This window comes from Poeciliopsis prolifica, unplaced genomic scaffold, assembly GCF_027474105.1.
Source record: "Poeciliopsis prolifica strain line A6 unplaced genomic scaffold, Auburn_PproV2 SCAFFOLD002, whole genome shotgun sequence".
Lineage (NCBI taxonomy): Eukaryota > Metazoa > Chordata > Actinopteri > Cyprinodontiformes > Poeciliidae > Poeciliopsis > Poeciliopsis prolifica.
Window position 1 is genome coordinate 17,373,162 of NW_026562377.1, and position 267,236 is coordinate 17,640,397.

A 267,236-nucleotide genomic window follows, 5' to 3' on the forward strand; every position below is an offset into this window, starting at 1 on the left:
TGGGTCCAAACCGACGGGCACACTTTGGCAAGCCCCGGTTAAATTTCTTCAGGAATTTTCTAGTATAGCTATTGATAATATTTATATTGGTAATATCACTTTTTCTTTGGTGGTGGGTTTTTGGTATTAAGTTGTTTACTACATTGGGTGCACACATTTTAGTAAATGCTTGGTTTATTTAGAATATTAAGTATTTTGTTTTTGGTTGAGTTGAAGGACTGGCTGGGAGGACTTGATTGTCTCAAACCAGTAATTGGAACGAACCATCAGGCTGCGGGAAGCAGGGAATTTGATGTGGAAGACTCCTCCTCTCGCTCTATTGTTATAATATTTACAGTGTTAGGTTGTGATTTGAATTGTTATTTATGTTTATGTATTGATTGTTTTTGTTTTCTCCCCCGCCCCTCCTTGTGTGTGTGTGTAGGCTAGCCTTTGTATATAAATTCCCCTGTGCGTTCATTGAGAAGAGTCAGTTAGTTTTGTTTGTTGAGTTTGTTGAGTTGATTGTTTTTGGGCCCATTTTTCTTAAATTTCTTTTTGAGATTTGTTGTAAAAACATCTTTTCTTAAGCTCTTTTGAAAAAATAAATAGTTATTTTTTTATATATGCCTTTGTCCTTGAGTTTGCTGGTCGGACCATTACATTGATCATAGATAGACAAGTTCCTGTTCACAATCAACTACATGTATTTGGTATTAACTGCCTTTGTGAAACACAATAATTCTGTGGAAAAACGGATAATTTCTTCAAATTATATAATTCTGTGGAGATTCATAGATTAGTGTCATAATATTTTAAAGGTGACTTTATTCTATCTTTTAAAACATTTTTAGGTTGACATTATTAAACTCTGCAATAATAGATTGTCTCCAATGTGTACTGTTTCTTTTTCATCATATAGAGGATCTGTAACAATAGCCGTTTCAGTAAAATGCTTCATATAATAACTTTGTTGTACTTGTGTTGCAGCATCTTTAGCTTCTCTCCTGCAATAATGGCTTCTTCTGAATGTACATGTTCCTGGTTAAATCAAGGTATTTTGTAAATGAAAAAATATTCTATTTGGTGTTTGTTTTACTAAAAATTCGGTACTTCACTCTGATGCAATCTATTGCAGTCTGTTCCTCTTTGACCCTTCCGTTTGAGAAGCATATAGAAATTACATGCAATTAAAAGAAATAAAATAATTACATGCAATTAAAAGAAATAAAATAATTTCATGTAATTAAAAGAACGATTTTAATTACATGTAATTAAAAGAACGATTTTAATTACATGTAATTAAAAGCACGATTTTAATTACCTGTAATTAAAAGCACGATTTTAATTACATGTAATTAAAAGAACGATTTTAATTACATGTAATTAAAAGCACGATTTTAATTACATGTAATTAAAAGAACGATTTTAATTACATGTAATTAAAAGCACGATTTTAATTACATGTAATTAAAATAACAATTTTATTGCATCTTAATTAAATGTAATTAAAAGGACGATTTTAATTACATGTAATTAAAAGAACGATTTTAATTACATGTAATTAAAATAACGATTTTAATTACATGTAATAAAAAGGACTATTTTATTACATCTTAATTACATGTAATTAAAAGAACAATTTTAATTACATGTAATCAAAAGCACGATTTTAATTACATGTAATTAAAAGCACGATTTTAATTACATGTAATTAAAAGCGCGATTTTAATTACATGTAATTAAAAGCGCGATTTTAATTACATGTAATTAAAAGAACGATTTTAATTACATTTTAATTATATATATGTAACGGGTATTAAGATGAAATTCTTGCTAAAATGTTTTGTAATTACCATGTGATGAATGGTTTTTGGCGCCCCCTACTGGTTGCCTATAAATACAAAGCTAAACCGTAAATTCCACGCAGTCTGTTGAGCGCTCTACTGTGGTAAGTCACCAAATCCAGTTCTTTTCTGAATAGTCATAGTAGGTGTGCTCAAAGACTGACGTGGAGTTTTATTGCAGTATGCGGAGAGCTGATGGACCAGTAGTGGAGCTCACTGTACTAATTTGTGTTGACCATTTATTACAGGTAATTATATTATATTATTTATTAGTAAATTATTTTGTCAGTTATGTTTGTCAGTTTTTCTTCAGTTGAGTTGTCGGTTTGTCTGTTGTATTGTCGGTTTGCTGTATTTACCAGCTTGTCAGTTTGTTTGTTCCCTGTTTCAGTTAGAAGTTACTGTTAATTAGTTTATTAGTTAAATTTGATTGTTGTCTGTCTATTTTTTTTCTTTATTTATAGGAAATAGACCAGATTGTGTTAAATTAATTTTAAAGAAGTATTAATAATCAAATATCACTATACGATCGTTTGTTAGAAAAATATGTTGTTAAGCCAGATTGTAATGATTGTTTGTGACGCAGTCTGTTGAGCGCTCTACTGTGTATGCGGAGAGCTGATGGACCAGTAGTGGAGCTCACTGTACTAATTTGTGTTGACCATTTATTACAGTTATTACAGAAAATTCAACCAACTGGCCTCCTCTGTGTGTATGACGGGACGGGCATAAAGGGGAAGCTGTTACATTGGTGCCGTGACCTTGGACTACAATCAAGCTCGTGAACCTGTGACCGTCCTGTCTGCCACATCGGGTTTTGAATACATTTATTCACATTGTGTATAGTTTCATGTTCACAGTAACATTTCAGGACAGTGAAAAGACGTTGCTGTACACTTAAACCTTTATGGAGCATTAGAGTAATATACTATGCAAATTGTTCTGACTTATTTTGTTTATTATTTGTTTATTCCAAATTGATGATTTTATTTCCTATTGTGTTTTGGATTTTGAATATCTTTCCACTTGTTAAACTCCCTGAACAATGTCTAATCAAAGTAACCACTTTTGGTTCAGCACACCCATTAGTTTTGGAAGAGGAAGAGGTGTGCTTGCTCCCATTCCTTTTTCTGTTGATAGTCCTGCTCCTGGTGGTCTTATGCCCTCATTAGATGAAATTCCTAGTGCTAGAGTCCATAATCCTACTAGTGACAGTTCTGAATGTGTAACTGCACAGATGAAATCTGTTTTACAAGAGATAGGACATCAGCTGGCTGACAGCATCATTTCACGCATACAGCCACATATCACAGTTTCTCCCAGTTCTACAGCCACACACACTGCAGGGAGTACTGTGTGTCAGTCTGGTTGTGTATCTGATGTATCCCAGGTTCAGGTTGTCTTGCAGAGAAAGGTCAAAGAACCTCCATGTTTTGCAGGTAATGGCTCAGACTCCATTACAGTGCATGATTGGGAAGATCAGATGAGAACATTCATTAGGAAAACTGATGTTAAGATTGAAGAGCAGGCTGAGGAAATCCTTATGCATCTAAGGGGAAAGGCTAAGGATGTAGTTAAGTTTGGGATTAGAAATAGTAACATTAACATCACTGCTCATCCTGACATGATTTATAGTCTCCTCAGAAAACACTTCAGCTCTTCTAAATACTCTGCTGTCCCCTTAGCTGACTTTTACTCGACCTTGCCCAAAGACCACGAAGACCCATATGACTACTGGCTGAGACTAAACAGAGCAGCTGACCTTGCTTCTGACTGCCTGAGAGAGCAGGGCAAATCATTTGAAAATCCTGAGATGGAGGTGACACGTATGTTTATTAGGAATTGTCCCTGTAAAGACCTGGCTCTCACTTTCAGATCCAAAACTATTGACAGGTGGTCAGCATGTGAAGTCCTGGAGGTGCTGAATCAGTACCATGCTGAGATGAGCTGTAAAGAAACTTTCCCAGTGCGCCACGAAGACAGTAGACATTAAAGTGCACAAAGCAGAAGTGGGCCATGGCTTGATCCCTACACATAACAGTCAGGAGTACCCCCAGACACAGCGCTCAGTATGTCTCCCTGACAGATGTAATGTCGATGTTAGAGAAGGTTCTGCTACATGGAGCCTCTAATCAGCCACATGAAAGAAGGCGAATTCCACCCAGGCGACCTGTAGACAATGCAGACATAATAAATGGTTTCACTATTAAACCATGCATTATTTGCAAAGCTGACGACCACAGTGCCTTGTCACATTGCAGAGAAAATAGGCTTTGTTTCAAGTGTTATGCTCCAGGTCATTCACGCCACAACTGCCCAACTAAAAGAGCTGCCCCAGAGCATCAGGAAAACTGACTGGTCTGCACACAAGGGAGGACAGTGCAGATGAACCCAATAAGCCTCCCACTAAAAATGAGTCTCCAGAAATCCAAGATAATGCATCCCTCTTTGAGTTATACAGTAGTACATTGACCTCATCCAAGAAACCGATATTCCAGGGATCCCAAAGAATAGCAGAAAACTAACAACCTGTTCTACACCTGTGTCTGTACAGAATGGCCCCACCCTCAAAGCACTATTAGACAGTGGTTCAATGGCTTGTACAATAAGTGAGTCCTCTGTTCAATCCCTTTTACAGCAGTGTCCTGATATAACGAAAGGCACAGCTGAAGACTATGTGATTATAGGCTGTGGTGGACAGCAGATTTTCCCCAAAGACATGTATGACCTTGATGTCATGGTTTATGGATGCAGGATGATAATTCCAACAATGGTTGTTCCAGGACAGACAGAACAGATGATTCTTGGCAGCAATGCAATCAAACACATTCTAACCCAACTAAAGAGCACTGACAGTTACTGGAGACTAGTTTCTTCACCCAACAATGGCCAAACACCTGACCACTGCCAATTTCTGTCACTGTTATCCAACACAGAACGTTGGAGGGGTGATTGCATTCCAGATAAAGTAGGGACAGTGAAAGTAAAAAGTTGTGTGACCCTGAAACCACAGAGTGAGCACCTTGTCTGGAGCAAGTTACCTGAGTCGGCGGTGATGTCAGCAGGCAGTACAGTGATTGTTGAGCCAACACGATCTAAAGCTGGACCAAAACACATCCTTGTTGGCAGAGTTGTCACTCCTCTTTGGGGAGATCGATGGGTACCTGTTAGGGTCATCAATCCTACAGACAGGGTTATAGTACTGAAGAGAAATGCCAAATTAGCAGATGTGTCTCCATGTATTGCAGTTGAAGACCTGCCAAAAGCTGACAAAATTGAGTGTAATCTGCAATGTATACAGAGTACAGTTGTGCAACCAAGGTCAGAGGAGGACATGATGAATACGCTGAAAGTTCTGGGTCTGCAAGACATTGACCTGAAATCATGTGAAGTGCCACTGCAGTGGAAAGACAAGCTCCTTGACCTCATTGTGCAGCATGAGTCAATCTTCTCCCGTCACAAGATGGATTGTGGAGAAGCTAAGGGGTTCGTTCACCGCATCCATCTTGTTGATGACAAGCCATTTCGTTTACCCTACAGGCGCATACCACCAAGCCAATATGAGAAACTGAGAATGACTCTGAATGAGATGGAAGAGAGAGGCATTATCCAGAAGTCAAACAGCGAGTATGCATCTGCACTTGTTCTGGTATGGAAACCAAATGGTGACCTCAGAGTCTGCACTGACTTCAGATGGCTCAATGCGAGAACTGTGAAAGATGCTTACCCACTACCGCATCAAGCTGATGCTTTGGCTGCCCTTGGTGGTAATGCATTCTTCTCAACAATGGACCTGACATCAGGCTTTTATAATGTCCCTCTGCACCCTGATGACAAAAATATACAGCATTCTCGTCTCCTTTTGGATTACATGAATACAACCGCCTCCCTCAAGGCCTGTGCAATAGTCCGGCTACATTCATGAGGATGATGATGTCGATATTCGGGGATGAGAACTTCACAAGCCTATTGTGCTACCTTGATGATCTGATGGTATTTGCACCTACAGAGGAAACCGCACTCCATCGCCTACAAATGGTTTTCTCCCGTCTCAAAGAACACAATCTTAAACTCGCACCCAAGAAGTGCTTCTTCCTAAGGCGGACTGTGAAGTTTCTTGGACATGTCATCAATGACCATGGTGTCCGAACAGATCCTGAGAAAGTGAAGGCCATAAATGAAGTCCAAGTCACTGACCTAATGGAGTCTGATGGAAAAACACCTTGCCCTAGCAAAATCAGGACTTATCTAGGCATGGTGATGTACTATCAAAGCTTCATTGAGGCATGTTCTGCAAAGGCAAAACCACTATTTAAGCTCACAGCTGGACTGGATGCTCAAAACAAGCACAAACAAGGTCGCAAACTTGTCAAAAAGAGAGGTCATGTGAAACTGACACCTGCTGATTGGACAGATGCATGCCAGATTGCTTTTGAGACACTGAAACATGACCTCATGACAAGTGTTACTCTAGCCCATCCAGATTTCAAGGCACCATTTATTCTAGCTGTCGACGCATCCTTTGATGGGATTGGCGCTGTCCTGTCACAACTGCCACCTGGTGGAAAAGTGGCCAGACCAGTCGCCTTTGCAAGTAGAACTCTTTCACGTTCCCAACTGAACTACCCTGCACACCGGCTTGAATTTCTTGCCTTGAAATGGGCAGTATGTGACAAATTCAGCCATTGGTTGAAGGGCAGACACTTCACCATATGGACTGACAATAATCCATTGACCTATATCCTGACCAAACCCAGACTTGATGCGTGTGAACAGCGGTGGGTGGCAAAGCTTGCTGCATATGACTTTGACCTGAAATACATCCCTGGCCCAAAGAACATTGTTGCAGATGCCTTGAGCCGTGAGCCATTTGTCCAGTCATGTGTGGGTCATCGCCTCGTAAATGAGCCATATACCTTGCTGTTGGACCAGGTCAACAGTGTGAATGACAAACTCGTGCAGGATGTCTTCAGAGTGTCCAACAACTGTCAAGCTGTTGTAGATGATGGTGGTGAGATACCAAATGATCCAATTCAAGATACAGTTCCACTAAACACAAAAGGCTCAGTCTCAGCAGAGGAGGTTGCTGCCATCTTCAATGTTCAGTCCAGCGGAGGTGTGAGCCAAATGATGGGAACTAGTATTGACCCCAATTTTCTTCTGGATGAAAACCAGTCATCTGCATTCCCACAGAGCCAGCTTGTCAATTGGCAGGAAGCTGACGACACAATCAACAGAGCCATGTACTTTGTACGGAGACATAGAAGACCTACCAAACGTGAAAGGACTAATGAATCACAGAGCGTGATTAAGCTGCTGAAACACTGGACCAGACTCACCATACAGAATGGCATGCTGTACAAGGCAAGGAGAGATCCTCACATGAACAAGAAAATCCTCCAGTTCATACTACCTGACTCAATGAAGCAAAAAGTTCTCCATGGTCTCCATGATGCAGCAGGTCACCAAGGCCAGCACCGTACCTTGTCTCTGGTGAGACAAAGATTTTTCTGGAGTGGCATGGGCCGTGATGTAATGAACTATGTTCGGTGCTGTCAGCGCTGCATTGTAGGAAGACAGCGGAACCGCACAGCCGTGCACCACTCCAAAACATAGTCACTACTGAGCCTATGGAATTAGTCTGCATAGACTTTTGGACTGCTGAGCAAGGGAACAAGTCTGTGGATGTTCTAGTTGTGACTGATCATTTTTCCAAGATGGCACATGCCTTCCCCTGTAAGAATCAGACTGCCAAGGAAGTTGCTCGTCGTCTCTGGAACAACTTCTTTCTCATTTATGGGTTTCCTCGTCGTATACATTCTGACCAAGGGGCCAACTTTGAGAGCAAACTAATCAAAGAGCTTCTAGAAATGGCTGGAATACAGAAATCCCATACAACTCCCTATCACCCCATGGGGAATGGTGTTGCAGAGAGATTCAACAGGACTCTGGGAGACATGATCAGATCCCTTCCTCCTCAGCCAAAAGCAAAGTGGCCACAAATGCTGCAACTACTAACCTTCTGCTATAACTGCACAGAGCATGAGACAACAGGGTTCGCACCATTCTACCTGCTATTTGGAAGGATCCCTCGTCTACCTGTTGACGTGATGTTTCAACATACCCTTACCGACAACACTGTTGTCAACCACTCAGACTTTGTTTCCCACCTAAAAAACGATCTACACAAGGCTGCTCAAATTGTGCAGAAAAACAGTCTCAAGGAACAGACTCGCCATGCCAACCTGTACAACCGTAATCAAAGGCTCACCTCTCGTCATTGGAGACAGAGTCCTGATTGCCAACAGAGGAGTGCAAGGAAAGCGCAAGATTGCAGACAAGTGGGAATCTACCCCTTATGAGGTCATATCAGTCAGGCCTGATATCAATGTCTACAGAGTTAAAGATGTCCTAACGGGCAGAGAGAGAGTTGTCCACAGAAACCTGCTACTCTCTGTTAGCTTCTTGCCATGTGAGAATGCTGAGGACCACGAATCTGACAGTACTACTGCTGCGCATGGAAGTGGTCTATGTCCAGACACACCTGATGAGCCGGAGAACAGTGACAGTGACAGTGACATTCTACCCTCAGACATGATGACAGCCCCTTCCACAGACATGTTCGCTCCTGACAAATACCTCACAGACGTTGACGCTCCTGTGACGGCTGCTCCAAACGATGACTGTTCAGACATTCCAGGCTCCTCACCTCAAATTGTTTCTACAAAGCTTGACCGTCGTATTCTTAGGGACCGTAGTTCCATCAGGCCTCCCAGACGTCTTATTTGTGAGATGAATAATCAAGAAGTAGATGAAACTTCTTTATCTGCAGTGTCTGTTAGTTCCCTAATTTCATTTTTTTCAAATGCATTTTCAGCTTAAGTAGCAGAGTTAAAACCGTGTTAACCATAGAGGTGCTTGAGTAGTGCTTTTAGGGTCATAGGAACAGTGTTACATTTCAAAGGTGTAATGGGCACTTTTGAGTCTGTGTTTAGTTAGGAATTTGATCAACTCCTTTCTTTACATACTCCCTTTTGGCAGAGTTTTTGCACTGACAAGTATACCCACTTTCGTTCCTAGTGTTGCACTTTTTTTTTCTTTTTTTTTTGCTTTTCCCTTAGTACACCCACTTTATTTGATTGTTTTGTTTTGTTTGATCATATTTTTCATATTTAGCAGAATTTCAGGGGGGTGTATGTAACGGGTATTAAGATGAAATTCTTGCTAAAATGTTTTGTAATTACCATGTGATGAATGGTTTTTGGCGCCCCCTACTGGTTGCCTATAAATACAAAGCTAAACCGTAAATTCCACGCAGTCTGTTGAGCGCTCTACTGTGGTAAGTCACCAAATCCAGTTCTTTTCTGAATAGTCATAGTAGGTGTGCTCAAAGACTGACGTGGAGTTTTATTGCAGTATGCGGAGAGCTGATGGACCAGTAGTGGAGCTCACTGTACTAATTTGTGTTGACCATTTATTACAGGTAATTATATTATATTATTTATTAGTAAATTATTTTGTCAGTTATGTTTGTCAGTTTTTCTTCAGTTGAGTTGTCGGTTTGTCTGTTGTATTGTCGGTTTGCTGTATTTACCAGCTTGTCAGTTTGTTTGTTCCCTGTTTCAGTTAGAAGTTACTGTTAATTAGTTTATTAGTTAAATTTGATTGTTGTCTGTCTATTTTTTTTTCTTTATTTATAGGAAATAGACCAGATTGTGTTAAATTAATTTTAAAGAAGTATTAATAATCAAATATCACTATACGATCGTTTGTTAGAAAAATATGTTGTTAAGCCAGATTGTAATGATTGTTTGTGACGCAGTCTGTTGAGCGCTCTACTGTGTATGCGGAGAGCTGATGGACCAGTAGTGGAGCTCACTGTACTAATTTGTGTTGACCATTTATTACAGTTATTACAGAAAATTCAACCAACTGGCCTCCTCTGTGTGTATGACGGGACGGGCATAAAGGGGAAGCTGTTACATATAATTAAAATGTAATTAAAAGAACTATTTTAATTACATGTAATTAAAAGCACGATTTTAATTACATGTAATTAAAAGCACGATTTTAATTACATGTAATTAAAAGCACGATTTTAATTACATGTAATTAAAAGCACGATTTTAATTACATGTAATTAAAAGCACGATTTTAATTACATGTAATTAAAAGAACAATTTTAATTACATGTAATTAAAAGAACGATTTTAATTACATTTTAATTACATGTAATTAAAAGAAAGATTTTAATTACATGTAATTAAAAGAATTAAAATAATTACATGTAATTAAAAGAATTAAAATAATTACATGTAATTAAAAAAATTAAAATAATTGCATGTAATTAAAAGAATTACATTTTCTTGAAACTATATTTTACTATGCAGATTTTATTTCTTTTAATTGTGATCTTTATGAAATCCTGAAGCAGTAAAGAAATCAGTAAATTAGTTAAGTACAGCGAAAATGTAACATTCAGAATCATGAATAAAACCTCAAACTGGAAATGGTTGAGAACTACAACATGGCGGAACTGTCAGTTACTACTGAGGAGGAATGAGCTGGCCTTTAGAATTACATTGTGTTTGGGCTTTTTATAACTGATTTTAACCAACCATTGTTACACACAGTATTTGTGTGGAAATTTTAAATTAAGCTGAATGAAAATTTCAAAATAAAACCTTGAATATTTCTCTCAGGCCTGTCAGAAAACTAACTTCTTCAAGCATTTAAAATTAAGTCTCTCCTTGTGTGTCACACTGACATGACAGTTGACCTCCTCTTTAGAACTACAATTCCTGAAGGTTAGAACTACAACATGGCTGAACACTCAGTGCCTACAGAAGAGGTCATAGGTGAATATAAAAACTACAACATGGTGGAACTGTCAGTTACTACTGAGGAGGACTGAGCTGCTCTTTTGAACTACAATGACTGCAGGTTAGAACTACAACATGGCGGAACACTCAGTGCCTACAAAAGAGGTCAGAGCTGATTGTCAGAACTACAACATGGCGGAACTGTCAGTTACTACTGAGGAGGTCTAAAAATAAAAGCCTTAAGATTCCTTTCTGGCTCATGCCTATTTTAGTGAAAATGGCTGCCTCACACTGATAGAATTATGTCTCCCCCTCTCTGACTCACAGCCTGCAGAGGATCCATTACCATAGCAATGGAACACAGCAGATCCAGCTGATATAGGACTACAAAAACGCATCACTGTAGTTCTAACTATGGCAGAACTCAGGGGAAAAAGCTGGACTTTAGAACTGCCTGTGTTTTTGGCCTAACTCATTTTAACCAACTATTGTTACACATGGAATTACTGTGGCAATTTTAAATTAAGCTTTAAAAAATTTTCAAAATAAAAGCCTTGACAATTTTCCATCAAGTAAGTGCTTTTATTGACCATTTAATGACTATTTTAATCCAATCACTGTTACACATGGGATTAGATTGGCAATTTAAAATCAAGCTCAATGAAAATTCAAAATAAAAGCCTTAAGATTTGTCTGTGGCTAATGCAGCGCCACAGGCGCTGCAATGATATTAGCTTGCATGATCTTTTTCCCTCCGGTTAGGGCTCTGCCTTGCGCAGCAAGGCAGAGCATTAGCATTAGCCTTTTACCTTGCATGAGGTATTAGCTATTTCCCTTACTTATTACCCATATTTAGTATACTGAATGCAGTAAGTCATGCTTGTGACTCTCCACATTGTATTGATGACATTGCAGCTTTCTTTAGCATGGATGCTAATGTTTAGCATCAGAACGCTGGGTCCAAATCGACGGGCACACTTTGGCAGGCCCCGGTTAAATTTCTTCAGGAATTTTCTAGTTATTATTATTATTATTATAAGTAATAACAATGCTCTTGGTGACGGTAATAATAGTCGTATCATGAGTTTTTGTTCTCATTACTAATTTATTTATTAATTAGTTAATAGTTTACATATTTTAAACAGCCAGTGTAAGATGTAAATACATTTTGTTATATTTAGTTAAATAAATTAAAAAATATAAATATTTTGAGGAAAACATAACCTAAGAACCACAGGATCTGAATAATTCAGTTTTCTTTATTTTTCCAATAGGCTCATAAATTATTCTTATCCTTCGTCTTGTCATTATTATTGTCTCCACAGAGGAACAGTTGGTTGCACTGATGTTTTGGTCCTGGGCCTGAGATCTTTTTGCATTAATCTTGCATGTTGTCTGTGTGGATTCTCTCTGGGTACTCTTGCTTCCTGTCCCAACAGAAGGACATGTGTGGTAGGTCAGTAGGTCTCTCTAAATGACCATTAGGCAAGTGTGTGTGACTCATTGTACGTGATACGTTGTAAGGACTATTTTCCCAACATGTTATGAGGACCCACTGCACAAGTGTTGCCCAATCACAGGTCCCATGAGAAGACATGTTTCTGGGTTAAGTTTGTGTTTGGTAATCATCTTTTAAGTGTACAGCGTAGAAATGTTGTGGTTTTCCAAAGGAAATGCTCTTTATTGTTTCCAAACCTACTGAAACAATTTTAATTTACAAAAAATATCTACATTTTCTTTAAACCTGAACTTTGGTGCCGATTACAGTTTCTGCCGAGCTTAACATCTAACAAACGAATGCCACAAGTTTCCCATGCTTAAAGAACTAGTTTGACCCTTCTAGTTTTAGCTCCAGTAGTTCTTTCTACCTGTTATCATATATTTCCAAGATCTGGGAAAATGTTACTGACAGAGTTTATCTACTGTTATAGACAAACACAACAATAACCTTTTCTCTTTTCTTCATCTGTCTTGTAAATTGATATTTCCAGGCTGTCGATGTGAAGAAAATAAAATATTCTTTGCAGAAATATGTAATGCCTAAGGTAAAAGAAAATGATAAAGTAATTGCATATTTAGCACAGCAATACAAGTCATAACAAGAAAAGTATGAAGAAATATCAGCAATGTTTGATATCACTTGTAAAAAGACTTTTATTACATTCTTAAATCCACATACAGTATCACCATTGTGCAACAACACTTCACTGTGTTAAAACCTTTTAGGCTTCACAACCAATGACATAAATTATTTCATATTAAAATCTATCTTGATTTAACAACAGTAATAATCTTAAAATAAAGTCAGAAGATCATAAACAGGAGGATCATGACGAATGAGAAACCTTTAGAGAGACATCTTTAAAAACTCTTTAAAAAAATAGAATTACGTCTCTCTGAGAGAAAAAAGGACACTAACCGATGCAAAAATAACAACAGTACAACAATGGAGGATAAAAATCAAGAAACATAAGATCACAACAAAACCAACAGAATTCAGAGATTACAATTAATCAGTTATTGTTGTTTTTTTAATCTCCTATTTAATCTATGTCTTCAACAAAAGAAAAATAAAAAATGTCTTGCAATAATGATATCAGATACGGGGTAAAATCTTTGATACTTCTGTAATCAAACATTCACAAGAACATGTACTGTACACAGTGATCAAGGTTTAAAGGTCTTTTTTGTTGGTGCAAGGTGTCCGGCTAGCTCGACTAACTGCAGACGCTGTAGGACAGAGAGCCCAGCTATCTCCCTGAGTGAGTCTAAAGGGACATGAAAGTGCTGATCATAGGTCCCGCCCTCTGGACTGTTTTAATCCTGCAAAATTGATATATACATATAGAATTCTTTATATACGACACGTTTAACATTCTCAGGCCTGAAACACAAAGCAGTGCACTTTGTTACAATCTGTAAATGCCATGTAACCGGATCGTCCGATCTGCAAAAATATCAGGTAAGTATTTGGTACATTATGCTATGAATACGAATATTCGTGGAGCAGTGAGGTTATTATGCTGGAGTGCGAGAGAAAACATTGACTGTAATACACGGCAACTGAGGCCCGACATACTGAGAACAATGGGAAGGACATTATTGCACAATCCCACAATGCCACAATCTTAAGTACCGAAACAAGGGAGACATCTCCCTTCATGCTGCATGAAGTAACAAACGGTCAACAGCACTGTCCCAGCAGTGCTAAGCCAACTCGGCTTAAAGATTACTCTGAGATAGACAACATCCAACATCTGTCATGTGATTGTCTTAGGACTCCAAATATAGAGATTTAATTTAATTTCTCATGGCCTCTTTGGGCTGCTGGTACAACAAGATTTATTGTTTTACAGAAATCTAATACAACCGTCGACTTCAAATGAAAAGTTTTTATGATGCCTGCAGGCATCTAGAGATCTAACTCAAGATAGATCTGTGTATGTCCAAGGCTTCCTTGAACTAAAGGCATACAGTGCTCTGAAGTAAACAGAACAGCAGTCAAAGAGATGTCTTTAGCACAAAAAGATAAAGAGTTTTGCTCAGTTTCTTTCCAGGTTCGCCAGCATTATTTTACTACTTTTGAGGCTCTCTTTGAACGCATACTGTACATATTAACTCAGGGGGGTAGCTGATGGCTCTGTCAACCCTGTGCTTTGCCATCTAGTGTTTGGAGAAGGTGAGGTAGTAAGGGAGCTGGGAGTAAGGAATACAAGTTACAAATCTCTAATCAAAACATTTAATTGGCCCAAACCCAAAAGCAAAGAGGCCGTAGGGAGCTTAAAGGACACTCCTCTCCAACATCGTCATGTCAAACTCTTTGTCCCTTCAGTTATAGTACATTATCTTTTCAGCTCATACATTTCTTCACAGCTTTTGACCATTTTGGTTGAGTCTCAGTTGGAGTTTTAGCCAGTAAAAAAAAAAAAGGATATTTGTGAAGAAAGGGCTGAGATGTGGCACGTCCAGACAACTCTCCACAGTGGTCAGGGCTCTGCTCAGCCAAAGTAGGAGGGTGGTTGTAGACTTTCTGTCTGGTTTAATATAGGTTTTACAGCTGGCAGTCACACTACTAACACATAAAATCTTGTGCCAGGTTGGTTCATTTGGATCCTAGCAAGAACTTGTAAGTACTAATTAACCACATTCTTTTTTCATTTCTGCTACAATCGTTCTTCTTCGAGAAACAGCTGACCAGATGACTGGAGCAGAACAAAATGACCACCATCTGGTATGAGCTCTGCTCTTAATTTACACTTTTTAGATGTTTCTATATATAAATATACTTTATATATAAAAAGGTACATCTGAAAATACTTACACAATACCTCTGTAATTACCTCACTTTCTAAGTGGCATTTGGAAAAGGGGAAAAGGGATTTGGACTGAGGTCATTAATTACATAAAAAAGCAACAACTCACAGTTCACTGACATCATATCTAAAGTTGTGCTCATACAAACAACTAATCAGGTTTTAGCATAAGTGCTATCTTTTTGTGCTCTAGGTTAAATGTGTTTGTGGGTTTGAAAATGACTTACAATTAAAAAATAATAATAATAATAAAAAAAAAACCTTCCCGCTTCAGAGTTTGATCATGGTCCCTTTAAGCTTGATCATTTTACAAAACCAGCAATGTGTAGGTGCTACTAAGTATACACAAAGAAGCAACAACTGTTTTTGCACTAAACTGAAGGAGGCATAATTACTGCTAATTTCTCATCCAGGGTGAGGATTGTACTATGGGTTCATACATTCTGGTATATTATGAATGGTTGCAGTAAGGGGGGGATACATTCAACAATTGCTTTCATTGCTGTGAAGGTAACAAAGACTACACCAGAAAGGAATTAAACTCAACACGCAGTTAAAGGTGTCTTATAGAAAAATATTTTTGTGAAAAAAAAAAAAACCCAAAACAAAACAAAACAAAAAAAACTATGTAGGCTACTGCTCAATGGTTTCTTCACTTCTTTACAAAGGAGGTAACATGCACTGGCGACCCAGCAACTTCTACCGTTTTGTTGAGTTAATAGATTTGGCCTGCAAGGCGGTGAAAGCTACTCCACAGGGTTTGGACTTCAGAGGTGAGAGGAGTGTGCACTAAAGTGTAACGTGCAGGATTGTCATTGGGCTGGTTGGTTTTCCCGTATGACGGTCACCATATTTTCATCTTCCTCTAAATACACCTCAGTGTCACTATGTTAAATCACACCATCCAGCTGAGAGGCTAAACTAGCCCTCGGTAGAGTCCGGGAACGTAATTTCGCTCCCAAAAACTTCTCTGTACAAAGGAGGGAAGGCATATGCTGTCTCAGGGTGAACTAGTCGGAAAAACTCCAGTTTATCTATGTGGAGGTTGCAAATGGACCTCATCATGGGAAGCTTAGACACCATCTAGGAGGAAAGTACAGGAACAAAATACAGGTTAGAAGAAAAAAAAATAAAAACCATACACATATAAACATTGCGCAATACAGCAGAGTTTCTGTACCTTTGCTAGCTTCTCCTCTGATGCACCCTCTTTTTGCAGGCAGCTCTGCAGACCGATATAAACTTTCTCCTGCAGTTTATGGATCTTCTGGACATCTGTCAGCCAAGGTCGGTCTGAAAAAGAAGAACTCATATTTGTTATTGTCTTGTTTGCAAAGACATATATTTTGCAAAAATATATATAATCTATATTCAAATAAGCACTGTTAATGAGATAACCAATACTTAGGTAGAACTTAAAACTGTACTATTAAGTGTTTTCGTTTTACAAGGTGTTCTGGATTTGAGTGCAGCTGGTAGCATTACACAAACCTTTATTTGACAGGTACAAAATGGAATACGTTGACATGTTTAGGAGTGCCAAATAAAGGCTGATTTATGCAGGAAATAGGTGCAACATTTACACTCAAAGATAAGAGTTTGGTGACTGCTCACTGTGTTTAAATCTGTGTCTGCTTGAAGTTTCAGGCGGGCTGCCAGTCTTTGTGGGAGGAAATTCATAATGTATTTCTCTCTTTAAACAAAACAATATAAACTGGAGGCTGTTACCCTACCAATGTAAACAGCTGGATTAGGCCAAACTGTTTCTGCACAGGGTTCTGTTGTTACTTTACTCAGTTTACAACAAAGGCAGGCAGAGAAATGAAGCTGTATCCACTTGCCTTTTGACTATATTAGCATTATCAGACAGTTGTAATTATTTCAGTGACAATTTTGACAGCTGAGAAAAACAGAATCAGCATATGCTGGTCAGAATTTAAATCATAGCCGTAAAGGGTCAGTATTCAAAGACAAATTTCAGAGTTATTTAAAAAAAAAAAAGACATATAAAATAGGAAGCTGTGTAAATAAGAACAGCTTTACATTGTTCATATATATATAATTTATATGAGCAATAATAAGATGCAATTATACTGATGTAAATGAACTGGCAAAGGGCAAGTTACAAATGCAACAGAGTGACATAACAGGTCCATTGGAACATGAAGTTGTGACCCATATTGTTTTATGAACGTTGATTTATAAAGTAATAAAGTAACTAGTTCCTAATGGGACTGTGAAATTAGCACTAAATACATAGAAGGGAAAATACGAACATTAACCAATTCAGTTTTAAACTTTGTGAACACAGTTTATAATTAGCTAAGAGTGAAAAACAGTGTAATGAACATTAATTTCTTTTCCTATAGCTTATGAAGAGTTATAAGAAACTAATTTTAAAAGTTTTAAAATTTTTAAAATGAAAATGTAAAACTGAAACTTGGATAGAGATATCCGACATGAAATGCTATGTTTTCAAACTTATACTTGGTGCTTCAATGATAGTTTTTATGCTTAACTGAGATCATTTTCATTATTTAGCCAAGCCAATTGGTAAGAGTGGGTGTAAATAAAAAAACACCTCTGTTGCAACAACACCAACACATTCCCTATTTAATGAAGTCATTTGAAAGTTTGAGGCTTAATTTACATGATAAATTATGCTGAACTCCATTGCACGCACAGACTAGAGTATGTTCTTGCTCACAAAAAATACATAAAAGCATGTATTGCCTGATAATGTGAGTTTAAATATCTTTCTTCTCTATGAAAACTTTCTCGATTTCACAAGAAAAGCTAAATGGCTAAACAAATGTAACACAATAAACACACACAAGAAAGTTCTCACGTCACTGCAGCTTTAAGAATGTTTGCATGATAAAGAACTAAGACCTTCTACATCAATTAGATACGGACCTCAGTAGAAAACAACAAGGAATGATGAGTTCCACTGCACCATAATAATCCGGGATTTTGTAGGCCACTTTATGCATTAGTTGAATCAGTGTATAACAATGCTGGTAAACCTAATGTTGCATAAAATACACTATACGCCTACAACCAGTGATTCTGACTGCATGGATCAACTAGCCAGTTACTAGTTAGACTGGTTTAGCATTTGCAGGAAAGTTGTAAAATAAGGTGCAGTAATCTTACCTGGTGACAGAAGGACCGCAGCACTGAACAGAGCCATCTCGTCCTCTGATATCTGTATACGACTCATAGTTTTTGCTAAGTCAAACACAGCATTCACAAGGTCATCACAGCCTAAAGAGGGAAGAGAAGCAAAACAATGTTTGACTATAATTATTGTGACAGTTAAAAAGATTTAAAAAATAAAGACCTCAAATCACCTGCCCATCCTTTCATAATATTTATGTGACAGAAAGGCAGGGAAAGAGGAAGAAAGCCATTGCGCTGACTCACCAAGAGCTTTAAAAAGCTGAGCACTCGCAAACTTTCCATCAAAAAGCAGTGTATTATTGATGGGGTTGTAGGCTCGGCACATACGGATCAGAAGGACATCCATGCACCCTGTTGAAAGAAAGATATAGGAAATAAAAACACTTCTGAGATCTCAAAAATTACACTGACTTTGAACACAATGTTTTTAAAACAACGTTGATCTTATGTTTTCTAGGCATGATCATGGAAACTAAAAACCCTTTTCATGATAAGAGCCTGATAAACATATACGGCGGGTCTAACAGATGCTATACTGAGCAAAAGCTGGGTGAGGAAATGTGTCCCAGGGCATTTCTAGGGCTTAGAAAAAGCTCCCTCAACGCTTGGAGTCAGGGCTTCATGTCTCATTAAAATTCACCCGGGGATTGATCCTCAAAACAATCAGAAGCTCACATAACATGTTTTTTTTTTAATCTACAAGGCCACTTGAAGAACTATAGTGCAGTTAAAGATAATAAGACAAACAATAATGCAAAAATAACTTTAACAGGATGCAACTGTTTAGTATAAGACTTTACCAGAATCTGGGTCCTATGCAGAGCTTTCACATTCGTTTTGTTCAGTGTTTAGTGATAGTAATTAATTATATAACACTATCATGAAAGTAATGGTTTGTAATTTTCAAAGTGAATTTATTTTAAAAGGTTTTAAGCAGTTCGCTCTCAGTTGATAACTATTTCCTAACTGACTCTAAATCTAGACTGTTCAAGTTATCAATCTGACCTCCATGTTCAAACTGAGAGCACCATTATGCAATCTGCACTGTAAATGTAATACCAAAATATTGGCATTTGAACTTGACTATGTAGCCAAATTATAAACACACCAAAGTATGTATTTTGCTTCCTGTTCTGGATACTGTGCTCTTCTCAATTTCATTTTGATTTAAATTTACATACTTATATTGCTGAGTAGGTCTCAATGTTTTCAGGGTGTGACATTTTGTAGTAGTACAAGTTTATATTAGTTTATTCACACCTTAATTTCCTTTTTTCAGTTATAAGAACATTTCCTGCTGCTTTGGGCAAGTTTTACGGTAACATCCAATTGTAAAATTAACTTACAGTGAAATGTAAATTAGTTTTATGGTCTGAGTTTCAAAGCAAAGCTGGCTTAAAGACAAGTTTGTAGGTGGGAGACACTAAAATACTCGTCAGTCCACATTCCAGTTTCTTCTTGAGGCGTGTCACACTAAATTGATGTTTAACAATAGATTTGAATATAAAGCAATAAAAGAAGGTGTCAAAGTATACAATAAAGTACATCTTATGTTTCAAAGAGTAAAGTTCAAAACATAGACAGACTTCACTGTGTGATTTATGTGCTCAAAATGTTAACAGTGTAATTAAGTATGGGTGGTCACTGAAATCCACGCATAAAAATCATAGATTTAAGATTGCTAAAATATTTCCCTGTGTTGTTTTTCTGGCTTCTAGTCCTTTTAAAGAAATACTACAGTAAGTGCTGATGTGACCTATGTTTTTCTGTGGCTGTAAGGAGTGTAAAGCAATGAAGTGATGCAACTTCTCTATGTATTACTGCTTCCTGCCAGTCAGCTGGTTGAAATTAAGCTATGCTACTTTCCTCATGAGAAAAGAAAGACAAATTCAGCCATTGGAAGTAGGCTTGGTCAGAACAAACACAAACCACTGTGGTGAGAAAGTTAAAGGATCTCTTCTAAGGTACATTTCTATTATGAAACCTGGAACATTTTTCCCTGGAACTCTGATTTATCCTGACTGTATTTTAGTGACTGTTTCCACTGTGAAGGCCAAACAGGGCCAGACGCTGAGCGGTTAATGACTCCCACTGCAGCAGATTTGTTCGAGGACTTGCCCAGCAAAATGAAAGCAGTTTAAATTTCCAACAATAAAACTAAAATCAATGAATTTGTCACAGCAACTACATACTACAAATTATGTAGAGTCTGCTAATGTATTTGATGTAAATGTAAGAAACTTCTGTGTTAAGCAAGAGGTGAAGGGAGACAACTCTGAAACCCAGCTTTCAAGGAAGAAACTTATGAACTTGTCATATAATTAATATTTTGAAACTGGTATTACTGGAAAGTCACAGGAGCTTTGTAACATCACCACCAGTAAAATATAGCCTAAGTGATTTGTCACAAAGGAACATAATCCATAATTATAAGCAGCAGTCCCTCCAAAATAGTTGTGGTTATTTATATTTGTGCCCAAGAATATAAATAGTATTAAAATATCTATATGAATGAAGGACTTAGGCACTGTTTCTCTACTGGCAACTGAAACCATACTCCAGTGATTTAAAACACATTACCTTTAAAGTTGCAAAGCATTTTAAAGTGACATAATTTAAAAATCACTTTGCTTCCAGCTGAGTACCACCTCCAAAAGGTTCCCATGGACAATGTTATTTTCAGAAGCATGCCTTTACAAAGGTGGGGCTATTTTTAACTGCAACCGGTGTACTAAGAGAGGCATGTTTGGCGAGCAGTCAAATGGGCCAACAACTTATCTATTACTTCAGTGTGGTATTCCTGTTATTATATGTCAAGCCAAAATCTGAAATATGCTACCACATATTGCAGTTTATGTATCATAAATAAATAATCATTACAAATAAAATAATTGTACAATAATAATAAACATGATTATTTTAGGAAGCAGAAGGACAAAAATCTTATCCATTTCAAATAAAAGAAGTCTGATCATATTACAGCTGGATATTATGGCTGAAAAACGTATCACAATATAAGTGTTTCATATCAGTCATATCCACCAATGCAACGTTTTCATAACTTTGAATAAAGAGCTAATTTTTCTGTAGTTATGAGACGCAGTGACAAAATCTGAAACCGCAGCTGTTACTCAACAAGTCATTGCAAGGTAAACAAAGAGTGATAGAGTAAGTTGGTGCCACCCACTTTGCTTAGGTCACCATGAGAAGTTGAGGAACTAAAACCTTTCCTCTTCTTACATCTCCCAGAATGTGAGAGTGGATATTCTATATATTCAATATTTAATGTTCTATCACATGTATTTTCAAAGCCTGGGAATCTCATTACCAGCCCTTGCTGCTTCTTAATTACTGAAGAAATTGTGATGAAAACAAAGCTGGATGTTCTTTGGAGAATTAGAAACTACGCAGCTTCTTAGGCATGTGCAGCTGTTAATCTGTGTAGAGGTCCACCTCTCTTAGACTAGAGTGTCAACAACTATTGTTGTCGCAACTAAAAGACAGGGTGTGATCTTAGCCTGGAGGGATGTTAACGCACATCATGCACTGACCTGCTTTAAGTAGAATAATCTGGTCATTTTGACAGAGGTCCATGAAGCCAGAGATGCGCTTGGCAAACTCCACCACATACTGAATTGCGTTGGTGATGTGAACCGTGCACTGCTGCCACATCACTTCAGCTGACTGAAAAAGGGGAAAAAAGAGACATGCAGAGTGTTTCTTTGAGGACAGCAGCTCTTGAAGAACAGGTTGTGATTCATTGTTTTCTTTTGAAGCATAACTAATTAAACTTGGTATTTCACCGTGTGATTTCAGAAGACATGTGATATGATATGAATAAAAATTGTTAATGATCAAGTCGGTGAACACTTGATTTCTGTCTATTGTTAAAAACAAAAAAACCTCAAGTTAAGAACAACCAATGACTTAGATCTGGCAATCAGATCTTCTCAATTGCAGACATCTATTTATTTTATATTTTGCTTCTCCAAACTTCACTCTTTTATTCCATGCAGTGCAATACGAGTCCTATTTCAATCTTTTTGTAGACAATGATCAACATTAGTGAGTCTCACACTTACTTTGGTCTGGTATGAACGAGTCTCTTCTGGGTTATAGATGTTCCATGCCATCCTCTTCAGCTCCTCTGTGCTGTACTGGCTTGTCTCAACATGGGACTTCACTACACTCTGGATTATATGCTCTGAATGGAAGAAAATAGCATTTATTTATTCATCCGTACATCATTATTTGAGATTCGTAAGCTTTTCAATACAAAACAACAGTTGCTCTGTTATTGAGAGTTGATATAGTTAGGAAAGAAGAAAGTGGGAATATATTGCACCTAATGTTGTCATAGCAATACTTACCAATATTATCGGCACTGCAAGATTTTCTAACATACAGTCTTACTTTTAAGGATGTATTCACTGTGAAGCACCACATTTGGGGTTACAACTGACCTATTTCCAGCAGGGAGCATCCCTCTGGCAGGGGGTTGAGGATGGCATGAGAGAAGAGTCCAGAATCATGCAACAGCTGGTACTCGTGTTTGATGCTGTGGTTGCTGTCAACAAAGTCCAAGCTGGTCTGCTCTGGAGAGCTCTGAGAGGACGAGCTGCTCCCTGCGCTTCCTCCCAGCATTTCCAGGCTGCAGTAATCTCCACCTGCATCCTCTGGGGTGAGGGGCAGGTCAAAAAGCAGGCCCTCCGGCAAGGTTGTGATGTCGTCCAGGTCGCTGAGCGTGGCGCTGGAGCCCCTTCTGCAGGTGCGTCCGTGCTCTGCTAGGTCTCCATTCTCCTCGTGGGAGCCGACTCCAGTGCACTCCTGTGACTGCTGGTGCTTCTGGACCTCTGCGTACAGGCTGTCACGCTGCTTTTTAGACATGCGACCAAATTTCACTGCTGCAGCCGAAAAGCACAGAGATAAAACTTCTTAACTCAAACAGTAGTCCATAAAAGAACAGCATGCAGTCAAAGTGATAAAAAAACAAACAAAAAAAAAAAGCGGGGCCAGTGGAAACTTCGAGTTAATTAAATATAAATTGAGGGAGTGAACTCACCGTCACGGCTCATGCCAAGAGCGAGACACTTCTGCAGCCTACAGTGCTGACAACGGTTACGGTTGGTCCGGTCAATCAGGCAGTTCCTCTGTCTTGAGCAGGAGTACATAGCATTGTTTTGCTGGCTGCGTCGAAAGAAACCCTGCAAAATAACAATGACAAAAACTAAATAAGGTACCAAATAAATGTTGCAATGACTAAGTAGAGGTTTTGTTTTTTTCTTCTGTTCTTTACAGAAATATTCCTAATGAAATTTCTTATAAGCTCACCTTGCAGCCTTCACAGGTGATAACACCATAGTGGATGCCTGATGATTTATCCCCACAGATTTTACAGGGAATGACTTCTATTTGAGCTGAAGAGAAACAATAAAAAGACAGGTTATTGAGTAATAAAATAAAAATAAAAAATAAAAAAAAACTTTCCAAGGCTCATATTTGTTGGACTTTTTCTACTTTTTAAAATTCCTGAACATTTTGAACACAAACACTTACATTCATTAAAAAAGTTAAATATAAAATCTATTTAAAAGTCTAATGAATTAATAATTATTTGTTTTTATGCCGCAACTAAAATCTCTTGATAGTGTTTGAAGCACAGATAAAAATCAACTTATTTTGCAGAACATGTCACTAAATAAATAGACAAGGTTCACACTGAAACACTGAGTTGTAGATGAATATGACATTTTCTTTTAAGGGCTGCATTCAGTATTTGTCAATAGGTCCATTCAGCCATAATAAATGAAGTTGGCAGAATACACTGAATCAATATTTGCTTTGAACAGCCATGTTGATTTCTAATTCAAACAAGTTCTCTACCACCTTGCATTAGCTGCACTTGGAACAAACTGAATCTTCCTAGAAACAAAAATATGATCCATTTCAGGTCAAATGTTATCCATCATTTGCAATAGTGTTTGACATGTACTTCCTAATAATGAAACGGAACTGACACTGTGCTGAAGGATCATAAAGAAACCAGAGGAGTGTTATGAACACATATGACAAATAAGCATACATTATACATGTTGTGTTCATTACGGGAGCCTGATCCTTCTTACTCAAGAACAGCCTGTTCTTTTCATTATGTTGTTTATCTCAGTAGCTGGGCCTCCTCAACCCCAGAATAGCAGGTCAATTGCATTAGCTGAAGCCTGGGGTTATAAAGTTTCACATCGCGCACGCTCTCTCCCTCCTTTGCGCGCTGCCTCTCCTCCTTCAGAATGAGCTAACATGTTTGCAGGTTAACAAAGAGTGATGCCAAGTGGAGTCCTTTTGAGTTTATGATGCTAAAATGAGTTGCTCTCAGGATCTTGAAATCTTAAGAAATACAAAGTTTGCACCAATTTTAGGCCAGGCTATATGTAGGTAAATTATAAATACTTTAATGTTTAGTTTATTAAACAGAGAAGATAGACAACCAATTGGTCTATATTGGTTGTCTATCTTATGAAATGAAACTGTTTTGATTTCACAGTCTATCTTCTCTGCTCCTGCTGTTATCTTCTCCTTGGAGACATGACCGCACAACAAAAACATCTCTACATCTAAACAAATTTTAATTAGATTTCTTAGTCTTTTAATCAGGCAACTTGGTCAAGTCCTCACATTTTTTTTCCTTAAATCCTTCATTTTATTTTGTCGTGAACATTAGTGTCACATAAAGCTACCCACTGACAACAAGATGCAGTTTTAGTGGCAATTTCAGTCATAGACCTAGTTTAGCTCTGAACGTAATTGTCCAAAAACAAAGCCCCCATTTAGCCCTTCATTTATGTAACCCGGAATTAACTGATAATATGTGGGACACAAAACTCCAAACTATTAATAGTGCCGCTCCAATAAAATCTCCAATGGTTCCAAAATCCCACACAGAGGAATCAAGGTGTTATTGTTATGTTTGTCACTGTGCCTTTTGGATGTATATGAACTTTCATACATACAGATACATACACAGACATGCGCACACACGGTAGCTGAATCAAATACAAAGAACCAAAGTCTAGTGTCATTTCCTAGCCATGTCAAGTGGGTTTTCTTTGGTTCTTATTTTTATTGATAATTTTGTGGGGTTGTTTTAAATTTTTATCTCAAAAAGCAATTGGCTGCAGGCTGGACGCTTGGACCTTTGATTGCTACCATGTTTTGCAAGATCGCCTACATGCAGAAGTGCAGTGTGTGCCAAACCAACACTAAAGCCCTTTGCTGGGTCACACAGAGTATTAGGTAACCCGCTAAATCACAAAATAGGATTTAACTGGTCTTCACAGCTCTTCAGAAAATTGCTTTTTCTATGAATGCCCTTTTATAAAATACAACTACCCAATCACAAGAGTCACTCTGTGTGGGGAAAGATGTGCGTCATGGATCGAGAGAGAGCAGAAGATGTCAGCGACTGACATTGTTCTGAAAACTCTGACTTCGGGGACTTAAATTTGTTCCGATTTCCTTTCTAACATAACTGTCTTTCCTTTGAAGAGCCGGTTCCAGCTTGAAGAATCTTCAATTGTTTGAAGTCCTTACAAATGAAATGCAACTGAGCGATATAAATAAATAAAGGGCCATGGAAAAAAAAAAAATCCCTTTCTCCATTGCTCCCTTTTGTCCCTCCTCCTCCCTCAGAGGCTCTCCCCCACCCACCCTGTCAGTCTGTTATATAACTCCCATCTGGTGCATTCATGAACACACTCATTCAAAGGCGGTTGTCCCAGCAACAGTGCCACAACCCTCCCTCATATTGCCGCGCTCCAATTGGCTGGCGAGCGAGAGCTTTGTTCCTGAGACTGGCAGCCTCACCTGCCAGTCAGCTGAGTGACACAGTCAGGACCAGAGAGCAGGAATTGCTCCACTGACACACTTTTCACTGAGCAAAGAAGGGGGCGGGCTTGTGAGAAGAAACACAATCTGGCTTCTTGCAGCTCTTAAGGTGGAACCAAAACTGATTCACCCTTCAAAGAAGGAGAGAATAGATGCTTTTATTGTTTGCAAAAGGAGTAGTGCAAGGTTTACTCCAAGAAATGTAGCAGGCTACCAGTAGTGAGGAGGAGATTTTTTACAAGCGCAGCAAAATCTGGAGATAGTTTCATGGCCTTTACTACAGTAAGCTACTGACAGGAGGATGGATATAGCTCATAGGTGTTCATCTTGTTGCAGCACGTCAAGTATTTGTGTGAAACCTCAGCTGTGTTTGAGCTCTACCGTGAGTCTATTTCTACTCCACTGAAATATGAGCCCCGAAATTTCTTTAGCAGTTCTGCTCTACTGGCTAATAAAGGTTGCACAATATAGCTATGCCCTTAATTACTCACTGTTTGGTGTAAATACATTAGGTTTGCAAAGCATTTGTTGCATTTACTGATATCTAAACCAGTGACGTGTGTGACATTTAATGTGATATGGGGGTTGCAATTCAGCTTGGACCTGAACAAGAGCTCCTTTATCCATGGAAAACCTTATCTGGAAAACCTTGTTAGCTTTTGTTACAAAAAAAAAAAAAAAAAAAAAAGGAAAAACACAATATTTTGTTTACTCCTTTATAGCCTGACACAAGACATAACAGAAGCGGGAAACTTTTAAAAGCATTTGATCGACCTTTTAAATGGAACAAAAAACTGAAATGTTAATACATATAATGAATGTCTTTCCTTTTTGTATCACAATTGATACTTAAGGTTTTTTTGGTATTATGTAAGAAGAAGGAGGAAAACATGCTGCAAAGGAATCAAACCGCATGCATAGGGGGAACTCATAACCTCCATAATATCTGACATAAATAAACTTGATACATAATACAAATACAAATAATGTTTTGTTGTAGAAGACTCGCTTAAAAACTCATGTTTTCCAAAATATATACCATTTCTTTTCACTATATGAGAAGAAAAACTCAATGCATTCTTCACTATAATCTGTTTTTCTTATAAGGCATGTGACACCAACTTGGGTGTACATCTTCCACAAGGTTTTAAAGGACAATCACAAGGTTTTTGATTGAGGGGGTTGTCAGAAAACCAACAAAGTTAAAGAAATTGAGGACATAGGTAAATAAACATGCATTTTGCAACACAAATGTACGAATTAAGTGAATGGCTGGAAACCATATACAGTACAACATAATAAGAGAAATCGCTGAACCAAGGCCATGATTCTGCCAGCATTTATCATCTGTGCTGTGAAACCTCAGCTTTGTCCTCTCATTGCACGTAATCAAACTGGGTTCAATGTCCTATTTACCTAGTATTTAAAAGCTGCCTGAGATAATCTGTATTTAATATAAGTTTGTGAGAACTTTTGGAACCTTTATGGAAGTATTCTTATATATGAACTACTAACACTGAAACCGGTAGCAGAGCAGGATTAAAAAAAAGAAAAAAAAAAGGTATTCACACTTGAGATATGAGTGTGTCCACACTTTTTTTTCTCTCTGCAAGCTCTGGTTCTCCTTTGTTACTAGTTCTCTGTACAGTGAGTTTTCTCTTGTTCTCCTACCCAGAGGGAACAGATATCACAATAAGTCCTCATACTAACCGCAGGGCCTTTAAAAATGTACAACAGGTGTAGGAGTTTCATTGGCAGACACAGCACAAGTGGAACGAAAGGCTTTTGAGTGGACTGGTGCACTATTCTGCTTTCATGCATAATTTGAATATTTCTGTGTGGAAAGCTTCATTTAGCAGGAAATGTGTTTGTGGTTAAAAAAATAAATGAAATCAACAGCTCTGCATTATGTACGTCAAACGCAACAAAAACAAGCTGAAAGGACATTTTTATTAATCTTTTATGTATCTTCTCACTTTCTGATTTCAATAAAGTTTTCTCACACACAATAAAAAACCTACTTTCTTGATTTGTTTCTTTAACAGTATACTACTGTACATGCTGGATGATATAGCTACCCCTTCCAAGAACTCAAACCACATTTGCTTTTATCCTGCACCACTGTCAACAGAAAGTAGAGCACTTTCATTTGACTACGGTGTGTATAGTTCAAACCAAATGAGTTTCTGCAACACCAAAACAAAACCAGACTGGGAACTCCAGTTCACAGCATGTATTTTTTGCATTCTGCAATAAACCACAGAAACATACCAGTGTGTACAACTGCACCAATCACTGTCACCTTGAATTAAAATCTCTGTGTCTGTTTGGGTATCCTTGTCTTTATGTATACTTTGAGAAAAAAATACATAATATCAGATACGACACCACAATAAGACATGAAGAGCCTAAGCAAATACCAGATAATGCATTGATACCTCGAAAGATTTGCCCGCATTCTTGTGTGAAGAGTCTAAGCTTCACATAGGGGAAGCAGAATCTAAGTATGCAGTTGTCAGAGAGAAAGGGCACCTTGACATATACTGTAACTTGCTGTGATCTTCCCCAAGGCTGTTTTCTCAACAGATAGTGGCCGTGAGGCTCAGTTCAGCACAGTGATGTCCTTGGAGAGCAGACACAAAAACTCTCTTCTTGAAACCTAACACACTAACTGTGGCTTATTGTGCTACTTAAGGATGAACTGTTGTAGTCTATTTGACTCTGATGGCCCACACTTACTTAACCTCTTTATGCAAGAGTTTACATAAATAATTCCTGAATAAACAAGTATTCTTTCCACTGACTTTAGGTACCTATTTTCTCCAAACAATAATGTTTTTTTTTTCTTTTGAAAAGAAATGTGATATGTTATTTTACAAAATCCAATTGAGAAGCAGTGCTATGGTTGTAACCTTAACTGGTAGAGGAAGCTCAACTGAGCCCTGCTGTGCTTCATATGTGGGCTTGCTATGCCCATATCCTGCTTGTCCCAGCGGTGCATGATGGTCTATAACATCATGGCAAAACTAAACTAACTTGTAGATTTTTAGCAAAACAAAAATTATTTTTTATCAAAACATGCACTGATCAGGCTTTTATGGAGGCCTTCTTTTTTCTAAGAACTAAACAGCAAAAAGGAAAAATGTGAAGCAGATTATTTGACAGTTATGTATTAATTTGCAGGATGAGAAGGATTTAAAAGATTGTTATTACTCATGTCATAAAGCATGTTAATTAAACTTGGTTTTTAATAGTCTACTTCATCACATTTCAGCATGACTCCTTAATTTTGATGCATTTAATTAATGCATCTCTAGTTTAATTGACATTTCTGTGTGCACTACAAAAATACCTTTTCTTACGTAAAGGATTTTGTGAATTAAAATATTTTAAAAAATTGAATTAGCTCCTTGGCACATGCTTGTAAGATTAGAATTTATGCTTTTACATATACTTTTATCTATTGGCGGCAAACACTCACAAACACAGACACACACAAAGACTTGCTGTAATTTTCAATGACAGAACTAGGTCAATGGAGCACCTCCTCTCCCTCTCCAGTGAAACTGCTGATTCTGACAACAAAAACACTCTGTTTGATGAGCACATTATTTCAGTCGCACCACATAAATAAAACCAGCATTTATGAACTTTTATGGACATAAAACAAAATTTGCATTTATGAACCAAGGTGAACTTGGTGAACGAACCGAAAAACTCCTGCCTGAACCACAAATAGCTAATCTGGCTTTGAAAACTCTCACTTTAAAGTTGAAATTATTAGGCGCACAAAAACGTCTGTGGAAACGGACTCCTTAGCCTATTTAACCTGAACAATCCCTGCCAGCAGATATTAATGTGCCTTGACAGCCCATGAATCACTCTGCTCACCGCCTCCCTTTCCTCAGTCTTACATAACTGGAGTTAATGGCTTACTTGTAGAAAAAAAAGTAGCAGGACCAACGCAGTAACATTTGTACGTCTTTTTTTATTGCCGCCAGCTCAAATTAAGCATTACGGAGCCCAACAATTAATAACCACCAACGTGGTAAAGCTATAATTTATAAATATTCGATAAACTGTGTGCATTTGAGAATTTCATATTTCTCAAAGAGGAGAGAAGTTGTTTAGCATACTCTGTGAAATGACAGATAATTTACTGAGCACATTGCATTTGTGCATTTCTGCTCGATCTCACAGCAAGCTCGCGCTCCACGCGCTTCGGGCTCCAAAAGTAGCGCCTTCGCCGCACAGCTGAAAAGTTGCTTTGTAAACAAACCTGGCGTGGCAGGTTTGTTTCTGCCTACACTGAAGCGAATTCGCAGCACAAAAAAATTTCACCCACTCACCTCTCATTTCTTCGGTGAAGTTGAATCAACTCTCCAGGGCATGTAACTCCAAGTGGGAAAGAAGCAAGAAAGCACGGAGAACGACGGGCATTTATTCACTTAAGCGGGATAAGCTGAAAACTGCCACAATACCAAATCCTTCTTTTTTTTCCTCTCCCTCTCTCTCAACTCACTCTGGCCTTATTAGCGTATAAATCAACGACGCCTGTTTGTTATATGCTACTTTCCCCCCTGCAGCTGAGATAAAACTAGATGTGTTAAACGAGCGGTGGCGGCTCTTCTTCTTCCTGCAGCTCTCTCCTGCTCCTCTGCTCGCAATAACCCAGTTTCAGCGCGTGGACTACACATGATCCTCATCCCGCGGTCCGCCCGCCTCGTGCCCCGTGAGTTGACGCGCGCGCCTCCTCTACGTGCCTTAAGGAGGCTCTCGCGTGCGTGGGAAAGTGTGGCAGTGTGTCAGTTCGGAGAGACAGTCACCCAGCGTGGGAATTTAAGTGCAATAATAAGCGCCTATTTGTTTCCGGGTGGGTCGTTTACATGTTGCACATAGCCAGGTTTTAATACTCTGTTACTTAATAGAAAATAACTTCTCCATGGCGGCCTTCCTGGGTATTGCGTATGTGTGTTCTGAGACAATTATTTTTTCCAGAATTTCATGTAACGCACATAATTTAAACAATGTAGCGTAGAAAAACAGTCATGGACATGAGGAAGGGGAAATTTTCTTTTTTACTTCACTTCATTTTTTTGAGCTTTTTCAAAAAAGCTTTTCAGACCAACTATGTTCGGTCTCCACCTAATTCAGTTCAGTTTAATTAAATTAAAATTCAATCAAAAATACTTTATTGATCTAAAAGAAAATTAAATAATCCAGCTCGACTTAGACTTTATCTACAATGTAAATAAAGTCAGCTAATGTATTAGTTATATTAAATTCAGACTACTCTTTCTCAACTCTGTCTCAAATGTAGTTCAATTCAGTACTTAAAAGGAGAGCAACACAACAAGAGCAATCCACAAATATAGTATACTACCTAAATTAAATTAATAAAAAAGTAAAACCTACCTAAATATCTTTAAAAACATTCACATCCATTTACAATCAAATATTTTTTTTAAGTTAAGTACAATTTATGGTTAAACACAGGACAGTCAAATTAAAATGTATTATTACTTTGCTTTAAATTTCACTTTAAAGCAACACAATTCTATTTAATAAAACTAAGCAAACCAAAAAGGTCAAATTCCACAAATCAGTCATTTTAAAGGCCACTTGCTGAGATGAAGGTTTCCTATATAAACACACCAGCGGACTGTGGTAAATGTTCACTTCGATTATATCCTCATCCCAGACATCCACAGCGCTACGGGTGAGTTTAAAGTGGAAAAACTCCCATTTTAGAAGCAAGAAACCCTCCAAGAGCCATTTTAAAAAAGCTGAATGTCTGTTGCATAAAATGACAGAACTTCATTTTGCCATGGTTAATGAATAACTTAAGTAATCATAAAGGTTACATGAGGATTCAAACTGTGTCCTCATGTTCCCTTTCACTTGTAGAAGAGTTGAAAGAAGCTGTATTCATTTCACAGGATTACCAAGCTAATTTTAGCAGATATGGTGATTTAGAGGTTCATTTACAGTAATTATGCTTGCTATATCCGAATATATTGAAACCAGATCCGGAATCAGTTTTAAGAGAACGAAAGCAGCGTAATTGCATGTGTTCACAGCTTATCTAGCCTTCAATTTCAAGTACAGCTCAAAAGGTATGATGTGATTCCACTCATTCCCTTTGATGTGTGGGTGTGTTGACACATATGACAGACAATAGTAAAACACTGCAGGGACTGAGCTGCCTTTTGAAAGCAAAGCCTATCGATAAGAGTTCTGATGAAAATAATTGATTGCAACCATGGGCAAGCTGATAAGTGTATCATGTAACTTAGGCACAGTTATGAAATGGGGAGAGAGATTATGGTAAGTAGGTTAGTGGAGCAACACAGAGCTTCACACCCCTCCCTCTCTTCTATTTCTCTTTCGACATGCGTAGTTTCTCCTCAGGTCTTTTTCCACTGTGGACACTGTTGTGCCCTCATGAATACTAGTTAATTCAATGTGCTCTTTATGTTTAAAGTGGCATAAATTGTTTTGGACCGCTTTAATGTTGGTATGTCTGCATGATCTTTTTTCTGTAATTTTCAATGGGCTCAGTTTCTCCTAATTGCACAGTCCCTCAAAACGATAAAATAAATAATGGAAAAAAATCATGATACACAAAGAGTAAAAAGTGAAGCTTTAGTATATTTGGTTTTCTTACAGTAAAATATATATATATATATAATATCAGTAAACTGAGATGTGTTTTGCTGCTGCTGCATGTAAACTTCCTCTTCCTCATATTTAGATGCTCACTCAAACCTGATTGTTTCCATTCTGCTGAATCTCTGTGGGTATATTATGTCTGGCAGTGCATCCCCACTGTCACCGCAAAGTGGCCGCACATCCATCCGGTGTTTGTCAGCGTCACTGACCTCCTGACCCTCAATCTTATGTAACCATGGTAATGCCCAAATTAGAACATGGAGCATGGAAAGAAGCGAGTGCTTAGAACCTCACATTGAGGGACGTAACTCTGAAACCAGCTTTCCAGATTAAGACAGATGAAGGCGCGCGTGCACGTGCATGCGTTTGCGTGTTTATGTGTGTGTTCAAAGCTTACGTGAAATTAGAAAACAAAACAAAAAAACACAAAGATCTTTATTACTAAAACACTGTTTTGGTCATGAGCTTCTCACACTCTGATATGATTCTGCACCTTGAGAATTTGGCCTATGAATGCAATAACTTTGTAGCCCAAACTGGCCCCTTCCCCGTCGAGCATAGAGCTGAGCACACTGAGAGGATTATTTTAGGATCCACGCTCTGCTTTGATAATCCTCTCCTCTCTCCTCTCCCTCATCCTGCTAAACCTGCTCCCTTCTCCTCTTTCAAATGCCCTCTAATCTCTCTCATTTGGACTCTGTGACTATAATCTGGTTTGTACCCATCTTTTACCTGATGAACAAAGTTTAAATCAATAGGTCAGTGAGGGTACCACTATGATTTCCTCCCGTTATAAGTCATTTTAGTCTTCAAAGTTTCCAGAACAAGGTGACAAAAGATTCTGCTCGCTACTGATTGGGGGCTTGAAGGCCAAGACTAGTGGTAGAACTTCAGACCATGAATGATGAAATACCAAAGAGTCTCTGGAAGCAAAAGTATGCAGTTTAAACTTTTTTTTAAAAGCAAAAAAAAAAAAAAAAAGATTGATTAGAAAGACAAAAGAATATGACCATGAGCAGAGGAAGTAAATCAAGACATTCATTAAGAAGTGATAATGTGTAAGAGATTAGTTGTTGATGCCTGAGTGATTAAGGACTACAAGGGCAGAATAAAATATCTCAAGTTCCTTCTGAGAAATGTCTTACATTTGTTTTCTTTGTAAACACTTGGCAGTCCTGTACATTATTGTCACCTGCAAGCCTGGAGTGTAACACAGTATATTCAGAGTCCAAAGTTGTAGTACCACTGAACCAGTTACATCATGGAGGCATGTGCAAGGCACCAGTATGACATTGAGATTGTTAAAAAAATACTGCAATAAACTACACTAAATATAAAGTTCTTTCTCCATGCTTGTGCATTTATTTCTATGAACTGTAAACTATATGAAAATACAGCTTGATGTCAATTTTGATGTCAAACTGGAAATTTAAAACCATCCATAAAGAATACTTAAGAAAGTATTCATAATTGTCTTTCTGGAAACACTTAATTAGCATACTTTTAAATATTTAGTATAATTTTCAAATTACATTTACTGTTTTACACCAAATTAAAAAGTAAAATGTTTATATAACATTGATATATTGAATCATTATGGACATTATCTCGCTACTGATTGGGGGCTTGAAGGCCAAAACTAGTGGTAAGAACTTCAGACCATGAATGATAAATTAATAAATACCAAAGCATCTGTGGAAGCAAAAATATACAGTTTGGACTTCTTTCAAAAAAAAATGCAAAACAGATTAATTAGAAAGACAAAAGAATATGGCCATGAGCAGAAGACGGTGGCTTAACATTTTGTTATACATTACATTTAGATTAAATCTAACTGAAAAAATAGTGGTGTTTGAAGTTTGTAGAAAACCCAAGCACAGAGAGAAATTGGCAAAATTGAGTACTTTAATAGAAATAAGAATATATAGAAAATTCTGCCAGAGGAGCAGGCCAAGTAATGAGGTCAGTAAGCAGGCAATGAGACGGAAGAATCCAGTGAAGAGCCGCAAAAAACCAGAAGCTCAAAGAGGTAGGAATGGAAAATGAATTAATAGGTGGCTGGGAGAAATCAGGGAAACCGAGGGAGGGAAACTAATTAACACAAAGATAATTGTACTAAGGCTAAAAGAGTCTTCAAACTTAAAGGAGACACCTAACAAAGATCTTAGAAAATTAAATCAAATATTACAGGAACAGAAGACAAAATAATCTAAGAAACTAAACAAAGATAAATTGATATGTTAACAAAATTCTAATAAAAATGAACTGAATGTAACAATACCGATTGAACACAAGGAAATGTTCAAAACTCAAACACAAAAGAAAACCAAAACCCAACAAAAAGAGCCAATTAAAGGATTCTGCTTGTTTGAGTGATATAATCTAACGCTAATAAAAAAGCTGTTGCTTTGTGATTCCTTTTCTTTATGCTCATCATCCAGTAAGCATGAGTGTTGTTTTACTTGTGGCAAGTTGAACTGGATGGGCAGGATGATCTAAACAAAGAGACACACTGCCATGCCCTTCAGCTTTTTATTGACTGTATTTTTCCTCCTGGTGCAGCTGTTGATACCAGAAATGGCTGAAAATATCACCGTTGGTCGCACATTAGTTCCACATCCTGTCATCGGGAGTCAGGCTGTTTGTTTAGTCTTGACATGGAATATTTGTACAATAGGCATCCAATTAAAGCTGACCTTTAACGTGGTGTTTCTGGCTGTTGTCCTTCCGCACACACTGTTTGCTGCCCATCGATATTTCTCCACTTCCAGATAAAATGACATTCAGGACAGGAAGCACAAACTGTAGGATTTTTTTTTTTCTGAGTTGTGACAGAGATTTGTCCAAAGAGTGGAGAAGCACAGATTTGTTCCAAAAACCTTATTCATAATAGAGAAAGGCAGACAAGATTCTGACTGGTATTTTGTCCACATGTGGAACTATAGCAAAATGTGAGCTACCCAGCAACACTCACCATGTCTTTTCTGCAAAATATTCCTCATTCAGGGCTTGTGGTGTAAAACTCAGATAAGAGCACAAACAATCAGAGCGGTGAGCTTAAGAAATGATGTGTAATGATGAGCTTGCAATTCTTTAACCATAATGTAACTCAAAACGTGTCTTTCTCTTCAATTTACCATTTATTTTCTATGCTGTTTTTCACACCTTCCACTTCATTGAAAGCAAGTACTGAGCTTCTTCACACTTATGCAATTTACGCATATGTGAAAAGACACCATTCTTGTTAAGGTGCAAAATGAACAACCAAGAAAGATGTGGCTTCGTCTAATTAATGTGTGCAGAATCTATGACGCAGAACTTTGTAATTTTCTTCATTATTTTTTGCTTTCATCTTAATCGATGTTGCTTGAAATATTTTTTTTCACACTTAGTCACAACAGATTTTACTGGTATTCAAGAAAAAAGAGAAAATAATAAGTGAATTGTAAACTGAATACAGCTTACAATTGACATTTTACAATGTCAGTCTGTAAAATCTAGGAAAAAGAAATTATACTGTCAAGGTTAAACACATTCAACTTTAGGCCTGTCACAATAATCAATAAATCAATTAATTTAATGACGACTTAAAACAAGCTCAAAAGAACATAAAAAACCCCCGGTTTGATTTATTGTTTTTCTCTTTCTGCCAAAAACTGGATGATAACATCTTCAGTTTAGTGATTACTTGAAAATGTCTTGAAAACAGCTTTATTGTTTATCTCAATACCTTCTGGGAAAATTTATTGTCCAGAAAAATGTGCTTTTGTGACAGGCCTATTCATCATAAAAATTCACTATCGAAGGTCTTTACTTCTGTTGATATTATTCATGTAAATTTTCCTTTTTAACTTTGTTCAAATTGATATTAACTATCCTAATGTCTGAAATAAAGGTCCATATACTGGTAAAGTTTGACTGTGTGGTTTGGAAAAAAAATCTCTATGTTAGGTTCAAACTTGTTTACCCAATCCTTTGTTTGACAAAAATACTGTTGTTCAATATTGAATAATCATCCCCCATTGCAGTGACTACAGTATGTATTATTGATCATGTTTATTATGAGGGAATACATCTGCCATTCACTCATAATAAACTCTTTTAATAAAGTTTTTCTCCTCTCCTTTGTTTCAGGAGGAAGGCTGAAACAAAAGAGAAACAGAGTTAAAGGCAGACCTGTTACACACATACAAAGAAAGCCAAGTGGATATCCCGGCGATCTGAAGATGATACTGAAAGGAGATCTGCTGTTTCTACCATTTGCTTCCATGACAACAGCCTTGCAGGTCCTCTACCCCCTTGGCCTGTCTGTAATGAATCATCTGCCCCGGAGGTGTGGTAACACTCACACTAACACGCTTATATATGCAAAGACTCACACATATATGTAACATCCTTTACTGGCACGACACCACACACTGTACACAACTGTGCCATATGGCTTTTCCTGTTGATGAGATGTCCAGGAAAAAGAAGAGAAACGACAAACAGATTTTTTTTTAGGTCAGGAGGATTGTTTCCCTATGTTTAATAAATCTTAAAAAGAAAAAGAAAATTGGATGGAGTTGACATCGTTTAGATTCTAACATACCTCTGCTCATTAATAGCCAACTCTGATTGCAGGCTTTGAGTCACGCCAATCACAACACCTCAATCAAACATGCACAGTCTGCCTTTTATGTATTATGCTATATCCTTGGACACTAGACAAGCAAGCATGTGTGTTTCTGTGAACACTACATGTGATTCACTTTCCCTTGCTCGACAGCTGTTCAGGAGAAAGGAGAAACCAGACAGGTAGACTGGTTAAACCAGGTTTTTGATTTGGTTTCCAATGCCAAAACAAAGTCACTTTCCGCTGATTGATACTGATTGAGTATGTTTACTTTTGGGATAAACACAATATCAATATTTTAACCCAATCTATTCAATCTTTTAGCCACGGCTCACCTTGAATATCCAGATTTATGCAATAAGAGACATAATTTCTTAGATTACTTCTGTAATCCCAAAGCTTTTGGGTTTAAATAGCTTTGATGTCTAAATGCATAGATAGGTTAAGAAATTTCATGAATCATTATGTTGGTTAAAGCATTTCAGAAACCTGTAATCAAGCTAAAAGGTGTGCTTTTAAATTACATTTTTATGACCTTCAAACAGTAGGAATGTATTCAATTGCTCTTCAAATGCAGATTTGTTTCTTTTTACAGAGTTGCATAAGTATTAAAAGCCTTTGTTCATTTCAGTGTTAGTCTGATCAAATATTCAAACAACTCTAATATTCTTGCAAAGTAATGCTTCACTTAAAAAAACAATCTAATTTTTACATTTAAGGGGAAAGTGGATTTTCTTACTTTGTTGACTTTTAGCTTATAAGTTAAATGATCAAACTTGCATGACTGTTGGTGTTAAATTTTTACCTTTTTTGTTCTTTGAAGGTTTTCGAGTGACGCAAAGCAAACAAACTTAGGGTGCCATGTGATAAGATAAGCCATGTTGCACTGTGATATAGAAAACTAATTCATCATAAAACTTTGTCAAAGCATCAATAGCTGACCAATGTCAGGATTTGCTTCTTTTTCAGTAAAGTGCAATGGTTTTCTTCAGACAGAGTGTTAAACTGAGTGTTAAAATGGACACAAGTCTAAAATTTTGATATTATTGGAAAAATATTGTATAAGCAAGTAAAAAAAACAAAAATTTTAGTCACATATTAAACCAGATGCTTAAAAGTGTCCACTCTTTACTATGTAGAGAAAATAATTGTCAAATACTGCAATGCACAGAGAGGCTGTGCTTTTTTCCCAATGCAATCCACAAAATGACTTTTAATTTTAGATTGCCTTGTTTATTTTGCTGGACAATTATTATCTTTCACATCCAGGATGCCAGAGAAGCATCCCTCCACTTTCAGTATCGACTTCTAGCCATCATGCTGTGAGGGAACTTGCAGATGTAAGTAATCTTCTTCCGTTTAGAATTAATGATCTGTTTCCATTTAGCGATATCTTCTGCACTCAGTACCAATATCGCTTTTTCTCCACTTCTCCTCCAAGAAGTAGGCAGATTAAGAGGTGGTAGAGGTGGAATATGCATTTTGTTTTTAACAAATTGCTTTTTGCTGCAACCAGTCATCTAAAATTAATAAGGAAAGGAACAAGTTTGCTAAAAAAAAAAAAGAAGAAGAAACTAAGTAGCAGTTACAATCTTTGCACTTTTCAGAGTACAAAGATTGTACTCCAAATCTTTGCACTTACATTCTCCAAATGCATTCATGGCTTTATTACAGATTTTTAGTAACAGTTAAAACACTGAAGATAAAATTAAATCAGTATATTAAAAGAAGCCAACCTAAAGTAGCTTGTTGACGAATTGTTTATCTATCAGATTTTGAATCTTGTTTTCAGGCCAAAGGTTGTCTCTCTGTGTCCTACATTTCCTGCACTTTGTATACTTACAAAATGAATTAAGACAATAGCTTCTGCACAGGCAACCATCCTGCTGAGGATTTTCTTATCCCTGATCAATCAGCATGATATGCAGTGGATTTTCTAACCTACTTATAAAAACATGACCTGTGCATAAACACGGACTGACAAGCAAGATCTTCATGTGCTGAGCAACAACAAAAGCCAGACAGGACTCCCCACATCCCATCTGCTGCGGATGTTGAGACCTGTAAGTGTTTTTCTTGTCTTCCTGTATTTTGTCTTTCTTTTCCAATTGCATCGAATAAAAGTTAATAAAACTTATGGGAAATCATGCTTTAAAAAGTACAATAATTTACAAACTAAAGTAGATGATTGTGTTTGGGGGATTATAGTTCTATTTTTTTTTTTTACAGATACCTCACCACAGATTCTAAATTGAGAAAACCTAACCAGGTTTTTACTTTGTGTGAGCAAATCCCTTGATATACCCAGAGGTTCTGAGACAGCTGCAGCTATCTAGTGCCTTGCATACATTTCTATACCCCTGACCTGTTCTAGGGGTCAAAGGGTCAACATTGCCTATCTTGCAATAGGCAATTTCTTCAGCAAGAAATTGCCTATCTCACTGAAGATAGGCAATGTCTCCTCTTGCAACACTGCAAGGATGGGTGTGTTCACATACTGAATGTATTGTATTTATGAGAGGTCAGTGAAGCAATCACTGGATTTATATTTAGCTCAACCTGAAGCAATACATTGTAGATGTAATTACAACTACCAGTCTTTTGGAGGATATTTTTACCAGCTGTGGACGTTTAGAGAAATCGTTGTTCATTCTTCTTTGGAAAATAGATCAACCTCAGTCAGACAATAATTTCATTTTTGGTGAAATTACTGTTCACCAAAAATGTTGGTGAACAGTAATTTCCCAGTCTTGGCACAGATTCTTAACTTAATTTATGTACAGAGACTGAGTCAGTTTTAAACATGTTTAAATATGTTTCACTCCGAGGTATTATTGTTTTTCTAGGAAATAAAACTTATTTCCAGTTTATAGGTCTAAAATATTCTGTCATTAATCTATGGTAAGCTCACTTACACATTTCCTGTATAAATTAGAAATTCATGCAGAACACTGTCACAACATTTTATAAGCTGAAATGAGCTAAAAAGCTAAAGCTAGCCAAAATACTAATTAATAGCTTCTAGGTTAGGACTGGCATCTTCACCTACAGAAATATACTCCATGTAGTATGAAAAAACCCATGCAAAAGCTAAAATGAGCTAAAAGGTAAAAGAAGCTAAAATAATAATAGGTTAGTACTAGCCTGTTGGTCTACAATACTTTATGCAGGGTGAAAACATCCAGAAATGTAATAAGCAGAAACATCGAAAAAGTGAAACAGTCTGTAATCTTCTTTCAAAGCAAAATTTTCTGCTTGTCATTTATTGAAGAATATAAACAGTCAGAACACATTTTTTTAGCTCATCTACCACCAAGCAGCTTGAATATTGATATAATCTAAATCATATTATATACTGTATATATATATATATATATATATATATAATATATATATATATATATATATATATATATATATATATATATATATATATATATATATATATATATATATATATATATATATATATATATATATATATATATATAGGGGTCACTACCATGTTTCATAACATTAAGTTGATATCTTGTGTGATAACAGCAATGTATAAAATGTTAGCGAAAAAGCTGATATTAGATGAAATACTGTCATGCATTTGAAGTCTGACCCAATTATAACCAAAATGTCCAAAAATAAAGATTTCTGTCTTGACCTCAGACAGGTGTTGTTTTTACTTACCAGCTAAATAAACCCCTAACCTGAGTAGCCATGAACGGTCTGTTCGAAATTACTTACCAGACCTTAAGCAGTAAAAAAGCAAATGCTTCTCTGTTGTACTAATAGCAGCTGAATGAGACTGTAAAACACAGATTCCTAAAGAAGAGTAATTGACAGAACGAGCAGCTTTGTATTTTCTGTCTTGATGTCACACAAGTAGAAATTGTGGTTGATTTCTTCTGCAGTTTGGAAGGCAAGCTACAGAAAAGTCAGGAGGTTTGTGTTGGTCTGTTAGGAAGGAAAAAGAACGGCAGAAAAGAAGGAAGAAAAATAGGCATGTTTTTCCACTTAAATTGCCTGTCTCCTGAACTGTGATTTGTCAATTCCCTCTAAGTTCACAGAGAGCGGTGTAAATGTGTGGATATTGCTACAGGATGTCATTCTTGTAATGACTTCAACATTTCCACTCTTTTTTCAGGTCTTACAGTTGTCTGGAAATTATTCAAGTAGATTCACATAGGCGATCTGATTGTGCTTGCAGCCTCATTTAACCGAGCCTTAGCTTGTAATATAAATGCTGTTCAGCTGTGAAAACAAACACAACTGTAAAAATGGTAGTGTGAAATATTAGATGATTAATAACCTCTGTTAAAACATTCTAAGTGTACAAAACGTCGTCAGTCTTAGTTGTTTTAGCAGTATCATCTGATATGATGAAAGTAGTTGATCTTCTAAACAGCAGATTAATTTCTAGGAAGTGGCAGAAAAAAATACAATGGTCAGTGCTGTTGATCAAATGTCTCTCTGCTGCAAAGAAAAACATTTTGGCAGACTGTCGAATTGTAACTGAACTGATAAAGCAGCCTTTGCCAAGTGTAAGCTTCATAACTTAATTTCTTTTGAAACTGCAGATAGTTCTCAGTTTCCACTCATTTCCACTCATTTGCCATTTGAATTATTTTAAATAGCTTAAAAAAGTCTTTAACGGGGAGTTCATCTGATTAGTTTTTCACCGCTCTGAGATTATTACCTCAGTTTTTTGACTCTGAAAGCCTTTGCATAAAAGGTAAGGAAAATGTTACTGATAGTGATTGGCAGGTGAAGCTAAAAAAAAGATTAGAAGCTCGAAGTCTCAGTCTAATTAGGAACAGTGACATCTGGTGGTCAACTAAAGCCACAGCAACCTTTCAATGGCACGGAGGAAGTAATGGTGAGAAAAGTAATCTGCTGTATTTATTTATATTAATTCATGAGAACATCATCACACATTAAAATATTTTTAAAAATAGACAGAAAAGGTTATATGCATACGTCAGCAATATTATATAAAGGGAGCAAAACATTAGTTGACATCAACACCACATTAGCTTCTGAAGCTAATTATTATTTTAGACTACACAACCAAGCATATGATCATGGTATCATGTTAGGAGGTAAAAAAGAAAAAAAATTATACAAAAGTAAAAGAAGAGATGATGAGAAAGACAGCCAAAGAAGTGTTACACACCCGCATTTCCCTTTACTAAAGCATATGTACTCGTATTCATCCTTAAGGCTACATTTTCTAAAAATAAAATTTTACATGCATCCAATTTACCAACGGTGTGAATGGTTATATTTTTGGACGTTCCTTTAAGTAAGAGTGAGCGCTTCCTGATTTGTGTGGTCTCAAACACCAGATTCACAGAGTTTAGGGGTTTGTTGCCACGCAACTGCTCCTTTTTTCTTCTGCCGAATAAATAATGGCAGGCTTCCATCTTTAGAAAGAGCAATGCCGCACATTGTACATCTAAATACGTCATATATTCAGCTCTATAGACTGTTGATTTTATTATTGTCTGCTCATTAATCCAGTAAATATATTCTAGAATGTCCAAAGGATTTTTAATTTGATTTCCGGACATCCTCATGTGTTCAAATACATGTTTTTCTTCAATGAGGATATAATTTAAATATTGCTTTCTTCTTAATATTTAATGAAATATTACATTTGAAGAATGATATGACACTGAGAGTTGCACTTTTTGCTCCATCATGGTTTTATTTACTTGCAGCATGACTGCTGTTATTGGACTGCCTATCTGAGGAGCAGAGCACCACTTGTAAATTGTTAATTTCACCAATCAGTATTAACTGGGTCTCTCACTTGGTGTGTAGAATTTCCCATTACATAACAAAGTATCCGTAAGCAATCCCCAATTAGTGTGACCTGATGCAGACCATGCTGGAGGTTGTTAATAATTGATCAGACTGCATTCCCAGGAAAGTGGATCTGACCCAGATCAGAATTTTTCTTTCAGTTTGATTTTAATTGTTTAAAGTTGTTAGTTAAACTAATTGATTTTCCTCTCACGGTATTTGTGTCCAAGATCCGAATAAAGATGCTTTGAAGTACTCATGACATTTAATCAACATGGATTGAAGATCACATTCATTTTGTGAAAATGTGGCAAAGAAGGTTAACCTCAGAACTGAGGATGCAAATAGAAAACAAAGATGCTGCTTGTTTTCTGTTCTGTTTGTCTGACTCTGTGTCGAGTCCACATCTTGTGACTGCAGCTTGTGATCAGTTGTACATTATAGTTGGTAAGAAAGAAAGGAGGAAAGACACTGGTGTTTGAAATACATTTCTTAAATATTGGAATACTTATCTTTGTTGCATGTATTAAACCACAGGGTGTATAATACTTGAGTTTATTTAGTTGGTGTTCTATTTGTTGAAATAAGAATGAGCATCATCATAATATCCACAAAAATCCCTAAGGCCTTCGGAAATAAGATTGTAGGAGTTTTTTTTTTAACTTTTATGGGAGGCGTGCAAGGAGGAAACTAAAACACAAATACTGGACATATCATCCTGAAGGTGACAAACAGAGGAGTCAGCATCATGCTGTGGGAATGCTTTTTTTTAGCAAGGACAGGGAAGGAGTAAGGGCCAGCAATTATGGAACAATGGATGGGATTAATTACAGTCCAACACTGGAAGGAAGCATGTTTAAAGATGGAAAGGACATGCACTGGTGCAGAGGTTTTCCCTCTTGCAACAACCCGAAAAACACAAATCTATCAAAGTATATTTAAGTTTTATAATTGCCATGTCAAAATTTTTACCTAAATATAATTGACAATCTGTGGAAAAACTTTAAAAAAAAAGATATTCTCTGTGACTTTATATGCACTTCAACCAAACATAAAGTTTGGTTGAAGTGACATTTAGTCTGTAGGTTTATATAAGAATCATATATATTTGAGAATATATGAGTTTCTTGCAGCTTTTCAAGGTAATAAAAGACTAAGCTTCACATCGATTGCTAACAGTCAAAAGACTCACAAACACTGAAAAACACAACGACTCACAACTCTTCTGCTGCTCATATGTTGGTACAGAAACCTTTATTTCACATGCACAGTGTGGATCAGGTTCAATGGTAGACACCTTGAAAAAGAAGCTTCAGAAACAGTGAATGCTGTGTTTATGTAAACTGATATGCAGGAACACAGAGACAGAGAGATAAAGCAAAATGGAGGTGCTTGAATTACACAGATGTTCTCACTAACAGCTGTGTGCATTTTCACTTAGAAATTTGACTTATAATGAGCTGTCGTCCTTTCACTACTTATTTCACTAAAAATTAACTGTGATGGAATTACAATTTGACAAGGAAGCAATTGTCCATGGGCTGCACAGTGGTGCAGTTGGTAGAACTGTTGCCTTACAACAAGAAGGTCCTGGGTTTGATTCCTGGCCTGAGGTCTTTCTGCATAGAGTTTTGGATGTTCTCCCTGTGCATGCGTGGGTTCTCTCTGGGTACTCCGGCATCCTCCCACAGTCCAAACAAACAAACATGACTGTCAGGTTAGTTGGTTTCTCTAAATTCTCCCCATGTATGGGTTTGTGTGTGCATGGTTGTTTGTCTTGTCTAACTCTGTGTTGCCCTGTGACAGACTGGTGTACCCTGCCTCTCGCCCTAAACATTGAGATAAGCGCCGGCACCCTTCAGACTCCACTGGGGACGAGGGTGGTAGAAAATGGATGGATGGATGGAAATCATCCACCGCGATAATCACAAAAACAACTGGTAGATGTCCAGCTCCCCTTCTTGAAACCTAAACTTTTTTGGTGCAAGAACAGTTTTTAACCTGCTCTTGCACCAAATTTACATATTGTGTACCAACTGTTTGCTGAAGCCTGGCCTGCACAATTGCTGAAGGTTTGCACATAGCTCCCATTGGCCCAGAATATCCTGACATTTTCTAACTTTTCCTATTGCGTCTGTCATCCAGCTGTTCTCCAATAGTTTTGGAACCCAAGGGATTTCAGCTAAGCCTGTCCTGGCTGATTCCTGGAGGGATTCTGCTCTTGTCAACAAGATCATTTCCTGTCAAGCCCTGCGCGTCGCTTTGCTTTCTGATTGTTTTCATAGTGGCCTCACCTGTCAGCCTGGCCACATGGCTGTGCCTATAGGACCATGTAGGTTTGGGATTTTTTTCTTCATTAACAATAAATGCCTTCATTTAAAAACTGCATTTTGTGTTTACTTGTGTTGTATTTGATTAATATCTAGACAAGTGTGACAAAAAAAGGAAAGTCATTTACATTCAGCCTCCTGAGTCACCCTTTGCAAAAACTGACTTGCTACCTGGCGCTCATTGCACATTGATTTGGGAACATCTGTCAACAGCAGGTTTCTAGTCTTGCCCCAGATTTTCAAATGAATTTAGATGTAGACCATCAACTCACATTACTATAATGCTGCCAACACCATGTTTCACCCCAGGGATGATGTATTGATTACAGTGATCTGCAGCACTGGTTTCTTTTCCATGCATATAGTGTTTGGTTTTGGTGTTATCTGACCAGAGCACATGTTTGCTGTGCACTCTGATTGGCTAACGATAAACTTTTAGTGGGATTTCTCACATATATTTTTATTTTAACAATGACACGTTTGCGGAATGCCCATCTAGCTCATCTGGCATGTTTTGGAAGGTTTTCAGCTGTGCCATATTCTTTTAATTTTTGGATTATGGCTTGATCAGTGCTTTGTGACATTTTCAAAGCTTGGACTAATATTTAAAAACCTAACTGGGCTGTAAAATTCTCTATGACTTTATTCCTGACCTGTCCGCTGTATGCATTTGTCTTCATTGTGCTATGTTTTAAATGATGATCCTTAAAGGACAGCTGTATTTATACTGAGATTAACAAATACAAAACAGGTATTATTTTCTGATCAGTTTTTTTTTTTTTTTTAAATAGCTAATGAATAATAATGCAATTTTGTAGTCAAATTCAAATAAAAGAAGCATTTTGTCTTCAAGTTTTCTTGAGAAAGAAATTTTTTTTGAGGGGAAGCTGCCTTACCTACGTATTGATGTTACATATTACATCAATACGTAACTTTCAACACAAAGTGGGAACAACAAAAACAGAAACACGCTGGATTCATGCAGTCTAATGACAGTCTCAACATGCGGCCCAAAACACACCTGCAATAGTCTGACCTCTGGACCCGGTTTCTAGACATTGGCCGCCTCTCCGATTTGCTCTCAAAGCCCATAAACACCTTTGTGTTTGGGAGTGAACAAATAAAGGAGAGAGCTTGCCTGAAAATAGGTGAAGATTGAAGCTGCATTGAAGAGGACACAAAAAGCAAAAACGCAGTCACCACAGAATGAAGAGCATTTTGTCCTTCTGTTCCAATAAACTGCGACATCTTCAAATTGGCCAGTCTTTCTTTATCCTCGTCACACAGGCAATTTACAGCCACATAACAAAGAAAACTCTGATATTTAATCTTTCTTCACATATGTTGCCCTACATACAGTGTTGGAAAAAGGCTGCAAATGAATGGAGAGATTATATAAACTAATGGGACTCCTGTTGGACATAATAATTGCGATTGCTGTCATTTTTCCTTTCAGCAGAAGCAACAACAAGAGTGTTAAAAACCCAATTCTAGACAATGAAAGCAGATTTGTTTTGATCAAATACAGTTTTTTCACCACAGTCACCTTTCAAAGATTATTGTAGGTTTTCTAGGTTTGTAGTAGTTATGTTCTTTTTTTTCCTCTTTTGTTTCTCCTAACACAACTGAAATAACATCAAGAAGACTGCAGGAAACTGGTAAACTAGTGCACAATGTTCAGACTGTGAAATTAGAAAACCAATCTGATGCTAAAAATCTTGTTATGACTGAATCTGCTAAAGTTTACTCCAACTGACTGGTTTGTGAAAACAATTATCATGTTACCACTAAATGTAATATGCAGCACAGAGCGCAGTTAGAAATTAAAACTTCATAATTAAAAAGGCATCTGAAAATCCCTCTCTGAGGTCACAAACAGATGAATATTTTTGCATACAGAAGAAATTCAATTTTTCACTCTGATCATGAATCAGACTGATGCTTTTCTGTTTTAGGTCAGTTAGAATTACTGGTAAGTTATGCATACAATTCCTCAGTATTTGACTGAATTGCCTTTCAAACTGTGATTTGTATAGAATATTTTCTATACAAAAAATATTGAAATATATTTTCTATATCTGTATATTGTAGTTGTGTTGTGTTCAAACAACACAACTACATTTCATGATCACATTTCCATAAGCTTCAAACAGTGCTGTGCAACAATAGGTTTTGTTTGTCTATGCCAAACAATTAGCTAGTAGGTAATTATCAACAAAATTTAGATTCAGATTTCATGATCAAGTCACCATGTGATTATCAGGAATTAAAACAGCTCTCAGTCTCTGTCAATTATTATTTTATGAATACCGGTCCGGTGAGATATGGCATTACAGAAAAACGGATTTAGTGAATTCACACACTGACCTTCTCAAACAGGAAGCTCTGCACACATATGGATGAACACAAACAACTTTTAACCAAATATCAGGATTTAGGAATGAAATGCTTCAATTACCAGTTAAAATACTTTACAATAAAAAAAAAATGTCTTTGTCCCTGGGTGCAATTACAAAATGTAGACAGTTTTTTTTATGTTGACTTTAGAGAAATGGCTTCTTCCTTACAGGGTGGCCTTCCAGCCTATGTTGGTACGGGATTCATAATGACTCTGTCTTGCTATCTTCAACTACTTTGGTGTTGTCATATTTTACCCAATGGAGGTTCATTTCCAGAATGAATCAAACTGGTGGAGGTCCACAGTTCTCATCCAGATGTTTGCCCGATTTCTTTGGATTTTCGGGTGATGTCACCCAGGGAAGTACTCTGTTTGATTGATCATTCATTGGTGTGCTCCCATTTAAGCAAATTATTTCAACAAGAAGCGTAGAAATTTGTAAGATCTTTCTAAAATGTTTAAAAGAATTCAAATGTACTTTTTATTTTGAAAGCAGTAATTTAAAAATTAATTTTTGCTCATTGTTTGAGGTATTAAATAACTTCAAAGAAAGGAAAAGTCTGACTGATTTAACAAATGCTAGAATTTTTTTTTTACTTTCTTTTACCTAGTTTGTGGAAAAACTAGGGAAACTGTAAAAAAAGCAAACTGTGGAAAAAAAGCAAACAGCACACTAAAGCCTAAGAAACTTAAGAAATAGGTCACGGACAAAGTTTTAAAGAAGTACGGCCTACGTTGGTACAGATGTGTGGTCCACCATTAAATCCAATTTGAGGAAAGTGTGTGGCATAGCAAAAAAATCCATCAAGAAAGGGCAGACTTTGGAAACTTTTCCAAAAGGAAAATAAGAGGGGTGAAAAAGAAGGCTAAGATGACCCTAGAGGAGCTGCAAAAACTCTTCAGCAAAAATATTTTTGTACTGGAAGCCCTTAAGGTGTCGGTTCTACAAAAGTGTTTTAATAGAAAAAATATATATATACAATTGGAGTGCATCAGAAGACGTCAAAGACAGACACTTTGGTCAGATTTAACCAATTATAAAATTATTTTTTCTCTGTCAACATGCAGTACAAGTATTCACAGGGCTTCACTTTTTCCACATTTTGTTGCAACTTTACTCTAAAGTATAAGAAATTGATTTCTCATGTGAAATTTGTCAGTCTGTCAAAACCAATTAACATGAGATCTGTACTTTTTAATAGGCTTGTTTTGAGGTTCAGAGACCAGTTGTTTTGCAGCTTTGTTGGTGAACTGTTTTCCTGCTTGAAGGTCAAATTGAAGGTAGTCTCTCATAGGGTCATAGGGCACCATTTATGCAAGAACCACCACTGAAAACACCAATCTCATACTCAGTCATGCTGGTCACGTGAATCGTCTACTGGGCCTGGGAAATTTGTTAACTGAATGTATGTTATTTCTAAAAAAAAAGAGCAAGAAATATATTTAGCCTTGACAAAAGCTCATAGTATAGTTATTGAATGGTTTAAATGAAACATTAAAATTCCTGACACTGTCCTTGTCAAAGTCCAGAGATGAGTCCGTCAGAAAATCAGTGGTGTGTGTTAAAGGATGACTGAAATCAGTCAGCCTTGAAAAAAAAAATTGAGACTCTTCCATCGTCAGATATACCCAAAGATGGTTTACAGCAAGATTTGTCAAAAAGAGTCTGTGTAGCTGGCCTCAATACATTAATGGTTATCCTGTGATGACAAACTGATATGTTTGCCGAGGAGATCTTTTCTCAGATGGCCAACATTAATTTACCGTCAGCTGTAAATGTTGATTTATTCTAATATTGCCTATATGACATGTTATATCTTCTATGTTAAATCACAGGCTTTAAAAATATCTGCAGACAAATCTATGGACCTTACTTGTTAAATCTGTGCAAAATGACTTAAAATGGGATGAAGGGCAGCGTAGCGGAGAAGCCCATATTAAGAGGACATTAGTCTTTGGTGCCGCCGTATGGGATTTGATTCCAGATTTGAGGAGTTTTGCTGGGTGTCTTCCTCCCTTCTCTTTCTGCATATTTCCAGTCAGATTACTGTGAAAGCATCACAAAACAAATCTTACATAAAACAAAAATGCTTTAAATAAATGTCTCATTATATCACAGTGACATGATCTCAAACAGAAAAAGTCTGAAAAATCCACTTTTTACTTTATGCCACCATGGTATCCCAAACAGTTCTTTCACTGCAAAGGATTTTTTAAAACTTCATACTTTCCTTTGTGAGTCAATTGTATTTGTATTTTAATTGTTGACATAATGTTTTCATAAGGTAAATATAATGTGAGACTGTTTGTCTCATCCTCTGAGCCCTTAGGATATGCGTCCCTATCCTCAGATGGATATGGACGCATATTTGTCTTGCCATCAACTACAGTAAACAAGAAAGAATCAAAAAATAATTTCCAAAGCTTCCTGTTGTTGACAACTGCACCGAGATGTGACATCTTATGGTGACACCAAGATGCATCTTAAAATATTACAAGCTAGATGAAAGCCAACTAATTGTTTGGGGATAACTTTTCTGTCTGACCATCACAGATGTACAAATATATGCAGTTTACGAAGCATTGCTTGAGTTTTATCTGAAACTGTGTGCTTTGATCGGAAGAGTTAAACAGTATAAAAACTCCCTCTGGGTTTGACATGAAACAAAATATTAATATGCAGAAAAGCACCTGTTGCTGGCTGCTTGGTGGATGATCTGTGGCCCCAGAAATGGTGCGTGGCATCATAAATTCTTTAGTGTAACAGGATAATGATCCAAAAGATGAAGCAAAATCAACCCAAGAATGGTTCACCAGATGCTAAATCAAGGTTCCTCCACAGACACATAAGTCCTCTGATGTAAATTTCATAGAAAACCTGGAGTCTGAGAGGAATAAGACATTTATTCCCCACTAAATAAATGCACTCATGTTAAAAAGCTTCTGCTATTTTATTGAATAAGCGTTTAATCTGTGTAATTTATTCATTTAACTTCAGCATGATATTCCTTCAAAGGTAGTAGCCATACTGAAATCAAGTTCTGTCTTATTATTAAAGCATTAGTAACAATTTCTAATTTAAGGTGTGAGAATAAAACTGTAGATATGACTTTTAAATGTTAATTTTTAAGGCTACTTAACTCTTCAAGTTGTAACTTCAGAGCAATTGCTGTAACCTTACTGATTCTAGTTTCTGCAGGCTTCCTGGTGGTGATTTCAGAAGCTGCAGAAACTCATAAGCAAACAAACATCAAGGTCTCCTTTTCTGTCTGTTTTGTTGATGTTTATTTCCCCTCCTACACAGTCTGCAGAGGCACAGCTGCAGAACTTGCTCTCTTGCCAATTAGACCCACATGTTTAGTCACTTACCCTGACGATTTTCTAATTACACCTACACAGTGACACACAAGTCACTACAAACAGGCCTCTACACCCTCTGAGGCTCACAGATGCAAAGTGCCACTGCACTTTGCAATGTACAGCTTTCTAAGTTTTTGTTGAAATAAGTCGAATCAGACGGTAGAAAGGATGTGAGGTGAAGTGAACGAATGTCCTTCAGATTTCTGCTGCGAGGCAGTGGGGCTTATCATTGAAACCTTCAGCTTGGACATCTTGAGATTTGTCTTGGTATATTTGGAGTTGTGTTCAGGGCGACACAGCTGCAGTCATTTGAAATCATTCGGATATCCAATTAAATATGAATTAATCCATCCATTGTCCATGTCCATGTAGGGTTACTGTGTTGTGTTGCCAATCTGACACAAGGTCTGTTGAACATTGTGTTCCATAACAAGAAATGTTTACATATAGATATTTAATCTAATTTAGTTTGGATCAAAGCAAAAGAATCTTATATTCACTCATCCAAAAATATCAACAAAAATGTGTTTTTCTACTGGGGAAAAAGTTAAAACACATTTTTCTAAACAGTAAGTCGTACACTTATCGGCTGAAATAACTTCATTCTGATGCTTTTTGTAACCACTGACTATAGTCTGTGACATTAGTTTGAGGAAAGTTTTCATCACTTTCATCTGTGAGACATTTGAGGGCCTTTGTGGCTTTTCCAGGTCGCCTCACACCGTTTCAAAAAGAAGTGAGCTTGATGCGGATCAGGGATTTCTACTCCTTATTTCTCTGGGTGGATTTACTGTTGTCTTTAGGTTTATTATTATCTGGCAAGATCCAGATATGATTTAAGCCTTTTCTTGCAGAGGATCTCATGTTTTCCTCAACCACCTTCTGATATACCAGCACTGCTGCAGCAAAGATTGTCCAAATCTGACACTTCCACCTCCATACTTTGTCAATGGAATGACTTTTTTTCAGGAATGCTGTATTTAGTTTGAGAAAATCAGTTCATTTAGACTCATTTGTCTACATACTTCCATAGGTTTGGCTCTGGATATTTTTATTTGTTTATTTTTTTGGCATTTTTCCGAATGAACCAAGGCTTCCTCTTTGTACACCTCCAGAAAAAAAGTTTCAAGTCTCACTCTTTTTTCTCAAGCATTATCAGAGCCTCCTGTAGGTCACACAATGACGCATGAAGTTTTTAAAAACAATTAAGACCTTGTGGCTTTCTGTTAGGGTAAATTTACATTGTAAACTATTTTCCATACGGCGGATAGGGTGATTTCAAACTATCTGGAGACATTTTTAAATTTGGTTCCTTCAGGCACATACATACTTAGATTTGAGAATAATTTTATCTGTGTTTCAGCCATTAACAGTTTTCTCCAAAAAATTTCTTCATTTCTGTGTAGCTTGAGCTCCACTGTTGATGTCAGACTCAAGTTATCAATTACTTTCCATAGAGAGAAAACGCAGCACAGAAAGTCTTCTGTATCTCCTGACAGCCTTCTGCTCGCTCTGTGCCTGACTCATTCTAAGAAGTAAAACTTCACAAACATTCGGTTCTGCATCAGCTCAGCTTTACTTTTGAAGCGGCTTTGTTTACACCGGGACTTAAATAATCCTCACAACTGCAAACAGCGTGTACAGTGAATTTCATCCTCAGAATCAAAGAGTTTATTTGTTCACAGCATCTTATCATCAAAGCCAAGCATTTCTGTAAGTCACTGAGCCAACATAGAAACAGATTTTTCTGAACGCCTTTTTTTAAATTTTTTTTTAGCATGCGCTTTTCCCTATATGTCCACATGGGGGCGCCCGTCTTCCACTTAAACTAAATAAATTGCACCTGCCTCCCAGTATCCTCTATTCGAGGACGCAGTCTCGCTTCATATATCTTATTATTTTATATTTCATTTCTCTTGGTTTAATTTCATTCTGTCCCTTTTCTTCTTGGTAAATCTTTTCATCTATGTCGGACAAGAGGAGTGAAACTGAAAAAGATGCTTCCAAACAAACTTAAACACAGTTGAAGTTCAGCTGATTATTAAACTTGGAGAAGATAAACGGTGCACGGTAAACCTCTTTCGTAGTCAACGCTAATACTGCATTCACTTAGTTTTTTTTTGTGCGTTTTGAAAAAGCGGCAGTGCTCAGGGCAGGCGAGATACTCCTCCGTGCTCTACATATGTAGCAGATGTCAACTCATTAGAGTTCCAAAGTCTCTGTTTGGTTTCAGGAAAGATTCTGTAGTTACCCCAGAGCAAATATGTGAAAACAGAGCTGCTCTGATGCACCAATTGTTGCTCCAGGCCCTCATCAGTGTTGCATGTTTTTATTGCGTGTGTGTATGTGTGTGCCTGACATATTGTTTAATTCATGAGTGCAACACCAAGTCAGAATAAACAGAGAATCCTATTTTATTTCACCTGACATTTGCATGTTGATGGCCACAAGTGAAGTCGTACAGTAAAATATCTTCCCTGTCCTTGGTTGTTTTTTCTTAAAATGGATTAGGCTATAGCAGCACATTTCGAAAGTATTAATTTCCTTTCACCTGTTCACATCAAAATCACAAACTTCAACCTAGTTTTAAAGGAATTAGGCATCAATGAATGAGTCCAACAAGGGCTCATGTTAACCTCTGATCTCTTGACCAGCTGTGAACTATTATTCATACCCTTCACAAATATGAAGGGTATGTGTCTTAGGAGACACAAAGTCACAACATGCTGATCTATTCAGATGAGACCAAAATCATCCCCTAGCTGAAACATGGTGATGGCAGCATTGTGCTGTGTGGAAGCTTTCCTGCAGCCGGGGAAAGATAGAGAGACGTAAGCAGAATTTTGGAAGAAAAGCCATTAGAAGCTGCAAAACACTTGACGCTGTTGTGGATGTTCACTCTTCAGCAGGACTAAAAGCGGGTCTTAATGGAGCGAAGAGCCTGTTGATGTCATTGAGCAAAATGTGCACTTTGTGAGACAGTGAGTCTCACTTCATTGTCCGTTACTTACTTCTCTGGTTTGTCTCACTCTCCCATAAGTGTAACTTGCAGGTTCTCCGCCTTGCGACATATGTAGCGGTTGCATTGCATTGTGGGATATGTACTGTATTGTGAACCTTGCACTAGCTAGGCCATTAATCACAACTCTGTGAATTTATGGGATACAGCGGCTGATCTGCTTGAGGGCCTTGAGCTTGACTTGTCTGGTTGAGCACAATAAATCCCAATAAAAACAGGTCAGTTTGTGAATTATGCAAAAACTTTAAAGGGTTTAAATAATTATACAAGGGCCTTTGCATGTTTTTCCTCACAGCCGTGTGCGGTGAGATGTTTTACTGCTTCCCCTTTTCCTTCAAAAGCCTTTAAGGTGAACATATTAGTATCTCCAAGAATTCAGATGCTGGTTTGGAGAGTTAGAGGGATGGCCTTGGTTTGAGCTCAAGTGTGGAGACAGAGTCAAATCAAAGAGAGTGCCCACTGGCACTGTTTCAGTCTATTTCATTAATCAGATTCATCATAATCTGAGCGAGTTGCTACAGGATGTGGAGACAAAAGAGAATTTTTGGATGTTAGGATGGACAGATGAACAGAGAGATAAATCAAGGGACAGAAAGACAGACATCTTTGGGATGAACAGATATGTTTAAACATATATATTTAAATATAATTTTTATTTTGGCATGAATTGGGTGTAAACAAGTTGTAAATTATCCTAGAGGTGGCACATGCAGTCAGTCACTTAAATCCTGTCATTCGAACACTGCAGCACTGGAGGGCTTCGCTCCCATAAAACACAAGCGAATGAGAAGCACTGACACATCCTCTCAGCCCTGCACCACTCAACAGATGTGAAACGGGCTGATAGGCTCCCTGGAGAGATGATGAGTTGGATTGGGAAAAGCAGAGGAGAGAAAAAGAGGTCAAGAAACAGATTTCACTGGGCAACGTGGGCTGAAAGGAAGCTCCAACAATAAAGGCTCTTACTGGTTTTACTTCATAAATTCATTAAAAGCAGCTTTAATGCTTGTTTCAACAATATTGCTTAGCATGTTTGATGAATGGCTTTCTCCATTTGAGGATGTGAACTGAACCAATAAATCAACCAAGTTCATTTGGATAGTACGTTTCAACAGAAAGGTAGTTAAAAGTGCTCTACATCCTAAAACACAAAAATAAAAAGTGATAAAAGCAACATACAGTCACTGATTGAGAAATCTGTAACAAACATTGCATTCTGTAGAGTGACATCATCAAAATCATCAGTACACATTATTATATATGTTGGTCAATGTTCAATTTATTGCGGCTCAAAAGCAACGTTGATTTAAAGAACTCAGTGTTTCAGGTAGCGCTACACTATGCTGTATTAGGGTCAGGGGTTAGGTTTACCCTAAAAATAATTTTTAAGATAACTTTTTTGACATTAAAATATCAGATGCTTCCACAATCAGCAAATAGTTACATAAATTTCACATAATATAAAGCAACCTCAACTTTTACTGCACCCATGGTTAAAAAAAAACAATGTTAAAAGCATTAAGATTAATCCATTGTCATCGCAATAACATTAAAAAATCCCAACATTTTTTAATTTGAAAAGGTTATATGTTGAAGGCTCTTGTAAACAATTTTACAAGAGTAGAAATAAATATTAGGGACTCTACATGTATCCAGCTGTTGTTGGTTCAGTTGAGTTTTTTACACCTTTACACCTTACTCATTAGCCTTCTTTAACAATCTTATTTGTAGCTTTTTAGGTCATGCCAGTTTTAACAACTTAAGATAATTGAAAGGTAATAAAAATGGTAGAAACAATACTGAAATAAGGATAGGTCTAATGGCAGAAGTTGGCTTTTTACTCCAACAACTTTAGTGAGCTTTCAACTGATGGTATTAGGTTGCTGATTAGGGGCTGGATAAAATTTCTGAGCCATTTGTTCCCTCATGAATAAATGTCCCATGTGGCTCCATCATGATTGCTTGCTCATTAAAGCAGATAGTGTGAATTTTAGTGAACGAGTTATAAAACTGTTCTAATTAAGGAGCCTTGGTACTGAATATTTCATCAATTTCCCCTGCCTTGGAATGCACCAGAGTAATTTTTTAATGTAAAAGTAGCTGCAGTGTAAATTTCCTTCTTTTCCTCTTAACGTTCTGAACATGATGAAATGTAGGTTAATATAAAGGTATACATATTTTATTGAACTTCTCTTTTTTTACCACAGAGAAATGAAACAAAGGTACGTCTGAAAACCAGGCTGGAAAGGTGGATACCCATAAAAGGTCAACACTGATTATATTACAATAAATAATGCAATACTGACAGCAGCTGCGGCTCAGATGTTAAGGAAAAAATCAGGAAGCCACTGCCCCTGATTCTCCAGCGATATACTTGTTGCAGATACAGAACACGGGACACTCATTAACCCTGATGTTTTTGCAGATTTTAAGGATTACAGGAACAAATAGCAACTTTGCAAGGCTGTGACACTGAACTTATGTAAATATTTAAACTTTTAGATATTTTACCTATATAAATATATGTATATTTCTGAGAATAGTGTTTACCCTCTTACAAATTTATTCTGCTTTTTCTTTACTACAAAATGTTGTTTTGAAATAATTATTAATGAAAAAACCCTCAATCTTAACCTGATCATAAGTGAAAAAGTAATATATTACAAAATGCTTCAATCTGAATAAACGTGTGAACAATGAAAAGTAACAGTGTGAAAATGGTAAGAAGGCCATTTTTGAGGCTTTCTGGCTCCAGTAAACTATAAGAGTCATTATCCACATATACAGAAAACCTCAAAAGGTTGTGACCCTTGCCAGAAGTGGCTGGCCTTCCAAAATTACTACAGAGTGCAGTCATGACTCATCCAGGAGGATTGCTCTGGCACAAAGGAACTGCAATGCAGGCTGCATTGACCGCAGTGAAGGTCAGTATTTCTTATTTGAAAAGGCTAAATACACTATGCTGCATTAGATAGTACAGCATACTATACAGCAATGTTCAGAGAAAAATATCTGACCAGATCTTATCTGGTCAGATAAAAATATGACCAGATATTTTATGACCACAGGTCATGAACAACAGATCATGACCTGTGGTTGAATCATACTTTAGAAAAATGATCTGAAGAACACCATCAAGTCCACCTTTGAAAAAACCCGAAATGAAGGCATTACAGTGTCCTACTTCAATACGATTAAAAGGCAAGAGCACAACCAGGTCATTCATGGTTGAAAACACTTCAATACGACTGACTTCAAACAATTATGAAAAGAATGAGTTAAAATTCCTCCTCTGTGAGTTTGTAATCAGATATATTTTGCAGAATTTTGTTCTGCAGTGCACCTTTAAAAAAAAAAAGGCGTGTTGTGAAATTTGTTATCCATACACCGCTGTAGAGGAACTCGCTGTGCTACATTTTACATTTTGCTTTAGCTAAACACAGGAGGTAAATAAAAAGTCAAAGACACTGCAGTCGATCACAACTTAGACAAGAATGTCTGAGTGGTTTATTAGAATAAGAAAATTGACACAGAGCAAAGTCTCCATGCGGAGTGACAGGCAGGACATTGTGGTGGACGGTGAACAACTGCTGGAGTGAGTACGGTTTTCGTGTGCCTGTGTGTGTGTGCTGTGCAGCTGTCAGAGGGTGCATGCATGTGTTTGGTGTTCTGTGTGACAAGAGAGACGTTTGTTTGTGGACACGAGCGCACACACCTGCATGTACGGTACAAATTCACACATCGCTACTTCAGTACACACACACACACGGAGGCTGTGTTGTCATGCAGCTACTGCACTGAAATTACATGTAAGCATTTAGGTTATGTACACATAGCAGGGACATGTGTTGCCTTCTGATGACAGCCATCTCAAAGCTCCCACTGCCCCCAAACACCCCACCTTTGGGCTTACTAGAAGTGTGGGAGGTCAGCCACTGGTCAGGGCGACAGGATGACGGGGATCCTTCACAGTAGCAGAAGACTCCATATTAGTCTTTATAAGTTAAATTACTTCCTCTCTTCTTGTAGTTCATCACTTGATCAGGACACAACACTTCGGTGCTCACAGTACTGCTTCATAATAATAATAATAATAAAAATAATAATGATAGTCATCAGGTTGAGCTTCATTGTCATCACTGAAAAAAAATCGGCACAGCAGAGAATTGAAACATCACACAGAAGATTTAAATCAAATATTTACCACAAAAAATGTAAAAAAAAAAAAAATCAACAAATCATCAGTGCCGACTAAACACACCTACAAGTTCACAAAACCGCAAATGTCAATTGGAATCTTGCTTTTGTGCTTATTCCTGTCGCACGTTGGCTTGGATGGGAGCAGCTTGGATGGGAGCAGCTTGATGATGCGTCTTTCTTGAATTTAGTCCCCATCTCTGAACAACTTTTTGGACGCAGAGGAACATGCAGACGGGGGCGAGACGGCAGTTATCTGCTGAGGGCTCACATTGCAGGGCCACGTAGTGGAAAAACCCCAAACCCAACACACACAGCGGCACGGTGTGTTCAACAAGCGCAAAAACACAAGATAACAGCGTGCAAGTGGAAATTTATGTGAAACAGAGAAGCTTTTTCTTTTTCCTTGCAAAAGTATTCACACCAGTTGGGGATTTTCACATTTTGCGATTTTTCAACCACAAGCCAGAAATTTTAAGTATTAGACAAATCCATTGGTGCATGACTGTGAACTAAAAAAGAACATGACGCATGGTTTAAAAAAATCATCTGAAAGTTTGGATGTGCATTTGCAATCAGCTCCCTTTTGTCCCCTTTATCCTAATTCCCCCACATTAATTCAAATAGCTTTCAGAAGTTTTAATCTAAGTGAAAAATACAGATGTGCTGGAGTTTGGTTAAAAATGTTTAGAATAGTAAACAAGCAGCATAATTTAGACCAAATCTGGCCCGAAGCAAAAGAGGAAAATCTTTCACAAAAAAGTCCAGAATAAAAAATGTTATTCCACAGCTCTGTGTGGAGAAAGACTAGCACATATAAGCGTGAACCTATAGTCACCAAATATAAATAAAGACACCACCATGTTTCACTGGTGATTGCAGCGTCTTGCTGTGGAGATCTTTTTTTTTTTCCTATTTTGGAAGTAAGAAAGAAAGAAAGCAAGAAAGAAGGGAAAAAATCGGCAAACAACACATTTATGTAGATTCGCAGAACTAGAGGACTTGCAAGTAAAAAAAAAGAAACATACAGCTGTAGTTACAGTTGAAAATGTCAGTTGCAAAGATTTTCAAAAAGGATATATCCTTCACAATCCAGCCACAATTACGCACTACTTTGTCATGGTCTGTTAAGTAAAATACATTGAAGTCGGTACATTATGACAAATTGTCCTGAGGGTATGAATACTTATGCAAACCACTGTAGATGGGCGAAAAGAAAAAAAACTCCCAACTCAATCTGTGACGCCAAAGAAAAGCAATTTCTCACACGAGAACCTGGATAAACATGTAAAAGAACAAGCTTAGCATTTAGGATTTGACATGAATTAGATGAGGGTGGGGGCGCTGTGACAAAAAAAATTCTGTTTTTGAATCATTAAATTAACCTGCAGACCTTTAACAGTGAAAAAAACACAATGAAAACTCTGGCTTTTACTTAGTGGAGATAATACCAATAGGTTCCCAGCCAAAGGGGCTTAAAAACACAAAGAGCAGCTGCTGGAAGAGCAGGAAGAGGAATGGGAATTACGTGAAGTATATAAATGAGGGAGGATGAGGGCTTTAATAAACAGACTTGCCTGTATGAGATTATACCTGAATACTTTGGCTGCCTTGTAATGTTGAACTAAAGTAATCAAATTGTGCAGTCAGGAAGATAACATCATGAAGTGCTCTACCTTTATTTGAACCGGCCTGTGTCGGGCTCCAGTTTCATCTCTGATTTAATTCAATTACATTCCCCAATTTGTCAAACGGGGTACTTGTGCGTGTCTGCGTGTGCGTGTGGCTGGTGGTCTGTGAAGGGTCAGAAAGCGCTGGTTGAACGAGTAGCTCCCCCTCAGAGACAACCTGTCTGCAGCAATCTTTCTCAGGGGGCACATCAAGCCATTAGAGGGGCTTGGCGTGTACTTTGCCTCATCAAGCATGTTTAGTGAAACACCAGAAGAGATGCGGAGTGAGGACACGGCTGGGTGGGCACGCCGGGCCCAGATAAAGAGGCCACATTCGGAAACGTGCATATAAAGACCCAGAAATGGGGACACGGGATCAGGATGAGAGGCTGAGGTTTGCAGAGTGGAGCGGTCCTCGACACTAATGACCCGTTTCAGGGTCGAATGTGTAAAGCATACACTGCGCTAATGTAGCGAGGGAGTAATGCATTAAGATCACATTTGCCTGTCTGACCTCCTACGCTTGGTCTTGCTTTTATAAATCTTTTTAACTGGACTGCCTCATGTATTTTTTTTCCTACACACATTGTCATTGTATATCAAATGAAAATCTCTCAGCTCATGCCAGAGTACATTTTGAGAAAAGGTTTGCATTTGGACAGGTTGAAGAACCACACTTCACATCCTACAGCAGAAGCTGGACGTCTTCCCAAGCAGACTGTTGTTGCTGTCTGTGTTCTGGATAAATTAATGTATATTTCCTTCAGCATTCTTCACCATAGTTTCACACTGGCAGTACTGTTTCTGTAAGCCATTTCCAAGCTGTTTGCCTCACAGCAGTGCAATGCATGTTGCCTCACAAGGTCCAAGCCTCTTCTGCAGCAACATATTTTCTCTAAATTTTTCAAAGCTCTCACTGTAAGAAGCAGGTTAGCCTACCCTCTCTTAGAAAACTTATTTAGCCAGTTTGACAGTCTGCAAACTTCTTGGTCAGAGGGCTTTTATTTTGGTATAGTTTGAAATCGGTGACATTATTTTTGCCATTCACCAAACATGTGTTTACACTACTCATGACTTTCCTCACATAAAGCTGGTAAGTGTAATTGACAGAGAGTTTAACATTAGTCACCATTACGATGTCAGCAAACCCATTCCATTCTTGAGAACTGATTATTTCAGACAGTGTGGGAATCGGCCACACACATTTGTCATGTGATTTGTTATACAGGGAGTCTGAAAATGGCTGCTTATACATTTGCAGAGTCCTGTATCGCTCTATGAAGTACAGTTTATGCTTGATTTATTGACAGAGATGAGGATAAACTCCCATGTTTTGAGGACAACAGATTTATTTAAATAGAGAAAACAACAGACCAGCATAAAACAGCTTCAGGTTATTTAGAGTAGCAAGCATACACGGAATGTGTTTATCAGCGAGAAAGAGACTGATGCGTTTTTTGCTTCTGGTTGCCCTGATGCTGTGGTTTACATTTTAGTTGAAATATGAAGTGACAAGGGAAGTGGTGAAGGCGACCACCATCTTTTGGCCAGTACAGCAGATGGTTACTATGCAGACTGAAGAAAGGCTTTGAACAGACTGCTTGGGCATCACGATGTTTGATGGGTGCTGCTCCCCATTCGGATGCTTATCGGTTCTAAAAGGAAGACAATGTCTTATCAATATCCTGAAGGCAACAGAAATGCAGTTTTTGTTTTATTCAGTTTCTTAGTATATTTGAAATTCTAAATGAATGACTTGTGATCCATGGGTTTATTCCACACGTTTGTGAAAAGTGAAAGGTAAGCCAACAAGGCGAATTGTAAAACATTTTTAAAAAGATTTTTACTTTTTACTTGAGAAAGTAATGGTAGTATATTAGAAGAAATATTAACTTTTGCATACACAAGATAACACATGGCAATAAATTAGTTCCTAAAACAAACAATAACTCTTAAAAGGAAACAAAAGGTGTGATTTTATTTTCAGAAAGTAATAGGCTTTCTTTGCTCTTTGTGGACTGTGAGGGGCTTGTCATTTCACCCTTTGAAGAATGTCTATTTTTGTACTTTTTGTCATTTGATATCAAACGTTTTTAGATACAACTAAAAGTTATCATCCAAAGGAATCTTGATACCAGCCATGCATCAGTTTAAACCTGCTGCAGGACGTTTTACACAAATAATGGCTTCTGGCATGTGTAGTTACTGTGTAGTTATTATTGTTCTTCGATCTATAATGTCTCATTTCATTGCATAAAATGGCCTTGAAGAGAAATTAAAACCGCAACCAGTGGATAGTGTGATTTAAGATGTTCTGAAAATAAAACTGGAAAATTAAGTTATGTGAAATGTGAGCATTCTGTCATAACTATGCATTATTCATAAAAAAAAATAGTTTACTGCCAACAAAAATAAACTGATATGCCAATGGTTAATTACATGGGGGGAAACTGGTTTGCTTACATGAATGTAATTGAAAGAGGTTGAGACAAAATAAAAAAATGAAAATATTAAAAGTAGCATTTGGTGAGGAGGCAGAGTGACAAGACTGTCTCTGTCACCAGGTTTCTCATTAATAAAATGGTTTTGTCCTTCTGGATGTTACACCATGCTGTTATCTTCCTACATTTTAATTCCACTATAACTCAGCCTGGGGGTCCGGTGCTCTTTTGCTCAGTTCATTGAACCATCATATTGCCAAACAGCTGTGGATGAAAACATGATACATTTCCTAATTTACAGAAGAGTTTCAACATTTGGGTCAAATGTGCAATAAATCAGGGGGAACAACTGGTCCTGTACTGTGTTTCCAGAAAATGTTCATGACCTTTGAGATTCTTCACACCATGTCAAGACAAATTCTTCTGGATTTCTTCTGGATTTTATGACAAACACAAAGTAATGCAAAACTGTGAAGTGGAAGGAAGAGGATTTATGGCTTTCTCACGTGTTTGTATAAATAGGAGTGTTTTTATTCAACCCCCTTCATTCTGATGTCACTAAAGAAAATTCAGCTTAAGCATAGTCCATCTGTATGTAACTTTATTTTAGTTTGTAGTCTGCCATAAGCCAAGTAAAAGAACATGGCGTGCTTGGTGGAAAGCTAATGCTGAATGTCAATCTGATAGGACAGGGAAGCTGGCTGAAGCTAATGAGAATACCTCACAGGTTCCATCGGGAAAAAAATCCCCTAAACCTACAGCAAGAAATTTAATGAGATGCTTTGAGTTAGATTGGTCCAGTCAAAGTCCACTCCTTAATCCAAACGAGTAGAAAGATCTCCATCCAATCTGATTGGATTTGAGCAGCTTTCTAAAGAAGAATAGGAACAAAATGTTACATGAAAAGCTTGTAGGAACACAGTTCAAAGAATAACTGCAGCAAAAGGTGCTTCTAACACTTGTATTGAGTCAGGGGACTGAATCCAAATACACTTGAGAATTTTTATTTGAAAAACATTTTGAAAATGATGTAACATTTTTCTTCCACTTTACAGTAACACACTACTTGATATTGGTCTACAAAATAAAATCCCAAAATAAATACACAAATTTTGCTGCTGCAATGAAACTAAATGTGGGAAAGTTCAGAGGGCATAAATAATTTTGCAAGGCAGTGTGCATTATTGAGCTTTTTTGTTGTTGTTGTTTTTAGAGGCTTTGCCAGCCTCTAAGTTATGAACCATAAAACACATGTGGCCTTGTTATATTAACAATATCAATCATGTAAAGGAAAAGAGCCAACTTGTTCTATTTCAGCAGGATTTTAGGTCCAATCTGATGCTTTTTGCCTACATTTTGCAGCAGCATACACTGCTCCCACACAAACCAGTGACACTGTTAGTACCTATTTGTAAATGTAAGGCGGATGGGGTTGAAAACATAAGAAGGGTGGGGTGATCAAAGCTGTTTCTTGCACTCAATATGAACAACACAGTGATGTAAACAAGCCCTAAGAGACTTTCTCATACACAAGCTGACAGACACAAACGGAGCTAAATATCACCTTTTACTGAACCCTGACCCATATGGATTAAAGCTAAGCATATCTACATTTGAATCAAGAACGGATGAAAGCGGACAAAAAAACAAAACATAAAAACCCCCATAAAACATGAAAAGATCAGACAACAGAGTGAAAGAGAAACTCCACACCCAAGTGCGCGCATGACCATCTGTTTTCTTTATCCATCTTTTGTTGGGAGTCACACTGAAAGGAAAGAAAAGGGACGAAGCCACCAGGGATGACCATTGTGATGGTTAGCTGTGTCCTGACACTGACCCATGCTGCAGCTTCAGGCCCCAGGTCCTCCCCGCACTGCAGACTGAGTGATTTGCCAGGACCGGTGAGCCACAGGAGATGCCCAAACCTGACTGGATGGAGCTGAAGCTCTCCTCATTGCTATTCTGCTACGCTGTGGTGAGTCAGATCCCTGACTCTTAATTGTTATTTGTGGCCGGAGTTTCTTCCTGCGCCCGGGGCACAAAGAGGCTCAGTGTCGGCAGAAGAGACTGAATGGAGCTCCCGAGCGGCAGAGCCTCTCCGCCTCAGTCAGATCGCCAGACAGCTCGCATTCCCCTTCTTCAAATGCACCACGGATCCCAGGGAGGCCTCGCTTTGGGTCGGGTCAGAGAGACCCACGCATGTGGAGAGCCAGAAACCGTCCTTGTCTTTGTTGTAAAGACTAATTTTATAAAAAAATACTTAAATTAGATAGTCCTTTTCTTGTCATTGTCATTCATTTAACTAATTATTGCTTTCTCTTACGTCACCATGGCTCTGTACAGCCCTAACTAGCCATTGATCAGCTGCTTAAGCTTCTGATTGGTAATCACACTTAAAATCACACACAATAAAATCATTTCTGTATAAACAATATCACCAAATTCATTATATAGCCATACTTCACAGTTAAGACAGGACGCTGGTTGGGGTTGTTGTGGCCACACACACCCTTACATGATGTACGATTTCTGTCTTTTTCAAGGTCCTCTGGCAGAGCTTCAACAGATTTGTCTCATCTGAAATCCAAAGTAAAGCACATCGTTGTCTGCTGGATGCCACTGGCACAAGACAACAGAGACAAAAAAAATTCACCAAAAGAAGGTCCGTTCATGACACAGGAATGAACAAAGGGGGGCCTGTCACATTTGCCCTGGCGAGGAATATTTTTTTAATTTTTTTTATTATTTTAGTTATAAATCCTTCCGTTGTCCTTTCAAGAAAGTTCCTATTTCTTCTTGGCCCCACTCTTTACCTCCCTGTGAGACTTGTTGTGTCAGAGCTATGAACTGTGGGTGGCATGCCACAGGTTATGAACAGAGAAACTCAATGGTTTGAGAATTATCTCAACTTTCAACTCTTTTCTCTCTGCCTCTCTCTGCAGTTTGCTGAATGACGTCAGAACATTGAATGACAGTGAGAGAGGACAGAAAGGACAAGGTCGGATCAGGATGGCGAGTCTGAGGGGTGGAAATTTTCCAGTTTTCTGTTGCCAGGAATGTTTTATTTATTTATTTTTTTTCCAGAGAGCTCGCCATCAACGCTCATTTGACTTCACCTCATTGGCCACTGGGGGCATGCTCTCCCATGTTCTTGCCCAGAAGGTGGCTGAATTCAGCCAGCTCTCCCAGACCTCGAGATCCGTGCACGTCTGGCCTGATGAGGCCCTGGCGCTGGGCATAATAGGGCACACCGTTGTTGCTGTTGTAGTTGAGCACCTCGTGACTCCAGCGAGGTTCTCCGTAGTCCACATGTGGGGTGGGAGCAGAGACCACCCTACGTCGATCTGGCGAATCTTGTGGTGTGGCAGGGTAGATGTACTCTCCTGCTGAGTTCCTCAGGCTGCCGGTGGGACGGCTGCCTCCATGCTCCCCTCTTTGGGTGGCAAGGATGAGGTAACGCTGGCGATCAGAGTGTGGGGGCAGCACCACCTCGCCGGGGTCCTCTATCCGTACCAAACCCCCTCCTCCTCCGCCTCCGTGCAGGAACTTGGAGCTCAGGTAGATGACAGCGTTGCTGGGACACGGGTTTCCCACGGAGGTGAGGAAGGTCTGGCTCTGGTCCCAGTCGGTGTCTGGGAGGCGCATGACTCGTTTCTGCTGCAGCGGGGTCTGCTCAGGAGTGGGCAATAAACCTGGGTCAATCTCTCCTTTAGGCCAACCATTGGGCATCACGAACAGGTTATCTGGCTGAGAGCGCCGTCTCTCGCCTCCGCTGGTTCTGGTCACGCTCATCACTGAGCCGCTGCGACCCTGCCCCAGCATGGTCTGCTCTTTATCATTTTTGCGACGGGCGCCGTTGGCTCCAGAACTGCGGGAGTTCCTATGGCGGTGGCTCATGATCCAGCAGACAGTGAGACCAGAGAGGATGGCTCCTGTGGAGAAGGCTGAAACGGCAGACACCACCAGCAGGTTTACAGACACCAGGCCATCCGGCTCCTCGATGAAACTCTCCTGAAACAGTATTCCTGCAGAGAAAGATGCAACAACACACAGACAGAAGGGTCATCAGTCAACTAGTGGAACCATCTTAATGGCGTAAATATTTCCTGTATTAAACTTGTGGGAGTTAATGAATGGCCAACAAAAACAACTTACTTTCTCCCTTCCCTCTGTGGGTGGGAATGAGCATATGTTTTCCAGCCAAGGTAGCTCTGTTTAATTGCCTTCATTACATAAAGTGGATAGTGATTTTAATGGCTATAATAACTGTCTTCCTGATTGAGAATGGCTCTCAACCGTAACATGTTTTGCAACATTAGCTTTACAGGGAGAAGCCAAGTCTGGCAGTAATGGTGAGTAATAATCAAATGTTTTCATTTCATAAAATCTGCAATGTTTGCAGTAAACAACAGAGGTGAGGGCAACTACGTGTCAATTCATCTACAAAAATTCAGTAACGGAAAACTGCATCATCGTTCTATGACTGAATTACATTTAAATTGAAAAATTGACAAATTACTTTGGCACCCAATAGAAAATTTGAAAAAAACTTTGGAACAAAAGTAAACATACACTTATTGGCTCATACACAAGTCTAAATGACTTATGCGTTATCTGCACACTAATAGCAAAAATATTTATATAAAATGACCTGTTAAAGGAAGAGCTGCGTGAGTAATGAATCATCGAACGACATCTTTTTCTTTTTCTTTATTGTGGCCTCACAAACAACTATAAGTAGATTCATGAGGCACAGAATACTCAGCATCACCACTTCTTTGAGCAGCTGAGATGATTTCCTCAAAACATCAGCACAGTGCAAAGGGTATTAATTTCTAATGTCAAATGATGAAAAAATATTTTATTTAACTAAATCTTAAGAAAAAAGCTGATCAATGGGGATGAACCACGCCAAATTAGAGGCAATGACTTCATAGTCCCACTGATGAAGCACACATAAAAAAAAAAAATAATAAAAAAAACCTTTGTTGATGCATCATGAGATTGGTTATTTTTTTTGCACAAAGAAGAATTCAAAATAAATAAATAACAAAGACATTGCAAATGGCATAGCAAAAATAAGTTTCAAGAAAACGGCACAATAGTCAGAATGAAAGAACTTCAAAGTCCCAAAGGTGAAGTCCAGAAGTGGGAGAAAAATAATATGAAGGGATGAGGCTTCATGTGTGGAAAAATGTATCAAACCATTTGCAGATCACAACACAAACTGTCATGGATATGCAAAAGTATTCCCTGACCAGATTGTTTGAAATGAAGATGCTGAGAAAAACTGATTCAGCCAGAAGAATATAAACAGTACAGAAACAACAAATGTCTGCTTACAGCAATACTGCTGCATTAAGACAATTTACTAATACTGCAGTCACAGTTTGAATTACTTGGTATGTATAGGCAACATCTGAGAAATGCCCAGGATTAGAACATTTGTTATACAGTCACTGATGTTTTGTCCATTATTTTATCTTTAGCATTAAGTTTTTTTATTTTTTATTACAGGCTGGTGTTATCTACAGTAAATATGCAAACCCTTCTCTTTTAAATCACTGCACTGGAATAATAAATGTCTACTTTTCATGTCTTGAACATTTATCAGTGTGTTTATGGATGAAGGATATCACATGCGCAAATGAAAATATTCTATATCATCTTTATACAAGTACATTTAATGAACTCCCTCTCTGTGAAAACGCTTATGAATTATTGAAGACAAGACTACAGTGAGACCACAGCACAGTCTGCCATGGATCAATTAGAAAAATGCCAGAAGAAAAGTTGTTTTTTGGCTCCACAAGCTCCTGGGACCAACAGCGGTGAATACAATAAAATTGTGCCAAGCGAAGCAGATTGGAGAAAAGCAGATGAGGAAAAGAGGAATGAGTTACAAAGAGAAAAAAGAGAGATAAAGAGAGGGAGAAAGACAGAGAGTTGCCTAAAGCAAACTTGAGCATTTGGGGGCTTAGACAAACAGTAGTAATAGTTGTTAAATTACAGCAGCAATAGTGGCAGAGGCAAAGTGTCTCCACAAGGACAGGAAAATAAATCCTTTTTCACAGAAAATTAATGGATATCATTAATAAGAATTGGAAACCATTTACTCACTAACCCTATGCAGAAAAAGCCAAGGCAGAGAGAAGGAATGAAAGTATTTAAAAAAATAGTCATTCTATTTTTAAATAAACAAACATTTTTCTTTTTATGGTTTGATGAATTATTTTTTAATGGGGACTCGGGAAGTTGTTTGTGTAGAAGATCCTGCAGTGAGAGTTGGCCCGGTGGGTAATTAATGTGGCCTGTGGCTTTGTAATGTAAAGTGTTACTCTAGACGCGTCGGCATTAAGCTGAGGAATGGTAGATTAAACCCTGTGAAAAACCCTTAAACCACTGCGCCGCACCAGAGGTGATGTTGTACATGTTAAGCTGTTAATATGCACAAGAAAGAAACTAAGAATTAATGCCGATTGTATATGTTCTTGCCTGGACCCAGACCTGAGATTCTATAAGGAGCAATTACTGTGATGGGAAAAATACACAGCAGGTATAACAACAGGGTGTCGGAGGAAGTCACAATCTACAGAAGCAGATTGAAGAAATGTAAATGTTTCTCCCCCAAGTAATTTAGTGTAATTACCATGTCAGCACAACAACATACAGTAACCCTGCTTAGGATTCAAACCACAGCTGCATCCTGAGGGATTTGAGAGGACCTCTAATAACAGAAACACCAAGTAAGTACATGAAAATTATTTGGATTTAGAATTAAACTAAACATTTTAATCTAACTTAATTTCGCTAAAAATTACAGTTGCTTATGGAAAATAAAGATCATGAATCATAGTCTACAAGACTGCGAGGCAATTCTGATTCTGATTTCAACTAAAAACATTCATTTGTTTTTAGCTGAAAACAAATGAATGTTCTTGTGTAATGTGCACATATCAAAATAGCAAAGCCTATACTAAAACTCAAAAAGTGTGAAGGAAAAGCAAAAATGCTTCATTTGTAAGTGGCAAGTATCTTAGTTGACCAATGAAGAAACTTTTCACATCTAATTACAAGCCTTTAATTGAATTTTCATCAGCTGCTTCATTGTGACTCTTGTTTTTCTTCTCCTGGCTAAACTTTTCACTCGAAGCCGATCGATTTAAAATAACTACCTGTTATAAGAAGACTGGTACAAGCTTGTTCGTGGCTTCGAGCATTTTGTTTCTCTGTAACTTGTTTGAAACATTTACAAAGATTTTACTGCGGGTGATTTCAAGCCTGTATGCATACATTTTATAACAAGTAGGATAAAGAAAATCCAGACTGACTTAAAAATGTGAACCTCGTTGTTTTAAAAACACTGGATGCTCTGCTATCAGTCTAATAAACCTGGGTGAAAATTTATTAAGGAATTCATGTCTGTGAAAACAAAAAAAAAAGAATAAATAATTGAAATGAAAAATAAAAAAACAAGAATCTGAAGAAACACATTTGACTTACTCCTCCTGTTTTCCATTACAGACTCACATTTGGACAAAGCACATGATTAAGCATTCAAACTATTATTCCTTAAAACAGCGTCAAGTGGTTTGGACAATCTTACATGTGTCATTTCTGCCAAGAAATGAATGTGGACACTATCACTTTTCCTTCTGCTACAAAATGCTTGGAGCTTGTGTGGTAGAAGCACAGCTTCCAGCCTCCCTGTCAGCATGATTGCATCTGCTAAACAGTAACAAAAGAAAAAAAATTAACATTTCAGTGAGATGGTGTTATTAAATATATGTTAATCTCTAGTCCTCAAACAAAACATTGGGCATCTTTTTAAAAAGATCTGCACCATTGTCTGCACTCCTCTCAAGGGGGCATGAAAACATCACATTTAATGACATTTAGTGACACTTTCTGACAAGTATTTATTTTTAAAAAGGTCGACATTTTTAATTAGTGACAAGGAAATTTAAATGGATTAACATTTTCTGTTTTTCTTTAGTCAATCATTTCGCTGTTGAGCTTTTTATTCAGAACCTAAAAGCAACACTGCCCACTAAAAGCCAAGATAACGACATGGACATTTCTTAAGCCTTTTATCCATTTTGTGTCACCAAAAATTGGACCTCAGAGTTCAGAGAAAGGATCCTCAATGCTGTCAATGCAAATCAACATCCTCAACAAGTTTGCCTTTCCTATTGATCGAGGCCTGCCGTAAAGCAACAGGCCATGTTGGTGAATCAATAGCCTTCCAGCACTAATTACTTCCTTTATTACCAAACGGATAAGAGTGGATCCGCATGGAAGCAGGTTGTAGTTATTGCTTGTTAATGACATGATAGGAACATTTTAGTTCTTCACCTCATCAGAGGAATCCTGCCCTATATTTTCAGTCATATTGTATCAGGGGATTAAGGTGCATTTATGCAAAATTTGCTTTTAATTCACTCTTTTGTGTGATGCCATGACCCTTTCTTCCCTAATTTCTTTTCACATCATCTCTCCCTTAGTTCGGCACCACTTCTGAATATTAATTTTTAGAAGAAAAAATAAACTCCTCGAGAAGTTGGCCCAGTGTAATAGATTTAAAAATGTGCTTTAAGGTATTTAGTCAAATGTTTCTCTGGGCGACTGCAGCTTTATGGCAGAGTAGTCCTCTTGCGATCGTAAGGTTGTAGGTTCGATTCCAGATTCCTCCTGCCAACATGTCGATGTACCTCTGGGCAACGCACTTAACCCCAAATTGCCTACTGGTCTGCGTGTAGGTGTATAAATGTATGCGTTTGTGAGTGCGAATGGGTGAATGTGAAAGCCCTTTGGATGGTCAAAATGACTGGAAATGCGCTATAGAAGTTCAGTCCATTTATCAGTCCATTCTGAGGGTTCCTTTTCTGAGCTGCATGATTCACATTAACTCAAAAACAATGGTAACTTCTACTTCCCAGTATTGTTTTCAGATAAACAAAATTTTTTCAAAGTATTTGTTAGATTTAAGCTTAAATGATGAATGTTTTGTTAACTGAGTATTACTTTTCTCTCTAAGAATTTCATTTGAGGTTTGGCATGAGCAAAGGGGCTTGCAAACGTATTCATACCCCATGAATTGCAACGAAAGCAACACATCTTGAGTCTACCAGCTTTTCACACGCAGAGACTGAATTTTCTGCTCAGGCTCAGTCAGATCAAATTCAAGCCTGGATTTTTGCTGGACCACTGTAACGCATGAATATAATTTACACCATGTCCCCAATTATTATGCAAATGGGATTTAAGTATCATAAAGATAAAACTATAATTAATTTCAGAGAGCTGGGTTGATTAGTTTGTCTGATGAGCTCAAAGGAAATCTGCTTAAGGATGTTCCACATTATTAAGCAGGCCACAGGTTTCAAGCAATATGAGAAAGAGAAAGGATCTCTCTGCTGATGGAAATCATCAGATAGTGTACTGCATTATGACAAGATATGAAAACATTACATATTTAACAAAAACTGAAGCGTTATCATACTGTGAAGAGATTTGTGGCTGATTCAGAACAAAGATGGGTTTGTACAGATAAAGGCATAATGAGGAAGATTTCTGTTAGATACATTTATTGGATTAGGAAAGCAGCTGTTAAAATGCCCTTACAAAGCAGCAAACAGTTATTTGAAGCTGCTGGTGCCTGTGGAACCTCAAGGTGGAGGAACTTTTGGAGTTTCCTCAAGCAGATGATCTGAGGGATAATGCAGTTCATATCAAAACATCAGATCTGGGAAGGTTTTCTGACATCCTGGAAAGAAATTCAAGCAGAAACTTTCCACAAACTCACAAGTTCAATGGATGCAAGAATTGTGCAGGTGATATCAAAGAATTGATCCTATGTTAACATGTAACTCTGTTAAGCTGTTTTTGATTGAAATGGCTTTTTATTTTAGTACATGTGACCACTTAATGCTGCACATTCAAAGAATGACTGTTTGCAGTTCTTTATGATCCATGAAATGTTTAGAACAGTGGTTCTTAACTTGGGTTCAATCGAACCCCAGGGGTTCAATGAGTTGGTCTCAGGGGTTCGGTGAAGCCTCTGCCACAGAGGTAAAGAAACACTTGTGTAAAGTGGTGATGACATGCCCTGCTTGGCCATCACTTACTTCAGAGGATCACATGACATTGCTTGGCCAATCAGTGCTGCGGGGAATTTAGTGCGTGCAGTAGTCAACAGCTGTCGTAGTTGTATGCCTTGTGATTTATTTCTCAATATTTTAATCCATACTAAACATGTCGAGCAAAAAAGAAAGAGGTCAGACGAAAATGTACAACATAGATTCACGTGAAACACGGAACGGCCAAAAGCACAGACTGTTTCAGAGAGAGAAAATTAATGACCACAAATCTGCAATCTGGAAATGTTCTGCAGAGGTTATAGATGACATTTATCTCCACTGTGGTTCAGGGTTGCTGTGTGACACTTCTGATTAAGTTCTGCATACTGCAATAACAGTGCTGTCACATTCACACAGAGGGAACAGTTCTGACTAAAATGGAGACAGACTGGTTCAGCTTTTCCTCCTGCATGTGGACACACCATTATCCCAAACGTATGTTTTTTTTTTCTTGGATGAACAAAAGCTAAGCAAACATTTATAGCCAATGGCTAAAAGTTATGTGCAACATGCACAGCTATTTGGCAGCATGTGTGTGTTGTTGTTGTGACACTTTTCTGTGCTTGCCACCAGGGGTGACAATAAAAACAGCTGGCTGGGCACTCTGTCCTTCCGCAACTTCTTTCCCAATCCCGATCACTTGTTAAAGCTTAATGGAAGCCAACAGTCTGTCCGTCAGGCTGACAAACACTGAGCCGTTTGTCTCGAGGTTTCTAGCTCCAATTACAACATAACGAGGAGAGGAGAGGAGAGGAACAGGGAGGCAAGCCAAGGAGAGGAGAGAGATTTTTACAGTACGTGTGCTGAAAGGAATTGGGAGGACAAGTGAGAAAATGAGACAAAAGAGATGACACAAAAGAGTTGAGAGTACAAGAGGAGGACTCAGCCAAAGAAAACAGCTTGGGCAAAAAAAGAGCAGATATGAGATGATTAAAGCAGTGAACGGAGCGAGAAAGGCAACACATGAGCAAAAAGGACTAAAAGCACAAGAGCTCCAAAAGCTCTATAGCTACAAACAATACCTAACGTCAATTTGCGCTAGTATAGTTTTACACCAGCCAACATTTAAAACACAAAGACTCTGTGGTTTAATACCTAGTTTAGTTTTTCCTTTTCTTGAAATACTTTTCTCTATGTATGCTGTTTCCACCTTAACCTCCTAAATCGTCTTGTTAGTTGTTATTTCTCTTCTGATATCTCTCTTGAAGCCACCTACCCAATGATTTCAAATGTATGATGAAGGGAACAATTTCACATTGCAAAAACATGCACATATCAATCAGTGCATGATTTAAACTGTTAAACTAACATAAGGATTTGTATAAATAACTTAAAACAGAAAAAGAACTTCATTATACTTTTAATATGCCTTCATATTTCACATCTCAAAACATAAAAAAATCCCCACAAAACTGATTTATTCTAGTATGTGATACGACTGTTAAATCACCGACTGGTTTTATTGTGTACTCCACGCATAGCAAATAATAGCTTCAGGATTACAGCATATAACCTAATAAATCTTTAATACCCATTATCCCTTAAATGTGTCACCTGCTTACCCAGCAGCTGGTGATATAAAGGAAAACCTTATGAAGAGGACTATATCTACTCAAAGGTTTTATTTCCAATATAGGGAGTCAATATTTTCTGAGCAGCCCTTAGTACGACGCGGCTGCAGTGTGTATAACTCAAGTTGAAGTTGCGGGTGTGACCTTTTTTAAAAGCTCTTGTGAGGTTTTTTCCTCATTAAACCAGACTTAAGCAGCCCTGCACAAGGGTGTTCATGCGAAAACTGACAACATCACCCTTTTCTGTGAATGCTTACTGAGTGGGAAGACTCATAGTTTGCAATATATAGAATTGGGAATGTGTCAATTAAAGGAACCACAGAGGTATGAAAAAGCTATTTAAAAGGAAAATGCATTTCTTAAGATATGAAGATATAAATGAATGAACTACATTTCGTTTGCGGAAGATTAAGAGAGAGCAACACTTGAAGCAGATAACAGACTAGACGTTGTATATCAAGGTTTCAGTGTTTTATTACTTTGAGCTCTCATCCCCTGTCTGCAAAGTAACCTGATGGATTTAAAATGTCACATTTAAGGTAAGAAAATCATTTTGTTTTTGCTTTAAATGACTATCACATATGTGGTGTGTCATCATCTGAGCCCCCAATATAAATAATAACAATAATAAAATCCTTATTTTTGTTTTATAACCGCTTATACGTCTTGTACATATACATACATACAAACTCAGTAAGCTTCCTAAAATCAATTTGTTGTACGTGGCTGAGGCCATGTGAAATCACCTGCTTGGCCACTGCTTTGGCTTTGATTATAGCCCGGGAGGGCAGGTGCTAACTAATTAATCTGAGAGCTATTTTGAAGCCGCCTACGGTTCGATAGGTTTCTTAATCAAAAGCCAGACCTGGAAACTTTTATTCACTTTCACAGCTAGAATACATGTATTACAATCAGGGCACATCAAACTCGAACAAAGACTTCACAGCGTCCCAGCGGACCCGTCGATGGCATAAGCACACACTTCTAAGCTCGATAGGCTACGACTGTGTCATGGAGCAGCAAGTGATCTGAAGGGCTTTCATCTCCACAATCCACCATTTCCATGCATAATGTGTTTATGTGCGGAGTGGAAGAGGGATGCACATGCCAGAGCGTGTGCACTCCTGTGTGAATATGTTTGCATAGATGCAGGAATATAAGTGTGTTAATAAGTAAATGTGCGCAGTGCTTCCACGGCTGAGTGACTTTGCTCATTATCCTCCTCTTCTTATTCTTTGCTTAAAGGCTGCCTTTTGTTTGTTTTGTTTTTTTTGGCCACATTTTTGTGATTTCTACTTTCTTTGTCTCAACATGCCTTGTAAATATATTTTAATCTATTTTTATTTCTTTGTCACAAAACACCAGGCAGTTTCTCTCATGGTATCTGTCAAACTAAGATTGATGTGTATTGTTTAAGTACAGAAACAAACTAATAAAGAATGAAGATGCTTTTAAAAATGAGCTCAGTTCCTTACTTGGACAAATCCCTGGTTTTACATAAACCGTGTTGACTCTCGGGATGATTGTAAAACCCTTCACGGCTCTTCGCTTACAGCGCTTTTAGAGCTGGGCTTTAAAAAGTTTCTGGTGAGTTCTGTAGTGGCCTATTTAGAAAAAAACAAACTATAAAAATAATTAAAGTAAAGAAAAAGTTAGCCTTTTATCCTGAGGGCCTGTCAGACGTGCCTTGGCTGATCAATATGGTGAAACATTTATGCACAACAGCCATTCATGTGTTTATAATTAAAATTCTGTATGATCTGCACCAGAAAAGCACAGTCTTGATAGGTTTTCCTCAGGGTTTATTAGCAGGGGTAGATCAGGCTGAGAGTCAAGGTTTGCTATGATGACTACATCATCACATACCTGCATGACTCTCCTGTTGCCCTGACATTCCTCTACAGCATATTTCACTTCTTCCTGCGACTCAGAAGAGCTTCATTTTCAATTCAGCCTTATTTATGTTTCTTTTTCGTCTTTAGAGAGAAGACAAGTTTCTGAACGGGGTAAGTGAGGTAACTACATATTTGCTTCAGGCCAGGCTGTGTGTTAAAATCATCAGGGAGGGAGAGCAGCCATGTAATCAAAAGGTACAGGTCTTTTTATTTTTCCCTTTAGAAGGCTTTTCATGACGGGTTTTCAGTGCCTGGCTTGCAATCAGGAATATGTGGATTCAATTATATCAGCAGACTTTCTTGGTTTGTTTTTCCAAATCTGGTCAATCTTTTTAAAGGGAATCTTAACAAGTAGTTTCAGCTGAATCTTATCCAAGTAAAGCCACCAGATTATGGTGGGCAATGTGGTGAAAGAAATTGTTTTATGTGCATATTTGTAAAAACTCTGTTAGGGTTTTTTTAGCGGGAGGCAGTGTTGTTTTTTTTTTTTTTTTTTTTTACAGTGACTCTTAAAAGTGAACAAACTCTTTTTAGAACCACAGGTTTTGGTCCAGATCAAATGTCTTGCTACATTTTCCTGTGTGAATCAAACTGAAATTAGACTAATTTGTTAGGGGAATATGTGTGAAAAAATAAAGATATAATAAACAGCTTGCAAAAGTATGGACACTCAGTCACGCTTTACAGAACCAATTATTGAATATTGTCGACATTTGTTCGTTTTCGGTACACCCCCAATATGAGTTATGATGAATCTGATTATCCAGAAATTAAGATAAACCATCTAGAAGATTCTTTATATGTATGCCAACTTATATATTTTAAAGCCAGAATTGCAAAAAATAAATAAAATAAAAAATAATATATATATTCTCCAGAGCAACTCATGCAAAAGTATCAGCAAGAACAAGGGCATAAAAAATTACAGCGCATCACAAGAGACAGTGAAAATTGTTTTTTTTTAATTCATTTATTTAGTTTTTAAGGAAAGATTAGAAAATGCTCAACAACAATGACATTAGTGACATTGGACTTTTCTCCCAAATGGGTAAAAACAAGAGACGAATAACAATGGTGAAAGTGCTTCATAGGAATTTCTGCCAATTACTGAATGACTTTGTTCTGTAGGAGAGAAAATCTTGAATTTTCTCTGTATTTTGAGATGAAAGGCTTTTCTTTCAAAGAAAACATCCAGGCTGGATAAAATACTTTAAAATTTTAAGTTGTACCGGTAAAGGGAACAATATTCAAGCTATCCAGAAGGAAGCTGGTCTACAGTTGTCCTGTTTCTTAAAGTCGTTCCTCAGTTTTGAACCCAAGTTGAAGTTATCACACTTATAAGTTGACGTCAGGACAGTCAAATCTAATCTCCATTACAGCCTAGTGAGCATTTATGTAATCAGGTTATTGTGTGTTTTTTTAAAGGTTTTTCTTTCATAATCAGTGATTATTAGTGGAAAAAGGTTTGAAGGGATTCAACACGGTCTCCTTTTTATAAGCTACCAAATATAAAATGATGCAGTAATTACATCATTGGCTGTGTAAACATGAATGCATATGGTGTAGAGCTACGATAAATATTTAAAAATATGTCTAAGGGAATGAATTAAAATGTACATCTGCATCAAATTAGTCTAACGATCTGCCCCCTAGGGTACATTTTTCTCATTCTTGACTTATGAACAAAGTTTCAACTTAATCTCTCTCACCTGCTAGAACCTTATATAAAGTCAGAATCACATAGCTCACTATACCATACGCACAACAACAAAAAACACACACATGCCGACAGGAGGCATGCCATCTGGGTGGCTGACTGGACTGCTCTCTCTTCCTTCACTGTTTGCCCGCTGCCTTTGGTAATTTACAAATCACTTTTAATGAGATCTCTCCTCTGTGACCCGAGGCCAAGATACCTTTGAGTGGACATGCTATCAGGGTACGCTACTTGAGCTCAATAATCGCTAAGGATCAGTGTGCCTGTCTGGAGCTGGGACTACACAGAGCTTCAGCTGATCAATACTGAGGTACACGGGTAAACTCCGGGGTTTTAAGGTGACAGGAAAGAGCTTGATGGAAAGATGAACAGAGGAAAAAAGATCAGGAGAAGTGACAGAAATGGACTGAAGAGGTCGCGCTGCAGAGAAAGGAAGCATGCACACGTGAAAGCCAGTGAGAGTGTGGAGGAAAGAGAGTGAGACTCGTGAGAATGAGTGAAAGCCTGAGAGTAAGTGGAAGTGTGGAAAGAAGGATGGCGGTGTTGTTGATATGCTGCAGAACAGAGGGAAGAGTTACTTCATGCAGAGTCATTCAAACTCATCTGGAGGCTTTTTGCTTTAGTGATAGAAAAACATTACGGCAGCGACAGGAGTGAAAAAGAGTCCTAGAACCCCACATATCACATTAAAGGACTCTTAAGCTATTTCCCAGTGCCATCAAGACCTATCCTCTGCCGACGGTGCAACATCTGTCACCCAGGGGGGCTCATAATCATAGATAGGTAAGAAGAAATCTGTGAAATGAAAATGGGATATATCACAGCTTCTGAATGCTTAGGTTACATTGGGTAGGTGTTACTGTATAAATCATTTGCTCATTGAAAGTATTTCTAGAGATGTTTTAAGTTTTTATAACTTTATCCAACTTTTAAAGTTTACATACAGTAAGACTGCAATGCAATTAAATAATTTGCAATGCATTTAAATAATTAGGAAAATCCCAAGTGACGATGGAATTGCTGCTTTGTAAGAATAATCACAAATGTCCTGCAAGGGCCAGTTTTGGCAAAATGCATTGAAAAAACTAAAAAAAAAAAGAAAAAGAAAAACTTTTGAAATATGAATAAATGGCCGTCTCTGTGTTTAATGAGTACTTCTTAAAATAAAATAATATTGAACATATTTTCCCATTGATGTAATCTGGCTGTATGCTGATAAAAACCGCTTTGATGTGCAAAATAAAAATATTTAAGCACATATGTTATCTAGATTTGTAGTTCTTGTCTGTAGTTCTAAGGGAAAGTTTGGCCATATTTAGGGTGTTCTTGTTCCCCTGAAGTGCAGAGTAAATACAGCTTGATGGTTTGATAAGCCAATAATATTTTGATTCACAGTCAATTATTATAGGAGATGCAGCTGTCACTTCAAATTGAAGACAATCCATAAAAAGAAATGACCTGTTGAAAAGGTTTGCATATGACAGTCATATTCAATAAATCATAATATTACTGAAAAGTCAACTTATTTTGGTAACTCAAATCACAGAGAGAAAACAGACTAATAATAGACTGATGTTTTCAAATTTGTATATTTCTGCTACTTGCAATGGTTTTCTGCTTGAAAACACAAAATTAAAGATTTGAATATTACATCAGACCAACAAAAACATTCTTAATTCAAAACTGTGGGACTAATAAAAAGTATTTTTAACAAAGGTTATTAATGTCAAAATGTACTTTTAATCTCACGTGGGTCTCACTGGAATGCAAATTCATTTTTCAATTATGACTGAATTAGCTGTTTTTTAATTTGTGATTTGTGGACATTTTTGGTTGGGCACTGGAAAGGATGAACTCGGCTTACAGCTTAATGTTTCACTCTGGAGGTTCTGGTGTTGGAAGAAATTTATGGACCGAATCAGCAGTGTGGAACTGGAAAACCAACAAACAAAATGACACTTGAGATCATATGGGCAGAATATTGGCAGATTTGAACTATTTAAAGGGATTTAGTTCAAATAAATATTAATAATGGAAAACCTATTTTATTTTGATGCAATAATTTGAGCCTCATCAGTATAGAATCTATCAGCATCTGACACAAACTAAGTATTTAAAGTAGGATTGTTGCAGGGTGACCATTAGGTTTTGGGGAATTAGGAAGAGAAAGCCCAACAATGTGAAGCAGGGCTTGTCTTTGATATCAAGCCATGTTCAGATTTCTCATCTCCTGGTGTGGCATTTTTTTCTTTTGAGTTCTGGAGTACACAGTCCTCATTTAATTGGACATTTTGAACCAACTTTGATGGAAAAAAAATGCAGTAGTGCCTTAAACAGCAGTATAATCGTGCTACAAGTAGAGACCAGTTCTATCTATGCAGAACATTCAAAACAAATTGAAAGTTAGTGCAAGATGCTGCATATATTCAACAGGTCTCGAGTGTTTTTCTCTCCTCATTATCCTTGTAGTGGAGCAGTATCAGAGCAGATGACTCAATAAATTCTCGGAAGGTAAACGAGGCTGAATCTGTGGTGTGGACAGCTGCACAGAGACCCTTGAGCTCTCTCAAAGCAGAATATGACGGGAGTTGGCAAGCATGGTGGAAAACATTGCACAACCTCCACACAACATGATGATAAAACCAGAAAAGTTTCTTCAGCTGCAGATCTGTTGAATTCTGCTGCAAAATAAAAACAGCCCAGATGGTCACTCCTGCCCACAAGTATGTCCCCTAAAGACTTTTGAAAAAAATATTTAAAGCATTAGTTTGTTTTATTTCAATTAAAGATTTATATTATGTTAATTATGTGTGCAACAATATACCATTGCCCTTGGGAATTGAGATTTTTTTCTTTTTAATTCAGTACAAATAGGAAACAGAATTACTGTGTTTTTGGTTCAAATAAAAAAGAAAAAAAAATCTTTATCTACAGCATTGCAATCAGAGAAAATGTTTTTCTTTCCTGACAACTGTCCTTAAGCTACTCTTTAAGGCATTTAATGATTGCTTTTACAAATGAAATATTATGAAAGTAATGTGATATAACTGAAACTCTTTCTTCAGAAAAGTTACAAAGCTCTGTGGGGACGTTCCAATAATTTCAGGATTTATTTCACAACCACAAAATGACATTTAAGATTTACATACCCGAGTTAAGGGTCATGAGTTGCAACTGTAGGCCACTCTGAGCAGAGCCCAAAACACACAAACTCATTTCAACAAGTCCTTGAAAACACCCATCTATCAGCAAGGGGCTGCCGCTTGCTGAAGGGTGAACCAGGCCTCGTGTTTTTCAAGGTTCTCTCGGTTGCATGCTGTGCAGACAAAGATGTGAAGAGAAAGGATGGACTCAGAAGAACAGACCAGATGAAAGAGTTGAAGCCTTCAGGAATTCTTGCACCTCACCAAGCTCTCCAAGAGCTCAAGCCACTTCTCTTATTTTCAGCTTTCTTAAAAAAGAAGCCTCTGTGCGAGAAACTGCACACACCACAAGGTTCAGAAATATATTCAAAGCGCAAAAATTAGGCCGACTGCTATAATGCCTTTGAATTTCAGTGAGGGGGAAGATCAGGTTCATCTCGTGAGACTTTCTGAAGCTCATTGGGATGGAAATGAAGGTCAGACCCTTTCAAATGTTTCCACACTTTGAATATTTTTACATTTTGTCACATTATCACCAAAATCTTTCAATGGTCCTTGTTGGGATTTTGTGTGGCAGATCAACAAAGACTAATGCACAGTTGTCAAGTAGGGGAACATTTTTTTTGTTTTTTTGTGGCTAAAAACAAATCTGAAGTGTGATGTGCATTTTGTATTTATCTTCTTAAAAGCAATACTTTTACCCTTTACCTAAAACAATCATTCACTACAATTACATTTGCAAGTCTTTTGGGGAATGTCTCTACCAGCTTTGCACAGCTAGAAGCTTTTTGCCAAATCCTTTTTCTTACAAAAAAAAAAAAGTCAAGTTTGGGCAGGCAGGAAGGAGAGTCTCTCTGAACATCTCTTTAAATGTTCAAACGAAAGATTCTGAATTGGATTTAAACATTAGTGTAGATTTTTCCATCATTCAGGACATGACGATACCAAGACCTTACATGCAAGACAACCTTCGCCTCGTATCACCATGGGGACGGTGTGCTCAGGGGGATGTGTAATATTACTGTTCTGCCATCAACACGGTTTTCTGCATCCAGCCAAACAATTTGAGTTTGAGCTCATACGACCACCTCGTCTTCTTCCATGTGTTTGCTGCACCTTGAACGTGGCTTGTAGAAAATTGTAAATGGGACACATTCAATCAGGCCACAGTTTCATAAGGCAATGAAGAAAGTTTCGCACTATGCATCCTTTATCTTTAACTTCACATTTGTGCAGTGTTTTGTGTCGGTCAATCACAAAACCCCCCCAAAATTTAATAACGTCTGTGCAACCTAAAAAAATATGTGCACATTTCAAGATGTGTGAATGCATTTTCAAGGTACTGTAAGTGATCTTCTGTGGCCTTTCAACACAAACCATTCTCCTTCAGATCCGTCTATTGTTGTGTTGTGTGTTAGTGAAGTGACAGTTTAGGGAGTCAAGATCAAAAGAAGGTTATAGAGCACTCTGTGTTTGAAGAAGGAGCGTTTGTAAAGAGGAGAACTCCTCTATACTGTTTCTTTTTTATTTCCTCTCCATCTCTGCTGGGTTTCAGGCTAAAGGACAACACATTTATCACCAGCAAACCTAAAACTCAGTGTTTTAACAAGCTGCCATGTAAATCCAAAGAACCGTGTAGGTTTTGTCGGCTCACTCTCCGAAACCTCAGCACCAGCTTCTCTCCCCAGACCGCAGCAATTAGAGAGGAGTTAGATGAGCCCGCTGTCGTAAATTTGCCAACTAATTTTCTTTCCTATAGGAGGCCTCCCACATGCATTCAAAACCACGCAGCCAAAATGTGACCTGGCTCTGTGGTGATCGTCACCCACTCTGACGTGACGCCACGAGGAATCTCCAGTCTGCTCACACCTCATTGATGTTTCAGTGGACCTCATTTACTGAGTAGCCGCGTACCCGCTGCTCAACCAGTCAAAACACTGCCTTTCTTCAGGAAATATTTTCACAGCACCATAATTGCTTCCATCTGTAGCTACACTACAGCAACACTAGCTGTGTCATTACAGCCCGGATAGTTCAGACCAAACGGGTGGCAAATGTGTGACTGAAGGGGTTTTAGTGGCAGGCTGAATTGCGATTTATACCCGGTTTTTATTAGCTGAGAGGCAACAAAGATCTGAGGAAAGTGTTGCGATGCTCCCGCTGCTATAGGGTCACACTTGCTAAACACACATCAGCTCCTACTACTAATTAAAGACTGATTTAATACAACTGGGTTAGCAAATTACAGTCCTGTAAAATGTCCCCCCTTATAGATTTCTTTGTTTTTTTTGTCTGACTTAGAAGTTTCACATCAATAAACAAATGACTATCAGACAAAGATGGAGAAAATGAATACTAACAACTGTGTTCTAATAATCAATTAAGAGACTGTCTATCTTTGACAATGAATGATTAATAGTAAATAACCAAATATTTTGGATAACTTAGTTCACTTTCATTAGTTCTTCAAATATAGCCTGTAGGGCAACATGGAATAACAAAAGAGATCTCAAAAGCAACATATCAGACCACGATTCTCCAAATTTTAAGAAGTCAATTAAATAAAGTCAGGGACATCCATCAGTCTGGAAATGGTAACAAAATCCCTTTTAAAGGCTGTGGGATTCACGCAAACCAAAGTGAGGAACATTAATCAGCAAGTTTCAGAGGAAGAACATTTCTACACTCAAACGCAGCAGTGGTAGAGTAATGTATTTTAGCTGTCTTGATTTTTCAGGATCTACACAACTCTGTCATTGATGGCACCATTATTCTACTCTGAACAAGAAAAACCCTGAATTTGTGACATTAAGCTCAAGGAAACTTGGGTAACGCAGCAGGATGATGATCCAAAACACACTAGGAAGCCCACGTTGAGACAACAAATAAACATGCTGTTGTTTGACCTTAAATGGCCCAATCAATCATCAAAAATTCTTCAATGGTTGATATTCTGAGCAAAGAAAAGTGTGGCGCAGTTACTCCACATTGTTGTAATACTTTGTGGTAATTGACACCAATTGTGGGCCAACCAGCTGTGAGGTTTAGGAAGCAATTCATTTTTCATGCAGGACCTGGTTGATTTACAAAGCCTTTTTGTTCACTCAGATTATCTACATTTGATATTGAAAATTCATCAGTGATGTGACACATTTAAGTGTGGCAAAAAGGCACTTATAAATTTTTAAACACCGACCAAATTTGACAATTTCCTTCAATTACAAATAGCTAAACTATAAAATGGGGAACATGAAGCTCTTTGCCAATGTAGCATTGCAGGATCCCAATAAAAAGATTTGCATGCACAAATCTATCCTTTATAATTGTCATCGCCTCAGAGTAAATCAAAAGAGTGAACCTGGCAGTGTGGTAGAGGAATCAGTCCATGTTTAGGCTGTAACTGATTGGCCTGTCAGCAAAGGTCGTGACATGCAAAAGCTGACGGAAGCCAATCGACATGTCGCTATAACGTGCAGCAAGTGGATCTGACATCCTATATGGTCTGTTGATGGTTGAACCAAAGCTAACTCACTACGATGTAAACAGTTTACGTCACCTGTCACATGCATGTTCACACCTGCTCATCTCTGGTGAACACACTAAAATACAACTCGGAGGTTTCTGTTAGTCGGGACTCGTGAGCCTTCGGTGACACTAAATCCAGCGTGAATAAAAGGTGCAGTTCAGAAAACTGGTGACATCGACATGTTTTACTGGTGTATACAAAATTGAAATTGCAATTTTCAGGATTTTTGCACCGTTTCTTTTTCTCTCGTTACACAAAAGCAATGAGGTCGAGGTTAGGATATCAAGGTCTGGTGTTTATGCAGCACAACACAATTGCTTCGTAGAAAGAAAGCAATCATTCCAAAGTTAATCGCTCAGATTTGAGCTCATATGATGAAGATAAGTAGCATGAGGAAGAGCAAGATGGGACAAGTTGACTGAAAGGCTGATGATCCATTAGATCAGAGATTCAAAAGACTGACACCCTGTTAATTCAAATCAAAGGCCCTGCTGCGGAGACAAGGTGGAAGAAATGAAGCTGGTGGAGGAAGACGACCAAAATCAAACAAGGTATTTATGTAGGTCAGTTCATTACAGCATCCTTTTTCTTTGGTCATTTATTTCATACATTTCAGGGTTGAAACGAGAACTATTGCTGATCTTTTATTTACACTGCTGTAAGATTATTAAACTCACCATTTAGTTGGGCTCTGTTTTCTAATTTCTGTAGGGAGGCACTATGAAATAACTCACATCTGTTATCTCTAATTTGTAGTGTGCAATGTTACAAACAAAGTGTTGTTTTGCAGTCCTGCTTTTCTTTTGTTTGAGAAAATCACTCTATTGTTGTTTCAGTTATGTATATCAAAGGCAATTGTGCTCTACTTTTCCATGCAACACATTGTAATTCTAAATGTGGTAGTCACATTTTGCTTTACAAAGCAATCCATTCAAAGACCCTTATGTTTAGGAAAATAGTAATATGAATTTCATATTCTTTGAAAAGAATGAGAAGTGTGACTAAATTTTTATTTAAGTTCGATCTGCCAATATCAGCAGATTTTCTGACAACACAGATGACAAAATATGTAATTTACTGAGCAAACAAACAGTGGATTCTATCAAGTGCCTCTGGGGACATTAATCTGAATTACCTTTCATCTACACATATGAAAATAAACCCTCCCACACATAATACTGAAAATCTGGAATCCAAACAAGCTGACCAACTAATTTGTGCTACATTCAAAAGTGTTCAACACATGAACAGTCCGTGCAGAGCCCAGACCTGATTATGGAAAGGGATTAATAGATTAAGGTATTAATATTTTAGTAGAGGGAGAAAAACAATGTCAACAGGAGTAAATGAGAATCATAAGGTGTTTCTTTCCTTCCAGGTGTAAAAAAAAAGCCCATTGAAAGGGGGGGGGGGGGGGGGAAGAAATACCAGTTTTGAAATTAGTTTTAACTTTTATATCATTTTAAAGGTGACCTGTTAAGCAAAACTGTCTTTTTTCATATCTTTGAATTTCTACTTGAGTCTTCACTGCTGAAACTAAAACATAGTTTTCCATTTCTGCTTTTATTACCTCATTCATAGACATGCGTGCATGTTGGTTTGGACCATAATAATACCAACCAAACATGCTCCCAGTTGTTTAAGCGATGCAACAGCCAGAGTAAGACTTACAATACATTATGCACAAACACACACATAATTGAATCCAGACATTTCACCAAACTTCTCTCTTTCATCAGGACTCTAACTCCCACAACCTCTTGTCTCAACTAGATTTTATGGTTCTAAAGTATGCTTTGATCAGATTAGGTTTAGAGGAAGGGCATGCCTTCTACATCCTAATATCTGGCTGTGTTGGAAAGGCGAGTTGCTTTAGCTTCCAGCAAATGCATTAGCATTGCTTGTAACCACAAGTCAATACTCAACTCCCTCAGTTTCCCCATTATGAAACTGATCCTTCTCTGTGGTCTTCTGATGCAGCAGAAAGACATTCCTTCAGTGATGCCGTCAAGAACAGTGCATTGATTTTGCTTTGTGAGATATTAAAACTGAATGATGCAAACTTCACAATTTGAGAGACATAAAGAGAGGTGAAGCAAACGTGGGAGACTGAGAGGAGATGACGCAGGTGGCTTACACCGACTTGACAAAGTTAGAGCCTGGCAGTAGGCCATCTGAGGAGGCCAGTGGCAGTGTTGTGACACAGGAGACGGCGGTGGCACTCGTTGCCCATTTGTCATTGTGCCCTGACTGAACGGTCCTGAAAACAGATGCTGCTCTCGCCTCCCTGCAGCGTTCTTTACTCTTAGAAGTCGGGAGGCAGGTTCCAAAAGCAAACCATGAGCTTTTCTAAGCTGATCCAAGAGTACAAAAAGCCGTCTGGCCAACAACACAGACAGCATGCTGAGGAAGAGTGTGGCATTTAACTAATTACAGTGCTGTGAAAAACTATTTCCATAGAATTCATGTGGTTTGAGTTCTTTTATCAGTCTTAAATGGTCATAAAGATTTTAATATCAACTACAAAATTGAGTGTCAAAAAAAAATTGTGTTTTAACCAACCTTGTTTTGTGTAGAAACGTAATAATACCCCAACACTATTCACTGTGACCCCATGGAAGGGTATATATATATATATATATATATATATATATATATATATATATATATATATAATATATATATATATATATATGATTTTAATTTTCATAGACTAAAATGAACATTGAGTAAAATGGAGCTCAAGAAGTATTTGTAACTCTTAGTGGAGCTTATAGATGTCAATGACTTCTGTTTCTCATTCTTTGGTTTCTTCAGATTGCGGTATGTTGTGCTGCTTTTGTTCTTCAGGTTGAGTCAGATAGCTTATGTTCCCCTTAAAAAATTATTTGAAAAGTACTCTCAATTTTTTTTTTTGTCAAACTTAAATGAAAGAAGACATATTTCAGAAAGAAGATTCAGCTTTCATGGTACCATCAGTAATCTATGCATACACATGAAAACTGAGCAAAAAGTACAAACACACAAATGTGATAAGTGAAAATCTTTCATCCATCCCTCGACTTCCTTGTATTTTTTCTGAAACCTCGCTCTTCCTGTCTGCTCACCGCCTCGTTTCAATATTCATACATCTTATCACCTGAGCCACTTTCAAACCTCAAAGTTTGCCTTCGTCCTATGATCTCTCAATCTCCTCGTCATTCCTTTTTGCTCTGCCCTTTACTCTTCGACTTGATTTACCCATTCTCCCCTCTCCACTCTTGCTTTTCTCAGCCCCATTCCTTTCCCCTTGCAGCATCACCCTTGAAATCTATTCGCCTGCCATCAGCCAGAGAGGAGATGAAAATCGATTCTCCTTCCAGCAACTGCTTCTCCCTGGTTAAAGGGAGAGGGGAGACAGTTAGCTGGGCTCTAAGTAAGGCCGTCCATCCATCTCCCTTTGTGGTCTGACGACAAGACTGCTCTGAAATCAGTGCAGCCCCGACTGAGACAGCAGAGAAATTAGCAAAAGGAGAGGCACAGGGAACGCAAACCAGGCAAAACTACATTGTGCAGTAACAGACTTGCAATAAAAAACATAAGTACGGGTTCCAAAACTTAAATATAACCAACCTAACCTCAAGGACTTTATTAAGAAATAGAATATTAATCAGATTGATAATGAACAACCTACAGAGTCACCAAGAAAATATTTTAAAATAAATGTCCACAGTTTGGATAAATGTATCAAGTAGAAATATGCTTTGATTGCTTTTATTTTTAGCAAGATTTGCGAAGTGATTAACTTGGGAAACTGATGCTTGGTTTTAGTTGGCTTATTTTATGTTACAAATACTGAGCTTTTGAAAAGTCACTGGAAGCCAGAGGGAGAGAAAATTTAGTTTGAGAGACAGACACAGAGCGAGTTACAGAGGAAAAAAAATAAAATAAAAAAATAAAATAATTCTTGCAAACGCAAAGAGAGATAAACCAGCCAGATCACAACTCTGCTTTCATCTGGTGGGTCAAGATACAGACAGGTGAAATGAGCCAAATACAGAAGACATGAAATATTCAGCAGGAAATATTTCAAAGAGCTTGTGCTAATGTGGACAAATCCTGTGTGAAGGTATTTACAGGTACAAAGACGCAGAGTATGTGTGTCCTGAATGCATGAAGAACAACCCCGTAATAAATAGAAGCTCAGAGCCAGACCCGGAGAGAGAGCAGACAGTTTTCAAAGTGTCAGTGGTGTCAGTGACAGTCTGTCATAACAACCTTCTTGAAGCTGTGCCTCTGTCTTCCTCTGACTGAAGATTGTGTGTGCAGAAGGCTGTAAAGATCTCAGCCAAACAGAGAGCATTAACAAGAAGAACACGAGCATCCAAGGCGAAGTGTCACATTTAAATTGATATTTGACGTGAAAATGGGTCATAGCCCATGAGATTAAGGTTATTAGAATACCTCACAACAACTAAGCAAATGTTGTTGTGAACACTAGTTTGCACTGCTGTACATTTTGCTCAGTTAAGGTATTTTAAATGCTGCAAAATGAATATTCCTCTGAGAGAGGTCCAGTGAGTAGAACAACTTTAGGTGTTCTTGCTAAAAGACCAGTAGAGAGCAGGGCTCTTCACCTGCTCATGGGCGTCAAGAAGAGTTTATGTGTTTAAATCTGAAACTAAACAGAAAGAGATATGAGTGCCAATTGTTAGCAGCATGCCCACTTGCTTGTTCTGAGTCAATGATCTGGAAAATTACATCATTTGCACATTGTCTCACCTGCCGATCCACTGCAGACATTCTTTCTTAAGGGCTATATGAAAATGTTTGCAAGAAGGTCTGTTTGTTTCTGTATTTGGGGGGGGGGTTCCTTCACAGGGTCAGTAAAAGCAGTCTGTACAGAAAAGAAGAATTTTCACATTTATGTTTGGAATATCAGTACAAGGCTATAAACCCATTATTTTTGATCAGCAACAGAAATCGGAGATCAGGAACCTACAGGTGGAATTTTACAGCAGATATAAAATAATAAGGTCACATTCCTTTGTTTTGATCAATTATATCTGCCTCCAGTGGCGTAACTTTAAGGGTTTCTCATTTTTCATTCATCTGTTCTTAGATCAAGTAAAGATGAAAAGTGGTCCAGATTGAACCAATAAGCATTAGTTCTATGACAGGCAAATTAGATAATTCAAACTTTTTAAGTCTCATGACTTTTTGGCCCGTTTGCTAAGACACTGCAAGGCATTTAGAGACAGATGTCTGTCCCATTTTGTTTTAGAAACAAACTTTTAGGTCAAAATGACATTTTGAGCACTGTAAAAGCATGTTACAAGAGGGAAACATGTTTTGTTTAATTCGAGGAATCTTCCTATGCTTGTCTGACCCTAAACAATTATTCTTTTGAGGTTTTTTTCATGCTCCACTGCCAGACCTTACAAGTACACAAACACACTCAGCTTTTAAACTGTGCTCCATTCAGGACTGAACAGCTGCTGTGAATTAGATTCAAAGTTTAGCAACTTTCTACTAAGGTAAAAGAGTTGTCTTTTCTCGTGTTTCTTGGTCGTGTGTTGTGTGTGCATCCTCTCGCAATTAGGTTACACTTACATCAACAAAGTTAAATCTGCCACTTCTTTTACTATTGTAACATTTGCATGCAAGTATGGAAGTATTTCTTTTTTTTAATAGAAATGTTCAAATTTATTTGAAATATGACTTTCTAAAAAATAGAGTAAATGTACTAAAATGTATTTTGCAAAAGTCTGCATCTCATGAAAAATGATAAATGAATATAAGTTGGTTCATGTCTGAGCAGTAAATGTACGTATGGTTGCTGTAGTTAAATCTGTGTTGGTTGACAAAACGAGCTACCCGTTGTGAAGAGTGTGCACTTTCATTGCAACATGCTACAGTAAAAACATGTAAGATTGCAAATCAAGAATACTGACTGATCCTACCAATGATACCAGGGTACAAACTGTAGCAGTTCTGAGTTTATGTCTAACAAATTCACTCATCTTCAAAATTAAATCATAAGTTGCACTGTCACCATATTATAGAAATGCTTTTCTAACATAATTACTACATTTTGTTACATTAGCAACCTTTGGATGAAACTACAAAAGGAAAAAAAAGAGGTTGTTCTGGTGTTAAATTTGTAGAGGACTATATATACAAATGGCTAAAGCATAATTATACAAATTCCCCAGTAATGACCGTAGTAGTGAAAATACCATAAATCTTAGGAGTTTAATACGTTTTACATATAAATGCATTTATCTGGAGGCTCATGTGTGGAGAAATTAATGTGTCACATTTTTATCAGGATTAAATGTATTGCTAAAAGCACTGAAACCTTTTATGAGACAATCTGTGTTAGACACAGGGTGAAGACCGTTTGGCAGCTCTTTAGAAGTAAGGCCAACATTTTTATTAATGTTCCTCGCTTGTTTCGCAAAATGGATGCACATGGACTTAGTGAAGATAAATAACTAGTCAATTTTCACCACATGCAGACTGAGCGCCGGCCCTCGATTACAGAGTTCACCCCCGCCCCCGTGGTTCAGTGGTCAGCAGATCTGAAGTGAGAGCACAGCATCAAACGGCGCACCCATCTAAAGCTGGATTAGACTTGTATGCGAGCACCCTCTCTGAAATATTTATCTCGCTTTTCTCCAGGAGCATGGCACATGAACTCAGGAAACTTTCACAAGAGATGGATTAATTTACATGCTTTGGAATTAGCACTAAGATCAAAGAGAGAGGATGTCAGGGGAGCATCTTAAAAAACCTCTGCGTATCTACAGCAGAGATTATGCTTTGCTTTAAATCAGCTTCTATTTTCATAACGATGCATAGAAAGAAATAAAAGGCTGGCGTTTTACTTAATTACAGACTCAACTTGTAGATGAAGTAAAGCAGATACAAACAACAAAATAAAAGCAAAATAAAACAATTGCTCTTTAGGCTAGCATAAGACAAACTGAGACCAGAAGGGTGTTATTTTAAATTTCGGTGTTGGCTCTGCAGAGAAGCGACGCACTACAACGCACTGAAGAGAACTGGAACTTTTTTTCACACCACATTAGCTAAGTTAAAATTTCGGGTAACACTTTATTTGATGGGTTGTGAATAAGACTGTCATGACACTGTCATAAAGACATGACGTAACACCTGTCATGAACATGAGTAAGTCTTCATGAATATTTATGACTGTTGTCATAAAGTGTCATTTGGTAAATCATGACACTTTTAATACAAAGTTGACATTCAAAATGTCTTTGTTATGACAACTTGACATTAACCAGGATATTACGATCCGACATAAATTTGTTTATGACAGTGTCATGACAGTCTTATTCACAACTCGTCAAAGTGTTATCAAATCTCCATCCGTTGTCTTTTATTTGAACTGAGAAAGTCACGCAAACATCTGGGAAATACAAGAAATGCCATTTACTTTTACATGCCAAGGTAAACCGACAAAGAATTGGTCCTCTTACCATCGCAGTCACCCAAGTGGGCCACGTTTCCATGTTCAACATCTTGCTCGAATGGCAGCCTGCGGAGGATAAAAGGCACACTCATTAATCACAGAGCACACAAGCACAACAAGGCAACCACTGAAGCACAGAGCAGATCGTCCCTGATAGGGCTGCACTATCTCAACATTGTACGTAACAACTGTGGGAATCTTTACAAGCTTTATTTTTTTCTGCTTCAATACAAGAAACTCGTTTTTATTTTGAGAAAGTGAATAAAAATTCATTAAGTCATAAAAACAACTAAAGAGGCCCTTGAGGTATCTAATGTTCCATAATAATTACCATTCCAATTTTAAAGATAACCATTCACGCCTGCAGCTGTGTCCATAATTAAGCTGGATGACAAATATTTCTAGGTCAGCATGCAAATCTTCACATGAAGTTTTTGGCTCTAAATATAAACTGCCCGTCTTCAAGGATTAAGGAGTTTGTGTTGCTTGCAAATATCAATTTACTTTAAATGCACATAGTCAAACATGTTGGTCTGCTATCTAAACAACAAATACTGTTAAGTCTGCTTCCGTCTGTCTACATGTAGGCTGATAGTGTTGCATTTTTACTCCTTTTACATTCTACCAGGCACAATGACTCATTTTCCAATAATATTAAATGGTTGAAATATGCATCTGATCATACTGAAGTGAATAGTTTGCCATTTGTATAAGATTTTCTTTTTTTTTTTTTTAAGAATGACAACATCAGCGAGAATTCTTAAAAACTACAATGCATGAATTAATAAATGATCTGCACATCATTAAGTAAAGTAGGTATTTGCAAAATGTGACCTAATTCCTAGAAAAACTTTACTTGCCAACACAGCAGGTGTTTTTTTTAAGTTGACCACAAGGTTTGAACACATCTAAAGAGGAATCCTGGCCCACTGCTCTTTGCATAAAGTCTCTAAATACTTGAGGTTTCATGACAACGTCATAACTTTTATGACACCGTCATAAAAGTTATGACAAGAAGTGGCTTTTCTGCAAGATTTTGGCTCAGTTAAGAAGATTCCTCCCCTAACAGGGTTGAAGTTATTCTGTGCCTTTAGAAGAAACTGCTCCAAACTGCTCCAAGTTGACTGAGGTAAAAATTACTGGGTCATATTTAACAATTTTTAATTCTCCAAATGAAAGAACTATGGCAGGAAACACACACATGTGCACACTAATAAAACTGGTTGTTGCTCATGTTGCTGTTGCTGAATAAAAAATATCTTAAATGAACAAAAAGTCTTGCACACATGAGGACTCCGTTGGTTGCAACACTTTGTAGTCCCAAACTAAAGTTTCAAACATTTGGCTCTATATCAGAATATTTAAAAAGCTGCGTTAATAGCATGTGACAGTCATGTGAGCAAGATTTCAAAAGGTGAATCTGTGAAAACATTAGAGATGGAGAATTGCTACATGGCAAATATTCTGGGAAAAAATATCTTAAATGATCACATGCAGGTCTATGTACTTGCAAAAAAAAAAAAAAAAAGTTCTAGAAAACAAGCTTGAAGCATAACGTTTCCAATTGTGTTTTTTCCTGTAGGGACTACGGTCTTCATGTCATAAACATGACATGAAGACATGGAGAGTTGAGTTTTGATACAACCATTTCATGTAAACCTAAGCTAGGAATCAGCATGTTCCTCTGTCTCAAATATTTTAATCCATGCAGCTCAGTATGTTTCCAATTTTGACTGTGGTTCAAACTACCACATTGACACATTTCTCCTGGTCAACTTTGGGCCGATTCCTCAACTTTCTCCTGATCATCTTCACCCATGAGTCAAGATCTTGGATGAAGCTCGAAGGCAAAGAGTGACCGATGGTCATTTAATATTGCTATGAATGAACCAACAGCTGTCGCTGGTGGTTCTGGACAACATTCCAGCCTTTTTCAGATACTTTTTCTTCCCAACATCCTTTGAAAGCTCTTTGTTATTTTTGAGGCTTGGACCATGAGAATCCCATGACTTTGAGGACAGGTGTGTTTTATACACACAGCCACTTGAGGTCATGAGTGTCTTTATTTGGCTGATAGAACCAATCTGTTGGAGCCAGAACTTACGTCTAGTTTCTGATGATTAAATAGTTCTTTATCTCAATGCCATGCAAATCATATTTTAGCTTTTACATTACAATGTGTTTTTTTCTTTGTACAATTTTGGTTGACATTCTCTCTCTCTCTCTCTCTCTCTCTCTCTCTGCATTGAAACCAAACTACTTGCTATTCAAGAAGGAGGTCAATGTCCATGGCTATTTAAGATTCATAAAAATCTAGAAGAATATTTTCAAATTATTCAAATGTTACTAAAAAATGTTTTTAATTGGGAGATTTTTTTTTTCAATAATCTCACAATAAAATTGCAACTTACTGTATTTCTGCAGCTAATTTCCTATTTGGGCAACAGTGAGAGCAGAAAACTCAACACTCTATAAGTTACAACGAAGCGAGGAAGTCCAGAGGAAATGGCTCGGCACAGGCCAGGTGCTCTCAAAGAAAAACACAACTGCTTTTGGTTATGGCTCGTGTCAGGGGAACAGCTCCACGTTGCAACGCGCAGAGACAAACGAGACTCTGTAGTTTAGTCTGAGCACAATGTACTTGCCTGCAGGCTTCATTTAGAGCAGAGCTCATTTAATGAAATGCATATGAAAGAAAAAATTATTGTTTAGTGATTTAAGTGGAACATATGCGAAAGTTCTGCTTTGGCAATTTTTCAAGAGCAAAATAAAACATACTGCATCCTGTAAAACTATATAATGCGCCTCGAGCTTTTCCCATTCGTTCAAATAAGAGTCACATGCTTCAGATTATTTAATGGGGATTTTATGTTACAACCTGTTATCAGAATATATAGGTTATGTTATAACCCTATATATATATAACCTTATATATAAATGGAGCAGAATTGGAAGGAAAATTCTACAAGGTTTTCTGACTTTTTTATGAACAAAATATTTAAAGAGAAGTTTAGGCTGTACTTTTGTAGATGTTAAAATCTTATATTGTTCTGTAACCTTCACCTGCTTTGAACATCTCTACAACTTTATGTCTCACCTTTAAAAACAATTACTTCAACAGGGTTTTAATTAAGGTCATCAAACTGAAAAGAATTTGTTACAGTTTTCCAATTTTTATTTCTAAACCGTTATCTTCCAATTTATATATATATATATATATATATATATATATATATATATATATATATATATATATATATATATGTATATGTATATAAGCTGCTTTGTTCTGGTCTATCACATAAAACTAAATAGACTGTATGGATTCTGAGACTCCATTGTGACAAAAAGGGGAAAGTGTAATGTATGATTAGTTTTGCAAGATACTATACCTGAACTGTTTGGTGATCAGTAATCAATGTAAACAAGCATAAAAATGCATTGTTATCATCACTCACAAATACCACTGAAAAAAACCAAATGTCTAAACAGATTTCACTTTAGACTTCAATCTAGAAAAGAAGCAGCTTGGCAGGAGTATCAGAATAACCTTTGAAATTGGTTTGAAATGCCATTCTGATCAGTTTTCTACAGATACTCCTGGTTCCTATGCTTTAGCTGCAAAACAAAGTGTGCAACACATGGTGACATTTAAAAATCAAAAGTGACAGAAGTACTGAGCAGAACTCAGGCTTTATAGGACAACATAGAGAAGAATCAGTGGAAAAGGGGCTTCAATTTGTCAGGTGAAGCTGAAAGGAAGAATATCAACAGAGCATCTCAAACAAAATAATGAGGTGAGTTGCAAACAACATTACGTAGAGTCTGTACTAAGATTTAATCGTAATCTGATTTGTCTGCAGACTGAGTGGTGATTACAGCACCTTTCCCTTTAACATTCACAATAAAGCATGATCCAGGGATATAGGGGGTTATGTTCAGATTCTTCTTTAGTGGTAGATTGGGTCACCGATAACATTCTGTAATTGCATTAAATCTGAGGCCCGGGCAACAGACCATCAAGTTGCTTCCATAAAGACCAAAACCAGGAAGGAGCAGTGGACTTGACGCTGTCCAAAGCCTGAGCGGAGGCTCACTGTGGAGTTTAGCAGCAGGAACAATGTATTGGCACGAGTAAATATACTTCATGGTAAGAGTGCACTCTTCCAAATCTTAAACATATGTCTTAATAATTTTTCCCTCAAAGCATAATTGGTGAAAATCCTAATAAGCACATGGGGAAATAAGCCAAAGCCATGTTGGACTTTCTATGCAATCTAGATTATACCATTTCTTTCATGACGTCATGAAAAGTAAATATTAGACGCGCACACAACATCTAAAGAATGAGAGCAGGTGAGACTACTACATTGCCTTTGAAAGTTTGATTTTATAATTAGAAAACCTTGCGGTACAGTAACCATTTGGCCTTTTAATGCCTCTGAAATGCTTTGATAAATGAGTTTAAATAAGCAGTGGACGCATGGAAGATATCATAAAGAATAAAGTCCTGAGTTCAGGGTTGCCTCATACTCTGCTAGACTACATATAGACTGACAATGTTGCATTTTTTACATATTGTAGATTCGTTCAGGTTCACTAACTCATTATTCAAAGCCTTCAAAGTAAGATATAATAAAGACCAGATGATTCCCATGGTACATGCTGTTGAAAGTGTTGCAACATGGTGTCCAAAACTGAGGTGCTGATAACCTTTATTGCATTCCTACTAATGAAAAATAATATATCAAGTGATTATTATAATTTCCGGACAGAACATCTGTATGCTTTTACTTTGCACCAAATTTAAAAGTATAAATGTGCTGGGCAGGAGAACAGACGTTAAAAATTCAAGCTGAAAAGGATCATGAATGTCATGAAAGGTACACTTTCCTTCAACAAAAGTGGCACAGATAGAAACATAAAATAGTAAATAGAAAATTACTGTTCCAGTCAGACATTTACATGAGGTCATCAAGGACATGACTGTCTATTTATTTAATAAGACTTTGTGACATTAGGAGCCTTTGATCATGGCAATCAGAAAGAGAGGAAAGGGGAGTAAGGATACCAAGATGGAGAACCGCATACCACATGACTTCATTGGTTATCAGACTCTGTATATGGGATGCACACATTGCCATTAATTCCACGAGTCACTACATACCTGGAATATTTTTGCCTTTGACTGATATTTTTAAATATCAATCAAGCACACCACCTAATTTATAATTTCAGTGGGAGAAAATAAAATGCATAGGCTTGATGTCAGACATTTATCTGTCACTATTACAGTGTTTGGATAATCCTCTTTCATAAGTCCCACTGCATGACCCACTAACTAGCCAGGCTAGTGTGCAAGTTTATGTGCAAGTTCTTGTACTTCACCTCACATAAAACATTCAGCATTTTGAAACTTGTAGAGAATTGGTAGTTCCAGCAAGGCAGTGCTCCTAACCACATATCAAACCACTATTGCAATGGATAAAGCTGGCTGACATAAAGTTTCTCCGAATACTCTGGTGCAACCCCATTGAAAATAAATGACCAATGCTTAAAAGCTCAACAAAAACTGACAAGTTTAAATGATATATACCAATTATTGAAAGAATAATGTTAAATCTGGCCAGAATTGTGGTAAGACATTGCACATTGATAGTTCAAATAAATCATTAGAAGCAAGCACACAGCCTAATATGACATCTATGTCAATGGTATGTTAATGGTAAACTTCTTGATGACTGTTTTGTGTTTGTTATGATGTAAAGCACTTGCTGCTGAAATGTGCTATACAAGTAAAATTTGATTGATTACCTACTTAGTTTCTTTGATTTTATGCTAAAATCAGGAGAGCACAATTATAAAAATACAAATGAATTCATAAAGCTAATGGTTTTAACATTACTATTTAAAAATGCAAAACTTCCTTGGTGGTTTTCCATGTCACAATCTCTAGCATGATACTGCCTGACGATGGCTACCTGAGAAAGGTTGCAATATTCCACAAAAAGGAAATTCTCAGAAACTCAATATGTATTCAATTGCAAAGTTGACCGCCCTTGGTAAATCTAATCAAGACAAACACAGAAGCCTTTAATAGTATAAGCAGCCTACCTGAGGCGGTATTTAAGGCCTATATTGTCTGTTCAGCTGGCACTACACTTGTGTTTGAAAGCCTAACTCAATAAGCGGCTTGATTTATGAGAGATTTGATTTCAGTGGAGGGAAACGATCAAGACTGGAGGTGAGCCATGTAGACAGACAAGTGCAGCAGGAACAGCGACGGGTCTCACTCTAGTATACAAACCCGCCATCTCTGACACCTACGCAATGTTTTGTGACAGCTCAGTAGGTAAACACAAAAACAACATTTAGGATGAGCCATAAGTAATGGATGACACACAGGGAGAAAAAAGAAAAATTTACTTTAAAGACTAGAATCAAACGTAAAATTCCCAGTGTGGATAAATAATGCATGGCATATCTCTCAGGGTGCTAGTGCTGCTCTCAGAAGGCATAAATAACCACAGGATGACTAATAATGAAATAAATCAACACAAAAACAAATCTTTAGAATCAAAGGGAAAGAAAAGAGAAAGTGGTAATAAACCATGTACAACTTCAAAATAGGATCAAGAAAAAGTGTCGCAGAGCAGACAGGAAATAGAAGTATTTGGAGTGTTTGCATGGATGTGTAGCCACAAAGGAAAAGCGTCCCACCTGGTTCCAGGTCTGAGAAAGGAGCAGGTGCTTCCTCTCGTCCAGCCGCAGTACGGGTCCCTGGAGGCGATGCAGTTCCTGAAGGAAAAGCGGAGGAAAATTAATTACCTCAACCTAAAAGATTAAACTGGGTTCCCTTAAGGAGGCCTGAAAGTTAGACTTTGATCGATTTGATTATGAGAGCAACTTAAAGGGATAGTCATCTCAAACATGAAGGCTCAGTTCACTAATTAGTGTAGTTAGTACAACATTTTTACTTATAGGGGTAACATCATATTTATGTACACTTCAATGACAAAACATAAATGTTTTTCTTCAACAGAAAATTTAAGTGTCTTCTGTTTAAGGTTAGCTAAACATACAAACCTGTTTTATGTATTTGCCAACAAAAAACACCAAACGCAGTCATTTAAATTTTAAAATTTTGGTGAATACATTAGTTTCAGGGTAACCAAAGCGATAAATGACACTTACCATATGTGCTTGAAATACTAATGAAGAACAATAAATAACTGTGCTTTTGCTACTGACAGAGGCTCCATTAAGTTGAACATGGATTTATATTTTGCTTTGATTGGTTTTGGTTCAAAACTGAAACGTTTCCCAGCTGTCAATCAGGCCGTCATCCAGTGAAAATGAATGTAACCTGAGTCAGCAATACCTGGGTGCCTTTCAGCAATATTTGAATAGATTTCTTCACAAAGCAGAAAAAGGCTCTCGCAGCTCTCTATGTTGCACAAATGCAATAGAGATGCTGACTGCCACTAAATTCTGCATGTAGAGCCTGTAGAGGACATTTTAAGTTTACTGCAAAGGTTACAATGTTTATTATGACAATAAACCACAAGTAATATGCAATAATGACGCAAATAAAAAAGTGCAGTATTTTATTGCTGGAATTTTTAGTGAAGAGTTATAAGTTTAAAATAACAAAACACAGTGCACAATCATTGTCGCAAAATTGTTTCCATCTCCAAAGGAAATCTGGACATTTGCCATGAGTCAGTGTTGTTAGTGTTTTTTTATTTTTACAGTAAATCCAGCTGGCTGAGTATCCCGTGTTTATGTTAGTCTCTTTCCTAATGATGGAGATGATGATCTAAATACCTACTCAAACTCAGGAGTTTTGTTCCCCCCCCCAAAAAGTCCCCACAACCAGAACATCTGAGTTTTTCATTGTCCCTTTCCTGTCCTTTCGGCCTCCAGCACTGAATCTGGGTGTTTTGTCCCTTGTTAAAAGGGAACTGAATGACTTATAACTACTTGATTCAATTGACTAACTTCCTTCAAACAGTCCACCAAGTGGAAGTAAAATCAATTAAATATATTGATTTTACTTATAATAAAATAATAATAAAATATTATTGCATTATTTTTATATTATGTGAAGTTTAGTGTTGAGCATCCACAAACCCTGAAGACGTCAAGACTTAAATCAAATCTGATCTATTATGCTTGATCGTATTTAAGCTTTTACATACAAAGAACAAAGAAAGTTTGAAATCCATTCAAAGTAAAAGCATCCTGCACTACACAACACAATTGGGATTGAGCTGGAGACCAAATCAGGTTCTCAATGACTGGATATGCATTGAACCAGTTTCTCTTGTAAAGTGGCTTCAAATGACAAACAAGGCAAGATTTTATTGTAGTATGAAGAAACAAAAAATAAATAATCGTAACCCCGGTTTAGGAAATGCTGTCGGTGTCCATATTGCTTGGTGCATGATTTCACTGCAACATGTTAATAAATTACAAATAAGATCTTAGCTGTGTTTTCATTTGGTCTCCTGAACATCAAATGCCACAAGCAGCATTTAGTAGTGATGAGTAACACATTTTTTTCTGCAAACAGTAACCACTTCCCAATAGAATTGTTTGAAAAACTACTATTCTCTCTTGTAAAGTATTGCAAAGTGGATTATAGAACAATTATAAAACATTTAAATCCTCTGATGTTAACCTATATTAACATTCTATGGACCTCAAATAGGTCTGACTGTAAAAATCTAAATTGCATGGTCAGTGCAGGCTGCAAATTCAACTTAATCTAAATACCGGAAAAAGGTTTAATTGAACAATTACAACTAAATTGAGGGGGAGCTACGCATCACCATCGTCTATGCTAAAGAAATACTCAAAATCACGGCTTGTGGGTTAAAATAAACAGAGCATGAACCGCTGAAACGTGACTAAAAAATCCTGAACCTACTCGTGCACAGAAAAAGAACCCTGATACGCAAATATAATAAGCACACACGCTAAACACACCTCAGGGAGCATACGAGTGATTTACAAATGTGGTCTGGATTACACGCCTGCATGACTCACCTGCTCCAGTGAACACATGTGCTGCTGGGGTGTGCACTGGTTTGTGTTAGTGTGGCGGAGGACCCCAGCGGGCCGCAGGTCTTGTGAAGAGAGGACTGTTTCCTGTGTTGCTCTGATTGCGTGGGTGCAAGCAGGTGGAGCGTCATTACATCGCATTTATGCATCTTGTGTATTAAGAGTGAAATTGACCATAACAAAGGAAAGCTGTTCAAATGGCCTGCGTCAATAATTTTGGGTTTTTCTCTTGATTACACATCATGTTTTGAGCATAGTGGTTAAAAAAAAAAAAAAAAAAAAAACTATTATTTTATAAAAAAGTCATAATCATGCCACTAATAAATGAAAAGGTGAACTTCTCCATATTTTTCAAAAACACTTTTTTTCTTTCAGTTGTTTATAATTTCCTTTGAATAATTAATGTTTCAACACATTATTGAGCTTTAATGAAGACTGTCAGAAGAAAGTTGGAGAAGAGTGCCAGTCATTTTACCTTTTTGTTGTTTTGATGTTTATTAAAATAGAAGTAAAGCAATGGAAGCTGCATTCCAACCAGCACAGGCTGGCAGCGTAGCATGAAGTGCAGAAAAATAAGACGGCTTTACTTTTAGCTGCAATCATCTTACAAATTTGTGCACAACCCAAAAAATGTGTTTGGACAATTTCACGGAAGGCTGTGATTTAGTACCTTGTGAAAGATTGAACTCATTTTCCTTGACAGCTCTCTGATTGTGTATACATCCTAATGCCAATGCCGATTTGAAACACAGCAGAGGAAGTTCGTCTGATAATTATTAGCAAGTTCTGCTCAAATGCAGCTGTGACTAAGCACAGGATTTCTCAAGAAGTTCCCAGCATTGAAGTCTTTTACTGCATAACTGATTTATTCATGAACATTTTCACAAACAACAAAAACACAAGATCATAAACAGATGTTATGACGATGTAAACTATAACTGCTTCAGTGTAATTGCACACAGGAAGCAGAAAATTATAATCTTTTAACATCAAGTGATCAGAGGGAATGGAATCAGTTTCATCTTCCAAGTCATGCCTTCAGACTTACAGCAAAATACAGAAAAATATATTGCCTGTTCTGAAGTCTAGAACAGGCAATATTTCTACAACTAAAAGCACAACATAGAGTCATTGTGTTTCTGCGTCAGAGGTGCTTGGACAAACACGACATTTTAACTTTCGTTTATTTTATTTAATAAATTCTGTGTAAATAAATAATTGACCAGCATTGAAAGGGAACAAGTCAGACTGCAGCTATATACAGAAATAAAAGCAATTCATTGCATTTCCACAAAATGTCTTTAAACATGGCTGAATAAATGTTTGCCTTGTTTTGCTATGGTATTATGTGAAGAGAGGTAATGAGTGATAATGTCATGGCTCAAGTTTTTGTTTCTTCGATTAAAACGGCTAACACCACACCCCCCCAATTGCAAACCACAAAACTGAAGAGTTGTGATTTGGGAGAGTAGTGTTTGTTATGAAAATGCATTTTCAGACTAAAGCTGTGTGCTTATGGTCAGTGATCTTATGCTGTGATGGGTCACTTTAAAAAACCCTTTGGTTTTTAAATTTCTGTTCATTACTTCTGCTGAATTCTGTGAGGGGAGTCACCAAAACCATTAAGAAATATGACCAGCAAAGAACATCTAAAGATACACCTGCAACTTGACCTTCAATCATTTTTGTACCAAAATCTCAATATGGGTCTTAAAAGTTTCAAAACTAAAACCCTTTATTGGAAATTTTACAATCCCAATGCCTCAATCATTTAAACGGGATTCAATTGAGTTTTCAGAAATAATTAGGTATTATTACTTTTATTAAAACCAGAGATTATTTCAAGCTGAGCTTCTCTCAGACTGCAGCACAGCTCAAGTCTGCTGCAGCTCACAAAGCTCTGCTTTTCACCCTCCTTAAAGACAAATGTTGGATAGTCCCTCCAAGGTCACCAACTTTTCTTTTCCTCCCCCACTGCCCATTTAAGGTATGGCTTATTCTTTATGCGTCGCAAGCTTACTTCATGCATCGGGAATAGAGCTGGCATCGGGCCACCGGCACTCTGACCACACAGGAGGGGAAAGCGAGGAGCAGTGTGTGGCTCGCCCGGTCCAGAGTGAGAGACAGCAGCTGCCTGGCTTGCAGAGAGTCCTTAGCACACCTGCATCACAGAAACAGGCATGGACACACAAAACAAAAAGAATTTGCATTAACCAATTTCAATTACAAGCTCACGACCGTAGATTATACCCCTGACCTTGATCTGAGCATAGCAAAAGGGCAAAAATGTCTCTCTCGACTCATTGTGAAACACAAACAAGCCAAAAGTGTTCTATAAATAAAAAAAACTGTAATAAACGCGAGAGCGACAAGTGCCTGATGTAAAAATGCCAACCCAAATAGGCTGATTGTGGAACTTAAAGGGCTCGATTGGCCTTCAAAAACAGCGGCCAGGATCCAAATCACCTCTAATTGGCACTTAGAGTCATGAGAGCTGGCAACAACCTGCCTTCATGCAGCAGATTTACACCATATTATGCACATGTGCATCCATGCATTAGTTATATCAAGAAGGTTTATGGTAATAAGATTGTGGATGGCCCACAGTCATTAAGAAGTATATATCATTCTGCTAAGGCCAAGCTGTGAGTCATTCTTCACAGTCAGAATCATGAAATGCAGGGAAACGAGGAGGGAGAGTTCTGGAAAGGAGAGCAAAAGTAAAGAAGCTTTGAGCAATAAACATTAAATAAGTAAGATCAGTAAATAGCAGGAGATTCATGGTGCATTTGAGAACATAGACCTGTGTGACAGCAGACTCTAGGAAGGTTGCAGTATACCTAAAACATGTTATCTTTGTAGAGGAAACCAATGTGTTTGGGTAAAAAAAAAACTAAACTAGCACCTAAAATGCTTCTGCTATTTCAAGTCAATGTGTCATTTTGTGCTTTTTTTTTTATTTGTCATTTTGTCTTTAAACAACGACAGTAATGGATCTGTCCATTACTAAATGGGTAAAGGATCTGTTTTGGAAAACAGCATCTCAAACGTTTTTGCTCTTTCTTGTGGTAAAATTGCAATTAATAATGGCCAGTGACATTTTGTGTAATCTGGGGCTTATTACACTTTTTCTTTTCTTTTTTTTTTAAGAGATGCAGAGAAATTGACTTATGATTGGAATGGGAAGATTTTCAGCTTGCTCAGCCTTCAACAATGACCAGTGGGTTGGAAACTCTGAAATCCCATCTTATTTCCTATCGGTGCTCTGATCAGTGGTTTGACAATTTAACGGTTTGTGAAATTGGCAAAGGAAAGACTGACCTGGAGCCAACTACAGCAGAATACTTGGGAGGCTCATTGTGTACCAGCAAAGTTTTATTTCTTAGCTTGTTAAACTTTCGACCTCCTAAATGCTGAAGTTTTGAAGATCTGGACATCTTTTGGAAATCTTTTAAATAAAGCTGAGGATCTTCATTCTTTAAGAAAAATACAGGAAGATGTTTCAGTTTACAGTTTGTGATGCTTAATCGTTAATAGAAGGTGAGAAAATATTTTTAGATGACTATCACTCCAAATCCTTTGTCTTTTTTTAGAAAAAAACAAAAGATGATGATCATCTTGCCTTAAAAGGGGCATCTCTCTAGATGCCTAGGGGGGCGGGGGAGGGAAAACAAAAACATTTTGACCAAATCTAAACAGCTAAAGTTAATATTAGCAGATCAAAACTTGAAAACCAGAGATCTCAAATCTCTCATGAACCTCTAGGGGTCTTTTGTTTTTGATGTGCAGGTTAGAGTGATGAAGGCCTGGAGGAAGATGCAGCTGTAGTCTGATTAGACTGACGCCTGCTGTGATAGCTGGACTGTCAGCGACCTCCTGGTGAGCTCACCATGCACACCAAATTATTCCTAACACACTGGCTTCAGGCCTCACCAGCTTATTTGTCAAACTGTCTCCCTCACATTTCTCTAGCAATCATTGTCCCTCATTTTGTCAAATTTATGACAGAAATCATAAGCATGGGTTAAACGAGATGAGAAAGGAGCCAAATAAAAAAAGTCAGTTTTTAACCAGTCAGTTCAAGAAATATTCCCAATTACCACAACAGAAATTGTTTAGAAACATCTACTTTCTTTTTAAATGCCTCTAATTATCCTTAGTGAAAGATAATCACCATCCAAAGCTGCCTGCATCTGTGTGACAATTATCCCCTCTCCCCACTGCTGTCATGTGGAAGAACAAAACACAAAAAGGAGTGAAAAGGAAATGCAGCCACTGTTCACTATGTAATGATCTAGATCAAGTGAAGTCTCAAAGCTGTGCGCCTTGTGCAAAATGCTAATTACAGAAGCACAAGAGGCCCTGATCAATCCAATCTCTTGTAAAGATGGAGATAAGGAATAGGATTCAATTCAGACTGAAGACTGAGGGTCCGCCTTGCTGGCAATAACTTTGGTCAAGACCAAGGATGATTGGATTTTCACGTCTCTTTCATTATTTTCTAATGTTTGCCCATAACAGTTTGTCTCAACCTCATTAGAGGACAGTCAGATTCTGTGATAATGATTATTAGGCTCTAATTCAAGTCTCATCTAATTACCATAGTTCTCCTTCTTGTATGTTATTGGATTGTCTCAATCACTGCAAAGTGATTTATATCTTGGTGGGCACATCCAAATGAACACATTAGTAGTGCTCATATTCTATATGAATTTTGAACTTTTTTTTATCTGAGGAAATCAAACTGAGCACAATTTAGCAGTCATTAGGAGCGACTGACTAAAAATATCCCTAATGTTTCTTTCTTTAAAGGAAGAATATTGTCTGATGATGGTGCAATGCCGTCAAGTTGATAAAAAAATGTGTAACTTATTGCCCGGCTCCTTACCGAACACATCATGTTCATTATGGTAAATTGCCTATAAAATCTTAAAATAGTGATTTACCAGTCAACTGTGAACTGATGTTGAATTGCATCTAGATTGCCGGTTTTGCTGGAAGGGTTCCTGCTAATTCAAACTCTCACCCAGACAAAAAGTACGAAGCGCAGAGATCTTCAGAAAGTTTGTCACTTTTCTCACTGTATATTTTATCTTCCTCACTCACAATTAGGCATTGTTGAGTATCAATTAAATCAAAAGCACCTTTGAAGTAGGACACCAACATTAAGATGTTTATAATTGCTATTTTGAGGCCTTTTCTACCAAACCAGTTCTTTGTGTTTCTAATTTTAAAAATCTCTGGTTCCAAAAACTGGTTGCTATACCAGCAACTTTTAGTACCAGCATAACTTTGCTTCTGGACTAAAAGAAAAATGCTTTCACCAGGAGAAGAATACAACAGGGAAGACATTTTTGAGCTCAATGTTTAAGACTTCAGAGTTCAGATTGGTTTTGATCTGTCAAATTTCAAACAAAAAACACCTTTGAAAATTGCATCAAAATTGTATGAGCACCAAAATAACACAAACCGACTGTCTCTTATCTTCCCACAGTTCTTCATATTGTCAATGCTGAACTTTAAGTAGGTCAATGTCCTGTTTACAGCTGAGCTCGCAGCTGATTATATTCCACTGAATCCATGGACTAACTCTTTATTCCAGTGCTGCAAATGAGAATAAAGGACCAGCTGATTAGGATTGTGAAGCATTCACAGTCACCAATCGTTGCTTAGAACTGAAATTTGAAATTAAGCTAGTGATTGTGGAAAAGGGTTCTCTTTCGCAGTAATATTGGGATAAATAAAAGGATTTGTTTTGGATAGCTGTGTCTATGCACCATGCTCCTTTTGCAATTAGGTCACCCTAACAATAAAACTGATGTGGGAAAAAGACTGAAAAGCTCTTCCAAGCAAGAGTTATGTTTTTCAAAAAGAAAGTTTGGGGAAACAAAATTCTATTTAAAAATAAATACAATTTTCTATGAAGACTGATCAGTAACATAAGGTGTTATTATTTGCTGTCTGAAAATGGTATTGGCAGTCAAAGTTTTCAAAAAAGAAACATTATCAATCAAAATTGCATTTCATAACCAATTTTATCCCCATTGCTATTCTGTGGTCTTACTTGTCAGGGTTAAATCCTTCCAGTTCCTCCAGAAAGATGTTGCTGCTGGTGACCGTGTTGTCTTGGTTTGGCATAATGAGAAACTTGAGGATGGTTCCTCTGCTTGACCCAAGGAAGAGGACGGTGCGGTTTCTGTACGGCCCGGCTTCTGTATCCACCACAATCTTATTCAGCTGATACCTGAACCACAGGACAGAGTCAGTGCTCCATTAACGTAACAGTGAAGCAACTCATTCAAAACCTTCCACTTATGAAAGCTAAAAAGTGTTGTAAAGAAACTCCTGGAGGCCAGTGTATGATTCAAGTTCATTAAAACAGATTGGCGAGTGAAACGTACGGAGCCGCATGAGGTGAAATCAAAATATGTCATTTCTCTGGAGCAACTGGAGAATGAGGTGAAATTCACAGTAGAAACTTATTAAATTTGAATAATAAACTAATTAAACCAGACATTTCAGTCATTAATAATTTCAGTCAAGTGAATGAATTTAAAAAGAAACAATAGCAGAGCACAGAGAAGCTACACGCAGTCCTGACTGAGTGAGTGAATAGATGGGAATAGAAGCCACGTTGTGCAAGATTTTATAATTTTCTCAACACACCTCAGTCTGCATAATACCCTGGTGGATGGTGGACTCCATCTATAAGGTAATGAGTAGAGAATTCCACCACAAGGATCCATTTATTTTTAAGGATAACTATGGCTCATTGTTGTCCATAGTCAGCTGTCCAAGAGCTGGACTCCTGCAGATTTTAGATATTTCCCTGATTCAACACACCTGAATCAAATAGATACTTGATTACCAGGCCCCTGCCGAGATTGGTGACATGCTGAGGAGGTAATTCAGGGATTTGAATCAGTCGTGATAGAGCAGGAAAATCTCTAAAAGAATGGGGACTATTATCATATGCACTAACAGCAATGATGCAGCTCGTTCATGTCTCATTGTGCATTCATCTGTGTGTCCTTGACAACTAATCTGCAAAATACAATACAGAATGTTGATATACATAAACTTTGAAAGTATTTCAAACTATGAATAAGTTCTACTGATTATTCTCTATAAATGGGGTTTCAACAAAAGCCATACATTCATTTGTTTGTTCATCAACCCAAACATAATAGATCTTTCTTTTGCCCCCCATGCGCCATCAATTCAGCTGTCCATAACTCTATTAAAAGTCTTAAAAAGTTTCAGTGGCAAAATTTGGGATGAAAAATGGGTGGAAAAATATGTCAGGATCTTTAAAGTTTTAATAATATTGTGATGCATATAAACATAATCCAGATATATGATTTGATACAGAAAAAGGCAGAGGAGACTCATGGATATGATCACTTAGCTCAGAATCAAACATCTGAGCGAAGTGGTCATATTAGTCAAAAACTGATTGGAGCCGGATTCAAAGATAAAGATAGACATTGAGGCAAATACGATTTGGCAGAAGTTTGTTTGAGGTAAAGAAAAAATAAAGATTGTCCAGAAAAAAAAATATATATATAAAGTAGGAAACGAATCAGCAATTTCCATTAATTCCAGATTTCTGGAGGCAACAGCTTGTGGATAGTTTAGTTTAATTAGGATAAATTAACAGCAGACAGTATAATAATTATGTTCTTAATGTTATTGCATATCTAATGTCCTGAAAATATACCAACCTCCCACTTCATAACGCCATGTACAATTTACATTTAATTATCTGTGAAATAGGAAGCAAAACATCGAAGCCGCTTTTTCACCAAGTTCTCACCTGACCATGGTCCTCACAATCCAAGGTCTTTGTCCGAGTGATGGAACCGCTTCGTCCATCAGGGGATGCGTCTTGACGAAGTTCAGCATCTCATCGGGGAACGAGTTGGAGGAATTAAACTTGGATCCTTGAACGGCACAACCACCAGGTCTGGGAACAACAAGATGGAGCACATCAAAAAGAGGGGAGCGAATTTATCTGACAACATCAAGTCATTCACGTCTCCATAATGATATATTATTGAAAGGACAGTCGAGACTGTCTGAGCGACTCACATTCACATAGAAATTCTTTAGTAGCAACGTTGCAGATGAAAAACCTCCCATGAAAACAGAGTTTTCTTTATGTACTCTCTAGTTTCCAACATTCTTGAACACGTTTTTCCATTGTTTTTTTTTTTTTTTTTTTGCTAAAACCTTAAACAAGTGTCTGCAAAAATCAGAGGACACTTAAGTCATGCAATGAATGCCAGTGAAAATGCCACAAATGCATAAGTATCCACACTCCTTGCACTTCTTTACATTTTGTTTTAGTACACCCACAAACTTCAACATATTTAATTTGGTCACCAATACAAAGTAGCAACAAATTGCGAAGTGGAAAGAAAAACAAACAACCCGTAATTAATCCCATGTATGCCTTGTGTCGCTTAAGTGAAAAGGCAGCCATAATTCCTGGTTTCCTGATGGCTGAACAGTGCTCTGTAAAATCTTCAAAGCTGAGAATAGTGTTTTCTAAACCAACCCTGCTTTCATCTTCACCGCAGACTTCTTCCCAAACAGTCTGCTGCTTTTCTTGGTCTTCATCAGGTTGTTTGATCGTCTCAAAAATCCTTCACAGAACAGCTGCACTTGTACTAAGATTAAATTTCACAAAGGGTAGTCAGATTAAATGGATTAAATACCAATTCACACAGCACTATTTGGTGTTTTAATTTTAGTCAAGTTTCTTTTTTTCTTCAATGTGGTGGAGTACTTTGTGTTGGTCTACTCAATAAAATGTAATTTATTCACACTGAACTTAGTTTCTTTAACATAAGTCCAGTCTTCAAAGACCAGTGTCCGACAAATCTTGGATGTTTTTCTGTTCCAACACACCAGACTGAAATGATTAAGTCATTGGCAGGACTTAGGAAAAAGTGACTGCATGCTGCTGAGGTTGTAATTTCATCATTTGATTCAGGTGTTGGACCAGGAACAAATCTCAAAGTTGCAGGACACCAGCCTTTCATTACAGGAGTCTGACCACCTTCCTCTTTTCCGAAATGACAAAACGTAAAAATTTACTCTAGGTGGGAACACTCTTGCAAAGCTCTGCGAAAAGATACTTTTCGCAGTAGCATCATGTTTCAGAACAGCATTGTCATTCTCTCAGCTTGTTGATAACAATCTGAAAGCACAGGTGCATGCATTGAGCACAGCCATCTGGCTTCACCTTGGCTTTGGGATGAGTTCATCTGGAACAGGCGTCCAAATAGACTCCGGAGATTTCTGCTCCTTAAACCTTCCATCAAACACAGCAGCCAGCTGCTCCATGTCAAAAGCGCATACAGCCGAACCAGGTATGCTGCAGAGAAGGAGACAGGATGGTGAGACAGAGGCAGATGAAGCATGTGAGCTGACACAAAATGACTGTCAGCCCCGTGTCAAGCTGGCTCTACTCTCCAACAAGGTAGCAGAGAGAAAAAAATAACATAAAAAGGAAAGAAAGGATTAAACCCACACTAAAAAAAACTGACAATGAAAATAAACTCAGATGTACACGGTGTAAAAGAATTCAGAGCCCAGCTAAGATGACAAACTCTACTTTTTATTTCTTGGGAGCTTGCAGCAGAGCATAAAGAAAATTATGACTGATGCACAGTGAGAATAAAGAAAGGAGAGACACTATCAGCTCTGGGCCATCGTATATAGGTATTCAGCAGATAGAAAAGCTATATTAGGCCCAAGAAAAGATCCTGGTGGAAATTCCTGGAATATAAAGCAACAATAGGAAATGAGTCACTCAAAATTCAGTTCCCCACAAGGAGGAGGAGGGAAGGATTCTCGTAAATAAAATGAACCCACAAAAACGTTCCAGTAAAAAGCCCGGTGTACCTCAGAGTCTGTTTAACCGCTCATGAACCCAGCCGCTCAGAGAAGTGTCCGGTGCACCCACGTGCAAATAAACACAAAGAGACATTTACAGCAAACTCAGAGGCGTCCAAACAGTCAGGCTGTCTCTGCTGAGCCTGATGCTACATTCGTGCGTTTTAGGCACACTGAGAAAAGAAGGGAGAGCTGTCAGGACGAGATAAGAGATGAGTTTAAGGAAACAAAGAAAACACCATGCTTGCTGCTCCACTCTGTTCTGAAAGTGTCCTCATCAATGAGTAACTATGTACATGGTGAGAAATCTTCGAACTACTTTAGAAATATCCACAGAGACCAAACCACTTGTTATCCGCTGCTGTATGAATTTCAGCTGTTTGTTCCTTTTTTCTGACTTTTACTTTAAAATAAATGTCCAGCTGTTGATTTTTAGTCCCTCTTGGGTTATGTTCTGAGCTGATTTCCAGGAGTGTGTGGAGGAGCTGCGTTTGTGGGCTGGATTTTCTGGCTGCAGCCGGAAACCGTGCTCTCACGATGTGCTATTTGATCGGGTCAAGCTGTCACCCCTCCGTATTTATCATTTACAGACATTTACGAGCAGGAATATGACTCAAGCCTGGCTAGAGCAGTGAAGCAGTAGTCATACAGTGATAGGAACAAGAATTTCCCCCCTTTATAGGGTGAGGCAATAGAAATGTCTATCCTGATAGACTTGTGACGAAAATCAATAGAAATCATGTCCGATCTAGAACTGCACAGCACCCTGGGGGTTGTACGCAGATAAGGTTAGAGTGGCCCTCCAGGACTGGAGTTTGACAACTTTGTTTTAGATCATCAAATCAAATTTTATCACAAAAAGGTAGCTTGGATCTGATTTATTTATTTTTTTAAAGAAGCAAATCGCACAGACTGGTGGTGGCTGTCTACTGGTATGGAGTTCTTTACTCCTTTAAGATGTGGACTAATTACAGAACCGGTAGAGAAATTAATTCTACTCTTTCACACAAAATCCTGAAAGATGATATCTATTTGTGAACTTAAGTTGAAGCACACTTGGCTTGTGCAGCAGGACAGTGATTCAAAGCACTCCAGTAAATCCACCTATGAATGCCAAAAAAACAAGACTAACTGAGATGCTGTGGCATGACCTTAAACAGGATGGTTACTCTAAAAAAATATCCAATATGGCTGAATTACAGTTCATGGAAAGAAAAAAAAGAGCATGCTGAAATTACCAGAGATGTGAAAATGACTTTTAGGAAAAACCTGACTGCAGCTGTTGTGACCTAGTTATAAAGCGCAGGAGCAAATTACGTTTTCAGGATGACTTGGAAAACTTTTTTTTTCCTGTGATAAATAAAACAATTATCTGAATACTAAATTTTTGTATTTACTCTGTTTTTTTTACTGATATAAAAAAATACTTAATGATCAGAAACATTTTAAGTGTGACAATAAAAGAAGGGGGCAGATACTTTTTCACAGTCCTTAAATGTGTCCGATGCAGCTTCTCTCTGAGGACTGAAGGCACCAGATGTTATATGCGATAGGTCTGCCAGGTTTCTCTACCCTCACCAACCTCTCCACCCTCCCATCACTCTGCTTGCAGGTCACTGGCTTTGCCGTGTGCATGACTCTAAATCTAGCGAAGGAAAGCCAAAAGGCCTCGAGCTATTTTCCTCTCACAACTGTCTTTTATTCTTCTCATTTCCAAAGTAGTTTCTCTCACTTGTGCTACTTCGTCTTGCTTTAGATTCTTACTTCTACTTCCCTTCAGTTATTTCTTTTGTGAATTTTTTTCCCCCTCTGTGGTTCTTCATTGTTTATTTTGAGATAAAGTTTTGCAGGCTGGATGCATATGCCGTCTGTTTGAATGAGCAGCCCTATTATTTAAAAAACTCCCAGACAGCATGAAATTGCTCATGTTTTCAGTCCCATGATGGCTTCCAGAGATAAGTGAGAAAATAAGAAAAATAACAGTCATGAGATCTTTAATCTAATCCTTTAATTATAGGACGCAGCTAGTTATTTTCCGCATTCCTCAATGAAAGTAAAATAAAGATATTCTAAATCAATTATCTCCAGAAAGGATTCATATCCAAAACAGCTCAAATTGGTCAAGTACAGTAGGTCATACTATATTTAATAATGTCCATTAAAACAACTTGCGAGTTCAAAACTACCAACTATCATCTGCTATCCAGATAAACGTAGACACCGCCCAAGGTTGCGTTGGGGCCTAAGCAGAATTTCATTCATGGGTCCACTTCCTGCAAAAATCATCTTGACCTGTACAGATTCTGAAGAGTCAGAGTCGGGGTGCAAAGTTTCATGTTTTGTTTATTAGCCACCAAAGTAAAAAAAAAAAATCTACAATTAAGTAAATGAGTTGTAATCAATGAAAGAGTGCAAGAAATGTGATCTCACCGAACACATAAACTGAACGAAAACCTATATTTAAAATACGCGTCATAATTTAATATTTTAATTAAAGATGTTTTCGTTGAATGTTTATCCCTGGTGTCTTGACCTCCACAGACCTCAGGATCCAATGAAGAGTAAAAGCTGATGAGAAATATTTTAGTAAAAAACAGCATTTTCTTTTTTTTTGTGGGACTGGTTTCCAGTCGGACACGTGAAGTGTCATTCTCCAGTACCAGTTTCTGTAACTTCAGCTTATGACCTTATTATGTATTCCTTTGCCTAGACTGTTTGTGGGCCCGGGGGTGTGCAGGAGGTTTATCCTGCACATCTGTGCAATCTCCCCAGTGTCACATTCTTCCTGGCATCATAAACCTGTTCTCCTCCTTCTCCTCGTTGCTGCTGTGTTTTTTCCCAGAGGGACATCCGGCTGTCACGCAGAATTCTCCACATGGAAAGCCAGAGACGGCGTCCTGCTTTCGGGGTACACACGATTTCATTTACAATGCGAGGGAAATTATACAGCTCTATTAAACCCAAAGAGCCCACGTCAGTCAATGCAAATGAGATTTTCAACTAGCAGAACAAAAAACAGCTAATACTAACTGAAAACTTTGTTTTTCTCCGAAGTTGCTCTCGTACTCAAACTCTCTATGGTATATTTTGGAACAAAGAGGCCAAAAAACATTCAGTGAATGCAGCTGGTATGTGGTGGTAAAATAACCCCCGGAGAGTGAGGGCACAGGAGGAGTTGAGCTCCTGCAGAATGCAGAACAATAAATCGTTGACTTCATTTCGTCTCTGCCATACACGGTGCGGCCTGGTGGATGTTACAGTGGGCCAAGTGGTAGGAGTGAACAGCTATTACCTTCCTCCAAGGTCTTGCTTCATGCTGTTTCCACTACACTCTGCCAGCCAAGGCAATTTGTCTGGCAAGCATTTTGCCGGTGTGCCGCAGCGGGCCACAAGGGGCTTATGGGGAGTTTTTGCAGCTCACCTCACACGTTCTCTCCGATAATTCCGACTCATTTTCCTCCTCCTTTATGTATCCATATCTTTTCTCCGAGAACCTCCATTCTTCCCTGCCTGGCGGTTATATAAATCAAAACCCACTTACAACTTACCTGAGCATGGGTTGTGTGTGTTCAGGTGGTCCTCCCATTCTTTGTGCAGAGAAGTAAAAGCTTTTATAAAGGAACTGTCTTAATTGTTTTTGAAAATGTGCTTATTTGTGTAAGAGTCTGCATATGTGAGGCATCCATCTGACTCTGCAGGTAGCGGCCCACTCTCCCGCAGCGTATTCTTCCAAACACGCAGATAAGATGCAGCTGATGAAACAGTTTTAGGTTGCAGGGAGTGGGAAGCACAAGTGTTGTCCATTACCGACTTCCCTGTCCTTGGACTTATCGTACTTCTCTTCCTTTTCGATCACACCATCCCTCTTTTACCATTCAACATCTTCTACTTTTATGTTTCTATTATTTTTTTTCTTTCTTCTAATGTCAGTAGCAAAGATGCAAAAGATTTACTATTAAATGATGCATTTGAAGATGTTTTGTGTTTACATTACATAAAACATACATGCATTAATAGGCTTGGATAATTTTAAAAAATGGTTGGCAGGTTTTCCAGCAACTCTAACCATAAAGTTATTTTATTTGAATTAGTGACATTTAAGGAGTTCCTCAAGGTACAAGTGATTTGGTTTCATTTCATTATTTGAGCTATTCTAAAATTGTTGCTAGAATGTTAATAGATGTTTTTATGTAAAAAACATCTTAGTTCATGACACTGCGATCTTTGTCTCATTGTAGACACTCTACTGTAGACACTAAGGTGAATAGAGGCACCGACAAAAAAAACTTCACATGAACTTCAAAGACTCAACACTTGACGATCCACAAAATCCCCTTAATTTTCTCAGCTAGACCCAAGTTTTAGAGCGCAGTCGTACCTAGCAAGGCAGTAAAGACTGATGCACATGCCTCCAGTTAGAGTTCATGAAGTGCTTGAGCTCCTCATGCTTACTTTTGTGATCCAAGTACAGAAAAGGCTTTTTCTCACATCATTCCCAAACACCAGCTGGCATGTTAAGAGTCATATGGTTATCATGGTGCTCTGTGCTGCAGATCTCTTACACTGAGCTCTGGAAAAACTCGGTTTTTTAACCTCCATTACAATCCTCATCCAGCTCAGTATCTAGTGGCAAACAATATTTTTACTGCAGGGAAACCAAAAGTTTCTACATTTTCAACATTGACCACACTAGGTTTAGTAAGATGCCATGTAAAGTGATTTGTGGAAATATACTAAAAAATGTGTGGCAAGGAGATTACTCTGTAATGAAAGAGCAAAGGGGTAGGGGAAAATAAGTATTGAAAACATCAAAGAATAAGCAGAAATTAATTCATCTGTGTGCTTTAGTGTTGCTGTAATTAAAGCATAGCTCTATATTTAGATCATGAATAGCTAATCATGAGGTGTACATAAATAATATTGTTTCCCTTGTTTCCTCTGCTAAACAGTTCCTCTGGTTTTACTGCATGCATTGTATTTGAGCCTTTAAATTCCCCTCAGTCTCCATGTTGGTCTGTGCGGCTTCAATTCCTCTCGACCCTGACCCTGCACCACACCCACTTCCTATCTTGACCTCTTGACATCGCCACTGAGATTTCTCTGGAACTCTGTGGGAAGACTTGCCGTTTTTAGCTTCATAGATGAACAAACAAACAGCAGCGGTTCAATAAAGTTTCAAGGTGCACCATGTGAATGCGGCTACACACAGGGGGGGTCTGCCTTGGTCTCTGTTTGAAGGAGGCTAACATGGGTTTTATTCATGTGGATCCAGCTGTTCTTGAATTTTGAAGCCGTTTTCCTTACCCATTTTCTGTGATTTCAGTCACTAATTATATCCATCTCCAAATAAGCAAAGCTCTAGCAGAGCCTAGGTTAGATAAGATACTAAATGCAATAGGCTTCATTTTTTCCCCTTTCATTAACCTGATATGCAACTTTCTTCAAGATGCTGACAAAACACAAAGCTTCATAAAATAGGGAGCAGTTCCAATCCCCATAGTTAGATGTTTAAATAAAATGCATTAACCCTGTGCTAAGTTTGATGCAAACAATGTCCACAAGCAACTAGCAGTTTTGAAATTGTGTCTGTCAGACATAAATTTGCATTACCAAAAACGTGACTATTCAAGCAGTGGAAGTAACGCCTTCTTTCTCACCAGAAAGAAAAGAATGACTAAAAGATGGAAATAAAATGTGTCGGACATGGCTCTTCTCAAGGGGTAACGTAAAAAAAAAATATTTATCAGTGGAGCCCTGAACAAGTTCTCTTCTGTTGCTCATTTCCATTTCCATTAAAATGGAAACAGCGCCTCGTGTGCAGCAAAAGATAACTGCACATAGCAGTGATGCTGAAGTTGATATTGACAGAAATGTATTCACTTTAAGCTAAATTCACAATACAGAGAGTCACCTATTAATGTAAATGGTTTAAGTTTTATCAACCTGCATCATAAGGCAAAATATAAAAACAAATCTAAAATAAACACTATTTTTACTGAATCAGCAAGGGTATGTTCCAAAAAGTTTGGAAGAATGCTGAGTAGTTAGAAATTATGAACAAGATGAGATGCAGCACATTGTCAAAGTAACTGTGAAATGGGAAGAGTGAGAAAACCTCACTCTTCCAATCATTAAAGTTAAAGTCCTCATGTGGTTAAGTTACGTTATCGTTTTTGAAAAAGATAAATGGGAAAAAAACTGGGCGTACAACTATGAGAGGGGAGGATATATATGTGCTGTACCTGTTTGCTGGTGTGGAGAACACGCCCAGGATGATGTCCCTGCCGTGCATCCTGATGATGGGGCTGGTGGAGTGCAGCAAGTTGAAATAAAAGTGGGAATCTCCAGGAATGGAGCAGTTCAGCCGGGCCTTGAGGAATGACGTCCACTGCTTCTCCAGGACGCGCTGTGAGCCACCCTGATCGCGTTTGCACACGCGAGCAACACGCGACACCACCACCTGTGAAAGTCAAGCCATAGCTGGCTTTGTGATTGAACTTCATAATATAGATAAAACCCTTGAAACCAGTGATAAGCTGCAGATGTTTGCATTTTATCTCCAAAAGGAGACATTCAAAAGCTCTTCGGCTCCGATGTGCCAAGTCGTTTGCATGCCATTTGCAATGTGATAACCCTGTTTTGACAGATCATTGTTTAATAATGCTAAAATCAGCATCAATTATTCACGAAAATGTCAGTGAATCCCAAAATTGGTTCTTTGAACACCCAAATCTGTCGCTGTTTGAGCATCCATTTACTCTGCTCTGTGTAAACACGTCAAAGCCAGAAACCTTCTGCAAACACTTCCCCCAGAATGTGAATTGCTCATTAATTAGATTTGGCACTTCACATGCTTTTTAAATGCGCTTTAAAGAAAGAAATTATTTTTTAATAAAGATGTGTTATCGGTACAGGAAATGCCATTAAGACTGTAACAATCACATCTTTGTCAGGGTAACAGAATCGTGTTCTGTGTTTTGTTAGATCAGATACGCATGCAAAGAAGTGAAAATAATAAAAAGGTCATTGTGGCAGTGAGTAAAAGTGTTGATGCTCAAATGTAAACAATACTGCCAGTTCAGCTTCACCTTTCATGTTTGTATTCTAAACAATGCATTCATATATTCCACAGACGTCCTTTTAAAGTGTGCGATGAAGAGGCAGCTTCCTCCTCTGCATGAAAAATTCAGACACAAAAGAGGAAATACATTTTCATCTGATTTCTCTTCATACCTTTTCCAAGTAGTTGAACTCCATGGCTATTTCTCTGAAGAAGAAGTAGATGTGAGGTCCCCACTCCACAGCACTCACAAAATAGGGCTCTGTGTTGTTGTGGAGAAAGAACGTATAGATGGTTCATGAGAAATTACGCATCCAAAAACATCTCCATTTGTGAATGCAGCATTAATTCCCACAACGCCGGAGTAACATGAGGTCAGGGGCACAGAGGCACCAGCCAGGCCTAATTTCATTACATGCTGAAAGGGGATTTCATAGCAAATAATACGAGAATTATGTCTCACTGGCATTTCTGAGACACGACTTTCATGCTGATTCTGGTAATAATTCAGCCAGGACTTTCTGCAACACGTGTTAGCGGCAACATCGAACTTGATGCGGAGGGATTTTGTATCCCGCAATCAGTCTGCTGAGTCAAACCTCAGCTACTGACAAATCCATCAGGCTCCTGAGCAGCGTGGACGCTCACTCAAACCCATCCAGCTCTGACCACAGCAGGAACAGAGGGCGTGGATTCTGAACACAGGACACACTGCAGCAGGGGAGCGACTCGCTTAGGAGCACAAACATACAAGCGCATCTTGGCAAGCACGCGCGTTCACACAAGCGTCTGTTGGTACCTCTGAACCACTTGGAGTCGTGCTTGATGGTGCGGAGAGCGGGGCTGTCCCCAAGGCTGCGATAAATCACCGCATCAATGGCCAGGAAGTCTGTCACCGTAGCTGTAAACAGATTCCCCTCTGAAGCACATAAACACACACAGACACTGGTGAGCTGAACAGAATAATAAAAAAAGCAACTATAAACAGAGAAATGCAAAAATAGACAGACCCCTGGTCACCCTGAAAATACTTCTGTCAGCTTTCGTTTTGATTTTTTTTTAATTTATTTCCTCCTGCCACATCTTGATCCTTCGAGATCTTTGGTTGTTTTGCTATTATTCTCATTAGAATATTTAATCTATTTTTGGACAATTTAGTGATTCAAGGACTGTCAGGCCTATCGTAGAATTCCCATTATGAACTTCTTGAGTTAGTTTTAATTTTGATGTGATATTTCCATGCATTCTTTTTCTAAGCTATCTAAATGTTGCACTATTCAGTGGAACCACTCTATGCTTGTGATATATCCTCTCTGCCACTTCCTGCAACACCTTCAAAACTGATCTATCATTAAACTGATGAGTTGGAGAGGCTTGATTCTAAGGATGCTGTGCACATTTTTCCTCATGTATCGTGGCACTAATTTCATCAAAAGGAACCAGAGTTTTTTTTCTTTACATTATCTTTTCTTCAGATATGAATTCCTCACATTTCAGTCTTCAAATAGTTCCCCTTTAAATGCCCTAAACAGTTTAATACAGAGAAAACAAAAAACAAAAACAAAGCACTGACTTTTAAAGAGCTCATCAGCATTTGGAGTTACGAATGGGGTAGATTTCAGTTTTAAGACACTAAATAAACAACTGTTTAAAAAAAAAAAAAAAAAAAAGCTCTTTTACAATAGGACACCCACACATTTCTTATCTCTTTAAATGGTTTAGATCACACAGACATATCACCTCAGGTGCACTTGATAAACTAATCTGCTTATCATGATAAAGTGAGAGTGAATAAAAAGAGATGTTTTAGACTGTTAAGACTTTAGCAGCATCCGAGTCTGATCCACGACATAAAGAGGTCACAAATTAATTTAAAGTCAGACATTTCACTGTATGTATTAGAGTTTACAAGTGGAAAAGTAATCTCACTATGAAAGCAGACTGAAAGATACAAGTTTTACTAACAGTATGGCAATAGCTGCAAACAAGTCATCATATTATCACAGGATATCCTTTCAAGGATGTTATAAAAGTGCATAATTGTACAGTAGAAAAAAAAAAAGCTCTTCAGATTTAACATTCATAGAAGAGAAAACTGTTGCTCTCAAAGAAAAACAAAGTTTAGACTGAATATTTCCAGAGAAAAAACAAAGACTAGGAGATCTGAAACAATGTTATTTGGACAGATCACTCTAAAAGTTGGGTTCATCTGTTAAATGCCTGCAGGATTCATGATGTTAAAATGAACACTGAGGGGGAAATTCATCCATTCATTTTAAATATGTATAATAGTCTAAACAATACACATATCTTGTTTTACTTATTACATAGTCTGTATTTCAGAAATATGTCAATAGCAGCAGAGATACAGTACTTAAATCAGGTTATGGATTTTTATATTTTTGTCGAAACACTTTAAGGTAGATGCTAAGATTTTTACACATAACATACATTCAAACTGTAGAAACATTTAAGTAGAAATTTGTAATCAAGCTAACAAATGCTAAAAGCTGACAGCTTCATTTTTGAGTTAACACTGTTTGGATTTGAGAGCATCATCGACTTAACTATCTGCAAAGACAAACGATGGCGGCCTAAACTAATTCAGGCCATTATAATGATACACCATAAAGCAAAAATGTTTGTTATCGCAGACATGACAGTTGACAAGACTAAAATATTACTGTAATAAAAAAAAAGCATGATGACTGTTTCATAATGGCTCTCTGCAGTTTGTTTTCACAGACCTGATGATCACATTATCAGTGAAGTGAGGTAAACAGGAAAACTGCAGAGAGAAACTAATTGAAGCTGAACCAATACAGCATATTCAAGTGTCAATCATTAGGTTTCATAGAGGAATTGGGTTATTCCTCAGTTTTTCATTCCTGTCTGACAGCAAGAAACACAGAAGAGGTGCATGGAGCCTGGAGGGAGCATCTTACCAGCAAACAGAGCAACGTTGGCGTGTTTGGGGTCATAAGGGCATCTCGCCATTCCATTGACTGGGTCTCCTATCATCTCCAGAGTGTCGCCCTTAAAAATCACGTACACAAACAGGCGGGCAAAAACAGGTTTCAATCCTCACACTCTAGACAATATAAATGCATCCATGGCAGCATCATGAAAACAAGCCACAAGAGAATGGCAATTAGACAGTGTTATGGAGAGCGTAAACTAATGACTCAGTGGTGGCAATTAGGCAACAAGAGAGTCACATTCTCGTACATAAATAAGAGACCAACACACACATACAGACACCTCCATGAAGTCTAGTTAATAATTCACACAAGTTTTCATCCCTCTATTATACTGTTCTGCATCTATACGGTGAAATCTCTGGTTCTGTGTCAATTACAGCACATGTATATTTAAAAGGTGGCCACAAGCACCTATTTCAACCATTTCTGGAGAAAAAAAAACAACTTTAAGTGCCTTCCATCCACCATCGAGAGCAAAATCATTTATAAATGTCATTTCATTAAAACAGAGCTATAAATAAAAGAGCAGCTTGCATTGCTAACTAGTCCCCTGAGAAGCAGACAGCCTATCAGGCAGAGACAGGTGTTGGAGGGCGTCATTAGTGGCTGACAGATAATGGGCTAGGTTTGTTTCTATGTTCCGATGTTCCACCAAGTTTGAAATGTGAGAGAATGAAAATAACACGGATACAAAAAGAAAAAAAAAAATCTTTGATGGAAAATTCCCTCCCCCCCAATTTTCTGACACTGTTTTTCTAGCTCTCACTACTAGGCTGCGCACATTCCCTCAAAATCTCTGCAGAATGATGCGAAATCAGCTGAACCCAATATTAATATTTATGTGTATTTTTTTCCCCCCTTCAGCGAGTCTCGGGTTGTTGCCATAATTGAGTGAGACAGGAATCGCTTGGGAAAGTGGAACGAGCTGTGTGGAGGAGGATTCAGGTGAGCTGAAACTTGATGGGTAGAACCTTCAGATTCTGTCAGTTGTTTTTATGCCACAAACTGTCGGCGTAAAACTCTGAAAATGTGAGATAATTAGTTGAATCAGTGCATTTGACTTGTTGCCTTAAACGTTGAGTCTTTATCTGTTTACTTCTTTAGAGTTCCTTGCAAAAGTGTTCATAGCGCTTGAACATTTTTTTGCATTTTGCAACGTTACAACCACAAACCTTGACATGTTTTATTGGTGCTTTACGTAACAAGCAAACAAAATTAGAGCATAACTATGAAGAGCAGGAAAATAATTTACATTTTTAAACCAAAATCTAAAAAGTGTGATGTGGATTTGAAATTACTTTACTCTCAAACCCTAAACAGAATGCAGTGCAACACTTGCCTGCAAAAGACATATAAATAATAAAGAATTATTTTTTAATGTAGGAGTGTGCATTAAAATTGATGGTAAGTTTGAGTGACAAATTGTGAACAGATTCAACAGGCTGAATATTTTTGCAAGTCACTTCATTTGTAATTTGCTTTTCAAATTTATCTTTTTTTTTTCCTTTTTGTCACGAGCAAAATAATAATGAAAACAATCCAACCAAGTAAACCAGTTATGTCTCCAGCCTCCCTCTAAGGACGCTTTCTTGAACCTCTTCTTGTTCTCCCTGATTTTCTGCCTTTGACTCTTTAACGGCAGGCCTAAAAGTTTAACCACCAAGAAATAACAAGCGTTGTTCCCATGAAAAACAAGGAAGTAAAACTGCCAGACGGAAAGGATAAATAGCTACTTGGGAGGAAGTCAACACCTCCTCAAGTGCCAAACAAACAACCCAAATCAAGCTGAAAGCTTTCACCTGAGTAGACAAACTAATTGCACTGCTGAAGCAAGCTCTCTCATTGCAAAACATAGACAAACTATTTATCAATTATGTTAAAGCAATTCTATGAATAACTGAGTTATTGGCTGGCCCACAAAATGTCTGACAAAGTTACAGAAGAGCCGGCAGATGTGATGTGGTTGCTTACAGTATAGTTGGCACAGAGCGGGTTGAAGGCGTTGGTGCCACACAAAAAGAGGCCCCCCTGTCTGCTGAGCAGCACCTTGATAAAGTTGCGGCATTCATCCTGTAGGAAGAAAAAAGACAGAAAAAGAAGGGACAGTTCAAAATGTAGCAGGAGTTAAGAAACAGAGCAAAATTGTGGTGCAGGGGGAAAAAACAAACAAACACAGAAACTGATTATCCAAAAAACTGTGTGAATTGAAGCTTTTTAGCTGCCTGATGTGAGGAATTACGACATCATTAACGCTGTCAATCATATTGATACACTCCTTAGGAAGCCTGCAGAGACTTTAAGTGTCTACCTGCTACACACATGTGCACATAGACAGCTGTTTTTGATTGACAGACTATAATCTAAATCAGCCTCAGGATTTTCTTTAACGAGCAACAGACTTAAGGCTAATTTCAACATGAGGAATCAAACTCTACTCAAAGCCAGCTGGGTGACTAAATCAAGTTGTGTCGCAGTATCCTCGTTCCATGTTTGTTCTTCAGAACGAGTCGTCGTGCTGTTTGTAAGGCGCCAGATAAGAGCCGCTTTCCTCCACTGCAGTAAGCAACCATGAATATAGGCACAATGAAAGTTAATCCCTTTTCATTCTGCTCCCTAAATGTTAACACAGATAAACTCATACTTAGGCACGCTGGTATGAAATTCAATGTGAATGATGTGTTGTACTTGTATTTGTGTAGTTCCTTCCACAGGTATTCATACCCGTGGAACATGTTCACATTTTGTGACGTTACAATTACAAATATCAAAGTTTTTTATTTGGAATTCTTGTGATAAACTAAAAAGAAGTAGTAGATTACTATGAAGTGACAGGAACAATGTCACCTGAAACAGGTTTTCAATAAAACTTTTTTTTTAATCTACAGAAAAGGTTCACATTTTTTCACACTTCATTCTTACAGCAGCTTTTCATAATCATTGTGTGTTTTGTTCCATTACATTACATTGTTTTCACTCTTACATATCGAGCTTCCCTGTCCCTTTTCTCAAATATTATCCACACGGCATAATGCAGCCGCCAACATGTGCTGCCTATTTTACCATGGGGATAGATGGTTCTGGGTAATTAAATTTAGTTTGACTTTAAATTTTGTTTTATTGCTTCTCTAATTAAGTGCTATCTTGGGTCAATTTTTGGACTAGATTTTATTTAGCTGTATTAATATGTGAATAAAAGTTCACCCATCCAATAAACAAATTAACCCTGGTCAAGTTCTCTCAATCGTCTTATGGAGGTGATCGGTTAAATAAGGCTTTCAACAAAGTAAAAGCAAATGAAAAGTTTTGCTTTTTACATAAAACACATTGAGTTTGCAGATGTGATATGGCAAAATGTGAAAATGTTAACAAGTACACAGACTTTTGCAAAACAGATTATCTAAAGAAATCTTTTTAAAGCCCTGGGAAGAAATTTCAGTTGAAACTTTAAAATAAATGTCAAAAATTTGTGACAGCAGGTTGCAAAGACGAGCAAGCCACCTGTAAGTGGGTGGTGATGCATAGCACGTCAATGGTAGTCAACAACCAGCAAATACCCTTCCTCAAATGGCAAGTGTCCCAGCCAGCATGGCACCAGAAGTGACACACACACACGTACACACACACGGATACACAAACACCAAATGGGGTCTACTTCAAGACCAACACCTGCACTGATGTCATCTGAAAGAGCAGCGGGGCTGAAGCAGAGGCTGCAGAGGAGGTGATAGCTGATATGTCAAAGCAAAGTGTGAGTGTGTGTGTGAGACAGGGATCAGAGAGAAAGCAGTGATATGGGAGACGAGTGAATGTTATTCCAGATGCTCCACCCTTCTCTTCTCCCTCCCCTCCACTCCCTGCAGGGTTCTCGTTTTTCACCGGAAAAACAGACACAGGAAAGAAGGAAGTGTTTTCATCTTCGAGGATGCAGGGTTCTGGTGCTTGGGGTGTTTGGGGTGTGTCAAGTTCGCGCCGCTATTTCTAATAGCGGCAATATGTGACAAACCGAGTTGAGGCTGTGCCAGCTTATCTGAAGGCATGCAACTCACATACATGCCGTATGCGAGTCGCACAGAGCCCGTAACTCATCTGGCGATGTTTATCAGAGCACAGATGTAAGCTCACATTGGGGAACCATTTGCATGCTGTTTGTTGTTGGGTTGTCAGCTTGGTTTGATCAGCAATGACAAAGTCAGATGAAGCACTCTTAATAACTACCCAGTCCAACTGCCAACATCTCAGAGAGGAGCGTGAATACTAAGAAGACCCAGACCACTGCACGAAATGTCTTCATTTGGTACTGATTGTACAAATAAAATGAGCAATTTCAAGATTGCAGGGTAAAAAACAACACTTAGAGCCTTTGTAGCATCAACAATTGAACTCTGATTGCCATTCCCACTTTGGTACCATCATCAAAATGTATGTAGAGCTGCATACGTGCAGCATCCATTTATCCGAATTCAAATATCCCAGGAAGTGATTCTGCACTTCCGAGAAGGAGTCTTTATTCAAAGCCTAATTCTGCACACCGAATTAAAGCTTTATTATGCTCTCCACACAAAATCACAAACCAATTATAAAGGATCAAACAGTGAGTCACCGATTTAAATAATTACATATAAATCCAGAGGCTGTGTGTCCTGTTGTGTGCCTTTTCTCCCACTGCATTCCTCTCTTTTTTGCACACTTGCTTGTGCAAAATCCTGACAAAATGCCACATCTACAAGCTGGCAAAGTTTCCTAAGACTCAAATGACTGCAAACCTTCTCCCATTCTCTGTGTAGCCATGTTGCCTGTGTCATAAAAGATAACCTGCAGCAAAAAGGAGTAAACAAGAGCAAAAAAACATGTTTCTATAAAGTCTGAGCTCTATGTTGTTTCTAATAATTTATATTAATAACTAAATAAGGGGGGGGTCAATCTGACTAGTCAAAGGTATATTTCAAACATAATCTAGGTTTATATTTAATATAGAAAACACTCAATTATAATTTTTGATCTATTGTTCTTGATTGTTTTTTATTTATATATTCAATAAATTAAATTAATGTGTTCATTTATAATATAATTCAAAAAAAGTACTCATTCAGTGTTGGGATGGTTTATCCTTAGTATAGAAACAATACTGATAAAAATTAGTCAACCTGCAATAGTGATAAATTTGACTTCAGTTATCAAACCTCTTCAGATATAAAGTGTAGAGACATAAACTGTAAATACAGTTAAACAGGTAGTATGCAAATGTGTTAACAGCCACTGTTTTAATAAAAAAAGGAAAAACTGAAGGTTGGGACAGTGTAAATTATTATTATTATTTTTCAAAACAAGGTAATTAACAATTCCAGTTGTTAAGTATTCGCTGTGTTCATCATAGAGACAGCCTACGGGAAGCATGTTTTTTTTTTTTTTTTTACAAATAGTGCTTTGATCTGAAGGTTGGGTTTTAAACAGATTGTGTCCAGAATGTGTGGTATCTGCAGAAATATTAGTTGCCCTTTTCTGACCCTAAACCTGTTTGCAAATCCCCTGAAATACTTGTATGATACTTTAGGAACCATAATAACTATCATTTTGGTTAGATTTTCAATAATTACACCTTTTCCACTTTTAAAATAGTGACCGCAATTATTGCATAATGTTTAGGAGTGCAGTTAAACTGCTTGAGGTGGAGCCTTTCCGATTCAGGGTAAGTTTTAAGTTTTTGTTTCTCTGAGCCTCTGACAGAGTGCAGGTATAGATTCGTGACTAATACAGCATTTATTCATCCAAATAAATACAACAAAATGATAAGTCCAAACTGCCTATCTATAGTGGCTTGTGGTACTTTTATACCTTCATACAGAAGCACATTCCTCAGCATGAATACTGATGTAGCTGTTAATGTTAGAGAAGATGAGTGGAAAAGATGCATAAGCGAGGATATGTTTGGATATGCAAATCTGCAGTAATATAAGCCAGACTCTGAACAGGTAGCACGTTTCAAATCAGCTCCTCGCTCTGGAGAAAGATAATAACCAGGCCACTTTTTTTCTCTGCAGATGTTGAGTGAGAAAGTGAGGTTCCCAGCAGAGCCACACATCCGCCATCTTTCTTTCACTCACACTCAAAATAGTCTCATCCAAAAAGCATTTATGGGGATATAAATGCGGCTGACTCACACAAAACCCCGGGACTAACAACAAGCTCTCTGTTGCTACAACACATTGTCTCCAAACAACCTGCAGCAGAAAGACACCATTAAAAAAAAGTCAGGGGTTCCAACTTTAGCATCTGCTTCTCATCTATTGTCTGGAACTCAACCTGTTGCTATTAGATGATAAACAGCTTTTCATTTGACCAAAGCCTGGTCTTGGACTTAAAGCTTGTCCTAATATCAAGAAGAAATAAAATAAAAATAAAAACTCTTTATGTGTTTTACCTACGGCGGCAATCAGCATTCCTCTTTTCAACAAAGTTACAACACTGTTTATGACAGTAAAACATTTGGCTTACATTGTTTTCACTCTGTAGGGAGTAACAACAACATATTTGTTGTGTGATGAAACATAATAAAATGTCCCAAATGTTATCATTATGACCTCACACAGTAGGAGTCATTTGTGGGAGAACATTGGCGGTCGTATTATTATTTTTCTTTTTTTAGCAAGCAGCTTCTCTAAATCTCCAAAGTTTCCATTACATGCCTGGCTGGTCCCCTGATGTTCAAGGTGCGTGCTGTTCTCCCAAGAGCAGCTCTGAGCCTGAACTCTCCCACACACATGAACTCATACTGTATACAGAGTAGACATACATACAAAGCCCTTTCTGAAAACCATTTCTCTGCTCATTAAGGTCTGTCATTTTCAGGAAAAGAAAAACAAAAAAACAATCCCTGATGCACAATTCTGACTGAAAACAGAGCGAAGCTCTGTGGCAGGAGCACAGCGTGAGTCTATGTTTGTACGGGCGTGGGTGAGGGATAGATTAACAGCGGTACTAATTTAGCAGCAATGTGCTGTGGTCTTACTCAGCATGTTAAAGCCAATCTACATCCCTCTGAAACCCCTTTTCACTGTTTGACAGTAATTCTGACAAAACTGACCACAGGCCTTGAACAAACAATCAGTCGCACGAGGAACGGCGGAGTAGGGGAGATGTGATAAGTGAAAAGGAGCGAAAAGAGAAGGGATCAGAAGAGTTTTCTAGGTAGGTCAGTCAGACCCTTAATGGCCAAACTCCCTGTTGAAAACAAACAGCCTTCCCATAATAGTAAAAGAAGAATTTTGCAAAGTACTTCAGTAAATAAAGGCCAACTGTTAAAACTTTAAAGCCATCAAAAACCTCAAAAAAGACACAGTGTTCTGGTATGTGGGTGTAACAATACATTACTGAAAAATGTTGGTATGTTCCATTCGACTCGGGACTTAAGTGCACCGAAAGAATGCAGCTTCCTTCTAAACCTGCAGCACATTTATATGTGAAACCAAAGTGCAAAGCTCTACTAAGACTCCTCAATATATTGCGGCTACATTGTCATCTCAATACAAGTGTCATGATTTATTATTAGTGTCACAAAGTGCTCTTTAAAGACATTTTTACTAAAATATTCATGAGTTCACATGTTGCAGGACAATAGGAGTCTGGCAGCAGCGTCACATCAATTAGATTTTAAGAGCAAGAAGTATTAAGGGAAACCTGATTTTTTTAAAAATAATTTGAAGGAAATACAGGCTATGTATTTCATAGCTTGTCATGTCCACAAATATGACTTAAAACTCTTCTGTGGAATGAAAAAGCCTCCTATTAACCTTCTCTGGCAGTGGCTGGGATTTCCCTGGACTTTGGAGCATCTATAATGGGCCATCACAGAGAATAAATCACTATTCCAGGACTCTCTTTGCCCTTGGCAAAGCTTGTTTAAACTTCTGTAATTGTGGTGTTATTGCAAGAAAGCACGCTGAGATTTTAGATCAAGATAAGCTGCCATCAAGATGACATGCTTTCCAGGGATTTCAAAGCAATTTTTTAAAAAGACAGAGCAAAACAGTTTTCTGCGCACATTACAAAGAGAAGGCAGTGAAATAAGAGGACATATATTGGAATGCTATTCTCACCTGTATTTAATAGAGACGGTTTTAGAATTGTGAACAAGAATAATAGCATCTACAAGCTTTGATATTCCTCGGGGTTTGTTTTCACAGCTAATGAGGCAAAAACACCTGAGACACCAACACCGTCAACACTGCACCACAGACAAAATAATATTGTCTAAATTTTGTTTGGATTGAGCTTGTAACTTTGGAATGGATGTATTGCAGATAAAATACAGCTGCTCAAGAAAAACATGAAATGACTTGAGTTTATAGCATCTCTATTTATTGATAAGTTAAACTTCAGTCAGTACAGAACTTATTTCGCTGTGGATAATAACTCAGAAGCTTACAATGCCATAGCATCATTATGTTGTAAGTGTTTTAATCATAACTGGGAGAAAACAGAAAACATTTTGTCTGTTTTAACATCAGACAATGACAATAAAAAGATCTAGCGTATGTGAACATTTTAATTCAAATGTAAAGGGCTAGAGTTACTTCATTAAATGGGGAAAAAATGTGTAAATTGAGCTTCAACTTATAAAGCTACAATCTCATCAAAAATGTACCTGGAATGTTGCTTTCATTCTTTCATGCATGTTTGATAAATCCTTGAATCTCCCATGACAACCTTTTGGGGGTCTTACTGCTTGGTCAGACAATGTGTAGCCGATTTACCCAAAGCTCCTCCTCTGAGCACACATTCCTCATGACTCCCTCACTCAGCTCCTCGAGACTAGCAGCAGCAGCAGCAGCAGCAATTAGCAAACACCTGATGAAACTTTGAGTCTGCTGAGTGCACCGTGCAAACTATTTCACAATTCAGAGCTCCTGAGTTGCAAATGGCATCATATAAGATAATTGTTATCATGTTATGTTGGAGGAGGAGTACTGGAAAAAGAAGACGCTTCTTAAAGAGATAAAGGACAATCTCTAGGTGTCAAATTACAAAGTACAATTCCCTTTATGTCATGTTCAATATATACACCATTTCCATAAAAGCTGAAGGTAACATAGTTACGATATTGTTCTATAAGATCACACTTGGTGCCTGAAAAACACACAACTGTCCCTTCATTATTTTGTGACTTGGATGTCACCCAAACAACAGTAACATAATGAGCTGGAAGGGCATTCGTGGTGTCAATCCATTGTCTATACCCACTTTACTAAAGAGGATGTGGTGGGGTCTTTCACCAGTGGCTAGTGGGGAAGAGACGGGATTCAGCCTGAAGGTCACCGGTCACTCGCAGAGCAACTTGGAGACATACTAACAACCAAGCACGGACACACTGACATCTAAGAACAAAGTAAAACGAATGAGAAACCAATTGGCCTAAATCTCAGGTCTTGGAGAGAGCAACAAGGAGAACATGCAAACTTGAGCCTTGAACCTTCTTGCAGCAAGGCAACATTTATTATTTAGCAGCCATCCAACAGCAAAGAAACCGATTTGTTTTTCAATGCTCAAACCAAAAAAATGTGCTTTGGTTGGACAATTTAAAACCCAAGAGCTTGATCAAGGCAATATTGATTAAACAATCTTCCTAAGTGCTGGTTATAGCAATGCCCAACCACTCTTTAGAAGTGCATGACTGTGTTTGCATGCAAATGCCTGCAGTCGTTGCTTGATGCTGGCATGGAGCCATTTTACTTTATTTCTTGCTTCTATAGGAATGAAGAGAAAAAATGAAACAAGGAGAATATATGACAGAAAGAGACAAATGCCAATGATGCAAAAGAAGGAGACTGACAAGCAACAAACTGATCTGTAGGAATGGTAAGTGAGGCTGGTTGTGGCAACAACCCATTGGTCAACACAATGAGAGGAAACAGTAGAAGACATAGGATATTGAATCTTAAGCCTAATTAAGGCAGAATACTGTGTCCTTCCTGATCAGCCAAGCAGAAATATTTAATTACAAAACCAATTCTAAGGTGGCAAGTGTATCACATCTGACACAACCTTCCTCCAAGCAGAACAGGATATTTTCAGAGGGCAAAGAGGAGGACTGAAGACAAGGAAGATATAAATAAAACGACAGCCTTGATTCTGGGGGATTAGGAGAAAAAAACTGGTTTAAGTTGGACAGAATGAGAAAGAATATTAGAAAAACTAACAGAAGTATAAATGCTCAAATACATACATACTTGAAATTTGGTGTTGTAGTTCATGATAACTGTAATAATACAGACGATGCATATTGTATGCACCAAGTTAAATTAACATACTTATAAAAAAAAAGAATAAAAATTCCAGGAAATTTAAATACTCACATTAATATCCTGTAAAAGCTGTACACATCGCCCTTTTTATGTAATTGTGCAAGAAAAATCATAATTAAAAATATTTGTTATTGTTCACCTATAAATTTCATATATCCTTAATTTATCTGATGTAATAACAGAATTCTCTTTGTGTGCATATTTACATAATTTTTGCATATTTTCAAAAGTCCTAGGAGAGTATTCTGTTGAATTTGGCTGTCCAGGTCCACAGTCTGCAGTGTGGAAACCATTCTCAGGATTTGTCATGTATGTGAATACACTAAGATTCACATTATGCAACAATCAGATATTTATTGGATACACCTGGAACCTTTGTCCTCAGGTGTATTGAACATACATGCTTTGCTGTAGACAAATGCAACTTTTATACGTCAAATTGTACAACTGCACTATCATCATTTATCTGCTCCACAGTGACTCTACTGTATGTTTAAGCCCTGATAATACATATATTGGACTGCTAAAGCTTATCATGATAAGCGTTTTAAGTTAAGGAGCCTACGGAGGCACTTAAAGCAAGAACTCAGAAACAGAAGCAATAGGTGCTGCTGACTGTGCAAAGACTCCCCAGAGACAGTCCAGTACATAATAACTGGATGTAAGATGCTGGCAGGCAAAGTGAATATGAGATGCCATTGCAGAAAGGCTGGAATAGAGGATGAACATCTGTCCTTAGAATAGACTAAAACTCCTCCTGTCCAAGTGGGAGGCGCCACTAAGGATGATTGGAAATTAAGGGCAAAGGATCCTGTGGGACTTCCAGCTCCAGAATGACAATCAAATGAGGGTGAACCAACCATAGACTGTGGGGGAGAACAACACCAAGACAATGACGCAGAAGGAAAAGACACTGAATCCACGCAACACCATGAATAAGAAACTCAAGCATGAAGTAGCTCTGCCCCCTAAACCACCCACAAAAAAAAAATAGAAGTTGAGATATTTTCAATACATATGGAGTCCAAAATTGTTAATACCCACGGCAGAAATCTTTGATTCTAGGCTTTATATAACCAGAATGTAGCAAAAGTCCTGACTTGAATGTGATAGAGAATGCATAGAGGGAGCCAAAGATTAGGGTGATGACACTGATCCCTTCCAGCCTCAATCATTTACCTTTGGCTCATTGCCAAAGGTAAATGATCAAAATATCAGTGAAAATGTACAAAACCTGGCTCACAATTATAATTTTGACTGTCATTATATGAATAAAGATTTTTGATTGATTTTTAAGAACTATTCACATTTTCAACAAGCTATCTTAAAACATGTCAATAAAAAAAGTTACATTTTCACCATGTGCTCATTTTACACAATTATATTATCTTTTCATCATCTTTCCCATCCCATTTTCAGTCAGAGAGAAAATATCTGGCTTAAAATGATTTTGATAACTGTAAACATGTTTTGCATGAACCCGTTCTGAATAAAAACCACGTTTTGAGAAGTTTGCGAGGTAATATACTGGTTTGAACAATAAAGAGCTGAGCAGAGCTTATTCTGGCAACATTAAATTGTGTCTTGTCTGGGGCTGAACAGCTGCTGCAAGCCGAAAACCTTTTAAATAAACTTCAACTACCTCATGTAGAAAAAAGTCACCAATTTTATTTTTTTTAACAATAGTTTCTAGCTTAAATCCTTTGCTGTGTTCGTACCGTTTTGTAGGATTCATGTTGGATTTGTGTGATGCCATGTTAACCGTGAAATTTTATCTCTTATTGTACAGAGCAGATGTTATCTTTAAATTGGATAAATATGTCTTTTTTCTCAATTGATATTGTGCCTTAAACCTTGACATATTACATATTCGCAAACCAGCCATTACTTATTAGATTAATCATTTTCCTTTGGCGTTTATAAGGTATTTTCTAAGTTGAAGTGAACTGAATAAACAATTAAAATCACAAGTTTGTCAAAAAATATGCAAGAGGTAAATTAAATTTTTTTGTGGCATGTGGAATGCAGAACATAAATTAATTTTCATTCTGCACTCCGAAATTGGAACTAAATATTGTTAATCTAAAATTTTCAGCAGTGACAACAGAACTTCATTATCTTTTTTAGAAGGAACAATAAATTAAATTGTTTAACATATTTTCTTCTTGTCGTGCTTTTAAATGTGAATATTTCTGCACTATTTTATCAAAGTGTTTAAAAGAAAGAGTTCATGTGGAAAATTGCAAGAAACGTTGACCTTAAAGTGACTAAAGGTTTACATAAATCTATGCATTTCTATGGGCATCCATTGAAAAGCGTCTGAGCCCTTGGAGAGCTGACTGAAAGGACCTGGCAGTGTTCTTATCTTCCTCGCGTTGCTGTGTGACTCACGGCATTAGCAGGCAGCACAGTCATTAGGGGCAAGAAGACCTTTCATATCTCCGTCAGCCCCACAGCCCTCCTCAGGGTCGGCCAGCAGGGACTCACACACTCCCCGCCTCTTCCCATCCTCTGAGCTTCAGCTTTTTGTCTCAGTGCCCCGATCCTCCATTGTGCCTCTATTTGGCACTGTCTCACACAGATTTAATGTCAGGTGTTCTCTCACTGTGTTAAATAAGTCATTTTTTTCTGTGCCTGAGGGGGAGACAGCACATGTGGCCACCTTCAACCACATCCATCAACCCCCTGCATGAAAACTACTCGCACACATGAGCTTAACATGCGCTGTTTATGTGTGGCAGACGGCAGCGCGGAATATGAGTGCTGGAAATATAAGAGGTATTCAGGCGTGGGCTGCTGGCCGCTATTGGGACATATCACCCCGTCTCTTCCTCGCCACACTGGTTTTTCGACACCCACGTACATTTAGCGAGGACACAAACCGCGGTGTTGACCCACGATGGAGGGACAAGTTTGAAGCAGAAAAAAATAATTGTATTATTTCCTTCCTGTTTGAGTGAGTGGCTTATAAAAAATAGGACTTCCATAGATCAATTTACACTTGAAACTGTTTTCTAGTATGTATAGTACATGCTGTGGTTTTGGCATGTACTCTTCAAATGTATTATTCAAATTATTTTAATAAAAATATTGAAAGCTGCTTGTTTTTTCCTACAAAAGTTTTTTATTATTTTGTAGGTGCAAGATAATCAATAAATTAGAAACTTGTTCCACTAAAAAAAAAACAGCTTGTTGAGAGGCAAAACAGCATGCAAAGTTAAACATAATGAAAAAATTAAATGCCTGCCAGTCTTCTCCAAAATTGCTGATATTTTAACATAAATTTTTCATCCCTGTTAGTTTTAATTTAGACAGACACCTTAGTTTAATAGAACTTATAATAAGCACTAGTTACTAATCTTTTATACATTTGCAGGATTGCCTTTAGCATGAGGCATGTCATTAAATCAAGTAGAACAGATTTTTCTTTTCCCTCATCATTTAGGAACGCAGCATATTCTGGGGAGATTGAATTTAATTACAGAAATCAAAACCTCAATTAGGCATAGACCAGTTTCCCATTCCAGGGTATTAAAAAGTTAGAATTTTAAATGGGTTAAGAAATGTCCATCATGCTGTTCCTACAAGATAAAGACTTTTCAATGAGATGCCAGAGAAGGTGATCAGAGTGTGGTAATGCAGCAGAAAGTGGACCGCCACTTTCTTACTTTAGAGAAAACTAAACTAAAAAAAGTGACGTCCATCACCCTGTTCAGCCAGTTAATCAGGTACGAGCTGGAAGTACCTGATTATTATACATATCACTAAATTTAGCAGGTCTATGTATTCGACTAGATGCAAGAAAAAAACCAGGGCGTAGATAATAATAAAATATTTTTATTATTATTATTTGAATAGCTGTAGGATTATTTGCTTCCATTTTGTTTTAAATATAAGCAGTCAAATCATTTTTGTTTAAAAACAGTGGAGCCATTGCATTTTTACTCATGGCTACTAAAAAATGATAATCTCATATTTACTTATTTGAAAAATATAAGGAAAACAACAAACTGGACCAATGCACATAGTACTATGTCACATAGGTCATTATGAATCCAAGCAAAACTGAGCTCAACTTTGACTAGACTCTCTGATGAGACTCATTAGCGGTTGGATTTGTGAACAGCTGACTGCAAAATCCCTGTGAGCCCTTAAAATGTGTAAATGTAAGAGAAATGTATGAAGGAACTGTGTCTTACCTCATGTTTGCCCTTCATCCTGCAGATCCTGATGTCATTTTTGTTCGACTCCCATGTTCTTTTCTGTAAAGTAAAAGAGACCCAAATTATCTCAGTTCGTGAGCCGCACATGCACGTCTCTGCAGACATAAAGCGACATCTCAACAGAGGTTGTAAATGCTACGCGAGTCTGTCCAGGAGACGTACTTTGCTGTAAAACATCTCATCCCCAGCACTGTTGTCCAACTCCACCCGGAAAAGATCGTCCCTGTACAGAGAGACAAAGAGAGAGAGAAGGTGACTAAGCTGAGTTTGTCAGTGCAGCATTATCCATGGTTTCAAAGGCATCAAACATTACTGTCTATGAGTGGAAAATGGATATTATTGCAAGCTCAGTATCTTCATGTTTTTGGAGTAATTCCAAACCACGCATTTAATACAAACTCACTACGCACGCTACCGCTGTGTATCCTTTTTCAGCCACTGTACAAGTCTGTGTTGTGAAGTCTATGATTGCAATGTGACAAATTGTGAAAAGGTAAGGGTGTCATTTCTGAAACTAATGTGCATAAAAACTTAGAAGGAGAATATTTCTAAGTTGCACAGAATTTTGCACAACTGCAAAGCACAGAAATCATCAACGTTTATTTATTAAATAAATAAACTTATCAGACAGACCTTCAGGTCAGAGCTTTGTGGTCTTCCACTTGTCTGCAATCATATGAGAAATGATACCAGACTAAGTTGCAAAGTCTCTCAACTTGTCTCTCAACTTTTCCCTCTGATCATTAGACTTGACTTGCTGCCTTGAATTTTCTGCTCAGCCTCCCAATGCAGGCTTATCAGTCACACTGAAAAGCCTGTAATTGAATTAATGAATGATTTAATCAAGTGGTTAGACTGAGGCTTTCACCCTCACATGCTGCCCACATGTAGCCCAAAATCCTAACACCGTGAATAAATTCACAAAACTCCAAACACCGCTTTACTGCACTTTTAATCCCTTGCTAATTGTGTGGCAACCTTGGATGTTCCTGTGAAAAATGCCGACCAAACAAGAGTTATGCTGGGCAGATAACGGCAGTCGTTTGCATATTGATGAAGGCCGTTGAATCTGTTGGGATGGATCTGAAGCGAGGGTTTCAGCTGAGCACAGGCCGCGCTCCGAATGGCCTTATCTGTACATCTCCGATAGCCGTGTTAGTGCTGCGGTATCGATCCCGTTTCTCATCCAGCGCCGTCTCTCATCTGTGCTGCACATTTGCTCTTGCTTTCACCTTTCCTCTGACAGAAGGAGAGGTTGTCTTTCTGTACTACCTACATATATGTGAATTCTGTTAAAAACTGAGAGCAAACATCGAGAGTTGTGTGTGGATTTACACTGGATTTTATTAATTGAGAAAACTTTAGGAGTGAGTGTCTATTGAGACTGCAGGTGCCATCATTCTTCTGAATAATTTATCTCTATTCCCTGTTGTTCTGTTAGAAGATTACCACCCTGAGTCAGCCTTGCAGATCTCCGGGGTAAAGAAGTGTTGGCTCAGTGAAACCCCTGCTTAACAGGTCAAAGTCTCAAAATGGTGTGGAGCCGGGAGTCGAGGCTAATCTCTCCAAGGCTGCCTCAGTATTGCGTCTGAATAAATACAGTGAATGGAGCTCAGTAAAATCGTGCAGCCGTTGTGGTTTATTGATATGTTTATTAATATTAAGTTAAAGACTGAACCAAGAAACATGTTGTGATCCCTGAAGTACTCAGTGGAAGTGTGAGAAATCACGTGTCAATCTACAAAGAATATTAATATTCTTCTAAACTGCAAAGCATATTTGTTTTCATAGCAGAACCATCCTCAGACAGTTCTCCTAGTCTTTCCCACACTGTCTGAACAAAACAAATGACCCACTAACTCTGGATCTGGTTAAATAATAGAACTGAATTCCTCTTATCTTTATTAAATTAGTTTTCCTTTAAACTTATTTTAAAAGGCCAGGTCATTATTATGAAAATTAGTAGGGAATGAAAAGCAAGAAAATCACAGAAACGATAATTTGACCAATTAACTCTGATGCGAGTTTTTGCCCCTACATTTACATTTGATAAAAAAAAAAAATTAAAAAATACAATTTAAGTAAGAATGGATGCTCTCTTTACAGCGATCATAAAGGTGAGTTTCTAAAGGAGCAAAAATTTACTACATTACGTGAGCAGGGATTCAAATGACTCACCTAAGTTGTTTGGTAATTGAATCTCAGTTAGAAAGACTGTGAGCATTTGTTTAAAAGACATCTTAGAAATAAATTGTAGTAGAGAGCAATCTCCCTTTTCAGGAAGGTAATTCAGTATTTCCTGGCCAAAAGGACTTTATAGAACATGCCCTGAAACTCCTTATCTTAGTCTTTAAGAAAATTAAACCAGTCCTACCAAGATTAACTACAACATAGGTACTGCAGGATAATTTCTTAAAGCCCTCTTGTTGAACCGTTGAGTATTTATGTATTTAGAGGCTATTAACCAGATGTTTAGTTAAGCCCAGGTAGGGAGTGCTTTCCCTCTTGGAGCAGCCCATGGCTGCTCTCATCCTCGTTAGTTTGGTCTATGATTTTACACCAAGTTTCATATTTCACTCTGTCAGACCTTGTTTTTGTATTCATAATATGCATGTCCCCATTACCTGTCTCACATTATTAATGGCATCAACCCCTCTGACCTCAGTACTAGAAAGTCAACATTTGCTCCAGATAAACTGTCAGCATTTCCGAAATTTTTACTTGACCACCTCATGAACCTTCTTCTTATAGCTCAGCCACACAGCAGCAGAGCTGAGGTCAAGACCTCTAAAGCCTCACATTTTTCTTTTTTGGATCTGCTGTCTTTAGTAGCTGCTGCACTGCAGTTCAGTGTGTGAGCTGCAGAAATACTTTCTAGTAGAAGAATTCCCTCTAATAAATAGAACAAGGATGGATTGAATCTGTTAGACCGACTTACAGTGTTGTGTTTAAAATTAATCACAAAAATCATTAAATTTTAGGTCTCGAGTTGTTTGTTAAACAGAATTTTCTATTCTGAGTTTATCAACAACAACAAAAACTAATTTTAAAAAAAGCACAAAAACAATACATACAGTATATTCACAATACTTGAGAGGGTTAGATGATCAAACACACGTAAACAAAAACTGTGTGCTTGTTTGAGGACAACCATACTCCAACCATATGACTTTTGTCAGTCGTCTTTACCTTCTTGATGATGAAGGAACTAAAAAAATAAGCATTGCTGGTGTCAGAGAAGCTGTATTTAAAGTTTTTAAAGACTATGCTATTGAAAAACTTTCAATTATATAATTTTATCTAAATCATCCTGAATTTCAGCGCAGACTGTGATGCCAAACCTGCTAGAACACATTTGTATGCAAAACATCCATGTTGCTAAACTTCAACACTATAAAATGTGGGTGTCCTCACATCACCTGTGTGAGTCTGTCTTTCAAACACACTTCTGTCTGATTTAAAAGCTTAGTCCGTCAGCTCCATCAGACTGCCAGCTGGGACCTCCTGGCTTTCCAGTGTTTATACCAACCAAGTTCCATTGTAGCCGTGTGCCATGAAGCATTTGACCTGACTGTGACCAGAGCAGGACCCCCGTTGACATCTGAGGTCAACGTCTGTGGGCTAATAACCGACCTCCAACCTGGAAGTGAGACAGCAGTTCAAGCAGACTCACACACAGTTAAAGACATTGCACAACTGGAACAGTAGTTGGCTTTGTCCTATTATATTGTCAAATATAAACACTTTTAAAGCGGCTAATATTTGCACGGATTAGCCTTTCGGATCTGAGTGAGAGCTGGAGCCCACAGCATCCACAGCTGCTCATCTTTACAGCAATGAAACAGGGCTTAACGCAGCAAGGTGCTTACTCCCACCTGGCAGCAGGCAAATACATAGTTTAATTTCATTTAGGAAAGCTGGAAATAGAGCAGGGAGGGGCAGCTTCTCTCAGCAGGTGCTTGCAGCGGGGATTTAGCTCCGCTTGCAGTCTCAGGAGCAGCTATGCTAACAGTGACAGGACTCAGGGATGATTGGGGCGTCTTATCAGGCTGTGCACTCCGTGGGAGCTTTTGGCAGCTATACCCTGCCACTACAGATACTTATATATGCATTATACATTTTAACACTCTGTTGCCATCTTGGCATACACACACATTCACACATGTATCAGTTTCTTTCAAGCTTAAATGAAAAAAAAAATGAATAGGTCACGGTTTTATCTCTCTTTCTTGGTATTTCCATATTTGTAGAATAATAAAATGACTCAAAGCAAGCCTGCTTAAAAACATCAAGTAGGCAAAAACATCTCAAAAAGTATTACATCATCAATTAATACAAAGATATGCTAGAAGAGATGACAAGTAAAGTGAACATCTGTCCATTTGAAGGGGGTTACAAAGAAACCTCTAAGCTTTCAGGACTCTAGTGAACCACATTAAGAGATTTCATTGATGGCCACCAAAAGCCAACAAAAAGCTCATCTTGAACAACATCTGATGCACCACAGTCCTAACTTCACTCATTAAAGGTCAGAGGTCATGACTGAACAGTGAGAAAGAGACTGGGCAAAAAAAGCTCCCATGTGGGAGCCCCAAAACCAAAACCACTTCTCACCAGAAAGAACAAATAAAATCTACAAGCAAACAAAAGACGGCGCCTTAATAATGTTTCCCAAAATGTTTCAAAAGTCTTCTGTGGACTAAAAAACAAAAATGATGATGCTTTGCTGCTTAGGACCTGGATATCGTGCTGTTATTGGTGGAATCATGAATCCTTGAAGGAGAACGTATTGTCATCAGTTTGCAACCTTGAGTTCATGTGCACCCGCAGGACTTGCACATAAATGCAGCAGAACAGTGATTTGTAGCAAATCCTGCAACAAATGGCTACAAAAAAGAAGCGGATTAATCTAGTGAAAGTCTGTACTTAAATCAGGCTGTGCCTTGGTGTGAACTTTAACAGCCTCTTCATGACTAAACATCGACGGATGTGGCTGAATTAAGAGACCAAAATGCAAAAAAAAGAACAAATCTGTAACTGGGTATTTTTCAAGAAAAAACTACTATACCTTTGCCCTCTTGCCTCATATTTATTGCTGCTGAGGCAGTAGAGTATTTTACTATCATGAGCGTGGTAGAAACATTGATATCCCATTACCTGCTTAGTAAAAAAATTTACTGCTGTAAATCACAGTGAACATTTTGTAATGTAGGGTTCCTGGTTCTAGTTATATTTTAGCACAGAGCTTCAGACAGCAGTAGCTTTGGCTGCCTCAGACAGTTTTATTAGCAGTCTGTTTAAAAACATGCGTGCGTTAGCTTATGGACCGTCTCAGTGCAGACAGAATGGCTGCAACCATGTTACATAGTTTGATAAATTTACTACCATGTCCCAGGAGTGAGGTGGGACCAGCTGGGGGCTGGGGACTGGGTCTTTCCTCAACCACAGCATCTTTTTAGTTTTGGAAAACACCAACTTCTTTTTCTTGATCAGAAAAAATGGATTGTGGTTTGACTTATACTACCATTTATCCATTCAAATTTAGTCCAGCTCATGCTTGTTTTCTTAGATGTTGAAGATGTAGTTTTGCAGTTTGAACTACAATGAGCTGTTTGTCCTTTGCCTTCAGTCTTGACCACCTTGGCGGCGGTCTCCTCAGGATCAGCACATTCTGCAGACTTGCACACATGTGGAGAACATCATTCCGCTGAGACAAAACAAGAACATACTTGACCTGCCATTTGTTGGTCAAAGAAAAGGTGCACCCGGGCTGGCCCAGATTTTTTGTAAACGAGGAGTGGCATTTGTGATTTGAGACGCATGTCCTTTCGAAAAGGACCGCACCAATTATTCTGGATAGGCTGCGACAGATTATGAGATGTGTGAAAGGTTAGTTGGCTCCTAACACGTATTTTAACATTTAAAGGCTGCAAGGTTTCTATTACTGTGAGGATGTGAGAGGAGTCTGACGACAGCTGTGACTTTAAGAGCCGTGTCACTAAGGAATGGTTAGTGACCATTATGTTTCTTTATTGGGAATTAAATCAGTGCAGTTTTACATATTTCTCAAAATGCAGACCCTAAACCTATCTGTCTATTCCTACTTACAGTCGTTCACATTGCACACTGCAATTTTTTCATGTTACGTAATATCCCCTTAACGCCACTCTGCTTTTGCTCAACATTGCCGGAGTTTTCCTTTTAGTATAACTAACATACTTGGGGTGAGGAAAAGATGACAACTGGAGGTAAAATACAGCCCTTTAGAATCCTGCATGTTTGTCACACCTCGTCACTGCCTGACAAGGTGGGAGGAACGTAGGTCTCCTGGCTCAGTGGGGTTGAAACCTCATGCATATGGGCTTCTGCAAGCTGGACAAGTGTAGAAAAATGGTTTTGCTTTCTCATATCAGATGGACCAAGATACTGTGCAGAGGTGGAACTAAGGGTAAGATTTAACAGTTCATAAAGCTTTCACATAAATGCTAACACTGTAGAATGCTAAAGTGTTTGGGTAATCCAATAACACTTAATGACTGTGAGGAATAAAATACCAATAAATGAGGTACTGATACTTAACATACCTTCATGCACAAAACTGTACATTTGAGCTACATCTTTTTTAACATCTACATGCCTTTTCATATTTTTCATATTTTTGTTGCTAAAACAACAAACTTTGATGTGCACTACTGGATTTTAATGTAGCAGGAGCAACATAGAGCAGCACATAAGTGGAAAATTGATGGCAAATGATTAATGGTTTTTAATAAATTGTCTTAAAAGTGCAGAGTGCGTTGCGTTTGAAATCCACTTTACCGATCCCCATAAATAAGATCCAGTTCAATCAAGGGCTTTCACAAAATAAGATAAATAAACTTTACCTGTGCATAACTTAATCTTGGAGTAAACACAGCTGTTCTTTGAAGGCGTTAGAAGTTTATTTGCAGTCAGATGTCAGAGATATTGTAGACTTGAACTGATGAAACATTTCAGAACACTTGCAGTCACACACTCGAGACGGTGGTGAAAACAGGAAAAGTAAGAGGAGACCAAAAAAAAGCAAAACTCAAAGAGTAAAGCCTTGTGAAAATAAACAACTCAGCAGCGCAGAATGTAATGCACATATTCTGCCACATAAAAAGCCATTGTGTTCATCCGGACAAAGGATGCTTTCATATTTTGTCAGCAAAAAGTTAGTCATACACTCCACAAAACTGTCTTTACAGAAAAACTTTCTAAAGGCTTTCTGTGCAGCCATGAAGACTCCTTCCATATGCATAAGTGTGGCAGAAAACTTAAACTGAACACAACCCTGCCCATGGTGAAAGTTGGTGGTGGCAGAATCATACTGTGGGAATGCTTTTCTAGAGTATGGGAAGAGAAACTTGTCAGTTTATTAGAGAATAGACAGAGCAAAAAAGTAATCCCCCCAAAAAAATCTTGCAAAAGGTATTGCGATTGGGCAGAGGGTCTGGCATAATAAAATGTCAAAAACAATCACCAGAGCTTCAAAGGAATGGTTCAGATCAAGCTGCCACAGTTTTATGAACTTCAAGTTGTAAAACTAATTTGAAACTTTATGTAATCTTCATTTTACTTTCCAGTTATTGACCACTTTGTGCTGTGCAATCACATAATATCCCATAAACATGAATAGAAATTTGGAACTGTAACATACGGTGGCCCTGAGGTGCAAAACACTACAACATTAAGGAAAGCACTACAACATTAAGAAAAACACAACAACATTAACAAAAACACGACAACATTAACAAAAACACGACAACATTAACAAAAACACAACAACATTAACGAAAACACGACAACATTAACAAAAACACGACAACATTAACAAAAACACAACAACATTAACAAAAACACGACAACATTAACAAAAACACAACACATTAACGAAAACACGACAACATTAACAAAAACACAACAACATTAACGAAAACACGACAACATTAACAAAAACACAACAACATTAACGAAAACACGACAACATTAACAAAAACACAACAACATTAACGAAAACACGACAACATTAACAAAAACACAACAACATTAAGGAAAACACTACAACATTAACGAAAACACAACGGAAGAGGTAGGTCCCAGTGGGAGACCTAAGAAGTCGCTGATTGGACGACAGGTCGTTTTACTTTTGAACCGGAAGTTCTTCTGGCTTTAACTTGATTGCTGAAAACAAGAATGTTCTCAGTGATCCAAACCTTAGTACTGTTATTCGTAAATATTTTGAGTCAGGACATACTTACGAGGTGATACTGGACATGCTCCAGACCAACCACGAAGTGTCGGTTAGCATGCGTTCAGTAAAGACTCATTTGAAAGTAGCAGGGCTGCATTGAAGAGGCAACTACTCTCCACTTCCTGAAGTGAGACGTGTCATTATGTCCGAGCTTAGAGGACCAGGGCAATTATTTGGCTATCGGACCATGTGGCAAGTTCTCAAACTAAAACACAACCTGCGTGTCAAACGTGATGTTGTAATGAGACTGCTGAGGCAGCTGAATCCTCAAGGCATCGCTCTGAGAACTCGCAGGTTTACAAGACGCACGTATCCCTCCACGGGGCCCAATTACATATAGCATGTAGATGGCTACGACAAAACTGAAGCCATTCGGCTTGGCCATCTCAGGGTGCATTGATGGTTTTTCGAGAAGGATAATGTGATATAAGACAGCTGTGGAAAGATAGTTTTAAATCCCAAGGCCACTTACCTTTGAGAAATGAAGAGAACATTTTCCTGGTAAATTAATTGGTTCCCATGTTTGGAAGGGACACATTATTTCAGGTGGCTAAAATATATGGTTCCCCCTCATATCTCTGGCAAATAAAGAGGAAATGTTTTCAAATAATTTGTTGTTGATGAAGAGATGAATAAGCACAGTTGAAGACTTGTTGGTAAATAGTCCCCATGTTTTGAAGGGGGAACAGATTATTTTAGTCACCTAAAATATATGGCTTTCCCCTCATAACTCTGGCAAACAAGGAGCAAATTCTACCAAAATCACAGGATTTATTGTTGATGATGAGGAATAAACAGAGAAAAAATCTTGCTGGTAAATTAAGTTGTTCCCATATTATGGAGGGGGACCAGATTATAATTTCCTCCATTCTTTCCTACCCTTACCGAACCTTGGGGAATAAAGAACAACTGTTTCCAAATTCTCAAAAATCTTTACATACACACTACGTGTTGGGAAAACTGTGTTTGGTGCCTGACTTATTTCTGCCAGGCTTACGTGAGAAACGTTGGAAAAAGAGCGATTCTCTTGGCGTATAAAATAACAAAAAACAGCATCAGAGATCTTGTTTATTTATTTATTATACAATTTTTTAAACAACAGCTGCCAATTAAACTCAATGTTACAACCTTCACATGATTATATGAGTTGTTTTACCGAGAAATCGATCAGGAGCGACGTGAAAATGGTCAGATCCGCCTCATTCGTCTCTCTGGCTGTAATGATCGCTCCCGACACAGGGGAACCCAATTTAGCACCTACCCGAACTTTCATTTCTACCTTTTGTTTTAACCCCTTTCTCCCAAGAGAATACTTTGGTCGCTCCTCATTTTTCTATTCAAGGAAGGTGCTGAGGGCTGGTGTACGGCAGGATGGGACAGTCTGTTGTGCTAGAAGTAAAGCAAAGAAAAAATGTCGCACATCACATTCATGCAAACAGACGATATGTATTACGAACTGAAGTAAAGCTGCCACAAGTATAATTAAGTGCGAGTTCGCTTCCAAAAAGGCGGCTAGCCTGATCGCAGTGCAGCAGAACCAGAACGACACCAATTATCCTAAAAAAGTAGTGCCTAAAGCTGTAACGTACCTTACGATATAGCTAATACAATTCTGCTGTATTATAGCGACTTTGTGTACTTTTAATTGCATTTATAATGAACAACTAGATGACAGTGGACACGGTCTGGAGACCAGTAGCGTTAGCAAGTTACTACATCCATAAGAAATATGAATCTTCCTTTATACTTTTTAACTTACTTGAACATTGTGGAGTATCCTCCATACAAGTTTCTTGAAGCCTCTTGCCACAATTACTGCAAAAATTTGGTGACGGCTCAACCACCTCCTTTCCACAGTTCGGGCAATACATGGCGAAGTGACTGTATTCCCGCTTCCTTAGGTTTTCAATCAAACGAAGCACTCCAGCATAACTTCCGGTTCAAAAGTAAAACGACCTGTCGTCCAATCAGCGACTTCTTAGGTCTCCCACTGGGACCTACCTCTTCCGTTGTGTTTTCGTTAATGTTGTAGTGCTTTCGTTAATGTTGTTGTGTTTTTGTTAATGTTGTTGTGTTTTTGTTAATGTTGTTGTGTTTTTGTTAATGTTGTTGTGTTTTTGTTAATGTTGTTGTGTTTTCGTTAATGTTGTTGTGTTTTTGTTAATGTTGTTGTGTTTTTGTTAATGTTGTTGTGTTTTCGTTAATGTTGTTGTGTTTTGTTAATGTTGTTGTGTTTTTGTTAATGTTGTTGTGTTTTCGTTAATGTTGTTGTGTTTTCCTTAATGTTGTCGTGTTTTTGTTAATGTTGTCGTGTTTTTGTTAATGTTGTTGTGTTTTCGTTAATGTTGTTGTGTTTTCGTTAATGTTGTCGTGTTTTTGTTAATGTTGTCGTGTTTTTGTTAATGTTGTCGTGTTTTCGTTAATGTTGTTGTGTTTTCGTTAATGTTGTTGTGTTTTTGTTAATGTTGTAGTGTTTGCACCTCAGGGCCACCGTAGTAACACGATGGAAATGCAACAAAGTTTAATATGAGTCGAAGGTTTACCAAGTCACTGTGTTGTATGTCAAAGGTCCCAGGGGTTTCACAAGTATAACCGTAAAATACAGTTGATTATTGGACACACAGAACTGTGTGAGTGTGTGTGTTGGCATTTCTTGTACCTGGCGCCGATGTAGAGCGTCCGGTTGACCTGGATGATCCTCTGGATGTGCAGAGGCTCTTGTCTGAGCCATGTTTGGTGCGGTCGACCCAGAAACACGGGGTATCTTCTTACCACTATTGGTCAACAACAGGGAGAAACACATAATTGATTTTAAAGTAACATTCAGTTTTGCCAATGAAAACTGAACAATAAAAGGCTTGGCTTGAAAGTTCAGCATTTATAAGAGATATTCATCATGAAATGGAACATTGTGTCTTTCCATTTACTAGCTTGGGCAGGTGATTCGTTTTAGAGGAATGGTTCATTTACTCCAAGATTCAGTTTTGTTTCCGTGTTTTGTTCAGTGGTGATTAAAAAAGAAATGTGCAAACATCAGCACCTTCTGTATTTTAGAGAACACTGTATTCTTTGTGTTGAAGGGAAAAGTTAGTTTGTAGTGAGATGAAGGAAGAAAAGACACAAAATGTGAGAGAATAAGGGAGATATTTTTAAATAGGTTGGATTACGGTTAAGAATCTGTACAGCTATGTGCTTTGACCTTCACCTCAGATGCAGAGCGAAAGTTTGCATCTGACATCCTTTCATCATCTCTCTGCTTCACCATCATTACTTTTTTATATCCCCCTCTACACTCAGCGCATCTCTCTTGATCTTTTTAACCTTTCCACTTAATCCTTTTTCTTCAGGTGTTTACCAAAATTTCTTATCACAAACAAAGATGGGTATCACTTGCTGATGCAAAATGTTTTTATTTCTATATTTATGTGTAAACTGTATGCCTAGATATAACTTAATATGCACTGAAATCCATTGTTGAGCAAAACAAACCCTTATGATGCTTTTAAGACTGTAAGCTCGCCTAAATGTTATGAAAACAGTTTACTGAATTTCAAGCCTGAAAATGAATCTGAATTGAAAATGAAGGGAATTTAAGTCACTTTGACTTGACTGGTTGTCGGTGCCAGATGTTGTGGTCTGAATATTTCACAGATTGCTGATCTGCTGGGATTTTCACACACAAACATTTGAGCAGAGAACGGGAGAAAGGGAGAAAATAGCCAGATGTGAAAAGAGAATTGGAAGATTGGTTTGAGATTATAGAAATCAACAGTAGCTCTTGTCACAACTATTGATGGATAACACCATTAAACACCTTAGACCTTGAAACAGATGTGTTATGACCTCGGGAGGCAATAATGAGTGCTGCTTATTTCAACTAGCAGGAAACTCTGGCTACATTTTGGATAAGATCACCAGAACTGGACACTAATAGATTGTAAAAATGTAGCCTGATCTGAATTTCAGCTGCAACACTCAGCTGGAATGGCTGGAATTTGAATTTGTCAGACACAGCATTAAGCCATGAATCTGTCTATTGTTCAGTAGCAATAGTTTGGGTGGTGTAATATAGTGGGAAATGTTTTAGCACACTTTTGACTCCTCCGTACCAAGTACCTTTAAAACACAACAGCCGACCTCAGAATATTTGCAGATCACATTGTCAATCACCTGATGGCTGCGTCCAGCAGGAAAACGCACCAAGTCAAAATGGTCAATTAATCTGAAACTGATTTATTGAACAGGACAATAAGTTCACAGAACTCAGATAGCCTCAAAGAGTAATCAGATCTCAATGCAACATAGCACCTTAGTAATGTAGAGGACCAGGGGCTTCACACCATGGATGTGCAGTTAACAAATACGAGATGCTAGCATGACAACAAAAGTAATAAATGCTAAAAAATAAAAACTTAATTTTGGAAACTAAAGAGTGACCAACCTGGTACAACCAGGATGTAGCTTATGAGGCGGGATAACAATGAATGCATACATCATTCCTAAACCTGATAACAGTAAACTTCTACTTGCAAAAGACAAACCCTGATGTATTTCTAATACTTACTAATACTTACTTCATTGGGTCAAGATTAGGAGGCATAACTTTGGGAAGACTGCAATGTCTCAATGCGCAACATGCTGCCACCTGTAACCACCACATGTAGCTATAGTTCTTGATCAAAACAGAATCCATGTAACGAGTGATTTTTTTTCTAAAGGTTACAAATGATGTATAATCCCAGATGTTACGTATATTACGTAATATGTTTCTGTGCAAAACCTTGAAAAGTACATTATATCTCACGTAAAATTGAGAAGCAGCAAGATATGTGTTTCTGATTTCAATCAAAAGGAAAATAGTTTCTACAACATTTAACTAACCTCAGATTATGTCTTCGTTAGAAACTGCTATAGCATACATGTTTCTATCATTATCTTTCATTTTGTACTGTTTTATGCAAGATCTGGGACGACATGTACCATGGTTGAAAATTAGTTCAAGAACTGTAAAAAATAAACAAAAATGTAGATTTCACTGTTTGGAAATAAAGAAACAAGAAACACAGACCTTTATTGTTTTGGCAGCTAACTATCCTTATAAATGCAACACCATCGGAGCAGAAAGCTTGGCTTTTTAATCACCTAATGTCAAAATGTGCTTTCCTGGTGTTACTACACAAAGATAGGTAGACTTAAGCAAAAGAGACTGTCACAAAATAAACAAATGTTTCATTGTAACTTTCAGAACTAATGTATGTTATTTTAGCAGCATTGTTGCTTTTCTGTTTCAGATAAATTGCATCGTGGTCATGGTGGTTTGGTTCCAAATCTGTAAGTTAATAGTGTATTTTCTTTTTCTCTCTTTTGTGGACAATGTATGTTTCTCTTTGACCGTTTCATTCAGACTTATGTGAGCTGTTGATGAAAGCCGCCCACTATAATTCAGCTGGTCCAGTGTGGAGCTCAGTAGCCTGACAATGTCTGCTCTGTATTGATGCTTGGGAAGGGTCTGGACTCGGTTGGGAAGCCATCAGTCACCATTATCGAACTATAATCAATCAAAGTCTGGTCAGCGCTGGAGACTGCCACGCTGCTGTGGAGACGCAGAGTCTGAGCGCTGAAGGAGCTGCGTCTCCTGAGGATCTACACATGTTGGCGAGGGGAAGCTATGAATCTGAGAACCCCTTCTTACACGCATGGTCTCAATACTGAACGTGGCCCCAAATCACCTGACCTGGACAGCAGTCAACACCCTTCGTGTGAGAGCCTCTGTGACCTGCATGACCTACACCACGACCGTTCTTCGTACTCCTACCCCCCTCTATTCATCACCATGCATGTTTGGCTGCAGTCCAGAGCTTCTCACTTTGTGTCTTGTGAGGGAGGGCACACAAGGGAATAAGAGTCTACAAGACAGAAAAGCCAGGAGGTCATTACCTTCAGTGGGGATGAAGTTCAGGGGTCCGGGTTCCTCTGGGAACGCCAGGCTGGCTGTTCGGAGGATCCAACACATCAGGAACAAGGAGTGAGAGGTCCCTGCCACCATCGCAACACAACTGCGGATCCTGGGAACAAATACGAAAATAAATTAAATAAATGAGTAAAACACAACACTGAGCTACTGCACAGTCAGGCTGGTTCTCCGTGCTGACACTTCTTTTTTTTTTGTACTCCCAAAGCTCCTCTATCTCCATGCTGAGATGTGCAGGGAGATAAGTGGCCACTCCAACTCGGGGATCAAGACATCCTCTGTGGTGGAACTAGTCTAGTCAGCTCTGAAAGCAGCCTGATCACTGTGGCATCAAACATCACACCAATATGACACATCTGAAACCTTTGAGTAAGACACATGAGAGCAGAGGAGTGGCTAAAGATCTCGGGTGAGAAAGGGGGTTGGAGGGAGAAATGCCATTTACATGGATGAAACCAAATCTCCAAAGGAGCAGAGTGAGTGAAGCACTCCAGACGTCAGGCATTATCTAGGATATGAAAGCGACCGAGAAGGGGAGAGAAGAGGTGGGTTACTTAAATTAAATGCCTTCCAGCGACACAAATCACCCCTCTGCCAGAGTGGCTTAAACTGATGGTGTTTTTATTTATTTATTTATTTTTAAATCAAGCAGCACTGAGGTGCATATAGGTTCTGCAATGTAATTCATGTGGAAATACAAATGATGCCTAAATGAAGCTACCATCCACTATCAATCTAGAAAATAACTAGATAGCTCTGCCTCTTTGGAGAAAAGCTTCTGGGATTGCTACTGACTTGAGCCACAAACCTCAAAGGATATAAAGTGGCTGACCACAGCCTCTACATCCTGATACTGCAATTTTGCTTCAAAAGCACATGTGTGACTCAAAGTGTTTCCAAAAGGCACTTTGTCAAGCTGTTACTGACTCATCTTTAAGTATGTGTCAGGTCTATCATCCACTGCTGGCACCAAATTGTGTTTTCACTTAAACTGCACACACAGTAATTTGAAGAATCCTGAAAATGAGCACTCCTTCTCTCATCAAGTAATAAGATTTAAAAGTCTCCATTCCAACCACTGGAAACGCAAAACATTTCTTACAGTCGTGCACAATTGCAACATCTCACAATTTGAATAGCCAAAGCTGAATTTCTTTATGCAAAATGCAGAGGCATTTCACTGTGGTCACAGATGTGCATTGTGTGAACCTATGCAAATAACTGAACTGTGGATAACTTGGAGAGTTGCTGAACCCAAAAGGTGTAATCGCCTTATGAAAAGGTTTACATTCAAAGGTAAAATCATGATGATTTACAAAATATTTAGATAATTTCAGATGAAATTTTGCCACAAACATTAAGTTCTGTTCCTCTTCTATCCTAATCCTTAATTTGTCTCTAAAGCCAATTACTGAGGAGATCACTAAGGTCTCACTAACTGTACTGGTCATTCATGGAAATAATTATTCTCATCTTTTTTTTTCTTGTTTTTTTTTTTTTTTTTTTTTGCTAAGAAAATTAAAAATTAGAATTTATTAAGCCGTAGATGCAATATATGGATTTATGGCCTAATAAATCTATTAGTACTTCTGCCACAGGCTGTAAAGTAATGTAGTGTTTTTTTTTTCTTTTACACTATCTATTGTTTATTTGGGTGAAAATAAACACCAAAATCTTTTCTCAAAAGATTTAATCTCATATCAATACAATAGTAATTTACCAAGCAAAAAGATGACAAAGGAAAATTATGTTCGTGTTAATATTTTTGCTTGTTACATTAGATTTAACGTTAAATTAATGCTGGCAGGCCTCATGTTTGCATGCAGCAATGGATGGGAAAGAAGGCTTTCGCTTGAATAAATGGTACAGTCAGAAAGTCTTTTTCCAGAGACACATTAAAAGTTTTTTATTTGGTCGATTCAGTTCTGGAAACATAAGTAGAACAAAAATTACTGAATAGAGAAAAAAAATGCATTAGTGGTTATCAAATCTGTAGGTCACAATCAATGGACCTCAGCAGCTGTAAGATAGAAAGCCTGCAACAATGAAAGCATCTGCAAGGTCACTGAACAGTGCTAGCACATTCTTTCACATAACAAATATACAAGCAGTGGCTGCTTTATTTTTTCTGCCCTGCTGCAGAATTCCAGCTAGAGTCAAAAAAATCACAGCCATAAAAGAAAAAATAATTAAATCTTGCCTGGCTTTAAGATTCCCATTTGTAACAGCGGAAAAGGGATTTAGACCAAACATCATCCTATACTGGCTGCTTCAAGTAGGTTTTAGGTGGCAACAGACAATTTTTGTAGCTCCTGACGTTATCTGTGCTGACTGTAAAATGATGCAGCTTTGTTTGTTGCTTTTCCTTAGGTCTGTCTCAATTCCCAGCAATGATCCCCATTAGCTACTGTTTATGGATGGTCAAAGAAAGATGTAATAAGGAAGCAGATGTTGGATGGAAAAGTCAAATACTTTAAACAAGAGTTTCATATATGACACTAGCTGATCTTTATTTTCCATTACTTTTTGTTTTTTGTTTACCACTAGCTTCATTCATTGTTTTGTTAAATGCAATTTTCTGGCTAAATAGTTTAATGGTTAATGGTTTCGAGCACAATCAAATTAAAGGTTTATATTGAAATATGTGTTTATTTTGCAACCTGACGAATCAAATGACAAGCAAATTAAGCTTCTGAAGTTACCTTGATGTTACAAACAGCTTGCATAGATACTTGCTTAGATGGCATGAAGTATCTCCATGCATCTGGTTTGTCAGATAAGCTATCAATAGAATCCTTATTTGAAAAATGCTGTTAATAAACCTTTTTTAAACACAAGAAACCTCTAACACAGTCAACCATTTCCAGCTTATTAGTGAAACTTACAGATGTCCTACTCCATGAAAAAAAAGTGATCATAAATTCAGTAAATTAAGTTTTTATATCTACTAAATCAGTTCAAGAATACTTTGTACATGCATAATATCTTTTTGTGGACTAATAATATAAATACGTGCAGTATTAATGATTCACCAGTGACAGAATGAATAAAACTACTAAATAAAAAGCATAAGAAGAAAAAATTTGTGGGTTATGATGGATACAACATCAACTTTTTTTGTTTTTAAACTTCTTTTAAAAACGCCTGATCAGACAATATATATTTTTCACTTACTTTAACTGCAAGACTCACCTCTCGCAATGTTCCTTCTTTTATCTAAGTAAAGACTATAAAAGCTTTCTCCACTGCTGAAATGTGCTTTCCATCCGAGGTCATTTTTTTAAGTTTCTTTCGCACATGCTCTTAGTCTTCCCCGGAGGAAACAAACAGTCATTGTGCAGCCCATCTCTTTAATGGAGTCACAGACATAACCTTATCAAGACACATAATCTTTATGGGACATTTCTCAAATTCCCTGGACTGACACCAGAATAAAAGTGGGAGGCATGCTAATTACTCAACACCCACAAGCAAAATTACAGGAGGTGAAGGTTAAAGAGTCACACCGAGAAGAAAGGAAGTCATTGGCTTGAAAGTGATAGATTTAGAGAGAGATAAGTGAGACTGAATAAGACACCCACAAAGAGAAGATGAAGAGTCAGAGAGATAGTATATCCAATCAGAGAATCTTTTGTTTCACCTATTAAAAATGTATGACTAAATGTCAGGCAGTATGCATTCGATTAGTATAATTAGACACCCTGGGCTATAGTATTTCGCGGGCCAGCAGAATAAGTAGATACACAAGTCATAAACCAAATGCAGGAGGGAGATATTCAGTGTGCATGTGTATGTGTAAAACTGTAATTATGACAAACAGCACCAGGCAAGTCTATTCAGAGCCATCTATGCAAGATAAAAGCTGTATTTCAGCATATTATAAACACTGGACAAGGCACATTGTGGCTCCAATTTAACATTTGAAGTAAAACTCTTAATTGAACATCTGGGTGCCACAAACCTCTGTGTTCAAACTATAAAGGTCAGCACGTTTTTTTGTTGTTGTTGTTCATATGGAAGTTGGCACACAATATGAGCTTCAAGGACATGGAAAATATTAGCAGAAAAAAGACGCTGTCGGAGGTAAATGCACAGTTGGAGTAACTGAGGAGAGATTTTGTTTTCAGGGCTTTAACATGCAGTCAGGGAAGGCCTTCATTTACAAGACTTGCCAGGTTGCCAAGTTACTGCTTGATGTTATTAAAATAAATCGCAAACAACTGATTGTCGAGCATAACTTGAGCTGCAACATAAAAATGAACCAGCAGGAGCACAAGATGCCACAATAGGGATGTGATCCTCCCTATACCAAGGGGTATTTAATATTTAGCATTTGCCAAAACCAATTCTTAATTCTACATCTGAAATATTTATTACAGATACTCACACACAACACACCGTAAGTCACCAATGCTTTGATCCTTTTTACCTTACTGCTGCCCGTTGAAGCCTTTTCTGCTTAGTTTTCCACAAAGTGCCTCATTTTAGGAGCTCTTTCGCTACCACCTTGATAAATACCAACTTATTTAGTTTACATTGTTTAGTTTGAACTATTTCAATTAGAAAATGCAAGCAACACTTTCTGAAATGCTCCCGTTCCTGGGAACTGATGTTCTGCATGCCTTAGATTGTACTTTGATTTAACACACTTGAATCAAATCAATCGTAATCAGGAGACCCGTGCAGAACAGAACATAATTCAGCTATTTAACTATTTTAGGAAAGGGAAATATCTAAAACATGCAGGACAGGAGGTGACACGCCTGCAACAACCAAGATCAGAGGTTTATTACAGTCAGCCACAATCAATCAATCAAGAAGGCAGCGATCAGGACCCCAAACTAATATTTAGATTTGAAACAGGACATGCCCTCTCAAAGGACAAACAAAGATCAGTTATTTCAATTTAGTTCAGTACAAAATTGAAAATATTTTTTGTGTTTAAGCCATTTGTGACCCCCTAGTCATTAGAGATCATTAAGTACCACTGAGTGAAATTCTTCCTCATTTCTGCTGATTTACATTACAAATTAGCTGAAAAATCTATAATGTCTACTCTATTAAGCAAAACCTCAATGGAGACACAGTCAAGTCAGGTTAAAGCACAAAGCTATATCGGAAGAATGAAAATAATTGGATTGAAGAATGTCTTCGGTGTTAAATTAGACGCCGCTTACAGACGGTGACCCTGTATTTCACAGGTCTGGGTGCTTTGCATGAAAAAAGAAACACATCATCATCAAATGAAGACACTGATAAGCTCTGAAATGTTTTTGTTACTTATTACAGTTGCCATGGTGTCTCCTGCTTTCTCTTCTCTTTCAGTCTTTTTTTTTTTCAGATTTCAGCACCATCTCGTTATGCAGCGGTTTGGCTCTGACTGTGCCTTAACCCTCAGATTTGATGATGTATTTTTGTAACACCGCTGTGAGGGACTCGCAAAAGAAAGAGAAAAAAAAGAGGAAGAAAAAAATGGACTAAAAAGGGGGTTTAAAGAAAGCCAAGATTATGCATGTCCTAGATATAGGAACCTGGTAATGAAATCCAGCCAAATTAATGGGGGAAATGTAGGGTGGTGTAGGTTGGGGAATTTTTGATTAAAATATTTAATAGGATGGTTTCAATTATAATGCAAAGGTATCAGAATGCAATAGTGCATAATATAATCCCTTTTCACACTTGCCGCCTTGCTTCAGAAAGCCTGTGCAGAAGAAATATGAATGTAAACATCCTCCATTTCCAATCAAATCCTTTTATCACTATTCTACAGTGCAAAGTGTCTTTTTTCCCCTCTGTTCACAGGAAACAAAAGTCTGCTATTTCTTCTGTGGATTTCATAACTATTACAACTGGCATCATTAAGGTTAGCATATGCTCCATAAAAACAAGAGCTCACAGGAACAAAAAAAAAAGGTGTACTGTTAAAGGGGACAATCCACAAATTGAACTCCAATTCTGCACTTAAACTCATAAATTAACTTGCTTGAGCTGCCAGTCTTTAAGGTTCAACATTAGTTCTGAGTTTGTCTGGCAGAAAATTGTGAAAGCCTTACCAGCTGCAGACGTCTACTATTTCAGTGGAAAAGCTTTGAGGAAAAGGTTGTACATTTTATGTTTGGCACAAATGCTAGCAGGTCAGAACAATGCGTCTCGTATTGAGTGGGTGAAGTGACAGACATTTTACCAAAAACATAAACTGAGAGCAAACCAAAAGTGATATTCATTAAGAACAGAATTAATAAATTGTGTCATTGCTGCTGGATGATGAAATGAGAGTGTGTCACCACATGTTAGCAATCCTACTTTGATAAGACGATAATTAAGTGAAGCTTTCCTCGGCTTACAACTTCTTGCACTTCCAAGCAGATCATTTGCATAATTAGTGCAGGTTTCAAATTTTAAAAACTTCACTCATTCTTTGGTTTCTGTGAATTTTGTGAAGATCTGAGTGGAAGCATTTTCAAAGACATCTACGCTCCAAGTCGTCCATTTTATTTAATGCTTTAATGTAGTTTGTAATTTCGCTAGTAAAAATGGTTAATGCTATATAGAAATCCTGGTTTTATTAGCAAACAGAACCCAACGAGGGAAGAGATCTTGATTGAAAAGTGGCAGCTTTTTCATGACTGCAACACAGCGTAGTACAACGTAACTGCTTACTTTTTTTTGTTATTATTTTCCCAAAATGAAACTCATGCTGCTCCCTCAAGCAGAAACAACCTGATATTCTCCCGGAAGCTGAATACCTCACCTACAAAGCTAATCAGATACAAACATTCTCCACTGCGCACCAATATTTAGGACTTTTGTTAGGCTCCACACATTTTGGCTAATAACTTCTAACTTTAAATCACATACACAAACTTGTTCACAATCCGTGGACTCTGCATCAGAAAGGCAAAGTCGTGCACGTCTTCATTTTGAAAAGGTTTTTTGCTACATTGTAAAACCTTGTTATGATGTGTCCTTTTTCAGATTCTTTCCAGAATTTTATAGCTATTTACCTGTTGTACCAAGAGGAAAGCGCCACAAAGTTTGTTACTGGCAAGATGAAAAACTATTTAGACATCATTCTAATTCAGAAAATTTTTGAAACATTCCCTGTACAGGGCAGAAATAACTTTCTGTTGATTTTGCCGAAATCACTTTTATGTAAAGATTAGGCTCAAAAGCTTCATACTCCATATGAAAACAAACAAAACTAGATAAATCCTGGTCAGTCTAAAAAAAGCTCTTTTTATTAAAATGCATATTCACTTAACTGGAACATTTAACAGACTATCACGCTTCTATAATGAAGCGTGATGTTCATCACTACTTTTTCTCAAGTTCATAATTTAACACTTTTGTCTCACCCTGGTAGTAATCCAATTAGATCGCACACAGTTTTTCCAGGATATAAAAACTGCATTGTATTGTTTTAACTGATTCTCCCATCTATGTACTATATTATACTCTATACTAATGTCAAAGTTACAATACGTTGAAAAAAAGCTTTGATCTTGGAGATTGAAGTTTGTATCTTGGACAGTTCTGATCATCCGGGAATTGCTTGACAAATAATAATTTTTTTATTGATCTGTGGTCATGTGCTCCGCCATATAATCAGAGTTTTGATAGATTTTCTCATAGTGAGATCCACAACCTTGGAATTGCATTAATTTCTGGAACAGGTGTAATCAAAGTATATGCGCAACAATTAGCGCAGCATTTATGATTCATTCATGAACAACCGGACTCTTAGAGCCGACGAAAGAAAAGCGTAAAAAAATCAGAGGAGATTTTGACCTTTATCTGATGTCTATGACTCAATGCAATCTTCCAGGTTTCCTTAGAAAGAAACTTTTTAAGCAACTTTGAGTAATTAACTGAGCTTATCATGTTGTTTGATAACTAGAATTAATCAAAAAGTATGCATAATTTAGTTGAAAGTTCAACTTCACTGAAATTGAGTTGAGTTGATGTATTTGCTGCATCTGATCTATTTTAGTTCTGTGTTCAGTTGTTTGTTTAAAAGTTTGGTTCGAGTGTTACGTAACATAATAAAATGTGGTTCATAAAAAAGAGAATTAAACCAGCAGGTACAAAGCTTCACAAGCGGAGGATAGGACCCCTATCTTAACTTCAAGTCCAGCTCACCTTAAAAAGTCATGCTCTATGGACAATTAAAAATATATTGAACTGAGGTCAAGACAGACAAGGCCTATTACTGCTTAGTAACTTTTATTACAACAGCAACAACAAAAACCCTATAAACTACAGTTCCCAGCAGGCTGGGGAGTGGGACACACTGATGACCTTCAGGTTTCTGAACATGAAACTGTGCAGAAACACGAGGAAGGATGTTATGTGAGCAGTTTTATGATTGTTCTACTTTCTCCATGTGGACTAAAAGACAGCTCATAGATTTCCAGCAGACTGGGCTAATCATCTTATTAGAGAGACGGGAGAGGCTGCTTTATGGACTGAGTAAAATCAATGACAGGTGAAAGCCCAATGCTCCTCGGATCTCCTTTATTCGGCAATGACACAAGAAACTGCGGGGAGAAGATGATGAACGGGGATAAAAAGGTGTAAAAATAAGCCTGGGAACAGGGATTTAGGACTTACATTAAAACAAACACCACCACAAAAGATCGGGGGGTGAGAAAAGTGGAGGAGGACACAACACAAGGAGAAATAAAGTACAATCAAAGTGAAATATGAGAAGCCAGCTATCCAAACAGAGAGAAGGAGTCACACCGGATATACAGAGGGGAAAGCCAAAATATGTGTGGAATGAGAGAGACAGAAAGGCAAAGACTCAGAAGAGGAAGAGTTTGGAGCCAACAGGACTCGTGCGCTGCCAGATTTATCTGCACCGGGAGCCAAGAGCAGAAGCAGCGAGAACCTTCAAGCTCATCACTCGCCTGGTATGCAGCTTATCCAACGTGTACTTCTTGTGTAGTCAGTGACTGTATATTTAAATAATTGCTGGGGTAAATCAAAAACTTCCTGTCGGAGGAAAGGAATCGCAATATTTATCCGTGGAAATAAATCTCAACAATATTGTTGATGTTACCGTCTTCCAGAATGATGTCGCCAATGAATCAACATTATAAATCTGTTCATTTTTGCATATATTAAAACTTTAATACAAAGATTTGTAGATTTTTGTTTACTGATTGCATTGCCCCCAAGTTTTTCAAGGTCAGTTTTTCAATCCAAGCGTGTTCAGTTTTACTTTAAGAAGACAGCACGTCTCCGCTTTGATTAATGGACAAAACTGGGAGAAATCTAATACCGCCTGACATCAGCTCTCTGTTCACTGAGGAGCATAAAGAAAGACAGCGAGGAGACCTTTGTTTTACTCTATTTTCAGACGTTAAGTGAACTGTTACTGGATCTTGTTGGTAATGCTTGCACTTAGCAAGGCCTCCGTGAAAATCTTGCATGAGAAATAACAGCGTGGAGCAAGAAAAACTGGCAATCACGTTGACAGATGACTTAAATTACATTGTTATGACTGTTAAAGGAACGAGTGGCTTGCAATCTACTATATTTGACTTGTTTTTTTACCCTCAGACAGGCTTTAATTACAAAACATTTGTTTTTCTCTTGAGAATGCATGCTGTAGAAGAGAGAGACCTCTTGGAAAAATGGTAAAAAAAAAAAAAAAACTATTCTTAACCAAGAGAGTCATCAAAGCTCTCATCTATAAGCAGTTCATCACAATATGATGACACTATACATATCTATGTATTTAGAGGTCATTCGTGGTGACGGCACTATCCCTGTATGCAACATCAGCATAGCAAATACCTACTTAGGTTGCAATAAATATCAATATAATAATTTAAGTACCATGTATCGAGCATCTCTATACCTGTGATATATTTGGTGATGTCTGTTGTTTAATGCAGCAAAAAAATGTTTCAGGAAGGCAGTCAGAAGGGAATCATTCTTCTCCACTGTCACCAGATGCTTGGTCCGGATGAAGAAGGGCTGCAACGGCAGCGACTTTATGCAACTGGCTCACCTTCCTTGGATAAATAACTCTTTACGAATTGGCATAAGATGATCAACTCAATTTGAGTGGAATATATTACAAAGAGGACATGGTTGGCTTTTATCTAATTGGACATGAATCTCACAGTGCGGTTGGGTTTTATTGGTTTCATCGGAAAGATCCGGGTTGAATTTGAGCCAAATTTGACTCTGCATAACTGGATATGAATTGAATCTGTGCCATGTTTTGAATGGGTGAAATGCACCCACACACCGAGTAGGAATAAATACAAAAATCAGAAAAAACAATCTGCTCCAAAACAGCAACTGTTCAGGAGATTTAAAGTAATAGTTCTTCCATGTGAATGTTTGGGCTTTTCTGTATTTAACCTGAGTAAATATTCTTTCTTCTGTCAACGGAATAAGTTGCATAAAACGCATATTTGTCCTGCACTATAAAGCAGTACAAGCAAACTTTTCTTCTGGGCATTGTGTCTTCCCTTAAGTTAAACCATAATCGTCTCCCTCCATCTCTCTCAGGGCCAAGTGTGAAAAAAAGAAAAAAACATCTAGGAATTCCCTCCAACGCCAAGTTATCAACACACAATTTCATCCCTTTTGCCTGGCACTTGAGTGACCTGAGGTCTGTTTACTAGAAATTTACATCAGCATGAAATCCTGGAGCCTTAGTAACATCACACATATTTAAAGTGAGAGACAGCGTGTGAGGGGAGAGAGCAGGAAGGAGAGAGGGAGAAAGGGAGGACTGGATGGTAAATGAAGGATGAAGAGTGACCTTTTTGCACAGAATGTTTATTTTCCCATGCATGGAGAAATAGCAAAGACACATTTTGTGAGAAAGATGTTCGGCCTTGGTAACAAAACAGAAATTCATCTCTTTTCCCCGTTTTGCTGTTATTAAATCCTGAGACTCTACCACATCATTATTTTCTGGCTACTGCTGATAGGGTCTTTGTATATTGTTCAGTGGACTTTGATTTCTGGGCTTTTTTCTTTGTCTCATCATCTTTGTGTACAGTTAAGTTTCAATCATGACATGTCTCTGTTTGGAGTAGCTTGTCTTTATATTCAGTGTGCCTCAGCCTGTTTCTTCATTTTTATGTTGTGTTTGTATGTGTGTTTCTTTTTTCTTCTTCAATTTGTGTAGAGGTAACAGTGGTGGGAGTCTTTATATCAGGGCTTTATGTCCCAAACATCTACAATTTTACGCAATTACAATTCTTGTGTTTGCACTGCATTGCAATTTTTTAGAGACCCGAGTTGTTTAGTGCACAACTAATAGTTGTCTTGTAAACCAAGGGGTACCTTTGAAATGAACTGTAAGAGTAGGGATTAAAGGATGAAGCTGGTATAAGATAAACTCTTCCTCTCACAGATGCAGATAAGGTCCCTTGAAGATGTGAAAAGAAGGCTGATACCAGAGTGCCAGATTAAAGAGTGCTAATGTAACACTTGTGAGAGCTTATTGTTTATTGGATATATTTGAATATTGCCAAAGCTCCACATGAAATTGTGTCCCTGTTATTAACCGTCACACTCCTCCAAATTGCAGCAGCAAGGACAAAAAGAGGAAGACAACTTTCGTCACAATCCAACAGAGCCAGAACAAAGATTCAATAGTGCTGCCTGACAATATATCCAGGTTAATTATAGGTCTGAGTTTCAGGAAGGCTCTTTGAAAAGCATACACCTTTTTATCATCAGAGTTGTCTTGTTCCACTTTAATGTTTTAATATTCCACATACCTTTCCTTATGAGGAATTGCGACTGTGTTGAACCGTTTCCATGCAGTCCCAAATTTATATGAACTTTACTAGGAGGAATGTAAGACTGCAGGGATCCAGGTCAGTCGGATTTTAAAGGCGAGTACTATTTATTTTCCAGGCACATAGTGGAATTTACAACACAATTAAGTAACTATGTGCCATTAAGCTGTTTTGAAAATCCTACATGCATCTAAAAATTTCACCTAGACATATCTGACACCTTAAAATTAGTCTCCATTTCTTTAAAAACCTTCGGTTTCCGTCATGCCACCTTCGGCATGTTATCACGATTCTCCATCATCACTGATGCTGCATGGACTCGTTCTTAGGAGAGTTGTAGTTTATATAATAAGCTCTGCAGATGTTAGTGTGCGCTAATCATCTCCCTTATAAAAGTTTTTGATGCCTGATTGGGTTTGAATTAATATCCAAGAGGGAATAGGAAAATTAATTTACTCTACAAAAACTGTGGCCAAACTGAATGTGCAGCAAAAATTGATCGTTTGACACTAAATACAAGACGAGCTTGAAGATGAAGGGTATAATAAATCTTTTTCATCTCTCTCAGCGCTTTGCTTACTCTTTTGATAAAACAGTATTGTGAGATGTGGTGGTTGAGCGCTGCTAGAGAACACGTCAATTTTGAAGGATTATAACTGCAATAAAGTTATATTTGTGTCAAATACAGAAGATTAATATATTCCTACATATTAATGTGATCAAACAGTTTTGTGTCCAAAATTTATTTAAATGCGCTTATCTGCGGCTACGTAGGAGAAACAATGAGCTCAGAGAGTAAGAGTACTGCAGCAGTAAATAAATAAATATAAGAAATTCAACAACATCTCAGATTGTTTTACCCAATTCAAGAAAAAAGATCATCAATGCTTTAAAATCTAATACTGTCACGACTCAATTTTGAACCAGATTTCTTAACTGGGGAGTATTGGGTCAGACGTTTCACACACAAAAGCAAAAGCTAAATGCATGACTTCACATGGTTTCACTGGGAAGAATATCACTTTTGAAGAAATTCATATAACTGAATATTTAAGAAAATGAACATTTATGGATACATTTTATGGAGTATTTGCTGTTTTGCCAAGTCATTACAAAATTAGGGCTTTAAGTGCCTAACTTAAAAAACAAATCATATTTGAAACCAAACAAACAAAGGCACCAATTGGTTATCTATGCAGGTCGATATCCTCAACATGACTCACTTACAGCAGATTATTATAATTTCTTAAACCTTTCATGATGCAATGCATTTAAATCACCTACCATCACTGTACGACTTGCCTGTCCATTCTCAGCATTGTGAAGATTATTTTCTAAAGCGTAATTGCATCTTACCAGCTACATGCTTCGTTGTGACGCATTTACTTCCCTAAAGTAACTGGAGTATTTTGAGACTTGAGAACACATCTGTCTTCTTTTGCTGTGTGCTAAATATCTTCACAGGGGAACTTGGGACTTAATGAGAGAATGCCTTTGATCATCAAAACAATTCTTGAAACGAGCAGAAACATCATGTTACATCTCAACAGGAGAGATAGTTGTGACCTTTGACTTCCCTCCAGTTTACAGCAGTCATTAGTGGGACAGAGATCAGGGCAGAGTCAATAAATCATACTCAAACCATCTTTGTAGGAGGAACCAAGTTACACTGCACTAAAAATGAAAAGAAAACACACTCCAAGACCGACAGGAGGCTAAAAGCGACTCCATTCATCACCGGCCAGAGGCTCCATGAAGTCCGTGAGGGGAAAACACACAGGGCGATAATCCTTAGCATGGTTATAAATAATACAGAAACCCTGCTAATGCCAATAAGAGGTTCTGGAGAATAACAGGACCCCTCTTGATGTGATTATTCGGCTAGATGTTCCCCGAGGACATTATGCATTATCCTGAATAAATGCATAATGCAGAGGTAACTTAATAGGTCAATATGTTCCTGTCCAGAGACTGTTTGACCTTTTTGGTTGAGAATCAAGAGGAGAGGCAGATTTATTATAATAACAACAAGTGGCAACCAGAGGAGGCATAGGGTGGCAGACAGAAACACATTTTGTGGAGGAAGGAGGAAAGATGAAAACAATCTGCAGACAGTGCCGGGATGAGTTGTGCTCATTAGTACAATGTGTTGGAGTTTTTGGTAATAGCTTTATGAAAAACAATTTTCTACATGCAGAATGCTACAGAGACATAAACAAAGGATTCACCTCTGACAAATGATGAGTGCAATGCTTTCTATCTGGGTTCTTGTGATTCCTGAAAGTTGTTTTTTTTCCTTTGTTGAACAGCTGCTGGTTCTCTCTTTTTAATGAACCAATGAGATGCAAACTGCAGACCGTAAAACTCTGTTGAATAGTCCGATTATGAGGTTAAATATAAATGTTAAAGCACAGAGGACCTGGAAGATGCTTTGTTCTCATTTAAGAAGTCCTTGATCTGTAAGCAACTTCAGTCACATGATTCCATGTAGTCCACCTCCTAAGCTTCAACACCAACTTCACAGATTTCTCAGCTAATTTGTTGAGAAGTTGTGGGTGCTCCTTTTTTGTGTAAGTCAGCATTTTGTAGCAGTGTGATTTTTACAGAAACAACCACCTCTCTTTGAAAAAGACAATACACAACAATTTTCTGTGTGTGTTAAACAGGTCTGGGCTTTGATAACGTTGTAGACTGCAAATTTGCCATATTGCCAAATAATTGTGCAGGCTCTGTAATTTTAGAAAATGCACTTTATGTGAAAGGAGAATGAAAAGTAACCGCCACTGTTCGACTGTCTATTTACACAGTCAAACATTGTATACATGTTCGACTGTCTATTTACTAATATTTGTGATCAACTATACTGGTTCGGGCACCATTAGTGATGGAACCAGTTCTCTGTGTTTTCATCACAGGAACAATTTTGACTCCAAGACATCAGAAAAACCACATAAAGCCCACAGAAATGTTTGTTATTTTGATATAATTTAAAAGCATGCATAGAAACTTTCAGTTGCTTAGTGTTTCCCAGTGTGAGCATTATAGATTTATTTTACCCATTTTAAATGGTATTATTTATAATTCATGGAATTACTTCAAGATACTAAATTAGCCTATGTGACTTTTTTCAATTTAATCTTTTGTTTTCCAGAGACTGTTGAAGAATAAATTGGTTAATTTCTTTTGGATGAATGATTTGATAATGGGAGGATTTAACAACTAAGGTATTGTGAAAAATAATTTTCAAGCGAATTTATAGTTGTTCCAATATTTTTCAAAACTTACTTGCAACTATTTAGGATTGTAATCATGACCAAAATATATATTCTTTCTGTGATAGAGCCATTCTGCCAGCTCTGGTTCTGGGGCATGACAACAAAGTTTAAACCTTTTAAGCTGTTGACTTCACTTTTAATCTCTGTTTCAGGACAAAAGAAAGCAAAACTTTTTAGTTTCTAGGAATAATAATAATAATAACACAAAGTTGGATTGGCACTGGAACATCATAGGATCAGTCATGCGTCTTCCTGCTGTTTGTTTGTGACCCATCACTGAATTTAAACCAATCAATAGGGCCATACTGAGCTGTAGTCACAGCCAATATGTTCAGCTGAATCCATTAAAGCCTTTTCCGACTCAGTTTTATACACGGTTAGTCTTCTAATATCAGAATCTGTCAGTAGATGCTGCTGCTGGTTTGAGAGCAGCCCATTGAGAACGCTGGAGAACTTTACACCGCTCGTTTATTTTGATGGTTTAAAGTTTGCTTTAGTTTCTTGTTTTGTGGGCTGCATAAGCACCTGTCCTGTAATCTGTTAACCACCATTACACCATTTAAGGAAGGAAGGAAAAAACAATGAAGAGGTGTTAAGTCATGTCAAACTTGTACTTAGAAATAACTTGAACTTAAAAGATCAAATGAAATGTAACGAGAGAAAAAAATCTGCTTATTTTTCACAACTGATCGTAAAATATTACCATTTCTGATGAATAAGTGGAAAGTTTGGTTTACAGTAATGATGGGAAACATTTTAATGTTTATCTGCAAGACAGATATGTACAGTTTGTTTAAAAAAATATTTCTGAGTAGAATCAAATGAGCACCTATAGAGATGTCTACTTTTTTTTTTTACATTTTGTCAACTGTCTCTTTCCTAAAATCATCCACAAAATTTGAGGATAAAAATGCAAATACAAAACATTTATTGTGAAGATGCAACGTTGTAGCAAGTAAGAGCTGCAAATGTAGCACCAGCCCTAGTTAAACACAGAAACTCCATAAATAATATCCCTCAGATATTATTTATCTTCTGCTTCTTTCCAGCTGCTCACTCTTGCACAGATCCAGACCCTTCTGTTTGCTTTCAAAACATTCTGCATAAACATGAAGAAATAATTCACAGAGCCCTGTTGCTGCAGAAGACGCATGCTTTTAAAACTGAAAACAATAACCCTCTAACTGTGTCCAGATTTGCTACATTCACAGTCCAAAATTTCTAACCAGAATCATGTTTTCACAAGCTCTGCTGTGAATGTCCTAATCATAAACAGGATCTAACACTGGTTTTCTCTGTCTTGACAGAGACAGCGAGCCATGGTGCTGTATCTTCGCAAAGCAGAAGGCTGATGGAGCAGAATGGCGCAGGTAAAAAATAAATAAATAAATTAGAAAAATGTACCTGCAAGTCACCAGCCCTTTGATTTAATACAGACACATCCTATCTGCCTTCATCTGTGCACACGCAGGCTCAAACTCAACACGTCATCGGCTTGGACGCCTCTCTTTTCTCTTTTCAGCATTCTCATTCACCTTCATTTCCCCTTCTTCCGTCTTCCATCACCGCAAATCAGCCACCTGCTCATCCGATTCATTTAGATCTATCCCACCTGTATCACTTTCAATTTCTAAACAAGCTTGTGCACTGCCTTAGCTTCGTTTTCTGCCTCATCCTTTGATTGTCACATCTCATGCGGCTCGCAGACACACAGTGACATGCACACACCGCAGCACAGATTAGCAAACATCTACAATTGACACTTTGCACACCAGATGGCTGTGAACAAAGGTGCGTTCGTGCATGTGTACGAAGCAATAGATCCAAAGTACAAACAAACTAACAGCTTTGAATACACAAACCTGCACACGCAGTCTGTCTGGGCGTCGCAGCAAAAACCCTCTGACCTGACTGTGTGCAAGTTCGATTCTCCTCACTGTGTCTGAGAAGCATGTTAATCAGCAAAGGAAGTTGGAAGCACCGCCATGTATGAGTCCTTAATTCAGCTTCAGTCTCAGTCTTCTGTTGTCAGTTTGAGCAAAAAGTCTGACTTCCTGGTTATATCTCGCATTCTTACTCCTCCTCTTTTCACTGAGAGTTTTAGTTCTTTGAAAGATGGGTAAGGTAAAATAACTACTTCCCCAAACACACTAATATTTTACCAATTCCTTTGATATGTATGAGCTTGCATCTTCTTCACCAGAAGGCAGTCCAGCATTTCAGGGTTGAAGTGAAGCTGGAGTAAACAGAGGACCATAATTTTATTTTATTTTTTGTTTTATATCCATAACTGGATATAAAATATCTGCTTTGCAACAAAACCACTTGATTGACAGCCTTGCCATGATTCTCTTTGTGTTTCTAGGTTTTGGGATCCAGCCATCACGTACAAATAATATTTTGCGACATTTTATTGAAACGCCACAATATTTCTCAACCTTACCACGTTCTATCTAGTTTCAGACTTCCTCTGATAATCTAAGTATAAGAGATTATTATAAGTCTATTTAAAAACAAACAAAAAAGAAAACAGAATCAACATTACTGGCCAAGATTGTACACGTGTTCGACTGTCTATTTACTAACATTTTAAATGAAAATATATAAATCTGGTGGGAAATGCAAAGCATTTTGTTTATAAATGTGTATAAGAGCACTTGTAAGCTGTGCATAAATATGTAAAGAGGACAAGTTTAGCTTGAAATCCTACTGAAGCTTTGAGGTTTTTGATTTGTTAGGAAGGAAATTTCAGATAGAATCAATGTCCTCACACAGTATTTAATCAGAAAAAGTGTCTCCACCTTTTCAATCTATTTTTTTTTTTCACTGGTAAACTAGTTTTTCTTTCAGGTTGCAAAACTCTGCTTTACACCCAGCAAACAGCAAACTTTAAATAGATGATGCAGGGTGTTTCCTGTAATCTTTTCCTTTAAATGTTTTTTATTGCAAATGTTTCAAACTTATTTTCTTCGAAACTGTTACACGGTGAAGCAGGGTGCACACTGTCTGTGGATGTCCTACAGTTTTGGTTGAGAAAACACTTGAGGTAAAAGAAACACTGTTTATTTTTTATCCTTTTTTCCCCCCATCCTTCGGTCAGCGTCCCCCTGAACCCCTGTTGCTCTTAAGACTTTGAGTTCTGCTTGTGGTGCATTTAAAGCCTATTTGGTCACGGTGTCTGGAAGGCGGTCGGCGGCTGTGGGATGCTGGATAACTTTCAGAGGCCGACTTTCAAAGGGGGAGCTTTGAGAGCTGCAAGGCTAAGAGGAAGGAAAAACGGTCAGAGGAGAGACCGTTGTGCAGAAAGAGAGAGAGAGAGAGCGATATGAGGCCGTTCCTAAGGAGATTTCAGCCCGAGCACTCAGTTATAATTCATGTGGGGCAGGAAATGAGTGGTGTTGGTCGTCGCAGTGCAGAGACTGACAACAATGGTGAGACAAATGATGAGGCAGCAGAGGAGACAGAAGAGGGTAAATTAGAATAGAAGAAGAACATGCATTAGGGTTGAGGAGAAGACCGTGCCCATTCGGCCGTGCCACATGTTAAAAATGCTCTGACAAAAGAAGCCCTTCAGCTTTATTAGACAAAGGTGTGGTAGTCCAAATTAAAAGAGATGTTTCTTCCTTGACCTGAATGACTCAGACGGGTCGTCAATAAAGACGTGTCATGGTTGAAAGCCTCTTTTCTTCGTTTCACCCCATGTAACGTGGCCTCTATTCATGGCGTTGCACTTAAAAATAAATGCATTCACATGGCACACTTCATAGATAACATCTCAATGGGATTTTCCCTTGCTCAGTCACCCACTAACATCCACTCCTATTAGCATAAAACACCCCCAAGCTCCTCGTCGGCCCACCATCGGAGGGATGTTTTGTAATTTCATTCGCTACCTGGCATCTTCCACAGCAGATTAAGTCAATAAAAGCCATTTCCTTTTAAAGTCAATGGTCCCCGCTTCAGCTGTCAGGTTGAGCCAATAAAATCAGAGATGAAAAAATTGAGAGCAGAGAAAAACACTCGTGAGCTCTCACTTATCTGACACGGGGCCAGCACAAGTAAAAGCATTTAAGCAAGTATGCGGGACATTTGCGGTATTGATCGTGAGCGCTGGAACACACAGCAGGCTCCAGGATAGGCTAAACACAGCGGAGCTATTCTCACTATTACCTGTCAGGAAGCCAGTGGAGAGGAATGAAGCAGCTCATCTGGGCTTTCCAAATCCCACACAACAAAAACAAGAATCCGACACACAGCTCCATCAGCTCTGTCTGTTTTCCCCGTTAAATAAAGCGAGGATCCGGTACGCGGACCCTTCGTTCTTTGTCATGCAGACATGAGTGTTTTCTCTGTGTAAAAGGGCTAAGTGACTCACTCATTGATTGGCGTTTCTTCTGGTTCTTGAGCAATGGGTCAAAACAATGCAAAGCCAAGCAGACAGGAGAAGAATCTCCTGCTGCATCTGCTGACAGAGCCTGCCATTAAAAAGAAAGAGTGATGAGGTGAACCACCAAAGCGCTGAAGCAAACTGAGGTTTTCCTCCAACCAACTCTCCCTACCTTGCAAATACCAAAAGAGAAAAAGACTATTTGAATGATTGATTTAACATGGATGTAATATATACTATAAGCTCAAAGTCTTCTGTTCACTGAATGCATTTTTCATTTCTTCTGAGTACTTTGAGCAATGTCTGATGGAAAAAGGACAATATTGTGGAGAAAACAAAATGTGGCCCATGTGAGGAGATGTGATGATTTCACTTTTCCAGTTTTGTCAATTTTAATCTCAAAGTAATAATGAAATACATAATTAAATTACATTTTTAACAATCATGAAATTCTGTTATGTTTTACTTTTACCATTTGTTTTTGCCCCGTGAAGGACTGGATAGGTATCTGTATAGTATAAACATAGAAGAATAAATGTCTGCCAAAAATCTTTTCTGTAAACTTTAAAATAGAATTTAAAAATTTATTTTATACATTTACTAAAATAACTTGGAAATCACGATTGACTATAGGCATACTTTTACAATATCAAACCTAGATTAGGAACAACAGAATAACAGTAACTTCTTCAGATCACATTATTTCAAATGTCAAAATTAATATTTTCTATTTTTTGTAGCAAGAGTAGAAATAGTCATTACTTTCTGATTTAAGTTAAGGTAATTGTTACACACTTTGGGTTAAATAAAGGACATCATTCTGTGAAAGTGAAAGATCAAAATGAACAATTAGAAGAGAGCCATCGCCCCAAGTCCTCAAATCCAAAAATAAATTTGTCATTTAACTCATAGCTGAGTTGTTCTGACCTCTGCGATATTACAGACAGTATTTTCTTAAACTCTGCTGAAGCAAATCTTACTTTATTGCAGATTCCCCAATTTTTAGTCATGTTCCTGACATAAATTTTCTTTGTGCATTTGAACAGAAATAAAACAAAATCTAAAATTAGATGGAGATAAAAATAAAATACTTAAATGAAAGATTTTCAAACATACTTCGAGAATTGCTTGGGGAACCTTCAAAAAGTCAAACTGGGCTGTGTAGATTTCTAAAGAATATTGAGCCAAAGCTCAATGAAGACTGGCCCACATAAAAAGTAGCAAACATGTGCTCCATTGTCAGCGCACATGGCAATTATAAGTGAAGCTATGGTTGGGGCCCGGATTGATCCAATAGCAACAACAACAACCTGCCTGTTATTGACAGATCTCTGGAGTTTCACTGATGCACATATGCCCAGAGGCCACTTTGCTGGGCTCCAGCTCCCACCCACCCCTCCATCTTTCGCTCCCACTGGCTCACTCTTTGTGTGAGAAGCAGCACTATTCAACAGTGCCTCAGCAGTGTCAGGCTTGGTGTTCCTATCAACAAAAGAAATCCACTCTCAGAGCCTGAAGACTGTTATTATTCAATTCTTCTCCCGGCATAATACTTTGATAAAGACTTTTTCTGCTTCTGGAAGCATGGGCTTGTCTCCTATTGCCTGAGCTTAATTCAGTGTGCATTTTGCATTCATATGATGTGCAAATAACATTTCTGTCACAAACATTATTAAATATTGAAAATGTGCCAGATCCGGATCAACATCTGACAATCCTCTATTTACAGGCTCCAGCTTTTTTTTTTTTACATGGTTTTATAGAATAGGCTTACATTTTTTTTTTGTCTGAAAATGCCCATTTAATCTGCTTTGGTTGGTCAAACCGGGCAGAAAAACTGGTTATCCTAATTATTGCTTTGACATGTGAAAGTAGATGCAAATATGTACACAGGTAAATCAAAAAAAGCAGAGACTCCAAATGAGGAGTTTAAGGCAAAGTGTGTTTAATTGGTAGATAATTACTTCGTTTGGTTTGAACTAACATCTTTGAAAAAAGCTTGGGGAGGTTTTAAATGAACAGAATGAAATTAAAATGTTCAGTATTGCTTATGATGTGTCATTGCTTTGATCATAATTACTGTTGATAATGGTTCACTTAGCCATCAAGGCACATCTAAACATCCTTAGATTAGCGGCCGCAGAATAAAAGATTTTAAATAATTGCACTGACTGCCATTAAATTTAGCACCAAGATTCTGAACAGTGAAAAACAAAACTGAGATTTTCAAACCAGAATTAATTTGTACTCCATCTCATCTCAAGATTCTCTGGTAAGATATCTCAATAATGGATTAATAATCAGACGAGCATTGATTATATTTTCTTCTGAGGGTTTAATTTGTCCAGTAATGAGCTCAGAAAATGTCTCCTAGATGAAACATTTCTCAATTATTCAGTGACAAAATAAACTGATGTGCCTACTACTATTGGTCCAGATGAACAACAGCATTCCCCACAGAGCTGCATTTGTCTCTAGATTATGATGGCAGATGACAATCTGCTGATTTGTTAACTTTTCATTCAGAACAAAAGATAACATGAAAGTATTTCAGTGTATGTAATTTCTTAGGCTTGCAAATATCATAAGTTAATGAATTGCTATCACAACACTTCACTGGTTTCATCAAGATAAACTTTTTTCATAACAACCAACAAAGTAATTGCCCATACCTACTATGATTTAATCCATACCCTCTATGTGGGATTATTTGTTAAAATGTTTTCAACACATATTTTCCTGAAGATAATCAGAGGAAAGGGCAAATCAAAGCCATACAAATCAGCGACAAACTCCTTCATTTCTGAGAGACTTTCTGCCGAATCCTGTTCTTACCAAGAGGCGACCGCAGAGAGTCTGCAAGAGAGCAGACATCATTTTACAGATTGTGGACAATCAAGCAGATTCAGAGCTTCAGATTCAACCTAAAACTACACCGAGTTAGCTACAAAGCTCCGTGGATTAAAAGTCTGTTAAAATTATTCTTCCAAGGGAAAATTGTGTCATTACATTATATTATGTTTTATTTGTTGTGCTGTTTTCACATAAAATGGCAATTAATATATTTTTCAACTGTTACACAAATGAGTACACTACCTTATTTATCCAGCAGAATATTTTCTTGTGAAAAGTTTCAAGCGACTGGCCAAAATCTCCTCATTTTTGTGATTCATACCATGCTTAATGAAACCTTCATTTCAGACTGGATTCAATTTCCATCTCTCCTTAGGCTTTCATATGATTTCTTTTTAATAAAAAAAAAAAGTTATTTTTCCTTGACAGATGAATCTGAAATAACCTTTTGTGAGTTCGTTTGAAGGTGGACTTTCCACTGTGAACTTTTTTTATGCCAGAACATTTCTCTTTATTACAGATGTATCAATAATTCAAATTCGTTATTATACCTCATTTTTCCTTTTAACAGGCCTTTTTACTCTTACACTCCATCGCAGCTGGAGGTTCAATAGGCAGGTGTGTGAAAGATGTTGACTCTGCTTCACATTTTCACTAAATTGAAACATGTGCATTTTATTTATAAATTATGTTTTTAAATCATTGTCTTATACGTCATAGGCGTAACTGTAAACTAAACCAAAGGTCTCCTGAACATGAAAATAGTTTTGGAGCTACAAGTACTTCAGTAAAAACATAAGACTTGAACAATCCAGCAGTTCGTCAAAAAATGTTTATAGGACATTTTTTTTATTATTCTGATCCCAAGTAAATCCATCACATAAACACATAGTATGAGCACTGCCTTAAAAAGTATTTCTACCCTTTGATCTTTTATCGGATGACAACCACAAACTAATGCATTTTATTGAAGTTTTAGATCAAATATAAAGGTAGAGGAGTTGACTGCAGAAGATCAAATCCTTCTATAGTTGATCTCTGGTACACAAGACTATATTTACTCTTGATGTCACTACCAACTTTCAATGCAAGATTTTTCTTTGCAAAAACACCCCAAACTTGGTCAGACTGGATGGAGAGCATCCGTCAGCATGCATTTTCAAGTCCTTCTAAGGATTCTTCATTGGAATTAAGCCAACTGAAGAATAAATGTGTTTTAAACAGCCCCGTTCCATGGTAGCTGTATGTTTTTCTGCTGAAAACTAAGTTTCAACCCCAATCTGAAGTGTTTTGCAGTCTCTAGTGAGTGACTACTTAGCTAAAGCGAGATATTTTGTATTTGAACTCATCAGTACCTTTATAAGAAAAAAAAGAAAGAAAAAAAAAAGATTTGAGGTCTTAAAAGCATTTTAGTTTTAATTGATATGTGGCTAATTGAAAATAAAATCATATTCGCCCCTGTTTTCCCAGGATGCTGGTTGTCTTGATTTGTTCCTGCACTTGTTTTTGTCTTTTTATGTAACTTTTTTTGGACCAATATTGTTTTCCAATTCCATCATTTTTTTTTTCATTTAATATCTGAGAAATTGAAAAATGTCCATGTTTTGAGGTGTAGTTTGTGAATAAGTGATAATGGTGGGTATCAAAACCTGCCTGGTTAAATAGCTTTAGTAGATAAATTTCTAAATTCACTTGATTGCACTAGATTTTATTAACAGTATCAGAGTTAGTGGGGCAGGATTCATGTGAATATCACATTACTTGAATTATTATATTTAAAACATGATTATATCCTCTTCCCCGTCCTCGTCACAATTTTCCATTACTTAGCGTTTGTTGATGCATAAATTCCCAATGAAATACACTGAGGTTTGTGGCTTTTCCCAGAAATATTTTAAAGATGTTCAACAGGTCCTTTTGCAAGGCACTGTATCTTAGACAACATTTTCCAACAAAAGAAACTCAGACTGTTTACACTGCTGCTGTCTTTCTGGTGTGTAGTAGCTATGTTAACTCAGGAGCTCTGGAGACAGACATGGTCCGCGTGCATCCAATACGGTCACGGAAACATCCCAGGCATGCCAGGAAAGCTAAAAGTCTTTAGAAAAAGAAGAAAGAAAAACTAGAAAGAGAACTGATATCTGCTTCTGAGCACAGGGAAAGAACGTATGTGTAACAGGAAGCGAAGGCAACAAGGAGAGGGGAAATCTCAGAGTAAGAGGGCCTAAATTAATTTTGGAGTCAGAGTGAGATGACAAAGGCAGATATAGACGGAAATAGGGGGGCGGATTGGGACTGGCTGGAGACAAATGGAAAGATATCTGAAAAGCAGCGTCGCCAGCGGTGTTGTAATGTCGTGTTCTCCTGGTGCAACAGTTTGTCTCGTGATAAGATAAGCCGAGCCATTAAAACCTGAGCCTGCATTTCCACTCCTCCCAACTGGTGGCTCAATAACATTCCTGAAACGTATTTTAGAGCAGATGTTTAAAAACTGCACACACAGAGAGAGAGAGCATCTGATTAAATGTTTCAGATGGTTTGAATGAAATTAAAAGACTATTGCAAAGGAACAGGCATGGATCATCAATCTGGGCACACAAGATTCGGACAATTGGTTTTATGATTCTGTGCCTCTAACGTCTCGTCTGTTTCTATTCCTTTTCGTTAGTAAAGCTCTGGCCGAAGAGGAGAGGAGCTTCTGTTTCAGACTAAATGTTACAGCCTCTGTCCTCTGAGATGGCAGCTCAGAGCCAATCAGAATGAGTCAAGCTGGGGAAAATCTGTAGCGGGAAGGAAAAAATACCCGAAAGAAGCAACAGCAGGTTAAATCACCAAAGTTTCATCTATTTGGTTGGTCATTAAGCTCGGCATCCACCACATGCTGATCTCTAACTCATACCTCCACTGAGTATTTCCTCCTCTGTATGTCCTACATACTGGCTCCCTCTTTCTTTGACTCAGCCTTGCTGGAACCGTCAATGCCAAACGGGCACTATGGCAACAAGATCCTCCTGCAGAGTTTCTGTGAACATGGGAATCAACATGTGTGCCAGTTTGACTGCATGCATGATTCTACATACTGTTCACTTCAGGCTATGAAAGAAGAAAAAACGACAAAGCAGCTAGAAAACACTTTTGTTGCAGTTTTGCTTTAAGAATTAATCCTTTCAACTTGTTTTGTTTAATGGGAATAATAATGACCCAACCATCACAATCACAACCCTGCAGTCTTGCATTACCCAAAGAGAATTGAATCCTGATGCAAATGGAGTCCGGATCAGAAGATAATGGTAATCAACTTAATCTCAATAATCTGCATTGATTGCTGAGATCTGAATCCATTGGAAACACAGAGGCCTGGGAACACAAAGATTTGGGAACAATGGCAGAAGACATCTTTAGAATATGAAGAGTTAGAAAATTACAGCAAGTGGTGTTTGAAGTATCAGAAGGCACTGAATGTAAAGATAATATTTGCTTACACCAAATTACATTTAGCAAAACTCTATGAGCACATAATTGTACAGTATAAATACTATAAATACAAATTCTGCATGCCAATAACATGTTTGGCTCAGTGGATAGGCTTCCACTGCTTGATGTATACACAAAGACTAATATAGATATTTCAGCATCGTGTTATAATTACACATCTTCCTTATATTTTTAAATGTGCAGGAGTCATTCTCATTGATGCATCACACTCTCTTCACATCCATCTTAACACTATCACATAATTTCACTAATATTCTTGATTAGTCATGTCTTCACTGGACGTTGTCTTATCAGTTACTTATATATTGGTCTAGCTGCAAACGTAATCTTGTTGCACAATGTTGTTCAACTTATTTTTAATTTAGGAATCTAAACATGGTTTGAAGAGTTCACATCAAATAATGGTTTATTTGTGAATGAAGATCTGTGGTGAACAATGGTTTAAGAGAAATTAAAAGCAGTTACTGAAATATCCTTTCAAAAAAAGAGTCTGCAATGTAAGGCTTTTACTTTTTATTTGTATTCATGCCTCCATCCATTTCAGTCTTTATGTTCCTTTGTGTAACAACAGGAATAAACAACAACAACAACACAGATGTATTCATTCCATTATGAGAGTTTTACTTATTTTTATAATGCTGCCTTCAAAGTAACAGATTGGACATCTGAGAATTTGACCCTTGAACTCATCTTCAAGGGTCAAGTCTTTTCATATTACAAAAGAAACAGAAATTGCATTACATTTTCTGTCAACACACCCAAATACAGGACATAAAGAAATATAAAAGAAGCCGAGAAATGAACAAAAATGACCCTGACCAGATTGCAAATACAGAATGACGATGTGAAGAATATGCTACCACTCAAATAACGATAACGTCTAAATTAAAAAGCTCCTTTTTCCTTTTAGACATTATGTCACAACAAATTAATACATGAACAAGCTCATACGGGAAGAGCAAATTAAATTTCTTAACCATTTATATCTTTACTAGTAATGTCCTTACTCCAATAAGCCAGTCTGATACTTTTTTATTACATATGGGTATAAATAGTCATCAACATTATAGTGTTTATAATTAATCTTGAGTTTCTTTTCTTACAATGGTCAGCTCAGATAAGATGGATCACTAAGACCAATATGCTCCCAGGATAAGCGTGAAGGGATTTTTCTATGTGCAATGAGCATCACTTTAAGTGGCTTCAAAGGGGAATGAAAACACAGGCACATTCTGAAATCCTTATTGCAGTATAAAGAAGACGAAAACAAAAATTGAATTAGTTAAGCTCTTGTGCATTCAGCTACTGCATCATCTGGCCAGAGCTTATGTCAGCCTCTGGCTGTGCTTCTCTGTGAAAACACCTAGTCATGAAGAATTAAAGCTTCCAATTTTACAAAACTTTCCTCAGAAAGAAGTGAAGAATCATCAAATATAATTTAACTCAGAGGAGGTGAAGGAAGGCGCTGAAAAAAAAAAAACGCAAACATTTCCTTTCTACCAACACGGAATTCTCTAGATAATTTTCAGAGAAGAAAACAAAAAGTTTTGAGCCTATGAAGTCTGTAAAACAAATAGGCTACAGTCCATTACAGACCTGAAGTAAACCACAGTGTTAGCCTCTAACACAGACTAGTTTGGCTTGTTAAGCTGAATTTCACACCTCAACTACCTTGTCAGGCAAGTTGCACTGATGGCGGCTTGAATAACAAGTAAAATGCTCTGTAATCTCGCAAGATGTTGCCAAGACCTTCCTGGGTGCGAAGGTGGGAGTGAGCCAAAGAGGATGACACATTTGGAGCCTATAAACACCATAACAACATGTGTTACTGAGTTAAGATACAATTGTTAGTTTTAGCTTCCTGCAGCACAAGGATGAAGCTGCTATTCTGAGAGTAAAAGGGACCAGATGTTGGAATGTATTTTCTATTAGCTGCTCTTAATGTAGGTAGACAGGAATCTTGTTATTATGGAAGCACCAGATGCAGTTTGTAGTGATGGAAGATGGGCGGAAAAACGAATCAGGATAATGAGATGGAGTGAGGAGGGTGCAGATTTTTATAAATAAACTCAAGATGTCTCTTGGTGTTAATCAGATCAAAGATTTAAAATTGATCCAAGTGACACTGATGGGGGGGAAAAGGAAGTGGATAAAGGTAAATAACTAAATAAAATATAATTAGGTTTCATGGCATTAAAGGCCGTTTTCCTGCTGATTTTGAAATTGCTACATTTTAAATGAAGTGGGGTGGGGGTTTGGAATATTACTGCGAAAGCCTGATGAAAATGCAGCTTCCTTTGAGTTGATATTAAGTGCATTGATGAAAACTAACTGGAATTTATTTATTCTAGTTTTAACTTATATGTTGACAGAAGGTGTTATTTGCAGGCTGGTCAGACCTCAACCTCACTGAGCAGATGATTTTGACATCTTTACAAATGGACTCCTTTAAATCTCAGTTACAACAGGGAGTCGAAGTAACTGAAGCAGAAATATTAAAGAAAGCAAATTTTCCTTCTACATTATAAGGCAGGATGTAAGATCTTAGCAGATGTATGTGTGCACTCATGACAAGTAGTGCCCAGCAGCTTTTTAAAGCCAGTCATTGGAGGTGGAGGCTGGCTACAGCGCCTCATGTCCACGTTGTAAGAGCATAATCAGACATGGCGTCAGTTAACAGCGCCAGCACATGCAGTCCATCTTTCACTGCACACTTGGCCTGAACTTCAAGGCTGCTGAAAGAGGGGAACATGTGTAGGACCGCGCGAGAAGGCCATATGCTCACCGACACGACAGCAGGAGGGAGAGTTTTTTGTTGTTTTTTTGTGTCGGCGTAATCTCCTGATTGTGTGGGGTCGATTTGACGGCTGTGCCTGCTGGTGAATGAGCGGCATGATCTGAAACAACAGGGATTGAAGCTCAGAAGCTACGTAGGCCTGCTGTGCTGTCAAATCTGGGCCCAATACGCTATTTTGCTCCAGCGTTAATGAAGAACTCCACCTTGAAATAGGGTTGGAGCCTCAAATCTCTTCAAGGATATAGAAGCTTTACTGACAGGTGAGATGTGTTAAAGACCAGAAAGCAGCGGGATCAGAAAAAAATGAACACTTTGACAAAGGCTTTTGGGGAGCATTAAATTATTTAATATCGTATTCAAAGACAGTTAAATGAAATGCAATAAAATAGACTTACAACAAACAAATATTTCATAATTGAAGTAGTGTAGTTTAATCTGCATCTTTTCCATACCGATGGAAATTTAGATGACAGATCACTTATTTAATTTTGTAGATTTAACCTTTGGATTAGGATATTTATGAATCCGTCAAACCAGTCCAGGTTTGTGGGTGGGAGCGGTTTGGCACCAGAGTCCAAAAAAACCATAAAAACGCTGGAGACTGCTGATTTATGCCACTCACATTGCCACCGCAACAGAAAATATTGTAAAGACACTCCAATAATGAGATTACTTAACTGAATGCTATATTTTGCAGACATGGTGGCTGCATTTAGAAAGGTTCTCTCCACTCTGTCTTCCAATACTCGGAGTGGCTGAAACGGCAGGGAAGCTGGGATCATTTTATGATTACTTCAGCTAATAATTGTATGACTACCTGGGGCATTCATGGATTATGTATGCATCACTGAACTCTCCAAAATGTGCTGGCGTGGTCGCACATTGTAGATTTCACACCCTTCATTCCAATTTACATTTCCTACATAAAGCAATTGTGTATCGTCAGAAAAGCACAATCATTTTGAGAAGCAGTTCAATAATACCAAGTTTTAATTGTCACAATTGGGGCACAATGTTTTTGAAACCTTTTACAAAGTCCTGACTCTTTTGAAATATATCAGCTGACAGAATTCTCACCCACATAAATTGAAGAAAACAAAATCTGAGTTGTGATTTTATTTACCAGTATGATGTTCTTAGATATAAGTGAGAGGTGTGCTTATTTTCTGAGGTCTGAAATAAGGGGAGAGTTACGCGTAATGAAAATTGCATTGCAAAGTCTGTCTGTGTGTGTATGAGCTGAACTGCATCCTTAGACACAGCATTCATCAAGCTCCCACCGTAGAGGGAAAAGGTGTCTTATTTTTGTTTTTTTACATCAAACATCAAAAGAGAAAAATGCAGAGTATCTATAGTTCACTCCCGAGTACAACCCTGTCAAACGACATGAGGAGGAGCTGTGCTCTTCAGGCAGAAAATCAGCGTTGTTCAGTTAACAGTTTTCAAAAAGCAAACACCACTCACATTTATGACCACATCTGAGAAAAGGTACAATCAGTAAAAGAAACTCGACCCTATAATTTTATTAACTTTTGCAAGTGTTAAATATTATATATTTAGTTTATGTTATAAACCATTACGCAGGTCCATATTTTTTCACCATCAAATTGAAGTTCACAATGCAACCCAGGGATGGGATGGGAGGAGAAACCAGGAAACCAGAGCCAGAAAGAAAAAACTAGTCTATGAGGCCAGCTTCCCTTTGGCATTAGTCCAAGCGCTAGTTTGTGTGGGCAGGGCACCAACTGATGCAAGGCTTTTCCGCTGTGCCCTAAATGCCACATGCAAAGTTCACACGCAGAGACGTCTCTTATTTCCAATCCATCCTGCCTCTTTTCAACGATGCCTATCAAACCCTTATGCGGTGGGAGTTTGTTGTGCATTGCACAGATTGGCTCCCTTCCTTTTACTCATCCGTCTATCACTCTCTTTCGGTTCATCCGTGCATGAATTTTGCTTGTCTGCTCTGCTCTAACAGGTCTCCATTGATCATCGTATTTTCTCTTTAACTTTAATCAAAAGGCTGGGAAATTCTGTTGTTTAATTGATGAGGCTCAACGAGAGTCTCTCTCAGCGGTTCCCACAGAACCCGCTTAAATTTATAATTAATAAACCGCTGCTAATTATCCGAGCACTGCTCCACACAAGGCACGTCCTATATACAGAGAGAATAAAAGAGAAGAAGGAGACTGAAGAGGGAAGGGAAATAGAGTAGAGAGGAAAAATGTCAGGAACAAGAGGCAGAGTGGGATTTGCAAAGTTTGTGGTGGAGAAGGATGAGAAGATGAGAGCTGTCACCTGTGGTTGCCTTCCATAATCCATCTCAATTTCATCATTTCTCTCATCTCTGCCGCATCACAAACTTCCTCCACCAGTTTTTATCTTCCTATCAAAAAAGAGACCTAGAACTTCTCTGAGCTTTTAGAGAACAGAAGGAGAAAAAGAGTCATCTGCAAAGACAGGCCAAAGATAGGAAGAAGAAGAAAAAAAAAATACTGAGAAGAATTAATGTGGAAGAGGCACAAATGTTTATTTATTTATCCTCACACGCATCTTTGCACCAAAAGTCTCTTTAGAGTTTATTTTTGAAGTGCTGAAACAACATCTTGGAGTCTCCAGTTCAAGCCTTCACACATAGGGATGGACCGGCAGTCTGTATTAATGCTCCATCTGGTTGTGGATTGACCTGCCTGTCTCCCTACAGCTGCCTGATGCAGATTGATAAATGGGTGGACTGGTGCTGGACAGGGTGTGAGAAGAGCCTGCAGGGGAGCAAAGCGGGACGGCACATCATGAGTTCAGAACAGCCACAGCTTCTCGTTGCAGCTAGAAGTGCAACTAAAACGATGCAAAGAGAGGCATGAGTTTGACTTATGTGTGGGTCTTTGTCTTACTATATTTAAGGAGACTAACCGGGACTCTTACAATAGGAGACTCTTGCACTTTTGTGAGGACGTAATTACTAGAGCCAATGAGCTTAAAATGGTTTTCAAGGATCAAAAACTTTTCTTAACGTTTCTGGGGCATAAACCTGATCTCTGAACCCATCTTCCTGCAACATGTTTGAGATTAAAATCACCATTACAGATGTTTTACCCTGATGCGCTTTCACCACATTTCACTGCAAACATTTGGCAAAATATTTTTTTCAAAAGTTTCTGCCCTTTTGAAAGTCGACTGAAATATTTGACTATGTTAGCCATAGTCAAACTGTTAAGGTTTCACAACAAGTCTGTCAAACCATTGCTTTGGTTTAAAGTTTCTTGTTTTTTTTTAAAGGAGCTGTCAGTTTTCTCCACCAATAAACAGAAGAACCCATCACTGTCCCTCACACTCAGGTAACTGGCAAAACGAGAACTCGTAGAAGGTTTGGTCGCTTATTTAAAAAAAAGAAAGTTAAATAAATGATTTGGAAAAGTTACTCAGGTAAGAAAAGTTGTTTTAGAATATCAACATTACCAACTTAAGAGCCAAATATTTGTTAAGCAGTTAACTGCAGGGTAGCAGCCAGAGAAGACAGCCTGACTAATTAAAAAAATAATAAGCTTGTTATCTTTGTAGAACAGAAAAGGCTATAATTCTGTATAACAGGCACTTGCAAACTACTACAACAATTATAGACAAGAACACAATTATAATATTCTAAATGTATTACTTTAGCAACAGTTGGAATGATTCTGTCTTGTGCATGAAAATAAAAAAACTAGATACAACTTTGGTTTTAAAAGTTTGTTTCAATACAGTGAACCCATGGTATTTCTAATCCAGATTATTATACCATGAGATTTTAGTACACATTAAACAAAGTTTAAATTTAAATGGATTGTTAAAGGTACCAATAACTGCTACTTCATTTTTTTCCCCCTGCTGAATAAATGTATTCATTTTAACAGGTACAACTATTGTTACTGTAATAAATTATACATTTAAGACTTTAATGCATGTTTGTTGTTCAGAATCAAATGCCTGTTAATGATTTATCATCTTTGTGTCTTTTCATGCTTCAAACTAAGTACTGTTGCTATTCTTTTCTTTTTAAATTTAATCTCAGCCCTCTAAAAGAAGCTAAAAAAAAAATGGTTAAAGCTACGCAAGTGTAGCGATTAAAACTCGAAGGTAGATTTGAACTTGGGTAGCAAAGGTTAAGATTGCTCCACACTGAGCGAGAGTCCCCACAAAGACGGGAATGTGTGTTTGAACAGATTCACAGACACAAATCTATAACAAGCTTAAAGTCTTCATCGCATAGAACATAAGCTCTTTAAATCAATACCATAAACAGTAAGAAATCCATGTAGGCACATTCACAGAATGAATAAACTGCAGCTGCTTCGTTGTATTCATTGGCCTCTCATGTCTGTTAAACCAACAGATGCAACTATTTATCTAATTTAAGGTAATTCTGATGGTGTACTTTTGCTGCCCACAAACAAATTAACGGATTTACTGGTTTCCTTTTGCCTATGAAACCCCATTTTATGATTCAAAATATAACTTCAGGTTGATTTTAACAAGCTGGAAATATTATTATTAACTTTTATAGCGAGATGCTTTGAGGATTAGCACACAGCTTTCGGTGCCAGCTAGAACCCCTCCTGTTTTTGAGTTAAAATCTAACCTTTACACTGGCCAGAACAGGATTTTATCTTTAGAGCAGCTGACCCAGCTTACATTTTTCTTTTTTTAACATTCTGCTTTAATTGACCTGATGGATATGAATGTTTTTTTTTTTTTTCATAATCAGTCAGCCTTGACTGTCCAGCACTCCCACTTTAAATTCTTATCCAGAGATTAAATTACAAAGTCTCGCAGACACACCTCCCGTTTCCTCTGCCATCTTGGCTCTGGTCCATCTCTGCCTCCAGCATGTTTCAGGTCTCTCTGTATCCTGAAACTCCCCCAGACCATCCATGTTGCTCTTTTTCAAGCTGCAGATATTTTAGCTGCCCCAGCAATCCTGTCAGTCTTCAAAACAAAACATACTTAGCTTATCGTTTTTTTGCAGTGCCTTGCAAAAGCATTCATATGTTATTAAATGTGCAGCCTGTTATCCCCTTGCACCCAGTAATTTAAATGTATTTTATTTAGCTTTTACTTACTCCACTCCAAAATGGAATAAATATAGGACATGGTTTTATAATTGTTTATAATACTAAAAGTCTGAAGTATGTTATTCATTCAACATTGGACCCCTTTATTTTTATAGTACAATATATTACATGAGTGGCTAGAAGAAAGCCACTATTGAAAGACAGACATTAAAAGTTTGATTCGAAGTTTTTACAACAAATATGTGGAACACATGTTTTGGTCAGTGGAGACACTAAATACACTTTTTGAAATGAGTGTGGGAAAGGCATAAGAATCAACAGATACCCCATAAAATAATAATCAAAATAATTGAATCAGAGTTAATACTTTCCATTCAACCTGATTAAATTTAAGCTAATATGAAAAGAAGGTTCGACAAGAAGTTTAGCCTCTTAATGTGAAAAAAAAATTTTTTTGCACTACCTTGTGTTGATCAGTCACATAAAATCAAATGAAACCCATTAAGATTTGAGCTCACATAAGAATTTGTGAAAAGGCTTCCAAGATATAACTAGTTTTGCAACTTTAAATGATAACCTGGAGTTCTTTCACAGAAATGCAAGAATAGAAGAAAGGAAGAGAAAGGAACAGAAGACCCTTCACTCTCTTCCATCAGTCTCCTCGACCCACTCATGTAGCCTTGCTCCTTCCTCTCAAATGACACTAATGGTTTAAATGGTACATTCCCCTTGAGCTCTAGGGTGGACTGGGGCCAGGGTGAAGGGTCCCGCTGACAATTTGAGTCAACTAAAGGTCACTGGTGAGCCTTGCTCTGCAATTATGAAGCTTCTCTGAGCAGCAGTAAACAAAAATTCACTCACCAATACATAGTTTTGCAGCATCTTTTCAAATATATTCATATGTCACACATGAAGTTTTTTTTTGTGCACAAATCAGAAAGAAGAAAAATTATTCATTGCTGCAATCTGCAGCCACCAGACAGGGCTAAATAAAATGGTATCTCCTATGACAAGCTGTACTCCCACTGATTCTGTCACAGTTGTGCAGAGACAGAAAAAAATGAAGCAGTGAATGTGTAGAAACCTTTTCTTTTAACTGTGCTGTGGAGAAACGTTCTTTCTCTGTGAAATTAAAAAGAGCCCAAGTGTACCTTCTCTATCTGCTACATTGTGAATTTGTAATTTGAGCAAGCAAATATTATTTCCCTGTGTCAGAGCCAATGTGTTACAGTTTGTTCAGAAGCTGTCTGTTCTCATACTTCTGCACCTTGTAATGACAGCAGTGAGGTCCTGTTCATGCTGCTCCTAAAAGCGCAAGAGAAGTTTTGATACTTTGGTACATTTAACACCAACTTTACCATTTCATTGAAAAGAATACTACAAGTCAAACATGTGAGTACAAGACACGTGCCAATGTGGATTTTGCATTAGGAGATGCATTGAAAGTCTCAGTCTAGAACTTTAGGACAACCAATCAAAGTTGCAGAAACATATTGGTGTTATGAGAAAAAGCTACAGTGCCTTCAAAAATAACTTATTTACATTTTGCAACATTACAACAGATTTTATTGTGAGCTGGAAGAAAATTTGGAAAATCATTTTCAGCTAATGGAAAAAAAAAACATTTAAAAATGCAACAAGCATTTGTATTTACGTCCTTTGGGTGTGATGCCCCAAAATAAAATCAGATATTGGTTGGTTACTTCTATTCCCAATAAAATACTTGGAAGAATGAAGTTTGTTGTTCTATCATTGAAAATCTCTAAGTGGTGTTAAAAAAGGGTTTCAATAAAATACACTTAGATTTTATGACAATGTGTCACTTGAAACAATCATGGAATCATTTTTATCTGAAGATGGCCTCTTCCTGATACATATTGCTGCTTATTTTAACTCACACTGTATATATAACATGCTAGTGTTAGGTAGGCTGACATGTTCATTATCTCTTTTGATAGGACTCAATTTGTCTTTTAGTACCTTTCAGTTTCTTCTTTGGACCTTGATGAAACCTTTTGGTTTGTCACCATTGCCATAAAGATAAAGGCCGTCAACTTTGGTTGGATTTTGTCACAGTCAAATGTTTCTGATCATCAAACCAATTTAATACCAGACAAAAACAACCTGGCTAATTACTAAACACTGTTTTGAAATGATGGTTTCTTTTGTTAGGAAAAAATATATCCTAATCAACCTAATTGTTGGTGAATTATCAAAACTACGATTTCTGCTCTATGACAGCAAATCCTGAAGGAAAATATCTAAATTTGTTGCCTTAAACTCAAACATACTTGAGTTACGCATGCAAGCTATTAGACTGGGATATAAAGTGCATGTTCAGTTTTATAGGGATTTAATAAAGAAGATAAAAATGTTCTATGTTGTTAGCTTGGAACTAGCTATTTCTTTTTTCTGTTCCTTTAGACCTACAAAACATTTGAACAACTTCTCAATGCTGCACTGACGCATGTAGTGAAAAAAGTTTCATATATACTGGTCCTGCATTGTAAAGTTAAAGCAATGTTTTTTTTTTTTTTTTTTTTTTGTGATTTTTATATGGTGACGCAGCATTTCTGCTCCACATAACAGCCCAAGGTTGAGCTGTCCTAAAGCTGGCTCCTGTTTGTCAGACTCTCTCCCTCAGGGCACTGGGTCTTCCCACACAGACAGCCAGCAGATACAGATGGACTCCACTTGATACATGGCAGCAAATATTTGCTTTTGCTATGAGAGACAAGCTCTGTGAGTCAGAAAATAGAGAACGACAGGAGAAAAATACACACACAAAGTTGCTTTGCGTCCCCTGTCACTTGCTGACAGCTTCTATGTCTGATTGTTTTATTTGCCACACCAAAATGAAAAATGTCTGCTCGGTTGTTTCTGCAACAGCCAGATTCTCTTTGAACGTCTACAGATCACACTTTGAACACATTAGCAGACGACACGCAGACGTGGCAATCTGCAAGGTTGTCTCGTGTTTAAGAAACACCAAAACACACCGCCCTGAAGGTTGGAGACAGCTCTATAACTGTCTGCATCACCAAAAACAAAAATTGTTAACACATTATGTTGTGTTCGTACAGATACGCCCATTATTTTTCTAACCATGAGACATTTGCACACTCACACAAAGACATGCACAGCTCTGAGTTCCAAGCACTGGTCTCAAATCGAGACTAAATATAGGCGGTGAGGTAGGAGCATGAGTAGTTGTCAGATGAGGTCCCATTATGAGCCTCGGACTGTGGTGCTCTTGTGTTCTTCCATAATGACCAGCCGCTGCACCTGTCTTTCTGCACATGAGTACTCAGGTCAGACTAAATATAGGAGTGCTCCCCCTCTTTGCCTCTCTCTGTTGCCCCAACGCTGCACTACTCTGCACAGCAGCTCCCGTTCCCCCCCACCCCTTTCTGCTAAAGCTCCCAGTTGGAGCAAACTAGGCGCAGGAGGCACCGCTGCCAACAGAGTCACATCGGCTCTCGTCTCATCCCCTTTTATAGAAACATCATGACATTACAGTCGGGCAGGAATGACAAACGAGGACCAATTGGCATCAGGGAGGTGGCCATCGAACATTACCCAATTTGATTTTAGGACTGAAGTCTGTCTCTCATAAAACTATCTTTAGACCACAACAAAGTCATGCTCGGTTAGTTTCCAAGCACAACAAAATATTATGAAATATTTCCACTCTTTACTTTAGAACCGTTTACAATTTTGGTTGTGTTCAATCTGTTCTGATGGAATTTGCATTACCCCATTAAACAGCATATTTCCTTTTCAAAATGTTCCATTAGAAGCCATATAATTGAAAAATAAAAATGCTTTTAAGACACTTTATATGTTGTTGGTTTTTGGAGAAATCCTTTGATTGTTTTGATCTCATCTTCACAGAACATTATGAACAGGTTCTTTAAATCGCAGTGACTGAAGGAAATCAATTATGAAAACAAGCAACAAAGCAGATAAATGTAAAAAATAATTTGACATTTCATTCATGGCCATTTCTTTTTTCTTTGAGCAGAATTTTGTGAGAACATTTTGTTCACAGAAAACCAAATGATTTTTTTTTGTTTGTGTATAGATTTATGAACAGCAGCCAAAGAGCAAATTTCATAAATGGCACCAATTATTATTATTATCCCATCACGACTACAATCTTCAAACTGTCTGCAACAGACATCCAAACTAATGCAAAATATTTTCCCTACCAAGTACAGACAATGCACTTTGGTGGGTATATCCATCTTTGCAAGCATTCAGCAAACACACTTGCACTTGCAGAGTCCTCCACAAAATGACAGAAAATGCTGACTGGCCAGTTCTTACAGCCAAATAAAACCTGTTTGCTCCACATGGTTACATTTTGATGGTAAAAGTCTTGAGATTAAGTTTAAGTCAGTACATTTCAGATGCGTGTTGACAAAGCTCATATTTTTTGTGCTTATGCAACTAGTCTCTCACATCAGCATTGCATTTATTTCACCTGCTTAACTAACTTTAGGACATAAAGTGCATCCTTCTGCCATAAACAGTCAGCACCTAAAGTGCTTTAACATAACCAGCATTGCTGCTTCAATTATAAAAACCTCATTTAGATGGAAACAAATAGCTTTTGGCTTTTTCTAAAGGACACTTTGATTGCCTTTATGTTTGTAGTGATGGGCCATTAACTAAATACATTTGATTAAGTGTGCATATACCACATGCAAGTACCCAAATAGTTACTGCTGCAGTCCAATGTGAGTTAATGGCTTAATACTGCAGGCCAGCGTTTGATTAATATTTCAGGGCAAAACAGTCCAATAAATGAATGTAACCCTGCCAGTAACACCTTGAGGTGTTACTGGCAGAACAAAGAATCACTTTTATTGTTCCAACACTACCCAAGGAGGAAGACATGTGGAAGCTCGAAGCTTCCAGCTACTTTACAGTAACCTGATTGACCTAAAGGTGATGCATTAAGCTGTGAAAAGGTGTTACACCTCTTCGAAAACAAATGTCGCATGCCAAAAAACCCACATACCCGACTGAGCGACAGGTTTATATTTGGATCGGTTTTAACATGAAGCATGAGTGTTAATCCCTGCAGCACAAAGACACTCAAAAACTGATCCACTTAGATTGCCTTATTACTATATTTATACCCTTTAATCTTTATTAAGGTTGATGCATTTCATTGTAACTTAATGTGATAGACCAAGACAAGGTGAAAGGAAGATTACATCTTTATTATTTTTTTTTATTTTCTACAAATACGTCATGCATTTCAATTTAGACCTCATTTTACAATACTTTGTATAAGAAAAAACGAAACACTTTGACCTGATGAAAGTCCTTTCTTGTCAATTGCAGGATGGTTTCCTTCTTCCACACATCATCTTGTCAACTCTGACCAACTTCCCTATCCTTGTTGACAAAGATCCCCACAGTATTATACTGCCATGACCATGTTTCACCAGAACAACGCGAGTTTAAAAAAAATACACAAAGTTAGTTTTCTGCCACACAGAATAAATTTGTAGTTTGCCCATCAAATAAAAATCATAGGAGTCATGCGTTGATACTGTTTGAAACATTTAGAGAAACTCAGTCTTTCATTGTGCTGCATCACCTAAATGCTTTTATTCGCTCCCTATGAGTTTGTGATAAGCAATCAATCTCCCAGTTTCATGCCATGTCTAGTGTTTGCACTCCTCCTGAAAGTCTAATAAAGGCTCAAGGTAATGATTCCCTTTTGGAAACAGGAAAACATCTCATCTGCTCCATGGGATTCTGTCCACAGTACCAGCAGCTGCATAAAGATTCAACAAGAGAAAATTTTCTGAATGTATTTTTTTTTTCCTCCAAATGTCAGAGTGTGTTTCAACTCCATTAAAGAAAGAACTATCCTTTAAAAAATATTAATTCCCCGGAGCAAAGTGGGAATATTACTGTCAGTCATATCATGTTTTCTTTCTCCTTTCCATTCTGCGGCTGACAAAATGCCCAATACTGCAGGCAGTAAAAACATCTGCAGTGCCTGCACCCTGGAGGAGAACGACTTTCTGTGGTAATAAAAGATGAGATGGAGTGATTAGAGAAATGCCAGTGAATTTCTGTGAGTCATTTCGGTTCACTCCTTTTCCTTACAAATGCCATTTATTGTGACTTTTGACTGTAGTGAACACGTCCACTCGCCGAATCTTGGCAGAAACACTTATCTCCTATTGAAAAAAAAAAGACTAAATGAAAAACTCCAATAATGTTTTTGTCAGATAGAAACATTACTGTCCTACATCTTCATTTCAATTCTCAGGTTACCAGTGATGCAGGCAGCGTGTAATCAGAAATGGGCCAAAACATTCTGCTGATAAAATTGACTACACCACAGCGCACTCTGTGGCCTCCTCTCCCCCGTCTCTGTTACCCTGGAAACTGTTGTCCATGTAGGAAGGAGCAATTCTATTACAGCGACGATACGACCAGCCAGCAGAGAGAACCATAAAACGTGACTTAACGGTTAAGAAAGAATGAGGGGAAGCAAAGATGAAAACCGCAAGGGAAAGGAGCAAAAAAAAAAGAGCAAGAGTTGAACAAAGATTAAAAGAAAAAAGGGCATCAGAGGTGGTGAGAGATCAAAAGAGGTGCGAGGAAATATAAAGACAGTGTGCTGGAGACAGCGTCCAATCCTCTGACGTCCCCCGAGTCTCGCAGAAATGGAAGGAAGTTTTAACATTTACTTAAGAACAATACAGGAGAGAATCCTTATGTACACTTGGCACAGTTCACAATAATAACCTCAATCAGAGCACGTTTGATTACACATGGAAAGTGTGAGGAGATTGAGAATACAGAACGGGGCCAGAAGCAATAAGCTAGTAAAGCAAACTGCGTGATCTGGCCGCGTCTTTCACGCATCTATTCACATCCTGTCAAAAGCCCCGTCTGTCCCTCAACCACCACAGTTACCCTCGACTCATAATGGATCTATTGAGTCACTCCATTTGTCTTCTACAACATGCCCAAAGCCAAATCCTCTCGCTTTCTTTTCTTTAGTTTTATTTATTTTATTTTTTTTACACCCCCACACTGTCTCACACTATCTCCATCAAGGGTAAATTACCACGCTCGTGGCGAGAGGCGGAGCCCGGTTGCTGTGTTGGTGGGTGTGTGCGCAGACAAGCCAGGGAAGGTCAGAGTGGACGGGGCCAGCAGGGAGACACAAGAGACGAATGAATGGCAGGGATCATATACTAATCAATGCTGAGCACACGGCCTCTTTTAGTGGCCTTACACTTAACCAAGTCTTGTCCCTTTCACACTCTCATACCATTTCCCACTTTGTGGAAATGGTATCAGTTTTCGCTTCTTTAGCCAACGGTGAGGGAAAGGTCCCTCTCTGATGTGGCATGGCCCCAGAGAAACTTGTTTGTGTGTGTGACCCCTCCATGCCTGGGAATCATTGCGTAGGAATATCACATTACGAGGTGGCTTAGGCCTGGCTTACTTTGTTCTGGGATAAACTACCCTAGCCCATGGAGCAGCCACAGCCTATAGCTGTAATACCCGACACGGGTCACATTACGCTACCTCAGTCCATTTTCAGTGCTTTTGTGTAATCAACTCCAAGTTGAACAATGGAAATACAAGCGGGTCAGTCCTAAGGCTTTAAAGTGTCTGGCCCTTAAAACTTGTTAGCGAATCTGGCCGTTAAATACGTTTTTTTCTTGGGGAAATGTGATTCCAACGTGTCTTTTAAGAGTCAGGTCATAAACAAGGCTGAAAGAAAGATGGCTTTGAAATTACATCGTAGCTGGGCTCAGAAAACTGACAGCCACTATGTGTAAAACTCAAACAAAACCTCTTCATATTATGTAGAGCTGATGTACAGTCCTTCTGTAAGTCCGTCACTTTGTTTTTCTGTTTACATGACATTCATTGTAAGCCGTCTTTTTCCCCTATTAAAAGTTTTTCTTAAAAAAAATAAATCTTTAAGACATGTCATCTGTTGATTTTGTGATATAGATCGTTACACTTCATTCTGCAGTAGATGAGTTTGTGTTTTACAAGTTTAAGGGAATTCAGATTAACAACAACATATCGTAATGGATCTTCCTTCTCATCTGCCACAATTTTCCACCAAGGTTAACACAATTCAGTAGCAAAAAAAAAAAAAAACACTCCACACTAAAGCTCACAGAGAAACTTCCTGTGAAATGAATATCTACTTAAATATGTTAATAATTTGACATTTTTCATAATTTCTTTGTAGATTTTTTTTAAAGTAGAATAAGCAGACAGCAAATTTTAATGAAGTTCAAAAACAGGAATTGAGTGCACTAGTTTGTATTTCTTGAGAATATTCTCCAATTCATGCAATGTCAGAATTATACATTCAAATATGCCTACTGATATTTGACTATTTTTTCTTAGCAAGACATCTTAATCCCATGTTTTTTATAGATTGTGACAAGATAAACTGGATTCATTGCATTGCAGTATAATCATAAGTTGCCTTTAAAGGTGGTAAATTTCATATGACTACTGTTTATCTTCACATTAACCAATTTGTTTACTAATATTTCGTAACACCACTATCATGTGGGTTGAGTTTGTCATTTAAGACTGTTCTATATGTGCTTAGCAGAGAGTATCCCTCTCGGACATCCAAATGCAAAGCGGAAAGAATTTCATTCCTGTAGAAGCTGCATTTCTGTCTTTAAAACCAAGAAGCTCTAAAAGCAAAGGAGAACCACAGAGAACTGATGCTGCTGGATGTACACAGACCACTGCATCGAACAACTGAAGTCTAATGTTTTAAATTTCCAAGGTACAGCTCTGAGAGGAGAAAACAGGACAGATTTATTGCACACCATATTTGTTTTCCACCTGGGAAGGTTCACCCTTTTACAGAATTAAAGGAATTAATTTATTTTACAACCACTGCTGTAAAAATGCTAATATCTGCATGTTCCTTTTTCAATAACAACCCATTTATGGAAATGGACCACCGTGGATTTAGGAGCCTCTGTGGATAATCTCCCAGTTTAAGAAATGCATAAATTGTGATTGCTTTGAAAATGATTCAAAAGCAGAACAACATACTTCTGTCTTAGTTATAACTTATTGCTTGGTGGTAATTTAAGGCAGCTGTGAGGCAGTTTGAAGTGACAATGCTTTTTGTTCATGCCCTCTCATCATTCACACTCAGTGATGAATGCTGATTTTCTCTTGTAGTAAAATGGAAAAGATTCAATTAAAGTTGAATGAGTACGAACATTTCCTATGAACCTCCCCACACAAAACGATGCAAATGAGATGACAGAGAAAACTCTATAAAGGAGATAGCAATATTAAGAAAGAGTCATTTAAGCAAAGGGACACAAGGGGGGAAATAAAGTATAATCTGTCAGGAAGTGAATCCAGACCATCTGCTCACCTTTTTACCTCTAGGTTTTTCATTGCTCCTCGTTACTGAAAGTGTGAGCTGTGACTAAGAGGTGGAGAAAGTTTAAGGAGACCGTTTAACTGCTGCACTTTTAATAATGGATACCTGCTTCTTCACTCTCTCGCTGTCAGTTTGTATGATAGATTTTTTTAAACTATCATAGTTAGTCTAACCTAAGTGGGACGAGCTGCTGCTTCTGACTAGCAGCTCATCCCATCTCAACTCAAGCAAAACTTTGTCGCTGGTTTCCCATATTAAATATCCAACCAGTCGCCTCACCTGCTGCTGCCCGTCTTCTACCCCCAAACCAGGTCATCTGTTCTGGCTGCTGCTTTCAGACCTCTTGGTGTTGCCACTGGGGCCACTGGGAAAAGTGTTCATCTTGTGAAAATTGTGGGTTAAATTCCAGTTCCTGCTGTCACATTTCAATGTAACCCTGGGGGGGGGAAAAATTGCACCTAACCACAAGTTGCCTACCAATCTGCATATTGATGTAAGATGTGTGCAATCCTGAGTGCATTAGAAATTCAGTCGTTTTGCCACCTAATTTTCTACAATCTTCATCTCTTTCAGACGAGTGTGGTATTAATCTGACTCTTATGCAGATACTTCAAATCACTAAAGGCTGATCGAGAAAAGGATGTTAAATATTTTCAGATATGCTCACTGACCACGGTGCCCTCAATGTCAACTGAAATCGTTTCATCTCTTCACATCAGTGTTGTGTCTTAAATTGCAGTTTAAAATATCTTCACCTCAAGGTTCCTTATTGAAATAGACAATGAAAAATATAAGCAACAATAGACTTTTTAAGCTGACTCTGAAATATCCCTCCATTTGCTGGAAGACATTAAAAAAACATTAGACATTGGAAGCATTTGTATCACATACTCACCTTATTGAGAAATAACCTTGGAGATCTACCTTTAATGTCATTTTACTGATACATGTCTGTTGAATTGATTTTATGTAGGTTAAATAAATTTGACAGCAAGATTAACTTTTGCAAAGATTTTAAACTTGAGAAAACATTTAGTTTGAAAAAGGCAGAAAAATGAACTGAAGTCAGTCTATTGCATTCACACCTTCACCTCATGCAAAACCATAAGGATTAATGTAAAGTGAAAATTGTGTCATTTGTGAACCTTGAACTACCCAAGACACAAAACACATTTTCCAATTCACCCAACTTAATGACTAAAAGCAGATGGATATTGCACATTTAGGCATTGACGACACATGACCTTTAAAGGCTTTGCAATAATAAGTTCAATGTTTTATAGTAGGATTTGTGTGATAGACCAACACAAACTTGCCTATAATTGCGAAGTGGAATGAATATTACATGTATGCATCAGATCCCAATACTATTATCACCCTAAAAAAATGCAACCAGTTGCCTTCAGAAGGCACCAAATTAGTTACTACTTTCTGTCTCCACCAAATTCAAAATCAATAAAGGCAGACAGTTCTTCTCAGAAACCCTCAGTGGTTGTAAAAGATCACAAGAGAGCAAACTGTATCCTGCTGTTTAGGGAACATACTAGACAGGTAGAGGAGAAATTTGATGTTATAAAACACTATCCACCAGTCTGGCATGAATTCAAACCTAACAAGGTGAGACTAGGCAAGGCAAGCATTGATCAAATAATCAGCCAAAAGCCTCTGGTAACCCTGGAGGAGCTGCAGAAATTTATAGCTAAGGTGAGAAAATCTGTAGACACGATAACTATTGGATGCTTTTCCTCAGTCATGTCATGAAAACTGGTCAGAGTTGAAAGCAGAATTTCTAAATAAATAATATTTTTTGCAGAATTCCCTGCAATGCATACCAATCATAGTACCACTCAATACAATAAAAACACAAGATGGTGTTTTATGTCAACAGAAATGTGAGCTCAAAAGTGATACTATGTGAGTAACTTGTTTCAGATCCTTCCTGCTGCCATCGGAAACTGTTCACTTGTCTGTTTAAGCTGCCTCCGTCATCTCAAACAACCCATTTTATCTCCATTTCAGTGTTTTCTCTGAACATCCATCTCCAACCAGGAAAAAAGGGAAGACATGTCGGCTGTTTTATGGTGCAATCATGTCTTTGTCATGTCTAAAACAAACAAATGGGCTAGACAGAGGTAGAAAAAAAACGAACTACTAGAGCAAAATGTGAGAAAGAAAGGAAGACCTAAGGGTAAAGGACACTGTCTCCTGTATCCTCCTTCAGTCCTGACAGCAATAACCCGTTTTATGGCTGTGAATGAATGCAATAGGAGTAGAACTGTACCTACGCATGTTAAAGCACTTAACAGCGCCACTGCTTCCACTTTCCCAGAGTGACTGTTCTCAGTCCTCTTTCACTAATGTTTCTAAATGGTCCTGCCTGGTAATTAGTGTAAGAATCAATAATTAATTTCAAAGTCAGTATTAAGTGCTTTGTTACTGTAACTTTGGATAAGACACAAAGACCTGATCACAACGTCTGGAAGAATAAAAGCTGCACTGAAAAAAGTCCAAAATGTTTGTTCTTCTTTTATGAAAGTCACTTTGTGGACAAGGAGACGGGGAGTATTTTAATGACTAAAAAATGTTAAATGTGCTACCTACTACTGTTCTTATTTCTGTAATGGCCTAGAGCTCTCCTTTTTAGAAAAGGGACAATTTCTTTCCAGTTGTTCAGTGCTTTTTACTGACACACGCACAAACGCAAAAATTGAGCACATTATGAGTCGAGCCCTCCGAAAGGCTGCTTACTTACAGCTGGTTGCACCAGCAAATGTAATAATTGGGCTCCAACAACCGACCAGGAATAAGGGATGAATTAAACACAAATCAATAGTTAAAACAGAGGTTAACAAGCAGCTGCGCAGTAAATACCCAGGTCAAAGGGTAGAGCTTTTCCACAGAGATACATTTAGAAATGAATCCATTAAGTGATTTTTAAATTAAAGTGAATAACAATGAGTGACTTTGAAGAACAATATTTTTGATATTCTATAAACAGTTGCGTTGTCCAGCAGTTTGCATGCACCTTAACATATTTTTTTTTATTTTTTTTAAGAAAGTAAATTATTTGGGATTGCAACCAGAGATGGAGTAATCAATTCACCAGCAATTGGAATCAAACATTTTTCCAAAGAGTAGCTGTTATTGAGACAGGTTCTGGTTCTGCTGGACGTTTCTTCCTGTCATAGGGAGGTTTTTCCTCTCCACCGTCGCTCTGTGCATGAGGAATTGGAGTAAAGTCAATACACCACAAGCGATTTTCTGCTGTCACCATGTTCTCGTAGAGGAGGAGTGAATGCTGCAAGTCAATGTCTCGATCCAATCTGATGGGGTTAGAAACTTTCTAAACCAATTTGAATAATTAACTGAGCTTAATGTACTGTGTGATAACCAGGATCAACTGGAATGCATGTGTGATTGAACTGAAAAGTCTTTTTTTTTTCCTTTTTTGTAAATGTACCTTTAAACATTTGCTGTGAAATGGTGCAAAAAAATACATTGAATCAAATTGGCTTTGATAATTGATAAACAATTTATGTTTTTCCCAATTCATTAAATGTATCAAAACTAAGAAGTTCTATCATTTCCCCCAAAGAAACATGTAAGCCAGCAGAATTTACTTTAATATATTAAAATGAGCATTCTGTTAATTCTTTCATCTTATGTTGGATTCAAATCCACCTGCCTGCAAGCAAGCATTTACAGTCAAAGTCTGCTTTAAAGCAAGCTGAGGGGTTGCATCATCCTTTCCACTGAATTTCTACCAGCAGCCAATTCATTGCATCAAAACTTTACTATATAATCCTGTGCATCCATACGCAACTAATGAAAAATTAAAGATGTAGGGTGCATTACTGCTTGACTTGGTTATGCTAAAACTGTGGAAGACTTTGTTATGGAAAGAAGAAAACATGAGGGCAGAGAGGGATTGGCAGCCATCACTTTGGAGATCAAAGCCCTGTCTGCTTGTTCCGCCTGCAGCACTCCTCTCCTCTTCGTTTGGGAAAGAGGGAACAGGACCGAGAGGGAGATGCTGGGGGAGGTCTGCACGGAGGAGCTGACATGGAAAAAAAAAAGGCTTCTTTTTCTTGCTCACTTTGCTCTTCTTACATCCACCCCCGATGCTGTCTCGCTCATTAAAAACAACCTTCCATCACACCCTCTCGACATGCAAGCAAACAAAGCACAAATTTGCCACACATTCACGCAGGGCAGGAGCTCCAAGCGAATCATGGAGTTAATGTAGCAAAGGTCACTCTTAGCCCAGCAACCCAGGAGGAGTCCGTAATGTGACCTTGGTCTGTGCAACTCATTCACTTTCTTCGCTTTATTCTCTCCTGCTCACGCACACAAACCCACACAGAGATAATGCTCTTCCCCTTCTTAACCTGAAAGAGGGATTAAACAGTGAAGGGGGGAAAAAACATAGATATGCAGCATAATCTTTAGTGCTGAGCTCAGCTGACTGCAGCAGGTTCTTTGCTGAAAGTTTGTCTTAAAAAAACAAAGTTCATACTCCAAAGTTAACTCTTTTTAAACCAGATGGTGAGCATCTGCCTACAAGACTCCATAGAGCTAAGAAGTTAATGTCCACTTCTCAAGAATAAGAACTGAAACAGGACAGGATTGAGTAGAGAAGTAACCAAGAAGTATTTCTCTGGAGGAGCTGTAGAGATTCAAAGTCTTAAACTCCACAAGTCTGGCCTATGGGGAAGGGAGGCGTGAAGGAAACCATTGTTGAAAGAAAGGCATAGCAAATGTGCCTTAAGGCCTGACAATGTTTAAGCTATGGTGCAAAGATGAATTGGCAAAGAAATAATGTAAATATACAAAGTAGGTGGAAACGAATCCCAAGAGAATTTTCTATGTAATTGAAGTGGAAGGTGGGACTAAAAGTATTCACTCATGTGGGTGGAATACTTTTTGGGTCTGTCAAATCTCAGTAAAATACACAGAGTCTGCAGCTCTAAAATGACAAAATATGAAAGAGCCCAAAAAGTATGATTTTCTTTCTTTTTTTTTTTTACAAAGCACTTTAGCTGTGGTGTGTCTGGAAGTTTCTGACACATTAAGAGCTCAACTTTGTGAGACTTTAGTGACATCCAGACACAAACGCAGAGGATTAGGAGCTGGTGAGAGGCCTCACTGACAGCTTCTGAAATATAGCGAAACTCAATGCGATGCTGCGTCATCTTAAGCTTTCCCCTCTCCTCCGCTGCCAGCCTTCTGTCTCCCGTTTGACATAACATGACGGAAATGAAGGATTTGCCGCGTAAACGTGACCTTTGACCTCTATATATATTTTCAATATTCCTCCTGGAAGACAGTTGGGAAGGCCCTCCTTCCGCAACGTGCAGCTAATGCTAATTGACATTTTCCATCCCAGCACCTCAAGTTGGAGCCGCAGCTACTGGAGATGGAGAGGAAGGAAGACTGCGGGCTCCCATGCCCTACAGCATGACAAACACCTAAATACAATGCTGCTGATGGCTCTGAGACATGCAGCAATCTTCCTGAGCTGGTTCCTTGGGGGATGACGAGAATCTCATAAGCAGGGACAGGAAGAGAAGGAAGAGGAGGGGAAAAAAATTCAGTCCTATCCTCACTCAAAAAAAAAAAAAAAAAACCTCCTGCAACAGAGAAAGGCGAGGGAAAAAGCTGGGCCATCCTGTGGCTCAGTTATATTGCCTGCTCCCTGTTGTGCCCTAGGCAGTCTGAGACTGATTTAGTTTTCTTAATCAGAAACTGCTCCGTCCATAGAGCATCCTGCAAACCCTCTGCAGACGAAGCAGGAGAGAAGGAGAGTGAGAGAAGAGGGACAAATGAGAGTCATATTTATTGCTGGACAGAGAAGCCAAATAAAACATGTGTTATAAAGTTTTGTTAAACAGCAGAGCCCCGTCCTTTGGCAGTTCTCTGTAGGTCCACTGGTATTTCTTTGGCATAAGTCCCCACACCTCTGATTCTTGTGCAGAAGCCAAACAACACAATCCCCCTTTTTAAAAAGAAACCCAGAGAGCAGAACCTGATCTCCACAGCACCAGGTTTATGATCCCACTTTTTTGGTACTGGCTCATGGTGTTACCACAAGTCATCAGAGCTATCCTGAACAAATAGCAGTAGAGCAAAATGCTTCCCAAATGAATTTTTTTGGATTGTGTTGCCAGTGTATTTTATAATGCAATGAGACAAAATATAATGACAAAAAAAACCCCGACACAAGTAAGAGCTGCTCTCATTAATCAACAGTATTCTGATTCTAGGCTTTTTTACTGATCTAGATGGTCAGGAACAACAACTGCGTGCAACCCTGTCGTTGAGAAGCTTTTGTGACTGTAAAATGCAGCTACAGGGTAATATTCACTGAGGTTTTCCTTAAACCTATTTTGAAAAAGTAAAAAATTTTCAATTCTTAGCATTAAGAAAGTTTTCAACTAGAAAGCATTTTACATTGATTAAAAATTAATTAAAACACAGTTTATGTTTTGTTAAACCTTAACTCAGTAGAGCGACAATCCAAAACTTGAAATGCATAGATTTTATTTGATCTTGTAAATGTAGGGAGCCTGATTGACCTTTGATGACCTCTGGAAACACTAATAACATTTGACACCAATTTTATTCAATTTGAAGAAGGTGTGTGTGGGGGAGGTTTGGGATGACTTCACTTGGATCAATTTGGGTGTCATTTATTAAAACTCTTGAAAATAATACATTTCTCCAATTGAATGCATTTCATCTTGACACTTGATACTGTAAATTTCAGTGACAAAGTCCATGAATCAGGAAGAGCATTACGAAAATTATCCATCAATCCTGTCCTTGTCAAGTAGGCTCAGATTCCACTCAGGGCAGGTTTTTGAATCTCAGTTTTAACAGAAATATTGATGCAATCTGTCCTTATTAACTCATAATTTCATAATGTCATTCAATGAGTCAGATGTATAGGAAAACCCGTTGTATCGTCAAAATAAAAAGAAAAATCAAGTGGCTTAGGAGGTTGTTCTTTGTTCCATTTCCAGCATCAGTGCTTAAACAGCTGACTGCAATGAGGCAGAGCAGGAAGCAAGTGAGCACACTCGTTGCTGCTTGTTAGGCCAATTAGGAGGCTCCGGTTCTGCACCATTTCAGGAGGTGTGGTGATTTTTAATTTCAGGACTCCCAACTACAGTCTAGCTACATTCAGAGTCCATCTGTTGTCTGTGTTGAGACTTCCTCATTTGCTGCCAGCTGAAAGCACTGCAAAATACATTGGTTTTATGGAAATCTAATTAGTACATCTCAATCACGAGGAGTCTGAACAGAGATCAATTAAAAAGCCAGACTGTAAACACACACTGTTGGAAATTTTTGATCATTAACAGATTTTCTTTGTGCCAATGATTGCACTGTAAAAATCAACACAGCTATATGTCTTCACCACTCCAGAATAATTATATTTAAAAATCACTAATGTCTTGTCAAAATCATCGCCGTCTGAACGTTTTCATTTCATTCCACTGTAAATTGCACTGGGAGCTGCAGTGAAGCACATTCCAACCAGTCGTTCTCATCTACCACAGAGAGGACAAGAAGCAAGCACCAGACGTTATGCTTTGCAGTACGAGGGTCATGGAGTTAAATAAGATCACAACAGAGTCAAACACTGTTTCTCTGCTTCTGACTCTTACATTTAGCTTCAGCGCAGAGTGATAATACACTGAAGGTGCCCGGTGGTAAGCAGATAAGTGCCGTCAAAAAGAGGATTGGGAATGGCACCTTTTAAATGTGCATTTCAGAGCCACTCTCTGAAGCGAGTCAGACCCACAGAGACTGAGAAGAAGCGTGAAGGCTCGGATCTGTGGATGTCAAGAGTATCTCATTATCAGGAGACACAGAGTACAGTGGGTGTCTTCAAAGAGGTGGGACCAGGCCTTGATCTGGCTACGCACCACTTGGCAGGCCAAGAAACTGTGCCTGTTCCAGAATAAAAACAAGCTTTTCGGCTGCAGCAATGCTGGGATGATGTATTTTTCTGTAAAAAAAATAAATAAATAAATAAATAAAATATATATATAGAGAGATATATTCATACACACACACACACACCATCACACGTGCGCAAAAAGGAAACTTTCTGGCCTGCATGCTGAACATCAAACCTATCAGAAAACGATTTATATCACCTGGTGGACACTAGTGAAACTTGGTGGTGGCCTCATGATGCTGCAGTGATGTTTTTCTTTTCAGTGGGACTTAGCAAGGAGATAAATGAGAGCTAAATACTTTATGTGAACCTTTTAGAGGTTGAAAAAGATTTGGGTCTGCATTGAGTGACCTTAAGCATACAGCTGAAGCTACAGCAGAACTGATTTCATAAAGAGGTATCAAATAAGAGGTGGACAAATAAAATGAAAAACTTGTATTGTTTTCTTATATTCTTTGTCTATCACAGAAAATCTCAACATACAGCACATTTTGTCATTCTGATGTGGAGAAATGTAAATAAATAGAATATCTTTTGAATGCATTCTGTCTGTTGGAGCCCTCAATGAAAACATTTCTGGCTGACATTTAAAATACAGGAGAAGATTTGATATGAAGCAGATCCAAGTAAAAGTACTTTACAACTAAACCAGACAAATTGCTCAGAAAACAAACTTTCAGCAGAACTCCAACACACCTGATCCAAACTGCATTTCCATGCGTGTTCTCACTTTGTCAATGACTAACGCTGAACCCCCCAACATATAACCCAAGCAATGCTACTTTGCACCTGACAAGAGCTGCTTTAATGGTAGCGATAAACTCAGAGATGGATGACAGCTGGCACGCCTTTGCCCTCACCCTCGTCGTATCATTACTTAATCCTCTCACTTGCAATTATCTCTAAGGGGAACAAAGGCGGCTGCCAGGCATCTATTACTGAAATGGCAGCTCAATGAACAACACAGCCTTCATTTCTATAGGGCCAATTTGCAAAAGAACTGCAACAAAGCCCAGCCTAATGAAGGAACATTTTTACATCGGCAACCACATACTCCAGTCCCCTCAGCAGGAGCTCAACATCTCAGCGAGGAGTGAGAGAGGCAGGATTGAGGAAGAGAGGAGCATTGTGTTTTTGGACAATGCCAAGTTTCCTTTTCAAATTAAAAAAAATTACCCAGAAACAAGAAAGCCAGTTAAAACATCTGAAGAAGAGTTTTTCTTCCACGTTGATTTATTAGTAGGCTACCTATTCACTTTATAGTGAAGAGAATATAGCTCAGAAATGGTTATCTTAATTAACAACAAGAAGCAATTGCTAAAACAAAAGCAAATCACTAAGAAACCAAACAACATTACATAACATTTTAAGTAAACCACATTTGGTTTGTGGCCCAGAATAGATTGAATGAATCATGGTTCCCAATGTTGTTGCCTGGACACTCCTGAGAGGCAAAGAATTACACATACAAATCAACACTAGTATTGGGATCGGGAGTATAATAAGTCAACATTATAATGAAATATGCTCTACTGATCTTAGCGTTGATCTTTGTGAAACACCAAAGTATTGGTTTTTGTTACTTTTTTACAGAAGAGATGAAACACTGTTTTGGGTTTGAACGAAGTTGACAAAATGCAAACTAGACCCAGCAGTTTTTATTGTCATCTCAACCTAAGGTGGGTCCAGACACAGAACTATAAGTGCTCTTTATTATTTGAATGATTGAAAGTTTGATAAATGTCTAACTTGTTTACAAAACATATCAGAAAGAAAAAAATAAAAATAAATCACTCCCTGTTCGAACAGAAATGTTTGGCGTTTTAGATTTCGGACTAAACATGATCAAATGCAGCCTATATTTATTAAAAAAAAAAAAAAAAAAAAAAAAACTGATTATGACTCTATGGTGAAGTCAAAGACAGTTATGAATCAGATACCAATACTGGAGAACTTACAGACCACTCACATATGCCGATAATCTCTTAAATTTCTTACAAATTGTTTGCAGCTTTATTGTCTGTAACAGTTTTTTTTAACCCAAAATGGTGCATTTTTCAATACTATAATGTAACTATTTTTGGTCAGTCCCTGGTGGTTTGTGAAGTGGACTTTTTCAGTGCAAAAACGCAACTCAAGAACTACTTCCCATACGAATTCAAAATAAGCCTAAAAAATAGACTCCTAACTGAAGCTAAAGATGCAATCATCATCTCGGGAGGAAAATTTTGCAGGAAAAATTGAGACTTTTTTCTTTGGACAAACCTGAATTATGACACAGAAAGTAGATATCCGACTTTACTTTAGCAAGAAATATAGTGGTATGTCAACATTGACAGCAAGAAAAGCAACATTTATTTGAAGAATTGAAGTGATAACTTTGGTCCACTTTGCATCTTAAAATCTGAAGCCAACTTCTGCAGCACACAGATAATAAAACTAGGCATAATTATTTTAAATATCCACAATGTTGAAAAGAATAAAGGAAAAATGAAAAATGCAATCAAATAATGCAAAAAATGTTGACATAAAATTTGTAGGAACCCTGCATATTAAACCTTTTTATGAATGTGAGTGCTTTGTGTAAGTACTTCACTTTTTGAGAAGTACTTTCACAAAAAGTACTTTCATTTACTTTTTAGTGAAAGTAGGTGAAAATGCCACATTTTGTGAAAGTGAGTTTTTTTAGTGGAACATGTCAAAGAGCTATTCAATTATTTTAACCTAATAATGTAAATGTCAACAGCTCATTCAGAATCCCCAAGTTGGTTTTTAGGAGATAAAACCAACAATGCTCTGATACAGAAGACAGAAAGGTTACGTTGGACTTTTGAGAGAGGGTCATGGCATCTGTGTGCAGTCTCCATGTTGTGAGCTAGAGTCAGCAGTGATGGAGCACACAGCAGTCGGGCCATTATCTGTCTTTCAAAACCATGGGACACAGTTTAGAAAATACTCAGCAAATATCTGCTGGGAAAGGAGGAGGAAACAGACCGTGCAACAGATAAATAACAGCAGGTGGACATCTTTTGGCAAAAATATTTGCTGGCACAAGAAAGGAGAAGATATGAGTTTGAGAAAGTTACTATAAAAAAAGAAGACAGTAATTAAGAAAGAAATATGTTCGAACGCTTGAAACAGCATCTGTTCTTTTAGGACAGTGGAGCGATATCTTCTTTCCAGAGCGAAAATGAGACAAGCTCCCTGAGCTTGTCTCAGGGAGCTTGAGACAAGCTCCCTGAGGAGCTTGTCTCAGGAGGTAGAGAAGCAAGGAGGTAGAGAAGCAGTTAGGCTTTGTTTGTGGACGGTGTGAATGTTAATCATTCCCACCAAGAACCCAGCATGTTCTGTCTACCAGCCCACTGATAAAATGTGTTTACCTGCACAGCTGCAGAGCAACTGGGCTTCTGTCTGGAAATTACTTCAGTGGGGAGAAATGCAGCGTCATTGGGAGTGCTTTAAAAAAAAACTAGCTCAGAGTAAGACAGATTTTTCATCGAACTACTGCCATCATTTCTCTCTCATGATGAGATTCCCAGCTGTTATTTCTGGGAAGATGAGTAAACAGCCTGAAACTACCTGCTGCACTTTTTTTTCCTCCTAAATGTTCCTCCCATGAGGAAGGAGAAAAGGAAGAGAAGGAGTTCACCTCAATCTGTTTATCAGCCTAGAGAATCAGTTTTAGTCTTTTCAGTTAATTAACTAAGTGGTGTCTCCTGGCCATATTTGTGCTCTGTTCTTTGCCAAACTCCATCAAGCCACCCAACCTTCTCAGACACTATAACCTCAGGCGGATCGCTCCTGGACTCAGGATGATAATTGCAAAAGCAACAGGGGGGGAAGGAGTGTGCATGCACACACTGAAACAATTATTACTTTCCCATTAGCTCCCGATTTCACCATTCCTCACACCTACCATTTCAACTGCTTTGTCACGATTCAGTTTAATATTCCTATTTGACACAGTGCATTAAAATTCTTGAATTTTTCCACATATATCAATGTCTTTTGTTTCGATTTTATGTGACAAACCAACATCAACTGGTAGAAATTTGTGAAGTGGATGAAATACGATACATGTTTTCAAACATTTTTCACAAAAAAATGGAAAATGTGGTACGTCAGCCCACGTTCATGCTTAGTAGAGCCACTCTTTGCTCCAATTACAGCTGCAAGGCTTTTGTGATTTGTCTCTATCAGCTTTGCACATCTAGAGACAGAAATTGTTGCCCATTCTTCTTTGCAGAATAGCTCAAGCTTAGCCCAGTTGAATAATGAGTCTGTGGAGAACAATTTTCAAGTCTTCTGACAGATAATTAGATTGACGTCACGACTTTGATTAGTTCATTGCAACACATGAAATTGCTTTGACCTTAGCCATAACATTGCAGCATCAGCAGTATATTTAGGGGTGTTGCCCTAAATAAACTGGACGGAAAACCTGTCTCCAGTTTTATTTCAGCATTCTTCTTAGCTCCATTCATCTTGACATCAAACGTGTTCAAGAGAATATGCAGTGTTACTGTAATGTCATAAATAGCATCTTTAGATGGGCTTTTTTTCTGCAGTTGACCAGTCAACCTGGAAACAGGACATCTTGTGGGTTTCTATCAACAATGATTTTTCTCCTGCCCCTCTATAACTGTCAGGTTTATGGAGTTCATTATTAATTGTTATTAACAGATTTCTTAACCTGAGCTCTCAATGACCGCAGCTCTTCAATAGTTAGCTTTTCCTCACTCGGCCCGTCCGTTAAGGTGAACAGCCATGTGTTGGTAGGTTTGTGCCATCATCTTTCGAATCTAAGTTTACGAATACAACAGGGCTAAGAAACTCAACGCAAAGAACATTATTTCCAATGATAGCCTGGAGGGGTCAACAACATGTAAAAGCCACAACACAACAGCACAAAGCCACAATGGAAGTGATGCTAAAACCTAAGTAAATGATACATTTTAGCCCAACCTCCATTGTGCCATTTGTGAATGAATAATGAGTGTAGTTTTACCTAAGAAACAAAAAAATGTCAAACAATTTAAAGGATGGGAACACACTTGCAAGACTGTACATAAAACTTTGTGCCCTATCATTATCTTCTTTCCCTTCTTCTCTGTGGTAATGTTATGGCTTTCTACTTAAAGATTTACTATATCCTTGGCTTTCTCACTTGAGAGTGCAGAGAACCCTCTTCCAGACTCCAGCAATCTTTCTCATTTACTCTGTTTTATTCTCCTCTCCACTCCTTTAGACCCTTCCATTCCCTGTGCTGGGGCTTTGGCAAGAGACAGCCAGACTTTCCTCAGACTAAACTCCTCAAGCGCTCCCTCTCTCTCTATGGTCATTTATTTCTTTGCTTTCTTGGCTGGTAGAGGGATGCATTCTTCCAAAGGCTCTCATGGAGCAGTGGACGTTGTTCTGGAAGTGACTCAGGCTCTTCTCTTTTTTCTGCTCCAGCAGATACCCACAGACAAGTAAAAGGACAAATGCTGGCCAAGGGTAGCAGAGCACAAAAACACATGTCCACTCAAACTTATATACTGTATAAACAGAGTCAAACTTTGATTTCGCTGAAAGCATAGCCCTTCAGAGCTTGTTGCCAAGCTCCATTTGAAAAGGTATGTAGCTCCTTTAACTGAAACAGTCGTCTTCCAGCTGAAATCACACAATGTTTTCAGAAGTGAAGACGTTTTCTTCTCCTTCATTGGCAGCACCTTCAATTACCTCTTTTCTCATACAAGCTATATTAATTTACGGTAACTAGATGTCTCGGCAACACAACGTCCTGGAAAATAGGTTGCAATTATGACATTCTCAGAAACCACAAAAACATGCAACATTTAATTTCTTCTCAAGTCACATAACCTTGGAGAACTGAACTAAATTCTGGTGATTTCTTTCTCTTATTTCTCAAGAATCTGGGAAATATAATACCTTGTAGGAGGAGGAAAATAAGTACTTTACCTTATGGAGGTTCTTGCTACTGCAAAGAACATGAGCTAACTCTTACCTCTTTCACTCAAACCACATGGTCACATGCAACAGTGAAAGGCAAGTCATGGTCTGTCCTGCATTGCTCTGCAGTGTTTTTCCATCAAGGATCAACTTAGATGAATTATGACCCTTAAAAACACTGATTTCCATTACACATCCTGTGGTAATCCATCATATGGTAAACCTAGTGACATTTCAAGCTTTACTAATGTTTTTTTTTCCCTTTCTATTTTAGATTGTTGTGTTATTGTACAAAGAAGAGATACAGGGAAATTGTTTCAGATTCACACAGATAAAACAGAGGTGAAGCAATTTCCTTCCTCTTGTGGAACGGGTGCAGGTTTTACAGGATCGGAGGTGTGAAGTTGGGGATGGTGTCTTGAGTGACATTTCCTTTGTAAACAGCAGGTTGTGTCATTACAGACAAGTCCGTTAGGCCTCCACTACCCCCACAACATTTGAGGTTACATTATTGCCGTAAATCTACATTTTCCATGTTTTTCTCATACATCGTTATGTTTCCTACATTCTATGACCGAGGCATATCGGGTGCCATCTTCTTTGCCAATAACTTGTGCTTCAAACATCCCCTTTCTGTTGATCGCATTTATACTCCTCCTATACCATTTCACAATGTTAGAAAACACAGAGAGGAATATCGAACAATTGCTCTTTGTACGATTTCACTAGATTGTTCTCAAAGTTAAAGTTCTCCAAGTACCTCTGCATTGACAGGGTTAGACTTTTCTTGTCTGTTGTGTTGTGCCATAAAAACTAAAGTGCGATATTTGCAGAGGAATGCAGTTTAATTGTGTAACCCATTTTTTACTGAGATATGGACATTTTTCCAAGTGTACAGTTGGAAGAATCAGCAGAAATGTCTAGATGCGACAATTTTTGATGGGAAAGTCTGACATTTCTCACAAACCTCAACCTCAAAATCAAATGCGGACTCTCTGTATTTAAAATTTAGTGAAAATCAATGCTATTTATTTGTGCTGTAGCAATATTAGTAGGGCCTAACGGAGATAAAATGGCCCACAGCAACGTATACTTTTAATATCTTAACATCCTGATTCTTGTGATATATTACAAAATAAATATCATGCCCTGTGACGGACTGGTCACCCCGACTGTCACCCTAAAACTACTGGAGACCAGGCCTCCCTCCCACAGGTTATCAAATAAGCAGGTTCAGACAAAGGACAAATGGAAGAATAAAAAAAAAAAAAAACATGAAAATAAATAATGCAAGTCAGCTAAAATTATATGCACATGATAGATTTGGGACCATGATGTGGTCAAGCCTGATCTGATATCACAAAAGGCAGCCGCCATTTAAAGTACAAACCCCATTATTGGCCAGTTAAAGTGCCAGACTGAATTTCACACGCTGACACACACCATTACATGATTTGATGGGGGTGGAGGGACAGTGAGGGGAGCCCGGCCCATTTGCTCAGTTCTCCTTGAATAATAGATCTTTGAACCCTGATGCTCTGGCCAGTCTTAGAACTCCTTTAGGGAGTGATTAAAGTAGTTACACTCGTATTATGTGTTTATGTATGTTTAATGCCAGGCTTTGGTTTAATGTGCCATTTAAGTTAAGAGGATGTTCAGGTCCAGAATGATTTCTAGATCGCTCCTTAGAGGTTGGTCCACAAACGGACACTTTTCTTAAAATAACAGGCTTTTTATGTTTTGTTACAGCTGTAATGAGACTCTTAATGGCTGTAGTTGGGAAAGTGTTTGTCTTCTCCTCTGAAGTCTCTGCAGTTGAAGCATTAGCAAAATAGCTTACAATTATGAGGCTTATAGATCCAATCCAACTTTGTTGCCATACATTCAGGGAGACCACAGTGCCCTACAGTGTAAAGTACACATGCTTTTCTAAATTTTACCTTCGCTATCAGAGTACTCCGATTAGTAAATACGAAAGAAAGCATGTTTGAAGAACAAGCTCCAATTGTCACAAGACAGTCTCAGTTTGACAACTTAGACTGAAAACACCACCAGTCTACCATAAAATTGTATTTTTATTTTTTGCCACTTGTGCAAAAATTTTCATGAATTGCATTAATTAAGTACCAATGATGCGTGACACTGATTTAGTTTCCATAGTAGGACTTTAATATGCAAAGGTTCCTCGTTTTCCTGGTATGCGACGGTTAACCACGGTAACCTCCTTCAAGCCAAGTGACTGGCTGAACACAGCAACATATGGAGGAGGGACATTGCTGTGTTTCTTCTTATAGCCAGAGAAAACTCAAGTCATTCTGGCAATTTCTACAGAATATAATTGAAAAGACTTTAAAAGATTGACAAATATTTCTGTTTTAAAATTAACTTTTTGAAACCTTAGTATACAGTAAGGTTTTTTTTTTATTTCTCTCTGATATCAGTCCAAACTAAACAGAAGTTTGACTATATGAACACAGATTTTAATAGTATTTTGACTTGTTTTGGGCATCCTTCCTCCATTTTCTGGTACAACTGAGTCAGGTTTTGTAGACACACACACGCACACTCCTTTTTGTTACCATGTTTGCCAAACCTCTAACATCCTGGCTTTTGTCTTGAGATGTTTCAGTATTACAGCGTAATGTTCGCTCCTGATGAAGCCATCACTTTTGTGAGATATACAAGTCCCTTCTGCAGCTACATAATATTGTTGCCCCTTTTCTTCACAATTGGCATGGCCCAGGCTTCCCCTGTATAAAAATATTGGGTTCCATATAGGAATTAACCACAGGGTTGCATATCAGCAGTCTCAGCTCAGAGACCAACAAAAACCAGACAGATGGCAATGTGTCTGTTCATAAGACCAAGTTTGATGTTGTGATACATTCAGGTTTGTGTTCAGCCACGAGGATATCTTCATGACTTGCCAGCAGGTTTTCTTGCTTCTGTTTAAATGAGGTTATGCATAAGTGGCAGTTAAGTAGCATGATAGATGTGACTCCTAAGCAGATAGGTTTGTTGTTATTGTGTTGCCGTTTCTGTTCTCTGTGTAGGATAAACAGTGTGTGGTTGCCTTCATACCTGGATACTGTGTAATAAATCATGACTGATTTTAGGTTTACATAACCAGTCTGTTATAATCTGCATTCAAGTACAGATCTGGTGTATCCTTTAAGTTGTATCCAATTTAGTTTCTAATTAATTTGTATTATTGTGCTTTGTCTACAGAAACCACACACCAAATCTGCATACCTGTTATGGCAAAACAAACCATGTCATGGAGCACAAAGACTCCATGACATCTAATGTCATGGAGTCTTTAGACTTAGTTCTTTGTTTCTGTGAGCATTTTCAAACAATGTTCTGGCTTTTAGAGGTGTGGTTTAATTATTTCTACTTTGACTACTTTTTCTGTGAAATCCAAAGAAGAAAGTGTATCTTTTTTTTTTTCCCAGAGTAAACATTTCAGCTATGCATGTTTAAAAATATCCCCTTGCAATAAATGAAGTTTATCTCACTTTTTTCAGCTCCATTAGATAAAAAATGCTAATTAAGAGCATGATCAAAGCCCTGAAATCCATTAAGTTTACATCAGCAAATTTTACTTTCATAAGCTCAAAAACAACATTACAGAAAAGTAGCAGCCAGCCAGCCTAGCACTTACACACACAAACACTGCCTCACACACACACACACAAAAAAATACTGCCTTAATAAGATGAAAATCCATTTCAGACAGAGGATGAGATGTCAGACGCCTCCTTGCAGCCGTCCGAATGATCTAAGACACAAATGACTCAACATGAGTAGACATTTTGATTTTTCACACTTGTGAGCCAGCAAACACTTTGGCTGACTGGCTCACGACTGTGGCCTCCTCTCTCCAAGTGTATAATCAGTCACATTAATGAGAGTTGTAATGCGAAGCACAAGAATTAGTACGGGTCCTGGGGGTTGAGTCTCAGGAGGGGTTTTGGAAGAGAAACAAGTTGCCTTGGCCATGAACTCGCTGAGCTTTGAAAAACGGCACCAAGCTGTCTTAATTGTAGCATTATTACCAAAATATCCCAATGCATGCAAACTCTAAATAACAATAATTCACTGCTGAAAGTGCTCTGGCAAAATCAATAGTGTACTCTTGTTAATATTACTGATGCAAGCTGAATGAACAGAGCGCTGGGACTCACCTACCCACAGACAGGCACTTAGTCAAAAGACAGCAAGTTTGCCAAACCAACACCGTTTCCTGTTCCTGTAAGGTAGGAACTGGAGTTGTGTTTATGGGCACAAATTCAGGCTATTTTTATAACTAGCTTCCCATGAGAGTCCACATCCCCTGGCACACAGATGAAAGAGAACTAGTTCGCAAAAATAAAGTGCTGGTTCACAGGGAATGTCCTGCTCAGAGATTAATCTCTTCATCACCAACAGACATTTTTTAAACCTTTAGTCAAACTAAACATCAGCTCCTCATTTAACACAAGTTATTTGTTGGGCTAATTGTCAAGACTGTGTGTGTACAAGTGATGGAGCACAATTATGTCTGGGCATGTTCAACATTCTCTCTGTTCTCATTATTTCTTTCCATCTCTTCATTAGATTCTGCAAAGGCAGGGTCTCATACCTTGACATGGCGAGGTGTTGGCTTTAAGGTTTATACATCTGTACTTCTTAGAGAGAAGTGAGATGACCGTCATCAGTTCATTATTTTCCAAGCTCAAATTGTGAAAGTTTTAAGTCAACATTTGCTAGGAATTTTTTTTTTTTTTTTTTTCAGGGGTGAGGCGAGTGATGACTGTAACCCTTGACCAATATGTTTGCATACAGAACATGCTTTCTATGAATGGTCAGTGGTGCAATAGCCTACATTTCTATTGTGTTATATCAAGTTTTCAGGACTCCAAGGAGCTTTATTCTGCATTCATCCATTCATATATACGTTTGCACACTGATGGTGGCCACAGGTGCCCTGAGGAAGACAGACAGGAGCAAAGCTGTCATACAGTCTGTGCCACCGGGCCTTCTCACCATCCCCAGTAGGAAAGGCGCTTGAAGTAAAACTAAAATTATTTTGGCATACTTGTCAGCTACACCTGAGTGAAGCCTATGATTGCTTGGTTGGATGTTTTGATCAAGAGAGGGTTAGATAAAGTTCTCAATGAGTTCAAACTTAACTTAAAACAAGACTTGTTTTTAAGAACATTCACTTTAATTTATAATCGTATCTTAAAAAGTCTAAATAAATAACTGAAAGCTCAAAATTAATATATCAGCATCAATGTAAGAAAACTTGAGAACACAATTGTATCAAGGTCATAAGCTTTTTAGGCAACTTGCTTTTAAGGATGTTTTATTATATTGATGTGACAACAGGGGGAAAAAAGGCATGTCACAATACTTTTTTTCTTTTTTTCATAATCATCCAGCTACATCAAAACATTTTTAAGCTTTTTAGCACTTAGTAGGAACCCTGGAAGCACTTCATATCAGATACACTTTGCTTGAATAAAGACTTCCTCGATGAATATACTCCACAACCCCCCACATCCACACAGACTCTCCACTAATTTTCCTATCTGTTCTGTAAGCCTTGTTCATTTGCAATTTTGCTCCTGCGTGCTAGCCTCAAGAGAGAGAAACTAATTTTCAGGAGTGAAAGGGGATTATCAGATGCAAACCAAATCTCTCCACCTCCAGACAAAGATACCTGCATAGACGTTTCTGCTGGAACAAAACATCTCAGAATTTGAGTTAGCTTGTATGTAAGGCAGCTCTCAAGGAGGAATCTCATCAGCCGCAACGCTTGCAGTTTCTCCTTATCAGGGCGAGAGAAGATAGTTCACAATAGCACAAAAAAAAAATGCTGAGCTGGTGGCTCAGAAACCACAGGCTAAGTGACAGCAGATAATATAATCACATTTAACTCATTATGTGGTCTGAATTTTGTGTGCAGTGTCAAATAAGTGAATAGAAAGTGATGTAGTCAGATGGAATCCTTGTATATTTGCACCTCAAACAATATAGGGATATTTTTTATCAGTAAACCAGTAAAGCCTCATCAACAAAGAAGAGCCACTACAAAAACGTATTCTACTCAGGGTGGCTCTTTCTTTTATGGTTTGGACTGATACCATCATGTTAGTAATAATCCCCCTCGTTTTCACTAGTCTCATTCTATTATCGCAGGGTGTGCTGTTATTTTACCATACTTGCTCACAGCAGGTAAAACTACTATTGAACACTTTGACATTCTACTATTGAACACTTTGACATTCTTGCAAATAAAGTGGAGTGAGAGGGAGAATAGAATTAAATGCATGAGAAAAAAGGAAGTGTAACAAAGCAGAGAAACTGAAAAAAGCAGCTGAAATCTGTCAGAAACTAATCAAGTGTATCCCTTGACTGCAGGTTAACATCACATTTAGCTGCAATAGACCTTAAAGGTTTTCTCAATGCCATTTTCAACATGGTGATGGGAGTGTTTTCAAACTTTCAGATTTCTAGATTTCTCAATGCTAGCACAGAATCTATGCACGATCACTGCACATGAGTCCAATAGTAAAAGAAAAAGTATATCAAATTTGAAAACAAGTTTGATGCAAGCCATCTGAACAAATCAGTGAAGTACTAGGAAATAGCTGAACTGACTTTGAACTCTTTGGATGTAAATGATTACCACTCACAAAACCTTGTACAGGCACTGAAGTTTTAAGCTTTGTAACATTGGGCTTGTTTTTTTTTTTTTTTACGCAATTAATTTTAACTTCATTTGTTGACTCATTTGAGTTTGACTCTTAGGATGTGTGAATTGTTTAGGTCATAATTAACATGTGGTGTGAATTTCACATCAACAGCCCTATTAGAAATATGTTTACTGATAAAAATGTTGACATTTTTAGTACTTATTTTTCCTACTGCATCCTCGCATACAAGCAGGGCCACATACACACGGGCTGACACACAAACTCCCTACTGCACAAGCCAAGGAAACCATAGAGACAGGCTCAGAAAACAAAGAAAATGAGCGGATGGAAGATGAAAAGTGTCTATGTTTGGAGCCAACTGGGTAAAGATAACAGTAAATTAGAAATTGGATTAAGATTTAAAAAAGAAAACAAATTAACAACATCCAATTTAGAGGCAGAAACATGTACATAAATAGAGAGATTCATAAAAAGCCTTAAAGAAAATTATTTCTGTCATGCATTCTGTGCTTTGGCATACTTAATCTTTGTTGATCTATCTTGCTGCACCTGTCAAAGTTGAATTTAATGATTGAACAAGCAGATGTATGAGAAGATAGGAGAAGCTGCCAAAGAAACTGACATAATTGGTCCAGATGTGTTGGAAACCTCATCTTATGAAGGGGATAAAAATCTCAGCTAAGGAGCAAACAGCAGAGCCCCCAAAGCTTTACTTCCATTATATCCTGAGCCCAAAGCCATCCTATTACAACCTAAGCCCAGCACAGGTTCAAAGCCACTTCATAGTGTCCATTAATGGCACTGATGACAGCACAGAGGATTTCTGCGCTTCGTAGAATGGCACAAGTCAAAGCTGCAAAAAGGAGGCGTTGTATGGTAGACAAGGGGAGAAGCTCAAAAAATGTCACTTTTAACATTAAGCTTGTGCGCTTCAAGTCTTTCTGTGACTAAACACAGTTTGCCCTTCTTGTAGGTAAGCACAATGAAAAACACCGAGTTATTGATAAAATTAGGAAGGAAAAAAAACAAACTTTTGACTCTTGTTGGATGCATGCAGGGAAGGGAGGGGATCAGACATGAAAGGTTACTCTTTGAATGCATGTTTCACAATGCTTTGAATTATTCTGACTCCTGGTCTCTTGCTGTTACAGCAAACAACAAGGCTTTTATGTTTTTCTCCGACATGCAAGAGGAAAAACTCACTAAGTCAATTCATCTCTGTTGTTGTGTCACTCCTAATAGTTCATGACACATGAGACCACTCAAGTGCCAGGTTCAGACATTTTCTGTCTTGTTTATTCCTCCAGTTTAGACTCTGGTATACAATCTTCTCAGCGGTCTCACCGCTGCCACAGAACCACAAAGCCAGGGCAGAGCGTGGCTGCTTTTGAAAGAACAGACAGAACAAGCAAATCTATTTATAAGAAGCAAGCGGGATAATTGTTGAAAAGGTTAGCACAGCTAGAGCAGGTAACAAGTGAGCCGCGAGTTGATGCACACAACAGGATGAGGAGGCGATGCTGCCGACAGGGAAAGTTACGGTCAGAGAGCGCAGTTTGAATCCGATATCAGTGAGCTACAAAGGAAGCAGATACCAACCCTTTTTAGGCATCAACAAAGACTTCACAAACTATAACATAGCACAAATCCACAGACTATACAGAATGAAACACATCAAAGAAGCAACAACTGGATTTTTTTTTTTGTCATATTTTTGAACACAAACCATTTAGGGTAACATCACACCAGACTAAGGTCATACACAGACATTGTAAACTGAGAGGTTTTCAAAATAGTTCCTCCAGTTTATTTGTGTATACCCACACAATTTCCCACACAAGTGGAGACGGACTCACACAGCCTGAAAAACAATCCACCAGGGCAGAAAGATCGAACTTTGTTTTCTACAAACGTGCAACAGAAATCCTGAGTGGCAAAGCAAGTCTTCATTTTAGCACTTGGAAAATATTGCAACCTTTTTAAAAAAATGTAATCTTTTCTCATTAAAACCACAAACTGCAATGTATTTTATTGGGGTTTTTTGTTAGTTTTTTTTTTCTTGAAAGACCAACAAAAAGTTGTGTATAATTAATTGGGAGAAAACTTATTTTGAAACTTATGACCAAAAGACCCAGAAACATGACATGCATAAATACCTCGTCATCTCCATGGACATTGTGGAAAACTCTTTATGAGCATGTTTCTATAAGCTTCTCAAACCTCGACCTTTAATGTAGATGTTTGTTCACTATTTCCTCTGACGATCCTCTAACGCCTTCACAAAACACCTTCATTTTCACTTTGATTACATGTGGATTCTTTTTGCTTAGAGGGCTTCTTGAGATTGCTGGTTTTTATTTGGGGGGTATCAGGCTAAAAGGGGCTAATCATAAATGCAAAAGACATTTTGGGTTTTTATTTGTGAATTAATTTGAAACAAACTTTCTTCTAGAATAATGTATTTTTCTGTTAAGTAAATCCTAAGAAAAAGCTATTTAATTGAAATTAATTAAAGTCTAACACTTTGAAAACTAAACATAAAACGAATTATGCACAGAGCCATTTGTACAAGACTAAATATGCATCACAAAATGGTTGAGACAAAAGCTCTAAAAGATCTGTGAGATAAAAGCCTTGGGAACTTTTGCTCATGACCACTTTAGAAGATTACAAGAAAGTCTGGCTCCTTTGAAGCAAAACAAACTGAAATGAGGGGTGGCTGAGAATTCAGCAGAGTACTGTAAATAAAGATTCCATCTGAGAGTGTGGAAGTGAACGTTTCCTTTACGTTCCCATTTCAAGCCCTTCATTTACTCCAACACCGTTTCCCTCCAGAGATATCATGCCCCACAGTGTCCCCTCGCGCCTGCCTTGCTCAGCTACCAGAGAAGCCAGTCAAGCTTGGAGAGCGATGCATCACTTGATGACATGGGCTGATAGATGCCTGACAGACTGCCAAACCCGTCGACGTGCTACATGAGTCAAGAACAAACACTCCTCCGACGTGTGTAGATGTGCTTTTGCACATGCATCCATCAACGCCATGTAGGAGGTGTGTGTATGTGGATGTTTTTAAAAGCTGGCCTGGGTGAGAGAAACCATGCAAACTGTCCATCTCAGTTTATGGAGGAATGAAGAAGGCCAACTCCAGACCTGAGGCTCTGATGATAAGCAAAATTTTTCAATTTTGCCTCATATTTCCATTTTAAGTAATGGAAGTATGTTTTTAAATATATTCTTTTTGCAACTTTCTTCAAAGTCAGAAATTTATGTACACCAAGATGCCTTAAAATGTAGCTGAACTTGAAGAACACATCTAAAATTCTTCCTTTATTCTGGTATCTAATGAATAGAGATGATTTTGGTAATCCTAACATAACTAAAACAGAAAATGTTCAAACTGATTTAATGTCAGGCCGTGGGAGGAAGAAAAGGTTACGCGCTTTTTATACATCGTGTGTAAATATCTGGTCTCGATTGCATCCCATCCACACACACACACAGATGCACACCCTTCCTGTCTTTTCGCCTCCTCTTTCCCACAGAAATAAATTTGTAAATGAACAAGCCCTGTTGGAAGTAAGTGGTGACGCCAGGCCCGAGCTCTGAATGTCACAGTCACTCATTGCAGCCTCCTTCTAAGTGATGCAGACAGAGCCCCATTCTCATTACCCCACCAGTCAAGCCAGGGGGTGAAAAACATTTACATGCAAATACGAATGACCCACCGGCTACCGCGAGCGCACTGGCTGCCGTGTTGTCAAAGCACGCAATGACAGAAAATCCGCTTGCCAATCAACGGCTCCATTGTAAAAACACAAAATATAGAAGAAAGTGGTATGTGTGTAGACTATCAATTTTTTTTTGTTTGTAACTTTTGATTGGTTTGTAACTTCTGTTAGTGCTCCCCATGTCCAGTGACATTAGTTTGAGAGGATTGAGACAGTGACTTTGCCAACTACATTAACAGATGTGTGGGGAAGAGGCTTAAAGTCCTTTCTACATTTTCTACAAACCCACAGAGTTTACAGACCGTCTATCATCCTCACAGGGCCCACTTGTCTTTAACAGCTGTGACTCGCACCCCATAATCAAACACTCTTTCAGTCTGAACTATTAGGAATCCAGAGCTCATAACAAATATGGGTCCGCCATCTCACCAGTGTGGTTAATATCAGAGGACAGATTGCTGATGGACTGGCTGGGTCTCCAGGGGTTCTGGGCAAGAGCAGATTCCTCCTGCTCGCAAGATACTTGGATCAAAAACCACCCTGCTGTCATCAGACCTGTTGCCTCCAGATGGGTCCCGGGTCTGTCCGTGTGATTCGCACTCTCAGAGAGCATGCGGCGTTGTCCTCCTCTTCTTCTTCTTTCTCTAGTCCTTATTTCATCTCCCTTTATTTTCCTAACCAGCAAAAAAAAGAGACATCAAACCTGACCTTCTCCCTCATCTTTTCAGCACTTCTTAAAGTCCGAGCCAGCGTTCTTTTGTTCTTTAACCTTGACGCACGGCTTTTTAACTCTGTGTGAGGCTTTCATCTGAAATCATCCTCGTTGGCTCAGTTTCTCGGCTAAAATCCCCCATGAGTGCGACGTGCGCGGGGGCGTGCGAGTGCATGAGCTCACATGTTCGGTGCCAGGGAGATGAGCAGACGCACCGCGCAGCAAGGCCTCTTTGATGCAGCGCAGTAGAGACCCACGGCAGGGCCGTACATTAATTGCAGCTTCTGAGCCGTTAATTTGGGAGAATATGTTCAAGGACCCACTTTTCCTCCACTTTCCAACAGAACAGAGGCTGAACAAGCATCCCCCTCAAGACTTATCCACTTTTTTTTTTTACCTCTTCTCATGGCTTTCTGTCTGCTAAGTGCCTCTCCGTCCATACAATTCAGCTTAATCCACAAACATGTTTTCTCCTTTCGCTTCTCCTTCTTTCTCGAGCAAAGGGACAGTAGGTCACAGCGTCTGCACTGTTCTCCCTCCTTCGCCAAATGGCAAGCGCTCCCTGCCAAAAAGCCACTTTTCTTTTTTTTTTCAGCTTGAGTGATCCCCACAAGTTATTAAATGTACTGAGCTGATAATTAACTCAAATAACAAAATAAGTGGAATCGCAGCAGACATAAAGTGTGGATTACACAAACTATGAGTAGAGATCATCAACAGAAGCTAAGCTACAGGTGGTAAACAATTCCGTCAAGAGCAAAAGTATGACAATGAGAGCATTCTCATTTTGTTTTCGCAGCATCTCCACGACCATAAAACCACAGGATAGAGCCGCTTTGGCTGAAAGTTCCCCTAAGAAATGAATCAGCTATAAAAACCGCAGCGGGATAACTGTAGTCTGCCCCGCAGGGCACGATCTCTCCAGATTCATGCTGTGCTGATGCGGGAAGTGATTCAGGATGTGTGTGGCCAGCATCTTCTCTGTTATGTCTCCCCCCAGTAAGGTAATTAAACCTGCACACTTATTAGTTATGAGCTTGTCAGAAGTAGACAGGGGCCTAAAACCGAGAAAAAAAACATCTCCGGATATGCTGGGTCAGAAACAAGTGCTGCTATTTTTATAACACCAGAGGAAAATAATGTAATTTCTTAAGCCACAAGAAGTTCAGAAGGAATATTTTGACAAGATAATTATTAGTTGTGCACTGAGCAAATCTGGGAGTCTTTTAGAAGTGTGGTTGAAGAAAATTTACTGTTAAAAGAAACCAAGATGTAGGGCGTGTGGAAGATTGCACAGCTGGCAGTTTTACCTTACTTGCAAAATGCTATGGAAACTAGAAAACCAACACAGCACATTACCTTAAACACAAACATGCCAACTGTGAATGATGGTAATGGTACCATCATGCTGCTGAGATGATTTTCATTAGAAAAAAAAAAAAAAAAGAACAGAGAATTTGGTCACAGCTGACTGGAAAACTAATGGAGCTTAAAGAAATTATGATATGTTGAAGGCCACACGAGACTGAGGAAGAAAGAAATTTTGTATGCCAAACTGTAAAAAATTAAATTAAATATAAATTTAAAAAAACAAAGGAAAGTAAGATAATTTCAGTGCAACTGCTGGCATCAAATATAAAGCTTAATGGTTTAAACTTAGAGTGGATTGTTAGTGTGCAATTGTGCATGACAGCATATTATGCAAACTGCATTTAAATGTGCAGTTTGTATAAACTTGTTGGTTATGTTGGGCCTTGTTGGAGTCCAATTTTGATCAGAAAATGAGTCATTTGCCTCTGAGATTGTAAACAAGAGTTTTAGAATGTGTGAAAAAGAGAAACCGACCAAAAGAGAGGGTGTGGGGGGGAACCTATGTGAATTCAAGCAAACTGACCATGAAAGACATTCAACCCACACTCACAAATTGCTAATTTGTGTCCAAGGAAGTAAACATCGATGCCCGTCTCCATCGTGTCTACCCGTCTTTTCATTCTGACCTGTAATGCCCATGGTACGCTGCCAAGCGTTCATACACATGGAAATGTCTCTTTCCCAATGCAGAGAACATCCCCTCTCCCACTCCCTCCCTCTGGGACTTTTGTTCAGAAATAGGAAAGAGACACTTTTACATACACATGAGCAGAGAGGAAGAAGTCCTGCCTGTGGAAGTACACTAAGCCTACATGGAATGCCAGTTTTTCCCCAACCAGAGTCATCTTTATTCAACAGGCACTTGGCCTTTGGTGATAGCAGCTGCATTCTCTGTTCCTGTCATACTGCACCACCTCGGGCTTACACAACATGATGCTGCTCCAACTTCTCCAAGACAATATGTCACAGTTAAAGTGCATTGGCAAAAATACTGAAATCATAGCCTTCCTTTGGAAAACTCTGAAGAGAGACTAGCCTGTAGCTCCTGATGAGAGCAACTGTATAAAAAAAACGAAAAAAAAAATTAGTTTTCAAAGAAAATGGAGGCGTGCTTTTTACTGACTGCATCGAACTTCTGTCTTTGAACTCTCATCTACTGCTTGGGCTTTCCAGTGGATGTGTAAGAAAAATGAAGACGAAAAGATGAGAGTGAAAGGAAGAAGGTGCTGGAAAAAACATGTGATTAAAAGATAAAAGGGTAAGCGCAGATGATGAGTGAGCAGCATTGTGTGATTAAATGGCAGAGGTGATCCCATTGGACCACAGCCATTATTGCTTTTTAATAGACGACAGGGTTGATCTTTGACCCGTTTTGAGGCAGGGGTAGCGTTTAGTGCAAAAGGCTCTCCTTCATACACCTCCAACCTGCAGGGCATGTGGGCATTAGAAGTAACGCGAGCTGTGCTAGGCCTTGCAGGGTCACAAGCAAATGGCTTTATTCTTCTTCCACAGCATCTCAAGCAGCAGCCTTGGGCAAACAACAACAACCAAAGCATCTCTATGTATGTGTGTGTGTCAAAGAGGATTTCAAAATACGAGCAGCACAATTTAATCTGTCTTTAATTCATACATTTCAAAGTGCTTTCCTACTTTCCCAACAACCATGTTCCCCTCACCCAGCTGACCCCCCATCCAAAATCGACCTTCAATCATCAGTTCCTCCTTTTCACCTTCTCTTTCTTCCAGCTCCACATGCTAAGTGGGAACATTCTTACGGTCAATTTGTCCCATTCAGGGTCCCGGTGGGCAGAGTCCCTGCCCTGACAGCCCGCAGACAGAGACCACACTGCCTGAGAGGCCTTGACATCAAGGTCCAGAGCAATGAGGAGGAGAAAGAGGGGGGCAGGGGGTGGAGGGAGCGCAGGGCAGAGGAAAGAAAAGGAAGGGAGAAATTAGAGAGGAGAGGTGATGAGGGAAGTGCTGGAATGGAGTCAGAATGTGTGAAGGAAAACAAGTTTTGGGGGAATGCTGCAGCAAATGAATGCAGAGGGACAGAAAAGGAGGCAGGGGTCCCAAGATTATGCTCAGGGTTGTTTCAAAGCTGTCGGTCAATCCCAGGTTTGATGCAGGAGGTGATGACAGCAATCCTTACATAGAAGAAAACCTAAATGCATGATTTATGGTTCTGCATTCATGTTCATTTGCGTAGATCTAAGCTTTGTAGGAACTCTGTCAGCACAGGGGCCTGAATATAAACGCCATTCCTTAGTTTGAGACTGTGTCCAGGTCAACGGCTACAGAAGTTACCCCCAATCAGAAAGATTGAGGGTAGTGACCTCAACAGCAGTAGAGGTCACTACAAAGAAAAACAACAAACCCTGGATTTAAAATGTAAGGCTAGTGAAGGACTTTTAAAGAGTGACTCTGCCAGCTTCTTGGCTCTGATCGACCAGACAGGCTTTCAATCAAAAAGCTTCACCTTGTGTTTAAATACTGCACAGTCAATGGAGAGTGTCTGCCAGTCGATACAGTGACATTAGCTATTTCATTAATTCAAATCAATGTGCTGCTCATTTATCTTGAAAATAATGTGATAATTTAAGGGAGACTATCCCTTAAACAGAAATGTGCCTGTTTAATTAGGGTGATTGACTAGGAATGGTAGCCAAATGCCAAGTTTAGAAATGGAAAACCTTCAAAAGTGCTTCTAAAGCGTGACAAGTCCGAGACACCCTGCTGTTTTTAGTGGGAAGTGTTAAGTTTGGCAATAAAAAATTTTAATTATTGGTGGAAATTTGGGAGTTTTTTTTATGTAATGTGGTAAAGTTACAGAACAATTAAACTGTCGTAATCTGAAAATAAATAAAATGAAAGTGACAGGAAATTTTAAAAAACCCAGTCTTTATGAAGTTGAACACTGAACTGCACACCTTTGACACAAGCTGAGAAACAAATTGCAGATCAGTGTTTACTGAATGTTTTCAAAAACCCAACTTTAATGTAACACAAAGCATTTAAAAGTTTTAGACAAATATCTTAAAACGTCTGTTTTTATGCAATAGGAGTCATATTTTTACAACAAGATGTGTGATATCGTTTCATTTGACTTTGATTCATCCTATGGTTTTAGGTTGTTAATATGTTTTAGCTGAACTAACCACACTCAGTTAAAACAAAATTGGACTGTACAGTTTACTGATCCCTGGTATATAGAGGTAAAAAGACTGGGATGTCAGCAGAAAGCAAAAACAAAGGCCTCAAAATGTTACCGCCAAAGTTTTTGATTTCTTTGGTTTGCTTTCAACAAATATTTTCATATCGATCCTTAGAGACAGACAGTCAAATGGTGGTTATCCTGCATGACCTTTCTGTCCGAAATCTGTGGAACTCCGAGTTAAAAAGTCAAAGCATTAATAATAGCGGCGAAAATTACTGATATCAATCAGCTAGTGCAGCAGCTAGCTATAATGGGCCAAGGCTGGTGAGGAGACATTGCTGACCAAGCAATCACACTGATTTCTTATAGGCGAGCACGCCTGCCGTTTGGGCTCCCGGGCTTCTGAGAGGTGGTGCTACCCTCTTAAGTGCTGCGTGATCTACAAGAGGATACTGCTTCATTGTACTTTAATGATAAATACCTGACTTGGTAATTGCTCTCATATGGAAATACATTTAAAAAATTTATGGGATAGGAGTTTAGGCACATCGTCACCTTATCAGAGCTAATCTACAGTATGACTTGTCCTACTGTGTGGGAAATGCCCCAGGCCCACAGGTGAAGTTAACCCCCCGCTAATGCAATTCAGCAAAGACGAGGGATTAAGTGACTCTGTAAAGGCACCTGTTATTTCTGCACACAGGACACAACACTTGCTCCGAAGCAAGAGGCCCGGAGCGGCTGTTAGCGTCAGAAGCGAGGCTCAAACAGGGCACCCATTCAACCAAGGCTGGCAGTGCTGAATCACACGCACATCGGGCCCAGACAGACTGACTCACACATGTGCACACATACAGAGTCCGTACAATACAGGAAGGCAAACAGACACAACAAGATAGACACCGACCCTTATGTTTCTCTCTGATGGACACGGACAAACTCTCACCCTGCCGCTTTCGCCCGTGTCTTTGATCCCTACCCACACACACACATCGACTTCTTCAAACTAATTGCCAATTCAGACTCCAGAGTCGAGACAGCGGGAATCTGTCAGGGGCCCTGTGTATGGGAAGCGATGTTGCAGATCTCCTTAAATGAGCTAACTTTATAATAAATCACTGGGCACTGCTAGCCAAGGATTAGGCAAGCTCCAGCGAGCAGTTTGTTAAGCTGCAGAGAGAAGAAGCACTGGGGATGGAGAGAGCCCCGCCAAAACTGACATCAGCTCCAGGACCTTGGAACAGTAAACCCTCCCATGCCGCCTGGTTTCTTGGGCACACATTTAGCCTTGTTATCCGAGTTCTCCGCTGACACAGAATCCCAGTGCTATTAGGCCTTTACATGGAATTATGGTGTTTGCTTCTGTAGGGGACTTTAGTCTAAACGGTTATTGTCCAGAACATGAGCTCTCCCCTCAGGTACCCAGTTTTTCAAAGTGCTCTTTCCTTATGCGTGCCCTAAATATTTTTTTTGCACCATCTTGCCTCCAACTGAGTCATTTCTCTTGGAAGGAGTAATGCTTCCTACAGTGAAGTTATTTATACATGCACAACATTTATCCCCTCTCCTGTACATGCAGAAGAACAGCATATGAAAATAATCACTTCTTCTAGCAAATTTCCTCACCGATTTAAGGGTTATCACTGATTCAGTGTTACTGGATATCTTATGAAACTGCAAGAGAAGCATAAAAAGCAGCTTATGTTTTCAAAGTGAAACTAACGGGAGCCTTCAGCAGCTTTTTAGTTTGGACACCCTTCCTCTTCATCTTTTCTAAGTATAGACAGTGAACATACTTCAATGTAAACTTGGCCACAAAACAAATTATTTTACTACACACAGATCATAGATCAAGTCATGTAGATTATTCCTCTTTTGTCTTTTAATTTGCTGCTTGTGATAGCACTTCTCGTATTATTGCTAGGCAACGTGGGACGAGCATATCAGTGAAAGACAATTTTGTTTCTTTTTCACAGTCATCTCGAGAAAGCTGCAAAGTTTAGATGATGACACAAAAATATGGTCATTTGAGGTTTCATTTAATACTTATCCCAACTCCCAGTGAGCACTTCCTTAGATCTAACACGGTTTGCAAATACATTCATAGCCCCTATAAACTTTAACATTTTGTCATTTACAACCCAAGACTTCAAAGTGTTTAATAGAATTTTTATGTGATAAACCAACAAAAAAAACTGTGCATAACTGCAGAGGGTAAAGAAAATAACACATGGTTCTCAAAATGTATAATATATTAAATGTCAACCCTTTTAGAAACTCACTCCAATTTCAGCTGAAAAACTGAAATTGCAAAACTATGAACATTTTTGTCTATTCTTCTTTATAAATTAGCTTGAGCGCAATCAGACCAACTGAAAAAATTCTGGGAATGTCAGTTTTCTCTTTTTCCTATTCTTGTCTGAGATTCCCAACAAGATACAGGTCTGGACTTTGACTAAATTTGATGTAAACCAGTCAATCTTTAGCCAAACCTGTGATATTAAAGCAGCTTCTCTATACCTGCTAAAGAAAAGCAGGTCCAACAGCTTGACCTTGCCACCAACACGGTCACTATGTGGATGGTGAGCTCAAAATGGTTTGTGATGTTGATTTCAAAACTATATACAGCTACCAAAACCTACTTGCCACCTTACAAATGATTTTGTTTTCATGCTTCCATCACACTTAAATATTTCACAAGATCAACATTTGTAGAGTAAAAAAATATATATTAATTATTCATTCCAACTCAGACTTGGATCTATGAGGCTCCTCCAGTTTCCACAAACCTTTATGCCACTTCTCATATGAATGTTCTCCTGTTGTCAGTCAAAGCGAGTGCCCAAAAATATGAAGGTGCGTCATACTCTTTCCATTTTCTGATGTCGGGTCAGACAGTGCGCTCTTTGAAATCATGGTTTAAACTAACCCTGTTTTCAAATTTCTTAGCCTCATCCCCGACCTGTGCTGTGTGTTTATTCAGGGCTAACAGAGCAAAAGAGACAGAATACAAACTCCTGCCACAGTTTTCTAAATCACTATTTTTTTTTTACCTTTTTTTTTTCACAACCATGCATCTTGTCCTTTTCACTTCACAATTAGGCACTACTTTTATGTTGGTCATTAAAAAAAACCTGAACTAAAACTAGGATGACAAAATGTGAACAATGTCACCCGTGTGAATGTTTTTTTTTTCTTTCCAAGACACTGCACCGTCTATCAATTAAAAAAAAAGACCGAGCCTGATCCAGCACGTCATTGCCTGATGTGAGCAGCAGGGGGGAAAAGGATCCTATATGCAACCTCCAGCCGCCTCCCTGAGCTCCGGCTGCCAGAGCAGGCAACACCCCAGAGGAAAAGGAATTAAAGAGCCTCTTTTCCACCAAGGTTGATTGATACTGTTAAGAGTGACAGCAAGGTTAAAGGAGCTGCTGGTCTTCTATCCTCACACTGGACTGCCTCACTTTCTTCAGATGCCTCCCTCTCTCTCTGCCCCCCACCACCAACTCTCCACTTCTCTCCTCTCACACAAACTGGGGCTCATTTTTAAGAAAAACCCCTTTCCCCCTGGGGGCTTCAGTTAGTTCTCTATCTCTCTTTTCCAGTCCACAAACCTCAGCACCGGACAAAAGGCAGCTTGAAAGGCAATTTGAATTTGAAACAGAGAGGGACACAGGAAAAAATGTGTAAGTCCCAAATGGGAAAACTTGAGGCGACTTGGAGCCAGCGAGGGTAGGACTAGGGCGTTAATCGTAAACTCTGTGCAGTGTGGAGACAAGATCCTGCAGAGAAAGGAGAGGGACATGGCACAGCCTTCAGGCGTAATTATAATGGGCATTAGAGATCCGGAAGGTTGGACTGTTAAACAGACGACAGAAAAGAGGGAAAACCTCCAGTGTAATTCTGCAACACATAATTTAAAAATGAAATTCATGCTCCAATGAAGTGCGAGCTTGTCAAAGCACACGGTTTCTTTAGGAAACTGAGTTTATTGGTTTCAATTGACAGAGAACAACAACAATAACAAAAAACCCATCCCCATTATGGGGATGGGTTTTTCATCCACTTATCCATCCATTGATAAGTGGATGGAGATAGCGCAAATCTAGTTTTCAGCGCGGCTGCAAGCTACGCAGTATGAAATTGGACGCGCAGATGCCACAGATTGCACCCGTTACTGACTACGAGATGAGTTGCTTCAATTTAGATAACCAGATCCCCATCCGCAAATCAACGCATCTAAAACATTAAGGCACAGACCGAAAACGGCGCACCACCAGCACCAGCCCAGCGCACCCCTTCACCGGACCCCTCGGATCACTTACCTCTGATTACCAGGACAGAAAAAGCGCCGCCGAGGCAACAACAGTATGACTCGATTGTCTCTGTCCCACTTGGTACCGAATATCCAAACGCGATCTAGAGCCTTATCAGATCCCGTGTTGGGGCTTTAGAAAGTGTTCCTTCCTGTCGCACCTGTCTTTGGCAAAAAAAAAAAAAAAAGAAAGAAAGAAACTGTTCGCGACATCCATAAGACAACTGTCTCAGCGGTTGGTGTGTATCCGTCCCCTCTTTCACGGGTCTCAGCCTTCACATGTGCGCGCACACATGCACCACCTGTCCCTCCCGGTGCAGAGCAGCCCACAAAGAAGCGCCTATGTGGCGCAACGACACATGGTCAGTCTCTGCTGCAATATACTCCCTCGAACCGAGATCTCAAAGTAGTCTGTAGGGTAGGCAGTGGCTGGTTTAAAAAACGAAAAAAAAAAACTGCAAAACGGAACAATTAAAAATAAAAAAGACAACACATCCGTTTGGAAATCACATCTGCCTCTTCATCCGTTGTGAGATCATGTCTCTGCTGGAGCCAACAATAGTTGTTATATTTATTTCCCCCGCTGCGCACCGCCGCTGCTCTGTCTCTGCTGCGTGCTCTCCACCGCTCAGCTCTCAGTGTTTGAGGGGAAACGCTGCGCTCTCTCCACTTTCGCGTACAGGCAGAAATCCCATTCATCAGCTGATTTAAAAAAAAGAAGGGAAAAAAAATCCAGTTCCTGCTCCCTGAAGCTGCGCTTCGGAGATTCGGTAAGGTGGGAGGACCGATGGGTTAGAAACTGAGCACCAGCTTCTACAGCGCTGCTGTCATCTCCGAGACGCCTGGAGACTGTTCGTGCCAAAACCTGAAGCAGAATTACGCACCGGCTGGAATGGAACTGATTACTAATTAGGGTTAATTGGGAGTGCTGGCGTTGCCAAAAATGTCACCTACTCCAGGACTCTTTTGGAGACCTGGAGTACTTTGGGTTCATTTTAGCAAAAACTAAGACATTGGAAACTTGATGTCCCATCTACTTTAGGCTGATTACATTGAATTTCACATTTCAAATCTAAAAATTGAAGGGAAAATCAGTGGTTTTACATTTTTTAATATTAAAAATATGAATGCGTGTGTCACATGTTCATTCAACTTTTGTCATTATTATAGCAGTAATTGTTTTGTTGACAAGCCATACTTTATTTTTTTTATATTAAGAATAATTGCATCTTTGAACACCAAATTTTATGTCTTACCCCAGACGAATTTAATTTTAGAACTTTGATTTGGTCATCCTAACAGACCAATGCTCTTTCATTTAACCATTTATGGAGACCTGGTTGAATATTTAAGATGGTTGTTATTATCTTTTGCAGCATCCCAGTGATTTTCCTCTGGTATTGCCCTGAATTTAGCTTTGTACATCCCCACATCAACTCTAACCACCTTTCCTATCCCTGCTGTAGAAAAGCATCCCCACAGCAAGATGTTGCTATAACCATGTTTAGCTTTTATTTTGTCTGCAAGAAGAAAAAAAACACACTCAAAAAGAGCATTTTCTGTGTTTTCTTGGCATTTGGAGTGTGGAAAGAACCAAGTCAAATTTTGAAGTGGATGTGGTCAAATCCAGCAGGCTTTTGGACAAAAACAGAAGCAGCCTTGTAGTTGACAAGAATGCAGCCACCTTTTTCAGGACTCTCTCATTCTCAAGTCCCAGCTCTCTCTTGTCTTTTTCTGGTTCATAAATTCTTTGCTTTCATGCCCTAACGCCTAAACCAACCCGACCCTCGACGTCTAATTCCGACCCATTCCCAAAAGAGACCGGGGTGCAAATATAAAACTCCTTCAGCATGAAACCGACAGATAATATATCAGCCAGAAAAGAAATAAACTGCCACAACCAACACCTTTTTGACATATTTGACATATGACACCTGGGTAGCTGGCCAGATCAGCATTAGCCAGAAGTACCAGATAGATGTTGAAATTTATAAAATATTGAACAGTGAAATATGTATACTACATATATAGAGACAGAGAGAGCGAGAGAGAGAGAAAGAGAGATAGATACATATAGATATACACACACACACACATATATATACATATATACTTCAAAAGTCTTGAATGACTATTAAAAAAGGAATTAAGTTTCCCGGTGGACTGTGTCAAAATTCATTGTCTTTTGGTTATAAAAACAGTGGCACTAGAATTAAGTAGGTTTTATTTATGACATATCTTGTGCTGATGTTGAGGAAAAAATTTAAAATAAAAATCACGGGGCTGCTCCAAAGTATTTTCCCCCAAAATTATCTTTTATATCTGAAAGATCAGGTGGTCAAACAACAGGAAAATCTACCTTGGAGCGGTTCCATAAGTCACAAAGTGGCTCCAAAATAGGCTGCACAGATGAAGTACAGAGACAGTCTGAAATTTAATTTCACAAGAATTCAGTCAATTTATCTTCATTTTCACCATGATGTAGCTTCATATTTGTAGAACACGTTTGCAAGCAAAATGTTTTAGTCAGAGATCCTGGAAGTCTGTCTCACAAAAATGCATATATATATATATATATATATATATATATATATATTATATATATTATAATATATATATATATATATATATATATATATATATATATATATATATATATATATATATATATATATATATATATATATATTATTATATATAATAATATATATATATATATATATAGGGTAATTTAAGTGGATAAGTCTGGTGCTTCATGTGCAAAAGCAGTCAAAAGCCCACTGGACCTTTCCATCAAATTGCAGAAGCCACTTTTAAGATTTGATGTATGAATAATTAATATCTGAAATAATGACTACGACTGGCTGAAGGCTCCTGTGCCTAGTGCTCCCTTCACAATCCCAACAAATCTGCTCCACTGCAGCCTGTCAGCCCTCAGACAAGCTGCAGATCAGCTGTGGTAAATCAGACAGCTCAGCCTCTGTGTGGGAGGACACTGCAAAAAGCAAACAAGAAACCCGCACCATACATCATCTAACCTAACATAATGACCTGCTCATTATATGCATGCATGAGTTTTTTCGTCATGCAGCAAGAAGCATACCTCAAAAGTCTTGAATGTGAAGTTGATTAAATGTCTCGTTCTTGTCTGACTTTCATATTTTTGGAGGACATTATTTTGTTGTTTAGTATTTGGTGTCCCCTCCTCCCTGTTATCTTTATTTACACAGGCAAAATTCTGTTCCCAAGCAGTGTAATACTCATTAACATTATTCATCCAGCTTATCGCCTAATACCACCTCTAACTTTGCCACTTCTACAATTACAACTTAAAACAAAAACTGCATTATGGCAGAAAAAAACATGCTGAGAACAGAGGCACCTCTTTTTGGCAGTGGCATTGTTATTCAGGACCCATAAAACCGTGGAATATTGATGAGCTTTTTCTCCTTCCTTGAATTCTGTTTTCACCTGAATGTCTGATGTGTCTGCAAGAACTTAAACCAATAGGTTTTTTTTTCTTTTCACAAGATGCTGCCAATGGAGCTTCTCAGGTCATACTAAACATGACCAAACTGGTGCAACGTAGAAAGAGAAGAGACATTTTCATTTTTCTGGAGGGCTATATAGAGTATATTCACAACTAAAAGACTCCTCAAAGAACTGATCAGTGAGCCAATACAGTTAGGGACTTTTTATTCTGTTTGAAATGTTGAGTGCATTTTTCCCCAAGGTTAATAGCTTGTCAAACCAATAGCTTTGTGCAGTTGGTAATACAGTTTAAGGTTCAAATCCATCCCTTAACCTTTTTGAAGATGTCATTTTTACTGAGTAACAAAAGATAAGTGTGACCAGATATAATTCTTTGTTTTTTTCAGGAAGGGAAATAGTTAGCAAAAACTAATCCAAGTCTGACGGTTTTTGAAATCATGCATTTTAAAAACTGGGCCATTCACACTGGCAACCTACCTATGCCATGATGAAGAGCAGGGGGGGGGGAAAATCAGTCCATTGTGTCAAACTAAATCAACCTGTAGTATTAAATAAACCTCAGATCCATTTTGGTCTCTGGCCAAATTGGTTTGTTTTTTAACCTAACAGTTTTTAAAATGCAAGATGTTTTCCCGTCTACACTCCTGCAGATGTTGCATTTATATTAGCAAGCATTGCTGTGTTAAAGTTTGACCAGTCTCACTTTTTGTCCACAGGTTTGGTCATTTCTCCTAACCAAAAGCATGTTTCTAAAACACAAGTAATAAAGTGACTTCAGATTTTTGAAGGGGCTTTATTAAAGTTTCTTTCATCACATCACATTTCCTTTGAAACCACATTCCTCTGAAGTTAGTGGAGATTAAAAATATTGTCTAGAAGAAGAAGTGATAGTAGGATTTACACTTTGAACAAGCTCAGAGATTAAATGTGAAGTGGATAAAATGAATTTGCATCAAATCAAAATTCTAAAAAAAAAACTGCACTTAGATGGAATATCCCTGCTGTGCTACTAATAAATGCAAGAGGTGCAGAGAAACTTCAACAGTCATTCTCAATATTCATAAAAATACTTCTGAAAATGTACTCTTCGACTAGACTTACCCAGAGTTCTGTTCTTTTCTCAAAATCCCCAGATTAGAATTACTATTCTGTTTCTGCTACTTTGCATAAAAATTTTGAGCTATGTTCAACAAAAGAACTTTGCCGTTTCATCTCCTGTCAAAGTCTGTGTGCCGACAGTAAATAAATAAAGAAGTTCTCATTTTGTTCATGCTTTTTCTTTCATCCTGCTCGTGTGTTGTAGCAACCAGGCAGCAGACCTGATTATAATTTGGAAAAAATAAGGAGAAAGAGCTGACACAAGAAAGTAAACAAAACAGAACAGAAGCCACAACCTTTGATGGTTTATGAACTTTGTAATCATTCAATAACATGGGGGAAGCGAAGCTGAAGAGCCTCATTGTGTACATGTGACTAGGAGTACAAGAGGAAATATTGATGCGGGTCGAGATAAAGTCTTTAATCTTCTATATCAGAAGAAATGTGTATGTAAAATAAAGACAGTAACTCTGGTATGAGCAGTTTTGTCTCTTTACAGTAATCACATGGTCCTCTAAGCTGCAAACAAGACACACAAAGAGAGTCAGAGATGGAGACGGGGTATTGAGCTCATGTGATCAGATACCGGCTCAGCTCCCATTCTGACTCGTGAAATAATTTTATTTAGTGGAACCACATTTTAGTATTTAAGACCAAGTCAAATTCCTTCGTTTGCACAAGAAGGGCTATGGTTAGTGAAACCTCAGTTTTGACCCATGTGAGTTGTAGCTTTAGACATAAACTGGCTCTGGAGATGGGCCCTGAATTCATGGCAATTTGGAGAACAATATTGCACAACTTGTTACTGATATACTTTGAATATGCAATATATGGTGAACTTACACACAGATGACTATGTTTACTAATAATGTGATTCTGAAGAAAACTGGTTTCACTGGACTTTGTTTAGGGATATCAGGGCTGAAAGGGTTGAAGACAAAATTAGCCAACCTTTTCAGATCTTTATCTGAAATTTTCCTTCTGTTTCTCAATTTTGGACTGTCTCATGTTGAGTTATCCTTTCAATCTCCATTAAATACATTAAAATTTATGCTAATAATATGAAAACATATGAAAAAGTTTAAAGCGATGTAAATCCTTTTGCAAGGCATTTTAAATTTAAGATAAAAAGTAGTGAAATAAATTCAGTGCTGGATTTAAATTCTCTGTGCTCAAAGATCTGACCCCCAAAAAGGAAGACATGAAAACTGATGATGTGAATGTTATTGATGCATTATCCTTGTTTTCCTTCACATGTTTTGTCTCTTCTTCTGTAGTTAAATTTAGTTGCTCATTTCCTGTCAGCTTGTTGAAATCAAACATAAACTGTCTGTGTGTGCACAAAGACACACAAATATAACATGAACCTAATCCAAATGGCAAACAGTAAACTTGTTATGTTTCTCTTGTTTAACAGCCTCCATTTATGAAAAAAAAAACACAGTTTTGAATCTACCTACCTCTTTTTACCTCATTATTACACAGTCAATAGCCTAAGCTTTAACCCTTCTGTTGTTCTCATGGTTCATATATGCAGAGTGGTTTCTCGCAAGTAAACAAATGCACTAGATTAATTTAGCCAATTTTCCAGACTGACCTCATGCAAGCTGGTAGCCACATCAGTAAAATTAGCTTCAGCTCTCTGTGTGTGAGCAGTTGCATATTAATACAGATCGCAAAGGCAGAGAGCTCATTGGTAAATGGCTCTTATTCTCAGCGTGGCATGTAAACAGCGAAGCAATCAGGGTTTAAAAGTAATCCTTTAGTGAGAGCAAGAGAATGCCTTTTCATTAATGATGGATGTTTGCGCTATATTTGAGACTTTGTGGAACTGGCAGTAATGTTACATTGCACAGGTTAATACATCTCATCCTATTTGCTTTGACTTAAACATACACATCTTGTTAGTTCATTTATGATGTTAATAGACTAACTTTTTATGATCTACACATGTACTTAATTATCCACACACACACAAAAAAAATACTTTATTGTTTAGTTGTAAGCTATTTTGTGAGGCATTGTCATGATACTGATTGTGTTTTTTGTTTTTTACTTTGTTGCCACAGTAACATGTGACTGGACATACTTCATTATGATTTTAGGATAGAGAACAAACTTCATGGTTCTTTAAACTGCATTGACATTTTCGTGTTGCGGAGCAGCAAAGCATTCCCGGACCATTGCCACATGACCTCCATGTTTAATAGTTGGAGTGATGTTCTATTTCTGAAATGCTATTTCATTTGGGTGTGGGTTCGACCCACACCCAAACAAATCCACTTCTGTTTAAGCAGTGCACAGGACATTTTCCTAATAGTCCAGGGCATTTTCAAGATGTTTTGGATTTTTCAGGGAAAATATGAAATGGCTCTTTGTGCTACTTTTATACACTGGTGATTTTTGCCTTGGAGCGGTTCCATGGATGTTGTTTTTACTAAGCTTTCCTGCTGTATAATCATGACTACTGAGCAAGGAAAGTGAGAACTGTAGTGCTCTATAGATATTGGTCTGTTGTAATTTCAATGTAATTTTGGTACTTAATTTATGGATAAATACTCTCACTGTTATTGCTTGAAGTCCCAAAACTTTAGAAAATGCACTGTAATTCTTTCCAGATTGATTTTGTTTCTCATCTGTTCTTAAATTTCATTAGATCAGCAAATTAGATTATTTCTGGCCTATTTGATCCTGTTAGACAGTTCCTATTAATAATTTTTTAACATGTTGTCCGTCTGGTAGTAATCAGGCCTTTGTGTGTCTCTGCTAAAATTGAATCAAAATGTTTTAATCGCAGATAATTCATTAGGGAAAGTGTGTTGTAATTATATTTTCATAAAAGGGCATGCAGCTTTGAGTTTTCTTCCTTTCTTCCCACAATTAGCTGTAACAATAAACTTTATTTGAGAAGTATTCATTTCAGATGTAAGAACAATACAGTGATAATACTGGAGGCTGTTTAGTTTTTATAAAATAAATATTGTCACATGGAAGTTGCCATGTTGTTTACACTGCAATGCATTCTGGGTAAATGAGGTAAACTTGGTCCATTGCGCTAACTGTCCAGCCAAAACATCGTTAAGCCTTTTCAATTTGAAACGGAGCGCGTTAAAATTAATGGGAATGTAAAAATAAAAAAGGAGTAATGAGGATGAGGAGAACCAAACAAGAGGAAGAGGAAAAGTTGACTGAAGAAGCTGGTGTTTGTGCTGCTGCCACCACCTTCGACTTATTACATAAAACAATGAATGACACTTGCCTCTGGTCAGACTGTGTGATCCAGTAATTTCTGAGTCTGGTCCGGTAAAGCTGTTTAGTGTTCCGCGGCAGTAGGAATAGTTACAAGCGCTGCCTGCCCTCAATGTTTCTCCCCAGGTCTTTCGTTCCCAAACTACCGGCGGCGGTGTTTAGGCGCTTAGTGGATAAAAACTGTGGGCAAGGCATTTGGTTTTAGCTTGTGGCTACGTTTTAGTGCCTTTATCAGTTTTGCTTGTACAAATAACTCAAAGGACACATGTTCATTTTGAAGGGTTTGAGTGGTAGGGTGTCCCAATTCTCCACATCTGGCCTTCGCCCCGCCCCTTTTTGGTCCTGTTTTGAGAAGGACCTTGCTGCAGCAAACAGAAAGGGGCGGGGATGGACCACTGTCAGTCTCATACCTTATTTGGAAATGGGACCACTGCATTCCGGAAGTGAAGGAGGCGCTATTCCTATTTCATCCGTAGCCTCTCATTTTCATTTTATTTTGAAATCTGTGGTATATCTTCAGCTTTAGGAAGAAGTTTCACTCTCAGCATGTACTTCTCTCTTTTATTTACTTATGCGCAACTCACAATTTTTAACAAATTCTGTAGCTTCCGGTGTTTAGTCGCATCATTTCAGGCTTGCTACTGCCTCTACTGGCGTGGGTGTGGTAACACAACTAATATAATTATATTACTAAATCAGTATACCACAGAAATATAGCTACGTTTGTCTTCTTTTATTTTCTTTTTATCTTTATTGAAAATTCAAAGAAAATATTATGACAAAGAACACATCAGTAATAAAAAAAAGTTTAATGTGATAAACTGCAGCAAAAAAGAAAAAAGAATAGTTACAAACTATTCAAAATGCAAAGAAAGTAAATCTGAAACTGTAAAAAATGTAAGAGGAATTTCAAATCTTAAATGAAGCCATTAACAATTGGTATAAAAAATAGGCTTTTGTGACATTACAACATTTAAGCACTTTCTTAAATAAAATTACTTCACTTTAAAACTGAAGGTGATTTTTTAGAAAACTGCATTTCTGAATAAAAACTTAGAGGATTAAATTATTAATATAATTTAACTCTTCATCCTGTGCTAGCAAATCTAATTTTATTAAAACAAAACTAAAAAGTGGAGTAGATTTCTTGAACAATATCCGGTTTTGAAAATCTTTTTAAAAACGTGAATGAAATTACAATTGAAAAACGGTGTATTGTCTCAAAATCTCAGTCACAAAATGCACAGGAATTGACAGCTGTCAGTGTAAAACAGGCAATGAATTAAACAAATCAGAGTTAATGGCAGAAAAATAATATAATTACTAAGAAGAGATTTAGAGTATAAAATTTTAAAAATGTAAAGAAATTAATTGCCATTGGGTAGATCCACGACACGAGAAGCAAATAAGGATATGTAGTAGAATGAATAAATAGTTGATTTATGTACATTAACTTACCCTTCCAGGTTAAAACAAGTAGCAAAGCATCATGCCTTTAGTGTGACGACAAGTTTGTGTTTTTCTGTCAAAACTCAGACTAACTCAACACTAAGGAACCATGCATTTTTCAATGGGAAAGACACATTTTCACACCACCTCCTTTGAGTCAACTGATTTGATGTCAGGGCCCGGGGGTGAACCAGGCTCTCTTAAATAAACAGTGGAGACCCAAAGAAACACATTGACAGCTGTGGGTATTAAAGAAGCCACAGTGATTAAATACAGCACTAGGAAAACGGAGCCTGCTGGTCCTGGTGGGAGATGGCTCGCTTGCTGTTGATGTAGTTTTTTAGTTTGTATGTTACATATATGGGTTCTGCTGTTTTCTAGGTCCTCTGGCAGTACCTACAAATCTTTTAGATTATGTGCTTCAAGGTCTGCAAGAGGTTAGCCGCAAATCACCTTTTTTAATATCCTTTAAGCTGAAGGCACAAAAGTCGTAAAAGGTCTGTAGCCAGTTAGGTTGTCCTCTCTAGATAATTTTAAAGATTAAAGACGGAAGGTGATTTAATGTCTTTTATGAGCTTTCATTTCACTCTTCCACTTTTTAATGAACATACCGGACCTCCTCGTGATGTTCAGGTTGCAGAGTCAGAGCATATAGTTAATTATGTGCATTCTGTGCTTGAGGTTGAGAACATAATCAGTGCAGGAGAAAAAAGATTAAATTACATTCTCATATACAAAATCTCAGAATTAACAGGAAAATATCAATAATAAAAGAAGTCCACCAGATGCATATTTGTAGTACATCTGCAGTAATGATATTATACCTTAATAATCAGAACAGCATCTTCAGTATCTGCTTTCATCATCCTTGGGGGGTCAAAGATGCAGTCTGCTTTTGAGAGTCTTCCCCTGTCATCTCTTCAAAAATAGTACAGCAACAACCATGAGTGAAGAGCTATGGAAAAGAAAAAGAAAACCTTCAGAGCTACCTGGAAATGACGGTCTAACAGCATGTGAACAAGGTTTTTGAAACTAAAGGGTTGTGTGTCAGCTAGCATGACCCATTTGCACCGACACTCTGCAGGGAACTGCACTATTCTCCAGGATTTCACCTCAGAGTCAAGTTGTCATGTAAACTGCTGGCTTTGCTGGATTGGTTTGTGTTTTGGTGAGGGTCAACATTTTTGGAGAGTTGTTTGAAAATCAAGAAACATTCTGGATGCTAAATGGATAGATTTTTCAACTGTAATGGCATTAGGATTTACGGACATTGCAGTGTCAGATGAAAATGTTTCTCAGTGAATGCATAGATGACAAAATGTTTAAAATTTATATTTAACACTTGACATGATCAATTTAAATCTGACATCATTATAAAGTAGAGAGCTTGTCTAGTTGCAGGTCATTAGTTTATTAAATACATGAAAACTTCAAACATCCTCTCAAATAAACATGAATAATTTTACTGCTTTAGGCCTTCTATCAGAAAAAATAACCCTATGCTCTTTCAGATATCTGTTCAAGAACTTAATGGCTTTTATAGTAAAGGACTCATTTCCTGAGGGCTTGTGGGAGAAAAGATCTCCTCCTCTCTGATGTTAGAGAGTAGTCATGCAATTTGGAGGTTCCCTCGCATTGTCTTCTGTTCATGTCTCCACCTAATGGTAACACTGACAATACGACCAGAACATCTAAGAATGAGATAGTGGCTTTCTACAAAGTATTGCCTGATCATCTGGGTCAAGAAAAACTGATTTTCAAAACTGCTTTGTTTCAGGGGGGTTTTAACAACTTTCTATATCGTAAGACAACACATTTTCTTTTTCCACTTAAACTCTTAGGACCTTGTGTTTCATTATGATCTACTAAGGATTCTTTAATATCCAAGTCTGCTAACAAAACTAAATTGCCACATCCTCTTCCTAAGAGCAAAGCCTCCTCCTCTGACAGAGAGAGATAAGGCACAGGCCTCTTTTGGTTGCCAGCTTGATGAGAGATGAAAGATCCGAAAGACAGGGACACTGCTGGTTCTCCTCGGACAGTACACATAGTGAGGGCATTTTTATATATCAACTACACTGTTACCAAGTACTTCTTATTAGTTAGTTAGTTAGTTAGTTAGTTAGTTAGTTAGTTAGTTAGTTAGTTAGTTAGTTAGTTAGTTAGTTAGTTAGTTAGTTAGTTAGTTAGTTAGTTAGTTAGTTAGTTAGAGATAAGCACCAGCAACCCTCACAACACCACTAGGGACAAGGATGTACAGAAAATGGATGGATGGTTAGTTGGTTAGTTAGTTAGGTGTCTACTTGTGTAACTGACAGACTGACTGACCTATTCATTGACAAACATAACAATGTAATTGGTCAATAATTATTTTACTACTGCAAAGAAAGAAAAGTCAATTTTTTCTTATTTTTATATGGACAAGCTTTCACATCTTGACCTTGTGATGCCTTGCTAACATGTTTTTGTGGAGAGTTGTAAATGCATAAGTCCATATCATATTTCAACCCCCGGATAATCTGCCACTGAGTTGTATGTTACCGATACCTTGTGTCGCAAGCCTCCAGGAAATTTGTTGCAGGATGTTGGAAATGAGATTCTGATCAACTGTGTAATGTCAATGAAACCAATGTTGGTCAGCTGTTATTGGATAACATATCCTGGTTTCAGGGCCAGTGACGATGGAGATCACTAAGTGGAGCAGTCAGCACAAAAAAATGTGGAGTCAATCAGAACCGTTTGATCTATTCCCAAAACACCTTAGACTCTGTAGATTAATAAAGCAAACAGGAACTGGAACAAGTGGATTTCATTAGAGGATAATTGTTCTGTTTCTTTGATTGTGCCCAACTGCATTTCAAAAGTGCTTCTTAATGGTGATGGATTTCTTGTTGAAAGGGTTAAGGGTTAATCATCACTTCAAAGTTCTTGAAAGACCTAAAAACACATCTGGAATTTGAGGATCTTGAAAGGAAACATTATTCCTTTAGAAATCTTCACTTCAATTTACTGAGGCTTTTGAGAATCTATTTTCAACTAAAATAGAACATGGATAATTTTGGTTGGGCTGATCAATATGAACTAGTCTAAATGCTGTTGTACAGCTACAAAATACAATTTCTATTCATTCTGGCAAAGAAGGCACAAACCACCTTGTGAGGAAATCTATACAAATCAGATTTTTGTCTCAATACCTTGACAAATGTTATTGAATTTACAATCTAATGCTTTGTTCTTGAGTGGTAAGTCTTCGAAGGAAAGAAATAGAGAGTGGGCACAAACCCGTAGAGTATTCATTATACTCTACGGGTTTGGAGGTTTTCCTCTTATTCACTAATCTTCAGTCACCAGTTCACCAGAACAATTCTGCTCACAATCAGCTGGTCCATTGAAGCAGATTTATCAGTAAAGTAGTAACAGATGAAAGCCTTAAGGCAAATTGTTGGCAGAGGAAAGGCGTGTGGGAGCGCTGGCATCTATCAAGTGAAGCGGAACTGCTTCGTCCGTCACATACAGAGACATCAGACGTTTAGTGTCGTCACGAACAAAAATGTAAAAATAAATGTCTCTTTCACTACTATGACATTTAGAAAATAACATTTTTAATTGAAGTCTGAAAGAAGAACAAAGCTTAATCAAACAAAACTTTAGTCCGTTAAAATAATTTTCTTTGCTAACTGCCTCAAAAATGACCTCTTTCTCTGTGAGTGGCCTTTTAGTTCTTGTTAGTTCAGTAGTCATTTCAATGTTAATAATGGTACTCTTACCATTTAATCCAGCATCTTCCCCAGGTCTAATAATTAATCATTTTGGTCATCCAAGTTGACCTAAAACAGGAAAGGTTTCATCTTAAAATAGTTAGGCACAGTGACTTGGATAAGTAACTTTAGGTTGATTACTGGTTTGGAAATAACAATGCGCTAGATTATTTAAAAAAAAAAAAAAACGGTCATATTGGCATAATGTAGTATCTAGACACCAGACCAAAATTATATAAAAATATATACACACGTCGCATGCATCAAAATATATGATTTAAAAATGAGGTAAAATAGAAAATGTATGAGAAATATCAAATGCCATATTTAGCCTTTAAACTTTTCAAGGTAAGGTGTTGAACACAGAAATCCAGAAAGATTCACATCCAAGCAGTAGGATATTTAAATCATCATATCGGGAAATGGCAACGAAAATAGTTATTACCTAAATTTAGCCATGTAGACAGTGAAAACAATAACTTTAAACCCTTTAAAAGTGCAACTGTGACAAACGAGGCTAGAAAAGGACCCAGGTTTATCTTGCCATCATTCACTTTGAAGATTATGGTGTAAGAGGGCAAATTTTCTCTAAAGGTCATTGAAAGGGAACTGCAGCAAAAATGTTGCTTTTTGAGGACGGCGAGGCTCAATGATTTGTTTAAACCAGAAGTGCAGACAAATTGTGACGAGTCCTGTGTGTTAGAAACCTGAAGGAGACACACAAATTAGATTTAGACAGCTCTCCTCATGCTGTTCCCCTCATTCTGCCAAGTCTAGCCTCCTGGTCTGGTTTTATAACCTGGGAAATGAACCTGTAAAACAAAGTCACAACAGCACTGTTTCAGTGAATGTTATCAGTTTTCTTTTACCAGAAGTCTGGTAGGAGCATTTGGAAAAATTAAACTGTACAAATAATGAATACTTTAATGAGTTGAAAGATAAAAAAAAAAAAAAAAAATCCCTCTGAATGAAAGGCATAAGCTGATAGTCTTCTTTTGTTGAAAATATTAAGTCCTCAGTCAGGGCAGTCACTGCAGCTTTTCAATGCTCTGTGAGTTAACGCCATCCCAGTGCATGTTGGAAATGGTTGTAATTAATGCAGTACTTGCTCCAGCGTGTCCTCACTCGTTTTCCATACCCCCAGTTTTCAAGCATATATTTAAATATTTTATTTGTTGACATAAAATGAGCTCCCTGCTATGAAGTTGTGGTGCATCTGCAGAAAAAGAGATCCTACGAATGAAAATGAGATTTCATCTCAATGTGGGTGAGGCTGTTGAAATAAGATCACTCAATGTGTAAAGACTGCCCTCTATAGGCCTTACACATCAACTGAACTCAGCATGGACTGGACAAGCTCTCACATCTGACTTTTCAGGGTGCTTCTATTCATTTGCTCTCTTTTTGCTGCCTTCAACCTTCATAGTCAAAGAGCTCCTCTGTTTTCTTGACCTAAACAGCAATGTTGCAGGTTGTTGAAGTCATTAAGGCCACATGTTGCCCATTTTACAACTCAGACATCATGTGAGACGGAGCATGTCATAAATAAAGGCGCCAGTGGCAATAGAGATGACTGTTTTGTATTGCGTGCGGATTTTAGTGTTACATTTGGACAGCAATGATCTCCCAGCTTAATTCAAATGGCCTTTTTCACTCACAAAGATTACTGTTCACAAAGTCAACTCCATTATCAGTTGGATGCAGTCTGACTGCAAGTCCTGACCTGAAAGACTCCTTCATATAAAAGTCTTTACATTTCCCACTCCACTGAGCTGTAAATTGTGTTGATGTGTTATGTCCTAAGGCTAAATTAGTTTTTTTCTTTTGTCTGAGGGAGTTGCTCAGTGTGAAGTATTTGGAGAGTTTATTCAGACACTTAGACTTTGTGTTAAACTGGGATTTTGTTGTCAGTCTTTGTTTTTTCATCATTGAGCCAAAAAAGGTCGTCTTGGAGTATCCACAAGTGCTCTCATTTTCTTTACTTCAGACCATAATGGAAATAATCTCAACATAAGGCTGATGTTCCAGTGTCAAAGAGCAAGTATTGAGTTGTGACTCTTTTAGTTAACAAAGAGCATAAATATTCAAGTCACTGCTGCACACCACAGCGCAAGCAGAGCTCCTCCGTGTTTAAACGCTGGTATTGTGTGTATACAACGTGTACGCTATCAAAAGTACAAAGAACTGCTAGGACTGTATCTCTGCCAGAGCTCGGACTACAACTTTGTTTTGTAAGCCAAAAGTAGATCTCCGGTATTTTCCCTCAAATCTCGAGTCAAATCCTAAGACAATGGCACAAAAGTATTAAGTCGAATCCAAACTCTAAACTTCAAATTTCAATAAGAAGTTATTTGACCTGATATGTAATATTGGTTGGAGTCTAGAAATTGCTTTTAAAGAGACATTTTGTTATTTCCTTTTAAAAGCAACAAAAAGAAAGTGCTTCTGAAAAGCACTTTCTTTTTTTGATTTTTTACTGGTCGATGTCACATCAACCAGCATCAGGTCATGGTTCAAAAATGTCAGAAAATTAGTGCTGATGTTGCTTTTCACAATAAATTTAAACTGAGACAAACCAGTAAATTGAGAAATAGTGAGCAGCAAAAACAAAAAAAAACAACTGGCTCTTTAAACAACTACAACGGCACACACCTGACTTTACAATAATGCATGCATTATCAGATCATTGAAATAAGAAATCAAGTAATTTATGTAAGTCAAATTCCAGAATTACATCTACTTGAGATGCGACAACTTAATAGACTATCAGTTTACAACATATATTGTCTCTAGGTACCTTACAAAACAGTTTTAAAAAGCATCTAAGGTGATGTTTTAGTGTAGTATTGTACACTGAATTAGAAGTTACAGGAAGTGCCATATATGAAGTGTGTGTCATATCCGTGCTGTGATTTAATTGGCTGAAAGTTGCGAACACATCGCAAGGCCCCGCCCCCTTCCAGCATAAACTAGTTGCTCAACGCTTAAGTAAAAAGACTTTAAAAAGACTTGGGGTCATTCATTAAACAACTTTGACGTCGCAGGTCGCCGCGCGGCAGAGAGGAACCGGTCCGTCAGTGAGGTTGGTGTTTTATTTCACTGCTTCGTTGTGTTTTTTAAAAGCTGCTTCAGAAACCTCAACATGACCAGCTGCTGCTAAGCTAGCTCCACTAACACCAGCTTGTGTGACAAACAGGGCGCTGCTGTCATTTTCAGTCCGCATTGATAATGCGGTGTTTTTTTTTTTTTTTTTTTTTTTTTTGTTTGTTTTTTTCGTTCTTTCAATTAATATTCACTAACATGTGTTCAGCTGTGGGGTTATGACTAAAACTCTGATTTCAACATGAGCAATGTTAGCCACAGCGCCTTATCTGGGTTAAAGTTCATTAGTCACAAAGTCAAAGGCGTGACAGTGAAACCCCAATAATAAGATAATCTGAGGTCAACATTAGTAATAATATTTAGAAAGATTATGTTAAAATTGTTTTAGGCAGGAATGTGGCTGTATTATTTTTAAGCAAAGAAATCTCAGTTTTTGATAAATAGTGTTTATTTTATCCAGAAACATCTTGGCCTCAAATGCATACTTAATTTGTTTTATGGCAATCAAAAGTAAAGCCATGACTTTGCTAGAATATGGATTTCTACGGCGTAGGTTTTTGTTTTTGATAAAGAGGCACCAATCAGACTTTTATTGGCTAATCATGATGTCCAATTCTGTTAGAGGTTTGACCTGCTAATTGAAATTGACTTCCTGAAAGTTGTTGCACACAAAAACTCATTTGTGTAAACATCGTTTTAATTCTACAACTAAATGCAACCAACATTGTGCTACAGGTTATTTGATGGGGATGATGGTTTTGAAGAAACGACAAATGACCCCAATGTTTCCATATAATTGGTTTCCAAATTTTAAAACAAATTGTGTTTTGAGTCCATATCACCTGTGAGAGTTGCCTTTGAATGCTGTTTGGAATGACATTAAACCTGACTAAAAATAAAGATTGGATTTATTAATGGATGTTCTTATTGATCAAGCTAAGTATGGTTGACATAAGCTAATAATGCGTTTCTCTGTATTTGGCACAGAAACTGTAGAAGTTCACTGAGGGTTACTGAATAGAACTGCCTGTAAATTATTTAGTTTTTTTTTTTTTTCTCTTTACAGTACCTATCACTCAGTTTTCTGTGATAGACAGAAATGTTGGATTTTTCAGGTTGGGAAAAAAAACTGATTCTCTGTTCTTGAATCCCAATTTTTGGGGATTTCTTTTTTTTTTTTTATTAAGTAAAAATTTAAACTTACTTTTTAACAAATAAAACTGTGTTCATTGCTAAGAACATATATTTTTCTATGAATTGTTTGCTTGTTGTTTTTTTACACAATACAGAAAAACCTGCTAACAGAGTTAGAGAACCATTAACTTCCAAACTCTGTCTGTGTCTTTTGTTTTATATCCATAAGACTTACTAAATCAAATATCCTAATTAAACTCATAATCAGTACCAGCCCTAATATCAAAGGTCATATTGAGTTGTGGATTCAAACAGAGTCTAGCATTCTTTTTCTGACAGGTTGTTTGTGAGCTCTGTAAGGATTTTCAAAATTCACTGGATAGAGTGTTTGGCAGGATTTCTGTGAGTGTTTTATGGGAATCTGTTGTCAGTGGGCAGATTATTTATGAACGACTGACAACTTTTTCTCCTGGACGTCTCTCATATCTCAAGAATATGTATCTCAGATTTATCTTGTGCTCGACTTCAGCGCTGATAAAGTCAGACTTTGGTTTATAATAAAGTCAGTGAAGATGTCACCATCTGACACTTGGAAGAAGGCCTGTTGCTCAACCAAGCTGTTGCAATAAATTGTAATCTTCCGTTGCTCCGAGCTCACGGAGGCTGTTGGAAAGCTACAATTTTGTGAAAACATCAGAGGGAATATTTCATTTCCTTTGACATCTCAAATATGTGAAATGATTAAAGAGCATCTCTTTATTAAAATCAGCCAAAGCTTCTTGCAGCACAATTATCCTTCTCCTTGAACAGTTCCTCTTGTCAGGTGGATGTAACAGGTTTACAAGAGCATTTTCTTCTGGCTGATAACATGTTGCAGCTGGTCAGCCCACTCTTTCTGCTCCCAGCTCAGGCTCAAACTCATGTCCTTCTGTGACTTATTTGTCAAAAACAGCAGGCCAAGCCTGTCGAGCAGCTGTTAACTGTGTCCCAAGACAGGTGAAGGCCGGTGGAGTCCCATTTATATCTCCATGTGCCATCTGGTTGAGCAAAATCAGATGTGATCCACATGTTCTGGGCACCAGAGAGACATAAGGTTGTTGCAGTGGAGGCTCTCCCCTTTCCTTTCTTCCCTTTTTTGCTGTGCCTAATGCTGGGCAAAGATGAGAAAAGAGGAAATTAATCAACAGAAGGAATTGCCTGCTGAGGTTAATGCGATTAGGCAAATTCTCTTTCTGGTCGTAGTTCGACAGAAATGCTAAACTGATTCAACGCCTGACTGCCTGGTGGTGAGTCATATCAAAATTCAACCAGAAACTGCCTGCTCTGATGCGTTACCTCACATGTTCAGATGCAGACAAATGCATTTGGTAGCTCTGGTTAAGATGCATACATGCCTTCAAAATAAATCATGTTACTCTCATATTTTATTTCAGTAGAGTAGCCTGATACAGAAGAAATCGGAACAAATCCTCAATGGAAGTGAATCAGTGCAGGAACAATGATAAAACTGGTTAAGATTAGCTGAAAAGCTCATTGTTGGAGAACTTGTAAGAAGATGTGGCCTCAGGCTCTACAATGGTGGAAAATAGTGGTGGTGTTTGATATGGGCGATTCTCGTGCTGTTGGTGAGCAGCATGAAAATTTTTAAAGAATAGCTTGTTGCATCTAAAATGACTTCTCCTCTGCTTGCATGCTTGTAGAGTCAATGGGAATAGAGACTCCCTGTGTAGAAATGCTATAAGGAAACGTTGCTAAAACCTGGCAGTGATGTTGAAGTAATCCAATTCACATTTTCCAGATTTGTGCTTAAGGAAAGTTGAGTTTTACTGTTTTGTTTTAGTCTCTGGACTGCATTTGAGTAGCTCTTGTTTAAAATTTAAAGTACTTAAACTGAACTGTGCACCGTGTTTCAAATTATTATGCAAGTGATATTTTCTTAAAAGATCACTGCAATTGATGGTCAGTATAATTTTCAAGTCATGAACTATTACAGTATAACTCATTTTACTGAACAAAGCTCTCCATGAGAACAGTATTTTTTTTTTCAAAAATAAAAAACTCAAAATGCATTGTTCTAAATTATTATGCACTGAAGATTTTCTAAAAATTTCATGGATTACAAAGAACTACAAATGGTCATTCTTTGAATGTGCAGCACTAAGTGGTCACATGTACTAAAATCCAAAGCTATTTCAATCAAAAACATCTTAACAGACCAAGTTGCATGTTAACATAGGACCACTTCTTTGATATCACCTGCACAATACTTGCATCCATTGAACTTGTGAGTTTGTGGAAAGTTTCTGCTTGAATTTATTTTCAGAATGTCAGAAAACCTTCACAGAGCTGCTGTTTTGATATGAACTGCATTCCACCCTCAGATTTTCTGCTTGAGGAAACCCCAAAGGTTCTCAATTGGGTTGAGGTCAAAAGAGGATGGTGACCACCTCACCAGGAGTTTCTCCCCTTTTGTGCCCAAAGCAGCAAATGACGGTGGTATTCCTTGCAGCATGAGATGCTGCATTGTCATGCATCAAGATGATTTTGCTATGGAAAGTATGGCTCTTTTTGAACCTTGTGAGAAAGTGATCAGTCAAAGTCCACATACTTTGCTGAGGTCATTTTCACACCTTCAGGGACTCTGACCAGCTCTCTCTCTCCCCATGATTTCGGCCCTAAAAATGACTCCACCACCTCTTTGCTGACGTCATAGCCGTGTTGGGACGTGGTGGCCATCCATCATCAATCCACTACTGTGTCCATCCGGACCATCCAGGGTTACACAGCAGTCATCAGTGAACAAGTCTGTTTGACAATTAATCTTCATGTTCGGCTGGCCCCACTGCGACCATTTCTGCTTGTGAGCCCTGGCTTGTGAGCCCTGGTTAGGGGGGCTGAATACTCAGTTCATGTATCGTAAGCCTCTGGAGGATCCTCCACCACCATAATGAAGCAGCTTCAAATAACTGTTTCATTATGTCTTTATGTGTACAAACCCGTCTTTGTTCTGAATCAGCCACAAATCTCTTCACAGTTTAACGCTTCAGTTTTCGTTAAATATGTAATGTTTTCATACCTTGTCTACGCACTACACTATCTGATGATTTCCATCAGCAGAGAGATCCTTTCTCTTTCCCATATTGCTTGAAACCTGTGGCCTGCTTAATAATGTGGAACATCCTTAAGCAGATTTCCTTAGAGCTCATCAGACAAACTAATCAACCCAGCTCTCTGAATTTAATTAGTGATTAAAAGAGCCCTGACAGACAATCATCTATATATTTAATAGCACAACAAAAAATTTAATCTTTATGACACTTAAATCCAATTTGCATAATAATTTGAAAAACGATGTATTTATAAAAATTTCCTGTTCTACTTAAAAACAACTTTTTTTTTTCTTTTTTCAAAAAAAGTTGAACTACCTTAAATGTAGTCCGATGTAATGGACGAGTCACAGCTAGACTGAATTATTTGAGACCAGATTTTAAGCTTTATTTTATTTATTTTTTTTAAATGTTAAGCGTTTTTGTTTTATTTTGTTCTCATAGCATTTCTTTTTTTATATATATATTTCTTTGTTTAAGCATGCAACTCATATCCAGGAACATACCAATAATTATATTATTTGGAAAAAATAGAGACATGCAAAGTCAATGTAAAAATAAAGTTAAACATTTTTAAATATCATGGAGGCTTGAACTGTTTGTAGTGGTAGCCCAGTTCTATTGTTTTAAACGAGTTTCATCCTTGTTGCATCATCGCGTTGACTAATGGATTTAACATGACTGAACTTTCTTTCTTCATGCATTTAAACCATCTGACAGGACAGCTTTTCCTGCTAGATAAAGTACATCAGCCACTTTAACAAAGACTTCCAGAGACGGTGCTGTGTTTCATCATGCACTCGGAGCAAAGTGAGGTGAATCTCAATTTCTAACTCTCTCTGTATTCTATGTCAGAGATTGAACCCAGCAGTCACAATGGCAGACAGCGGGAAAACTAATGAGGCTGGAGCTGCAGCAACTGAACCAGCTAATGGAGACCAGCAGGTGAGGAGCACAGAAATCCACCGCCACACCTAATACAAATTATAACTTATTTTACACTTGTAACATCTCCAGATTTAAAAAACTCAGTGTTATAATGCAACCATATGTAAATGAAAGAATAAGAAATCTGATTTGTTTCAGAAAAAGGTGAAGTTTCCTTTTTCTTTTTTTTTTTCTACTAAGCAACACTAAATGTTTTCTGGTTCCAGAATGTTGTTGCAAGAGTGAGCCACTTGCCCCTGGTCAGTTCAGCCTGTGAGGTTGTTTCCAGTGCCTATAGCAGCACCAAAGACAACGTGCCCTTGCTGAAGGGGGTGATGGATGTTGCAGAAAGTGGGGTCCGGACTCTTGGAGCAGCTGCCAGCACGGGGTCCAAACCTGTTTTGGGCATGATCGAACCACAACGTAAGGTTCTCCTCACTACAAAGTTTGATGTAATGCGTATGCAATAAAAGTTCCTAAATGTTCTTTTAAATCTACCATGAAATGAAGTGGGGACTATAGTTCAAATCGAAAAAAAGTGTGAAATGAGCTTGAGGTTGGCCTATTGCCTGAGAGTTTCAGGGTAATTTTTAAACAAACTTTGCACATATTTTACCACACATTTTGTTGTAGCTCTTTGCTTCTGTTGTATTGTAAACAAAAATGTGTTTCCGTTCACATTAGTTGAGCCATTATTTTTATGCTGACTGCTATAGTAGCTCTTCTGATTTTTACATTTCAAGTAAGTGTCTATCCTGCATATTGTTTCAGTTGCCACAGTGAATGAGTATGCCTTGAAAGGACTCGATAAGATGGAAGAGAAGCTGCCGATTCTTCATCAACCAGCTGACAAGGTTAAGAAAAACCTGTATAAGTAACTTGGTTTTTCTTCTGCTCTTCTAAGTAGATCATTTATAAACCAGCATTTCATCCCCTGAGAGGCTGGAGTGAAAACTGTATACTCTATCTTGAACTGCTGTTCAGTCGGGTTTTGGTCTGAACTTTGACTGGACTGTTGAAACAGCATGACTCCGTTTCTTTTCAGCCATGCTGTTTTGCTCGTGTTCTTGGGGTCATTTTTTTCATGAGGATGTAGTCTCTGTCAAGCGTCATTTTATTCACAAGATAGTCTTACATTATATTATAGATCCTATTGCTGTAAAACATGACAAAACTACATCAGCTCCAAAAGATAGCATTTTTTTTTAAATTAGCTTGTTCATCCAGTGTTACATTAGTATTCTCTAATGGCTGGTAATTTTGTTTGAACACCTTTGGAGAAATCATTTCCTCAAATATTGAGTTTGTGTGGTTGAGCTTGGCATATTTGTTAAAGGCTATTTTCATTTTTTGCTACAGGACATTTTCTTGAAGATGCCTATTTTTGTCAATTTGCTTCTGGGTCATTGTCTTATTGGATAATGAACTATCACTCTAATCTAATCTGAGATCCAGAGCTATTGTGAACGGGTTTTCATTTTATTTCACTGTCATCTTGCTCTCTAGTCTGGCTGGGTTTTCTATGATTGTTTTAGTAAACATTTAAATAAATGGACTTTTATCATTCTGCGTTTTTAATTTGTTGATTATATCGAAGCCCTATCTCAAAAAGCCGTGAATTTTTTTCTTTGTTTTTTCAGTTTTGTTTAGATTTTTCTACTGGAGCTATATGCATTAAATTTTCATAATATCTGACACCTTGTCTCTTCATTATTCCCCCAGGTGGTGTTAGACACCGTAGGTATGGTGTACCAGTCAGTGACTGGGGCCAAAGACGTGGTGCTGGGCGCTGTGATGAGTGGCGTTGAGCTGACCCGGGCAGCGGTCAGTGGTAGTATCAACTCCGTCATGGGCACCAGGATGGGCCAGATGGTCAGCAATGGGATGGGTCTGGCCCTCAGCCGATCTGAGGACTGGGTTGATCAGAACCTGCCACTTACTGAGAGGGAGCTGGGTCAGTACTGATGCTAAATGAGAAAATGATTGTGTTTTCTGTTCAAAAACAGAACCACTGATTCTACATGTCTACCCCTGCAGAGAGGAGTGGTCTGACAGTTTGATGATAATGGCATCCTAGTGTGATAAATAGGACTCTACACAGGATGGATGATAGGATTTTATTGGATTCAATTATTCTACGAGCTGATGTCATCAATGGTTAGGTGCTATTCATAGAGAGGAAGTCGGGCCACTGCTTTGAACTTGCCTTCTGTTCTTTTGGCTCACACAGTTCCTGTAATTTCCAACACACAGTTTTGACATCTGCTACTGTGATGTCATACATTTGTGACAACTTGCAGTACTTCAGGTTAGAAATAATGCTTATGGGGACATCGAGTGATTGTGCGCTGGGAAAATACACCCACAAGCATGACAGCAGAAGAAAAGCACTCTGAAGTTTACCTTCAGTCAACATGGACAGGAATGTCAACAATCTGAACATTTTAAGCATTTCTTATTGGGGAGGTGGTTATTATTATTCAATTAATAATGTAATTATTATTCATCAAACATAAAAAAATGTAAAAAGATGTTTTAATTGAGGTTTTTCTCTCCACAAAGGTTGAAATTGGATGTCTTTTAAAACTCTTCAAATTAAACTAAACATGTAGTGATGTGATTGGCAATGAATTGTATTTGTTACATTAAATAATTGCATCCTCAAACTATGGTGCAGAGTAGTAAAAGGTATTTGTGTGTTTTGAAAAATTTAAAATAAAAAAAAAAACTAACTTGTGTATATAGTTTATAGCAGACATAATGATATCCAGCTGCTGCCCCAAATATGAAGTGATTCTGAATATTGAGTGCAAGAAAAATGACACCAAAAAAGTCTTATAATATTGCCTGCATTAAATTCTAACTGTGGGGATATTAAATCTGAACTGTTCAATTTTTAACACTATTAAAAACTGAATTAACATTACTGCCTTACATTTGTAACCATTAAATAAAGCATGTGACTAAGATTATGTTTCTCTTCCAGCTGCTGTGGCTGAGCCTGCCAACTCTGCGGTGTCGACCACGTCAGCCAACCCCAGCTACTTTGTCCGTCTGGGTAAACTCTCTGCCAAGGTGCAGGAGCGAGCTCTGGAGCAATCCCTGGGACGGGCACGAAAGGCCAGGGATGCCACCTATGCTGCGGTGGCTCAGATTACCAGTACCCTGGACTTGGTGGAGAGCGCCCGTGCCAGTCTGGGGACAGCAGGCAACCAAATAGCAGGAGCTCCAGAACAGCTGCTGCAGCGCTGGACCGAGTGGAAGAAGAAACGGGAGAGTGAGGGACTGACCGAGTCCGAACCAGATGGGTCCAAAGATGAATCTGAGGTCAGGATTTCAACTATTTTGGAGTGTAACTCATTGTTTGGTTTTGTAATCTCTCATTCTATATGTAAAATGTACATCGTGGGATACTTGCACTGACTTTATGTGCTAAGCCTGGATTTTTATTTGAAAGTTTACAGACTGATTTTAATTGACTGAAATGTTTGTTTCAGTCAATTAAATGTTTATTTGATCACAGTTTTTTCCTACTTTATTATGACTTGCATCTTATATTTATATTTCAATGGCTTTATTAACACTTAATTTTACTTTTCAGATTTTAAATCCTTTACATTCAAATGTTTCATTATCAACTTCTCTGAAACCCCTTTGCTCACTCTGCCACAATAAACTCTGCAATGGAGCTGCATAATGAAATGTGTTATTTTCACTGACAGCAACTGGAATTCCGCGCCCTTTCTATGGTACGAGGCCTGAGTGACCAACTGAGTGCATCGTGCTCAAGCGTGGTTTCAAGTGCTCAGGGTCTGCCAGGAACAATCCAGGAACAGTTGACCAGTGCGCAGGTTGCCGCCGAAGAACTGCAGTCATCGTTTGGAAACGCCAGCACTCTAACTCCCGTCCTGCTAGAGCGAAGCCGCCATCATCTCAAACAAGTACAAATTTCCTATGCAGTTTTAAGTACTGTTTTTGTATGCATCAGCATGGGAAGACATGTCTGACTTATTATTCAACTTTTTTTTCTTACTTTGCATGACTACACGTCTTCTATCGCCACACACAGGCTTTTACGGGCATTTGTTAGAATATCATCAAAAAGGACTTTAGTATTTCAGTTTAAAAACCAATCTAAATGTATTACACACATAAGATGGTCTTTTCTGTTAATATTGATGGTTATTACCTGTCAAGGTTGGCTTCTCAGGAAATTTGAGTATTCCGATAAAATATGACATTTTTTGACATTCCAATCATACCATATATATTTAAATAGTTTTATGTAACTAACCCACCTTGTGGAGAGTTTCAGTGGTTGCCTTCTAGGCAACTGACAAATGCCAAAACAGTATTGAAATAATAAAAAAATCAAATAATAATCTTGTAATATTCAAATACTTCAAGTGTAATAAATGTATATTGATGTAACTTTCACATTTGATCTAAATTGCTCAATGAAACTACATTTGTGCTGCTGTTCTGATTTGTTGAGATGCACCTTACACCCCAAAGGTGTCTAAGACTCAGCATGTCACAATTAGTCTTGCTTGTGAGAAAGCCTGTAATTCTAAGTTAACTGGTGTTGCTGTGTACCTTCCGCAGGTTCAACATTCACTGGAAGGCGTCATGAACTATTTGCTCCACAACACGCCGCTCAACTGGCTGGTGGGACCTTTTCGTGCTCAGAAGAGTGAGATTGAACAAGGGGAAGTGCAAATGGAGCAGACTAGCTCAAGCAACTAGTGCTAAAGATATTTTTTGTCCTCGCTTTTGTCTCTTTGTAACAAACGCTTCTAGTGTTTTGAAGTTGTTGTTTTTTTTCCCAAGGAATATCCTCTGTAAAATACTCCATATTGTTCATTTAATCACATCTTCATCTTGATGCTTTTAAATGAAACTTGAAATAAACTAAAATTGCACTGATCACGCAGCATTTAACACAGTTGACATAAAAAGCTGGTTTTTCTTTTCTTTTTTTGCATTTGCACATTTCTTTTCTTTGTCAAGTAATAACCCATCCCTTTTAAGATGGGACGTTTGTTGACATTCCAGTCATTCCAACAACAGAACCAGGAACGAGATAGAAGAGGAGTTGAGAGCACGTTTCACTAGTTTGTAACGTTCACGATTGTTCCATGTAAATGAGCTGTCATGTATTAAATAAATCTTGAATAGAAGACTGTCTCTGTTTCTCTTTCGTATTTATTCTGATGTATTAGTTTATAGTGGAATTATTGGATAGGTGTTGTACATTGCGGTTTTAGCCTGTCAAATCTTTGAAGACTCTTCATAGAATCAAATGCACTGCACTGACGCAAAATACAAACTACGGTATGCCGACCACTGGATAGTTTTCCAATCTTTACACCCCCACGGAAACAGAAGCCAATTTTCTCCAATTACCCTCACTAATCAGTGTTAATTTTAAACTTTACCCCTTAAGTTTCTTTCTTGGAAACTTGCTGGATGCTGGCTTTTCAGTCCAGCATCCAGATCCTTAGCTTTCTCCCTGTGTACAATTTGCACATTTTTGGACCAATACACATATTTCTCTAGGACTTACAACCCTACAACTGTTTCTTGAGTAGTGTGATGGTTGGACATCCCCATCTTATCTATACTTGTGTACTTTGGACAGAAGAATGAAGCACTTTCAAGCATATGGAAACTGTTCCGAAGGATGAGCTAGACTTGTCCACAATTGTCATTCTGATATCTTAGCTGACTTCTCTTGACTTTTTTTTTTTATTGTGTCAAAGAAAGAAATGTGTTCCAGGTGTGCGCTCAATTAACCTGAATATATCAATTAACATAGACATTTTCAAAGACTTGACGTCATCATCCTGGCTTTCTCTTCATTATTTAATGAGATAGTAATCATTCTGTATATAAACTTTACTTTTGAAGACATGAAGAAATAAACTTCTTACATTCTCAAATTCTTGTGGCATTTTATAATTTTATTTGTGTTTTTTTTTTCTTTCAGTCTGAAATACGCAATTTGCACATTACCTTATACTTGTCTGACGTCATTTTTAAATATTTAATCAGATGTTATCAGTTATTCAATGGCCTACTTAAATAGTTGTTTTAGAATTACTTTTTAAATCTTTGTACTGATTGTTTTTTTTTTTTTTTTTTTTTTGGAGGAAAATATGTTGCTGTAGTTTTCTGTTGGTTCCTATGAGCTGAATCGATGAGGATGACGTCATGGTCCCTGTTTCGAATGTCGGGAACGCGCCCTGGGTAGGAGGCCGCGCGTTCTGCTGGGGACACAACTTGTTCAAATCTAAAGCTCAAGGTCGTTGACAGCCCCCGGTACCTTGGATTTCAGGTACTGTTTTTATCCCAGAGAGACACAGGACTGTTTCGCTGCGTATTCCAGATTTTAAACTCGCCAGAGGAGTGTCGCGAAGCGCACTCGTTGAGGTTGACTGTGCTAGTAGCGCGGCTAACGTTAGCCAGCTAAAGCTAGAGTTTATTCGATTAAAAACAACCCGGATTTGATTGTTGTTTGTTACCAGGGATACATTAGTTTTTACCTGTGCGAGTTCCTTTGTAACGAAAGGTAAACGTGTAAGTTTTATTCTTCTTTCCGCGTTGGTATGCAGAGTCAGACAGATAAAACGGCCATCGCGGCTGTTTGCTAATGTTACTGTTTGCTTTGAGCTATGCCAGCACTGGACGGCTGTTGTTTTCTACCACAGCCTGTCAGTGGGAAGTTGCTTAGCTTAATTTTAGGCAATCTTCCCTTCATGTTTGCTGAATAGTTTGTTATGTAAGAGTTTTGGGTATGTTTTCGAGTTGGTTTCGTAGTGGCCATGTCTTTCGGTGTTCCTTTTATGGCAACTTTTTTCCTGATCTACATCTTGCTTTGCGGCGGAAGAAAGTGTAATCCATCAACTCGCTGCTGTTTTCGCATACCGTTGCTCCCCCTTTAAACGGCAGCGATGAACGACTCTTTTGTAGCTTTTGTTTGTTGATCCTTTCTGGTTCTTTCCTGATAAATCCTCAGCTTAATAGGATAAGCACTTTTTCAGGCTTTGTCTTAATATGTGAAAACGTAGCTCTATTTTACTTTTATTATATTTGTCACCTGTTCTGAAAATGTTATTGTTGTTTCTTGCTTTCTTTTTTTAAAGCTTGGTATGGATTCAGATTTTGATTTGTTGTTCTTTGATACGATAAAGAGTGAACTGGACTTTGTCACTCAGTTATTGGTGTTCCCTGAACATATAATTCTGTCAGGCTAACTTTTATGAAATTTAACGTTACAAAATAATATTGGACCACAACCATCTAAAAACCTTGAATTCGCTTCAGCTCTGTTCTCATGCCGCAATGCCAATCTCCTAGCTCTTTCAGCTGAAAAATGAAAAAACTCATCTGGTTCGATGGAAAATGCTGGGCAATTTTGACTAACTGATTTTACCACATTTTCAGGAATATCCTCTCCCACCCCCCTTCCCCCTCTGTCAGAGCATGGCTCAGGAGACCAATCAGACGCAGGTGCCAATGCTTTGCACTATGGGATGTGGTTTCTATGGTAACCCTCGCACCAATGGCATGTGCTCTGTCTGCTACAAGGAACACCTGCAGAGACAACAGGGAGGGGGACGATCCAGCCCTCCCGGAGAGAAAGGTAGGACAGAAAACCTGCCAACAACTGGGTTCAGTCTGATATGGTTTGCTTTTAGGCTTCAGAGTGACTGGATTTGCTAAAAGGGGTTGGAGAACAGCTGCCTACACTGTGGCACAAGAAAGCAACAGAGTGACATTTTCATGTGCTGTTTAACCTGAACTCAACTTGCATCTGCTCTTCTTTGTCCAAGGCAGTGTGTTTTCTTTATCAAGACACTTGAAATAAAATAAAATATAAAAAAAAATTCTCCCTGTAAGTTCTATGTCATCACACTTTTCTTTTCACACAGCTGCTACATCATCATCATCAGGATCACCAACAGCAGCGAGTGTAACCGTGGAAGACACAAACTCAGAGCTTAGTACAGAAGCAGCAGGAACCCAAGCTGAGGAACAAACAACCAGGTATGCTGACAAACTCCTGGACCATTTCTCTGTCTTTTACATGGATAAAATCTGTCTCATTTATTATCGCGCAATATCCGTTCCTTTGATTACCAATACAAAATGGGATGGCAAGCCTTTTTGTAGGCATAAAAATAGGTAAAACAATGTTGGCATGAAGATTGGGAAAAATCAGCATATTTGAGTTGCTTATTGCTTAGAATATTTTACCTTTTTTTAGTTCTGCTCTTTATAAAGTAACAAGCAACAGAGTATTAGGTTCTTTGTAGATCTAATAAAAAAATAATGTGACCATGGATGACTAAATTTCTGCCAAAAACTTGATTTCTTGACCAATTTCAGATATTTACTAGAAAACGCTTGAATATTCTCTATTAAAAGTTGTCAATTTATAAGAAACAATAATAATTTTCCATTGATTAAAGGCAAAAATGTACAATGTTAAAACTAAGAAATTTGTAAGAAAGAAAATGGCTTGAATTGATCAGAGTAAAACTCAGAAGTTTAATGGGATTATAAAGTCAGGCATTTGCAACAAAACATGACAAAAGTCCTGGGATTGCAATGGGAAAATTGGAGTTGTGCATCTGGATTTTTTCCAGAGTGTAAGTGGGACATCTAAGCTCTTTTCCGGTATTAGAATATCTCTCGGGTGCAGAGTCGACACAGCCATGTAGCAGCTTTCCTGACTATCCGTATCCCGTTCAAGGTGCTCATGGTGATTTTGCATCTGGGACGTGTCGTTTGATACAGGAAAAGCCTGGATGTGCTATTTACACTTTGGAAAATATCCAGATGTGCACCTCTTTAATTTGCCACTTCTATCTTAGATGATGTCACAAATGTTTGAACTCAGTAAACCGCAAAAATCTTTCAGGCTAATTTCTGACTTCATAATGTCAGAGAATATCTTAGCTTTTATTGGTGTAAATTTATGTCTCTAGTCTTGGAAAATTCTCTCTTTTTTTTTACTTCTTTGCACATTTTTTTTTCAAAACATCAGTTCTTCAGCCTTTTCAAAAGATTTTAGTAGCAAGCATACTTATGAAAATCAAATTTAAGCAGTATTTAGATTGGTTGAGCAATACATTTGGATGAACTTCTGTTGTCAGCTTATAGCTTTTATGTATCTAAATAGTTACAGTGTAGGGAAGATATGTGTTCTTTGTTTGGTTGGTGAATTGGAGGGTGCAAACTCAATTTTATGTCAGACCACATAAAAATCACGAATGTCCTCAAAGGGACAGTTGTGACAGAATGCATAGATAAAATCACCAAATTACTAACTTTTACAATACTATAGCTTTTTCTGCATTTGAGTTACACTTCTAATATTTGTTTTCTATTCACAATGCTGTTTTATGTCTCCATACAAAATATTTGATCTAACAACCATTATCTTGAAGTTCTATTTCTGTGGCTCTCTAATCTCTACAAGGCTACAGAAATACTAGTATGTCTCAGTAAGTTAGAATGTGTCATAAAAGTGAACTATTTATTACACATTTGCGTGTCAAGCCACTTTTGAACCAGGGACGTCGTCAGAGGCGTCTCGCCTGGACTGAGGAGAAAGCAAACTGGACTGTTGTGCAATGGTCCAGAGTCCTGTTTCCAGATTGAAATATATTGTAGATTTTATTTTGAAATCGAGGTCCCAGGGTCTGGAAGACGAGTGGAGAGGCACCGACTCCATGTTGGTTAGAGGTCCAGTGTGATACTTTCGGTCAGTGATGGTTTGCCATCAGTCATAACCATTAAAATGCCAAAAATAAATGCTTGAAATACCTCTATAAATAACTGTTCCATTGTCTGAGAGGACTGGAAAGAAATATTCCACTTTTGCCAATATTAAATTTTTTTGAGATTTACTAGGATTTGCCCCACAGTCCTTGAGTTTGACACATGATATATAACTTTACGATTGTCAGCCGCCCTTATCAGACTTCGTGCAATGAACTTTAATTGCAGCTTTACTCAGGTTTTCATTCCATCCTCATTTTTCTGTCTTATCTTTCTGTTCCCTTTAATAGATATTCATTTTCCATAGATTGTTTTTGACTATTTGATCTGTCTAAATCCAACCTACGCTCCTGTTTGTGATGTTAGTCCCAGCTCTCCGAGCCCAGTAACTCAACAGATGACAGCTATGAGCATCTCCCCAGACTCAGGGGCTGTAGACTCTGATCGAGCAGAGGTTGAGGAAGGAGAGGAGGAGGAAGAAGAGGAGGAGGGCACATCCAATAGCGGAGGTGAGCATCACATAAGGGGTTTTCAAAACAAGTCTTTATAGTAGTGTAAATGGGAAAAATGTGTCTCTTAATGTATGCACTCTTTTAGTATTCTAGTATTCAATCTTTGATTAAAATAAACGTGTAGTTCTTAGCTTTCACTTTTTGTTTCAGACTATAGTTTTTTAATGCATATTCTTTGAAACTTGTTAGTAGTCATCATTATACTATTTGTGTGGAGAAGAGTTAAATTCTTATGGTGTTTTGCTGTAACTCTTGGTGGTCTGTTTAAACTCCTGCTGTTTTAACTTTTCAAAAAACAAATATCCACGTCTACAAAATGCCATATTGACTCATGAAATTATTGCAGTTTGTCATTGCTTTAACTACGAGATGGATGTCTTATGGTTATTCACCTCAAATATGATCCTGTTGCAAATGAGTAATATTCTAATGAAGGAATGGGAACTATTTCAATTACATATTAGATTTTAGCTAATTTTTCACAACAAATTAGCTGTCCATGGTGCTTTTGGTAAAGATGTGTGAAATGTTTGATAATAAATTAATCTTTCATCACAGTAGCATTAAAATAAAAGCTAACCTTTAAGTTGAGTACATTTATTTATTGTTGAATATTTCCACCCCTTTAGATGGAAGAGTAGTGAGAAAGTTTTGGGTGCGATTCCAGCTTCTTCTGTTGGCCCTTGTTGATGTTCTCTTAGGCACCTAAGCCCACGTTTTGGTGTTTGAATGTGTGAGTGTGTCTGGGGAAATGTGGTTATTCCCTCAACATGATTCAAGTGGTCCATATAACTAGCAAAGGGCATTTTATCTCCAATCCACAGCATCACAGAACCCTCACCATTCTTAACAATGGAGGTGATTTCCCATTGCATCATGCTTTGTTTAGCAAACTGCTGTCTGCTTCATTTGTCTTCCTCTCAGCAATTACCAGCAACCTTTTTAATTCAAAGAGATAGGTTTTCATCCGCTGCTACAAAATGAGTATAGAGCCACAAAAAGTATAAATTTTATAAATATGTACAAATGAATTGTATTTTGAAAGCTAAGGAGATTTGAACTAAAATGTATTTTTACTTTAAGATGTTAACACAAAAGGAATCGTCTCATCTTTACAAGGTGCAAAAAAAAGTAAAAATAAAATTTGTTTAATAAGGCCAATTAAGTAAACACTTTCCATAACATTGTGAAAGATGGGTAACTCACTTAAAATTTAAAGCACATAGTTTGAGCTAAGAAACATTAAATCACTTTTTAAAGCCTCACACAACCAATGGTCTGCTCTTGTAAATATTCAATGCCGATATCTCAAGAAAACATAAAAAAAACTGAAAATAGCCACCCTTTCTAGTTGCCTTTATAATTACAAACCATCTTATTTGGTTTTACAAGAGCCACAGTGTAGAATCCAACGAGCCACATGTGGCTCTGGAGCCGCAGGTTGCAGACCCGTACTGCATGCTAACGGGATAAACTTGGATCTTTATCCAGCCTTGCTTGTAATCGCTCCAGTAAATTGAAACCTTAGAGAGTAACAGGCTTGAATATGTGGCGATTTTCCTTTTAACCATTCCGTGACTTGTAACTTTGCCACATAATTGTCTTTCTGAAATTGCATGGATTTCTTTTGAAAATGACCAACGGTCCTCCCTCATCGAACCATATGCTGTTTTCCTTCTAACATCAGAACCTGTGGGTGATGATACACAAGCTTCTTCTGAAGGTGACCAAACCCCTGATAAGAACAAGAAAAAGAACCGCTGCTTTTCTTGCCGGAAGAAAGTGGGCCTTACTGGTAAGTAGGGAAAGCAGTTTCCACACTTTTGGAGTAATTATTAAGCTCAGCCGTGATGCTGGGCTCAATAAGTTTGCAACTTGTGGCCTGGGATTGCTACAAATCTTAACTTTAAATCCAACATTTAGTAGACCCCTAGACTTCTCTCTAACCATGTAGAAGATTGGGTCTCCAATCTCCAATCTTCTACAATCTTATTGCATTATCTCTGTAACCATGTAGAAGTGGAGATCCAACCCGTGATCCAACTTAGACCAAAACATTTTAGATCTAGAATTATAAATTTAAAAGATTACTGAACTTGTATTGGATCATTGTAAAAGTTTTAGGATTATAATCTGTCCTGTAGCAGTCTAGGTTTTGTTTAAAAAGCTGCAGTATGTGACGTTGGCAACAATCAGGGTTTTTTTTTACACATAATGTATAAAAATATTGAACTCCTCTGCCTCCTTCCAGTGCTCCTATTGCCATCAGAAGACACGTATTGCTGCTGGTGAAAAAGAGCCAATTGGAGCCAGGAGGAGGGACATAGTGCTGTCAGTCCACTTTGTGTAGGCGCTGCTCAGTGTAATGATGGCGAAGAAACAACTTACTGTTCCAGGAAAACTGTTTATCTGTCGTATTGGCAGTCATGCTAACGTACCTGGGTAATCATGGCAGGCTTTGTTGTGGTGAACAGCACAGCAGGACAAGTTAGGTTTGTGAGCAGCACATACAGTGGGGTAATTCACAGCACTGAAACACTCCTCCTGGCTCTGATTGGATGTTTGTATTGTACTTGCGCCATATTTTGCTTTAGAAAATATCGAAGATGGTGTCAATCCAGAAGCACTCAAAATATATTATTTCACAAAAAAAGATGAAATGAGGGCCAGTTGCAACATGTTCAAAACTTTAATCACACTAAAAGGAGGAAATACCAACAAAACATCCTCACAGTTGACCACACAGCATGCAACCAATATTGTGCAAATGGGAAGTGTTTGATGCATTGCTTTGCAACATATCAAAGCATAGCTCAGAGTCCCCTGCTATAAATGTCCCCGGTAACGTTAAACTCCTCCACATTCTGGATATTGTATTTATTTTAGTGTGATACTGTATGAATAATCTTCATCTCTCAATAACATTGACAGTCATGTTCAATAAATTCCAATACATTTTCTGATGAGGCTTGTTTGTTATATTAAAAACACAAAAGCTGTTGATGTGCAAGAAATTGCATTTGATGTTAAAATGTTCATTTGACAGGGGGATCCGTATTGTTCAAGCCAGTTTTAACTGGTGCATATTTTTTGGTGCTTTCTTTTGCTTCTGTACAAATTACTGATTTTACCAAGATCTTCGAAAGGGTTTTTTTCTGGAGTTTTGTCATTGCAGGCAAAGCTTTGACTGTAGAATCCCATTATGTAATAATGTCTTTATTATACTTTATTGGCTTAGTTAAGGCAATTGGCGTTACAAAAACTGCTCTCAGCGTGTAACCCTTTGGAATTGTAAATCCATACTGCAGTACTCAGCATTTCTAGAATGCTGTCAACAACTTTCAATGGATGTTGGATGAATGTATGTTGAAAACATCTGAACAAATTTGCTACACTCCTTCCTCTGTTTTCAGCCTGAATGAACAGTAGATGGGTAGCAGGATTTTTTTTTTTTTAATAGCTTCTTCCATTTTACTTACTTCAAATCTTAGCCCTTATCATTCGCTTTGAGTTGTCTTCGACATGCAACAACTTGTGCACTGAAAAAGGGATTCTTGAGCTGCCAATCAAGCTAAATTTCATATTAATTGAAAATCATTTACTGTCTGAAAGATCAATATAAAAGTACTTAAAAAAAAACAAAACAAAACTGTAGTTAATTGAACTTTTAAAACTACGGTTCAAAGTTAAGTGCAAAAATCCACATAAAGCAGAGCTGTTTGGAAGTGGCCTTTACTTGCATAGCGTTTTATTAAGTTCAGAAGACCCCAAAGCATTAGTTTGTGTGTACCGGTACTTGTTTTGCTAATATTTAATGTAACAGTTTTCTTCTTTTTCTTTTAAATCAGGTTTTGACTGTCGCTGTGGCAACCTGTTCTGTGCCATCCATCGCTATTCTGACAAACACGACTGTCCATACGATTACAGAAGTGCAGCTGCTGCACGCATACGCAAGGAGAACCCCATCGTGGTGGCTGAAAAGATTCAGAAGTTATGAGGACTAAGTGCAATAAAAGTCTCTAAGACTTTGTGAATTTGAACAATGGCAACTTGGATGAAAAACACCTGACATCGTGGCTTCATTTGTTCAAGGTAGTCGAAGGCGGGCGTGATGGGGCGACGTGATCGCAGCAAAAGTCGAGACACGCCCCTTACTAGTATTTCCCTCCCTCTCTTTCTCTTACTCTCTCTCTGCTAGTGACTGCAGCTAAATCTGAGTGTCAGTGTTTTGGGCTTGTATGAAAGTGTGTGTGCGTGTGTTTGCATAAATCTGCTTGAGAGTTTGGGAGAGAGTAGTAGGGGCTTGAAGGACATTCGTTTTGCCATGGGGAGGGAAGGGATCTCATTTTAGGCCTTTTTGTTTCTCAACTTAGAGGGATCGTGTTAGTCATTTTTATTTGTACAATCCCTGTGGGTCATTGAAATAAAATGGGTATAAGCAGTTTGGGAACGTGCCACAGACTGGATAATGAAACCATATTATTCAGAAGGTGTTAGTTCAAAAAGAGAAACAAACAAAATTATGTGTCAGACCTTTTTAAGGGCTTTGGAAGATTTTTTGTCTTAGACTTTAAAATTTCTGTAATCTTCATTTTGAAATTGCTTTTCTCCCCTCTGTTTAGCTCTCATTCTTTGGATCACCACATGTTGAAGTCCAAAGGCTCAGCATTTTTTTCAAACATTTCTTTCTTTACATTGACATGCATGGAAACTGGGTACATGAACAGCTATTGATTGGGGGGGAAGGTCAGAGCTGACAGAACCTTTACTTAACCGAGTGATTGAATCCTGTTTTTGTTTTTTTGTTGTTTTTTTTTTCTTCCTGTTTTAATGAGCGTATGACTTCAGAAGATCTATATTAATATATTCTAGTTAGCTTGAATTGTGTGATTGCATTCTATTTATTTTATATTGTTTGGTTGGTATGTGCTGGAGGATTGGCGGCATGTGTCAGCAGATTGTTAGGATTTGCACTTTGCAGTTTTATTTAATTAATTCCATCCTTACTCTATAACCATGAAAGTAAAATAAAACCTCTCGTATGAATTGGACTGCAGTTTCACTGCAATCTGCACATTAAGATTGCCTTTTTCTCACTTTTTTTTATTTTTAAATAAAGCACAACAATGGATATCAACTGCAGAGCACAAAATATGTGCCAACCCTACTTGGTTTTGTTCAGCATTTTGGTCATTTGAAGTTCGTATCTGAGCTACAGAGCAGGCTCAGAGGAAAAATAATGTCTTGTTTTAGTGATGAGGTGTACTACGAGGTTTTCCTGGAAAACCTTTTTTTTTGTGTGCATGTGTGCTTTTTTTGTTTTTGGAGCCCTTAGTGAGGCTCCACGTTTCTCTAACCACCAGCAGACCACTGACACATGCTGAATGAAAACTGACCCGGGTCACAGTTAAGCTACAAAAAAACATGTTCTGCTCAGCTACAGCAAAGATTGTCGCCATGCTGTGCTTTCTTCTTTGTTTTTTTCTTTTTTACAAAGCAGTCAGATTCAGACGAGTCCTTATGCAAAGATCGCTTCTAGCTAGCTTGAATTCAGGAAGATCTGACCTGATGCATGTGTGCAGTTGGACATGAGGCGCAGCTTTGCAAGTTGACTGCATAGTTGGAAATGTTGGAGCTGTAGTCTGAAAAGGCCACACTCTGCAGTAGCACAATGCATGGCTGAAACCTTTGGGGCTGAAGTTATCAGGACTCAACAGTTTTTTTGTTTATTTTATTTTTATTTTTTCAAATGTAAATAACATATGGCTCCAATTCATATAGTATAATCTTTATGTAGATTATTGCCAGGTAACTAAGGTGATGGATTGAGGTGAAGAATAGTACTATGTGTATTAAAGTGCTTTTCATAATTATCCCAAAAAAAAACTGTCCTTACAGGCACTGACAATTTTACCAATTTATTACCCCATTTAATGTCCAATTATAACATGTAAAATTTTGTTTTCTGTAAACCACCTGCTACTTGTATCTTCACCAAGCCATGCATCTTCTATTTTTTACAATCATAATGTTTGAAAAAAAAACAACAACAAAAAAACTCCTTACTTAACATCCCTTACTCTGTATTCCGATTCACGCTTTTATCCTGTTACTGATATTAAAAGTTTAAAAAGGCCCCTGTGACATTCAGGTAGCAGTTGAGGTTTCACATTTTCATTATTTAAGCTTTCCCCGTAAACGTCGCTTGATCTTGATCATTAAGTATTTATAGAAAAGCTGAAAGGAAACTGAAAGGTGCTTTTCATTTTGTTTTGTTTTTCTCCCGAAAAGAAGCCAATGCAGATTGTGATCGATTTCAAGCTTTTCTTCTGAGATGAGTTTCCCCTTTAACTCCTCGATTTGAATTCCTGTTGAAGTCTCTGTGTTGGTGATGGACATGTCTGAATGGCTGCTGGGGTGAGGACTTGGCATGCCAATATCGAGCCCATTTACCTGCGATAGGCTGAGCGTCTATAAACCCTGACTGTGATTAATTTCTCCTGCCGTTTTGCATCTAGTGGAAAATTGAAATCCAGATGGGGGTGAATCTTGGGCGATGACGAGACAAATAACATTCTGGCTTTACAAAGATTCATAGCTGGTGAATTATTAATATACATACATATAAACATAATTCCCAGACTTTCAAATAATGTTTGATACAGAACAGTTAGTTTTGCTTTACGATTACTTGTTAAAAAGATTGTTCAGCTGCGCAAATCATGGGGGTCCCATGGTTTTTGCTTATCAATGACTGCTCATATCAGTAACCTGACCCTGTAAACAGGCTTTTTTTCTAATAATTACGAGCAGTTTGAATGTAAACCACGATCTTTCACGCAACATGTTATGATGTCAATTTAACAGACTATTTGGATTTTATTTTGACCGTTTCAGGAAGAAAATGGATAGCCGGTTGTCATTTTTACGCAAGTGTCAGTTGAACCACTAACATTGTTTAGACTGTGATTTGGCACCAGCGACTAGCGTTAGCATTCCTACGTCATCTAGATTCCATCAATACATTAGCCTCTCTCTCTTTTTTTTTTTTTCTTCTTTTTTTCCTGTGTATTGATTATCTTCTGCTGTCTTCGATTCAATGTTAACATCACCGTTCATAATTAAATGTCTTGATCATACAGGAGGTTTGATTGCTATTGATAAATTTATATCTTATGACTGGTTTAAGTTCTGTTTCACCACAGGAGTAAATGCAGATTAAGGTTATTTTGATCACTGTCATTAAAGATGAAATGTGGAGATTTCAGATTAAATTTTTGTTCAGAGATTTAGTTCCTGTCCCTTCGCACTCCAGTCCCCCAGAGACACCACCAGATAACCTTTTTTTTTTTTTTCTTTTAAGAGTTAGGATTGTATGATGTGTAAGATTAAGTATAAAACAATAAAATCACAAAGTTTATTTTAAAGTATACTTGTCTTTTGTTTTCATTTTTATGAAAAATGTGTTACTTTTTTATATATTTTCTTACATTACAGCTACAAACATTGGATTTTATCAAGATTTTAGGTGGTAGAGCAATACATAACTACGTTTTGCTATAATAAAAATGATCTGCCTCCTTTACTCCAGCACACCTAAGGAAGTTCCTGGCTACCAATTGACAGATTTCACAAGGAGAAAGGCATTGATTTTAAAAGGTCACTTTTGTGGTTTGCCTCAAGTCAAATAGGGGAAAGCATGCATGTGTAAGATGATCTAGTTAGATTTGATCTAACTAGAAGCACGGAGATGTAGGGATGCTTTTCTTCAGGAGGGACAGCAAAACTGGATGGAATTAAATGCATTGCAATCTTTGAAGAGAGCTCATTGGTGTCTGCAAAAAGGCAATAGAAGGATTTAAGTCAAAGCATTCTTATATACATTAGGATGGCCTATTTGGTGTCCACAGCAGAGTTTAATTGAGAATATGTGGCACGTCTTGGAAATTCAAACACCTCTCCTCATTCTTAGCCGACTTTAAAAATAAAAATGAACATGGCTGACGCATCCCAAGATGTGCTGCCGTACAAAATGCTGTTTTGGGAGAGGCGGAAACAACCATCCCACATTTCCTCTGATTTCTGTTTTTAACCAAATTTTGTAAATTATCCTTTCCCTAATGCACAAACTGCTCATCTTTTGCATAAAGTTACACAAAGCAATAAAAACGTTTGCTGTGACTAACATAATGTGACTGATGGACGTCAATGCTTCTGCGAGGCACTCGTGCACTAAATGTTATGTTCCTGATATAAACTGGCACTCTTGTCTGCTTTTGTACTTATTGTTTGGAGACTCAACAAAATGCCATTGGCACAAAAGCTACCATTCAGCAGCACATAATGTGTTTTAATGTTCAGCAACACCAAGAGCCTGCCCAAAGGAAACGAGGCTGTCTTGTCTGTGACCACTGCTGTTTTGTAAAATATTGTGAAAGTATAATTACATGATCAATTGCACTCTGCTGAAGCTGTGCATTCTCTGATAGTATTGCAAACACTCGCACCAAAAACAGCTGTTAGCAGTGGGATCCTAAATCATATAAAAATGGGTCTGTGTAAAGTGTCCTACATAAATAAGTGGAGCGCTATTGCAGGTGCTGTCTTTTACTAAAACATCAGAAAAAAAAAGAAATATGAAGATAGATACTTGAATATGTGCTGCAGAAATCTAAATGTTATTGATAGACTGTGCACTGTGACATCAATTTAGTCACCCCAAAAAATGACACCCATATTTTCAGCTATGGGTGTCATTCATTTTTGCTCAAGATTCAAGCATCTGGAATGAGTCCTCACAGAAGCCCTGCAGGCCTAAAGAAATTAGATGTTAAACACAGTGCACACACTGGTATAGAGAACAACTGTGTTA

The 267,236-nt window shown here is 38.0% G+C and overlaps 4 protein-coding genes and 1 long non-coding RNA gene across 8 annotated transcripts; 2 read left to right on the top strand and 3 right to left on the bottom strand.

The window, feature by feature from the left end:
* Positions 1-12,784: 12,784 nt before the first annotated feature.
* rorca (RAR-related orphan receptor C a) lies at positions 12,785-30,793 on the bottom strand. Its single transcript, XM_055051477.1, has 10 exons — positions 30,375-30,793; positions 23,476-23,561; positions 23,207-23,348; positions 22,608-23,048; positions 22,227-22,348; positions 21,696-21,828; positions 18,388-18,495; positions 18,118-18,228; positions 16,142-16,254; positions 12,785-16,044 (listed from the first exon to the last, which is right to left on the bottom strand). The coding sequence occupies exons 1-10, from the start codon at positions 30,379-30,381 to the stop codon at positions 15,883-15,885; spliced, it is 1,425 nt and encodes a 474-aa protein (XP_054907452.1). The 5' UTR covers positions 30,382-30,793; the 3' UTR covers positions 12,785-15,882.
* A 26,898-nt stretch (positions 30,794-57,691) lies between these two features.
* sema6bb (sema domain, transmembrane domain (TM), and cytoplasmic domain, (semaphorin) 6Bb) lies at positions 57,692-227,558 on the bottom strand. The gene is made up of 17 exons (XM_055047752.1): positions 226,758-227,558; positions 149,744-149,871; positions 146,466-146,580; positions 135,694-135,754; positions 135,508-135,570; positions 122,982-123,080; positions 120,975-121,065; positions 118,829-118,948; positions 118,203-118,291; positions 117,212-117,429; positions 110,317-110,448; positions 108,883-109,032; positions 107,131-107,310; positions 103,087-103,227; positions 98,721-98,798; positions 92,008-92,066; positions 57,692-66,554 (listed from the first exon to the last, which is right to left on the bottom strand). Exons 2-17 carry the CDS (start codon positions 149,850-149,852, stop codon positions 65,647-65,649), a joined length of 2,613 nt encoding a protein of 870 aa, XP_054903727.1. The 5' UTR covers positions 149,853-149,871; positions 226,758-227,558; the 3' UTR covers positions 57,692-65,646.
* Positions 144,869-145,818, bottom strand: LOC129371258 (uncharacterized). The gene is made up of 2 exons (XR_008607136.1): positions 145,566-145,818; positions 144,869-145,195 (listed from the first exon to the last, which is right to left on the bottom strand). It is a non-coding gene; the product is annotated as an uncharacterized LOC129371258 (long non-coding RNA).
* Positions 227,559-242,745: 15,187 nt separating the features above from the next.
* Positions 242,746-253,248, top strand: plin3 (perilipin 3). Its single transcript, XM_055049141.1, has 8 exons — positions 242,746-242,875; positions 247,992-248,081; positions 248,291-248,486; positions 248,835-248,917; positions 249,786-250,017; positions 251,050-251,390; positions 251,786-252,004; positions 252,669-253,248. Exons 2-8 carry the CDS (start codon positions 248,013-248,015, stop codon positions 252,807-252,809), a joined length of 1,281 nt encoding a protein of 426 aa, XP_054905116.1. The 5' UTR covers positions 242,746-242,875; positions 247,992-248,012; the 3' UTR covers positions 252,810-253,248.
* A 1,040-nt stretch (positions 253,249-254,288) lies between these two features.
* zgc:77486 (uncharacterized protein LOC405808 homolog) lies at positions 254,289-265,791 on the top strand. Of its 4 annotated transcripts, XM_055049180.1 has the most exons (7): positions 254,289-254,400; positions 255,510-255,575; positions 255,654-255,708; positions 255,998-256,112; positions 258,219-258,361; positions 260,052-260,159; positions 262,213-265,791. In XM_055049180.1, exons 2-7 carry the CDS (start codon positions 255,549-255,551, stop codon positions 262,359-262,361), a joined length of 597 nt encoding a protein of 198 aa, XP_054905155.1. In that variant the 5' UTR covers positions 254,289-254,400; positions 255,510-255,548; the 3' UTR covers positions 262,362-265,791. The 4 variants fall into 4 exon arrangements, with proteins under 4 accessions (XP_054905155.1, XP_054905128.1, XP_054905146.1 ...); XM_055049153.1 differs by having other exon boundaries at positions 255,510-255,708; XM_055049171.1 differs by lacking the exon at positions 254,289-254,400 and adding an exon at positions 254,455-254,634 and having other exon boundaries at positions 255,510-255,708.
* Positions 265,792-267,236: the final 1,445 nt, after the last annotated feature.

Coding starts and splice junctions, on each gene's coding strand:
- rorca (XM_055051477.1), bottom strand. Junction 23,049..23,206: donor TCTTGGCATGAGCCGTGACG/GTGAGTTCACTC, acceptor TTTCGGCTGCAG/CAGTGAAATTTGGTCGCATG. Junction 16,255..18,117: donor TGCGGTCCTTCTGTCACCAG/GTAAGATTACTG, acceptor CTTCTTTTTCAG/ACCGACCTTGGCTGACAGAT.
- sema6bb (XM_055047752.1), bottom strand. CDS start 149,852: ATGGTGGCAGGGACCTCTCACTCCTTGTTCCTGATGTGTTGGATCCTC. Junction 135,571..135,693: donor ATGAGATGTTTTACAGCAAA/GTACGTCTCCTG, acceptor TTTACTTTACAG/AAAAGAACATGGGAGTCGAA. Junction 107,311..108,882: donor ATTGTGAGGACCATGGTCAG/GTGAGAACTTGG, acceptor CCTGTGGTTCAG/GTATCAGCTGAATAAGATTG.
- plin3 (XM_055049141.1), top strand. CDS start 248,013: ATGGCAGACAGCGGGAAAACTAATGAGGCTGGAGCTGCAGCAACTGAA. Junction 248,082..248,290: donor CAGCTAATGGAGACCAGCAG/GTGAGGAGCACA, acceptor TTCTGGTTCCAG/AATGTTGTTGCAAGAGTGAG. Junction 248,918..249,785: donor TTCATCAACCAGCTGACAAG/GTTAAGAAAAAC, acceptor TTATTCCCCCAG/GTGGTGTTAGACACCGTAGG.
- zgc:77486 (XM_055049153.1), top strand. CDS start 255,549: ATGGCTCAGGAGACCAATCAGACGCAGGTGCCAATGCTTTGCACTATG. Junction 255,709..255,997: donor CAGCCCTCCCGGAGAGAAAG/GTAGGACAGAAA, acceptor CTTTTCACACAG/CTGCTACATCATCATCATCA. Junction 256,113..258,218: donor GCTGAGGAACAAACAACCAG/GTATGCTGACAA, acceptor TTGTGATGTTAG/TCCCAGCTCTCCGAGCCCAG.